Raw genomic sequence first — 288,358 nt, 5'->3', positions numbered from 1 at the left:
GAGCATCTTTCTGGTAATTGGCTATATTTCACAGTGGCACTGAACTCAGAGCATCTTTCTGCTAATAGGCTACATTTCACTGTGGCACTGAACTCAGAGCATCTTTCTGGTAATAGGCTATATTTCACAGTGGCACTGAACTCAGAGCATCTTTCTGGTAATTGGCTATATTTCACAGTGGCACTGAACTGAGAGCATCTTTCTGGTAATCGGCTTCGTTTCACAGTGGCACTGAACTCAGAGCATCTTTCTGGTAATAGGCTTCGTTTCACAGTCGCACTGAACTCAGAGCATCTTTCTGGTAATAGGCTTCGTTTCACAGTGGCAATGAACTCAGAGCATCTTACTGGTAATAGGGTTCGTTTCACAGTGGCATTGAACTCAGAGCATCTTTCTGGTAATAGGCTTCGTTTCACAGTGGTACTGAACTCAGAGCATCTTTCTGGTAATAGGCTACGTTTCACTGTGGCACTGAACTCAGAGCATCTTTCTGGTAATAGGCTACATTTCACTGTGGCAGTGAACTCTGAGCATCTTTCTGGTAATAGGGTACGTTTCACTGTGGCACTGAACTCAGAGCATCTTTCTGGTAATAGGCTTCATTTCACAGTGGCACTGAACTCAGAGCATCTTTCTGGTAATTGGCTATATTTCACAGTGGCACTGAACTGAGAGCATCTTTCTGGTAATCGGCTTCGTTTCGCAGTGGCACTGAACTTAGAGCATCTTTCTTTTAATAGGCTATGTTTCACAGTGACACTGAACTCAGAGCATCTTTATGGTAATAGGCTATGTTTCACAGTGGCACTGAACTCAGAGCATCTTTATGGTAGGCTATGTTTCACAGTGGCACTGAACTCAGAGCATCTTTCTGGTAATAGGCTACGTTTCACAGTGGCACTGAACTCAGAGCATCTTTATGGTAATAGGCTATGTTTCACAGTGGCACTGAAATCAGAGCATCTTTCTGGTAATAGGGTTCGTTTCACAGTGGCACTGAACTCGGAGCATCTTTATGGTAATAGGCTATATTTCACAGTGGTACTGAACTCAGAGCATCTTTCTGGTAATAGGCTATATTTCACAGTGGCACTGAACTCAGAGCATCTTTCTGGTAATTGGCTATGTTTCACAGTGGCACTGAACTCAGAGCATCTTTCTGGTAATAGGCTGCGTTTCACAGTTGCACTAAACTCAGAGCATCTTTGTGGTAATAGGCTACGTTTCACAGTTGCACTAAACTCAGAGCATCTTTCTGGTAATAGGCTATGTTTCACAGTGGAACTGAACTCAGAGCATCTTTCTGGTAATAGGCTACGTTTCACAGTGGCACTGAACTCAGAGCATCTTTCTGGTAATAGGGTACATTTCACAGTGGCACTGAACTCAGAGCATCCTTCTGGTAATAGGCTACATTTCACTGTGGCACTGAACTCAGAGCATCTTTCAGTAATAGGCTACATTTCACAGTGGCAATGAACTCAGTGCATCATTCTGGTAATAGTCTATGTTTCACAGTGGCACAGAACTCAGAGCATCTTTCTGGTAATAGGCTATGTTTCTTAGTGGCACTGAACTCGGAGCATCTTTCTGGTAACAGGCTATGTTTCACAGTGCCACTGAATTCAGAGCATCTTTCTGGTAATAGGCTATGTTTCACACTGGCACTGAACTCAGAGCATCTTTCTAGTAATAGGCTATGTCTTCACAGTGACACTGAACTCAGAACATCTTTCTGGTAATAGGCTATGTCTTCACAGTGGCATTGAACTCAGAGCATCTTTCTGGTAATTGGCTATGTTTCACAGTGGCACTGAACTCAGAGCATCTTTCTGGTAATAGGCTACGTTTCACAGTTGCACTAAACTCAGAGCATTTTTGTGGTAATAGGCTACGTTTCACAGTTGCACTAAACTCAGAGCATCTTTCTGGTAATAGGCTATGTTTCACAGTGGAACTGAACTCAGAGCATCTTTCTGGTAATAGGCTACGTTTCACAGTGGCACTGAACTCAGAGCATCTTTCTGGTAATAGGGTACATTTCACAGTGGCACTGAACTCAGAGCATCCTTCTGGTAATAGGCTACATTTCACTGTGGCACTGAACTCAGAGCATCTTTCAGTAATAGGCTACATTTCACAGTGGCAATGAACTCAGTGCATCATTCTGGTAATAGTCTATGTTTCACAGTGGCACAGAACTCAGAGCATCTTTCTGGTAATAGGCTATGTTTCATAGTGGCACTGAACTCGGAGCATCTTTCTGGTAATAGGCTTCGTTTCACAGTGGCACTGAACTCAGAGCATCTTTCTGGTAATAGGCTTCGTTTCACAGTGGCACTGAACTCAGAGCATCTTTCTGGTAATAGGCTATATTTCACAGTGGCACTGAACTGAGAGCATCTTTCTGGTAATCGGCTTCGTTTCGCAGTGGCACTGAACTCAGAGCATCTTTCTGGTAATAGGCTACGTTTCGCAGTGGCACTGAACTCAGAGCATCTTTCTGGTAATAGGCTTCGTTTCACAGTGGCACTGAACTCAGAGCATCTTTCTGGTAATTGGTTATATTTCACAGTGGCACTGAACTCAGAGCATCTTTCTGGTAATTGGCTATGTTTCACACTGGCACCGAGCTCAGAGCATCTTTCTGGTAATAGGCTTCGTTTCACAGTGGCACTGAACTCAGAGCATTTTTCTGTTAATAGGCTTCATTTCACAGTGGCACTGAACTCAGAGCATCTTTCTGCTAATCGGCTTCGTTTCACAGTGGCACTGAACTCAGAGCATCTTTCTGGTAATAGGCTACATTTCACTGTGGCACTGAACTCAGAGCATCTTTCTGGTAATTGGCTATATTTCACAGTGGCACTGAACTCAGAGCATCTTTCTGCTAATAGGCTACATTTCACTGTGGCACTGAACTCAGAGCATCTTTCTGGTAATAGGCTATATTTCACAGTGGCACTGAACTCAGAGCATCTTTCTGGTAATTGGCTATATTTCACAGTGGCACTGAACTGAGAGCATCTTTCTGGTAATCGGCTTCGTTTCACAGTGGCAGTGAACTCTGAGCATCTTTCTGGTAATAGGCTTCGTTTCACAGTGGCACTGAACTCAGAGCATCTTTCTGGTAATTGGCTATTTTTCACAGTGGCACCGAGCTCAGAGCATCTTTCTGGTAATAGGCTTCGTTTCACAGTGGCACTGAACTCAGAGCATTTTTCTGTTAATAGGCTTCATTTCACAGTGGCACTGAACTCAGAGCATCTTTCTGCTAATCGGCTTCGTTTCACAGTGGCACTGAACTCAGAGCATCTTTCTGGTAATTGGCTATATTTCACAGTGGCACTGAACTCAGAGCATCTTTCTGCTAATAGGCTACATTTCACTGTGGCACTGAACTCAGAGCATCTTTCTGGTAATAGGCTATATTTCACAGTGGCACTGAACTCAGAGCATCTTTCTGGTAATTGGCTATATTTCACAGTGGCACTGAACTGAGAGCATCTTTCTGGTAATCGGCTTCGTTTCACAGTGGCACTGAACTCAGAGCATCTTTCTGGTAATAGGCTTCGTTTCACAGTCGCACTGAACTCAGAGCATCTTTCTGGTAATAGGCTTCGTTTCACAGTGGCACTGAACTCAGAGCATCTTTCTGGTAATAGGCTTCGTTTCACAGTGGTACTGAACTCAGAGCATCTTTCTGGTAATAGGCTACATTTCACTGTGGCACTGAACTCAGAGCATCTTTCTGGTAATAGGCTACGTTTCACTGTGGCACTGAACTCAGAGCATCTTTCTGGTAATAGGCTACATTTCACTGTGGCAGTGATCTCTGAGCATCTTTCTGGTAATAGGGTACGTTTCACTGTGGCACTGAACTCAGAGCATCTTTCTGGTAATAGGCTTCATTTCACAGTGGCACTGAACTCAGAGCATCTTTCTGGTAATTGGCTATATTTCACAGTGGCACTGAACTGAGAGCATCTTTATGGTAATCGGCTTCGTTTCGCAGTGGCACTGAACTTAGAGCATCTTTCTTTTAATAGGCTATGTTTCACAGTGACACTGAACTCAGAGCATCTTTATGGTAATAGGCTATGTTTCACAGTGGCACTGAACTCAGAGCATCTTTATGGTAATAGGCTATGTTTCACAGTGGCACTGAACTCAGAGCATCTTTATGGTAATAGGCTACGTTTCACAGTGGCACTGAACTCAGAGTATCTTTCTGGTAATAGGCTACGTTTCACAGTGGCACTGAACTCAGAGCATCTTTATGGTAATAGGCTATGTTTCACAGTGGCACTGAAATCAGAGCATCTTTCTGGTAATAGGGTTCGTTTCACAGTGGCACTGAACTCGGAGCATCTTTATGGTAATAGGCTATGTTTCACAGTGGTACTGAACTCAGAGCATCTTTCTGGTAATAGGCTATATTTCACAGTGGCACTGAACTCAGAGCATCTTTCTGGTAATTGGCTATGTTTCACAGTGGCACTGAACTCAGAGCATCTTTCTGGTAATAGGCTGCGTTTCACAGTTGCACTAAACTCAGAGCATCTTTGTGGTAATAGGCTACGTTTCACAGTTGCACTAAACTCAGAGCATCTTTCTGGTAATAGGCTATGTTTCACAGTGGAACTGAACTCAGAGCATCTTTCTGGTAATAGGCTACGTTTCACAGTGGCACTGAACTCAGAGCATCTTTCTGGTAATAGGGTACATTTCACAGTGGCACTGAACTCAGAGCATCCTTCTGGTAATAGGCTACATTTCACTGTGGCACTGAACTCAGAGCATCTTTCAGTAATAGGCTACATTTCACAGTGGCAATGAACTCAGTGCATCATTCTGGTAATAGTCTATGTTTCACAGTGGCACAGAACTCAGAGCATCTTTCTGGTAATAGGCTATGTTTCATAGTGGCACTGAACTCGGAGCATCTTTCTGGTAACAGGCTATGTTTCACAGTGCCACTGAACTCAGAGCATCTTTCTGGTAATAGGCTATGTTTCACACTGGCACTGAACTCAGAGCATCTTTCTGTTAATAGGCTTCATTTCACAGTGGCACTGAACTCAGAGCATCTTTCTGGTAATAGGCTTCGTTTCACAGTGGCAATGAACTCAGAGCATCTTTCTGGTAATAGGGTTCGTTTCACAGTGGCACTGAACTCAGAGCATCTTTCTGGTAATAGGCTTCGTTTCACAGTGGCAATGAACTCAGAGCATCTTTCTGGTAATAGGGTTCGTTTCACAGTGGCACTGAACTCAGAGCATCTTTCTGGTCATAGGCTTCGTTTCACAGTGGTACTGAACTCAGAGCATCTTTCTGGTAATAGGCTACATTTCACTGTGGCACTGAACTCAGAGCATCTTTCTGGTAATAGGCTACGTTTCACTGTGGCACTGAACTCAGAGCATCTTTCTGGTAATAGGCTACATTTCACTGTGGCAGTGAACTCTGAGCATCTTTCTGGTAATAGGGTACGTTTCACTGTGGCACTGAACTCAGAGCATCTTTCTGGTAATAGGCTTCATTTCACAGTGGCACTGAACTCAGAGCATCTTTCTGGTAATTGGCTATATTTCACAGTGGCACTGAACTGAGAGCATCTTTCTGGTAATCGGCTTCGTTTCGCAGTGGCACTGAACTTAGAGCATCTTTCTTTTAATAGGCTATGTTTCACAGTGACACTGAACTCAGAGCATCTTTATGGTAATAGGCTATGTTTCACAGTGGCACTGAACTCAGAGCATCTTTATGGTAATAGGCTATGTTTCACAGTGGCACTGAACTCAGAGCATCTTTATGGTAATAGGCTACGTTTCACAGTGGCACTGAACTCAGAGTATCTTTCTGGTAATAGGCTACGTTTCACAGTGGCACTGATCTCAGAGCATCTTTATGGTAATAGGCTATGTTTCACAGTGGCACTGAAATCAGAGCATCTTTCTGGTAATAGGGTTCGTTTCACAGTGGCACTGAACTCGGAGCATCTTTATGGTAATAGGCTATGTTTCACAGTGGTACTGAACTCAGAGCATCTTTCTGGTAATAGGCTATATTTCACAGTGGCACTGAACTCAGAGCATCTTTCTGGTAATTGGCTATGTTTCACAGTGGCACTGAACTCAGAGCATCTTTCTGGTAATAGGCTGCGTTTCACAGTTGCACTAAACTCAGAGCATCTTTGTGGTAATAGGCTACGTTTCACAGTTGCACTAAACTCAGAGCATCTTTCTGGTAATAGGCTATGTTTCACAGTGGAACTGAACTCAGAGCATCTTTCTGGTAATAGGCTACGTTACACAGTGGCACTGAACTCAGAGCATCTTTCTGGTAATAGGGTACATTTCACAGTGGCACTGAACTCAGAGCATCCTTCTGGTAATAGGCTACATTTCACTGTGGCACTGAACTCAGAGCATCTTTCAGTAATAGGCTACATTTCACAGTGGCAATGAACTCAGTGCATCATTCTGGTAATAGTCTATGTTTCACAGTGGCACAGAACTCAGAGCATCTTTCTGGTAATAGGCTACATTTCACTGTGGCACTGAACTCAGAGCATCTTTCTGGTAATAGGCTACATTTCACAGTGGCAATGAACTCAGTGCATCATTCTGGTAATAGTCTATGTTTCACAGTGGCACTGAACTCAGAGCATCTTTCTGGTAATAGGCTATGTTTCATAGTGGCACTGAACTCGGAGCATCTTTCTGGTAACAGGCTATGTTTCACAGTGCCACTGAACTCAGAGCATCTTTCTGGTAATAGGCTATGTTTCACACTGGCACTGAACTCAGAGCATCTTTCTAGTAATAGGCTTTGTCTTCACAGTGACACTGAACTCAGAACATCTTTCTGGTAATAGGCTATGTCTTCACAGTGGCATTGAACTCAGAGCATCTTTCTGGTAATTGGCTATGTTTCACAGTGGCACTGAACTCAGAGCATCTTTCTGGTAATAGGCTACGTTTCACAGTTGCACTAAACTCAGAGCATCTTTGTGGTAATAGGCTACGTTTCACAGTTGCACTAAACTCAGAGCATCTTTCTGGTAATAGGCTATGTTTCACAGTGGAACTGAACTCAGAGCATCTTTCTGGTAATAGGCTACGTTTCACAGTGGCACTGAACTCAGAGCATCTTTCTGGTAATAGGGTACATTTCACAGTGGCACTGAACTCAGAGCATCCTTCTGGTAATAGGCTACATTTCACTGTGGCACTGAACTCAGAGCATTTTTCTGTTAATAGGCTTCATTTCACAGTGGCACTGAACTCAGAGCATCTTTCTGCTAATCGGCTTCGTTTCACAGTGGCACTGAACTCAGAGCATCTTTCTGGTAATTGGCTATATTTCACAGTGGCACTGAACTCAGAGCATCTTTCTGCTAATAGGCTACATTTCACTGTGGCACTGAACTCAGAGCATCTTTCTGGTAATAGGCTATATTTCACAGTGGCACTGAACTCAGAGCATCTTTCTGGTAATTGGCTATATTTCACAGTGGCACTGAACTGAGAGCATCTTTCTGGTAATCGGCTTCGTTTCACAGTGGCAGTGAACTCTGAGCAGCTTTCTGGTAATAGGCTTCGTTTCACAGTGGCACTGAACTCAGAGCATCTTTCTGGTAATTGGCTATATTTCACAGTGGCACTGAACTCAGAGCATCTTTCTGCTAATAGGCTATGTTTCACAGTGGCACTGAACTCAGAGCATCTTTCTGGTAATGGGCTATGTCTTCACAGTGACACTGAACTCAGAGCATCTTTCTGGTAATAGGCTTCATTTCACATTGGCACTGAACTCAGAGCATCTTTCTGGTAATTTGCTTCGTTTCACAGTGGAAATGAACTCAGAGCATCTTTCTGGTTATAGGCTTCGTTTCACAGTGGCACTGAACTCAGAGCATCTTTCTGATATAAGGCTATATTTCACAGTGGCACTGAACTCTGAGCATCTTTCTGGTAATAGGCTATGTTTCACAGTGGCACTGAACTCAGAGCATCTTTCTGGCTATAGGCTACGTTTCACAGTGGCACTGAACTCAGAGCATCTTTCTGGTAATTGGCTATGTTTCACATTAGCACTGAACTCAGAGCATCTTTCTGGTAATAGGCTATATTTCACAGTGGCACTGAACTCAGAGCATCTTTCTGGTAATAGGCTATGTTTCAGAGTGGCACTGAACTCAGACCATCTTTCTGGTAATAGGCTTCATTTCACAGTCGCACTGAACTCAGAGCATCTTTCTGGTAATAGGCTTCGTTTCACAGTGGCAATGAACTCAGAGCATCTTACTGGTAATAGGGTTCGTTTCACAGTGGCACTGAACTCAGAGCATCTTTCTGATAATAGGCTATGTTTCACATTGGCACTGAACTCAGAGCATCTTTCTGGTAATAGGCTATGTTTTTCAGTGGCACTGAACTCAGAGCATCTTTCTGGTAATAGGCTTCGTTTCACAGTGGCACTGAACTCAGAGCATCTTTCTGGTAATAGGCTATGTTTCACAGTGGCACTGAACTCAGAGCATCTTTCTGGTAATAGGCTACGTTTCACAGTGGCACTGAACTCAGGGCATCTTTCTGGTAATAGGCTACGTTTCACAGTGGCACTGAACTCAGAGCATCTTTCTGTTAATAGGCTTCATTTCACAGTGGCACTGAACACAGAGCATCTTTCTGGTAATAGGCTTCGTTTCACAGTGGCAATGAACTCAGAGCATCTTTCTGGTAATAGGCTTCGTTTCACAGTGGCAATGAACTCAGAGCATCTTTCCGGTAATAGGGTTCGTTTCACAGTGGCACTGAACTCAGAGCATCTTTCTGGTAATAGGCTTCGTTTCACAGTGGTACTGAACTCAGAGCATCTTTCTGGTAATAGGCTACATTTCACTGTGGCACTGAACTCAGAGCATCTTTCTGGTAATAGGCTACGTTTCACTGTGGCACTGAACTCAGAGCATCTTTCTGGTAATAGGCTACATTTCACTGTGGCAGTGAACTCTGAGCATCTTTCTGGTAATAGGGTACGTTTCACTGTGGCACTGAACTCAGAGCATCTTTCTGGTAATAGGCTTCATTTCACAGTGGCACTGAACTCAGAGCATCTTTCTGGTAATTGGCTATATTTCACAGTGGCACTGAACTGAGAGCATCTTTCTGGTAATCGGCTTCGTTTCGCAGTGGCACTGAACTTAGAGCATCTTTCTTTTAATAGGCTATGTTTCACAGTGACACTGAACTCAGAGCATCTTTATGGTAATAGGCTATGTTTCACAGTGGCACTGAACTCAGAGCATCTTTATGGTAATAGGCTATGTTTCACAGTGGCACTGAACTCAGAGCATCTTTATGGTAATAGGCTACGTTTCACAGTGGCACTGAACTCAGAGTATCTTTCTGGTAATAGGCTACGTTTCACAGTGGCACTGAACTCAGAGCATCTTTATGGTAATAGGCTATGTTTCACAGTGGCACTGAAATCAGAGCATCTTTCTGGTAATAGGGTTCGTTTCACAGTGGCACTGAACTCGGAGCATCTTTATGGTAATAGGCTATGTTTCACAGTGGTACTGAACTCAGAGCATCTTTCTGGTAATAGGCTACATTTCACTGTGGCACTGATCTCAGAGCATCTTTCTGGTAATAGGCTATATTTCACAGTGGCACTGAACTCAGAGCATCTTTCTGGTAATTGGCTATGTTTCACAGTGGCACTGAACTCAGAGCATCTTTCTGGTAATAGGCTACGTTTCACAGTTGCACTAAACTCAGAGCATCTTTGTGGTAATAGGCTACGTTTCACAGTTGCACTAAACTCAGAGCATCTTTCTGGTAATAGGCTATGTTTCACAGTGGAACTGAACTCAGAGCATCTTTCTGGTAATAGGCTACGTTTCACAGTGGCACTGAACTCAGAGCATCTTTCTGGTAATAGGGTACATTTCACAGTGGCACTGAACTCAGAGCATCCTTCTGGTAATAGGCTACATTTCACTGTGGCACTGAACTCAGAGCATCTTTCAGTAATAGGCTACATTTCACAGTGGCACAGAACTCAGAGCATCTTTCTGGTAATAGGCTATGTTTCATAGTGGCACTGAACTCGGAGCATCTTTCTGGTAATAGGCTTCGTTTCACAGTGACACTGAACTCAGAGCATCTTTCTGGTAATAGGCTTCGTTTCACAGTGGCACTGAACTCAGAGCATCTTTCTGGTAATAGGCTATATTTCACAGTGGCACTGAACTGAGAGCATCTTTCTGGTAATCGGCTTCGTTTCGCAGTGGCACTGAACTCAGAGCATATTTCTGGTAATAGGCTACGTTTCGCAGTGGCACTGAACTCAGAGCATCTTTCTGGTAATAGGCTTCGTTTCACAGTGGCACTGAACAGAGCATCTTTCTGGTAATTGGTTATATTTCACAGTGGCACTGAACTCAGAGCATCTTTCTGGTAATTGGCTATGTTTCACAGTGGCACCGAGCTCAGAGCATCTTTCTGGTAATAGGCTTCGTTTCACAGTGGCACTGAACTCAGAGCATTTTTCTGTTAATAGGCTTCATTTCACAGTGGCACTGAACTCAGAGCATCTTTCTGCTAATCGGCTTCGTTTCACAGTGGCACTGAACTCAGAGCATCTTTCTGGTAATTGGCTATTTTTCACAGTGGCACCGAGCTCAGAGCATCTTTCTGGTAATAGGCTTCGTTTCACAGTGGCACTGAACTCAGAGCATTTTTCTGCTAATAGGCTTCATTTCACAGTGGCACTGAACTCAGAGCATCTTTCTGCTAATCGGCTTCGTTTCACAGTGGCACTGAACTCAGAGCATCTTTCTGGTAATTGGCTATATTTCACAGTGGCACTGAACTCAGAGCATCTTTCTGCTAATAGGCTACATTTCACTGTGGCACTGAACTCAGAGCATCTTTCTGGTAATAGGCTATATTTCACAGTGGCACTGAACTCAGAGCATCTTTCTGGTAATTGGCTATATTTCACAGTGGCACTGAACTGAGAGCATCTTTCTGGTAATCGGCTTCGTTTCACAGTGGCAGTGAACTCTGAGCAGCTTTCTGGTAATAGGCTTCGTTTCACAGTGGCACTGAACTCAGAGCATCTTTCTGGTAATTGGCTATATTTCACAGTGGCACTGAACTCAGAGCATCTTTCTGCTAATAGGCTATGTTTCACAGTGGCACTGAACTCAGAGCATCTTTCTGGTAATGGGCTATGTCTTCACAGTGACACTGAACTCAGAGCATCTTTCTGGTAATATGCTTCATTTCACATTGGCACTGAACTCAGAGCATCTTTCTGGTAATTTGCTTCGTTTCACAGTGGAAATGAACTCAGAGCATCTTTCTGGTTATAGGCTTCGTTTCACAGTGGCACTGAACTCAGAGCATCTTTCTGATATAAGGCTATATTTCACAGTGGCACTGAACTCTGAGCATCTTTCCGGTAATTGGCTATGTTTCACATTAGCACTGAACTCAGAGCATCTTTCTGGTAATAGGCTATATTTCACAGTGGCACTGAACTCAGCGCATCTTTCTGGTAATAAGCTATGTTTCAGAGTGGCACTGAACTCAGACCATCTTTCTGGTAATAGGCTTCATTTCACAGTGGCACTGAACTCAGAGCATCTTTCTGGTAATAGGCTTCGTTTCACAGTCGCACTGAACTCAGAGCATCTTTCTGGTAATAGGCTTCGTTTCACAGTGGCAATGAACTCAGAGCATCTTACTGGTAATAGGGTTCGTTTCACAGTGGCACTGAACTCAGAGCATCTTTCTGATAATAGGCTATGTTTCACATTGGCACTGAACTCAGAGCATCTTTCTGGTAATAGGCTATGTTTTTCAGTGGCACTGAACTCAGAGCATCTTTCTGGTAATAGGCTTCGTTTCACAGTGGCACTGAACTCAGAGCAACTTTCTGGTAATAGGCTATGTTTCACAGTGGCACTGAACTCAGAGCATCTTTCTGGTAATAGGCTACGTTTCACAGTGGCACTGAACTCAGGGCATCTTTCTGGTAATAGGCTACGTTTCACAGTGGCACTGAACTCAGAGCATCTTTCTGTTAATAGGCTTCATTTCACAGTGGCACTGAACTCAGAGCATCTTTCTGGTAATAGGCTTCGTTTCACAGTGGCAATGAACTCAGAGCATCTTTCTGGTGATTGGGTTCGTTTCACAGTGGCACTGAACTCAGAGCATCTTTCTGGTAATAGGCTTCGTTTCACAGTGTCAATGAACTCAGAGCATCTTTCCGGTAATAGGGTTCGTTTCACAGTGGCACTGTACTCAGAGCATCTTTCTGGTAATAGGCTTCGTTTCACAGTGGTACTGAACTCAGAGCATCTTTCTGGTAATAGGCTACATTTCACTGTGGCACTGAACTCAGAGCATCTTTCTGGTAATAGGCTACGTTTCACAGTTGCACTAAACTCAGAGCATCTTTGTGGTAATAGGCTACGTTTCACAGTTGCACTAAACTCAGAGCATCTTTCTGGTAATAGGCTATGTTTCACAGTGGAACTGAACTCAGAGCATCTTTCTGGTAATAGGCTACGTTTCACAGTGGCACTGAACTCAGAGCATCTTTCTGGTAATAGGGTACATTTCACAGTGGCACTGAACTCAGAGCATCCTTCTGGTAATAGGCTACATTTCACTGTGGCACTGAACTCAGAGCATCTTTCAGTAATAGGCTACATTTCACAGTGGCACAGAACTCAGAGCATCTTTCTGGTAATAGGCTATGTTTCATAGTGGCACTGAACTCGGTGCATCTTTCTGGTAATAGGCTTCGTTTCACAGTGGCACTGAACTCAGAGCATCTTTCTGGTAATAGGCTTCGTTTCACAGTGGCACTGAACTCAGAGCATCTTTCTGGTAATAGGCTATATTTCACAGTGGCACTGAACTGAGAGCATCTTTCTGGTAATCGGCTTCGTTTCGCAGTGGCACTGAACTCAGAGCATCTTTCTGGTAATAGGCTACGTTTCGCAGTGGCACTGAACTCAGAGCATCTTTCTGGTAATAGGCTTCGTTTCACAGTGGCACTGAACAGAGCATCTTTCTGGTAATTGGTTATATTTCACAGTGGCACTGAACTCAGAGCATCTTTCTGGTAATTGGCTATGTTTCACAGTGGCACCGAGCTCAGAGCATCTTTCTGGTAATAGGCTTCGTTTCACAGTGGCACTGAACTCAGAGCATTTTTCTGTTAATAGGCTTCATTTCACAGTGGCACTGAACTCAGAGCATCTTTCTGCTAATCGGCTTCGTTTCACAGTGGCACTGAACTCAGAGCATCTTTCTGGAAATTGGCTATATTTCACAGTGGCACTGAACTCAGAGCATCTTTCTGCTAATAGGCTACATTTCACTGTGGCACTGAACTCAGAGCATCTTTCTGGTAATAGGCTATATTTCACAGTGGCACTGAACTCAGAGCATCTTTCTGGTAATTGGCTATATTTCACAGTGGCACTGAACTGAGAGCATCTTTCTGGTAATCGGCTTCGTTTCACAGTGGCACTGAACTCAGAGCATCTTTCTGGTAATAGGCTTCGTTTCACAGTGGCACTGAACTCAGAGCATCTTTCTGGTAATTGGCTATATTTCACAGTGGCACTGAACTCAGAGCATCTTTCTGCTAATAGGCTATGTTTCACAGTGGCACTGAACTCAGAGCATCTTTCTGGTAATGGGCTATGTCTTCACAGTGACACTGAACTCAGAGCATCTTTCTGCTAATAGGCTTCATTTCACAGTGGCACTGAACTCAGAGCATCTTTCTGGTAATAGGCTTCATTTCACAGTGGCACTGAACTCAGAGCATCTTTCTGGTAATTGGCTTCGTTTCACAGTGGAAATGAACTCAGAGCATCTTTCTGGTAAAAGGCTTCGTTTCACAGTGGCACTGAACTCAGAGCATCTTTCTGGTAATAGGCTATATTTCACAGTGGCACTGAACTCTGAGCATCTTTCTGGTAATAGGCTATGTTTCACAGTGGCACTGAACTCAGAGCATCTTTCTGGCTATAGGCTACGTTTCACAGTGGCACTGAACTCAGAGCATCTTTCTGGTAATAGGCTTCGTTTCACAGTGGCACTGAACTCAGAGCATCTTTCTGGTAATTGGCTATGTTTCACATTAGCACTGAACTCAGAGCATCTTTCTGGTAATAGGCTATATTTCACAGTGGCACTGAACTCAGAGCATCTTTCTGCTAATAGGCTATGTTTCACAGTGGCACTGAACTCAGAGCATCTTTCTGGTAATAGGCTTCATTTCACAGTGGCACTGAACTCAGAGCATCTTTCTGGTAATAGGCTTCGTTTCACAGTCGCACTGAACTCAGAGCATCTTTCTGGTAATAGGCTTCGTTTCACAGTGGCAATGAACTCAGAGCAGCTTACTGGTAATAGGGTTCGTTTCACAGTGGCACTGAACTCAGAGCATCTTTCTGGTAATTGGCTATATTTCACAGTGGCACTGAACTCAGAGCATCTTTCTGCTAATAGGCTATGTTTCACAGTGGCACTGAACTCAGAGCATCTTTCTGGTAATGGGCTATGTCTTCACAGTGACACTGAACTCAGAGCATCTTTCTGCTAATAGGCTTCATTTCACAGTGGCACTGAACTCAGAGCATCTTTCTGGTAATAGGCTTCATTTCACAGTGGCACTGAACTCAGAGCATCTTTCTGGTAATTGGCTTCGTTTCACAGTGGAAATGAACTCAGAGCATCTTTCTGGTAAAAGGCTTCGTTTCACAGTGGCACTGAACTCAGAGCATCTTTCTGGTAATAGGCTATATTTCACAGTGGCACTGAACTCTGAGCATCTTTCTGGTAATAGGCTATGTTTCACAGTGGCACTGAACTCAGAGCATCTTTCTGGCTATAGGCTACGTTTCACAGTGGCACTGAACTCAGAGCATCTTTCTGGTAATAGGCTTCGTTTCACAGTGGCACTGAACTCAGAGCATCTTTCTGGTAATTGGCTATGTTTCACATTAGCACTGAACTCAGAGCATCTTTCTGGTAATAGGCTATATTTCACAGTGGCACTGAACTCAGAGCATCTTTCTGGTAATAGGCTATGTTTCAGAGTGGCACTGAACTCAGACCATCTTTCTGGTAATAGGCTTCATTTCACAGTGGCACTGAACTCAGAGCATCTTTCTGGTAATAGGCTTCGTTTCACAGTCGCACTGAACTCAGAGCATCTTTCTGGTAATAGGCTTCGTTTCACAGTGGCAATGAACTCAGAGCATCTTACTGGTAATAGGGTTCGTTTCACAGTGGCACTGAACTCAGAGCATCTTTCTGGTAATTGGCTATATTTCACAGTGGCACTGAACTCAGAGCATCTTTCTGCTAATAGGCTACATTTCACTGTGGCACTGAACTCAGAGCATCTTTCTGGTAATAGGCTATATTTCACAGTGGCACTGAACTCAGAGCATCTTTCTGGTAATTGGCTATATTTCACAGTGGCACTGAACTGAGAGCATCTTTCTGGTAATCGGCTTCGTTTCACAGTGGCAGTGAACTCTGAGCAGCTTTCTGGTAATAGGCTTCGTTTCACAGTGGCACTGAACTCAGTGCATCTTTCTGGTAATTGGCTATATTTCACAGTGGCACTGAACTCAGAGCATCTTTCTGCTAATAGGCTATGTTTCACAGTGGCACTGAACTCAGAGCATCTTTCTGGTAATGGGCTATGTCTTCACAGTGACACTGAACTCAGAGCATCTTTCTGGTAATTTGCTTCGTTTCACAGTGGAAATGAACTCAGAGCATCTTTCTGGTTATAGGCTTCGTTTCACAGTGGCACTGAACTCAGAGCATCTTTCTGATATAAGGCTATATTTCACAGTGGCACTGAACTCTGAGCATCTTTCTGGTAATAGGCTATGTTTCACAGTGGCACTGAACTCAGAGCATCTTTCTGGCTATAGGCTACGTTTCACAGTGGCACTGAACTCAGAGCATCTTTCTGGTAATTGGCTATGTTTCACATTAGCACTGAACTCAGAGCATCTTTCTGGTAATAGGCTATATTTCACAGTGGCACTGAACTCAGAGCATCTTTCTGGTAATAGGCTATGTTTCAGAGTGGCACTGAACTCAGACCATCTTTCTGGTAATAGGCTTCATTTCACAGTGGCACTGAACTCAGAGCATCTTTCTGGTAATAGGCTTCGTTTCACAGTCGCACTGAACTCAGAGCATCTTTCTGGTAATAGGCTTCGTTTCACAGTGGCAATGAACTCAGAGCATCTTACTGGTAATAGGGTTCGTTTCACAGTGGCACTGAACTCAGAGCATCTTTCTGATAATAGGCTATGTTTCACATTGGCACTGAACTCAGAGCATCTTTCTGGTAATAGGCTATGTTTTTCAGTGGCACTGAACTCAGAGCATCTTTCTGGTAATAGGCTTCGTTTCACAGTGGCACTGAACTCAGAGCATCTTTCTGGTAATAGGCTATGTTTCACAGTGGCACTGAACTCAGAGCATCTTTCTGGTAATAGGCTACGTTTCACAGTGGCACTGAACTCAGGGCATCTTTCTGGTAATAGGCTACGTTTCACAGTGGCACTGAACTCAGAGCATCTTTCTGTTAATAGGCTTCATTTCACAGTGGCACTGAACACAGAGCATCTTTCTGGTAATAGGCTTCGTTTCACAGTGGCAATGAACTCAGAGCATCTTTCTGGTAATAGGCTTCGTTTCACAGTGGCATTGAACTCAGAGCATCTTTCCGGTAATAGGGTTCGTTTCACAGTGGCACTGAACTCAGAGCATCTTTCTGGTAATAGGCTATATTTCACAGTGGCACTGAACTCAGAGCATCTTTCTGGTAATAGGCTATGTTTCAGAGTGGCACTGAACTCAGACCATCTTTCTGGTAATAGGCTTCATTTCACAGTGGCACTGAACTCAGAGCATCTTTCTGGTAATAGGCTTCGTTTCACAGTCGCACTGAACTCAGAGCATCTTTCTGGTAATAGGCTTCGTTTCACAGTGGCAATGAACTCAGAGCATCTTACTGGTAATAGGGTTCGTTTCACAGTGGCACTGAACTCAGAGCATCTTTCTGATAATAGGCTATGTTTCACATTGGCATTGAACTCAGAGCATCTTTCTGGTAATAGGCTATGTTTTTCAGTGGCACTGAACTCAGAGCATCTTTCTGGTAATAGGCTTCGTTTCACAGTGGCACTGAACTCAGAGCATCTTTCTGGTAATAGGCTATGTTTCACAGTGGCACTGAACTCAGAGCATCTTTCTGGTAATAGGCTACGTTTCACAGTGGCACTGAACTCTGAGCATCTTTCTGGTAATAGGCTATGTTTCACAGTGGCACTGAACTCAGAGCATCTTTCTGGCTATAGGCTACGTTTCACAGTGGCACTGAACTCAGAGCATCTTTCTGGTAATAGGCTTCGTTTCACAGTGGCACTGAACTCAGAGCATCTTTCTGGTAATTGGCTATGTTTCACATTAGCACTGAACTCAGAGCATCTTTCTGGTAATAGGCTATATTTCACAGTGGCACTGAACTCAGAGCATCTTTCTGGTAATAGGCTATGTTTCAGAGTGGCACTGAACTCAGACCATCTTTCTGGTAATAGGCTTCATTTCACAGTGGCACTGAACTCAGAGCATCTTTCTGGTAATAGGCTTCGTTTCACAGTCGCACTGAACTCAGAGCATCTTTCTGGTAATAGGCTTCGTTTCACAGTGGCAATGAACTCAGAGCATCTTACTGGTAATAGGGTTCGTTTCACAGTGGCACTGAACTCAGAGCATCTTTCTGGTAATTGGCTATATTTCACAGTGGCACTGAACTCAGAGCATCTTTCTGCTAATAGGCTACATTTCACTGTGGCACTGAACTCAGAGCATCTTTCTGGTAATAGGCTATATTTCACAGTGGCACTGAACTCAGAGCATCTTTCTGGTAATTGGCTATATTTCACAGTGGCACTGAACTGAGAGCATCTTTCTGGTAATCGGCTTCGTTTCACAGTGGCAGTGAACTCTGAGCAGCTTTCTGGTAATAGGCTTCGTTTCACAGTGGCACTGAACTCAGTGCATCTTTCTGGTAATTGGCTATATTTCACAGTGGCACTGAACTCAGAGCATCTTTCTGCTAATAGGCTATGTTTCACAGTGGCACTGAACTCAGAGCATCTTTCTGGTAATGGGCTATGTCTTCACAGTGACACTGAACTCAGAGCATCTTTCTGGTAATAGGCTTCATTTCACATTGGCACTGAACTCAGAGCATCTTTCTGGTAATTTGCTTCGTTTCACAGTGGAAATGAACTCAGAGCATCTTTCTGGTTATAGGCTTCGTTTCACAGTGGCACTGAACTCAGAGCATCTTTCTGATATAAGGCTATATTTCACAGTGGCACTGAACTCTGAGCATCTTTCTGGTAATAGGCTATGTTTCACAGTGGCACTGAACTCAGAGCATCTTTCTGGCTATAGGCTACGTTTCACAGTGGCACTGAACTCAGAGCATCTTTCTGGTAATTGGCTATGTTTCACATTAGCACTGAACTCAGAGCATCTTTCTGGTAATAGGCTATATTTCACAGTGGCACTGAACTCAGAGCATCTTTCTGGTAATAGGCTATGTTTCAGAGTGGCACTGAACTCAGACCATCTTTCTGGTAATAGGCTTCATTTCACAGTGGCACTGAACTCAGAGCATCTTTCTGGTAATAGGCTTCGTTTCACAGTCGCACTGAACTCAGAGCATCTTTCTGGTAATAGGCTTCGTTTCACAGTGGCAATGAACTCAGAGCATCTTACTGGTAATAGGGTTCGTTTCACAGTGGCACTGAACTCAGAGCATCTTTCTGATAATAGGCTATGTTTCACATTGGCACTGAACTCAGAGCATCTTTCTGGTAATAGGCTATGTTTTTCAGTGGCACTGAACTCAGAGCATCTTTCTGGTAATAGGCTTCGTTTCACAGTGGCACTGAACTCAGAGCATCTTTCTGGTAATAGGCTATGTTTCACAGTGGCACTGAACTCAGAGCATCTTTCTGGTAATAGGCTACGTTTCACAGTGGCACTGAACTCAGGGCATCTTTCTGGTAATAGGCTACGTTTCACAGTGGCACTGAACTCAGAGCATCTTTCTGTTAATAGGCTTCATTTCACAGTGGCACTGAACACAGAGCATCTTTCTGGTAATAGGCTTCGTTTCACAGTGGCAATGAACTCAGAGCATCTTTCTGGTAATAGGCTTCGTTTCACAGTGGCAATGAACTCAGAGCATCTTTCCGGTAATAGGGTTCGTTTCACAGTGGCACTGAACTCAGAGCATCTTTCTGGTAATAGGCTATATTTCACAGTGGCACTGAACTCAGAGCATCTTTCTGGTAATAGGCTATGTTTCAGAGTGGCACTGAACTCAGACCATCTTTCTGGTAATAGGCTTCATTTCACAGTGGCACTGAACTCAGAGCATCTTTCTGGTAATAGGCTTCGTTTCACAGTCGCACTGAACTCAGAGCATCTTTCTGGTAATAGGCTTCGTTTCACAGTGGCAATGAACTCAGAGCATCTTACTGGTAATAGGGTTCGTTTCACAGTGGCACTGAACTCAGAGCATCTTTCTGATAATAGGCTATGTTTCACATTGGCATTGAACTCAGAGCATCTTTCTGGTAATAGGCTATGTTTTTCAGTGGCACTGAACTCAGAGCATCTTTCTGGTAATAGGCTTCGTTTCACAGTGGCACTGAACTCAGAGCATCTTTCTGGTAATAGGCTATGTTTCACAGTGGCACTGAACTCAGAGCATCTTTCTGGTAATAGGCTACGTTTCACAGTGGCACTGAACTCAGGGCATCTTTCTGGTAATAGGCTACGTTTCACAGTGGCACTGAACTCAGAGCATCTTTCTGTTAATAGGCTTCATTTCACAGTGGCACTGAACACAGAGCATCTTTCTGGTAATAGGCTTCGTTTCACAGTGGCAATGAACTCAGAGCATCTTTCTGGTAATAGGCTTCGTTTCACAGTGGCAATGAACTCAGAGCATCTTTCCGGTAATAGGGTTCGTTTCACAGTGGCACTGAACTCAGAGCATCTTTCTGGTAATAGGCTTCGTTTCACAGTGGTACTGAACTCAGAGCATCTTTCTGGTAATAGGCTACATTTCACTGTGGCACTGAACTCAGAGCATCTTTCTGGTAATAGGCTACGTTTCACTGTGGCACTGAACTCAGAGCATCTTTCTGGTAATAGGCTACATTTCACTGTGGCAGTGAACTCTGAGCATCTTTCTGGTAATAGGGTACGTTTCACTGTGGCACTGAACTCAGAGCATCTTTCTGGTAATAGGCTTCATTTCACAGTGGCACTGAACTCAGAGCATCTTTCTGGTAATTGGCTATATTTCACAGTGGCACTGAACTGAGAGCATCTTTCTGGTAATCGGCTTCGTTTCGCAGTGGCACTGAACTTAGAGCATCTTTCTTTTAATAGGCTATGTTTCACAGTGACACTGAACTCAGAGCATCTTTATGGTAATAGGCTATGTTTCACAGTGGCACTGAACTCAGAGCATCTTTATGGTAATAGGCTATGTTTCACAGTGGCACTGAACTCAGAGCATCTTTATGGTAATAGGCTACGTTTCACAGTGGCACTGAACTCAGAGTATCTTTCTGGTAATAGGCTATGTTTCACAGTGGCACTGAACTCAGAGCATCTTTATGGTAATAGGCTATGTTTCACAGTGGCACTGAAATCAGAGCATCTTTCTGGTAATAGGGTTCGTTTCACAGTGGCACTGAACTCGGAGCATCTTTATGGTAATAGGCTATGTTTCACAGTGGTACTGAACTCAGAGCATCTTTCTGGTAATAGGCTACATTTCACTGTGGCACTGATCTCAGAGCATCTTTCTGGTAATAGGCTATATTTCACAGTGGCACTGAACTCAGAGCATCTTTCTGGTAATTGGCTATGTTTCACAGTGGCACTGAACTCAGAGCATCTTTCTGGTAATAGGCTACGTTTCACAGTTGCACTAAACTCAGAGCATCTTTGTGGTAATAGGCTACGTTTCACAGTTGCACTAAACTCAGAGCATCTTTCTGGTAATAGGCTATGTTTCACAGTGGAACTGAACTCAGAGCATCTTTCTGGTAATAGGCTACGTTTCACAGTGGCACTGAACTCAGAGCATCTTTCTGGTAATAGGGTACATTTCACAGTGGCACTGAACTCAGAGCATCCTTCTGGTAATAGGCTACATTTCACTGTGGCACTGAACTCAGAGCATCTTTCAGTAATAGGCTACATTTCACAGTGGCACAGAACTCAGAGCATCTTTCTGGTAATAGGCTATGTTTCATAGTGGCACTGAACTCGGAGCATCTTTCTGGTAATAGGCTTCGTTTCACAGTGGCACTGAACTCAGAGCATCTTTCTGGTAATAGGCTTCGTTTCACAGTGGCACTGAACTCAGAGCATCTTTCTGGTAATAGGCTATATTTCACAGTGGCACTGAACTGAGAGCATCTTTCTGGTAATCGGCTTCGTTTCGCAGTGGCACTGAACTCAGAGCATCTTTCTGGTAATAGGCTACGTTTCGCAGTGGCACTGAACTCAGAGCATCTTTCTGGTAATAGGCTTCGTTTCACAGTGGCACTGAACAGAGCATCTTTCTGGTAATTGGTTATATTTCACAGTGGCACTGAACTCAGAGCATCTTTCTGGTAATTGGCTATGTTTCACAGTGGCACCGAGCTCAGAGCATCTTTCTGGTAATAGGCTTCGTTTCACAGTGGCACTGAACTCAGAGCATTTTTCTGTTAATAGGCTTCATTTCACAGTGGCACTGAACTCAGAGCATCTTTCTGCTAATCGGCTTCGTTTCACAGTGGCACTGAACTCAGAGCATCTTTCTGGTAATTGGCTATTTTTCACAGTGGCACCGAGCTCAGAGCATCTTTCTGGTAATAGGCTTCGTTTCACAGTGGCACTGAACTCAGAGCATTTTTCTGCTAATAGGCTTCATTTCACAGTGGCACTGAACTCAGAGCATCTTTCTGCTAATCGGCTTCGTTTCACAGTGGCACTGAACTCAGAGCATCTTTCTGGTAATTGGCTATATTTCACAGTGGCACTGAACTCAGAGCATCTTTCTGCTAATAGGCTACATTTCACTGTGGCACTGAACTCAGAGCATCTTTCTGGTAATAGGCTATATTTCACAGTGGCACTGAACTCAGAGCATCTTTCTGGTAATTGGCTATATTTCACAGTGGCACTGAACTGAGAGCATCTTTCTGGTAATCGGCTTCGTTTCACAGTGGCAGTGAACTCTGAGCAGCTTTCTGGTAATAGGCTTCGTTTCACAGTGGCACTGAACTCAGAGCATCTTTCTGGTAATTGGCTATATTTCACAGTGGCACTGAACTCAGAGCATCTTTCTGCTAATAGGCTATGTTTCACAGTGGCACTGAACTCAGAGCATCTTTCTGGTAATGGGCTATGTCTTCACAGTGACACTGAACTCAGAGCATCTTTCTGGTAATAGGCTTCATTTCACATTGGCACTGAACTCAGAGCATCTTTCTGGTAATTTGCTTCGTTTCACAGTGGAAATGAACTCAGAGCATCTTTCTGGTTATAGGCTTCGTTTCACAGTGGCACTGAACTCAGAGCATCTTTCTGATATAAGGCTATATTTCACAGTGGCACTGAACTCTGAGCATCTTTCTGGTAATTGGCTATGTTTCACATTAGCACTGAACTCAGAGCATCTTTCTGGTAATAGGCTATATTTCACAGTGGCACTGAACTCAGAGCATCTTTCTGGTAATTGGCTATATTTCACAGTGGCACTGAACTGAGAGCATCTTTCTGGTAATCGGCTTCGTTTCACAGTGGCACTGAACTCAGAGCATCTTTCTGGTAATAGGCTTCGTTTCACAGTGGCACTGAACTCAGAGCATCTTTCTGGTAATTGGCTATATTTCACAGTGGCACTGAACTCAGAGCATCTTTCTGCTAATAGGCTATGTTTCACAGTGGCACTGAACTCAGAGCATCTTTCTGGTAATGGGCTATGTCTTCACAGTGACACTGAACTCAGAGCATCTTTCTGCTAATAGGCTTCATTTCACAGTGGCACTGAACTCAGAGCATCTTTCTGGTAATAGGCTTCATTTCACAGTGGCACTGAACTCAGAGCATCTTTCTGGTAATTGGCTTCGTTTCACAGTGGAAATGAACTCAGAGCATCTTTCTGGTAAAAGGCTTCGTTTCACAGTGGCACTGAACTCAGAGCATCTTTCTGGTAATAGGCTATATTTCACAGTGGCACTGAACTCTGAGCATCTTTCTGGTAATAGGCTATGTTTCACAGTGGCACTGAACTCAGAGCATCTTTCTGGCTATAGGCTACGTTTCACAGTGGCACTGAACTCAGAGCATCTTTCTGGTAATAGGCTTCGTTTCACAGTGGCACTGAACTCAGAGCATCTTTCTGGTAATTGGCTATGTTTCACATTAGCACTGAACTCAGAGCATCTTTCTGGTAATAGGCTATATTTCACAGTGGCACTGAACTCAGAGCATCTTTCTGGTAATAGGCTATGTTTCAGAGTGGCACTGAACTCAGACCATCTTTCTGGTAATAGGCTTCATTTCACAGTGGCACTGAACTCAGAGCATCTTTCTGGTAATAGGCTTCGTTTCACAGTCGCACTGAACTCAGAGCATCTTTCTGGTAATAGGCTTCGTTTCACAGTGGCAATGAACTCAGAGCAGCTTACTGGTAATAGGGTTCGTTTCACAGTGGCACTGAACTCAGAGCATCTTTCTGGTAATTGGCTATATTTCACAGTGGCACTGAACTCAGAGCATCTTTCTGCTAATAGGCTATGTTTCACAGTGGCACTGAACTCAGAGCATCTTTCTGGTAATGGGCTATGTCTTCACAGTGACACTGAACTCAGAGCATCTTTCTGCTAATAGGCTTCATTTCACAGTGGCACTGAACTCAGAGCATCTTTCTGGTAATAGGCTTCATTTCACAGTGGCACTGAACTCAGAGCATCTTTCTGGTAATTGGCTTCGTTTCACAGTGGAAATGAACTCAGAGCATCTTTCTGGTAAAAGGCTTCGTTTCACAGTGGCACTGAACTCAGAGCATCTTTCTGGTAATAGGCTATATTTCACAGTGGCACTGAACTCTGAGCATCTTTCTGGTAATAGGCTATGTTTCACAGTGGCACTGAACTCAGAGCATCTTTCTGGCTATAGGCTACGTTTCACAGTGGCACTGAACTCAGAGCATCTTTCTGGTAATAGGCTTCGTTTCACAGTGGCACTGAACTCAGAGCATCTTTCTGGTAATTGGCTATGTTTCACATTAGCACTGAACTCAGAGCATCTTTCTGGTAATAGGCTATATTTCACAGTGGCACTGAACTCAGAGCATCTTTCTGGTAATAGGCTATGTTTCAGAGTGGCACTGAACTCAGACCATCTTTCTGGTAATAGGCTTCATTTCACAGTGGCACTGAACTCAGAGCATCTTTCTGGTAATAGGCTTCGTTTCACAGTCGCACTGAACTCAGAGCATCTTTCTGGTAATAGGCTTCGTTTCACAGTGGCAATGAACTCAGAGCATCTTACTGGTAATAGGGTTCGTTTCACAGTGGCACTGAACTCAGAGCATCTTTCTGATAATAGGCTATGTTTCACATTGGCACTGAACTCAGAGCATCTTTCTGGTAATAGGCTATGTTTTTCAGTGGCACTGAACTCAGAGCATCTTTCTGGTAATAGGCTTCGTTTCACAGTGGCACTGAACTCAGAGCATCTTTCTGGTAATAGGCTATGTTTCACAGTGGCACTGAACTCAGAGCATCTTTCTGGTAATAGGCTACGTTTCACAGTGGCACTGAACTCAGGGCATCTTTCTGGTAATAGGCTACGTTTCACAGTGGCACTGAACTCAGAGCATCTTTCTGTTAATAGGCTTCATTTCACAGTGGCACTGAACTCAGAGCATCTTTCTGGTAATAGGCTTCGTTTCACAGTGGCAATGAACTCAGAGCATCTTTCTGGTAATAGGGTTCGTTTCACAGTGGCACTGAACTCAGAGCATCTTTCTGGTAATAGGCTTCGTTTCACAGTGGCAATGAACTCAGAGCATCTTTCTGGTAATAGGGTTCGTTTCACAGTGGCACTGAACTCAGAGCATCTTTCTGGTAATAGGCTTCCTTTAACAGTGGTACTGAACTCAGAGCATCTTTCTGGTAATAGGCTACATTTCACTGTGGCACTGAACTCAGAGCATCTTTCTGGTAATAGGCTACGTTTCACTGTGGCACTGAACTCAGAGCATCTTTCTGCGAATAGGCTACATTTCACTGTGGCAGTGAACTCTGAGCATCTTTCTGGGAATAGGCTACATTTCACTGTGGCAGTGAACTCTGAGCATCTTTCTGGTAATAGGCTTCATTTCACAGTGGCACTGAACTCAGAGCATCTTTCTGGTAATTGGCTATATTTCACAGTGGCACTGAACTGAGAGCATCTTTCTGGTAATCGGCTTCGTTTCGCAGTGGCACTGAACTTAGAGCATCTTTCTTTTAATAGGCTATGTTTCACAGTGACACTGAACTCAGAGCATCTTTATGGTAATAGGCTATGTTTCACAGTGGCACTGAACCCAGAGCATCTTTATGGTAATAGGCTACGTTTCACAGTGGCACTGAACTCAGAGTATCTTTCTGGTAATAGGCTACGTTTCACAGTGGCACTGAACTCAGAGCATCTTTATGGTAATAGGCTATGTTTCACAGTGGCACTGAAATCAGAGCATCTTTCTGGTAATAGGGTTCGTTTCACAGTGGCACTGAACTCGGAGCATCTTTATGGTAATAGGCTATGTTTCACAGTGGTACTGAACTCAGAGCATCTTTCTGGTAATAGGCTACATTTCACTGTGGCACTGAACTCAGAGCATCTTTCTGGTAATAGGCTATATTTCACAGTGGCACTGAACTCAGAGCATCTTTCTGGTAATTGGCTATGTTTCACAGTGGCACTGAACTCAGAGCATCTTTCTGGTAATAGGCTACGTTTCACAGTTGCACTAAACTCAGAGCATCTTTGTGGTAATAGGCTACGTTTCACAGTTGCACTGAACTCAGAGCATCCTTCTGGTAATAGGCTACATTTCACTGTGGCACTGAACTCAGAGCATCTTTCAGTAATAGGCTACATTTCACAGTGGCAATGAACTCAGTGCATCATTCTGGTAATAGTCTATGTTTCACAGTGGCACAGAACTCAGAGCATCTTTCTGGTAATAGGCTATGTTTCATAGTGGCACTGAACTCGGAGCATCTTTCTGGTAACAGGCTATGTTTTACAGTGCCACTGAACTCAGAGCATCTTTCTGGTAATAGGCTATGTTTCACACTGGCACTGAACTCAGAGCATCTTTCTAGTAATAGGCTATGTCTTCACAGTGACACTGAACTCAGAACATCTTTCTGGTAATAGGCTATGTCTTCACAGTGGCATTGAACTCAGAGCATCTTTCTGGTAATAGCCTACGTTTCACAGTGGCACTGAGAGCATCTTTCTGGTAATCGGCTATGTCTTCTCAGTCACAATGAACTCAGATCATCTTTCTGGTAATTGGCTATGTTTCACAGTGGCACTGAAATCAGAGCATCTTTCTGGTAATAGGCTACGTTTCACAGTGGCACTAAACTCAGAGCATCTTTCTGGTAATAGGCTTCGTTTCACAGTGGCACTGAACTCAGAGCATCTTTCTGGTAAATGGCTATATTTCGCAGTGGCACTGAACTCAGAGCATCTTTCTGGTAATAGGCTATGTTTCACAGTGGCACTGAACTCAGAGCATCTTTCTGGTAATTGGCTATGTTTCACAGTAGCACTGAACTCAGAGCATCTTTCTGGTAATTGGCTATGTTTCACAGTGGCACTGAACTCAGAGCATTTTTCCGGTAATAGGCTTCGTTTCACAGTGGCACTGAACTCAGAGCATCTTTCTGGTAATAGGCTTCGTTTCACAGTGGCACTGAACTCAGAGCATTTTTCTGGTAATAGGCTTCGTTTCACAGTGGCACTGAACTCAGAGCATCTTTCTGGTAATAGGCTTCGTTTCACACTGGCACTGAACTCAGAGCATCTTTCTGGTAATAGGCTTCGTTTCACAGTGGCACTGAACTCAGAGCATCTTTCTGGTAATAGGCTATATTTCACAGTGGCACTGAACTGAGAGCATCTTTCTGGTAATCGGCTTCGTTTCGCAGTGGCACTGAACTCAGAGCATCTTTCTGGTAATAGGCTACGTTTCGCAGTGGCACTGAACTCAGAGCATCTTTCTGGTAATAGGCTTCGTTTCACAGTGGCACTGAACTCAGAGCATCTTTCTGGTAATTGGCTATATTTCACAGTGGCACTGAACTCAGAGCATCTTTCTGGTAATAAGCTATGTTTCAGAGTGGCACTGAACTCAGACCATCTTTCTGGTAATAGGCTTCATTTCACAGTGGCACTGAACTCAGAGCATCTTTCTGGTAATAGGCTTCGTTTCACAGTCGCACTGAACTCAGAGCATCTTTCTGGTAATAGGCTTCGTTTCACAGTGGCAATGAACTCAGAGCATCTTACTGGTAATAGGGTTCGTTTCACAGTGGCACTGAACTCAGAGCATCTTTCTGATAATAGGCTATGTTTCACATTGGCACTGAACTCAGAGCATCTTTCTGGTAATAGGCTATGTTTTTCAGTGGCACTGAACTCAGAGCATCTTTCTGGTAATAGGCTTCGTTTCACAGTGGCACTGAACTCAGAGCATCTTTCTGGTAATAGGCTATGTTTCACAGTGGCACTGAACTCAGAGCATCTTTCTGGTAATAGGCTACGTTTCACAGTGGCACTGAACTCAGGGCATCTTTCTGGTAATAGGCTACGTTTCACAGTGGCACTGAACTCAGAGCATCTTTCTGTTAATAGGCTTCATTTCACAGTGGCACTGAACTCAGAGCATCTTTCTGGTAATAGGCTATATTTCACAGTGGCACTGAACTCTGAGCATCTTTCTGGTAATAGGCTATGTTTCACAGTGGCACTGAACTCAGAGCATCTTTCTGGCTATAGGCTACGTTTCACAGTGGCACTGAACTCAGAGCATCTTTCTGGTAATAGGCTTCGTTTCACAGTGGCACTGAACTCAGAGCATCTTTCTGGTAATTGTCTATGTTTCACATTAGCACTGAACTCAGAGCATCTTTCTGGTAATAGGCTATATTTCACAGTGGCACTGAACTCAGAGCATCTTTCTGGTAATAGGCTATGTTTCAGAGTGGCACTGAACTCAGACCATCTTTCTGGTAATAGGCTTCATTTCACAGTGGCACTGAACTCAGAGCATCTTTCTGGTAATAGGCTTCGTTTCACAGTCGCACTGAACTCAGAGCATCTTTCTGGTAATAGGCTTCGTTTCACAGTGGCAATGAACTCAGAGCATCTTACTGGTAATAGGGTTCGTTTCACAGTGGCACTGAACTCAGAGCATCTTTCTGATAATAGGCTATGTTTCACATTGGCACTGAACTCAGAGCATCTTTCTGGTAATAGGCTATGTTTTTCAGTGGCACTGAACTCAGAGCATCTTTCTGGTAATAGGCTTCGTTTCACAGTGGCACTGAACTCAGAGCATCTTTCTGGTAATAGGCTATGTTTCACAGTGGCACTGAACTCAGAGCATCTTTCTGGTAATAGGCTACGTTTCACAGTGGCACTGAACTCAGGGCATCTTTCTGGTAATAGGCTACGTTTCACAGTGGCACTGAACTCAGAGCATCTTTCTGTTAATAGGCTTCATTTCACAGTGGCACTGAACTCAGAGCATCTTTCTGGTAATAGGCTTCGTTTCACAGTGGCAATGAACTCAGAGCATCTTTCTGGTAATAGGGTTCGTTTCACAGTGGCACTGAACTCAGAGCATCTTTCTGGTAATAGGCTTCGTTTCACAGTGGCAATGAACTCAGAGCATCTTTCTGGTAATAGGGTTCGTTTCACAGTGGCACTGAACTCAGAGCATCTTTCTGGTAATAGGCTTCCTTTAACAGTGGTACTGAACTCAGAGCATCTTTCTGGTAATAGGCTACATTTCACTGTGGCACTGAACTCAGAGCATCTTTCTGGTAATAGGCTACGTTTCACTGTGGCACTGAACTCAGAGCATCTTTCTGCGAATAGGCTACATTTCACTGTGGCAGTGAACTCTGAGCATCTTTCTGGGAATAGGCTACATTTCACTGTGGCAGTGAACTCTGAGCATCTTTCTGGTAATAGGCTTCATTTCACAGTGGCACTGAACTCAGAGCATCTTTCTGGTAATTGGCTATATTTCACAGTGGCACTGAACTGAGAGCATCTTTCTGGTAATCGGCTTCGTTTCGCAGTGGCACTGAACTTAGAGCATCTTTCTTTTAATAGGCTATGTTTCACAGTGACACTGAACTCAGAGCATCTTTATGGTAATAGGCTATGTTTCACAGTGGCACTGAACCCAGAGCATCTTTATGGTAATAGGCTACGTTTCACAGTGGCACTGAACTCAGAGTATCTTTCTGGTAATAGGCTACGTTTCACAGTGGCACTGAACTCAGAGCATCTTTATGGTAATAGGCTATGTTTCACAGTGGCACTGAAATCAGAGCATCTTTCTGGTAATAGGGTTCGTTTCACAGTGGCACTGAACTCGGAGCATCTTTATGGTAATAGGCTATGTTTCACAGTGGTACTGAACTCAGAGCATCTTTCTGGTAATAGGCTACATTTCACTGTGGCACTGAACTCAGAGCATCTTTCTGGTAATAGGCTATATTTCACAGTGGCACTGAACTCAGAGCATCTTTCTGGTAATTGGCTATGTTTCACAGTGGCACTGAACTCAGAGCATCTTTCTGGTAATAGGCTACGTTTCACAGTTGCACTAAACTCAGAGCATCTTTGTGGTAATAGGCTACGTTTCACAGTTGCACTGAACTCAGAGCATCCTTCTGGTAATAGGCTACATTTCACTGTGGCACTGAACTCAGAGCATCTTTCAGTAATAGGCTACATTTCACAGTGGCAATGAACTCAGTGCATCATTCTGGTAATAGTCTATGTTTCACAGTGGCACAGAACTCAGAGCATCTTTCTGGTAATAGGCTATGTTTCATAGTGGCACTGAACTCGGAGCATCTTTCTGGTAACAGGCTATGTTTTACAGTGCCACTGAACTCAGAGCATCTTTCTGGTAATAGGCTATGTTTCACACTGGCACTGAACTCAGAGCATCTTTCTAGTAATAGGCTATGTCTTCACAGTGACACTGAACTCAGAACATCTTTCTGGTAATAGGCTATGTCTTCACAGTGGCATTGAACTCAGAGCATCTTTCTGGTAATAGCCTACGTTTCACAGTGGCACTGAGAGCATCTTTCTGGTAATCGGCTATGTCTTCTCAGTCACAATGAACTCAGATCATCTTTCTGGTAATTGGCTATGTTTCACAGTGGCACTGAAATCAGAGCATCTTTCTGGTAATAGGCTACGTTTCACAGTGGCACTAAACTCAGAGCATCTTTCTGGTAATAGGCTTCGTTTCACAGTGGCACTGAACTCAGAGCATCTTTCTGGTAAATGGCTATATTTCGCAGTGGCACTGAACTCAGAGCATCTTTCTGGTAATAGGCTATGTTTCACAGTGGCACTGAACTCAGAGCATCTTTCTGGTAATTGGCTATGTTTCACAGTAGCACTGAACTCAGAGCATCTTTCTGGTAATTGGCTATGTTTCACAGTGGCACTGAACTCAGAGCATTTTTCCGGTAATAGGCTTCGTTTCACAGTGGCACTGAACTCAGAGCATCTTTCTGGTAATAGGCTTCGTTTCACAGTGGCACTGAACTCAGAGCATTTTTCTGGTAATAGGCTTCGTTTCACAGTGGCACTGAACTCAGAGCATCTTTCTGGTAATAGGCTTCGTTTCACACTGGCACTGAACTCAGAGCATCTTTCTGGTAATAGGCTTCGTTTCACAGTGGCACTGAACTCAGAGCATCTTTCTGGTAATAGGCTATATTTCACAGTGGCACTGAACTGAGAGCATCTTTCTGGTAATCGGCTTCGTTTCGCAGTGGCACTGAACTCAGAGCATCTTTCTGGTAATAGGCTACGTTTCGCAGTGGCACTGAACTCAGAGCATCTTTCTGGTAATAGGCTTCGTTTCACAGTGGCACTGAACTCAGAGCATCTTTCTGGTAATTGGCTATATTTCACAGTGGCACTGAACTCAGAGCATCTTTCTGGTAATAAGCTATGTTTCAGAGTGGCACTGAACTCAGACCATCTTTCTGGTAATAGGCTTCATTTCACAGTGGCACTGAACTCAGAGCATCTTTCTGGTAATAGGCTTCGTTTCACAGTCGCACTGAACTCAGAGCATCTTTCTGGTAATAGGCTTCGTTTCACAGTGGCAATGAACTCAGAGCATCTTACTGGTAATAGGGTTCGTTTCACAGTGGCACTGAACTCAGAGCATCTTTCTGATAATAGGCTATGTTTCACATTGGCACTGAACTCAGAGCATCTTTCTGGTAATAGGCTATGTTTTTCAGTGGCACTGAACTCAGAGCATCTTTCTGGTAATAGGCTTCGTTTCACAGTGGCACTGAACTCAGAGCATCTTTCTGGTAATAGGCTATGTTTCACAGTGGCACTGAACTCAGAGCATCTTTCTGGTAATAGGCTACGTTTCACAGTGGCACTGAACTCAGGGCATCTTTCTGGTAATAGGCTACGTTTCACAGTGGCACTGAACTCAGAGCATCTTTCTGTTAATAGGCTTCATTTCACAGTGGCACTGAACTCAGAGCATCTTTCTGGTAATAGGCTTCGTTTCACAGTGGCAATGAACTCAGAGCATCTTTCTGGTAATAGGGTTCGTTTCACAGTGGCACTGAACTCAGAGCATCTTTCTGGTAATAGGCTTCGTTTCACAGTGGCAATGAACTCAGAGCATCTTTCCGGTAATAGGGTTCGTTTCACAGTGGCACTGTACTCAGAGCATCTTTCTGGTAATAGGCTTCGTTTCACAGTGGCACTGAACTCAGAGCATCTTTCTGGTAATAGGCTACATTTCACTGTGGCACTGAACTCAGAGCATCTTTCTGGTAATAGGCTACGTTTCACTGTGGCACTGAACTCAGAGCATCTTTCTGGTAATAGGCTACATTTCACTGTGGCAGTGAACTCTGAGCATCTTTCTGGTAATAGGGTACGTTTCACTGTGGCACTGAACTCAGAGCATCTTTCTGGTAATAGGCTTCATTTCACAGTGGCACTGAACTCAGAGCATCTTTCTGGTAATTGGCTATATTTCACAGTGGCACTGAACTGAGAGCATCTTTCTGGTAATCGGCTTCGTTTCGCAGTGGCACTGAACTTAGAGCATCTTTCTTTTAATAGGCTATGTTTCACAGTGACACTGAACTCAGAGCATCTTTATGGTAATAGGCTATGTTTCACAGTGGCACTGAACTCAGAGCATCTTTATGGTAATAGGCTATGTTTCACAGTGGCACTGAACTCAGAGCATCTTTATGGTAATAGGCTACGTTTCACAGTGGCACTGAACTCAGAGTATCTTTCTGGTAATAGGCTACGTTTCACAGTGGCACTGAACTCAGAGCATCTTTATGGTAATAGGCTATGTTTCACAGTGGCACTGAAATCAGAGCATCATTCTGGTAATAGGGTTCATTTCACAGTGGCACTGAACTCGGAGCATCTTTATGGTAATAGGCTATGTTTCACAGTGGTACTGAACTCAGAGCATCTTTCTGGTAATAGGCTACATTTCACTGTGGCACTGATCTCAGAGCATCTTTCTGGTAATAGGCTATATTTCACAGTGGCACTGAACTCAGAGCATCTTTCTGGTAATTGGCTATGTTTCACAGTGGCACTGAACTCAGAGCATCTTTCTGGTAATAGGCTACGTTTCACAGTTGCACTAAACTCAGAGCATCTTTGTGGTAATAGGCTACGTTTCACAGTTGCACTAAACTCAGAGCATCTTTCTGGTAATAGGCTATGTTTCACAGTGGAACTGAACTCAGAGCATCTTTCTGGTAATAGGCTACGTTTCACAGTGGCACTGAACTCAGAGCATCTTTCTGGTAATAGGGTACATTTCACAGTGGCACTGAACTCAGAGCATCCTTCTGGTAATAGGCTACATTTCACTGTGGCACTGAACTCAGAGCATCTTTCAGTAATAGGCTACATTTCACAGTGGCACAGAACTCAGAGCATCTTTCTGGTAATAGGCTATGTTTCATAGTGGCACTGAACTCGGAGCATCTTTCTGGTAATAGGCTTCGTTTCACAGTGGCACTGAACTCAGAGCATCTTTCTGGTAATAGGCTTCGTTTCACAGTGGCACTGAACTCAGAGCATCTTTCTGGTAATAGGCTATATTTCACAGTGGCACTGAACTGAGAGCATCTTTCTGGTAATCGGCTTCGTTTCGCAGTGGCACTGAACTCAGAGCATCTTTCTGGTAATAGGCTACATTTCGCAGTGGCACTGAACTCAGAGCATCTTTCTGGTAATAGGCTTCGTTTCACAGTGGCACTGAACAGAGCATCTTTCTGGTAATTGGTTATATTTCACAGTGGCACTGAACTCAGAGCATCTTTCTGGTAATTGGCTATGTTTCACAGTGGCACCGAGCTCAGAGCATCTTTCTGGTAATAGGCTTCGTTTCACAGTGGCACTGAACTCAGAGCATTTTTCTGTTAATAGGCTTCATTTCACAGTGGCACTGAACTCAGAGCATCTTTGTGCTAATCGGCTTCGTTTCACAGTGGCACTGAACTCAGAGCATCTTTCTGGAAATTGGCTATATTTCACAGTGGCACTGAACTCAGAGCATCTTTCTGCTAATAGGCTACATTTCACTGTGGCACTGAACTCAGAGCATCTTTCTGGTAATAGGCTATATTTCACAGTGGCACTGAACTCAGAGCATCTTTCTGGTAATTGGCTATATTTCACAGTGGCACTGAACTGAGAGCATCTTTCTGGTAATCGGCTTCGTTTCACAGTGGCACTGAACTCAGAGCATCTTTCTGGTAATAGGCTTCGTTTCACAGTGGCACTGAACTCAGAGCATCTTTCTGGTAATTGGCTATATTTCACAGTGGCACTGAACTCAGAGCATCTTTCTGCTAATAGGCTATGTTTCACAGTGGCACTGAACTCAGAGCATCTTTCTGGTAATGGGCTATGTCTTCACAGTGACACTGAACTCAGAGCATCTTTCTGCTAATAGGCTTCATTTCACAGTGGCACTGAACTCAGAGCATCTTTCTGGTAATAGGCTTCATTTCACAGTGGCACTGAACTCAGAGCATCTTTCTGGTAATTGGCTTCGTTTCACAGTGGAAATGAACTCAGAGCATCTTTCTGGTAAAAGGCTTCGTTTCACAGTGGCACTGAACTCAGAGCATCTTTCTGGTAATAGGCTATATTTCACAGTGGCACTGAACTCTGAGCATCTTTCTGGTAATAGGCTATGTTTCACAGTGGCACTGAACTCAGAGCATCTTTCTGGCTATAGGCTACGTTTCACAGTGGCACTGAACTCAGAGCATCTTTCTGGTAATAGGCTTCGTTTCACAGTGGCACTGAACTCAGAGCATCTTTCTGGTAATTGGCTATGTTTCACATTAGCACTGAACTCAGAGCATCTTTCTGGTAATAGGCTATGTTTCAGAGTGGCACTGAACTCAGACCATCTTTCTGGTAATAGGCTTCATTTCACAGTGGCACTGAACTCAGAGCATCTTTCTGGTAATAGGCTTCGTTTCACAGTCGCACTGAACTCAGAGCATCTTTCTGGTAATAGGCTTCGTTTCACAGTGGCAATGAACTCAGAGCAGCTTACTGGTAATAGGGTTCGTTTCACAGTGGCACTGAACTCAGAGCATCTTTCTGGTAATTGGCTATATTTCACAGTGGCACTGAACTCAGAGCATCTTTCTGCTAATAGGCTATGTTTCACAGTGGCACTGAACTCAGAGCATCTTTCTGGTAATGGGCTATGTCTTCACAGTGACACTGAACTCAGAGCATCTTTCTGCTAATAGGCTTCATTTCACAGTGGCACTGAACTCAGAGCATCTTTCTGGTAATAGGCTTCATTTCACAGTGGCACTGAACTCAGAGCATCTTTCTGGTAATTGGCTTCGTTTCACAGTGGAAATGAACTCAGAGCATCTTTCTGGTAAAAGGCTTCGTTTCACAGTGGCACTGAACTCAGAGCATCTTTCTGGTAATAGGCTATATTTCACAGTGGCACTGAACTCTGAGCATCTTTCTGGTAATAGGCTATGTTTCACAGTGGCACTGAACTCAGAGCATCTTTCTGGCTATAGGCTACGTTTCACAGTGGCACTGAACTCAGAGCATCTTTCTGGTAATAGGCTTCGTTTCACAGTGGCACTGAACTCAGAGCATCTTTCTGGTAATTGGCTATGTTTCACATTAGCACTGAACTCAGAGCATCTTTCTGGTAATAGGCTATATTTCACAGTGGCACTGAACTCAGAGCATCTTTCTGGTAATAGGCTATGTTTCAGAGTGGCACTGAACTCAGACCATCTTTCTGGTAATAGGCTTCATTTCACAGTGGCACTGAACTCAGAGCATCTTTCTGGTAATAGGCTTCGTTTCACAGTCGCACTGAACTCAGAGCATCTTTCTGGTAATAGGCTTCGTTTCACAGTGGCAATGAACTCAGAGCATCTTACTGGTAATAGGGTTCGTTTCACAGTGGCACTGAACTCAGAGCATCTTTCTGATAATAGGCTATGTTTCACATTGGCACTGAACTCAGAGCATCTTTCTGGTAATAGGCTATGTTTTTCAGTGGCACTGAACTCAGAGCATCTTTCTGGTAATAGGCTTCGTTTCACAGTGGCACTGAACTCAGAGCATCTTTCTGGTAATAGGCTATGTTTCACAGTGGCACTGAACTCAGAGCATCTTTCTGGTAATAGGCTACGTTTCACAGTGGCACTGAACTCAGGGCATCTTTCTGGTAATAGGCTACGTTTCACAGTGGCACTGAACTCAGAGCATCTTTCTGTTAATAGGCTTCATTTCACAGTGGCACTGAACTCAGAGCATCTTTCTGGTAATAGGCTTCGTTTCACAGTGGCAATGAACTCAGAGCATCTTTCTGGTAATAGGGTTCGTTTCACAGTGGCACTGAACTCAGAGCATCTTTCTGGTAATAGGCTTCGTTTCACAGTGGCAATGAACTCAGAGCATCTTTCTGGTAATAGGGTTCGTTTCACAGTGGCACTGAACTCAGAGCATCTTTCTGGTAATAGGCTTCCTTTAACAGTGGTACTGAACTCAGAGCATCTTTCTGGTAATAGGCTACATTTCACTGTGGCACTGAACTCAGAGCATCTTTCTGGTAATAGGCTACGTTTCACTGTGGCACTGAACTCAGAGCATCTTTCTGCGAATAGGCTACATTTCACTGTGGCAGTGAACTCTGAGCATCTTTCTGGTAATAGGCTTCATTTCACAGTGGCACTGAACTCAGAGCATCTTTCTGGTAATAGGCTTCATTTCACAGTGGCACTGAACTCAGAGCATCTTTCTGGTAATTGGCTATATTTCACAGTGGCACTGAACTGAGAGCATCTTTCTGGTAATCGGCTTCGTTTCGCAGTGGCACTGAACTTAGAGCATCTTTCTTTTAATAGGCTATGTTTCACAGTGACACTGAACTCAGAGCATCTTTATGGTAATAGGCTATGTTTCACAGTGGCACTGAACTCAGAGCATCTTTATGGTAATAGGCTACGTTTCACAGTGGCACTGAACTCAGAGTATCTTTCTGGTAATAGGCTACGTTTCACAGTGGCACTGAACTCAGAGCATCTTTATGGTAATAGGCTATGTTTCACAGTGGCACTGAAATCAGAGCATCTTTCTGGTAATAGGGTTCGTTTCACAGTGGCACTGAACTCGGAGCATCTTTATGGTAATAGGCTATGTTTCACAGTGGTACTGAACTCAGAGCATCTTTCTGGTAATAGGCTACATTTCACTGTGGCACTGAACTCAGAGCATCTTTCTGGTAATAGGCTATATTTCACAGTGGCACTGAACTCAGAGCATCTTTCTGGTAATTGGCTATGTTTCACAGTGGCACTGAACTCAGAGCATCTTTCTGGTAATAGGCTACGTTTCACAGTTGCACTAAACTCAGAGCATCTTTGTGGTAATAGGCTACGTTTCACAGTTGCACTGAACTCAGAGCATCTTTCTGGTAATAGGCTTCATTTCACAGTGGCACTGAACTCAGAGCATCTTTCTGGTAATTGGCTATATTTCACAGTGGCACTGAACTGAGAGCATCTTTCTGGTAATCGGCTTCGTTTCGCAGTGGCACTGAACTTAGAGCATCTTTCTTTTAATAGGCTATGTTTCACAGTGACACTGAACTCAGAGCATCTTTATGGTAATAGGCTATGTTTCACAGTGGCACTGAACTCAGAGCATCTTTATGGTAATAGGCTACGTTTCACAGTGGCACTGAACTCAGAGTATCTTTCTGGTAATAGGCTACGTTTCACAGTGGCACTGAACTCAGAGCATCTTTATGGTAATAGGCTATGTTTCACAGTGGCACTGAAATCAGAGCATCTTTCTGGTAATAGGGTTCGTTTCACAGTGGCACTGAACTCGGAGCATCTTTATGGTAATAGGCTATGTTTCACAGTGGTACTGAACTCAGAGCATCTTTCTGGTAATAGGCTACATTTCACTGTGGCACTGAACTCAGAGCATCTTTCTGGTAATAGGCTATATTTCACAGTGGCACTGAACTCAGAGCATCTTTCTGGTAATTGGCTATGTTTCACAGTGGCACTGAACTCAGAGCATCTTTCTGGTAATAGGCTACGTTTCACAGTTGCACTAAACTCAGAGCATCTTTGTGGTAATAGGCTACGTTTCACAGTTGCACTAAACTCAGAGCATCTTTCTGGTAATAGGCTATGTTTCACAGTGGAACTGAACTCAGAGCATCTTTCTGGTAATAGGCTACGTTTCACAGTGGCACTGAACTCAGAGCATCTTTCTGGTAATAGGGTACATTTCACAGTGGCACTGAACTCAGAGCATCCTTCTGGTAATAGGCTACATTTCACTGTGGCACTGAACTCAGAGCATCTTTCAGTAATAGGCTACATTTCACAGTGGCAATGAACTCAGTGCATCATTCTGGTAATAGTCTATGTTTCACAGTGGCACAGAACTCAGAGCATCTTTCTGGTAATAGGCTATGTTTCATAGTGGCACTGAACTCGGAGCATCTTTCTGGTAACAGGCTATGTTTTACAGTGCCACTGAACTCAGAGCATCTTTCTGGTAATAGGCTATGTTTCACACTGGCACTGAACTCAGAGCATCTTTCTAGTAATAGGCTATGTCTTCACAGTGACACTGAACTCAGAACATCTTTCTGGTAATAGGCTATGTCTTCACAGTGGCATTGAACTCAGAGCATCTTTCTGGTAATAGCCTACGTTTCACAGTGGCACTGAGAGCATCTTTCTGGTAATCGGCTATGTCTTCTCAGTCACAATGAACTCAGATCATCTTTCTGGTAATTGGCTATGTTTCACAGTGGCACTGAAATCAGAGCATCTTTCTGGTAATAGGCTACGTTTCACAGTGGCACTAAACTCAGAGCATCTTTCTGGTAATAGGCTTCGTTTCACAGTGGCACTGAACTCAGAGCATCTTTCTGGTAAATGGCTATATTTCGCAGTGGCAATGAACTCAGAGCATCTTTCTGGTAATAGGCTATGTTTCACAGTGGCACTGAACTCAGAGCATCTTTCTGGTAATTGGCTATGTTTCACAGTAGCACTGAACTCAGAGCATCTTTCTGGTAATTGGCTATGTTTCACAGTGGCACTGAACTCAGAGCATTTTTCTGGTAATAGGCTTCGTTTCACAGTGGCACTGAACTCAGAGCATCTTTCTGGTAATAGGCTTCGTTTCACAGTGGCACTGAACTCAGAGCATTTTTCTGGTAATAGGCTTCGTTTCACAGTGGCACTGAACTCAGAGCATCTTTCTGGTAATAGGCTTCGTTTCACACTGGCACTGAACTCAGAGCATCTTTCTGGTAATAGGCTTCGTTTCACAGTGGCACTGAACTCAGAGCATCTTTCTGGTAATAGGCTATATTTCACAGTGGCACTGAACTGAGAGCATCTTTCTGGTAATCGGCTTCGTTTCGCAGTGGCACTGAACTCAGAGCATCTTTCTGGTAATAGGCTACGTTTCGCAGTGGCACTGAACTCAGAGCATCTTTCTGGTAATAGGCTTCGTTTCACAGTGGCACTGAACTCAGAGCATCTTTCTGGTAATTGGCTATTTTTCACAGTGGCACTGAACTCAGAGCATCTTTCTGGTAATTGGCTATGTTTCACAGTGGCACCGAGCTCAGAGCATCTTTCTGGTAATAGGCTTCGTTTCACAGTGGCACTGAACTCAGAGCATTTTTCTGTTAATAGGCTTCATTTCACAGTGGCACTGAACTCAGAGCATCTTTCTGCTAATCGGCTTCGTTTCACAGTGGCACTGAACTCAGAGCATCTTTCTGGTAATTGGCTATATTTCACAGTGGCACTGAACTCAGAGCATCTTTCTGCTAATAGGCTACATTTCACTGTGGCACTGAACTCAGAGCATCTTTCTGGTAATAGGCTATATTTCACAGTGGCACTGAACTCAGAGCATCTTTCTGGTAATAGGCTATGTCTTGACAGTGGCACTGAACTCAGAGCATCTTTCTGGTAACAGGCTATGTCTTCACAGTGGCACTGAACTCAGAGCATCTTTCTGGTAATAGGCTATGTTTCACAGTGGCACTGAACTCAGAGCATCTTTCTGGTAATTGGCTATGTTTCACAGTAGCACTGAACAGAGCATCTTTCTTGTAATTGGCTATGTTTCACAGTGGCACTGAACTCAGAGCATTTTTCTGGTAATAGGCTTCGTTTCACAGTGGCACTGAACTCAGAGCATCTTTCTGGTAATAGGCTTCGTTTCACAGTGGCACTGAACTCAGAGCATTTTTCTGGTAATAGGCTTCGTTTCACAGTGGCACTGAACTCAGAGCATCTTTCTGGTAATAGGCTTCGTTTCACACTGGCACTGAACTCAGAGCATCTTTCTGGTAATAGGCTTCGTTTCACAGTGGCACTGAACTCAGAGCATCTTTCTGGTAATTGGCTATATTTCACAGTGGCACCGAGCTCAGAGCATCTTTCTGGTAATAGGCTTCGTTTCACAGTGGCACTGAACTCAGAGCATTTTTCTGTTAATAGGCTTCATTTCACAGTGGCACTGAACTCAGAGCATCTTTCTGCTAATCGGCTTCGTTTCACAGTGGCACTGAACTCAAAGCATCTTTCTGGTAATTGGCTATATTTCACAGTGGCACTGAACTCAGAGCATCTTTCTGCTAATAGGCTACATTTCACTGTGGCACTGAACTCAGAGCATCTTTCTGGTAATAGGCTTCGTTTCACAGTGGCACTGAACTCAGAGCATCTTTCTGGTAATAGGCTATATTTCACAGTGGCACTGAACTGAGAGCATCTTTCTGGTAATCGGCTTCGTTTCGCAGTGGCACTGAACTCAGAGCATCTTTCTGGTAATAGGCTACGTTTCGCAGTGGCACTGAACTCAGAGCATCTTTCTGGTAATAGGCTTCGTTTCACAGTGGCACTGAACTCAGAGCATCTTTCTGGTAATTGGCTATATTTCACAGTGGCACTGAACTCAGAGCATCTTTCTGGTAATTGGCTATGTTTCACAGTGGCACCGAGCTCAGAGCATCTTTCTGGTAATAGGTTATGTTTCACAGTGGCACTGAACTCAGAGCATCTTTCTGGTAATTGGCTATGTTTCACAGTGGCACTGAACTCAGAGCATCTTTCTGGTAATTGGCTATATTTCACAGTGGCACTGAACTCAGAGCATCTTTCTGGTAATTGGCTATGTTTCACAGTGGCACTGAACTCAGAGCATCTTTCTGGTAATAGGCTTCGTTTCACAGTGGCACTGAACTCAGAGCATTTTTCTGTTAATAGGCTTCATTTCACAGTGGCACTGAACTCAGAGCATCTTTCTGCTAATCGGCTTCATTTCACAGTGGCACTGAACTCAGAGCATCTTTCTGGTAATTGGCTATATTTCACAGTGGCACTGAACTCAGAGCATCTTTCTGCTAATAGGCTACATTTCACTCTGGCACTGAACTCAGAGCATCTTTCTGGTAATAGGCTATATTTCACAGTGGCACTGAACTCAGAGCATCTTTCTGGTAATAGGCTATGTCTTCACAGTGGCACTGAACTCAGAGCATCTTTCTGGTAACAGGCTATGTCTTCACAGTGGCATTGAACTCAGAGCATCTTTCTGGTAATAGCCTACGTTTCACAGTGGCACTGAGAGCATCTTTCTGGTAATCGGCTATGTCTTCTCAGTCACAATGAACTCAGATCATCTTTCTGGTAATTGGCTATGTTTCACAGTGGCACTGAAATCAGAGCATCTTTCTGGTAATAGGCTACGTTTCACAGTGGCACTGAACTCAGAGCATCTTTCTGGTAATAGGCTTCGTTTCACAGTGGCACTGAACTCAGAGCATCTTTCTGGTAATTGGCTATGTTTCACAGTAGCACTGAACTCAGAGCATCTTTCTGGTAATTGGCTATGTTTCACAGTGGCACTGAACTCAGAGCATTTTTCTGGCAATAGGCTTCGTTTCACAGTGGCACTGAACTCAGAGCATTTTTCTGGTAATAGGCTTCGTTTCACAGTGGCACTGAACTCAGAGCATATTTCTGGTAATAGGCTTCGTTTCACAGTGGCACTGAACTCAGAGCATTTTTCTGGTAATAGGCTTCGTTTCACAGTGGCACTGAACTCAGAGCATCTTTCTGGTAATAGGCTTCGTTTCACAGTGGCACTGAACTCAGAGCATCTTTCTGGTAATAGGCTTCGTTTCACAGTGGCACTGAACTCAGAGCATCTTTCTGGTAATAGGCTATATTTCACAGTGGCACTGAACTGAGAGCATCTTTCTGGTAATCGGCTTCGTTTCGCAGTGGCACTGAACTCAGAGCATCTTTCTGGTAATAGGCTTCGTTTCACAGTGGCACTGAACTCAGAGCATCTTTCTGGTAATTGGCTATATTTCACAGTGGCACTGAACTCAGAGCATCTTTCTGGTAATTGGCTATGTTTCACAGTGGCACCGAGCTCAGAGCATCTTTCTGGTAATCGGCTTCGTTTCGCAGTGGCACTGAACTTAGAGCATCTTTCTTTTAATAGGCTATGTTTCACAGTGACACTGAACTCAGAGCATCTTTATGGTAATAGGCTATGTTTCACAGTGGCACTGAACTCAGAGCATCTTTATGGTAATAGGCTACGTTTCACAGTGGCACTGAACTCAGAGTATCTTTCTGGTAATAGGCTACGTTTCACAGTGGCACTGAACTCAGAGCATCTTTATGGTAATAGGCTATGTTTCACAGTGGCACTGAAATCAGAGCATCTTTCTGGTAATAGGGTTCGTTTCACAGTGGCACTGAACTCGGAGCATCTTTATGGTAATAGGCTATGTTTCACAGTGGTACTGAACTCAGAGCATCTTTCTGGTAATAGGCTACATTTCACTGTGGCACTGAACTCAGAGCATCTTTCTGGTAATAGGCTATATTTCACAGTGGCACTGAACTCAGAGCATCTTTCTGGTAATTGGCTATGTTTCACAGTGGCACTGAACTCAGAGCATCTTTCTGGTAATAGGCTACGTTTCACAGTTGCACTAAACTCAGAGCATCTTTGTGGTAATAGGCTACGTTTCACAGTTGCACTAAACTCAGAGCATCTTTCTGGTAATAGGCTATGTTTCACAGTGGAACTGAACTCAGAGCATCTTTCTGGTAATAGGCTACGTTTCACAGTGGCACTGAACTCAGAGCATCTTTCTGGTAATAGGGTACATTTCACAGTGGCACTGAACTCAGAGCATCCTTCTGGTAATAGGCTACATTTCACTGTGGCACTGAACTCAGAGCATCTTTCAGTAATAGGCTACATTTCACAGTGGCAATGAACTCAGTGCATCATTCTGGTAATAGTCTATGTTTCACAGTGGCACAGAACTCAGAGCATCTTTCTGGTAATAGGCTATGTTTCATAGTGGCACTGAACTCGGAGCATCTTTCTGGTAACAGGCTATGTTTTACAGTGCCACTGAACTCAGAGCATCTTTCTGGTAATAGGCTATGTTTCACACTGGCACTGAACTCAGAGCATCTTTCTAGTAATAGGCTATGTCTTCACAGTGACACTGAACTCAGAACATCTTTCTGGTAATAGGCTATGTCTTCACAGTGGCATTGAACTCAGAGCATCTTTCTGGTAATAGCCTACGTTTCACAGTGGCACTGAGAGCATCTTTCTGGTAATCGGCTATGTCTTCTCAGTCACAATGAACTCAGATCATCTTTCTGGTAATTGGCTATGTTTCACAGTGGCACTGAAATCAGAGCATCTTTCTGGTAATAGGCTACGTTTCACAGTGGCACTAAACTCAGAGCATCTTTCTGGTAATAGGCTTCGTTTCACAGTGGCACTGAACTCAGAGCATCTTTCTGGTAAATGGCTATATTTCGCAGTGGCAATGAACTCAGAGCATCTTTCTGGTAATAGGCTATGTTTCACAGTGGCACTGAACTCAGAGCATCTTTCTGGTAATTGGCTATGTTTCACAGTAGCACTGAACTCAGAGCATCTTTCTGGTAATTGGCTATGTTTCACAGTGGCACTGAACTCAGAGCATTTTTCTGGTAATAGGCTTCGTTTCACAGTGGCACTGAACTCAGAGCATCTTTCTGGTAATAGGCTTCGTTTCACAGTGGCACTGAACTCAGAGCATTTTTCTGGTAATAGGCTTCGTTTCACAGTGGCACTGAACTCAGAGCATCTTTCTGGTAATAGGCTTCGTTTCACACTGGCACTGAACTCAGAGCATCTTTCTGGTAATAGGCTTCGTTTCACAGTGGCACTGAACTCAGAGCATCTTTCTGGTAATAGGCTATATTTCACAGTGGCACTGAACTGAGAGCATCTTTCTGGTAATCGGCTTCGTTTCGCAGTGGCACTGAACTCAGAGCATCTTTCTGGTAATAGGCTACGTTTCGCAGTGGCACTGAACTCAGAGCATCTTTCTGGTAATAGGCTTCGTTTCACAGTGGCACTGAACTCAGAGCATCTTTCTGGTAATTGGCTATTTTTCACAGTGGCACTGAACTCAGAGCATCTTTCTGGTAATTGGCTATGTTTCACAGTGGCACCGAGCTCAGAGCATCTTTCTGGTAATAGGCTTCGTTTCACAGTGGCACTGAACTCAGAGCATTTTTCTGTTAATAGGCTTCATTTCACAGTGGCACTGAACTCAGAGCATCTTTCTGCTAATCGGCTTCGTTTCACAGTGGCACTGAACTCAGAGCATCTTTCTGGTAATTGGCTATATTTCACAGTGGCACTGAACTCAGAGCATCTTTCTGCTAATAGGCTACATTTCACTGTGGCACTGAACTCAGAGCATCTTTCTGGTAATAGGCTATATTTCACAGTGGCACTGAACTCAGAGCATCTTTCTGGTAATAGGCTATGTCTTGACAGTGGCACTGAACTCAGAGCATCTTTCTGGTAACAGGCTATGTCTTCACAGTGGCACTGAACTCAGAGCATCTTTCTGGTAATAGGCTATGTTTCACAGTGGCACTGAACTCAGAGCATCTTTCTGGTAATTGGCTATGTTTCACAGTAGCACTGAACAGAGCATCTTTCTTGTAATTGGCTATGTTTCACAGTGGCACTGAACTCAGAGCATTTTTCTGGTAATAGGCTTCGTTTCACAGTGGCACTGAACTCAGAGCATCTTTCTGGTAATAGGCTTCGTTTCACAGTGGCACTGAACTCAGAGCATTTTTCTGGTAATAGGCTTCGTTTCACAGTGGCACTGAACTCAGAGCATCTTTCTGGTAATAGGCTTCGTTTCACACTGGCACTGAACTCAGAGCATCTTTCTGGTAATAGGCTTCGTTTCACAGTGGCACTGAACTCAGAGCATCTTTCTGGTAATTGGCTATATTTCACAGTGGCACCGAGCTCAGAGCATCTTTCTGGTAATAGGCTTCGTTTCACAGTGGCACTGAACTGAGAGCATCTTTCTGGTAATCGGCTTCGTTTCGCAGTGGCACTGAACTCAGAGCATCTTTCTGGTAATAGGCTTCGTTTCACAGTGGCACTGAACTCAAAGCATCTTTCTGGTAATTGGCTATATTTCACAGTGGCACTGAACTCAGAGCATCTTTCTGGTAATTGGCTATGTTTCACAGTGGCACCGAGCTCAGAGCATCTTTCTGGTAATCGGCTTCGTTTCGCAGTGGCACTGAACTTAGAGCATCTTTCTTTTAATAGGCTATGTTTCACAGTGACACTGAACTCAGAGCATCTTTATGGTAATAGGCTATGTTTCACAGTGGCACTGAACTCAGAGCATCTTTATGGTAATAGGCTACGTTTCACAGTGGCACTGAACTCAGAGTATCTTTCTGGTAATAGGCTACGTTTCACAGTGGCACTGAACTCAGAGCATCTTTATGGTAATAGGCTATGTTTCACAGTGGCACTGAAATCAGAGCATCTTTCTGGTAATAGGGTTCGTTTCACAGTGGCACTGAACTCGGAGCATCTTTATGGTAATAGGCTATGTTTCACAGTGGTACTGAACTCAGAGCATCTTTCTGGTAATAGGCTACATTTCACTGTGGCACTGAACTCAGAGCATCTTTCTGGTAATAGGCTATATTTCACAGTGGCACTGAACTCAGAGCATCTTTCTGGTAATTGGCTATGTTTCACAGTGGCACTGAACTCAGAGCATCTTTCTGGTAATAGGCTACGTTTCACAGTTGCACTAAACTCAGAGCATCTTTGTGGTAATAGGCTACGTTTCACAGTTGCACTAAACTCAGAGCATCTTTCTGGTAATAGGCTATGTTTCACAGTGGAACTGAACTCAGAGCATCTTTCTGGTAATAGGCTACGTTTCACAGTGGCACTGAACTCAGAGCATCTTTCTGGTAATAGGGTACATTTCACAGTGGCACTGAACTCAGAGCATCCTTCTGGTAATAGGCTACATTTCACTGTGGCACTGAACTCAGAGCATCTTTCAGTAATAGGCTACATTTCACAGTGGCAATGAACTCAGTGCATCATTCTGGTAATAGTCTATGTTTCACAGTGGCACAGAACTCAGAGCATCTTTCTGGTAATAGGCTATGTTTCATAGTGGCACTGAACTCGGAGCATCTTTCTGGTAACAGGCTATGTTTTACAGTGCCACTGAACTCAGAGCATCTTTCTGGTAATAGGCTATGTTTCACACTGGCACTGAACTCAGAGCATCTTTCTAGTAATAGGCTATGTCTTCACAGTGACACTGAACTCAGAACATCTTTCTGGTAATAGGCTATGTCTTCACAGTGGCATTGAACTCAGAGCATCTTTCTGGTAATAGCCTACGTTTCACAGTGGCACTGAGAGCATCTTTCTGGTAATCGGCTATGTCTTCTCAGTCACAATGAACTCAGATCATCTTTCTGGTAATTGGCTATGTTTCACAGTGGCACTGAAATCAGAGCATCTTTCTGGTAATAGGCTACGTTTCACAGTGGCACTAAACTCAGAGCATCTTTCTGGTAATAGGCTTCGTTTCACAGTGGCACTGAACTCAGAGCATCTTTCTGGTAAATGGCTATATTTCGCAGTGGCAATGAACTCAGAGCATCTTTCTGGTAATAGGCTATGTTTCACAGTGGCACTGAACTCAGAGCATCTTTCTGGTAATTGGCTATGTTTCACAGTAGCACTGAACTCAGAGCATCTTTCTGGTAATTGGCTATGTTTCACAGTGGCACTGAACTCAGAGCATTTTTCTGGTAATAGGCTTCGTTTCACAGTGGCACTGAACTCAGAGCATCTTTCTGGTAATAGGCTTCGTTTCACAGTGGCACTGAACTCAGAGCATTTTTCTGGTAATAGGCTTCGTTTCACAGTGGCACTGAACTCAGAGCATCTTTCTGGTAATAGGCTTCGTTTCACACTGGCACTGAACTCAGAGCATCTTTCTGGTAATAGGCTTCGTTTCACAGTGGCACTGAACTCAGAGCATCTTTCTGGTAATAGGCTATATTTCACAGTGGCACTGAACTGAGAGCATCTTTCTGGTAATCGGCTTCGTTTCGCAGTGGCACTGAACTCAGAGCATCTTTCTGGTAATAGGCTACGTTTCGCAGTGGCACTGAACTCAGAGCATCTTTCTGGTAATAGGCTTCGTTTCACAGTGGCACTGAACTCAGAGCATCTTTCTGGTAATTGGCTATTTTTCACAGTGGCACTGAACTCAGAGCATCTTTCTGGTAATTGGCTATGTTTCACAGTGGCACCGAGCTCAGAGCATCTTTCTGGTAATAGGCTTCGTTTCACAGTGGCACTGAACTCAGAGCATTTTTCTGTTAATAGGCTTCATTTCACAGTGGCACTGAACTCAGAGCATCTTTCTGCTAATCGGCTTCGTTTCACAGTGGCACTGAACTCAGAGCATCTTTCTGGTAATTGGCTATATTTCACAGTGGCACTGAACTCAGAGCATCTTTCTGCTAATAGGCTACATTTCACTGTGGCACTGAACTCAGAGCATCTTTCTGGTAATAGGCTATATTTCACAGTGGCACTGAACTCAGAGCATCTTTCTGGTAATAGGCTATGTCTTGACAGTGGCACTGAACTCAGAGCATCTTTCTGGTAACAGGCTATGTCTTCACAGTGGCACTGAACTCAGAGCATCTTTCTGGTAATAGGCTATGTTTCACAGTGGCACTGAACTCAGAGCATCTTTCTGGTAATTGGCTATGTTTCACAGTAGCACTGAACAGAGCATCTTTCTTGTAATTGGCTATGTTTCACAGTGGCACTGAACTCAGAGCATTTTTCTGGTAATAGGCTTCGTTTCACAGTGGCACTGAACTCAGAGCATCTTTCTGGTAATAGGCTTCGTTTCACAGTGGCACTGAACTCAGAGCATTTTTCTGGTAATAGGCTTCGTTTCACAGTGGCACTGAACTCAGAGCATCTTTCTGGTAATAGGCTTCGTTTCACACTGGCACTGAACTCAGAGCATCTTTCTGGTAATAGGCTTCGTTTCACAGTGGCACTGAACTCAGAGCATCTTTCTGGTAATTGGCTATATTTCACAGTGGCACCGAGCTCAGAGCATCTTTCTGGTAATAGGCTTCGTTTCACAGTGGCACTGAACTCAGAGCATTTTTCTGTTAATAGGCTTCATTTCACAGTGGCACTGAACTCAGAGCATCTTTCTGCTAATCGGCTTCGTTTCACAGTGGCACTGAACTCAAAGCATCTTTCTGGTAATTGGCTATATTTCACAGTGGCACTGAACTCAGAGCATCTTTCTGCTAATAGGCTACATTTCACTGTGGCACTGAACTCAGAGCATCTTTCTGGTAATAGGCTTCGTTTCACAGTGGCACTGAACTCAGAGCATCTTTCTGGTAATAGGCTATATTTCACAGTGGCACTGAACTGAGAGCATCTTTCTGGTAATCGGCTTCGTTTCGCAGTGGCACTGAACTCAGAGCATCTTTCTGGTAATAGGCTACGTTTCGCAGTGGCACTGAACTCAGAGCATCTTTCTGGTAATAGGCTTCGTTTCACAGTGGCACTGAACTCAGAGCATCTTTCTGGTAATTGGCTATATTTCACAGTGGCACTGAACTCAGAGCATCTTTCTGGTAATTGGCTATGTTTCACAGTGGCACCGAGCTCAGAGCATCTTTCTGGTAATAGGCTTCGTTTCACAGTGGCACTGAACTCAGAGCATTTTTCTGTTAATAGGCTTCATTTCACAGTGGCACTGAACTCAGAGCATCTTTCTGCTAATCGGCTTCATTTCACAGTGGCACTGAACTCAGAGCATCTTTCTGGTAATTGGCTATATTTCACAGTGGCACTGAACTCAGAGCATCTTTCTGCTAATAGGCTACATTTCACTCTGGCACTGAACTCAGAGCATCTTTCTGGTAATAGGCTATATTTCACAGTGGCACTGAACTCAGAGCATCTTTCTGGTAATAGGCTATGTCTTCACAGTGGCACTGAACTCAGAGCATCTTTCTGGTAACAGGCTATGTCTTCACAGTGGCATTGAACTCAGAGCATCTTTCTGGTAATAGCCTACGTTTCACAGTGGCACTGAGAGCATCTTTCTGGTAATCGGCTATGTCTTCTCAGTCACAATGAACTCAGATCATCTTTCTGGTAATTGGCTATGTTTCACAGTGGCACTGAAATCAGAGCATCTTTCTGGTAATAGGCAACGTTTCACAGTGGCACTGAACTCAGAGCATCTTTCTGGTAATAGGCTTCGTTTCACAGTGGCACTGAACTCAGAGCATCTTTCTGGTAATTGGCTATGTTTCACAGTAGCACTGAACTCAGAGCATCTTTCTGGTAATTGGCTATGTTTCACAGTGGCACTGAACTCAGAGCATTTTTCTGGCAATAGGCTTCGTTTCACAGTGGCACTGAACTCAGAGCATTTTTCTGGTAATAGGCTTCGTTTCACAGTGGCACTGAACTCAGAGCATATTTCTGGTAATAGGCTTCGTTTCACAGTGGCACTGAACTCAGAGCATTTTTCTGGTAATAGGCTTCGTTTCACAGTGGCACTGAACTCAGAGCATCTTTCTGGTAATAGGCTTCGTTTCACAGTGGCACTGAACTCAGAGCATCTTTCTGGTAATAGGCTTCGTTTCACAGTGGCACTGAACTCAGAGCATCTTTCTGGTAATAGGCTATATTTCACAGTGGCACTGAACTGAGAGCATCTTTCTGGTAATCGGCTTCGTTTCGCAGTGGCACTGAACTCAGAGCATCTTTCTGGTAATAGGCTTCGTTTCACAGTGGCACTGAACTCAGAGCATCTTTCTGGTAATTGGCTATATTTCACAGTGGCACTGAACTCAGAGCATCTTTCTGGTAATTGGCTATGTTTCACAGTGGCACCGAGCTCAGAGCATCTTTCTGGTAATAGGCTTCGTTTCACAGTGGCACTGAACTCAGAGCATTTTTCTGTTAATAGGCTTCATTTCACAGTGGCACTGAACTCAGAGCATCTTTCTGCTAATCGGCTTCGTTTCACAGTGGCACTGAACTCAGAGCATCTTTCTGGTAATTGGCTATATTTCACAGTGGCACTGAACTCAGAGCATCTTTCTGCTAATAGGCTACATTTCACTGTGGCACTGAACTCAGAGCATCTTTCTGGTAATAGGCTATATTTCACAGTGGCACTGAACTCAGAGCATCTTTCTGGTAATTGGCTATATTTCACAGTGGCACTGAACTGAGAGCATCTTTCTGGTAATCGGCTTCGTTTCACAGTGGCACTGAACTCAGAGCATCTTTCTGGTAATAGGCTTCGTTTCACAGTGGCACTGAACTCAGAGCATCTTTCTGGTAATTGGCTATATTTCACAGTGGCACTGAACTCAGAGCATCTTTCTGCTAATAGGCTATGTTTCACAGTGGCACTGAACTCAGAGCATCTTTCTGGTAATGGGCTATGTCTTCACAGTGACACTGAACTCAGAGCATCTTTCTGCTAATAGGCTTCATTTCACAGTGGCACTGAACTCAGAGCATCTTTCTGGTAATAGGCTTCATTTCACAGTGGCACTGAACTCAGAGCATCTTTCTGGTAATTGGCTTCGTTTCACAGTGGAAATGAACTCAGAGCATCTTTCTGGTAATAGGCTTCGTTTCACAGTGGCACTGAACTCAGAGCATCTTTCTGGTAATAGGCTATATTTCACAGTGGCACTGAACTCTGAGCATCTTTCTGGTAATAGGCTATGTTTCACAGTGGCACTGAACTCAGAGCATCTTTCTGGCTATAGGCTACGTTTCACAGTGGCACTGAACTCAGAGCATCTTTCTGGTAATAGGCTATGTTTCACAGTGGCACTAAACTCTGAGCATCTTTCTGGTAATAGGCTTCGTTTCACAGTGGCACTGAACTCTGAGCATCTTTCTGGTAATAGGCTTCGTTTCACAGTGGCACTGAACTCAGAGCATCTTTCTGGTAATTGGCTATGTTTCACATTAGCACTGAACTCAGAGCATCTTTCTGGTAATAGGCTATATTTCACAGTGGCACTGAACTCAGAGCATCTTTCTGGTAATAGGCTATGTTTCAGAGTGGCACTGAACTCAGACCATCTTTCTGGTAATAGGCTTCATTTCACAGTGGCACTGAACTCAGAGCATCTTTCTGGTAATAGGCTTCGTTTCACAGTCGCACTGAACTCAGAGCATCTTTCTGGTAATAGGCTTCGTTTCACAGTGGCAATGAACTCAGAGCATCTTTCTGGTAATGGGGTTCGTTTCACAGTGGCACTGAACTCAGAGCATCTTTCTGATAATAGGCTATGTTTCACATTGGCACTGAACTCAGAGCATCTTTCTGGTAATAGGCTATGTTTTTCAGTGGCACTGAACTGAGAGCATCTTTCTGGTAATCGGCTTCGTTTCACAGTGGCACTGAACTCAGAGCATCTTTCTGGTAATAGGCTTCGTTTCACAGTGGCACTGAACTCAGAGCATCTTTCTGGTAATTGGCTATATTTCACAGTGGCACTGAACTCAGAGCATCTTTCTGCTAATAGGCTATGTTTCACAGTGGCACTGAACTCAGAGCATCTTTCTGGTAATGGGCTATGTCTTCACAGTGACACTGAACTCAGAGCATCTTTCTGCTAATAGGCTTCATTTCACAGTGGCACTGAACTCAGAGCATCTTTCTGGTAATAGGCTTCATTTCACAGTGGCACTGAACTCAGAGCATCTTTCTGGTAATTGGCTTCGTTTCACAGTGGAAATGAACTCAGAGCATCTTTCTGGTAATAGGCTTCGTTTCACAGTGGCACTGAACTCAGAGCATCTTTCTGGTAATAGGCTATATTTCACAGTGGCACTGAACTCTGAGCATCTTTCTGGTAATAGGCTATGTTTCACAGTGGCACTGAACTCAGAGCATCTTTCTGGCTATAGGCTACGTTTCACAGTGGCACTGAACTCAGAGCATCTTTCTGGTAATAGGCTATGTTTCACAGTGGCACTAAACTCTGAGCATCTTTCTGGTAATAGGCTTCGTTTCACAGTGGCACTGAACTCAGAGCATCTTTCTGGTAATTGGCTATGTTTCACATTAGCACTGAACTCAGAGCATCTTTCTGGTAATAGGCTATATTTCACAGTGGCACTGAACTCAGAGCATCTTTCTGGTAATAGGCTATGTTTCAGAGTGGCACTGAACTCAGACCATCTTTCTGGTAATAGGCATCATTTCACAGTGGCACTGAACTCAGAGCATCTTTCTGGTAATAGGCTTCATTTCACAGTCGCACTGAACTCAGAGCATCTTTCTGGTAATAGGCTTCGTTTCACAGTGGCAATGAACTCAGAGCATCTTTCTGGTAATAGGGTTCGTTTCACAGTGGCACTGAACTCAGAGCATCTTTCTGATAATAGGCTATGTTTCACATTGGCACTGAACTCAGAGCATCTTTCTGGTAATAGGCTATGTTTTTCAGTGGCACTGAACTCAGAGCATCTTTCTGGTAATAGGCTTCGTTTCACAGTGGCACTGAACTCAGAGCATCTTTCTGGTAATAGGCTATGTTTCACAGTGGCACTGAACTCAGAGCATCTTTCTGGTAATAGGCTACGTTTCACAGTGGCACTGAACTCAGAGCATCTTTCTGTTAATAGGCTTCATTTCACAGTGGCACTGAACTCAGAGCATCTTTCTGGTAATTGGCTACTTTTCACAGTGGCACTGAACTAAGAGCATCTTTCTGGTAATAGGCTACGTTTCACACTCGCACTGAACTCAGAGTATCTTTCTGGTAATAGGCTACGTTTCATAGTGGCACTGAACTCAGAGCATCTTTCTTCCTCTGAAAACTTTCTCATTTTCTGACCATCTGCTTCTTTGTTTTGTAGGTCTGTTTCTCAGCTTTGAAGCATTGTTTCTTTCCGTAGAATCAGTATGTCAATGTCTTCAGCACTCTGTTTATAATCCAAAAATTTCCATAACTTAAGTAATTCGCTAAATTTTAAATCATTTTTCTGTTTTAAAGGTAAAACTTATTCTCCAGTTTGCAGTTGAGCCGATCATTAAGAGCAATTAGTCGTGTTTTTACCTCCGGTGTTATTAGTTACTTCGGATCTATTAGTGAGTTATTTCTTTTGGCAGTTGTCTGACTGTCACCTAGTTTAGCTTCACAGCTTAGGGATAGAATTTCGTTCACACAGCTCTGGAGAACAGTGCCGAGCTATTGAATATGTGATTAGTTTAGATAAGAGCTATTTTTGTGCACGTTTTAGGTACCTTGACACCTGTTGAAAAATCAGCCTCTTCGTTTCTCTGCAGGACATTTGCTCGTCCAGGGGCTAATTTTCCAATGTAAAATGATGTCAACAATGGTCCAATATGTAAAACCCATCTTCAGTCGGATCTTAACCTCACTGATCTAAAATCCAGCTGTTCTTATTTACTTCACCTGTGAGTCAGCTGGTGTGGTATACTGCGTCCGGTGCTCCCAGTGTGGCCTTTTATATATTGGTGAGACCCGACGCAGACTGGGAGACCGTTTCATTGAATACCTACGCTCGGTCCACCAGAAAAAGCAGGATCTCCCAGTGGCCACACATTTTAATTCCACGTCCCATTCCCATTCTGATATGTCTATCCATGGCCTCCTCTATTGTCAAAATGAATGCAAACTCAGGTTGGAGGAACAACACCTTATATACCGGCTGGGTAGTCTCCAACCTGATGGCATGAACATTGACTTCTCTAACTTCCGTTAATGCCCCTCCTCCCCTTCTTACCCCATCCCTGACATATTTAGTTGTTTGCCTGTTCTCCATCTTACTCTGGTGCTCCCCCCTCCTTTCTTTCTCCTGAGGCCTCCCGTCCCATGATCCTTTCCCTTTTCCAGCTCTGTATCACTTTCTCCAATCAGCTTTCCAGCTCTTAGCTTCATCCCACCCCCTCTGGTCTTCTCCCATCATTTCAGATTTCCCCCTCCCCCCACTACTTTCAAATCTCTTACTATCTTTCCTTTCGGTTTGTCCTGACGAAGGGTCTCGGCCTGAAACGTCGACAGTGCTTCTCCCTATAGATGCTGCCTGGCCTGCTGTGTTCCACCAGCATTTTGTGTGTGTTGTTGTTTGAATTTCCAGCATCTGCAGATTTCCTCGTGTTTGTTCTTATTTACTTCCAGCACAGTCAGATTTTTACTACCCTTGCTTCCCCTAATTAAAGGGAAGTATTGAAACTATGTCATCGCTAACTTCAACAGCAAATACAGCCTCGTACGTTCACCAAGCCTGCGTTTGCTCATGGGCAGCAAAGTCACAGTCACTCATGACTTGCCAGCATCAGCATCACAGCAAGCTGCAGCTGCCACAGTTTTCCATTTAATGCTGCTTCAGGGAGATTGCTCAGAGTCTATACTCAGGGTAAGAAACCTTGTTCCTAAGTGCAGGCAGAGCTGGCATCGGTAATTATCAAAATTACAAGCATCCCTAAAGTACAAGGATTCATAGATTTCATTCATCCTTACAGAAACCTCCCCTGACAAACTTCAGCCAACAAAAGCCTGGCAATATTCCAGAAGAGCGTTTATTGCCCTTGTGGGCAATGCCCTTCACAAGCTTCTTACCCCACGCTTCTCCCATCATTGCACCATCCATTCACTCAGGAGGAACACTCCAGAGTAACCAGAAGAATGCTATTTATGTCGAGAAATGTGCTTGAAAGAGCCGACTGCATAAGCTGTAGCAGGTCTGTCTTGTGATGCGAACAGCAAGAAATTGCAGCCCATCAGTAAGAAATGTCACAATGTCAGCTTCAGTGTGCCATTCACACACAAATGCAACAGTGCTGATCTCTGCAGATGTAGAACGGGAGGCAGTCAGTCCACATCAGCTCCCGTGGTCACATTATTCCACGCTAGCGCGACACTATCACAGCTCAGAGTGTTGGAGTTCAGAGGTCTATTCCAATGTCCTCCGTAAGGAAGTTTGTACGTTCTTCCTGTGAGCACGTGGGTTTCCTCTGGGTGCTCCAGTTTCCTCCCACAGTCCAAAGACCTACCAGCTAGTAGGTTAATTGGTCATTGTACAAGAAGTCCAGGTATGACCTATGGAATGAAAAACAAGTTAGAGATGGAATCGGATGCATGTCAGCTCCAGTGGGGTTTGCTGGCCGTCATTTCCTACAAGATGAAACCTAACATCATGAATGGCTGTAATGATTCACTCCCAGATGAGCTCAACACCTTTAATGCACGCTTTGAAAGGGAGAATAGAACTACACCTGTGTAAATCCCTGCAGCATCTGGTGACCCTGTGACCTCTATCTCAGAGTCTGACGTCAGAACATCGTTTAAGAGGGAGTACACTTGATGGTGTACATGGTTGGGCACTGAAAACCTGTGCCAGCCAACTGGCGGGAGTGTTCAAGGACATCGTCAGTCTCCTATTACTGCAGTCAGAGGTTCCCACCTGCTTCAAAAGGGCGACATTCATACCAGTGCCCAAGAGGAGCAGGGTGAGCTGCCTCACGACTATCGCTCAGTTATGATGAAGTGCTTTGAATCAACTCGGGCATAAGGAAAGGCCTGGACCTGCTGCAATTTACCTATCAGCACAATAGTTCTACAGTGGATGTGATCTCACTGGCTCTCCACACGGCCTTGAACAATAGCGAGACCTATGTCGACCTGCTGTTTATTGATTACAGCTCAGTGTTGAACACAATCATACCCCCTGTTCTAATCAAAAAGCTCATAAACCTGGGCCTCTGTACCCTCCTCTGAAACTGGATCCTTTTCTTCCTCACCGGGAGACAACAGTCTGTGCGGATCAGAAATAACATCTTCTGCTCACTGACAATAAACACTGGCTCACCTCAAGGATCATGCTTAGCCCACTGCTCTACTCTCTCTACACCCAGGACTGGGTAGCACAAACGCCATATATAAATTTGCTATTGTTAGCGGAATCTCAGATGGTGATGAGGAGGCGCACAGGAATGAGATAGATCAGCTGGTTGAGTGGTGTCACAATGACAATTTTGCACTCAATGTCAATAAGACCAAGGAATTGATGGTAGACTTCAGGAAGGGGAAGTCGAGGGAACACACATTAGTTCTTATTGAAGGATCAGCAGTGGAAAGGGTGAGCAGTTTCAAGTTCCTGGATGTCAACATCTCTGAGGATCTATCCTGGACCCAACACATTGATGCAATTACAAAGAAATCACGACAGCGGCTATATTTTATTAGGAGATTCAGGAGACGGCGTGTTACTAAAGATGTACCGTGGAGAGCATTCGAACTGGTTGCATCACTGTCTGGCATGAAGAAGCCAATGCACAGGATTGGGAAAAAGCTGCAGAAAGCTGTAAACTCAGTCAGCTCCACCATGGGCTGTAGCCCCTTCAAAACAAGATGCCTCAAAAAGGCAGCATCCATCATAAAGGACCCCTATCACCATGCAATACCCTTCTCTCCTTGCTACCATCAGGGAGGAGGTACAGGATCCTGAAGACACACACTCAATGTTTCAGGAACAGCTTCTTCCCCTCCACCATCAGATTCCTGAATGGACAATGAACCCATGAGCACTGCCTCAGTACTTTTTGTTCATTTTTGTGCTCCTTATTTGATTTAATTTAATATAATATATATTTCTTACTGTAATTTATAGTTTTCATTATAATGTATTGCAATGTACTGCTGCGACAAAACAACAGATTTCATGACACATGCCGGTGATAGTAAACCTGATTCTCATTCTGATTCATTATACAAACGTTTGTACTTCGTCCTGTGATGAGGCTTGGGTTAAGAAGGTGGGTTGCTGGTTGTGCGACTTGTGAGGCTGGGAAGACCTGTTCTATGCATTTCTATAAAAAATAAATTAAATAAAATTTCACTGAATATGTTCTCTCTCATAGGCCCAGCAACATCTCCTTGATTCTTTGTCACTTAGCTACTTTTGGAGTAATTTACTGTTATTTTTGCTGTTTGCTTTCTGGCATTTTTACTGTCTCCTGGGGAATTCAGTGAGCTTGAGAGTGTAGCGTGCAGCCATTGTTTTCTAACGGCAGAATGTGAACCCCCAGTCACTCCTCACTGAGTAAAATGGCGAGCGACATTGAAATCGACAAGGATGAGAGCGGAAGTGTTCAGCGCTGCCTGTCTCTGTTTGTCCAGTCACCCTGTCGCTGCTACTAGAGGAAAATGCACGAGTCTTGGCTTCATGCCTCTTGGCAGTACGACTCAGGGGCTCTTCTTCAGAGGAATATGCAGCTTGATGCCTCGCGGACTCCTTTTTGGGGGACTCTTTGGTTCATGTTCCTCCTGTTTCTGGTTATCCTTCTTCGTGATCCGAGCAAGGCGCCTCAGCACAAAACCGGTTCTGCAGCTGAGGCCGGCAGTCATCGACACAGCACTAAACCGAACTGACTCCTGGATAATTTTCGAGGACTCTGCGGTTTGACGTTTAATATTCTGTGTGTTATTTACTCGCTTCTTGCTGTTTGCACGATTTGTTTATTTGAAAGCATGTTTTGTCTTTAATGTTTTAACGGGTCCCATGGTGTTTGCTTGTTTTGTGGCTGCCTGCAGAAAGACACTAGCCATATGCCAAAGTCCGCGGGTGTCGGGGAGCAGGAATGAGTACCATTGCTATTACAAAGTGAAAAGTGCTGGGCAAACTGAAAAGTCTTAAGGTGAATAAGTCACCTGGACCAGATGGACCAGATCCCAGAGTCCTGAGGGAGGTTTCTGAAGAGATAATGCATGCTTTGGTCATGATCTTTCAAGAATCATTTGATTGTCCCAGAGGACTGGAAAATTGCAAATGTCACTCCATTCTTTAAGAAAGGAGGAAGACAAAGAAGAGGAAATTATGGGCCAGATAGCCTTACCTCAGTGGCTGGGATAGTGTTGGAGTCCATTACTAAGGACAAACAAGAGAAAATCTGCAGATGCTGGAAATCCGAGCAACACGCACAAAACGCTGGAGGAACTCAGCAGGCCAGGCAGCGTCTAGGAAAGGAGTACAGTTGACGTTTCAGTCCAAAACCCTTCGACAGGGCTGGAGAAAAAATGCTGAGGAGTAGATTTAAGAGGTGGAGGGAGGGGAGAGAGAAGCTCAAGGTGAGAGGTGAAACCTGGAGGGGGAGGGATGAAGTAAAGAGCTGGAAAGTAAACTGGTAAAAGAGACAGAAGGCTGTGGAAGAAAGAAGAGGGGGAGGAGCACCAGAGAGAGGCAATGGGCGAGCAAGGAGATAAGGTGAGAGAAGGAAAGGAGGATGGGAAATGGTGAAGGATAGGTGGGGTGGGGGGGCATTACCAGAAGTTTGAGAAATCGATGTTCTTGCCATCAGGTTAGAGGCTACTTGGACTATTCCTCTTCCCACCAACCTACTTGTAAAAATGCCATCCCCTTCTCTCAATTCCTCCACCTCAGCTGCTTCTGCTCTCAGGATGAGGCTTTTCATTCTAGAATGAAGGAGGTGCCCTCCTTTTTCAAAGAAAGGGCCTGCCCTTCCTCCATCATCAAAGCTGCCCTCAACTGCATCTCTTCCATTTCACGCACATCTGCTCTTACCCCGTTCTTACCCCATACCAGGGATAGTGTTCCTCTTACCCTGATGTGCCATCCCACCAGCCTTCATTTCCAACACATAACTCTCCGAAACTTCCGCCATCTCCAGTGGGATCCCACCACCAAGCACATCTTTCCCTCTCCCCCACTTCCTGCTTTCTGCAGGGATCGCTCCCTACACTACTCCCTTGTCCATTCGTCCCCCCCTACTGTTCTCCGTCCTGGCACTTAATCTTGCAAGTGGAACAAGTGCTACACCTGCCCCTACACCTCCTCCCTCACTACAACTCAGGGCCCTAAATAGTCCTTCCAGGTGAGGCAACACTTCACCTGTGAGTCTGTTGACAAGGAAGTGGCAGATGGAATACAGTGTTGGGAAATGTATGATAATGCATTTTGGTAAAAGGAACAATACTGCAGACTATTATCTAAATGGGGAGAAAATTCAAACATCAGAGGTTCAGAGGGACTTAGGAGTCATCGTGCAAACCTCCCAGAAGGTTAATTCACAGGAGTCTGTGGTAAAGAAGGCAAATGTGATGTTGGCATTTATTTCAAGGGGAATAGAATATAAAAGCAAGGAGATAATGCTGATGATTAAGACACTAGTCAGGCTGCACTTGGAGTATTGTCTGCAGTTTTGGGCCTGTACTCACTGGAATTTACAAGATTCTGTAGGTATCACATTGAAACCTACCAAATGTTGAAAGGACTAGATAAGGTAGATGTGAAGAGGATGTTCCCTCTGGTGGGGGTATCCAGAACTAGAGGGAACAATCTTGAAACAGAGGGGCGACCTTTTAAAACAAAAGTAAGGAGGAATTTTTTTAGCCAAAGAGTCTCTAAAGCCCCAGAAACGTTCTCTGACCTCCAGGCCATTTCTTCTGGGCCCATCAAACTTGGAGCTTATTGAGTGGATATCTCCTTCCCATTCCAGGGATCCCAGTACTCCTCAACGACTTTATTAATAATATATAGGACAGTGTCCCTGACCTCGGAGAGAGAGTCCTGAGGCTCAGAGAGTTTTCCAGGGACCATTTTGGAGCACAGCGGTAGTGTATCAGGGGAAAGGGGAAGTATTCTGGAACTTGGAATGAATATTCTAAAGTTCAGAAGTAGCATGCTGGGACACTTCAGAAAGACGAATCAAAAAACAGACTAATATCTAAATGGAGAAGACAGCAAATGAGTGGACTATAGAGATATCTGGGTGTTCTTGTGTATTGCACATGATGCAGTAAGACAAGTGGCTTACAGGCCTTTATTGCTGGAAGTCTGGAGTTAAAAATAGAAAGTATTTTATTTATTGCACAGCCCACAGATCACATGTTCTCTACCTTGATTTTGAACTGGTTAATTTTCAGAATTGGAATCACAAAACGGTTTAATATTATCAGCACAGGTCGTGAAATTTGCTGTTTTGTGGCTGCAATACATTGCAATACATAATGATACAAACTACTGATTAGAATAAGAACTTGTTTACACTTTTTAATATATGTAGTGAAAAAAGAGGGGGAAACAAATATTGACTTAGTGTTCATTGTCCAATCAGAAATCTGATGGCAGAGGGGAAGAAGCAATTTCTGAGAAGCTGCGTGTGTGCCTTCAGGCTCCTGTACCTCTTCCTTGATGGTAGTGATGGGAAGAGGACATGTCCTGGGTGAATGGGGAGCTTTATGATGGATGCTGCCTTTTTGAGGCATCCTTGATGCCAGGGAGGCTAGTGCCCATGGTGAAGCTGGCTGAGTACACAACTTTCTGCAGATATTTCCAATCCTGTGCAGGGGCTCTTCCATACCAGATGGTCATGCAACCAGTTAGAATGCTCTCCACGATACACCTGTAGAAATTTGCAATACACCAATTCTCCTGAAATATAGCCGCTAAAGTGATTTCTTTGTAATTGCATCAATATGTTGGGTCCAGGATGCACCATCAGAAATGTTGACACTTAGGAACTTACAGCTGTTCATCCTTTCCATTTGATCCCTTGATGAGGAGTGGTGTGTAGTGTCTCACCTTATCATTCCTGGAGATCTCGGTCTTACTGAGTGCAAGATCGTTGCTGCAACACCTCTCAACCAGCTGATCTACCTCACTGCTCTACACCACCTTGTCACCATCTGATACTCTGCCAATAATAGTTGTCAGCAAATTTACAGATGACGTTGGACTTCTGCCTATCCACGCAGCCGTAGATGTAGGAGCATGGAGCAATGGGCTAAGCACACATCTTTGAGGTGAGGGAGTGTTGATTGTCAGCAAGGAGACAATGTTATTTCCGATCCACACAGACTGTGGTCTCCTGATGAGAAAGTCAAGGATCCAGTTGCAGAGAGAAGTACAGAGGCCCAGGGTCTGGAGCTTGTTGATTAGAACTGAGGATATGATTGTGTTGAGCACTGAGCTGTGTGGTGATATCATGCGTAGGAACGTGATTGGAGAGAATTCTACGCATGCGCAGAAATGATAGAAAGATTGAGAAAGATCTGGAAGCATGGCGCTGTAAGACTCGTGTGGTTGTTGCTGTTAAATAGAAGTTCTATTTCTTCCAGAATAGGATTCTTTTTTAGAAACCCACGGTACGTATTCATATAAAGAACACAACATGGTGTCAGAAGTCGGTCTGGAAGAATAATGCGTTACCTAACACGGGAGAATCAAAGATAATCAGAAAAAGTTCGAACTGTTTTGGTGTTTGCTAACAGTTTTACAAATGGAAGGGCTGCAACCTCCACTGACACTTCAATTGTCTGGGAACGTAGCTGAGAACTGGAGAAAATTTAAGCAACATTTTGAAATTTATTTATCAGCAATCGGAGTGGATAGAAAACCAGAGAAAACGAAAGCTGCACTTCTGCTCCACGTAATAAGTGATGACACAATTGATGTATATAACCATTTTGCTTTTGATCTAAAATCGATAATGGACAAATTTGAAGCATTTTGTATACTGAAGCATAATGTAACGTACGAGTGATACAAATTTTTTACATGCAAGCTGAAAGCTGGTGAAACTATTTATCAATATGTTACTGAGATGAGACACCGGAGCAAAACATGCGAGTTTGGAGAACTGACAGATTCTCTCGCTAAAGAGAATTGTTTGTGGCATTCTGGATAATGGTCTAAGAGAAAGACTGTTAAGAGAACAAGCCTTAAATTTGGAAAAAGCTTTGGTACTCGGCAAAGCTTCAGAAACCATGACGCCACAGGCTAAAGAGCTTTTCATTGAGAAATGCAAAGTAGATGCTGTGAGAAAGTGCGAACATATTAGAAATAACAATAAAACGACAATAAAACCGACAGAGAGCAAGATGTCATCTGAGATCATCAAAAGCGTCATCAAAAGGGATGGGTTGCACTTTAATAGGTGGGGGACCAGCATTCTGGCAGGCAGGTTTGCCACTGCAACACGGATGAGTTTAAACTAAGTAGTGGGGGAGAGGGGATGAACTGGAAATATAAGGATGGAGTTAAAGGGAAAGTGAAAATAAGAAAAGTTAGAAAGGACAACAGAATCAATGGAGTAGAAAGCTCAAGAAGAGATCATACAATATGGCCAAGTGAAATAGGAATTGATATGAAAGGAGAGGGGAGTAATGGATTAAAAGTATTATATATGAATGCACGAAGTATAAGGAATAAAGTAGATGAGCTTGAGGCTCAGTTGGAAATTGGCAAGTACGATGTTGTGGGAAGACATGGCTTCAAGCGGACAGGGCCTGGGAAATGAATATTCAAGGATATACATCTTATCGAAAGGACAGACTGACTGGCAGAGGGGGTGGGGTGGCTCTGTTGGTGAGGAATGATATTCAGTCCCTTGCGAGGGGGGACATAGAATCAGGGGATGTAGAGTCAGTATGGATAGAACTGAGAAATTCTAAGGGTAGAAAGACCCTAATGGGTGTTACCTACAGGCCCCCAAACAGTAGTCTGGATGTAGGGTGTAAGTTGAATGAAGAGTTAAAATTGGCATGTTGCAAAGGTAATGATACAGTTGTCATCGGGGATTTCAACATGCAGGTAGACTGGGAGAATCAGTATGGTACTGGACCCCAAGAAAGGGAGTTTGTGGAGTGCCTCCGAGATGGATTCTTAGAACAGCTGGTACTGGAGCCTACCAGGGAGAAGGCAATTCTAGATTTAGTGTTGTGCAATGAACCGGATTTGATCAGGGACCTCGAGGTAAAGGAGCCATTAGGAGGCAGTGACCATAATATGATATGTTTTAACCTACAATTTGAGAAGGAGAAGGGAAAATCGGATGTGTCAGTATTACAGTTGAACAAAGGGAACTATGGAGCTATGAGGGAGGAGCTGGCCAAAGTTCAATGGAACAAAACCCTAGCAGGGAAGACAGTGGAACAACAATGGCAAGTACTTCTGGGAATAATGCAGAAGGTGCAGGATCGGTTCATTCCAAAGAGGAAGAAAGATCCTAAGGGGAGTAAGGGAAGGCCCTGGCTGATGAGGGAAGTAAAGGACAGTGTAAAAATAAAAGAGAAAAAGTATAACATAGCAAAGATGAGCGGGAAACCGGAGAACTGGGAAGCTTTTAAAGAGCAACAGAAGATAACAAAAAAGGCAATACGCCAAGAAAAATTTACCGTAAATTCCGGACTACAGAGCGCACCTGATTAAAAGCCGCAGGCTCTAATTTTAGAAAGAAAATCAATTTTGTACTTGTACAAGCCGCACCGGATTTTAAGCCGCAGGTGTCCCACGTTGTAATATGAGATATTTACACAGAAAGATATTACACGTGAGGATTTTTTAACTTTTAATTAAATCCGTATGGTAACATAAACAAATACATATTGCAAATGCTTTTTTTCGAACCGTGCCTGTAACACGGCTACTTTTAAATATACATACGTATCGGTAACACACAAATTACGTTGCGTATACTTTTTTACTGAACAGTGCACGAACAACATTCCAATATCTCCTAACGACTGGTAAAAAAATATATACTGCAGCCTACCAGGAAAAGTTATTGATCGCCTTTAACTTAAAAGCTGCATCATATGCTTGCAGCGGGTCTAATGCGCTCGCCCCCTCCTTTCCGTTTATCGCAAACCGGTATATTCCCACAAGACACGGCGAAACCGGATGTGACGTCATAGCATTCCGGGATGTAGCACAGAAAACAAATATACTTAAAACACTTCTAACTTTAACTAGAAAATACTAACAAATGAATTACTAAGCGAAAATATTATAAACTAAATAACTGCCATAAAGGCAGCACAATGCTTTTCTTCGAGTGTTTTCCATGTTGATGAGGGTGAGTACAAATGACTGATTTACAATAATTTAATTGTGAAAGTGCGCTTGATTTATCGTACAATTTCATTGGACATCTGTGAACTACTCATCAATTTTATTGGTCTACTGTTACGAGGCAAAATGTTTTTGGCGGCATGAAAAAAAATCATGCATTAGCCGCACCGTAGTAAAGGCCGCAGTGTTCAAAGCGTGGGAAAAAAGTAGTGGCTTATAATCTGGAATCTACGGTAAGTACAAAGGTAAACTAACCAAGAATATAAAGGAGGATAGTAAAAGCTTCTTTAGGTATGTGAATAGCAAAAAAATAGTTAAAACCAAAATTGGGCCCTTGAGGGCAGAAACGGGTGAATTTATTATGGGGAACAAGGAAATGGCAGATGAGTTGAACAGGTACTTTGGATCTGTCTTCACTAGGGAAGACACAAACGATCTCCCAGATGTAATAGTGGCCAAAGGAACTAGGGTAATGGATGAACTGAAGGAAATTTATATTAGGCAAGAAATGGTGTTGGATAGACTGTTGGGTCTGAAGGCTGATAAGTCCCCGGGACCTAATGGTCTGCATCCCAGGGTACTTAATGAGGTGGCTGTAGAAATCGTGGACGCATTGGTAATCATTTTCCAATGTTCTATAGATTCAGGAACAGTTCCTGCAGATTGGAGGGTGGCTAATGTTGTCCCACTTTTCAAGAAAGGAGGGAGAGAGAAAACAGGGAATTATAGACCGGTTAGCCTGACGTCAGTGGTGGGAAAAATGCTGGAGTCAATTATAAAAGAGGAAATTACGACACATTTGGATAGCAGTAAAAGGATCAGTCTGAGTCAGCAAGGATTTATGAAGGGAAAATCATGCTTGACTAATCTTCTGGAATTTTTTGAGGATGTAACTATGAAAATGGACAAGGGAGAGCCAGTGGATGTAGTGTACCTGGACTTTCAGAAAGCCTTTGATAAAGTCCCACATAGGAGATTAGTGGGCAAAATTAGGGCACATGGTTTATTGGGGGCAGAGTACTGACATGGATTGAAAATTGGCTGGCTGACAGGAAACAAAGAGTAGCGATTAACGGGTCCCTTTCGGAATGGCAGGCTGTGACCAGTGGGGTACCACAAGGTTCGGTGCTGGGACCGCAGCTGTTTACAATATATATTAATGATTTAGATGAAGGGATTAAAAGTAACATTAGCAAATTTGCCAGTGACACAAAGCTGGGTGGCAGTGTGAAATGTCAGGAGGATGTTATGAGAATGCAAGGTGACATGGACAGGCTAGGTGAGTGGGCGAATGTATGGCAGATGCAGTTTAATGTGGATAAATGTGAGGTTATTCACTTCGGTAGCAGGAACAAGAAGGCAGATTACTATCTAAATGGAGTCAAGTTAGGAAAAGGGGAAGTACAACGAGATCTAGGTGTTCTTGTACATCAGTCAATGAAAGCAAGCATGCAGGTACAGCAGGCAGTGAAGAAAGCTAATGGCATGCTGGCCTTTATAACAAGAGGAATTGAGTATAGAGTATATGCAGTTTTGGTCTCCAAATTTGAGGAAGGGCATTCTTGCTATTGAGGGAGTGCAGCGTAGGTTCACAAGGTTAATTCCCGGAATGGCGGGACTGTCATATGTTGAAAGATTGGAGCGACTGGGCTTGTACACACTGGAATTTAGAAGAATGAGAGGGGATCTGATTGAAACATATAAGATTATTAAGGGATTGGACACGCTGGAGGCAGGAAGCATGTTCCCGCTGATGGGTGAGTCCAGAACTAGAGGCCACAGTTTAAGAATAAGGGGTAGGCCATTTAGAACAGAGATGCGGAAAAACGTTTTCACCCAGAGAGTGGTGAATATGTGGAATGCTCTGCCCCAGAAGGCAGTGGAGGCCAAGTCTCTGGATGCTTTCAAGAGAGAGTTAGATAGAGCTCTTATAGATAGCGGAGTCAAGGGATATGGGGAGAGGCAGGAACGGGGTATTGATTGTGTATGATCAGCCATGATCACAGTGAATGGCGGTGCTGGCTAGAAGGGTCGAATGGCCTACTCCAGCACCTACTGTCTATTGTCTGTCTATTGAGAGGAAAAAGCTATGTGATTGCTGTGGGTGGCAGCATCAACCAAAGTAGTGTCCAGCGTATGGGAAAATGTGCAATGACTGCGGCAAGAGTAATCATTTTTCACACTGTTCCAGAAGTAGAAAGAAAATATAACAAGTAAATGCAGTGCTTGAAAATGAACTTGAGGAGTTTTATGTCGATGTGCTTTGTGAAAACAAACATAGTAAGAATGACTGGACTATTCCATTACAAGTGAACCAAAACAATATTCTGTTTAAACTTGATACTGGAGCACAAGTAAATGTTCTTGCAGAATCTGAGTTTAATGCATTAAAGCCAAGACCAAAGTTACATCAGACAAATATAAAAACGACTGGGTATTCAGGTGCAGACATTCCAGTTAAAGGCACATGTGTGGCAAAAGTATCACACAAAAATATTGTGCACATGCTTTCATTTGTGGTGGTGCCAAGGAATGTACAGTCAATACTGGGTTTATCTCCCTGTGGGAGACTGAATTTGGTGAAAAGAGTATTAGTCCTGGACAGTGACACAGAGTCAGAATACAGTGACTTGATGAAAGAGTATGAGGACTTGTTCAAAGGGTTTGGTTGTCTTCCAGGAGAGCACACGATTAAAATTGACAACAGAGTGCCACCCGTAGTACATCCATGTAGAAAAGTGCCTTTTGCGTTATGTCATCAACTGAAAACAGAGCTTGACAGAATGGAATGGCTAGCAGTCATAAAGAAGACTGATGAATTGACTGTTTGCTGGTCAATTTGCTTGTCACTGTTGATAAGGAAAATGGAAAACTGAGGATTGGTTTAGATCTAAGAAACTTGAATCGAGCCATTCAAAGAGAGCATTTCAAATTGCCTACTTGTGAAGAAATTATGTCACAGTTTGCTAATGCAACGTACTTTAGTAAATTAGATGCATCCTCTGGATTCTAGCAACTTGAACTAGATGAGCCGAGTTCAAAGTTGTGTACCTTTAACACTCCTTTTGCCAGATACAGTTTTCTTAGGCTTCCATTTGGAATTGCATCAGCTCCTGAAGTGTACCATAAAACCACTCACATGCTATATGAGCACATTGAGGGCATGGATACTTCCATGGACGATATTATTGTTTGGGGATCATCTAAACAAGAGCCTGATGCCAGACTCAGACAAGTCTTTGAGGCAACACACAATGCAAACCTGAAGTTGAATAAAGACAAATGTCAGCTAGGAGTGACTGAACTTACCTTTGTGGGTGATATCATCAGCAATGAGGGTGTGCGTCCTGATCCATTGAAGGTTTCTGCTATTGAGAACATGCCAAGATCGCAATGTAAAAAGGATGTTCAAAGGTTCATGGGAATGGTCAACTACACGGGAAAATTCATACCCAATCTTTCAGAACAGCTTGCTCCATTGAGGCAGCTAACAGAAAAGGAAAACAAATGGAGCTGGAATCATGAACAGGGGAAGGCACAGCAAAATCTCAAGAAAGTGCTCACTAAAGAATCTGTGTTGAAATTCTGTGATGCTGAGAGACCCATCAAAATCTCATCTGATGCATCTCAAGCAGGCTTAGGGGCAGTATTACTCCAGAAACATGATCAGTAATGGCTATCAGTGGCATATGCATCTCATTCAATATCTGATCCAGAAGCAAGGTATGCCCAAATTGAAAAAGAATTGCTCAGTATCATGTTCACTTGCAAGAGATTTCATCAGTTTGTGTCAGGGCGATCTATTGATGTTGAAACTAATCATAAGCCTCTGATTGCATTGTTTCACAAACCTTTAAGTGACTGTCCTTTGTTAATTCAGCGAATAATGATCAAATTGCAAAGGTATGCATTGAATGTGTCATACACACCTGGAAAATTCACGTACGTGGCTGACACACTTTCCAGAGCTGTGGATTCAACAACAAAAGACAGTCACAGGGACGCTGTTGATGTCCAGGCATTTGTTGATATGATCATAGAGACTGTACCTGCTGCTCTGGAAAAGTTGGAACTGCTGCATCTTGAGACAGAGAAGGACAAAATTCTCAGTCAGGTAATACAAGTGGTGATGGATGGATGGCCAGATAATAGACATGACTGTACCTCAGAATTACAAGAATATTGGAACCACAGATCAGAACTTTCTGTTGAGGATGGAGTATTGTACAAAGGTAGCAGAATTGTGATTCTTAAAAGTCTCCGAAAATAAATGCTTGGGAAAATTCATGAAGGCCACCTAGGTATTGAAAAGTGTAAGAGAAGGGTGCGGGAAGTGATGTTTTGACTCAGGATGAATCAAGAAATTGCAGAATTGGTGTCTTCTTGTCAAATATGCCTTAAATACCAACCTAGCAACCCTAAGGAGCCACTGCATCCACATCCTAGTCCTCAGAGACCTTATGAGAAGGTAGGCATTGATTTTTCTGTAGCTGACAATGAAGATTATTTATTAATAACAGATTACTACTCATTGTATCCTGAAGTGTGTGGTTTGGGCAGAACAACAGCAGAGAATGTAATTACATGCATGAAATCAGTCTTTTCCAGACATGGTGCACCTGATCAAGTTTTCACAGACAATGGTCCACAATTCAATGGTGAATGCATGAGACATTTTGCTCATGAATGGGGCTTTGTTCATACAACATCTAGTCCATTTTTCCCTCAGTTCAATGGATTAGTTGAGAAGTTGGTAGGAATTATCAAGAAACTGATACACAAAGCAAAAGATAGTGGAGGTGATTTTTATAAAGCTTTGTTAACGTATTGCAGTACTCCACTTGAATGTGGATTTTCACCTGCTCAGCTCTTGATGGGACGCCATTTAAGATCCAATCTGCCAATAGATGAGAGCCTTCTGAGAACAGAGGGAGGTGAACAAGTGAAAAGATGGAAAGATGAACACAAAGCAAAGCAGAAAACATACTTTGACAGATGTTCTCGTCCATCACCTGACCTGCACCAAGGAGATGAAGTAAGGATACAAGACAAAGTGAACACATGGACACAGAAAGCTACAGTACTTGAAGAAGTCCAACCCAGATCATACATGGTCCAAACAGAAGAAGGAGCAGAGTTAAGAAGAAATCGCAAAGACGCAAGAAAAAGCCAACTTCAGGGTTTCAGTTAACTCATGCAGACCAGACAAAACATGAAAATAACAATGAAACACAAGAACTGTGTGAACCACTTAGAAGGTCTACTCGTGTTCATAAACCCCCAGAGAGACTGATAGAGACATGTTAAATTATGCATTTGTTCTGGTCAATGTTGCTAATTGTTTTTCTTTTTAAGGAAAGAAAGATACGGTGATATCACGTGTAAGAACGTGATTGGAGAGAATTCTGAGCATGCGCAGAAATGATAGAAAGATCGAGAAAGATCTGAAAGCATGGCGGTGTAAGACTCATCTGGTTGTTGCTGTTAAGTAAAAGTTCTATTTCTTCCAGCATATGATTCTTTATTAGAAACCCATGGTACGTATTAATATAAAGAACACAACAAGCTGAACTCAATAAACAGCAACCTGACATAAATATTACTATTGCCAGTTGATCCAAGGCTGAGTGGAGAGCCAGTGAGATTGTATCAGCTGTAGACATATTGTGGCGATAGGCAAATTGCAATGGGTCCAGGTCCTTGCTTAGGCAGAAGTTGATTCTAGCCATGGTCAACCTCTCAAAGCACTTATCACAGTTGATGTGAGTGCCACTGGGTGATAGCTGTTAGGGCAGTTCACCCAGACCTTCTTGGGCACTGGTATAATTTTTGCCCTTTTGAAGCAGCTGGGAACCTGTAACTGCAGTAGTGAGCGATTGAAGACGTCCTTGAACACTCCTCCCCATTGGCTGGCACAGGTTTTCAGAGCCCTACCAGTTGCACCATTAGGTCCTGACACCTTGTTGGGGTTCACTCCCTTGAAAGGTGTGCGGACATCGGCCTCGGAGACAGAGATCACAGGATCACTGGATGCTGCAGGGATTCGCACAGGTGTAGTGTTATTCTCCCTTTCAAAGCGTGCATAAATGTCATTGAGCTCATCTGGTAGTGAAACATCACAGCCGTTTATGATATTAGGTTTCGTTTTGTAGGAAGTAATGGCCTGCAAACCCTGCCAAAGTTGTTGTGTATGACCATACACTTCCCAGCAAAGAAATAGCAGATGGAATACAGTGTCAGAAAGTGTACGGTCATGCACTTTGGTAGAAGAAGTTAAAGTGTTGACTATTTTCTAAATGGAGAGAAAATACAAACACTGAGGTGCAACAGGACTTGGGAGTTTTTGTGCAGGATTCCCTAAAGGTTAATTTGCAGGTTGTGTCAGTGATGAGGAAGGCAAATGCAATATATAGCATTCATTTCAAGAGGACTAGAATATAAAAGCAAGGATATAAAGGTGAGACTTTATAAAGCACTGGTGAGGCCTCACTTGGAGTACTGTGAGCAGTTTCAGGCCCCTTATCTTAGAAAGGATGTGCTGAAACTGGAGAGGGTTCAAAGGAGGTTCACAAAAATGATTCCAGGATTGAATGGCTTGTCATATGAAGAGCATTTGTTGGCTCTGGGCCTGTATTCACTAGAATTCAGTAGAATGTAGGGTGACCTCATTAAGACTTATCGAATGGTGAAATGGTTTAATAGAGTGGGTGTGGAGAGGGTATTTCCTGTGGTGGGAGAGTCTAAGACGAGAGGTCACAGCCTCAGAATAGAGGAGTGTCCTTTTAGATTGGAGATGAGGAAGAATTTCTTTAGCAAGGGAGTGGTGAATCTGTGGAATTCATTGCCACAGGCAGCTGTTGAGCCAAGTCTTTATCTATATTTAAGGCAGAGGTTGATAGATTCTTGATTGGTCAGGGCATGAAGGGATATGGGGAGAAGGCAGGAGATTGGGGCTGAAAGGAAAATTGGATCAGCCACGATGAAATGGCAGAGTAGACGTGATGGGCCAAATAGCCTAATTCTGCTCCTCTATCTTATGGTCTTATCTGATTCTCTGCAAACTGCAATAATGGAATTTCTGCAGGGACTGAAATGACCACAATCTGAGTTCCATTGCTTTCTCAGCTGTGCAGAGACTAGTTAGTGGTTGGATCCTTAAGAACAGGAATTCTCTTCATAAATTGCCCACACTAATCTCTCTTTCTTGTTATTTAAGATGATTGGTAAATGCTTTCTTTATGACACTCACCAGTATTAATACCTGGCAAAGATTCAAATGTTAGATGATTAAACTGTTTTGAAGTGTATTAGCATTATTTACTTTTGTGTAGTAGACAGTAACACAACATACAGTTTTTGTATGTTAAGGTAGCCACAGAGATGAATATTATAGTACATTATAGAAAACAAATGCTTTGTGCTTCTTCTAGGCTACTGTGGGGTTTCGCCAGCATGGAGCCTAAACCTCACTTAGCTTCCCAACATATCGTTTATTTTCAATCTAAAGAACACCAATTGCTCCAAAATTACTGCCCTTTAAAGACTCCAATGGGAGTCCTGAGAGATAATTTGAGATCAAAGAGAAAGTGACCTGACATAAGGTTATCAGGAAAACAAATGAGACATTTCTTCAAAGTATGCATGGAAACAGTTTAACATCTCTCTGTGGAACCTGCTTACCCACCCAAAATGTTCATTCTATCGGGACATTTGCCTATTTTTAAACAGACAGACTGTTTCTATTGTGTTATGTCTGTATATGAAATCATTAGTTTGAAACAAAGCCAAGATTCCACTCCTAACTCTCTGACTAACTAAGAGTTTACAGCACCATGGAATGCTGCCTGGACTGAGGTGGGGCGAGGTAGCTAGTGGTCTATAAATTGGGTTAATTGGACCTCTTTGTTTTCATCTCCACAGATTGTGCATAAAACAACAAAGCAGGTTAAATCATGCAAGCATTAATTTCACAGCCCTTCCATACACATTCACATCAGAATGTCTAACCATCTAATGATATCACCAGCCATGCAGTATACAGTTGCAAAAAAAAAGTTTGTGAGCCTTTAACAGTTACCTGAATTTCTGCATTAATTACTCATAAAATGTGGTCTGATCTTCATCTAGGGCACAGTAATAGACAAACACAATCTGCCTAAACTAATAACACACAAACAACTGTATTTCTCTTCAATACTGAGTTTAAACAATCACAGTCTAGGTTCAAAAAAGTATGTGAACCTCGGTATGTGAATAGCCTTCTAAAAGCTATTTGGAGTCAGATGTTCCAATCAATGAATGCTGAAGGAGGTGAAAAAAACCCCAAGGGTAACAGCAAAAGACCTGCAAAAATCTCTAGAACTTGCTAAAGTTTCTGTTCAACTGTCCACTATGAGAAAATCACTGAACAAGAATGGTGTTCATGGAAGGACACCACAGAGGAAACTTTTGCTCTCCAAAAAAAGTTACTGCACATCTCAAGTTTGCAAATGACCACCTGGATGTTCCACCACACACTTGGAACAATGTTCTGTGGACAGATGAGACAGAAATTGAGCTTTTTGGCAGAAATGTACACCACTATGCTTAGAGGAAAAAGGCCACTGCACGCCAACACCAACACCTCATCCCAACTGTGAAGCATGGTGGAAGGAGCATCATAGTTTGGGACTGCTTTGCTGCCCCAGGGCCTGGGCAGCTTGCAATCGTTGAGGGAACAATGAATTCAAAACTTTATCACAACATTTTATAGGAGAATGTCAGGATAGTGGGCCATCACCTGATGCTTAATTAAAGTTGGATGACGCAACAAGACAATGATTCAAAACACAAGAGTAAATCAACAACAGAATGGTTTAAAAAGAAGAAAATGTGTGTCTTGGAATGGCCAAGTCAGAGTCAGGACCTTAACCCAATTGAGATGCTGAGGCATGACCTGAAGAGGGCTGTTCATGCAGGGTATCCCAGAAATATTGATGAACTTTAACAGTTTTGTATGGAGGAATGGTCTAAAATTTCTCCTTGCTGTGGTGCAAGTCTGATCAGCAGCTACAGGAAATGTTTGGTGGAGGTTATTGCTGCTAAAGGAGGTTCAACCAGTTATTAAATACAAGGGTTCACATACTTTTTCCAACATGGACTGTGAATAATTAGCAATCTGTTCAATAAAGACATGAAAAGTACAATTGTTTGTGTGCTACTAGTTTAGGCAGATTGTGTTTGTTTATTAATTGTGACTTAGATGAAGATCAGACCACATTTTATGAGCAATTAATGCAGAAAACCAGGTAATCATATAGGGTTCATAAACTCTTTCTTGCAACTGTACTTCCTCTCCTACCAACTTAAACTAAAGCTTTATAGTACAACTAACGACCACTGTTCATCATCCACAATACAGCTGGGAGAACATGGTGCTCCCTTTTTAATTTCTGCCTAAATTAATGGGATGCCCAGATGACATTGGAAAGCATGACCAGGCAGCTTCAGACCTAACTGCAGGTTGCATCAAGTAATTGCTCGACTGTGCTTAAAATAACAGGGAGTGCCCTTCTTTCAAGCTGCTGAGATTCTCAATCTATAATGACGCTGCTGGCAGCAATCCATTTCTGGAGGCATTGGTGAGGTGGTAGTTGGCAATGCTGAGTGGTTTGGGTCCCCACGACTGGAGCTGAGGTCATGCTCCCACAGAGCTTTCAGACAGTGTATCCTATCTGGACCTCACTGATGAACAAAAGTACTGGGGAACATGTGAAATTCTGTGGGTAACCTTAAATGGTTCTCTCATGTTGAGTGTTGAGTGATTGTCACAAGATCTTTAATTGGCTGCTGGAGATTTCCCCTTGGTTTCACAACTTACCGCAGTATCAGAGAGTCACCTAGACACAGTATTCTCACAAGACTAAGCTCACCCACTTTGATTTTCATGACAACCAGGTGGCCTCTTACTCATCGCTGACCTCCTCTCAATGTGGGTAGCCATTGGCTATACTCCATTCAAATCCATCTAAGACTTCCCAGGCAGTTGGAGTTCATCAGAGAGTTTTCCTGCTGGTGACTTTCTGAGAAGTACTCAGAGTGACAGAGTCCAGCAGCACACAAACAACCTCATCGACCAAACTCGTCCACGCTGAGCTCGCCCCACTTCCTTGCATTTTGCCCAAATCCCTCTAAATCTTTTCTATCCATGAACTTGCCTTCTAAATGTTGTAATTATACTTCTGACTAACACCTCCTGGGCAACTCATTCCACACACCCTCTGTGTAAAAAAAAAAGTTGCCCCTCAGATCCTCTTTAAATTTTTCAACTGTCAGGTTAAAACGATGCCTTCTGGTTTCACACTGGGCTATCCTGTGGACAAGACTGTGACCATCCACCTTCCTGATTTTATATAGAATCCCTCAGCCTCCCACGCTCTATGGAAAAAGCCTCAATCTATCCTGGCTCTCCTTATAACTCAATCCTGAAACATTTTTTGCACCCTTTTCAGCTCAGTGGCATCTGTCCAGTGACCAGAACAATGCACAACAGACAGATGGACAATGCTCCAGCTATGTATGTCCATAAAGGATATGTTCAGCCTAAAGCAGATCAAACTGCCTAAAGAGTTCAATCTAAGAAAGTCAGCTACCCTTTACCTCCCTGGCACCTCAGCATCCAGCTGCAGCTCAGGGTGCCACTGCTGTAAGGACCTCGTAACTATCTGAATCATAAGGGAAACTGTATTAAGCTTTGGAAGATGAGATCCCAGTGCTTGCTTCAGTCTGTGGGTGCCCCGTAGTGTCCTCCCAGCAAGCGAAGGGGCCTCATCATTGTGCGTTGCACAGGGTGGCAGTCCAACGCCAGTGGCCAGGCAGGCCTGCAAGCAACGGCCACTTGACGCCGGCTGAAGAGCTACAGGAGTGAAAGGGCCACAAGAGCAGGGAAAGCTTTCGAGAATATTGTCCCAGCTGTGCACTGGCAGAGTCAACGCCCAGCAAAGTGAAGGTGGGAGGCATTTGTTGTACAGCCAGAAGGACGTATATCATAATGAATTTTCTAAATCACAATCTGCATTGCACACTGAGTGACCCTCCGCAGGTGTCAATCCTCAAGGAATCAGTCAAGAGAGCCCGGATGGCATGTAATATTCTGCACATCCTCTTTTACAGGACCATCTGTACTAATTACATGAATGAATGAACCCCGGTCTATTTTCTGAAATGATATCACCTTTTTCAGTGCTGTGAAAGTACCATGCGAAGACATGAATATTGCTCAGCTGGGTGGGGATTTCCAGTGCTGCAGGAAGCAGCTGAAGCCACCAGCTGCCATCCTCTTCCTGTGGTAACTCTACACGGGACCTTCCTTCCAACATTTCTCTCTCTCACTGGTCAGAACACCATTGCTCCTTCACTAAGCCTCGGGACTCTCTCTCCGTTGCAGTCTTAGCGGGCACTGGTGAAGTTTAGCCACCATGGGGATTCACTTTAAAGGGCTGTCGTCTTCTCAGACAAACACGCAGCAGGTTGTGGGAAGCTGTGTTGTCCTGTCCAAAACCACATGGTTTACACGCCATGCTGTGTAAATCACCATGATGTTGTTTCGGATGTACTTACAGCAAATTTCCCAATTCTCTGTTGAGGACTAGACTGGGTTTTGTACTGTAGGCGCACACCATGTAGTTAAGGTGTTAAGGACTGATTGTGAATTGGAAAACAAAATACTAAAACATGTATCAACATAATTCACAAGGCAGCTTTGAACTTCTGCTCAAACGAACAAGGCCAGAATGTTTACGCCATGAAATCACTGCACTTGGCCTATTTTAACATGTCAGAGGCAGGCGAGCACTCTCGGCTGCCTGAAGATCATCAGGTTTTAAGTCCAGAACAGGTTGAGGCAAATACACCTTGAATTCTGATGCCTATGTCTGAAACTTTATAAGAATTGCAATGTAACAGAAAAACAAGTGAGAAAAACTAGACAAGTACTTTCAAAACTGGATCTTCTGTGTCCAACTTCACAAAAACAAGAATCCCAGGCGACCCAAGATAAATATGAACCGCCCATTCTAAAATTGTTGAAAAATGCTTACAGTATGGGTTCAAGTGTTTTACATCCTCCATCAACAGCCAAATCTCTGACCAGCTGCTATGGAAAGTTTCCCCTGCTAAGCTTACACCACTAATACTTTCTCTGTGCTGAGGTAACAAACAAATGTTTCTTAACGAGGCTTTATGTCAGGGAAATTCCACAATCATGACGTTTTTTCTCTCTCCCTGCCTTCCTTCCTTATTTCCCCCTCCCCCTCTCTCTCCCCCTCCATCTCAATCTCCCTCTCTCTCTCTACCTCTCTCTCCCCTTCACTCTCTCTCTCCCTCCCTCCCTCTTTCTCTCTCCCCCTCTCTCTCTGTCACTCTCTCTCTTGCTCTCTCTTTCTCTCTCCCTCCCTCTCTCTTTTTCTCTCTCTCACTCTGTCTTCTCACTCGATCAATCAATTATCTTTCTCCTTCCTGTATGTGTATGTGACTCTGTGGATTTTCTTTGCTGTTCTAAGTACACATTTTTCCTCTGATTAATGGGAAGGTTACCATCTCTGATTTTCCTCTACTTACATGTTCCATTTTGGTTGGGGAAAATCATAGTTTCCTGACTTAGGGAAGATCCTTGTTATCTCACCAAGTAGCTGCCAACTGACTAAATGCTGGCCAGATTTAAACAAATTAATAGTAATTTGGGTTGAGTTGTTCTCCAGTCTTGGCAAACGTTTCATCACCATATGAGGAGACAATGTCAGTGGGCAGTTCCTTTCTGGTGTGTCCAAAGGATCTTGGCCTTTATATATTTATCAATCAGCTGACTGATCATCATTACCAAGACTCTATTGTGATGTAGGGAAGGAGGTCTCTTTGTTGATTGGTTGTGTGGTGAACTCTGTGCGTTGTGATCTGGAATTGGCTTAGGAATAGGGTCGAGGTCTACACGTCTGTTTACAGAATGATTTGTGGAAATGTTTGCAAATGGATCGCCAAGATCGCAGAACAACTGAACCCAACAATCAACCACCCAAGCCACACATTTTCCAAGTGATTTCTAATAGTAATTTCTTCCCATGATATCCATGTGTCATTTAACATCATCTATCTCTGCTGTTGCAGTGCAGTGCAGATAGCTGACTACACAGTTAATCTCTGAGGGATTGGCTGGGACTTAGAAGTTGTGGATGCCCGGGTGCAGCCTGAGGCAAATGATGGTAAACAGAATGAAATCACTGGGTGAGGGGAGAGGGATTGAATAGTGTGGGTGGGAGGGTGCAGATGGTCAAAGTCAACTGCTTTCTCATCCTATTGCTTAAATGAATGAAGATTTATTTTCCCAATGCATTACACTGGGTAACACTATGCAACCAAAGACCAAAATGATAGACAGATATTTTTAGAATACAAAGCTTAAGTGCAAAGAGCTTGACCCGTGTTTCATCTTCCTGCAGGCAAACTCAGCAAATCTATAGACTAGTAACTATAACAGGATCAATGAAAGATCTACCAGAGTGCAGAAGACAACAAACTGTGCAAATGCAAATATAAATAAAAAGCAATAAATAATGAGAACATGAGATAAAGTTGTGGGAAAATCTCAATGGATGGGTAAGTGAGTGTAGTTATTCCCCTTTGTTCATGAGCCTGATGGTTGAGGGGTAGTAACTGTTCTTAAATACTGGTGGTGCCAATAGTGTGGCTCTTGTACCATCTACCTGATGGCAGCAGTGGGAAAAGAGCACGGCCTGGGTGGTGGGGATCTCTGATGATGGATGCTGCTTTCCTATGGCAGAGTTTCGTGTAGGTGTGCTCAATGGTGGGGAGGGTTTTACCCATGATGTACTGTGCTGAATCCACTACCTTTTGTAGGATTTTCCATTCAACGGCATACTAGGCCATGATGCAGCCGGTCTATACACCCTCCACTGCACATCTATAGAAATCTGTCAAAGTTTGAATGAGTGAATGAGAGACATGAATGACTGGGCAATCAAATCCAGATCATCATGGAATTCATGCATCCGATCTATGTTACTCTTAGACTGCATCTGTCTACAGAGCACACCTAATATATCACACAAATGAAACTAATCTTTAAGGCATAATGGGATTAGTTGTTAGAAAAAAGGAATTGATAGCATATAGAAGTTGTCAAGAAAATTTTTAAATAATTTGTGTATTACCATAAGTAAATGGTGCATCCTCAGTGATATATAGCCCCAGGAATATTTAACATCCAGATTATGGAGCTTGGGTTAAATAAGGGGCATCTCTAACAGTGCAGCACACCTGCAGTAACGTACTGAAATGTCAGCTTCAGTCATAAGCTCAAGTGTATATTGCGGCTTAAACCCAAAACTTAAAAAGACAAACAACAAGCTGACATTTTGGGATTGACTTTGATTTGTTTGTCAAGTCAGAGTATCATCAAGCAGGTCTTTGATGCAGAAGCAGTGATTCCAATGTGAATTCAATTACTGTAAGGACCAATCTTTGCTGAAGGGCACAAGCTACAGATAAAGGGTGAGGAGACAATAATCCCTGTGATGTGACGTCTCGAATCTCAAATGTTCCAGATGCAGCAGGCACTTAACTGGTGAAGCTCCCACAATTTGCAGAGAGGGGTGAATGGAATTCAGAATGTTTGAAATCTTTTTAAATCAAAGTTGCCAGGATTTTCGTTATCATGCTTTATGATCAAAAGGCATTGTTGTTTTTCGTGTTGTTGTGTTTCGACGGTTCTAACACTGGGTGTTTGTGAATGCCATGTTACACAGCCTGTTTCTGTTCTGTATTTCAGCCTGGTATTGCTCGACACTAGTCTCTCCTGTTGTAGATCTTTTGCCTGGTATCATGACAAAGAGCAAACACAAAGTAGGAATGATTTTCAATAGGCACTGGAATTTGAGAAGTGTGCAGAATAGCAGGAGATTTTGTGCGTACTTTAACAGGCCAAAATAAAGGGGAACAAAACACAATAAAAACAGAAAATGCTGGAAAGACTTGTCAGGTCAGGGAGCAGCTGCGAAAGAGAAATAGACGAAATGTTTCAGATTACATGGAACATAGAATATAGAACAATACAGCACATTATAGGCCCTTTGGCCCACAATGCTGTACCAACCCTTAAACCCTGGCTCCCATATAACCTCCCACCTTAAATTCCTCCATACACCTGTCTAGTAGTTTCTTAAATTTCACTAGTGTATCTGCCTCCACCACTGACTCAGGCAGTGCATTCCACGCACCAACCACTCTCTGAGTAAAAAACCTTCCTCTAATATCCCCCTTGAACTTCCCTCCCCTTACCTTAAAGCCATGTCCTCTTGTACTGAGCAGTGGTGCCCTGGGGAAGAGGCGCTGGCTGTCCACTCTATCTATTCCTCTTAATATCTTGTATACGTCTATTATGTCTCCTCTCATCCTCCTTCTCTCCAAAGAGTAAAGCCCTAGCTCCCTTAATCTCTGATCATAATGCATACTCTCTAAACCAGGCAGCATCCTGGTAAATCTCCTCTGCACCCTTTCCAATGCTTCCACATCCTTCCTATAGTGAGGCAACCGGAACTGCACACAGTACTCCAAGTGTGGCCTAACCAGAGATTTATAGAGCTACATCATTACTCCGCGACTCTTAAACTCTATCCCTTGAACTATGAAAGCTAACACCCCATAAGCTTTCTTAACTACCCTATCTACCTGTGAGGCAACTTTCAGGGATCTGTGAACATGTACCCCCAAATCCCTCTGCTCCTCCACACTACCAAGTATCCTGCCATTTACTTTGTACTCTGCCTTGGAGTTTGTCCTTCCAAAGTGTACCACCTCACACTTTTCCAGGTTGAACTCCATTTGTCACTTCTCAGCCCACTTCTGCATCCTATCAATATCTCTCTGCAATCTTTGACAATCCTGTACACTATCCACAACACCACCAACCTTTGTGTCGTCTACAAACTTGCCAGCCACCCTTCTACCCCCACATCCAGGTCGTTAATAAAAATCACGAAAAGTAGGGGTCCCAGAACCAATCCTTGTGGGACACTACCAGTCACAATCCTCCAATCTGAATGTACTCCCTCCACCATGACCCTCTGCTTTCTGCAGGCAAGCCAATTCTGAATCCACCTGGCCAAACTTCCCTGGATCCCATGCCTTCTGACTTTCTGAATAAGCCTACCATGTGGAACCTTGTCAAATGCCTTACTAAAATCCATGTAGATTACATCCACTGCACTACCCTCATCTATATGACTGGTCACCTCCTCAAAGAACTCTATCAGGCTTGTTAGGCACAATCTGCCCTTCACAAAGCTGTGCTGACTGTCCCTGATCAGACCATGATTTTCTAACTGCCCATAGATCCTATTTCTAAGAATCTTTTCCAACAGCTTTCCCACCACAGACATAAGGCTCACTGGTCTATAATTACCTGGACTATCCCTATTACCTTTTTTGAACAAGGGGACAACATTCCCCTCCCTCCAGTCCTCCGGTACCATTCCTGTGGACAACGAGGACATAAAGATCCTAGCCAGAGGCTCAGCAATCTCTTCCCTCATCTCGTGGAGCAGCCTGGGGAATATTCCGTCAGGCCCCGGGGACTTATCCGTCCCCGTATTTTAACAACTCCAACACCTCCTCTCCCTTAATATCAACATGCTCCGGAACTTCAACCTCACTCATATTGTCCTCACCGTCATCAAATTCCCTCTCATTGGTGAATACCGAAGACAAGTATTCATTGAGGACCTCGCTCACTTCCACAGCCTCCAGGCACATCTTCCCACCTTTATCTCTAATCGGTCCTACCTTCACTCCTGTCATCCTTTTGTTCTTTACATAATTGAAGAATGCCTTGGGGTTTTCCTTTACTCTACTTGCCAAGGCATTCTCATGCCCACTTCTTGCTCTCCTCAGCCCCTTCTTAAGCTCCTTTCTTGCTACCCTATATTCCTCAATAGACCCATCTGATCCTTGCTTCCTAAACCTCATGTATGATACCTTCTTCCATCTGACTAGATTTTCCACCTCACTTGTCACCCATGGTTCCTTCACCCTACCATTCTTTATCTTCCTCACCGGGACAAATTTATCCCTAACATCATGCAAGAGATCCCTAAACATCGACCACATGTCCATAGTACATTTCCCTGCAAAAACATCATCCCAATTCACACCTGCAAGTTCTAGCCATATAGCCACATAATTTGCCCTTCCCCAATTAAAAATTTTCCTGTCCTCTCTGATTCTATCCTTTCCCATGATAATATTAAAGGCCAGGGAGCGGTGGTCACTGTCCCCCAGATACTCACCCACTGAGAGATCTGTGACCTGACCCGGTTCATTACCTAATACTAGATCTAGTACGGCATTCCCCCTAGTCAGCCTGTCAACATACTTAACAGGAATCCATCCTGGACACACTTAACAAACAATACCCCGTCTAAACCCTTGGAACTAATCAGGTGCCAATCAATATTAGGGAAGTTAAAGTCACCCATGATAACAACCCTGTTATTTTTGCACCTTTCCAAAATCTACCTCCCAATCTGCTCCTCGGTATCTCTGCTGCTACCAGGGGACCTATAGAATACTCCCAGTAGAGTAACTGCTCCCTTCCTGTTCCTGACTTCCACCCATACTGACTCAAAAGAAGATCCTGCTACATTATCCACCCTTTCTGTAGATGTAATAGTATCCCTGACCAGTAATGCCACACCTCCTCCCCTTTCCCCCCCTCTCTATCCCTTTTAAAGCACTGAAATCCAGGAATATTGAGAATCCATTCCTGCCCTGGTGCCAGCCAAGTCTCCGTAATGGCCACTACATCATAATTCCATGTATGTATCCAAGCTCTCAGTTCATCACCTTTGTTCCTGATGCTTCTTGCATTGAAGTACACACACTTTAGCCCTTCTACCTTTATACCCTTTATTCTGCTGCTCTTTCCTCAAAGCCTCTCTATTTATTAGATCTGGCTTTACTCCATGCACTTCTTTCACTACTCTATCGCTCCGGGTCCCATCCCCCTTGCAAATTAGTTTAAACCCTCCCGAACCATGCTAGCAAACCTACCTGCAAGGATATTTCACCCCCTCGAGTTCAAGTGCAACCCATCTAATCTGTACAGGTTCCACCTTCCCCAGAAGAGATCCCAATGATCCAAAAATCGAAAACTCTGCCCCCTGCACCAACTCCTCAGCCACGCATTCAACTGCCATCTCCTCCAATTCTTACCATCACTATCACGTAGTACTGGCAGCAATCCTGAGAACGCCACCCTTGAGGTCCTGTTCTTCAACCTTCTGCCTAGTTCCCGAAACTCACACTTCAGGACCTCAATCCTCTTCCTGCCTGTGTCGTTGATACCAACATGTATTACGACTTCTGGTTGCTTTCCCTCTTGTACCAGGATGTCAAGCACCCGGTCAGAGACATCCCGGACCCTGGCACCCGGGAGGCAACAAACCATGCGGGTTTCCTTCTCACGTCCACAAAATCTCCTGTCTGCTCCCCTGACTATAGAGTCTCCAATGACGACAGCTCTCCTCTTCTCCATCCCATCCTTCTGCACCACAGGGTCAGACTCAGTGCCAGAGGCCCTTCAGACACCCTTACATAGAATATAGAACAATACAGCACAGTACAGGACCTTTGGCCCACAATGTTGTGCTGACCCCTAAACCCTGCCTCCCATTTAACCCCCCACCTTAAATTCTTCCATATACCTGTCTAGTAGTCTCTTAAACTTCACTGGTGTATCTGCCTCCACCACTGACTCAGGCACTGCATTCCACACACCAACCACACTCTGAGTAAAAAACCTTCCTCTAATATCCCTCTTGAAGTTCCCACCCCTTACCTTAAAGCCATGTCCTCTTGTACTGAGCAGTGGTGCCCTGTGGAAGAGGCGCTGGCTGTCCACTCTATCTATTCCTCTTAATATCTTGCATACCTCTATCATGTCTCCTCTCATCATCCTTCTCTCCAAAGAGTAAAGCCCTAGCTCCCTTAATCTCTGATCATAATGCATACTCTCTAAACCAGGCAGCATCCTGGTAAATCTCCTCTGCACCCTTTCCAATGCTTCCACATCCTTCCTATAGTGAGGCAACCTTCAGAAGATAAAAGGCCTTTGACCCAAAATGTTATCTTTGTTCTTCTTTCTACAGAGGCTGTTGGACCTGATGAGTCATTCCAGCATTTTACATTTTTATTTCAGATTTCCACTACCAGATTATTGATTACTTTCACTGAAAATTAAATTAGTTCAGCAGACTGCCAATTGTTTGTTAAAGATCGATATAAAGCTTTGCACTGGGATTAGTCCATGCAACCCTTTCCCTCTCCCACTGTCTACCAACTGACTGTTTGCATCATGGCCTGGTATAAGATGTACAGGAACACAAGGGGATGCAGTGAGTGGTAGTCTTAACCAGCTCCCTCACAGACACACCTGTTCACATCTACACAAGGTGATATCTCAGTTCAACGTTTAAAGTAAGTATATTATCACTGCACATGCATATCATCGCATACAACCCAGAGATTCTTTTTCCTGCAGGCATATAAAAACAAGAATCTCAGGGTTGTATTTGGTGATAGGAAGGGGACATCCATCATTAAAGCCAGTCCCTGCCTCTTCTCCTCGCTGACGTCACACAGGGGGTACAGGAGCCTGGAGATCAACACCTCAAGTTTCAGCACCAGCTTCTTCTCGACTGCCATCAAGTTTTTGAACTGACCTGAAAACCCCGAATTCTGCCTTGTACAACCCTTCCCTCAACTTGCACTGATGTTATTATGTTTGCATCATTGTGTAACTTGTGTATTATTTCTGTTCGTTTAAGTTGATGTATTTATGTTCGTCAGATTTGTACTGTGCTGCTACAGCAAAAAATTAATTTTCATAGCATTTATACCCTGAAGATGTATACCCATGACAATGCATTTGAATGTGAACTTTAACTGATGTTTCTAAGGCTCCCCCCAGCTGCTAGCAGTGATCGGATAAATCAGTCCCACACCTCTGATAATGCAGTTACTGAGAGTGTGGTGGAAGTAATTCAACGATAACTTTGAAAAGGCAACTGAAAATTGAACGAATGAATCAAAGTAGTAACAGTTACAAAGCAGGAAGGTAAGGAGCATTAGTTTTATCAGGGAGTCAGCAAAGTGCAATGGAATACATTCCCTCTTCTCCTTCATGATTGTAATATAACAGATATAAATATTGGCTTATGTACATATCTTCCCTCTCAAAGTCCAACCGTACATCACCGTTGTGGGAGGTGGAAATAGGTAAGACCGGGCTCTGGTGCAGCTGTGTAGGCCAATCCCCTGCACAGTGGACACAAAGGATTGCAGAAGCATTGATCAACCCCAACTGCACCATCGACTTCAGAGCACAATGGAGACAGGAGGTCATTGATGATCCATACTCCACTGGGAGCTAAAGGCCATTAGTACGTAAGTCACAATGCATCCGTGAATACTCATTTTTAAGATTTACTCAATCTGTAATGCAGTGTAGGGTGGCACGGGAGAATAACGCTTAACGTGATGCTTTTGCAGTGCCAGAGACCCAAGTTCAATCTCACCAGAGTTTGGACATTCTCCCTGTGACTGCTTACGATTCCTCCGGGTGCTCTGCTTTTCTCCCACAGTCCAAAGGTTAGTGGGTTAATTGGTCACATGGGCTTAATTGGGAAGTGGTGATTCAATAACTAAATAAACAGATTTTAAATGCGTCACAGAGCAATCAAAATCATTTGTATTTACAAAGATGTTAGCTACTTAAACTTTCAGATGTCACGTCACTTACAAGGTGTCACAGCTTGTGTGAATATAGAGACCGATGATTTCAATTCCTTGGGTAAGGTGACATTTTACAAAATCTGGTGGTCTCTTGGCAACTTTCCAAAATCTCCACTGATCATATAATCTAATTTCAACTTGTTTTCCATTGTGTCATTTCAGAGAATGGAGCATGGCAGCTGCTAAACGGACTTTTCCCAGTTTATATTACAATTTGTTTAGCCAACAGAATCACTTGGAACAGTCATTCAGTCCTCTTATATAAATCTGCTTCCTCTGATGGAATATATCTATTATGAAACATCCATTGTCAATGCCCCAACTTTTCTCAGCACCTGTATGTGCCAAAGGCAGCACGCACTTAACTCAAAAAGAAGGAAGCATGAATGCATAAGATTCCTATACAACACACACAAAATGCTGCAGGAACTCAGCAGGGAATGCATAAACATCATGAGGGGTCTCAGCCTGAAGTGTTGACTGTCTATTCACTTCCACAGATGCTGCCTGACCTGCTGAGTTCCTCCAGCATTTTGTGTGTGTTGCTTTGGATTTCCAGCATTTGCAGATTTTCTCATGTTTGTAGGAATCCTATGATGCCTAGGAAAGCACAATAAATTAGAGCTGCACAGTAGACTTAGAACAGGCCATTTGGCCCACAACATTGTGCTGAACCAGCTAAGAAGCAAATCGAAAACACAAACACTAATCCCTGCTACCTACACCATGTCCATATCCCTCTGTCTTCCTTGCATCCATGTGCATATTTAAACATCTCTTAAAAGCCTCTCATGTATTTGCCTCTACCACCAAACCAGGCAGTGAATTCCAGGCATCCACCATTCTCAGAGTATAAAAAGCTTACCCCTCGCAATCCCTTTGAACCTACTCCCTCTTATCTTCAATACATCTACATTTCCATCCAGGTCATTTATAGACATCACAAACAGCAGAGGTCCCAGCACAGATCCCCACGGAACACCACTAATTACAGACCTCCAGCTCAAATAAATCCCTCAACAACTACCCTCTGTCTTCCACATGCAAGCCAGTTCTGAATCCTACTTGTGCCGGTATTATGCTTGGACCCCATCGTGATATTCTGTTGTGCTCAAACTCCGGGGCTATGCTTGTGAAAATGTGCACAAAGGCTCTTGTTCCACTGTTGTAGAGGTAACCAAGTATCATGGATCTCAATAAAATGATAAATAGGAGAAAGTGTAGATCATTTAGCCATTCTCAGCTATTCCATCATGAGGTGGGAGTGTAGCTAATCTGATCAGTCAGTTCTCCATAATCCTTGACTATTTGTTATTGGCCCCCCAGGTTAGAAAATTACAAACTTTTGAGGACTCTCCATGAGAAGAAAATCCTCCCTCCTTTCTGTCTCAAATAAGAAACTATTATTGTTATACAACATAGAAACATATTGTTATGAAGCAAAAAAGGAACAAAGCTTCTATCATCCAGAAAGCTGAAAACAATTTAAAGTAATAATCATTGGTGTGTGGTAGGGATAAGCCTCAATATTCTGAGTGCCAGAATAGGCAAAAATGAGGGATGCACCAAAAAAACTAAACTGGTAGCTGATTTTAGAGAAATTAGCATTGACTGCTTTGAACAAACTAATTAAAGGTTTTACTGTGACAACTAAAATGAGAATGTCAAAAGCGAGCAGGGTCAGTCAGGACATACACAGATCACAGAGTAATTAGACATTTGGCAAGGATCAATAAAAAGAAGTTAGGTTTAAGTGGAGTGGCCATTGTTGGAGCGGGACAGCGTTTGACAGTGTTAGAATACGAGTTTGGCACTTTAGTTCATAGAGGTTTCGACAAGGAGAGATGGATACGGCAGGTAGATTTTAGGTAACTTCCTTTCTTTCTTATTGCACAGTCAGAGCAGTTGGAATACCTGGTGGGATAGTGGAATGCTCCTCTAGCGGGACAAGAGTGGGCAGGAGACCTCGAGTGTCCTACACCCGCAAAACGTGCATCCAGCTGCAGCTTCTTACAAACCATGTTAGGGAACTGGAGACGGAGCTGCATGAAACTGAATAACCTGTGAGGTTCAGTGGTTGATGGACAGGTGATATAGGGAGGTAGTTACACCTAAGGTGCAAGACATGGTTAATTGGGTGACCATCAGGAGGACGAAGGGGGATAGGCAGGGTACCCCTGAGCTACCCTCAGTAACATGTATACTGCTTTGGATACCTTTGGTGAGAGGGGAGAGGGGTTTAGTGACCTAGCAGAGGAAAGACAGATCTCTGACACTGAGTCTGGCTTTCTGGCTCAGAAGGGAAAGGGGAGGAGGTGAGCTGTAGTGATAGGGGATTCCGTGGTTGTGGGAACAAACAGGAAGTCCTGTGGATGAGAACAAGTTTCCCAGATGGTACATTGCCTTCCAGATGCCAGGGTCAGGGACATCTTGGATGGAGTTCATAGCATTCTTAATTGGAGGGTGAGTGAGCAGTCAGAGGTTGTGCTGGTACAAATGAAACAAGTAGGTAGGCTGAGAAGGTTCTGCAATGTGAGTTCTGGAAGTTCGTTGCTAAGTGAAAGGACGGGACCTCCAGACTTGTGATCTCAGGATCATACTACCTGCTAGTGAGGCCAGAAGTAGGAAGATACCAGGAAGGAAAGGCAGTGAATGTTGTCTACATGGACTTTAGCAAGGCTTTTGACAAGGTCCCACATGGGAGGTTGGTTAAGAAGGACCAATCACTTGCTATTCAGGAAGAGGCAGTAAATCGGATTAGACATTGGCTTCATTGGGGAAGCCAGAGAGGGGTAGTAGATGGTTGCCTCTGTGAGTGGAGGCCTGTGACTAGTGGGGTGCCACAGGGATCAGTGCTGGGTGCATTGTTGTTTGTCATCTACGAGGGGTGATTGATAAGTCAGTGGCCTAAGGTAGAAGGAGTCAATTTTAGAACACCTAGCACATTTATTTTTCAACATAGTCCCCTCCTACATTTACACTCTTAGTTCAGCGGTCGTGGAGCATACGGAGTTATACAGCTCTTGTTACATGCACGTGCAGTTCAACTCTTTGAGTGATTATGCAGAAAGTTTGAAGTTAATAACGTCTCCTTCTACCTTAGGCCACGAACTTATCAATCACCCCTGCTGTGGACCACTTCTGGAGGTCCAAGATGCTGACTTGTACAAAGAAGGGATCCGTATGCTCCATGACCGCTGGACTAAGTGTGTAAATGTAGGAAAAACAATTTTCTACAATCGACTCCTTCTACCTTAGGCCACAAACTTATCAATCACCCCTTGCATATCAGCGACCTGGATGATAATGTGCTGAACTGGATCAGCAAATTTGCAGATGACACCAAAATTGGGGACAAAGTGAACAGCGAGAAAGCATGGTTCATGGCCATGGCAGGAAGCAAGGCTGGGTGGGGGGGGATGGTGGAATTCCAAGCCAGTCTGAACAGTCTGAAAGGCAGAGGAATGAGGATCCTTCTACCCAGCATCTTGTTAGCAAATGTGCAATCACTGGAGAACAAAATTGAAAACCTGAGGGCAAGATTTCTGTGTCGCAGGGAAATGAGAGATTGTTGTATTCTGTATTCCATGCACTGAAATTATCTTAATGAGTTGCTCTAGATTATTTCCTTCCTAATGTCATTTGTGTGTGGAGTGCATAATTTATTAAACCTTAACATCAATGTCTAGAAACTCTAATTAATGATGACAACAGATACAATGATACAAGGTATTTGTCACACTGCTAAATATCATCAATAGTAATAGTCTCTACTTTGGCTGCTCTTTAGCAATGCCATCTTTTTACTTCTGTTCTGACATTATTGGATTGGGTGTTGTACAATGAACTGGAGTTGATTAGAGAGCTTAAGGTAAAGGAACCCTTAGGGATAAATGATCATAATATGATAGAATTCACCCTGCAATTTGAGAAGGAGAAGCTAAAGTTAGATGTATCAGTATTACAGTGGAGTAAAGGGTATTACAGAGGCACGAGAGAGGAGTTGGCCAGAATTGATTGGAAAAGAACACTGGCAGGGATGACGACAGAGCAGCAATGGCTGGAATTTCTGGAGGTAGTTTGGAATAACGGGAGGTTAGAGGATTGGTAAGCTTTTAAAGAACAACAGAAGGCAACTAAAAAAGTCACTAAGAAGGAAAAGATGGAATACGAAGGTAAGCTAGCCAATAATATTAAAGAGGATACCAAAAGTTTCTTCAGATACATAAAGTGTAAAAGAGGTGAGAGTGGATATTGGACTGCTGGAAAATGATACTGGAGAAGTAGTAATGGAGGAACAAGGAAATAACGAACATACCAAATTAGTATTTTGCATCAGTCTTCACCGTGGAAGACACTTTCAGTGTGCTGGAAGATCAAGAGTGTCAGGGAGCAGAGGTGTATCAAGTTGCCATTACTAGGGAGAAGGTTCTTGGGAAACTGAAACTGAAAGGTAGATAAGTCACCTGGAGCAGATGTTGTATACCCCAGTGTGCTGAAAGAGGTAGCTGAAGAGATTGTGAAGGCATTAACAATGATCTTTCAAGAATCAATTGATTCTGGCATGACTTCAGAAGAATGGAAAATTGTAAGTGTCACTCAAGAAGGGAAAGAGGCAGAAAAAGGAAATTATAGGCCAGTTGGTCTGACTGGGAAGATATTCGAGTCAATTGTTAAGGATGTGATTTTGAGGTACTTGGAGGAACATGATAAAATAGGCTGTAGTCATCATGGTTTTCTCAAGGGCTGACAAATCTATTGGGATTCTTTGAAGAAATAGCAAGCAGGATAGACAAAGGAGAATTGGTGTACTTGGATTTGCAGAAGGCCTTTGACAAGATACCACACAAGAGCCTGATTAACAAGTATTACAGAGAAGATACTAGCTGTGGCTGTTTGGCAGGAGGCAAAGAGGGATAACACTTCTGGTTAGCTGCTGGTGACCAGTGGTGTTCCACAAGAGTCTGTGTTGGGACCGCTTCTTTTTACGATATATGTCAATGATTTGGATGATGCAATGATAGCTTTGTGGCCAAGTTTGTGGACGATATTAAGATAGGTGAAGATGCAGGTAGTTTTGAGGAAATAGAAAGGCTACAGAAGGGACTTAGACAGATTAGGAGAATGAGCAAAGAAGTGGCAGATGGAATACAATGTCGAGAAGTGTATGGTGTTGAACTTTGGTAGAACAAATAAAAGGGTAGTCTATTTTCTAAGTAGAGAGAAAATTCAAAACTCTGAGGTGCAAAAGGACTTGGGAGTTCTTGTGCAGGATTCCCTAAAGGATAATTTGCAGGTTGAGTTCGTGGTGAGGAAGGCAAATGTAATGTTAGCATTTATTTCAAGGGGGCTAAAATATAAAAGCAATGACATAATGTTGAAGCTTTATAAAGCACTGATGAGGCCTCACTTGGAGTACTGTGAGCAGTCCTTGGCCCCTTATCTAAGAAAGGATATGTTGATATTGGAGAGGGTTCAGAGGAAGTTCACAAAAATGATTCCAGTACTGAAAAACTTGTCATATGAAGAGCATTTGATGGCTCTGGCCCTGTGCTCACAGGAATTCAGAAGAATGAGGGTGACCTTATTGAAACCTGTTGAATGTTGGAAGGTCTTGATAGAGTGGATGTGGAGAGGATGTTTCCTATGGTGTGGAAGTCTGAGACCAGTTGACACAGCCTCAGAATAGAAGGGTGTTCTTTTAAAATGGAGATGAGGAGGAATTTCTTTAGCCAGAGAGTGGTGAATCTGTGGAACTCATTGCCACAGGTGGCTGTGGAGGCCATGTCACTGGGTATATTTAAGACAGAGGTTGACTGGTCAGGGCATGAAGAGACAGGAGATTGGAGCTGAGAGAAAAAATGGAATAGCTATAATGAAATGGCAAAGTAGATTTGATGGGCCAAATGGCCTAATTCTGCTCCTACATATTATTGTCTTAGTATCTTGCATCCTGGATTCCATTCTACTTTGATAATTCCTTGCTCCTTGCTCCAATAACCATGCTCCTCCATTTCCCTCTTTTCAGCCTGCGCTGTGGATCCACCCACTCCTTTCCCCTTTGTACCTTGTGTTCATCCTCCACAATAACAGAAAATTCTGTAAATGCTTAACACATCTGTGGAAAGAGAAACAGTGTTATTGTTTCAGGTTGAACCTGAACCCTGTCGATTGTCTCCAGCATTTTCTGATTTGTTTTGGGTTTACTGAATCTGCTTTCACTGTACTTGCAGTGTTAACCAAAGAATCTGAGGCAGAATGTATATTTTTTTCTCAAACTTTCTTCATTCAACTCTTTATTCACAAATATTCTCACTAATAACGTTCTAAACAGTTATTAAACCAAGGACATTATCCATACAATGTGACTGTCTTGATACATGACGTTGAACTATTCTGGTCTGACCTCCTCATCCCAGACATAGGGCCTCCGCTTAACTGTTGACAGTTGGTCTCTCATGTCCCGGACGTAGAGTGCTGACTCTTTAATGACACATTGGTCTTCCTGCAGATTATGAGCAAGTGTAGATTTTTCATCCCTCCTTATGTACTCCAAGTTGCTTTTCACTTGATGAGCTTTGCCCTTGTTTGATCAGTTTCAGACTGGATACCATTGTTCAGTTCAGTTTCAGTCTGGCTTGTTTGTGACATATCAGCACCAGATCTCTTTGTCTGTCTCTCTTTTGATTTGATTATTAACTGTTTTCTCAATTGTTTTATCTGTCAGCTAACTTAATCATGTATTGCTTTTTAACTTGGTGGCTTTTCTTCACATATGTCCAGACCTGGACACCACCCCTCAATTTGCAAATCAATGCTCTGGAAACCCTGGCAATACTGGTTGTTTCAGGCTTAATCTTTGAACTTGCTGTGCCTTCATTTTGTTTGTTGCTTCTTTTGTGAATTATGTGTTGTTAATCCAAATTTTCTGAGCAACACTGATTAGCTGTGTCCAGTAGGCAACTGGAATGACGGCAGTCATAGTTCAGGTTCTCAACAGTCATCTGTTGTTTGCACCAGCCTTTGTCAACAACCTCTTTTGCATTTGGCTTCCTTCTGATCTCAGGTCCACTGTACTGCATCCATTCCTGACGTCCTGTTGGCCTTGCCTACGACTTGCATGACTTCAGCTTGTCTCCTTCAATTCTACATTGTGCCGTGGATGTTAATGTCCATCCTTTCTCAGTGTCAAAACTTGCAGCCTTAAATGTCTAGCGATTTTCAGATCATGCTCTGTTTTTGTGCTGTTCAGCTTGAATATACCAATCACAACAAAGACAACCAAAGATTAGCTTTAAATTCTAACCCTTTATTCCATTGCTATGGTCTCTCTCTACAACTGCTCCTTGACCTGCTTCGTATCTCCAATATTCTGTTTTGTTTCAGTTTTCTAGCAACAGCTGTATTCTACCTCACACTGTTCCAGCAGTTTTTCACAACTGTTCATTCTCTTTTCAATTGTCTTTATTCATCCATTCACTAGGTTGCTCTGTAGGGATTGTATAATCCAAACAACTTTGTTCCATTATGTCACAGATATTTCTTTTGAACTCTCCACTGTCCCTCCTCTGCAGCTTAAAACTTGTCCAAGTCTGATGAAGTAGTTCATTAACTCCCTTTTCTCTCCACACAATGCTGCCTGGCCATGGCATGTTTCTGACACTTACTGTTTTTTTCCGGATTTTACAGCTGCAGTTTTTGATTTTTCAAGGCCTTTCCCCGCCCCCCCCCCCCACATGATGTATGCACATAAGACATAGGAGCAGAGTTAGGCCATTCAGCCCATCAAATCTGCTCCACCATTCCATCTTAGCTGATTCATTATCCCTCTCAACCCCACTCTCCTGCCTTTTCCTATAATCTGTTGTCATTACAAATCAAGAACCGATCAACATCTGCTGTAATTATACCCAATGACTTGGATTCCACAGCCAACTGTGGCAAGGAATTCCACAGATTCACCACCGTCTGGCTAAAGAAATTCCTCCTCATCTGTATTCTAAAGGGATGTCCTATTTTGAGGCTGTATCCTCTGGTCTCAGGCTCCCCAATTATAGGAATTATCCTCACTATATCCACTCTATCAAAGATGTTCTATATTTGATATGTTTCAAAAAGCTTCCCCCCCACCAAACTTCTTAACTCCAACGAGTACAGGCCCAGAGCCATCAAACGCTCCTCATACGTAACTCATTCATTCATTCATGCAATCATTCTTGTGAACCTCCTCTGGACCCTCTCCAATGCCACCACATCCTTTCTTAGATAAGGGACTCAAAGCTGCTCACAATACTCCAAGTATGGTCTAACCAATGCTGATAAAGCCTTAGCATTACACCCACGCAATGATAACCTGTTACAATTAATGCTAATGTTGCATTTGTTCTGCTTACAGTCAACTCAACCCTCAAGTTAACCTTTAAGAGATCCTACACGAGAACTCCGAACTCTCTTTGCACTTCTGATTTCTGAATTTTCACTCCATTTAGAAGATAGTCTATGCCTTTATTCCTGCTACCAAAGTGCATGACCATTCATTTCCCTGCATTGTATTCCATCAGTCACTTCTTTGCCAATTTTCCCAATCTGTCTAAATCCTTCTGGACTCACTGCTTCCTTAACACTTCCTGTCCCTCCACCTATCTTTATATCATGCTAACTTGGCCACAAAGCCAATCCCATCATCCAGGTCATTGACATATAATTATGGAAAGAATCAGTCCCAACACCAACCTCTGTGGAACACCATTAGTCACCATCAGCCAACCAGAAAAGGCCCCTTTTATTCCCACTCTTTGCATCCAGACAGTCAGCCAATATACATGCTAGTACCTTTCCTGTAATAACATGCGCTCTTATCTTGTTTAGCAGCTTCATGTGCGGCACCTTGTCAAAGGCCTTCTGAAAATCCAAATACACAACATCCATTGATTTGCCTTTGTCTAACCTGTCCGTTACTTCCTCAAGGAATTCCAACAGATTTTTCAGGCAAGATTGACTTTGTTGATTTTGTCTTATTTTATCATGTGCCTCCAAGTACCCTGAAACCTTATCCTTTATAATGGACTCATATCTTCCCAACCATTGAAGTCAGGCTAATTGGCCTATAATTTCCTGTCATTTGCCTCCCTCTTTTCTTAAATAGTGTCTTTTCTTAAATTTTTCTTAAAAATTTGCAATTTTCCAGTCCTCTAGAAACATTCCAGAATCTAGTGATTCTCGAAAGATCATTACTAATGCCTCTACAATCTCTTCAGCTACTTCTTTCAGAGACCTGGTGTAGTCTATCTAGACTAGATGACATACCTACCTCAAACCTTTCAACTTCCTGAACTCCTTGTCCTTAGTAATAATGACTACACTCATATCTGATCTCTAACAATCTCAACTTTCTGGCATACTGTTGATGTCTTCTACAGTGAAGTCAGACGCAAAATACTTATTGAGTTTGTCCACTATTTCTTTGTCCCCCATTACTACCTCTTCAATGTCATTTTCCAGCAGTCTGATGTCCACTCTTGCTTCTCTTTTACTCTTTATATATTTGAAAAAAACTATCCTTGTTTATATTATTGGTTAGCTTACCTTTATTTTCATCTTTGCTCTCCTTATGGCTTTTTAGTTGTATTCTGTTGGTTTTTAAAAGCTTCTGAATCCTCTAACTTCCCACCAATTTTTGCTATATTATATGCACTCTCGTTTGCGTTAATGGTGTCTTTGACTTCTGCTGTCAGCCATGGTTGCCTCATCCTCTCTTTATGATGCTTATTCTGCACTTTCTGAATTTCTCCCTGAAACTCCAGTCATTGCTACTCCCTGCTAGTTCCCCTTCCAATCTGCTTTGGCCATATCCTCTCTCATGTCTCTTTAATTCCCTTTACACCACTCTAATGCCAATACATCTGAATTTAGCTTCTCCCTCTCAAGTTGTGGGGTGAAGTATATCATATAAGGATTATTTTCTCTTAAGCGTTCCTTTACCTTAAGCTTCCTAATCAAATCTTGTTTATTACACAACATCCACTCCAGAATTGCCTTTTCCCTCATGGGCTCAACCACAAGCTGCTCTAAAAAGCCATCTTGTAGGCATTCTACAAATTCTGTCTCTTGGAATTGAGCACGAAACTGACTTTCCTTACCTACAGCATATAGAACTCCCCCATCACCATTATAACATTGCCACTTTTACATGGCAATGTTAAAATTTCTATCTCCTATTATAATTTGTGCCCATATCCTGGCTACTATGTAACTCCCACCAGGGTTTTCTACCTTTGCAATTTCTTCACTCTACCCACAAGGATTCTACATCTTCCAATCCCACGCTAGTTCTTGCTAAGCATTTGATTTTTTTTTTTACCAAGAACCACCCTGCCCCCTCTGGCATCTGTCCATCCTTTTGATACAATATGTATCCTTGGACATTAAGTTCCCAACTGTGATCTTCTTTCAGCTACTACTCAGTGATGGCCTTAATATCCCACCTGACAACACACAGAGAATGCTGGAGGAACTCAGCAGGACAATCAGCATCTATTAAAATGTGTAAACAGTCAATACTTCAGGCTGAGACCTGATGAAAGGTCTTGGCCCAAAATGTTGACTGTACTCTTTTCCATTGATGCTACCTGGGCTGCTCAGTTCCTCCAGCATTTTGTGTGTTGCTTGGATTTCCAGCATCTTCAGATTTTCTCTTGTCTGACATACCTGGCAATTTCTAACTGCTCTGAAAGAACATCCACCTTATCTTATTCAGTATACCATATAATTCCGAGTGCAATACTAGATCTCATATTTGGAAATGAGTCAGAGTGGGTGACAGAAGTGCATGTAGGGGTACACTTCAGATCTAGAGATCATACTTCCATTAGTTTCAAGATAATAATGGAGAAGGAAAGGTCTGGTCCTTGAGTTGAGATTCTAAATTGGAGAAAGGCCAACTTTAATGGCATCAGAAAGGATCTGGCAAGTATGGATTGTGAGATGTTGTTTTTTGTCAAAGGAATGCCTGGAAAGTGAAAGATCTACAAAGTGAGATAGTTAGAGTACAGATGTTGCTGTTAGAATAAAAGGATTTCGGGCACCTTTGTTTTCAAGGGGTATTGAGACCCTAGTTAAGAAAAAGAAGTGTATAGCAGCAAGGAACAAAAGAGATTCCTGGGGAGTGTAAGAAATTTAAGAGGCAAATCAGGAGAGCTAAAAGAAGGCATGAGGCTGCTCAGGCAGATGAGGTGAGGGAGAGTCCCAAAGGCTTCTACAAATACTGTTCAGTAAGAGTAAAAGGATAGCAAGATACAAAGCTGATCCACTTGAAGATCAACATGGGCATCTATGTACAGAGTCGGGAGAAAAATGGGGGAGATCTGGAATTAATCTTTTGCATTTGTATTTACTCAGCAGATAGACACATAGTCTATAGAACTGAGGCACTGTAGTGGTGAGGTCATGGACCATATCAGGTTTATAGAAGAAGAGGCACTTACTGCCTTGAAGCAATTTAAGGTGGGTAAGTGCCCAGGGTCTGACAAAGTGTCTCCTCAGACCTTGTGGGAGGCTGGTGCAGAGATTGCAGGGGCACTGGCAGAGGTATTTAAAGTACCCTTAACCACAGAGGTCTAGAAGAAGCCCTAGTTGCCTCAGGTCTGCAGTTTATGCAGCCTCTAGCTCCAACCTCAGGTTCCGCCACCTCCAGTTCAAGACTTCTCACTGCCACTAGGCTCCTTGACTACCCTTCCCCCCACCACTATTCCCAAGCCACCTGAGTCTCTCAGACTCCTTTCTACCATTTGTCACGTCTTCATTCCTTGGAGCCTCCATCTTTCTCCCACCCTATCGTCTCTGAGCACCACAACGCTCCCTTCTCCTCCAAATGTTCCAACTCTCTTCCCACTTCTAACCCCAGATCTCTGCTGTGTCTTCACCATCATCTCCAACTTCCCCGTCCCTGAGGTGGAACGTTCTGTTCCCAATAAGGGCCTTACCTTTGTCCCTTTGTGCCTGTACCTCAGTGAGTTCCATGTCCACCACTTCACCGAGCTCTTTTTCTGTTGCATCTGTCTCCAAGCCTACACCTTTGGTGAGGATTCCCACCCCACATCAATGAATCTCCAATGCTCCTTCCCTTCTGAGACACCCTCCACTGATCTTCTGCCTACTCTGGATCTTTTCATCTCTAATTACTGATGAGACTTTAACCATCAGCACTCCTCTGCCCTATTTGAACTTTACCCCTTCTGAACGCACTGCCCTCCACTACCTCTGCACCAATCATAACATCACCATCAAACCTGCAGATGAAGAGGGTACTGTTGTAGTCGGGGAGACTGACCACTACCTTTTTGAGGCCAGGTGGCAACTCTCAGCCTCCTTCCCTTACTTGCCCCTTGAAGAAACCCCTACTCTGAACCATCAGGCCATTGTCTCTTGCACCATGACCAACCTCATCAACTCCCATCCACTGCCACATCCTCTCAGTTCCCTTACCCCACACTTCTCATTTCTACCACCTACCCAAGATCCACAAATTTGACTGACTTAGTGAGCCCATTGTTTCTGCCCGCTGCTGCCCCACTGAAGTCATGATTCCATTTTGTCCACCACTACTCTCCTCTGTCTGGCAGACCTGGTGCTCACACGCAACAATTTCTCTTTTGGCTCCTCCTACTTTCTCTGAAGCGAAGGTGTAGCCCTTCGCACCCACTTGGGCCCCAGCTATGCCTGCCTTCTCATTGGTTACGTGGAACAGTCCATGTTCCAAGCCTTCACAGGTAGCACTCCCCAACTCTTTCCACGCCACAAGCTGCATTGGTGCTGCTTCATACACCTATGCTGAACTCGTCAATTCATCAATTTTGTCTCCAACTTATGAAAATCTTCAAACATCAGCAGGTTTCTTCGATGTTTCTACGATCATTATCATTCAGATTCAGGCACACCAGTAACAACTAAGGTAACAACAGAACATTCTTATTAAAGGGCAGCCATTCTCATTTGAAATAAGTTGTACAGTGACATCTGATTCATTGATGTATCTGCAAAATACCACATGGTACACATTTTTGTTCAAGGGAATACTTAAAAGTACAAACATAAGAGAAAAGGAGAGGACAGTGAAAAGCTAGTTGGACAGGTTCAAAGACATCACAAATATTTTAGGAATATCAGTTTGGGAGTACTAATCTCTCAGGTCATCAGGAGTTGACACCATCCAGTGTCTGACGGAATGATCCCACTAATTCAAATGCAAGGATTTGATTAGTATTTGTTACAGTACATTACATTTCAAGTTCAAGTTCATTGTTATCTGACTCTACATATATTCAACCAAATGAAATGACATTCCTCCAGATCACAGTGCACCCACAAAACATATATCACACACAACGTAATAAAAACAAACACATACCACAACTGGTCATGAAAATGTAATTCAAAGTGCATGCAGTGCACAGCATGGGCAAACAGTAAACAGCTCGCTGTCCTAGTGCCGAGACCTCGATGGTGGAGGGTATACATTAGTCTCACAGCTTGAGGGAAGAATCTGTGAGGGGGATTTGGGGGTTGATAATCGAGTTGCTGTTCTTTTTTTCTTGGTTTTGTGGCCATCTGGAGAAGAAGAATCTCAGAGTTGTATACTTCGATAATAAATGAACCTTTAAATCCTTTGAATCTTATTGAGTGGTAGACTGGGCTCAGAGAACTGAGTGACCTACACCTGCTCCTAAGTTATGTGTCCATACAATCGTGTATATTTTATCTTATGCATTACAGCACAAAACATTACTTGCCCATCGATAAAGAACAAAACTTACATAATATGTTTCATAATCTCAGGATGTCTCGAAGTACTTAAAGCCAAGATGCACTTCTGTTTTAGGTATATTCATTGTCAATAAGCCAATTTCTATATTTCTAAAGCATTGAAAACATCAGAAACCAATCAAATAGCTCAAGCTGTTTCTTGAACGTGAACAATGACCTTCATATCTGTCAAGAGTCATTAACTGAAATGTGTTTTGCCCCAGATTTAAATCAACTTTGAGTTAGGTTGTGGGTTTAACTTTGTGTCTGGAAATCCAGATGGGGTCTTTTGCTTTCATTTTATACCACTGTCAAATGCCCTCATACTGTCTTTCCTATTGATACATACACTCCGTGCCCACTGTAAGTGCACCTGTAAACCTGCTTATTAATGCAAATATCTAATCAGCCAATCATGTGGCAGCAACTCAATGCATAAAAGCATGCAGACATGGTCAAGAGGTTCAATTGTTATTAAGACCAAGCATCAGAATGGGGAAGAAATGTGATCCAAGTGACTTTGACCGTGGAATGATTGATTGCTGGTGCCAGACAGGGTGATTTGAGTGTCTCGGAAACTCGGATTTTCACGCACAATAGTCTCCAGAGTTTACAGAGAATGGTGCAAAAAAAACCCAAAAACATCCAGTGAGCGGCAGTTCTGTGGGTGAAAACACCTTGTTAATGAGAGAGGTCAGAGGAGAATGGCCAGCTGACAAGCTGGAAACAGTAACTCAAATAACCATGTGTTACAACAGTGGTGTGCAGTAGAATATCTCTGATTGTACAACTCGTCAAAGCTTGGAGTGGATGGGCTCCAGCAGCAGAAGACCATGAACAGACACTCAGTGGCCACTTTATTATGTAATGGTGGTACTAATGAAGTGGCCATTGTGTGTAAGTGATATTTAAAAATGTGATGAAAGCTGTAGAGTGTAGCTGAAAGTACAGGAATGAGGAACATTTTGTTGGAGGCAATTAAGAGGATGTGATGCAATGATGTGAAGTGAAATCATGGTGGAGGGGTATCAGAGAGATAGTCTGTGATGGAAAACTACAATGGGAAGAAGTAGCTGGGAGGACCATTGCCAATCATTTCAGCTGCACAGGTTCTTGTTAGTGACTGGCTAATATTGCTTTGGTGCTGTGGGTGTGGTGGAAATTCTGGACACATGGTGACCAAAGGAAATTAACTGTGGCTGGAAAATGCATGGAAAATGTTTCTGCTATTTATTTTAGCTATCAAATAAATCAAATTGTAGTATGTTATTATCCTGTTGCCTTCAGGAGTAAAAGAGATTCTTGCGGCATGAAATAAGACCATAAAACCATAAGATATAGGAGCAGAATTAGTCCATTTAGCCCATCGAGGCTACTCCACTATTTCATTATGGCTGATCCATTTTCCCTCTCATCCCCAGTCTCCTGCCTTCTCCCTGTATCTCTTCATGTCCGGACTAATCAAAAATCTATCAATCTCTGCCTAAATATACTCAATGACTTGGCCTCCACTAACTGCCTGTGGTAATAAAATCCACAGATTCATTACCCTCTGACTAAAGAAATTCCTTTCATATCCATGAGAGGACATCTCTTGATTCTGAGCCTGTGCCCACTGGCCTTAGACTCCCTCGCCATGGGAAACATCCACTCCATATCCACCTCTACTGAGGCCTTTCAATATTGAATAGGTTTCAGTGAGGCTCACTGGACCCTCTGCTAACAACTCAACTACACCATCTCCTCCTAGCCCAGTTCCAAGAACACTAAGGCGGACACCCTGTCATGATTGATCAACCGAGCAGAAACAGAGATTGGCCTCTGTCCATCATTCCATCCCCTCAGATTCTCACTCCGATTGTCTTGGACTTTGAGAACCAGATCCGCCAGGCCCTACAGCATGAGCCTGCTTTGGCTGACACACCTGACGACTACATGTACGTAGTGGCAGTTGTGTACACACTGAGACATTCCAGTGGGCCCACTCCTCACCCCTCTCCAGCTATCCAACTGCCTGGCGGATTCTGGATTTTCTGTGACATCAGTTCTAGTGGCCCACCACAATCGCAGATGTACTTCAGTTCACCCCTGTCTGCCCTCAATGTGCCCAGTCCAATTCTTCCAATCAGCAGCCCTCTGGGTCCCCACTGGTCCCTCGATGCCCATGATCTCAGATTGTCATGGTTTTTCCACATTCCAATGAGGCCATGGTGATCATGACAGTGGTGGACCGGTTCTCCAAAGAGGACCACTTCATCACTCTCCCCAGACTCCCATCAGCTGGTGAGATGGTGGACCTGGTTCTCAAACATGATGTTTACCTCCACAGCTTCCCTCAGGACATTGTGTCAGGCTGAGGCCCACAATTTGTCTCCCACTTCTGGCAAGCATTTTGCTCCCGTCTCCGCACCTGTGAGTTTGTCCTCTGGCTATCACCCACAGACCAGCGGTGAGTCAGAAAGAGCCAATCAGCAAGAGGGCAAGTTTCTGCCACGCTTCACCCCCTCTGACCCTTCTACATGGAAGAAGTATCTGCTCTGGGTTGAACTGTCCCACAATCTACACACCTCAAAGGTATGTCACCCTTTGAAGTGCTCATGGCTACCAACCTCCATTGTTCCCCTCGGAGGAGCCAATGGTGGAGGTTCACCACTGCTGGCATGCTTAGAAAAGGGCTCAGATGATCATCCTAGCTGCCACTGCCAACCATGTCTACTGCTGTCAGGCCACCTGCCGGTGATGCCCAGCCAGACTACTACGGACAGGGGCTGTCCACACAAGATCTGCCCCTATACAACTTCCACAGGCTCTCATCCCGGTTCACAGATGCCTTCAAGATTACCTATCACATCAATCTAGTCGCTTACCATCGCCAGCCGCTTCTGGCCCATAGGATCGCACCTACCTTCCACATGTCCTGCCTAATCCCATTGTCCACGGACCACTTAACCCACCAGAGCCTGCAACTCTGGAACCTGGGATGGTGGAAGCTGTTCCAGTGTACACGGTACACTGGATGATGGATTCACGTCGCCGTGGCCAGGATGTGCAATACCTGGCCGACTGGGACGAGTCTGGCCCAGAGGAGAGGCCTTGGATGCTGTCCAGTTACATCTTAGATCTATCGCTCATCGAGAAATTCAACCGGACTCATCCAGATCATCCTGGACTGTCAAGGGCCAGCTGTGGTGGGGGGGTGGTGGGTTCCAGTCAGGCCAGCACCTCCCAGTCTCCACCCAGCTATTATGAGTTGTCTGCTACACGTTTCTAACTCAGCATCTGCAGCCTATTTAAACCCAGCTCTCACCCAAAGTCCCTTTTCACTCATCAAACCACTGGACTCCACCAGTTGCTCCTAGCCTTCCATTACCCTTTTGCCTGTTGTGTTTAGTATCTGTTCTCTCTTGTTCTGTGGCCACTCGTGGCTAGTTATTTTACCATCTATTACTAAAGTTATCACTCACCGCTGAATCATCTCCACTGCTTGGTTTTTATATCAGGCCTCCTCTACGTGGTCAGTGAACTGAGAATGGGTCCAGATTTAGTGCTATGTTCCTTGTGTGAGATGTGGGAACTTTGGGAGACCTCCAGTCCCCCTGATAACTACATCTGCACAAAGTGCACCGAGCTGCAGCTCCTTAGAGACCATGTTGAGGAACTGGAACTGCAGCTCGATGACCTTCGGCCGATATGGGAGAATGAGGAGGTGATAGATAGGAGCTACAGGGAGGTAGTCACCCCTAAGTTGCAGGAGGCAGGTGACTGTCAGGAGCGGGGAAAGGAATAGGCAGCCAGTGCAGAGTATCCTTGTGGCCATTCCCCTCAATATTAAGTCCACCACTTTGGATATTATTGCAGGTGCAGGGGGGGGGGGGGGGGAACCCACCAGAGAGAAGCCATAGTGAGGTTTCTGGCACTGACTCTGGTTCTATGGCTCAGAAGGGAAGGGTGAAGAAGAGGAGTTCAGTAGTGATAGGGGAATCCATAGGGTAGCAGACAGGAGATTCTCTGGACGTGAAAAAGACCCCTAGATGGTGTTTTGCCTCTCAGGTGCAAGGGTCAGGGATGTCTCAGATTGGGTCCTTGGCATTCTGAAGGGGAAGGGTGAGCAACCAGAAATCATGGTACCAACATTGGTACCAACAACATAGGTAGGAATAGGGAGGAGATCCTTAAGAGAGAAATCTCTGGATTGCTGCCTGTGCCACGTGCCAGTGAGAGTAAGAATAAGAAGATCTGGCAGATGAATGCATGGCTAAGGAACTGATGCAGGGGGCAGGGTTTCGCATTTCTGGATCATTGGGATCTCTTCTGGGTAAGATATGACCAGTATAAAAAGGGGAGTTTACACTTGAACCAAAGGGGGGACCAATATTCTTGCAGGTAGGTTTGTTAAAGTTGTTGGGGGAGGGATGGTTGGGGCAGGAGGATGGAAACCAGAATGATAAGGCTGAGGATGGGGCATTTGGTATACAAATAGATGCAGTGTGTAGCGAGACTGGGAGGAAGGACAGGCAGAAGATGGGGCAAAATTGCGGTCAGTGGGACAAATTGAAGCATGATATGGGAGACACATCTAAAAAAGTCAATACAAGAGTGGCATTGTTATACTTGAATGCATGCAGTACATGGAATAAGTTAGATGATGTTGTAGTCCAGTAGAGATTGGCAGGGATGATGTTGTGGGCATCACTGAGACTGAAAGAAGATCATAACTGAGAACTTAACATCCAAGAGTATGCACTGTATTGAAAAGACAGACAGGTAGGCAAAGAGGGTGGGATGGCTCTGTTGGTAAAAATGAAATGAAATCAAATCCTTAGGGAGAGATGACATACAAATGAAAGACGTAGAATCCCTGTGGGTAGAGTTAAGAAACTGCAAGGGTAAAAAGACCCTAATGGGCATTGCATACAGACCTCCAAGCAGTAGCCAAGATGTAGGTTGCAAATTACTATGGGAGATACAAAAGGCATGTAAAAGAGACAGCCCAGGATTCTGAAAGAGGTAGCTGAAGTGATTGAGAAGGCATTAGTAATGATCTTTCAAGAATCACTAGTTACTAGAATGGTTCCATATTACTGGAAAACTGCAAAAGTCACTCTACTCTTTAAAAATGGGCGGGGGGGGGGGGGAGGCAGAAGAAAGAAAGTTATTGCCCAGTTAGCCTGACTTCAGTGTTTGGGAAGATGTTAAGGATGAGGTTTCGAGCTACTTGGAGGCACATAATAAAATAGGCCAAAGTCAACACATTTTTCTTAAGGACAAATCATGCCTGACAAACCTGCTGGAATTCTTTACAGGCATGATAGATAAGGGAGAGTCAGTGGATGTTGTTTACATGGATTTTGAGAAGGCCTTTTACAAGGCACTGAATATAAGGCTGCTTACAAGATAAGAGCCCGTAGTGTTACAGCAAAGATACTAGCATGGATAGAGATTGGATGATTTGTATGAAGCAAAGAGTTGAAACAGGAGTTGGCTGTCAGTGACAACTCATATTCTGCAGGGGTCGGAGTTGAGACCACTTCTTTTCACATTACATGGGAATGATTGGATGACAGAATTGATGGCTGTGTGGCCAAGTTTGAGGGCGGTACAAAGATAACTGGAGGTACAAGTAGTGTTGAGGAAACAGGAAGTCTGCAGAATGGGCAGAAAAGTGGCAGATGGAATATAGTGTTTGGCCGTGCATTTTGGTAGAAGGAAAAAAGGCGTGGACTATTTTCTAAACAAGAAGAAATTTCAAAACTCAGAGGTGCAAAGGGCTTGAGAGTCCTTGTGTTGGATTCCCTAAATGTTAACTTGCAGGTGAGTTGATGATAAGGAAGCCAGATGCAAAGTTGGCATTAATTTTGAGAGGACTAGAATTGGTCAGACTGCACTTGGAGTATTGTGAGCAGTTTTGGGTCCCTTATTTAAGAAAAGATGTGCTAACATTGGAGAGGATCCAAAGGAGGTTCACAAGAATATTTCTAGGTATAAAATAGTGAATGTATGAGGAGCATTTGATGGCTTTGGGCCTGTACTCATGGAGTTCAGAAAAATTAGGGGGGAAGTTATGGAATATTGAAAGGCATAAACAGAGGGGTAGTGGAGAGTGTGTTTCCTATAGTGGGTGCATCTAGAACCAGACGGCACAGACTCGGGTGTCCATTTAGAACAAGAGGTGAGGAGGAATTTCTTTGCTATAGGGTATTGAATCTATTGAATACATTGCCATAGGTGGCATTAGAGGCCAAGTCATTGAGTATATTTAAAGCAGAGGATGATAGGTTCTTGATTAGTCAAGGTGTCAAGGTTTATGGGGAGAAGGCAGGAGAATGGGGTTGAGAATAGAATGGTGGAGAAGACACAATGTGTCGAATGGCCTAATTCTGCTCCTAGGTCTTATGGTCTTACATATGAGTGCACGGTAGTGTAGTAGTTAGGATGACTCTATTACAGCTCAAAGCATAGGAGTTCAGAGTTCAACTCCAGTGTCCTCTGTAAAGAAGGTTGTATGTGTATGCATTGTTTCCTCCGGGTACCCCAGTTTCCTCTCACAGTCCAAAGACGTACCGGTTAGTGGGTTAATTGGTCATTATAAATTGTCCTGTGATTAAGTGGAAGAGATGCTGTTGCCAATCCGAACTGACTGAGGTCTGCAAGTGAAGAAATCGAAGATCCAGTTGCACAAGGAGATATTAAGGTCTAGGACTTGAAACTTAATGATTGGTTTTAAGGGGATGATAGTATTGAATGCCTAGCTGCAATCAATAAAGAGCATCCTGATGTATGCATCTATGCTGTCCAGATGTTCCAGACTGAGTCGAGAGCCAATGAAGTGGCATCTGCTGTGGATTTGTTGAGCTCCTAGGCAAATTAGAGTGGATCCAAGTTACTTCTCAGACAGGAGTTAACACGTTTCATCACAAATTACTTCATCACAGTGGACGTAAGAAGTGCTATTGGACAGTAGTCATTAAGCAGGTCACCACGTTCTTCTTAGGCACTGGTATAATTGAGGCCTGCTCGAAGCAGGTGGGTACCTCAGACTGCCAAAGCGAGAGGTTAAAGATGTCAGTGAACACTCCAGCCAGTTGATCAGCACAGATTGTTAGTACTCAGCCAGGGACCCCATGTGAGTCGGATACTTTCTGAGCATTCACTCTACTGAAGGATGCTCTCATGTCAGCCTCAGAGTCTGAAATCACAGGATTATCAGAGGCTGTGGGAGTTTGTGAAAGTTCCCCCCTATTTTGACAGTCAAAGCAAGCATAGAAGGCATTAAGCTCATCTGGAAGCAAAGCCTTGTTGTGACCTATGTGCCTGATTTCACTTTGAAAGAGGTGACAGTATTCAAGCTCTGCCACAGCTATCACTGATTCAAGTTTAGTCTGGAATTGTCACCTTGCCTGTGAGGCGGCTTTCCTGAGATCATACCTGGACCTCTTGTACCTTACACGTATCCCAGACCTGATTACCTCTAATCTGGCCCTCAGCAGATTGTGGATCTCTTGGTTCATCCAGAACTTACGGTGGGGGAAGGCTTTGAATGATTTTGTGAGGACACACTCATCTACGACTATGTTATAAAGTCCGTGACAACAATGCTGTATTTATTCAGATCCACCAATGAGTCCTTGAACACAGCCCAGTCCACTGACTCGAAACAATTCCATAGTCACTCCTCTCCCTCCCACGATCTCCTCTTTGTTGTCCCTATCTCTACAGCTTTGCTCTCTAGCCTCTGCTTTTACTTTGGTAGGAGCAGGACACCCAGGTGATCAGATTTCCTGAAATGTGGTCTAGGCGTGGAACAGTAGGTATTCTTTATCCTAGTATAGCAGTGGTATATTGCTGTGGGGCCTCTGGTACTATAGTTTATATGCTGATGGTAATTGGGTAGAGATTTCTTCAAGCAAGCTTCACTGAAGTCCCCGACTATGATTTGAAATACTTCGGGGTGGACTGTTTCTTGTTTGGTGATGGCAGCATGCAATGTCTCAAGTGCCTGATTACAGCTGTCCAATGCTGGTCTGCGAACCGTGATCAGGATCATGGAGGAGAACACTTATAGTAAATAGAATGGTCAGCACTTGATTGTTAGATGGTCCAGGTCAGGGAACATGAGCACAACATAACCGCCACATCGGAGCACCACCTAGAGTTTACCATGAAACACACATCCTCTCCTTTTGACTTTTCTGAATCAGCAGTTCACTCCATTCTGTGTATCATGAGACCTTCAGGTCTGATGGCCAAATCTGGTGTTTTTGGAGTAAATCATGTCTCAGCAAAACACAGAACACAGCAATTCCTCATTTCCCTCCAATACAGCAATCTTGTCCTGGGGCCCTCAATCTTGCTCTCCAAATCTTGTTAAAAAATATACTGACCGGCAATATAGGTATAACCTGGACTGAATGAGTTGCTTTGGGGACACATTGAGGAAATGAATGAAGTTAAATATGACACTGGCAGTGAATGGCTTGCTGGGTTACTGAAGGAAACTATGAGACATTCAAATACAAATGTAAGTTCAGATGGATCATAATAGAATGAGGCATCTAGGGCAAGGAAATTGAAATCAATCAAAGTATCTGAGAGGCAATGCTTCCTCTGTGAGAAGAGGCCAATAAGCTAAGTTTGTTTCCCTTGGAGCAGAGGAAGCAGACAGGGAACCTGACATAATTATATAACATTATGAGAGCCACAGATAGTTGGATAGTAAAAAACGTTTCCCCCTGGCAGGAGGGTCTTATTAATGGATAATACAGATTTAAGATGAAAATTGGGGAGTTGGGTAGGGTGGTTAGTGTTTAGAGTGGATTTGAGGAAGAATTTTTCCACCTAGAGGGTAGCTGCCAACTGGGATGCACTGCCTGAGATGGTGATAGTGGCATGGTAGCATAGTGGTTAGTGTAACGCTATTACAGCACCAGTAATCACTGATTGTTGTTCAATTTCCACTGCTATCTGTAAGGAGTCGGTAAATTCTCCAAGTGACCATGTGGCCTTCCTCTGGGTGCTCTGGTTTCCTCCACGTCCCGAAAACATATGCTTAGGGTCAGTGAGTTATGGCAGGGGTCACCAATCTTTTCTGCACCGCAGACCGGTTTAATATTGACAATATTCTGGCGGACTAGCCGACTGGGTGGGGGGGGGGGGGGTGGGTGTTAATCACAATCTGAATGTAGGCGATAGGTCAACTATAAGTCCCTTATAAGTGGCTAATACACTCAATTTCATTTCTAAAAGGGTTTATCTAACGAATTTAATATTACACAACGCATATTTTTCCTCGCATGAACATAGTGATAAGAAAATTATAACTCACTTGTAAGTCAATAGCATCATAACATTTTAAGTAACATTTGGATATTAAACACACAGCGCATATTTTCCTCGTATGAACATATACAATCATTGCAACACACCAGTGAGAGGACAAGGTAAGGGCCGGAGGTCCCCGTACCAGGGCCACGGCGGTCGCGGTCCAGAGAGAGCAACTGACCGAGCGAGGAGTGCGACAGGGCGTGTGCCTGCCCTCCTTGTAGGTAGGTAGGATCTATCGGCCGACAAAAGTTTGGCTCGAGGGATGACTTTCAGTAGATATCAGCGAGGTAGCTGCTCTGCTACTTATGAAACCCTGAGCCCGAATTAGATCATCTGCGAATATTTTAGCACCGGGTTCCCCACAAACATTCGGTGTGCTAAACAGGTTTAGAGGCGGTGCCCATCTGTCCGCGCTCCAGGCCAGTTGCAACGGCACTTCTCACCGGCCACGCGAGGTGGCCGGTTACCCGAGCCCAACCAGTGATCCCTGGCACTAGAGTATCACTACGTTTAGGTGATTGATGACCTCACGTGCATTCAAGTTCAACAGTGGGCGTGACAGGAAATGAGGAAAGGTGCAGCTGACTCATATGGTTTCATATCGCCAAATCATATTGTTTCTTCACAGCCCGGTAGCACATGCTTTGCGGACCAGTACCAGTTCCTGGCCCAGTGGTTGGGGACCACTGAGTTATGGGTATGCTACGTTGGCACCGGAGGTGTGGCGACATTTGCCCAGCACAATCCTTGCTGATTTGATTTGACGCAAACGAAGCATTTCACAGTACGTGTTGATGTTTCAAAACATATGTGACATATAAAACTAATCTTTCAATCTTTCTCTCATCTTTATACTTACAATAACTAAGAAATATTTGGACAAGCACTATAATCACTAAGGCAGAGTAAGGCTATAGACCAAGTACTGATAAATGGAATTAGTAATAAAATAGAATCAATATTATTAATAGAATTAATTCTATTTTAATAGAACTAGTAAATGGTTCAGCTTGAGGCGTCAGAGTTTAATCCTGGCGTCTTCTGTAAGGAGTCTGTACGTTCCCCCCATGGAATACATGGGCTTTCTCCGAGTGTTCCAGTTTCCTCCCACAGTCCAGCCGTGTACTGGGTAGGTTAATTGGTCATTGTAAATTGTTCTGTGATTAGGTTAGGGTTAAATTGGGGTTGTCAGGGGTCGGTGGGGTGGCGCTGGAGGGCCTACTCCCTATTGTACCAGTATGGATGGGTACACGATGGTCACCGTGAAGCTGGTAGGCCAAAGCACTTGCCCTGGTGTTTCCATCTGAAGAATCACAGAGAGTGAGGGTGTGGTGTGGGGGTGGGCAAAATTAAGAAGAAACTGATGAAGGGTTTCGGCCCAAAACGTCATCACTACCTCCTCCCATAGATGCTGTCTGGCCTGCTGAGTTCTGCCAGCATTTTGTGTTTTTATTAAGAAGAAACTGTTTGTGGGACATAAAGCAGACTGAAAAGAAAGCTTTTTAAAATGGAAGCATGAACTAATAAGGGAGAATGTTGGAAAGCTGTTACTCAAACTTCAATTGAGCCTCACTGTAACAATGTAAGAGACAAGAGATGGAAGGCCAGAGTAGAACAGTGAATTAAAGTGGCAGGCAATAGGAAGCTCAGGGTTACTCCAGCAGACCGAACACAGGTGCTTCACAAAGTAGTCAGCCAATTCACATTTGGTTTCTGCAAAGTAGAGGAGACTACATTGTGAACAGTGAATGCAGATTCATAGACTAGAAGAGGTGCGAGTGAAATGCTGCTTCACTTAGAAAGACAAGTTGGATACCTGAATGATGGGAAGGGAACAGTTACAAGAACGTGTATCGCATCTCCTGTACATGCAGTAAGAAGGGGAGTGGTTTGTAAGGACAGAAGAGCAGACCAGGGAGTTAACAAAGGATGGGTTCCTATGAAATGCTGAAAAGGGAAGGGAAGATGAGTCTGTTTCTGGAATTTTTTCGAAGCTGGTGGAAATTGTGAAGGATGATCCAGTGAATGTGGAAGGTGAGGATCATGGCTATTACAGCTTGAGGCATTCTGAAGCACAGCTCCAATGCCATATTCAAGTTTGCTGACGTCACCACTGTTATAGGCCGAATCAAATGTGATGATGATTCAGCATAAAAGGAAGCAGATTGAAATCCTGGCTGAATGATGCTACTACAAACTTTCACTCAATGTCAGCATGACCAAGGATCTGATTATTGACTTCTGGAGGAGGGAACCAGATGTCCAAGAGCCAAACCCCTTCAGAGGATCAAAGGTGGAGAGTGTCAGCAACTTTAAATTCCTCAGTGTTATCATTTCAGAGGACCTGTCCTGGGCCTAGTACGTAAGTGTAATTACAAGAAAACACAGCAGCACCTTTACTTCCTTAGAAGTTTGCAAAGATTTGGCATGACATCTAAAACTTTGACAAGCTGTGTGTTTGAAAGTGTATTGACTGGCTGCATGTGACTTGGTATGGAAACACCAAAGACCTTGAATGGAAAATCCTACAGAATTTAATGGATATGACCCAGGCCAATGCAGGTAAAGCCCTCCCCACCATTGAGCACATCGACACAGAAAGCTGTTGTAGGAAAGCAGCCACCACCCTTTCCGTTGGTGCCATCAGGAGGAAAGTACAGGAGCCTCAAGATATGGGAAAATATTCTCCCATATCTTGGCAGCCTTCTTTCTTCAAGAGCCAACATTGACCTTGAAATAAATCACAGAGTAGGCTGTGCGAGTGGAACTTTTACCAGGATGAAAAAGAGGGCTTTTGAAGATCAGGATATCAAGACCAACACTAAGCCTCTAGTCCTCCCCTCCTTGCTATATGGAGCAGAGTCATGGACAACCTACAGCAGGCACATAAACTTATTAGAAACTTAGCACCAAAGAAAGATTCTAAGAGTTAGTTGAAGAACAGGCATACGAATTCCAGTATCCTGGAGAAAGCTAACATTAACTCCATAATCACAACTGTGACTCAAGACCAATTGCAATGAGTTGGCCACACTGTCCTGACTCCTGCTACCTGAACAATTCCTGTTCAGCCACTCAAGGATGCAAAGCGCACTCCTGGAGGGCAGAAAAAGCAGTTCAAGGACACTATCAAGACCCACCTGAGGAAGTGCCACATCAACTTGAATAGAGGGAGAAATTAGCCCAGGATAGGAAAAGCTGGAGAAGGACTGTCTGTGAGGGGACTGCACAGCTTGAAGAATATCTTCACCTTACCACTGAGACTAAGTGGCTTCAATGTGAGGAGAGATTGGGAAAGGCCCAATCAGCTACATCCACCATCACTTCAATGACCTACACCTGCCAACACCACAATGGAACTTGTGGACCACGGATCAGCCTCTTTGGTCATCTCAACACCCACAAGTGACCAGCAGAAGAATCATACTCGACTACGTGTGATCACTGATGATGATGATGACAGGAGCCTCAGGACTCACACCACCAGATTTAGGAACAGTTATTACCCCTCAACCATCAGTCTCTTGAACTGGTGGAGATAACTTCGCTCAATTTCCCTTGCCCCATCACTGAACTGTTTACACAAACTATGGACTCACTTTCAATGACTCTTCATCTCATGTTCTCAATATTTATTGCTTATTTATTAATTATTATTTCTTTTATTATTTTGTATTCACACAGTTTCTTGTCTCTTGCTGTTAGTGCAGTCTTTCATTAATTCTTTCATGGTTCTTCAATTCACTGAGTGTGCCACAAGAAATCAAATCTCGGGGTTGCATATGGTGACATATATGTACTTAGATAATAAATTAACTTTGAACTTTGATCTTCCTCTTGTTCACTTCCTTACCTTTTTACATTATTTTGGATTGTCAATCCTTCATAGAGTCATAGAAAAGTACAGTACATCTAATCCACACAAAATCCATTTAAACTGCCTACTCCCATCAACCTGCACTGGGACCATAGCCCTCCATACCCCAGCATCTTTGTACTTCACTTAAACATTGAAATTGAGCTTACATGCACCATCTGTACCAGCAGTTCGTTCCACACTCTCACAACCCTTTGAGTGAAGATGTTTCTCCTCATGTTCCCCTTAAACATTTCACCTTTTACCTTTAATCCATGACCTTTGGTTGTAGTCTCACCCAACCTCAGTGGAAAAAAACCTTCTTGCATTTACTCTATCTATACCTCTCATAATTTTGTATACCTCTGTCAAATCTCCTCTCAATCTTCTACTTTATAAGGAATAAAGTCCAAACCTATTCAATCCTTCTTTATAACTCAGGTCCTCTGGACCTGGTAACATCCTTGTAGACTTTCTCTGTACTCTTTCAACCTTATCTACACCTTTCCTGTAGGTAGGTGATCAAAACTGCACACAATACTCCAAATTAGGCCTCACCAATGTCTTACGCAACTTTAACATAACATCCCATCTCCTGTACTCAATAATACCATAAGACCATAAGATATAGGAACAGAATTAGGCCATTTGGCCCATCAAGCCAGCTCCATCATTTCATCATGGCTGATCCAATTTTCCTCACAGCCCCAATCTCCTGCCTGCTTCCCATATCCCTTCATGCCATGACCAATCAAGAATCTATCTATCTTAAATATACATAAAAACTTGGACTCCACAGCTGCCTGTGGCAATGAATTTCACAGATTCGCCACACTCTGGCTAAAGGAATTCCTCTTCATTTCCATTCTAAAAGGACTCCTCTATTTGGAGGCTGAGTCCTCTGGTCCTAGACTCTCCCACCATGGGACACATCCTCTCCACATCCACTCTACCAAGGCCATTCACCATTCAATAGGTTTCTATAAGGTCACCCCTCATTCTCCTTTATTCTAGTGAATACAGACCCAGCACCATCAAACACTCTTCATATTACTAGCCATTCAGTCCCGGAACCATTTTCGTGAATCTCCTTTGAATCCTATCCAGTTACAACACATCCTTTCTAAGGGGCGCAAACCTGCTCACAATACTCCAAGTGGGGCCTCACCAGTGCTTTATAAAGTTTCAACATTACATCCTTGCTTTTATATTCTAGTCCTCTTGAAATAAATGCTAACATCATGTTTGCCTTCCTCACCACCGACTCAACCTGCAAATTAATTTTTAGCGAATCCTGCACAAAAACTCCCAAGTCCCTTTGCACCTCAGGTTTTTGTATTTTCTCTGCATTTAATTTCACAATCTTTCAGAACAATTCCAGAATCTAGAGATTCTTGAAAGATCATTATTAATGCCTCTGCGATCTCTTCAGCTATCTCTGTCAGAACTCTGGGGTGTATAACATCTGGTCCAGCTGATTTATCTACCTTCAGATCTTTCAGTTTCCCAAGAACCTTCTCTCTAGTTATGGTAATTTCACACTTCATGCCCCCTGACACCTGGAACTTGCATCACGCTGCTAGTGTCTTCCACACTGATGCAAAATACCTATTCAGTTTGTTCATCAATTCATTGTCCCTCATTACAATCCACACACCTCTCTTTTACACCTAGATATATGAAGGCCAATGTGCCAAAAGCTTTCTTTACAACCCTATTTACCTGTGATGCCACTTTCAATGAATTATGGACCTGTATTCCCAGATCCAGTTCTACCACACTCCTCAGTGCCCTACTGTTCATTGTGTTAGACCTACCCTGGTTGGTTCTACCAAAGTGCAACACTTTGTACTTGTCTGTATTACATTCCATCTGCCATTTTCAGCCCATTTTTCCAGCTGACCCAGATCACTCCACAAGTCATGATATGATAGTCTTCCTTGCTGTCCACTACACTCCCAGTCTTGGTGTTATCCGCAAATTTGCTGATCCAGTTAAACACATTATCATCCAGATTGTTGATACAGATAATAAACAAAAAGGGACCCAGTTCCGATCTCTGTGGCACTCCACTAGTCATAGGCCTCCAGTCAGCGAGGCAACCATCTACTACCACTCTCTTGCTTCTTCCACAAAGCCAATGTCTAATCCAATGGTCATTGAATGACCAATTGTCCAATAGAACTGTTAACTCGGTCATAGAAACATAGAAACCCACAGCACAATACAGGCCCTTCGGCCCACAAAGCTGTGCTGAACATGTCCTTACCTAAGAAATTACCTAGGGTCACCCATAGCTCTCTATTTTTCTGAGCTCCATATACCTGTCCAGGAATCTCTTAAAAGACCTTATGATATCCACCTCCACCACTGTCACCAGCAGCCCATTCCATGCATTCACTACTCTCTGTGTAAAAAACTTACCCCTGATATCTCCTCTGTTCCTATTTCCAAGTTTCTTAAAACTATGCCCTCTCGTGCTAGCCATTTCAGCTCGTGGAAAAAGCCTCTGACTATCCATCCATTCAATGCCTCTCATCTTCTTATATGTCTCTATCAGTTCACCTTTCATCTTCCATCACTCCAAGGAAAAAAGGCCGAGTTCACTCAACCTATTCTCATAAGGCATGCTCCTCAATCCAGGCAACATCCTTGTAAATCTCCTCTGCACCCTTTCTATGGTTTCCATGTCCTTCCTATAGTGAGGCGACCAGAACTGAGTAGAGTACTCCAAGTGGGGTCTGACCAGGGTCCTATATAACTACATTACCTTTCAGCTCCTAAACTCAATCCCATGATTGATGAAGGCCAATACACTTAACCAGGAAGGGGTTAATAACACTACTGGGTGTTTTTGTAGACCACCCAATAGTAACAGGGACATCGAGGAGCCAGATTCTGAAAAGATGTAATAATAACAGGGTTGTCATGGTGGGAGATTTTAATTTCCCAAATATCAATTGCATGCCCCTAGAGCAAGGGGTTTAGATGGAGTAGAGTTTGTTAGGTGTGTTCAAGAAGGTTTCTTGAACACAATATGTAGATAAGCCTACAAGAGGAGAGGCTGTTAACTAGATGGTATTCAGAGAACATGATGGTGGAAAGGTATAATGTAACAAAGGGCACCAAAAGAGTCTCAGTATATCCTTCGCAAGCTCCAACATGTTACAAACCTGTTTGATATGATTTACAATCATATAGCCAATCCCAATTTAAAAGCTGCAGAAATCTTAGCTTTCTTACATCTATTATGTGGGTGCATCTTCAGTCTTTACTATCAAGGCAAATAGATACATCAATTGACAATGTATGGATACTTCAACTGAAATGATTTAGTTTAAAGTAATATCTATTTCCATCAACTAATATGCTTTTATATTAGTTACCCACAGGACCAAACAAAAATTTTGATACCTTGTAGTTCTTGACAGTTTGGAGTTGATAAGCTGTCTCTGAGACACTGTCCAAGAAAAGCTATCTTCAAGAAATTGCAGCATAAATTTACAAAGACACAGATTAACACAAGAAAACAAACTTCCCTTCCACTGCCAAACAATACCTCAGCTGGAATAGTCTTCAGTTCTGATCATCATTGACCATGGCTTCATTTGTTTGTTCCTTAAGTGCTGTGCCATATTAAGTACACAATCGAGGTCTTTTCACTACCATCAACAGGAGAGAATCTGCAGATGCTGGAAATCCAAGCAACACACACAAAATGCTGGAGGGAGAAAGTATGGTCGACATTTTTTCCATAGATGTTGCCTGGCCTACTGAATTCCTCCAGCACTTTTTGTGTGTTGCTTTCCATGTCCATGATTATTCTTGGCAATTTTTTCTACAGAAGTGGTTTGCCACTGCTGCCTTCTGGGCAGTGGTTTTACAGGACAGGTGACCCCACCCCATCATCAATACTTCGGAGATTGTCGGCCTGGTGTCAGTGGTTACATAAACAGGACTTGTGTTATACACCAGTGGCTCATATGACCACCCACCCATGGCTTCACGTGACCCTGATCAGGGAGGGGGGGGGGGGGGCTAAGCAGGTGAGACACCTGGCCCAAGGGTGACCTGCGGGCTGGCGGAGGGAAGGAACGCCTTACACCTTCTTTGGTAGAGACATATCTCCACCCGGCCACCTGGAACATAGCTTATATTTGTCAAAAAGACAATGACTCCAAGGGCTAAATTGCAAGCACAGATTACAAAAAAAAATGGTGCAGTACTCACTGCAGTTCAGAAGGTTAAGGGTGATGGACTGAGGTTTTCAATATGTTAAGAATTAGGTTAGATGCAGAGAAGCTACATCAGTTGGTTATGGTATTAATAATTATGCTCCAGAGCCTAAATCTGAAACTAGGTCTTCCAAGAAACACGTACATAGCTAAGAGTTGTTATCAGTTTGGAATCCTTCTATTTATGAAGTTTAACTTAGAAGATGATATGGATTTGTTTAAATTGGTAAATTGTTTTGTTATTGTCATATCTACTGAGGTAGGGAACAACTTTGTTTTGCATGTCATTAATAAAGATCAATTTATTACAACAGTGCATTGATTTAGTACAAGAGGAAATAACAGAACTAAGCATAAAGTGTTACATTTACAAAGGAAGTGGAATGGAAGCAGACAGTAAGATGTAGGTCATGAAGCAGTAGATTGTCAGGTCAAGAGTTCACCTTTTGTACCGGGGGACCACTATTATAACAGTGGGATAGAAGCTATCCTCAAACCTGGTAGTCCTTCCAGGTGAGGTGACACCTCTGAGTCTGTTGGGGTCATGTACTATGTTTGGTGCTCCTGGTGTGGCCTGTTGTATATCAGTGAAACCTGATGTAGATTGGGAGACTGCTTCACTGAGCATAAGCGGGATCTCCCAGTGGCCACCCATTTTAATTCCACTTCCCATTCCCATCCCGACACGTCCATCCACAGCCTCCTCCGCAGTTGGGATAAGGCCACACTTAGGTTGAAGGAACACCACCTTATTTTCCGATTGGGTAGCCTCCAATCTGATGGAATGAACAACAATTTCTCAAACTTTCAGTAATGCCTCCACCCCCCTTCACCATTTCCCATTCCCTTGTCCCTCTCTCATGTTATCTCCTTGCCCCCCTATTGCTTCCCTCTGGTGCTCCTCCCTGCCCCCTTTCTTCTTTCTTCATGGCTTTTTGTCTCTTTCACCAATCAACTTCCTAGCTCTTTGCTTCATCCCTCCCCCTCCAAGCTTCACCTATTGCCTGGCATTTCTCTCTCCCCTCCCTCCACCTTTCAAATCTACTCCTCAGCTTTTTTCCTCCAGTCCTGCCAAAGGGCTTCAGCCCAAAATGTTGACTGCAGTTTTTTCCATAATACTGCCTGATCTGCTGAGTTCTTCCAGCATTTTGTGTGTCTTGCTTAAACCTGGTAGTATGTGCTTTCAAGCTTCTGTAACTTCTGCCTGATTGGAGAGGTAGAAGAAGGGTTGTTTGGTGTGGGTGGGGTCTTTGATTATGTTGACTATTTTACTGAGGCAGTGAAAAGTGCAGGCAAATTTCATGGAGGGGAAATTGCTTTCTGTAATGTGTTGAGCTGTGTCCACAACATTCTGCAGCTCCTTGTAGTCTAAGGCAGAGCAGATGCCACACCAATCCGAGATGCATGCAGATAGATTGCTTTCCACAGTGCATCTATGAAAAATTGTGAAGGTCAAAGTGGACATGCCAAATGTCTTTAACCTTCTGAAGAAGTAAAGGCACTGGTGCACTTTCCTAGCCATTGCATTGTCATGATTGGTCCACTCATAAAAATGTGAAGCTCTCATCCCTTTTGACCTCTGCATCATTAATGTAAACAGGAATGTGTAGTCAATAGCTAGCTCTTTTGCTTTGCTGACATTGAAGGAATGTGGTATATGAGGCAAAGGAGCACATATGATCCACCACACAAGATGCATCTGAACTGCAGAATGGACTTCAGAGGTTCAATAGCCCATTCCGGTTTCTACGTTCTCAAATGGAGGTCCATCTTCCTTCTCTCACAGTCAAAAATTGAACTGATGAACTGAAATAAAAAAAGTCTCTAAATTAGGGATTTACTTAATTTAAACCACATTGGTGCCTAATCAAATTAGGATTGAATCAACAAGACAGCTCTTATGCTAAATGTAAATACGTATATTGAAAAAAAACAATTGCGTTCATAGACTGCATTTACATGCCACGTTGGCTAAAACAGAATATTCTCTCAATAAAATGTATGATCTCATAAAATATAAATAGAAATGTACCTGAAATCTACAATGGGTTCATAAAATGGATATATATGACTAGACACCTACATGGAGAATAACTTTAAAAAGTGTGTTCATACTTTATCCTGATGAAGGGTTTCGGCCCGAAACGTCGTCACTACCTCCTCCCATAGATGCTGTCTGGCCTGCTGAGTTCTGCCAGCATTTTGTGTTTTTATGTGTTCATACTTTCCTGACTGTTGAATTAAAGAAAAGCAGAATAACAAGTTCTGTTACAATCAGAACTAGGTTTATTACCACTGGCATGTGTTGTGAAATTTGTTTACAAGCTATTCTTCTCATCGTTTTTGCCTTACCACAGAAATTATAATATGAACAATATACATCCCGAATCTCAACCCCACTCCATGTAAAATATAACCAATGTAGAATCTTTTAAATTCAAATTCAGGGACTTAGATTTCCTAACCATAGAAATTTGTTCATATGTAGTTGAATTCAAAATGATTGAAATGCAGCTTCTTAAAAAATGCGTAATTCTTTCTAGTGTAACAATAGTCTACAGATGACTGCAATTATAACTTGGGGAAATATTTTATATTCCTGTATTTTCCCTTTAAAATGAGAAACATATGAAGGCCACATGATTCATCCCACCTATCAGGTCCATGTCAAGTTTTTTTTCACAGTTGTAATAACCTGCCCTTATGAAATATAATGCATAGCAATGACATTTACCAGGTGTTTAATAAACACAACCCAAATAATTGTTGACCCATACTATTTATTAAGTAAAGAGAAGTTTACAGATGTACAGTACTGTACAACAGTCTTTGGCACTCTAGATTTTTATATGGCTTCAGATGGTATGGCCTCCACAGAGCCCTGATCTCAACACCGCTGTCTGGGATTACCTGGAGAGAGAGCCAAAGTCTGCAGAAGAACTGTGGCAAGTTCTCCAAGATGCTTGGAACATCCCACTAGCTGATTTGCTTATAAAACTGCATGGGAGTATTTGTGCAGTTTTAAAGACAAAGGAATATTGATTTGATTTAGATTTGTTGCTGTCTACTGCTTTTTATAGTAGTTTTTGATATTTATAAAATGTTCATATTTGAAAGAATCTTTACAGAATTTTTTACATGTACTTGACTTTTACACAGTACTGTACTTATATAAACAAGTAATACCGTTAAATTTTTTCACAAACGACTTGCTAAACACTTACTTAAAATGTCTGTGCAAACCTAAAAAGACTGAAAGGCTGTTAATGACAAGTAAAATGTGAAAATCAGTACAATTGAATTATGCATTTCGTTGGTTTCTTTTCTTATCAAAATGATTCAAAGTTCTTTAAGGTTCGAATTACTCTGGAGAGAGGACTGTAAAGAGAATAAAGGATATGTTAAACAAGAATCGGTTACTTTTATTGGCGCTATTATAAGTGGTGATGGTGCAGATTATTGTTTATCTGATGTATTTTTGAAATATACCCGAGCATATTCTCTTGTGAAAATGAACAAGCAGATCTCATCCTCATGATCCAAAGACAATGCAGCACCCCTCGACAGTGCAGTGAATTGCCACCCTAGATGATATGCTCCACCCCGAATCTGAAAGGAGCGCACCGTAATCCTCCTCTTTCGGCCCAGAATGAAACAGTAATATTCATATATTCAGAAACAGTGATTTCCATACACCCAATGTGCTGATACATGTAGCCAGAGACCTATATCCGCCCCTTTCCGTGCTTATTTTTGAAAATGGAGTTTATTAAAAATCGGAAAAGGTTATGGAAGTTATAAACACAGGGAAAAATCGGAAAGCAATTTAGTGTATGAAATCTAGCACTATTATAATTCACAGCATAGCGCGGGGGAAATGAATCAGCCATTTCTGGCGGTCTCGAAAAAATAGTATGCGCAATCAGTTCCAAGTCAGATTAATAATTATTTCTTCGTGCATCGATTTTCTAGTTAAAATGTTGTATATTCCCCCAGAAATCTGAAACACCGATTACAGCGAACTGGATTGAATCACTCTTTGATGTAACATATCTGTTAGTATGTCACGGCGGCCTCTTCTCTTTGGTACTGCTAAACAAAGGGCTTCAAACATTAGATAACAAACCAGCACACGGGTCATCCGTTCTGGACTAACACAACCCCCCGCTTTTGCCAATGTTGGTAAATACCGGGCAGCTGCCTTGTTCACTCCTCCTCCTTCAGTGGAACCAAGCCCAGCACAATCGACAGCAAATAGTCGATCGTGCTCTTTCGACAGTGACAAAAAAACAGCAATGAGAATTACACATGATTACAATTTTTTTTAAGGACGAACAATAAGATTATCTGGAAAAGCAACTCAGCCGCAAATAATGTGGTTCTGCAGCCAGAACTGACGATGCCTCATTTCCTGCAGCTGGTCAAGTACTAGTGATTTAGTCTGTAGCTGAAAACCTTTTGATCTTGCATTTATTCCGAAAATTGCATCTATTCTGCTGGAGCTGCAGCAAGGTTCGAGCAGGTTGATCGGCGCTAAACTGGTTTGCTGCACGCACATATGAACCTGCTTACCTTCATTCCAACGTACTTCATGATACCAACTGAGCCACTGCACTAAAAAAAAAGCCATAAACGAAGACTTTTGTTAGAGTCCAATTGTAATTAGGATAAAATTTAATTTCTAACCGAGCTTAGGACGGGTTAAACTCTGGATGGAAAAGATCCAGGAACTGGATTGGATTTGGGTTAGGGAAGTAGTTGAGTTAGGTTTGCTGGAATGTAATTTGGACTAGGGTCAGGGGTTGACGTGGATTGTGTTGAAGTGGAGTCGGGACTGTTCGGACTTGAAATAGTTTCAGGCGTGAATTTAAGGTGGAAATGTAATTTAAATGAGGCGAAGGGTTGACTTGTGCTCGGAGTGGATTTGATCCTGATTTGGGGTGGCATGTAGTGGGGGGCTTGCTGTGTTGCTGGCGGAGAGCTGACTGCTGAAAGTCGGTGACTCGCAATCATTAATTCATTCCTCTCCTCCCTTTCCTCTGGCGAGGAACGCAACCCATGAGAGCGGGTTGAGTCAGCAGCACATGAGGCCGCTGTAAATAACCCGGCCCCCGGCACAAGGCACCCAGACTGGGAGAGAAGTCCGGGGGCCACGGACGGGAAGGAGGAGAAGACGCGGAAAAAAAACAACACCCAACACCCTCCAGAATCAAAAAATTAACTAACAGGAAGGAGAAAAATATCAGATTAGAGAAACTTGTGGCGTCTGGTTGCAGCCGCCGAGCCGACTGAAAGCGGAAAACGAAGTCAAACGACGGAGCAAAGCGGATGGTAACAGACTGGACCGTGGCCAAGCCCAAGCCTGAAGCCGGAGCCGGTCCGGGGCCGAACGCAAAGCCTAGATCGAAGTAGGGATCCGCTGCGGAAGCGCAGCGGGGCCTCGCTCGGCGCAGGGCAGCTAGTGAGAGCGAGCGAGGGGGGTGGGGAGCGGGCTCTCGGCCTCCCTCCGGTTATTGTTCCCGTCGCCGCCGTTTCTCACAAAGTCCCACAAGTTTGGCAACAGCGTGCCCACCGACTCCGAGCTGCCCATCGTCCGCGGCCTTTCCCCGCCTCCCGGCCGCCGCCTTCGGGCCCTTCGCCGCCCCTCCTCCTCGCCCCCGGTCCGCTTCCCTCCCCCCACTTCGGTCCTTCCTCGGCCCTGCGCCTCCTCCCTCTGCTCTCCCCGAGGGCACCAGATGCCGATCGCCTCGCCTTCTCACTCGGCTCAGGAGCCCTGTCTCTACCCCCGGCTTCGGGCCGGGCCGTCACCGCCCAAAGACAGCGGTGATCGCAGCCACGACCAGGGGGCATCGGTCGAGCAGCCACGGCCCCCGAGTAATCCGGACCCGAGCGGGGGGCCCGGCATCCGAGGTGTTGGTGCGGCAGGAGCCGTGGGAGCGGGGCGCGGGCAGGTTCTCCACCACCGCCCCGCACCATTTGCTGGAAGCTCCTCGGACGCGGTCCAGATCCAGGTCGGGACTCGGTGGCAGCAGCACAAATCCGCCTTACTGCAGCCAACCGAGGGCAGGCGGCCTCCAGCCGCAGGCTGGCTGCCAGAGCCACGGTGACAACCCAGCCATGGGGCATGGAGCCGCGGGCATGGCAGCAGGAGCGACTAGACCGGCAGGTAAAGGACAAGGGGATCAGGCGGGGTGGTGGTAACTTTGTGGGAATATACAGCCTACAACTGCTCCAGTTTATATAAGCAAACAAGTAGAAGTAGGACGTCTGCGTGTAGTAATGCTATCAGTTTGTGTGCCACTTTTTTGTACATGGCCCAGTATTAAAAATGGTACTGTCAATTGCCAGTTGCTCCTTGGAGTCGTTCCTCTCGCAGAATTTGCTGCACCCTTGATTGCGGCCCTTGAGGTAATGAGTGCAAGATTAAAAAATCACTGGTTCCTCCCCCCACCCACCCTATTTTGGCTGTGGGGTGGAATGAGCAGTTCCCTTTTGAAGGACTGCATCAGTATTGGGTGACTTTCTGAAGGCTAAGCTGGTGCATCCTCAGACGTGTAGTAGGATTGATGATAAGGAACGGAGCAGAACCCTGCACAGTTTAAAAAAAACAAGCCGACCTTTCCGTTTAATCAATCGGTACGCAGCTGGAAATTCTAGAAAAGTGTCAGCGACGATGATGTCGCACAACTGTGTAGTTTGAAAAGCTGTGGTTAAAGCGTTTGGCTTCCACCTAGCTCTGGGTTTTGCTTTTGAACTAAGTAAACTTGTGACGTTTACCTTGCGCTTTGGGTGGGCTGCTGGGTGGAATTGCACACATAGTGGGTGCATCGTGTTACTTCTCCAAAAGCCATTTAAACAGCCTGTGCCTCCCTCATGCCCTATGCTGATACTGAACAGTGGCAGTGGCGTGGCAACTCAGCCTCTTAGGAAGATTAAACTAGATGATCGATGGCTTCTTGTCATGAAAAGAATGACCTGAAAACCTTTCTCCATAAATCATTGCATCATTGAAAGCAATTCATTTTTTATTTAAGTTTAAAATACTTATAAATTTATGACAGCAGAAACCAGGGAATTAGAGTTGACTGCATAAAATGAAAAATGCTTGGAATTTTCACTTAATGAATTTTTTTTAAAAAGTGAACAAGCTTTACTTTTAATTCTGCAGTTTTTGTGTTATCAGGCAAGGTTCATCACTTTTTATTTTTAAATATGTTTACATGTTGCAAATATTTACAAGTGACAGTTTAATTTCCTTGTGGAGCTATTTCTTTTGTGCTCTGTTACATTTCTGACTGAACAGGAACTGCTCTAAATTGAAATGCTGGGTTATTTACCCTTGAGACTCCAAACTGAAACGTCTTTGCTTCAGCTCAAAGGCAACAAATTACAGATCTATAGTACTTTTGTTGCCATTAAAGTGACTGTTTTGCTTATGTTGTCCATATCAAAATTGAATGTGGGTTGTTCCTTCCCTATTTGAAGCAGGATTAGTTTAATTTGCACTAATGTGGCCCAGTGTTGGCATGTAGGTAATTCAATGTCAGATGCAGAATATAGTTTAGAAATAATTGCTTCATTGTGTAAAAAAAGGTTGGGATTGCTTTTCTCAAGATGAACAGATAAAAATGAAAACTGAGCCCGTGCAGACTAGTTTGAGCTCCACATATCCCATGTTAGCTGATCTCAACCAATATTACAATTGTCATGACTTATGGATTAAGAGTAGCTATAGTTTTGAATCTTGGAATAACATCCAGCAAGAAGGAAAGACATGTATAAATGCATTTTTAAAGTTAGGTCTGACAGTGAGCAAATGAGGCTTTTGCTGGAGTGAATGCACTGGATGTGGTGGGCACTTACCATGTATTATTTTTGTTAGTTCAGAGTTCTCTCATTCAATTTATATTTTAAATTCACATTTTAATATATTACTGATTTTTAGATAAGAGCACAAATTAGTAGCATATTAAGAATTCATTTAAAGTTTGTCATTCGGTGTTCTCTTGCCATCTTGAAAGTGACATCTTTTGGATCTTGGTTTTGAGTTTTGGTTATGTTTACCAGAAATAGTTTCTTTTTGAAAAGATCAGCATGAACTATTCATAGTTCATTTTCATACCATATTCAACACAGGAGGCCCTCTCCCCACATACATTTCCGTTTTCAGGGAACTATGTACTTGTACCATGGGTTTCTGTTCTATATTGCTTTTCAGGGCCCTGCCATTTACTGTGCAAGTCCTGTCTTGGTGTTACTTGCCCAAATCCATTATTTCACACTTGTTCAATTTAAATTCCATTTACCATTCCTTTATTTGCTTTCCCAGTTGATTTTGATCATGTGGTAATCTTTGATGGCCCTCTTCATTGTCCACTCTACCACTAATATTGGTCTCACCTGCAAACTTACTAAAATTTTCATCAGATTGTTTATATCACAACAGTGAACTCTGCACAGATTCCTGTGTCGCACCACTAGTCGCAGGCTTCCAATTTGTGGGGGGAAAAGACACCGCTATCACTCTTGAGCTCCCACTACCAAGCCAATTTTGTATCCATTTGGATAGAAAATTTGTATTTTAACTTTTCTGACCAGCCTACCAAGCAGGATCTTGTCAAAAGCCTTGATGAGGTCCATACGGATTTATCTACCACCCTGTTCTCTTCAGTTCTCTGGGTCATGTCTTCAAACAAAAAAACTCTAAAGAAATTTGTGACATGATTTACCAAACACTAAGCCTACTGACTATCCCTGATCAATGGCTTGCATTTCCAAATGCAAATAGGTTCCGTTTCTCAGAATCCTTTCCAGTAACTTCTGGTAATTAGTTTATTATTCAAAATTCCAAGTAAATATTATTATCAAAGTACATATATCACCATATAGAACCCTGAAATTCATTTCTCTGCAGGCATAACTCAGCAAATCTATAGAATAGTAACTATAACAGAATCATGAAAGATCAACCAGAGTGCAGAAGACAACAAACTGTGCAAATTCTAATATAAATAATGAGAACATGAGATAATGAGATCGCATGAGATAATGATGGGACGTGAGTGTAGTTATTCCCTTCTATTCAAGAACCTGATGGTTGAGGGGTAGTAACTGTTCTTGAACCTGGTGGTGTGAGTCCTAAGGCTCTTATATCTTTTACCTGATGGCAGCGGTGAGAAGAGGGCATGGCCAGGGTGGTGACAATCTCCGATAGATGCTGCTTTCCTACTACAGTGTTTTATGTAGATGTGCTCAATGGTTGTAAGGGCTTTACCCGTGATGTGCTGAGTCACATCTATAATCTTTTGTAGGATTTTCCATTGAAACACTGGTGTTTCCATACCAGACGGTGATGCAGCCAGTCAATGTACTCTCCACCACATATCTATAGAAGTTTGTCTAAGTTTTAGATGTCATGCTGAATCTCAACAGACTCCGAAAGAAGGAGAGGGGCTGCTGTGCTTTCTTTGCAATTGTACTTGCATGCTAGGACATCACGTTACTATTGTCACATGAACAATGAAAAATTAATTTATTATTGTCACACATATGATGAAAATCTTGGTTTTGTGTGCTATCCAAACAGCATATCCATTCAGCATTTCAATACACTGAGGCAGAACAGGGGAAAAAACAATAATAGAGTGCAGAAATAAAAGCACAAAATGCTGGCTGAACTCAGCAGGCCAGACAGCATCTGTGGGAGGAAGTAGTGACGATGTTTTGGGCCAAAACCCTTCATCAGGAGTGCAGAATATGGTGTCACGAAGAGTGCAGTACTGGTAGACAATAAGGTGCAAAGCTATAACAAGGTACATTAAGGTCAAGGATCCATCTTGTTTCAGAGGTTTATACAAGTAGGGTAGAAGCTGACCTTGAGCCTGGTGGTGCATGCTTTCATGTTTTTATCTTCTGCCTGATGGGAGAAGGGAGTGTGGGGTGGGAGAGGTCTTTGATTATGTTGGCTGCTTTTCAAAGGCAGTAAGAAATGCAGAAAGAGTTCACAGAAGGGAATCTAGTTTATGTGATGCATGGAGCCATGTGCACAGCTCTCTGCAGTTCCTTGTTGTCTTGGACAGAGTTGTGTTATCAAGCTGTGATGTATCTGGATATGGTGGTTTCTATGGTACATTAGTATCTTTATAAGGTGTGGGTCAATGGGGGACTGCCCAGTTTCCACCACTGATGTTAGGCTCATTGGCCTGTAGTCTTGTTTTCCTTAAACGAAACCAGAACATTGGTCAGCTTCCAATCTTCTGCTCCCCAACCCATAGCTACTGATGAGGCAAGTATCTTTGCAAGGACCCTAACAATTTTTTTCTCTGGCTTCCCACAATGTGCAAGGATACACTTGATGAAGCTAGTTATTTATCCACCTTTGTGTGCTTTAAGACCGTTAGCACCTCCTCCTCAATATCCTAACATCATTATAATTTTCCCTGAATTCCCCAGCTTCCACAACCTTCTCTACAATAATACAGATGAGAAATATTCATGTAAGACCTTGCCATTGTGTGCTTCCACGCACTGATCCTTAGTGGCCCTATTCTTTCCTTTATTCTCTTAATGTACTGCAGAATATCCTAAACTACTTATACCTTGTCTTCCAAAGCTACCTCATGTCTTTATTTTACCCACCCCTGCCCCAATTTCTATCTTAAATGTAGCTCCTCGGGAGATTTGCTTGTTCTCAGTTGTCTGTACCTGTCCTTAGCTTGGAAAATCATGCTGATGCTAGCTTGAAATGGATATCAGGACGGGTGAAGCCAACTTGATCAGAGGAAAACTAAGAACATTTATACAGATTTGAAGAGAATCAGTTCATGGGGGGTTGCCCTTGAGAGAAGACTGGTGGGAAATCTATATGTGGGTCGGTGGAAAATGAGAGTGAAAATGACGTGGTTGTGGTGTGAATATTCGTGCTGTGCCATGAAGGCACTTGAATGTAAGGATAGAAATTTTAAATTGGAACCCAGAACTACGTAGTTAATGAGGGTGTTGGGTGAGTGGAATCTGATACAGGTTGAACAGCTTAGTTCAGGATAAGCTTTAGAGTTCACCAGCCAAGAGAGCCTTGGAATAGTAAAGTCTCGATTTTTGACGAAGATACAAGCAAAGATTTTGGTAGTAGAGGAGTGGCAATGAACAATGTTATAAAGTGTAAATTGGTAGTCTTCGGATGAGAATTGAATTCTCGGTTAGGCATGACAAAGAGGTTGTGAACAATGTGATTTCCAAGTAGCACAAAGAGGTAGGATATGAAATTGGTGTCAAAACTACCATGTTTGTGCAGCTATGAAGGTGCAGGGTGGGGCGAAGGTGAGCCCTCCCATCTACCCAATAGCCAACAGATGTTTGCAGCACACATCACTTCGTGGTCGAGCAACCTATTTGCCTGGCTGTGCAAGGTCTATGACTGATGTCAATGTAAATAAAAACTGATAACATAATAGCCAATGATCCTGCAGGATCTGATGGTCCAGAAGGTTAACTTACTAGATGTGTTGACAAATTGGATCCAAAATTGTCTGGTGATGAGGGGTAGATGATAGTGGTGGGGAGGTGTTTTTACTGACTGGAAGTCTAAAACAAATGGGTACTGCAGAGATGGGTGTAGGATGTTTGTTGTCTGTCATTTATATAAATGACGTGGATGAGAATGTCGATGCTCTGATTAGTAAAGCTTGCAGACAACCCAATCATTGGAGTTGAATGTAGCAAATTAAAGGTTTTAAAGATACATTGGGACTAATGAACTGTCAAGGGTACTGGAGAAATGGCAGATGGAGTGTTGAATTCAACTGCAAGTAATCCACTTCAGAGAGATTCTTGAAGGACAGAGAGAGTAAATGTCAGGGAGCTTGGAGGCATTGATGTACAGAGGGACCTCGGTGTGCAGGTTCATGACTCGCCATGGACAAGGTGGATTGAAAGGGTCTGTTTCTGTGATGTGCAAGTGGCAACATGCAGATGATTAATATGGAGGCCAAGGCATTCTGAGGCAAGTCCTTGCCAGAAGAATTCTGGCTGGGATAAGGGGTGAGAACACGGTTAGGTGAGGTGGACAAAGGAAAGGTGTCATCGTGCACCATTTGTCACAATGGCCATGAAGGAAAGGGAGGAAATTCCCTTTGGTCAAAATGCTGAGACGCAACGTGAAACTGGGCTGTTTCAATGTTATCAGGGAAAGTAGGTTGGAAATAATTAAACATGACATTAAAGAATTGATGCAAGAGTATCGCCTCTATCACATTTCACCCTGAACCACACTTCACTCCAACCTGCTTGATTTAATTTTTAGTGGATATAATTTTTCTGTGGGGGGGGGGGGGGAATAGGTCAGATTGAGACTTCTGTAATTTATACCCTTCTCTGGATATATTTTAAGACCTTTTATAAGTTACTGGTTGAAGTGCACATTGAAGGCAGAATTATAATGTACCTTCTGTGCCACCGTCAGATCCTGCAATGTTCCAAATTAAACAAAAAGCTGTGAAATCCAGTAGCTAATATTGCCTCCTTGAGCCACTATCACATTTCTACTGTTAGTGATGTGACCAGTCAAGCAGATTGATAAGGGACATGAAGACTGTGTGAAGAACCTGACACTATACCTAATCCTGAGATGTTTGGTGAAAGGAACATCAGATTTGACCAGTTGAAATAAAGCACACAGAAACATCTATCCAAGTTTTTGCCTTGGGGCATTAAATAATCAGCAATTCAACAAGATGCTGCCTATGCGATGTGACTTCAACAATGTATAATTTCTTTTAGCTTTACTTTCAAGATGCAAAAAAGTGTGAAACATTTTCAGTTACCCGTCTGCAGTACTTCAAGTTACCATCTAATTTGTAATGTTACAGGTCCTCCTGCTCATCTACTACAGTATTGTTTTATCTTGGTGCCTTTAATTTCACTGGTAGACATAGATTTAAACAAGTTGACTTTTGCCCTTGGATGAATGCATATCCAATCAGGCAAGGAATTAAAATACATAAGTCAGACTGCTGCCAAACACCCATCACGTGTTGATCCTAGCCAGAACGCAAGAACACCTCTCTGTAGACCCAGAGTAGCAAGTGATTTTTGTGCTAGGTTCTTTGGTCCTTGGGATCAGTGGTAAGGAAAGCTGAACTGGAAATGGGAGATCTAGATTTGGTTGAGAGAGTACTTGAGAAGAGAAAGGAAAAGGTGCAGCGTAAAGGCAGTGGTGGCCATAACCAGACTCTTGGGAAGGTGCAGAGCAGAAAGTCGTAAAAGCACACTAGCAAATAGTGAGGAAATCTGATAAAGTTAAAGATCCTTTATCTGAAAGTACGAAGCATTAATACCAAGGTAGGTGGGTTAATGGTATAAACAGTGATTGATAGGGGGTTCAAGTCAGGGAATGGAATATTTGATATTGTGGAAAATTAGTCAGAAAGGAAAATGAAGTGGCCAGGTGTTTTAATAAAAGTTGATGTAATTGCAGTGGTGAAAAATGATATCTGCTCAGTATCTCAAGATGTGAATTGTTTTGGGTGGAGACAACAATTAGTAGGGTTTAAAAGGTTATTGGTAAACTCCTGGTATGGACCTGGTGGGTCAAGGGCCTATTTTGTTTTTGCATGTCCCTGCAGCTTTAACCGTAGCTACATCATACAACAGAGTATAAATTAAGAAATTATGGCAGAATGGTAGTGTAAAAATCATGAACAATTTTAATTCTATTATGGATTGTACAAGTTAAGTTGCAAGCGTTACCCCTGAAAACAGCCAAAGAATGTAGTTGGGATGGTTTGTTGAAACAGTACGTGAAGAAACCCAATCAGGGAGCAGTCAGTTTTACACCTGGTACTTTGTGATGAGACAGGATTAATTGAAGTAACAGATCCCCTCGGAAAGTGTGATCATGATGTGGCAGAATTTCAATTTTGGTTTGAGGATGAGAAATCTGGGCTTGAAAATTAATGTTCTATGTACATATATCTACTAATGCCTCTGGACACATCTTCAGTGATGTTCCTGGAATCATCGGGTGTTTTGGGTCTTTGAACATCATACACCCTCCTCCAGATGACCCAGCTGGGGCTGATCAGACCCCAGCTTGTGTCCAGATGGTTAGCTACTTATGAGCCACAGCCATCTTGAGGCCCTTTCTGCTGCACCGATGGTGCTGTGGATGGCTGTCCTCTTCCCCTCTCCCTCGATGCCCAAATTGCTGAAGGCTCTGGCTAAAGAACGGGCTGCGAATCCCCTACATCCAACCTCCACTGGGAGACACCTCGCTCTCCATCCAGCCTGCTGACAGTTGCTGACCAGTCCTGCGTACTTCGATAGCTTCCTTTCAAAGGCCTCTTCCATGCAATCTTCCCATGGGACTGTCAGCTTCAGCAGCACCACTTGCTTGGTAGACTCAGACAATGTCTGGTCGCAGGGTGGTGGCTGCGATATGGTTGGGGAGCTTCAGCTGCCATTCGAGGTCCGCCAACAGCTGCCAGTCCCTTACAGAGGTCAGGATGCCTGCCGATGTTCCTGCTCCCCAGCTCTGACAAAGGCAATGGTCTGCTTGGAGGGTCAGGACCACTTCGCCCACTCAACTCCTGCGCTGATGGTTTCAGCGATGGTCTTCAGGACCTGATCATGCCTCCATCGGTACCGGCCCTCATCCAGTGTCCTTGTCCAGCCACTGAGGATGTGCTCCAAGGTTCCTCGCTAGGAGTTTAGTGGGCACACAGGTGACTCTGCCTTGCCCCATGTGTGCAGGTTTGATGGGCTTGGAAGCACATCATACACTGCTTGGATGAGAAATTGGATGTGGTGTGGCTCGGCTTTCCAAAGCTCAGCCCAGGTCACTTTCCTCTCAACCCCATTCTCCTATCTTGTGCAAGCTCCCTGTTGCTTCATTCCCACCACCTTGCAAGTTCTCGTCTCCTCCACTACTGCTCTCACCTCCTCCTGAACTAGGAGGCGGCTTTCCTTCCCTCTGATGGTGTCCATTTGGGGAGTCGGAAAGGATCCTAGCCCAGCTCGGCCTCGTGTGACCACTGCCATCAGTCTCCTGTGACACAGTCTTGCCTCTGCTTCCTGAACAGCTTCCTCCGCCTTCCACTTCCTGCCAGTCCTCACTTGGATCCCCGCTCTAGCCACCTTCGGATCACTTGGGTCCCTGTACTGTACCACTTCTCTGGCTCTTGTTACCTTGAATTCCTCCTCCAGGGATTTGAAGGGCAGTTGCAGTTTGTTGTGGTGTCTGTAGAGTGCGATGCTGTTTGGCAGCCCCAGCCATCTTCTGAGGTTCTTACTAACCCTCCTCTCTTAAGGTTTCGACTGTCGAGATCGGAACTGCATAGACATGGAGGGGCCACAGGATTCTGGGAAGAATACCATGCTGATAGACCCAGGCTTTGAACTTCCCGGGTAGGCCAGACTTGTCCACAGATTTCAGCCAGCCATCCAACTTGGTGCCAGTCGCCTGAATGGATGTCGTGTCCCTTAGAGAGCTGTCAAAAACCTTACCTAAGCTCTTGACTGGCTTTTCTGTGATAGCTGTGCCTGCAATGCTGAACCGGAACTTGTTCTTCACCTTCCTTTTCCTCAGCACCATAGATCTTGATTTGGCTGGTTTGAAACACATCTGGGCCCACTCCACCAGCTTTACGAGCCCCTGCAGAATCCACCGGCAGCCTGGAACTGTGGTGACTGTGAGGTCATCCATGAATGCCTGATGAGTGGTTGCTGTTGAGCAGAATTCATTCTGGGCCCTCTGCACTCTGGTTCAGCAGACGTAGTGAGCATGTTCGTAGCTAGGGAGAACAGTGTCACTGAGACAGTGCACCCTGTGATGATGCCAATCTCCACCTTGTGCCAGCTTGTTGTAATTTTGAAACAAAAGAAAGCTATGTGTACTTCAATTGAATTTGCTGCTTGTACATAAGTAGGTCCAGCAAGTTGAGGTATTACAGCCTGTAAAGTGATTAGAGATGGCTTAAATGAACGAGCAAAAATTATATAATGTGGGAAAATGTGAGGTTATCCACTTTAGAAGGAAGAATGAAAAAGCAAATTACTACCTGGAAAAGAATGAGTCTACAAAATGTTGTGGTACAAAGGGATATGGGGATTATGAGAAGTTAGTATGTAGGTACAACAAGTAATTAGGAAGATGAAAGAAATCATGGCCTTTATTGCAACTGGCATGGAGTATGAAAGTGGTGCAAATTTCAGTTAACTGTACAATACATCCATCAAATTGTATACAAATTTATTCTTCATGTTTAAGGAAAATATACTTGCATTTGAAACAATGCCCTGAAAATTTATGAAGTTGATTACTGGGAGGAGGGGTTTGATGTAGAAAGAAAGGTTGAGCTGGACTATGAAAGAATAAAAGATGATCTTATTGAAGTGTATGAAATTCTAAAGGGGGGATATGATGGTGAGAGCATGTTCCCACTAGGGTTCACTAGAACTGGGGATTATATTTTCACAGGAAAGGATTGCCATTTCGGTTGAGAAGAGGAGCAGTTTCTTAAGAGGATCATGAATCTTTGGAATTCTCTCCCCCACACTGTTGGAAAGGCAGTCTTTAAGGTGTTGATTGACAGGGAATTTGAAGAGAATGGGTTGTAGAGAAAAAGGTTGAATCAGTAATGGTAGTGCACGTTAGCGGGGCTGACTAATCTTGTTTGTGTGTCAGACTACACGTAGTGACGTGCCTTTGCAGCCGTAAAGTAATTTGGCTTGTGCTTTTGATTGGTATAATTTATTTCTCCATATTTCCCCTTTCAACAGTGGTAAGTAGAATGCTATCAAAGTAGTACTGGCCAAACTGTGGAAAAGGTTGCCTACAAGAGACTGGGACAGTAGTTGCTTTGAAGGCTGTGGGAGTGTTGGGTTGGAAACACACAAGTTTTTTTTTTCATTGTCTGATTTCACCTAGCTGACTGTCCTGGCTTCTGGTTGAGTGGATTGTCTGACTATTATATATTTTCTTTAAGACAGAAAGGAGACCAATTGGTCCAATAATTCCATGCTGGTGTTCAGAAATGCCCATCGGTAACATTTTTCCCATTTATTTCCCTATAACTTATGCTCATATGCCCATCAACTCCCCTGGTTCTCTTGCAACCCACCTACAGTAAGGGGCAATTTGCAGTTAACCTACCAGTACGACTTAGGAATGTGGTAAGTAACTGGAGTACCCATAAAGAAACCAAAGTTATCATAAGGGAAAACATGGAGACTCCACACAGTTGTACCCAAGATCCAGATCAAAACTTTACTAGCAAAGGCACTGTGCTGTCTATGAGTTTTAAAAACTACATGGAAAATGATTTTGAAAATAGCCACAATTATGTGCAGTTGATATAATTTCTATCCATTGAAATTAAGAAGAGTCGCTTTGTACTTGCCTAATATGGTATTGGGAATGTTCTATTTTATTTTTGATTAGAATGGGAAATATTTTGCAATTTGAGGTAGATAACTTGTTACGTGGGAGAACTGTATTTTCTTCAGTGCCTTAAAATATCTGGAATTGCAGATGGCCCCTTTTTCTGTATTGCAATAGTAACTTATTCAAATGTAATTCATAAACTGTAATGCCTCATAAGACATTTTATATTGTAAATAGTGTTATGTAAATCCAAGTCATTTTTCCTCCAGTTCTTTGTTTGGGCCTCCAACATGCAGTGTTCTGTCAAACCAGCTTTGTGCATTCACTTCTTGATTTCTGAAACCTGGAGCATATCCAACAAAAACTCCCGAGACCACTAAACCACCCATGAAGACCAGCATGATTTTATTTAACAAAGTCATACGCCTTCCAAAAGAAAATACAATTTGGTGATTATAGAATTATAATTTTGTTTAGCACAATGCAATAAATCTCAAATAAAATGAAATGTAGATAAAGTCATAGTGCATTGTAGCATGAAGCTAGATTATGTCATACTCTGTACCAAGAATGTTTCTTACTTAGATGATTTCAGTCCATGTTTTGGTTAGAATGCTACCTTTATCATTGCTTCTGGGTGATGAACTAGCTTGACTCGTGTCCAATAACCACACCTTTTGTGCTACAAACTATTCTTAGAATGGGATTAAAAATATAGTAGAAGTGGTGACTAAAATCTTGATCAGTGAGTTAGGCTTTCAGGATCACAATGAAAGAAGAAGTGGAGTGATGAGAAGTTTGGGATGGAATTCCGAGCCTAAGGCAGAATTATTTACTTTTTGGGCCCTTGGCTCCCAGTGGAGCATAGACCATCAATGACCTGTCTATCGTGCTCTGAAGTCGATGGTATGGTTGGAGTTAATCAATGCTTCTGTAAGCCATTGCATCTACTGTACCGGGAATTGGCCAATACAGCTCCACCAGAGCCCTATTGGCCGGCCTTGCCGTTTCCACCTCTCATGGCGGGGGACATAGTATTGGGCTTTAAGAGCCCAAGGCAGAATTGGTTAACAGCTAAGTGTAAGGTGAAGGAAGAAGAGAATGTGTGTGGCTGGTTCAGACTGCAAGATATTGATCTAGTTGTTCACTGTAGGTTTGAAGGCACAAAGGGATTTCAGTATGCAAACAGGAATTTTAAAAGTGGAAGAATTGGTGCACTGCAAGCTAATGGAAGCTCTCAAAGTACATGTGCCTGAACATGAGGAATGGATGTGTCTTAAAACATACCTACAAAGCCTTTTCAATGTGACCTTACAACATTCACCACCAAGAGCTGCATGGATATATACACGTGAGATCTGCAGGTGACAATGAGACTTGTCATACTGAGAGCAGTATGAATTAAATAGGAAAGAAAATGGTGTAGGAAAGATTTTTCAGAATGGATATTATATGATGCCATATGCCTGTGATGCAGTAAATTTTTCATTGTACTTATAAATATGACAATAAATTTGATTTTGATGGGCATTAGAATGCCATGCTCCTTCAGAAGCCACTTTCTTAAAAGGTTTCTGCAATGTACTTTCATTGACAGTTTACATATTGCTGTATTTTGTTGGATTTTCTATGTTCTCAGAATCAAACCCTCCATCAGTGGCATTTTGTTCCAGCTAACCTCATCTTCCAAGGAAAAACTTATCTATTTAGATTTTTTAATATTTCCTAGAGCAATTTTCCAATCTAGCAGTTTAAATGTGCATGTATATACTATGGGTTCAGGTTAATTGGGGCACATTGGGACCTGTACATTTTGGCCCTAAGTGACAGCCCCAATTAGCCGAAGTTTCTTGGAGATAGTTAAAAAGGTATAAAAATGACAAACTGAGTAACAAATTATATATTTAAATTAAATACAGAACAACTTGGAATATTATCAATAGTACTGCATTACTTTTAAAACTGTGCATTAATTCCTTATAGTGTGTGCAGTAAAAAAAATCAGCCTAGCCACCTAGTGCAGATAGAGGATAGCCTCCATACACTGCTATCGACGATTGCAACCTCCAAATCTTCAGTTTCATTGTAATATCAGAATGGTTGTCGATACCTTCAAATTCTTTGTACTCCCTAACTTGTTGAAGTAGTGGAATTGTTTCATTTTCACTTCTGGCCATTTTTGGCATCTCCGAGCCTGAATGCCTGACGCTGCAGTGAGCAAAGAAATGTCTTTCTGCTTGTTTATCACCAATTACCAGTGCCAGAAATCACTGCTTTTTGAACACAAACACGCACAACTGACGCTATATATATATTGTATCCAATAAGGGTTGATGCTGGAACCCTGATTGTGTGTTATACACATTAACAATTTGGATGTGACTGCAGAAGGTATTATCACTGAAGTCAAGAAAATTGATAAATCTTGTGCTATAGTGCAGATGAGGTAGTAAAATGAGTAGAACATTGGCAGATGGTACTTAATCTTGGTGAGAAGCATTTTGGCAGAACTGAAGGCTGCAGTGTACACAATGAGTGGGAATGTTAAGAAATAGATGAACCTTGGCGTACAGGTCCACTTACCCATGAAGATGACAACCCAGGTAAATAACTAAGAAAGTATGTAAGATACTTGTCACCACGAGCTGGCTAAGATTTTTAGTTCCATCATTATAAAACATTAGTTAGACTATACAGTTGTCAGTACATAAACATGTAAGGATCTGAACCATTGGAAAGTGTGCAAAGGATATTCATCTGGGTGTTGTCTAGGAGAGAGTATTTCAGTTATGAGGGTAGACTGGTTTTCCTTGAGGTGGAGGAAATGGGGGGGGGTGGGGTATCCAATTGAAGAGTATAAAATTAAAAGGAAGTTGCTTTTTAACCTGGAGAATGGTTGGCATCTGGGACTCGCTGTTCGCAGGGTTGGTAGCAGAAGGGATTCTCAATATTTAAGCACACAAAATGCTGGAGGAACTCAGTAGGTCAGGCAGCACCTACAGAGAGGAATAAACAGTCGATGTTTTAGGCTGAGACCCATTGTCGGGGCTGGAAAATAAGGGGGAAGAAGCCAGATAGAGAAGGTGGAGAGGGGTGGTGATGAGAAACTGAGAGGTGATAGGTTGAAGAAGCTGATAGGAGAGGAGAATGGACCATGGGGGGAGGGGGAGGAGGAGGCAGGGGACCAGAGGGAGGTGATAGGCAGGTGCAAAGAAAAGGGGTAACAGGGAAGCCAGTATAGGGAATGCAAAAGGAGAAAAGTCAGAGAGGAAGAGAAATTACCAGAAGTTGGAGAAATTGATGTTCATACAGTAAGGTTGGAGGTTACCAAAATGGAATATGAGCCCCTCCGACCTGAGATTGGCCTCATTATGGCAGCAGAGGAGGCATGAACAGTATCTCAATACTTACATATATAGATGAATTGACTATAACTTAGGTACAGAACTGTACAGGGCAAGTGTGAAAAATGTGTTTACAGGCTACCCCCAAGTTATGGCATTCGAGTAATGGAAATTTGCCTTTGCAGAATTCATATCACTCCTCAAGAATTTGAAATGGGAAGTAAAATTTGCTCTTCACAAAATTCTGTGGTTGAGGGGTGAATTAAAATTACTTTGAGCACAATGTACAGTTGCAAGGAAAAGTTTGTAAATGGCTAACTCAAGGGGGCACAGTTTTAAGGTGCTTGGAAATAGATATGGGGTGGGGCGGGGTGTCAGAGGTAGGTTTTTCCCACAGTGGTGGGTGCATGGAATGCTCTGCCAACGGACGTAGTAGAGGCGGATATACTAGGGTCTCTTAAGAGACTCTTACATAGGTACATGGAGCTAATAAAATTAGAGTGCTATGTGGTAGAGGAATTCTAGGCAGATCACAAAACAAAGGAGCAGAAGTGGGCCATCTGGCCCATTGAGTCTGCTCCGCCACTCCACCACAAGCTAAATTATTCTCCCATCTAGTTCCAATTTCCGGCTTTTTCCCCATATTCTTTGATACCCTGACTATTTCTAGAGTAGGTTACATGGTTGGTACAACATTGTGGCCAAAGGGCCTGTAACATGCTGTAGATTTCTATGTTTTATCCCTTTGCAATTACCTGGTTTTTTTTTTTGCATTAATTACTCATAAAATATGTTCTGATCTTCATCTAAGTCAATAATAGACAAACACAATCTGCCTAAACTAATAACACAGATAATTGTACTTTTCATGTCTTTATTGAACACATTGTTTAATCATTCACAGTCCAGGCTGGAAAAAGTATGTGAGTGACATATTCAAGGAATATGTGGATTCTGTGAGCAGCTACATAGAGAGGTGTACTGAGGATGTCACCATCACGAAACACATCCAGCCGAAGGCATATCAGAACCCATGGCTCACTGCAGAGGTCTGTGCCAGGCTGGAGATTGTGATGCTGCTCTTAGACTGAGAAATGCGACAGCTCTGGGAAGCAAGATCTGCGCTTTCCCGGCCCATCAGGAAGGTGAAATGGGAGCGTTCTCAGAATTTACAGTCACTTCTGCGATTCCAGACACACGAGGCACTTGTGGCAAGCAATTCAGGTGATTACAGACTACGTGTTGCATGTCAGTGACCAGGATGCTTCACTCCCTGAGAGGCTGAATATCTTCGACTTTTTGATGTGCAAAACAAGGTGTTGGCGAGGAAGGCTCCCCTACCCCCTCCCAGGGGAACAGACACACCGTCTGGCTGAAGCTGAGATGAAAACGGCCCTGAGCAGAGTCAGCTGCGGGGTCTGATAATATACCAGGTCGAGTTCTGAAAGATTGCGCAGCTCTGCTGATGGAGGTGTTGATGGATATATTCAACATCTCTCTGGAACAATCCATTGTCCCCTTAGTTTTCAAGGAGGCAAAGATCATTCCAGTGCCAAAGAAGGCGAGAGTAACCTGCCTCAATGACTATTGTCCAGTGGTGTTAACATCAGCCATATGAAATGTTTTGAGCATGTGGAGCACATTAAAGCCTTTCTCCCAGCTACTACACTGGACCCTTTCCAGCTGACCCATGGTGCTGTGATAGCCTCTGCTCTCCACTCTGTCCTGTCCCACCAAGAAAATGGGGTCTCGTGCTGTTTATAGACTTTAGTTTGGCATTTAACACCATCACACCCCATAAACTGGTGGGGAAACTGTCCTCACTGGTCTCAACACCTCTCTCTGCAGTTGGAGTCTGGACTTCTTAACAGCAAGGCCAATCAGTCTGCACGGACAGCCAAGTCTCTCGCCCCGTTAAGCTGAGCACCGGCACTTCCCAGGGTTGTGTGCTCAGCCCACTCCTGACGCATGACTGTGTCACAGGGTCCAGCTCAAACTGTGTCATCGAGTTTGCGGATGACACACCAATGGTTGGCCTTATCAAGAACAACAATGATATGATGGAGCTGCTGGTGGATTGGTGTGAGAAGAACAACATAAGCCTGAATGTGGAGAAGACAAAGGAAATCACTGTGGACTTCGGGAGGTGCAGACAAACCATATCCCTCCACAAATACATCTCTTCTCCATAGAAAGAGTTAAGTGCACCAAGTTGCTGGGATTTCACGTCACAGATGACCTCACCTGATCCCTCGGTATCACCTCCCTGAACAAGAAGGCACTGCAGCGCCTCCACTTCCTAAAAAGATTGAGGCAAGCTAGGCTCCCTCTTAACTGTTTTATAGGGGCACCATTGAGGGCATCCTGACAAGTTGCATCGCCATCTGGTCGAGGATCGGATCAGAAGTCCTTACAAAGGACTGTGAGAACAGCTGAGAGGATCACAGGGATCTCCCTAACATCCATCAGGGGCGCTGCATACACAGGGCCTTTAGTATTGTTAAGGATCCCACCTATTTGTCCAGTGTCCTTGTTGGCTCTCGGCCATCAGGCAGGACACTATGATACATAAAAACAAGAATGGTCAGGATAGGAAACAGTTTCTCCCCCCCCCCCCCCCCCCCCCCCAGGCCATTAGGCTTCTGAACTTCTGGTCGCATCATATTCAAAGTGTCACTGGTTAATCTGTTTCGGACCTTACAATAATTAATACTAATACATTTTAGTTTCTTATTTATGTATGATTCATCTGTAGATTTCATCCTCACCTTCATAAGTTACCGTGTGTTATGTATACTATTGTGCTTTACAACCTGGTTCGAAGAAATGTCTTGTTTATATCAATAAACTTGACTTGAACCCCTGTATTTAATAACCTCCTTTAGCAGCAATAGCCTCCACCAAACATTTCCTGTAGCTGCTGATCAGACTTGCACAATGGCGAGGAAAAATTTTAGACCATTCCTCCATGCAGAACTGTTTCAGCTCATCAATATTTCTGGGATACCCTATATGAACAGCCTTCTTCAGGTCATGCCACAGCATCTCAATTGGGTTAAGATTCGGAGTCCAACTTGGCCATTCCAAAACAGAAAATTTTCTTCTTTTTAAACCATTCTGTTGTTGATTTACTGTGTTTCAGATCATTGTCTTGTTGAATCATCCAACTTCTATTAAGCTTCAGGTGACAGACTGCTACCATGACATTCTCCTGTAAAATGTTGTGATAAAGTTTTGAATTCATTGTTCCCTCAATGATTACTAGCTATCCAGGCCCTGAGGCAGCAAAGCAGCCCCAAACCATGATGCCCCTTCCACCATGCTTCACAGTTGGGATGAGGTCGTCTTGTTGGTGTGTAGTGCCCTTTCTCTTCCAAACTTAATGGTATTCATTTCTGCCATAAAGTTCAAGTTTTATCTTCTTTGTCCACAGAACATTATCCCAGAAGCATTGTGGAACATCCCAGGTGGTCATTTGCAAACTTGAGATGTGCAGCAATGTTTTTATTTTCGGAGAGCAGTGGTTTCCTCTGTGGTGTCCTGCCATGAACCCCATTCTTGTTCAATGTTTTCTTATAGGGTACACGTGAACAGAGACTTTAGTAAGTTCTAGAGGTTTCTGCAGGTCTTTTGCTGTTACCCTTGGGTTCTTTATCACCCGCCTTCAGCATTGCACATTGTACTGCTGGTGTGATCTTTGCAGGACGCCCACTCTTGGTGAGAGAAGCAACGGTTGAATTTCTTCCATTCGTAGACAATTTCTCTTACCATAGACTGCTGAACACAGGTTTTTAGAAATGCTTTTGAAGTGTTTTCCAGTTTCAAACATCTCTACAATTCTTCTTAGGTCCTCTGAAAGTTGTTTTGATCATGACATGGTACACAAACAGATTTTTCTTGAGAAGAGCAGGCTCTGTCAGTAACCTGACTTTGTGTCTTTTTTATAGAGCAAGACACCTGTACAACTCACACCTCCAATCTCATCTTATTGATTGGACCCCAAATAGCTTTTGTAGAAAGCATTACCCAAGAGTTTCACATACTTTTTGAACACAGACTTTGATTCTTTAAATGGTGTACTCAGTATTGATGGAAAATAGTACAATTACTATATGATCTAGGAGCAGAAGTAGGCTATTTGGCCCATCAAGTTTGCTCCGCCATTCAATCATGGGCTGATCCAATTCTGCCAGTCATCCCCACTCCTCTGCTTTCACCCCATATACCCTTTGATGTCTTGGCTAATCAAGAACCTATCTATCTCTGCCTTAAATACACCCAATGTCTCGGCCTCCACAGCCATTCGTGGCAACAAATTCCACAGATTTACCACCCTCTGACTAATATAATTTATCCACATCTCAGTTCTAAAAGGACATCCTTCAATCCTGAAGTCGTGCTCTCTTGTCCTAGAATACTGTACCATGGGAAATAACTTTGCCATATCTAATCTGTTCAGGCTTTTTAACATTCGGAATGTTTCTATGAGATCTCCCCTTTCTCCTGAACTCCAGGAATACAGCCCAAGAGCAGCCAGATGTTCCTCATACGGTAACCCTTTCGTTCCTGGAACATTCTTGTGAATCTTCTCTGAACCCTCTCCAATGTCAGTATATCTTTCCTAAAATAAGGAGCCCGAAACTGCACACAATACTCACGAATGCCTTATAGAGCCTCAACATCACATCCCTGCTGTTAGATTCTCTACCTCTAGAATGAATGCCCACCTTGCGTTCGCCTTCTTCACAACTGACTCAACCTTGAGGTTAACCTTCAGGGTATCCTGCACAAGGACTCCCAAGTCCCTTTGCATCTCTGCATTTTGAATTTTCTCCCCATCTAAATAATAGTCTGCCTGTTTATTTCTTCCACCAAAGTGCATGACCATACACTTTCCCACATTGTATTTCATTTGCCACTTCTTTGCCCCTTCCTGTAAACTATCTAAGTCTCTGCAGGCTCTCTGTTTCCTCAGCACTACCTACTCCTCTACCTGTCTTTGTATCATCGGCAAATTTAGCCACAAATCCATTAATCCCATAGTCCAAATCATTGCCATACATCGTAAACAGCGGTCCCAACACCGACCCCTGTGGAACTCCACTGGTAACCGGCAGCCAGCTAGAATAGGATTCCTTTATTCCCACTCTGTTTTCTGCCAACCAGCTAATGCTCCACCCATGCTAGAAACTTCCCTGTACTTCCATGAGTCTTATCTTGCTAAGCAGCCTCATGTGCAGCACCTTGTCAGAGGCCTTCTGAAAATCCAAGTACACCACATCTACTGCATCTTCATTGTCTACCCTGCTTGTAATTTCCTCAAAAAATTGCAGTAGATTTGTCAGGCAGGATTTTCCTTTCAGGAAACCATGCTGGCTTTAGCCTATCTTGTCATGTGCCTCCAGGTGCTCCATAATCTTATCCTTAACAATCAATTCCATAATTGTTATTAGTTTAGGCAGATTGTGCTTGTCTATTATTGTGACTTAGATAATGATCAGACCACATTTTATGAGTAATTAATGCAGAAAACCAGGTAATTGCGAAGGGTTCACAAACTATTTTTCTTGCAACTGTAGCTTTGCAATTTAGAAAATCACAATCATTTTCTAGGATGCAACTCCCTACCCCAACCCTCATCTCATAATGTGGAAATGGGTACTCTGGCCAATATGTACATGGTGGGCCAAAATGGTCTGTTTCTTGCTCTGTGACTCTGAGGTGAACTACTCAATGGGATTTTTGACCTGCAGTTGATGCTTGTCTACTTATGTCGATAGAACATCTTTGTACTATCCTGTACAGCAATTAACCACAACTCAGTGGGTCTGGCATCTTCTGTGGAGAGACAGAAATGGTGAATATCTGGTCTGAGGCCTCTTCCTTTTCTTGCATAGATGCTGCCTGACCCACTGAGATCCTCTAGCAGTCTGTTTCTGCTCCAGGTTGCAGCATTTGCACTCTCTTGTCTCCATATCTCTGTAACCTGAAAGTTCAAGAAATAGCGGAAATAGAAAATAAAAATCATGAACTGCGAATTTAAGATTCCTTAAAAAGGTATGACAAAAATACTCTAGCCAGGTGGAATCTGAATTCGCATTATTATGGTGTAGACTTTCAGGCAAACCTGAAGGGAATATACCCATGATTGGAAGTAATTTGATCATTAGAGAGACAAAGTTAGTGGGTTGATTGTCCAAAATCAGTTTATTTTCATTGTATTATGATTTAACTGAGTAGTGAAAAAGCACAATAACAAAATGCCAAACATATTAGTCTACTGTGAATGGAACAGAAATGGCAGGCCTTTAACCAGTCCTAAGGCTTGTTTTGTTTTTGGTATTTTTATTCCTGCACCATTTGTGATGTGGCCTTGATGGAATGGTCCTTTTCAGATTCTGGAATGCCTTCGTTCCAATAACCCCTGAACAATTTAACTTTTACTAGCAAGCCATTCACTACTGTTTGAAACCTGAGTGATTCACTGGGCATTACTTGCACATACATCTGAGCTTTCAATTTGCTGTACAATTTCTTAATGTCCAAGTAAACTAAAATTAGAATTTCAAATTTTCTTGTCTATAATATTAATTTTCATGTGCTGAAAAAATCCAGCATACTTGATGTGAGGAATTACAATGGTTAAATGTTGTTTCTCCCCTTTGGTTGAACAAAAGAAAGTATTTACTACAGGCAATTCCCTTGTTTCAGCTGTTCACGTAATGGAAATTTGTCCTTAGACAATTCACACATCTCTACCCAGAAATCTGAGACACAGAATAAAGCTTGCTGTTACAGAATTTACGTGAAACAAAATAAAGTCTTTTCAGTCTAGCATTTCTTAACAGATGAGCAGATGATGTGCCTTTGCTAATGAAAAATAGTGATGCAAACTTTTCTCGAGATGCAGCCTTCCCTCCCCGCTGTAATATGGGGTCTACAGGAATCTTGCTTCAAGGTTGCCACAGTGGTCTTGTTCTAGATAACTGACTCTCTGATCCTAAAAGAGTGAAATAAATAGACTTGACTTTAAGAAAAAATGGTAGAATGAGATCTGAACTCATGAGAGTGGATTTTCATTCCCCTTTTCTTATCTTCAAAATTGCAGTGTATGCTTCCAACTGAGAATAGGGATACATGCAAGTTACCAAAACTTTAGTGTGCTTTACATAAATTAAGTGAGACATTCAGATGCGCAAGGATGTTTTACAAGGTGGGCACTAATTATTAGAAATGCATATTTGGGAAAGGTTCCTGAAGCAAAGTGCTTTAATCACGGTAACAGGTTAGCAAGGTTCAAATAAGTTTGGCTGATCTTTTGTAAAGCAATTTATATGGTCGTCTTGTTTCTGTTTATCAAAAAGTAGAGGGATTTTGAAACTTTTAAGTACTATCCTTGAAGGCAATTTTGTGCCTGTGTATCATTCGAATAAGCTTTTTCTTGAACATTGAATGGGACGGATTTCAGATGCAATATAAGAATTCCATTATTTAAACTCTGAGTTCCTTAAGGTTGTTACTACCGAGGGTGGTGTGAGGATAGGCTCCCGCTATCTATTAAATGCTCCTAATGATGTGCATCTAAAATAGCCTCTGAGAGCCAAATCCAGCTCCTGGCCTTCACCTGTGGTTTAGCTACTAAGCTCAGTGGAACCATTTCTACTGTCAGGAGAAGAGGTAAAGGCGGGTTACTGGCCCTTTAAAGCCAGTCACTTCGGGCACATGGGGCTTGCCAGCTGTGGTTAGCTGGTCATGTAAAAGGAAGACTTTGATCTCAAAACTCCGCTACCTTCCAGATATACCCACTCCTGGGGAAATCTTTGTGAGTAAACCCAGAGGAAAGATCTGGAACTGGGGTCCCTAAAGCAGTTCTACATTGAGTTTAACCCTGACTGGCACTCCTGCGATGCCGCTGGTGCCAAACCGTATCGGTCTCTGCCGTTCCTTTGGATTCATCAGCTGTGTGGAGAAGGTGAGGATCACAGCTTGCTCCCCTATCATACTGTCTTGGTTTGCACGCTGATGTGTGTATCATGCTGGACTGCTGGACACAACATCCATTGTTGACCCTGACCAACAGAGGGCCTCAAAACTCTGTTGTAAGCTATTGCCTTCCAACATAAGAAAGGGACTCCTGAATATGATGCTTGTATTGCAAAACAAGTTCGCAATTACCATTTCAAATTTACTCTACACGCATTTGTCATTTGGTCTGTATAAATTGACCTCTACAGGGGCACTTGGCTTTAAATAGCCTGTTCTCCTTGACACAAAATTTGGGAGATTTGGTAGATGTGTACTGAATGGTAACTATAATATAGAGGGAAGTTCCCATTAGTGGATAGTTTGAAGGATCAGAGGGGACAGATTTAGACTTCAGGCAGAAGATGCAAGGCGGATATGAGGAGCATTGCTTTTCCAGTTGGAATAGTTTCTAATATGGAATTCACTGTTTATTAGGATGGTGGAAAACAGAGTTGAATAGGAATTACAGAATTTGCAGCTCTGTGGGGAAAGTGCATTGGGAATAGGTCAGATGGTATTGCTCAAGTGGGATAGACATGTGCCCATCAGTGGGGTGGCAAGATGTGGAAATAATGCATCTATCTTGTCCATTCAATTTCATTTGCAAACTGAAACTTGGTATTTATATTATGTTTAAGTTTTTGATAGGAGTTCTGATGGGCAATGGTTTAAAGCCTCGTGCTAAGTTCAAACAGAGCAGTCAGCACAGTATGGGCCATTCGGCCATAGCGTTGTGCTGACTTATACAAACTTATTCCAATATCAATCTAACCCTTCTGTCCTACATAGCACATAACCCTGCATTTTCTTATACCCTTGTGCCTATCTAAGTCTTTTAAATGTCCCTATTACAACAGCCTCTACCGCCATCCTAACAGTACATTCTAGGCACCCAACTGTGTCTATGTGTGAGGAGAGGGGTAACTTACCTCTAACATGTCCCCCAAGATGTCCTCCATTCCCCTTAAATGAATGTCCTCTGGTATTGGCCATAGACACCCTGAGGGAAAGACACTGGCTGTCTATTCGATCTATGCCTTGTATCTTCAGAAAAATCCTCTGGCTTGCTCAGCTTGTCCTCACAAGACATATTGTCCAGTCCACGCAGCATCCTGGTGAATCTCTGCACCCTCTATGAAGCTTGCAGATCTAATGATTCTAACAGAACTGAACCCAATACTCTAACCAGAGTTTTATAAAGCTGCAGCATTGCCACATGGCTCAGCTGCAGCATATTCTATTGAGCTACTGCTAAGTTCTATTTCTGCAGAAACTTAGTCAATTAAAAGCTTTTGGGTGCAACTGATGGTGTCCTGTTTGTGTTTAAGTGATTTGTATTTAAGTAATAAGAATGTAAATATAAAATATTTATTCCTGGACCTTATGTTAGCTAAGACAAGGGTTCTTCAGGAACAGCTAAGGAATCTGAAATTCACAGCATGAATGGAGCCAATGTAGCTCTCTTGCTTTGGGAAAATCCATTACATCCCATCGATGTGCTGTCTTTTCATGGTCCGATGTGTTTCACTGCATCTAGTATTTGGCCAGTTTTCCAGTTAACAAACTTCAATGTAGTTTGGCCTTTTGTCCAAGATGTCCATGGAGACTATACTGCACACAAGCCACCTTGCACATTTCATTTGCCCACCACCCTCATTAATTTATCATTTTCAATTTTCCACTCTTGCTTCTGTGTAAATCACTTCAAGTGTGATGTGTTGCCCAAATTTTGACTAATCTATGTCAAAGATGTTTCTCCTAAATCCCCATTTAACCTTGTGCCCCACAATTCTGTTCTTTCCACCAATGTTTCAACTATTTGTCAAAGGCATTAGAAGTATTTCAGATTGATTGAGGGCTTGCCTCTGTTTTCTCTTTACCAGAAGAAAATAAACATCTTGTCCAGCATTTCTGTTGTGGTATAGCTTTACTGGGTTTTGCAACACCCTTAATATCTCTGTTAAAATATGGACACCAAGACTGTTTGCAGCTTTCCAGCTGAAATCTAATGATACAATTCTAAAGTTGCTGCTTTTCAGTTTCTTGGTGAAGAATATTACTCCTGTTTCTCTACCACCCACTAATGACAATTATAGGTTTATCCTTTGCTATCTCTGAATCAAAAATAGTTGCCTCCATCCACAGTTTGAAAAATCTCCTCTGCATTCTCTTCTGCTCTGTTAATAAACACAATATCTAGTCAAGAGTCTCTCCTCCTAATTGTATCTCTTGATAATTCTGTGAGGTACTGTCTGATGTTGTAGTCCATTCAGTAACTTTGCTTGGAGCTCAACTGTGTACAGTATAGCCAATATGTGGGCAAATGCATTTTACAGCTCTGTTTATAAAATTCAAAGTACTGCTGATCTTTAGTAGATTTATTCACTTGCACTTTAAGGTAATTATTTATTTAAGCTTCAGTTTATATGCACATTTCACTGTTTCAATTGAGTGTATCCTTGCATTCTAACTTGCGATATAATACATTATTTACATTTTCCATCTTTAGTGTCAGCAACAAATTTTAGAGATTTCCTTTGTACAGCAGCCAGATATCTATTTCAACAACTTCCTGGTCACTCTCTCCAATCTCAAACCTAGACTTTTTACTATCACAGATCTACATGCCCTCTCTCTGCAAGAAAATTTGGTGCAGTATAGAATTCAAGTGAAGGTTGTCGCCTCAGTGTAGCCTTCTCCTTCAGATATTTTTTAAATAGGCACCCCAAAAATAACCAAATCTTTTCCTTCCATATAACTGCAGCAATATTTGCCTTAAGCTGGAGAGACACCTGTAAATATTTTCCTCTTGATATTATTCACTTTGCCAATCAAGGAATTTTCCTGTTCCCTGTTCGAATAGACCCCAAGCCTTGACTACAAAATGTTTGACTAGCATCGTTCTGTGCATTTATTTATCTTCTTTCCATTTGACTTGAATTAATGAGCTCTGACTCTCCGGCAATGTTCCCTCTAAGGTGTGCATGCGTGCACGCATCTTTATGTACTGGCGCACAAAGGAATTAAACTGCGCACAAAAGGTTTTCCACCCTCTACCTCGTTGGCATGCTAAGAATATTTCACAATCATACACAATCACATTTCCTTTTCTGGTTTCTGATGACAACGTGGAGTTTATGATTGTCTACAGATCTTAGAACTGGTCTTAGAACTTAGAATCTTAGATCTTAGAATCTTAGAACTTAGATCTTATAGTGTTGTTGCTGAAGAAATTATTGATTCACTGTAAAAATTCTAAAGAAGCAAAAGGCATGAACTGCTAGTTCATTTAAAGTGGAATGGCTTAATGAAACAGTAGAAACTCCTACACCGAGGACAGGAACGTGCACCTGTGAGAAACATTTATTTACAATACAGAAACTGGTGTTACCTGTGTGCAAAAGTTGCTGAGGAATTTACATGTGGGAAGAAGCGGAGTGATATTTGGAAACTTGAGTTTTTAAAAGAGTAATTTAGTAAGTAAATCACATGTGGATGGTGTGCAAAAGCTGCTGTGAGAAAATCCTTTGTAACCCACTAGAGGCCTGTCTGTATGTTTTGTGAGAGTACAGTTGGTCGAGAGCGAAAATGATCATACCCAGAGGAGATCAAAGTTCTTATTGACAGTTATTTTATTTCTTTTAAACAATGAACAAACTGGACTTGGTAATTTATTATCCTTGGAATAGCTTCAGGTTTATTTCCGCTTAAAAACTCAGTCGCAGATGTTGCAACTGGGTTAAAATATTGCGCAGCACATGATTTGAGTTCATTACAAGTTGGAGGGAATGTTACTCTGTGGTACAGTATCACTGTTAGTGGCCCTCCTTAGTTACTAGAATAGAATGTTCAGCCTCTTGTCTGCCTGCCGTTCGATACGATCATGGTTCAGCTGTAACCTCAGTGCTACTTTCCCTGCACTGACCTTGTATATCCTTTGATTCTTTTAATATATAAAAACATTAATGGGGGATGTAATGCTGGTCAAAAATGCAAGCATTTTCCATCCTAAAATCTGAGCAGTGATGTACTGGTCTGTCATGATTAGCCTAACCCTGTTTCTGATCACGTTCTGTAGAACCAGATCATCTCAGCAAACTGCAACACCTTTACCTGATTGAAGCATACAACACAGAGGGCACATTTTCAAAAGACCATGGTTACATGTTATAAGAACATAGAACAGCACAGGGAGAAAACACATCTGAACCAGTCCTGACTGTGTGGGTTCAAACCAAATATCCTGTCATTAAAGAAATTTGATCCAGTTTAGAAATGATTAATTTAGATCTGTTTTTTTACAAAAAAATAAAACTCTTTAGACTTCAGAGATGAGCAGCTCAGAAATGGACCCCTTGGCCCACCGCATCCATGCTGATATTTTTGGTTCTCTGAACATCCCACAGAACTTTATTCTTCACTTTCTTGCCTGTTTAAATACCTGTGTATATGTATCTTAAGTCTCGTAATCCACCACCTCCTCTAACAGTGCATTCCAGATATCACATAGATCCTCTTTAAAGCTCCTTTCCCTCTCTTCAACCTGTCCTCCATAAGCCTGATTCTGTTATTATTGTATATGTTTTGGCTTTTGGTCACCACTTTATATGGAAATGCATGGAAGGTTCAATTTAAATTTAAATATTATAATGCTTCAGATTTTCCTTTAATATAAAAAACATTAGTTCTTGTGAGAAATTAGAATGAACAAGTTTAAATTTGACAATAATTTTACTCACTTTTATTTTAAATAGGTGGCATGGATCCTTCCTTTCAGTATCACCCAAGTCCTCATGACCTACCTTTCATTGAAGATAGTGATAAGGTGAGATTTACTTAATTTTGTACCTTTTTGAAAAAAATGGAACAAAGTTGATTTGTAATGCATCCTGTTCATTGCATGATTTTATATATATATAATCATGGCTCCATTCCCATGGACGTTCAGATTTAAGTTGTTGGTTCAGTGTTTGCTGCCCATCTCCCCATGGCGGTAAGCAGGATGTTATCAGAACATGCAACAAAACAGCACAGAAACAGGGCCTTCAGCTCATAATGTTCCAACCATTTAAACCCCGAACTGAACTCATCCCTTTTGCCCACAAGTAGTCCATATCCTTCCATTTCCTGCACATTTATGTGCCTATTTAATAGCTTCTTGTGTGTCTTTCATATCTGCCTCTACCACCACCCCGGCAGCCAATGTTCCTTCTATTTTTTTTACAGCTACCCAGACCAATCATTGCTCTGAATAGGAAATTTTTGCAAGGCCTGAAAATTGCTTGGGACTTTAAATGCTTTGTTTTGTAATATTCACTCAATGGATACTTAGAATGAAAATTGAAAAATCACATTCTTTACACTAATTGAAGGGTATAATGAAATACAGTACAACAAAGAAAACTTTCACGTTTTGTAAACTTTCACAGCGGGGTCCAGTTCCATCTGTGTGGCAACAAAGGCTATGTGTGCAGGGGCATTTCAGTGACTGCGTGGCTGCGATCTGCTCAGTTTAGCAGGAGCGGTGCTGGTGCACATCGCAGGCACCGACCACCTTCTCTATTTTAAAAAAAACTTGCCCTGCACATCTTTTGCCCTCTTACCCTAAATGCATGCCCTCTGGTATTAGGCATTTTGACCCTGGGAAAAGGACACTTACTGTCCAGAAGCTGCCTAACCAAGGCTTTATAACTCTTGATCTCAGTGACTAATAAAGTCAAACAGGCGACAAGCCTCCTTTACCACCCTATCAACCTGCGCAGTTACTTTCAGGGAGCTGTAGACTTGAACCCCGAGATCCCTCTGTACATCACAACTGTTAATAGGCCTTGCCATTAACGTTATACCGTCCCTTTACATTTGATCCTGCAGTGGACTCTAAATCTAGTAATAAACTGCTGTCTCTTAAACTATTGTATGTACACTTGTGAACTGGCTCAAAATGCAGGAGAACATTTGTTAAATGAGATTAATGGGGAAAAATTAATTACACCAAGATGAAAACTAAGGGGAATGCACAGTACAGATGGATCTGAAGTAACTTTTAGAAAAGACCATCAGCTTTTCATATTCATTTCTGGGGAAAGTGGAACATTGATATTGAATAGGTTATTAATATGTAATTTCTGAATTACCATCTACTTTACCATGTTAGCTTAAGTGGTTCAATCAAAACATTATTCCTTTTTAATATTAATATACAATACTGTGCAGATACTTCATTAGCATTTTACAATTGCATTAAAGATTTCAAAACCAGAGTGCAAAACTAGGAAAAATCATGTTTCCACAGTTCTTGTTTTAGTTTTAATTACCTTGATTTGAAGAACTTTTTCAGGATATCATCAATTTTCAAAATTATGACTTTAATATGAAGTTCATTCACAGGTAGTGTGCAATGTTGTTTAGGTCTCATTTATCACATGTGATAAATGTGTCTGATATTGCTCTGTGACCTTGAGTTCAGTTTTCTTTCATCTACCTGCTGCCTCTGTGCCTCTGGAAGATGGAGGTACCAGTTTTGGGATACTGGTTAAGAAGCCTTGTTGAGTTGCTCCATTGCACAAGGCCACATTCCATCACATTCCTGATTGTGTTGGGGTGAAAAGCTTTAAGGACTTGAGAAAGATCATGAATGATCTTTTATCTCAGCATCACCTTCCTGAACAAATCCTATATCCCTTGGTTGCTTAATAGTCTGTTAATCTCTGTCTAGAGTACAGGCCTGGCTACCTTAATTTCTCCTTGTTTGACAAATCTACTGTTCCAGAAATCAAATAAGTGAATTCATCAGGAATGAGGATACCAATAGGGGGAGAAAGGTTCAAAGGTTCATTTATTATCAAAGTATATAACTCTAAAATGCTTCATCTCCAGATAGCCACAAAACCATGAAAGAAAAGAAAAGCAGTATGATCATCAACCTCCCCAAATCGTTCCTCCCTGCACAAAAAAAAGAAAAACGGAACAAGCACATTGACCCCCAGATCCCCTCCCCGCACACAAAAAATCAAGAAAGATCGGGTGAAAATCACAGAATATTAAAGAAACCCATAAAACTGAAAAGGTCTATAGTCCAGGGACAATGGTAGCCTTTCCCCTCTCCGATGGCAGAGCAATCCCCCAGCAATGAAAAGACAGTCTCTCCTCTCCAATAGCAGAGCGATCTCTCTTCCCCCCCCCCAGCCTGCGCTCACTTTCCACATTCACCTCGATACCTCGATGTTTCAATCTCCCCTGTTGCTTTAATCAGCAAACAAGGGAAACTTCAATCGGTGAAATAGTCAGCCTTCAGCCTTTGACACACCCTGGTGTTTCAGTAGCTGGACCAGTTAAGTTCCTGATCAATTGTCATCTACAAGTCAATGTTGGATGATCTGACAGTAGTACTGCCATTGAATATTGATGAAAGGTGATTCAACTCTTTCTGGAGAGAGTAATGCAATGGCACCATGATTATCACTGATCTAGCTAACCCTGATACGTGCAACTAACTTCTGCTTCATTATCCAAGTAAAGTTAAACATCTTAGAACCATCAGTAAATATTCTATCAATTCTTATCTTGTATAGGAAAGATTACTGATAGAAGAGCAGTTGATATTTGGGCTAAGAATGCAGCCCTAAGGAAGAGACTGGCCTGCCACAATTATAACCGTCTTGCTTTGTGCTAGGTTTCTCTCCAATCAGGTGATTTTCCTTGAATTTGAGTTCTTCAGATCATTGGCATTCATTCTTGTCTTGCTTCTGGTAGTTGGCTTTTATTTCTGCTTACACAAAGCTGCAATTAAATCTAGTGTGGAGTGCTCCCAACACAACTCCAAGCATTGGAGAATGGACAATAAACCGGACTGGTCAAAGAACACTGAGGCTGTCTACAAGAAGGGTCAGAGCCGTCTCTATTTCCTGAGGAGGCTGAGGTCCTTTAACATCTGCCGGATGATGCTGAGGATGTTCTATGAGGCTGTGGTGGCCAGTGCTATCATGTTTGCTGTTGTGTGCTGGGGCAGCAGGCTGAGGGTAGCAGACACCAACAGAATCAACAAACTCATTCGTAAGGCCAGTGATGTTGTGGGGGTGGAACTGGACTCTCTGACAGTGGTGTCTGAGAAGAGGATGCTGTCCAAGTTGCATGCCATCTTGGACAATGACTCCCATCCATTCCATAATGTACTGGTTAGGCACAGGAGTACATTCAGCCAGAGACTCATTCCACCGAGATGTAACACCTGTGGCCATCAAACTTTACAACTTCTCCCTCGGAGTTTCAGACACCCTGAGCCATTAGGCTGGTCCTGGATTTTATTTCCACTCGGCATGATTAACATTATTATTTAATTATTTATGGTTTTATATTGCTATATTTCTTCATTATTCTTGGTTGGTGCGACTGTAACGAAACCCAATTTCCCTCAGGATCAATAAAGTATGTCTGTCTGTCATTACTGAGCAACGTGCCTCTGCTGCACCACTCTCACCTTTGATAAGAGAGTTTCATGATGTGACACTGGAAAATATAGCCTACTTCATCTCTTGGCATATCAGCTCCATCACCAGCACTGCCTTCGTTTGATTGAGGAAAATGGTGTCTGAGGATAAAGACATCAGACCGGGTCCAAAATTCATTGTTTACCGGCAGCAGTAACCCCTACCCTCCACCATGCTTTTGAGACCTTGAGTACCTGCAACACTGGAAAAAATACAGCCAATGCTGTCATTGCAACTTCACTGGAAGGATAAGGGAACCAGTGTTAGAAAGTTGTAACACAGTCAAGGAAGCCAAATAGTTTCATGAAGTAAAAATTATGATTTACAAATTTGCTTGTGTTTTATTAAGGATGTAATCAGCAGGGTGAATATAGTGTACCTGGATTTTCAGAATCAGAATCCGGTAGCAGTACATTGCAATACAAAATAAAAAACTATAAATTACACTAAGAATTATATGCAAAAATAAATTAAATAAGTGGTGCAAAAAGAGGGGAAAATAGTGAGATAGTCTTCATGAATTCACTGTGAATTCAGAAATCTGATGGCAGAGGGGAAGAAACTTGTTGAAATGTTGAGAGTGCGTCTTCAGACTCGTGTACCACCTCCTTAATGGTAGCAATGAGAAGAGGGCATGTCCCGGGGTCCTTGATGATGCATACAACCTTTTGAGGAATCACATTTTGAAGGTGTCTTCTTTGCTGAAGAGACTAGTGACCATGATGGAGCTGGCTGACTTTACAACTTTCTGCAGCTTTTTCCGATACTGTGCACTAGGACAGATTCGTAGATTAGCTGTGTTCTGCAAATGATCACTAATGCAGGTGATTGGAAGAATCTGGAGGAAGTTGAAATGAATGCTGGGAGAATCAAAAGAAACCGGAAAATTATAAAATTAGATCATTTAGAGAGACAGCTTCCCTGTCTTACTGAAGAATATGATTTTGATTGACATGTGGATGTCGAGAGAATATTTTCACTTGACGTGTTACTTAGAACAGTGGGGTGGGGGGAGGTGTGTGTAGTCGCAGTTTCTGATTGAGGTGGAGGAGATGTGGGATCTTTGTATATATTCAAACAGTTAATTGCCACTAGAACTGCAAGGGAGTTGAGTATGGAAAGAGTTGGAAGTGGTATTAAGGTCAAGAATGGATCAGCCATGATCTATCTTAACGTCAGAGCATGTTCAAAGGACTGATCACCTTCTTCCTGTTTCTTTGAATATGTTCTTGTATATTACTATATTTCATGCAAAGTGAATCTGTTTTTAATGTTAATCCTGACTTGCCAGAGGACCAAATAGACAAGAAAAAGCATAATAAAATCTCTGTTGTCGGTGCAGACAAGAGGTTGATTTCAATCTCTTAAGTCATGCAATTATCAGTTATTGAGAATTAAGTGATTTTCAGATTGTTACATTTAAAGGTTTACTTGCCACCGTTCCACAGAGGTTGTCTGACTACTTTGGCAAAGGTCACAGTTCATATTTAAATTTCATGATTTGAATACCTTCACAATATGTTGATGAATGCGTTATGCTGCTAGGGAACTCTGCAGTTCTGCATTCTTAAAATAGAAATTCTCATGATCCCAAAGCCTGCCTAAGTATTTCTGGGTCTTCTCACAGTGCTTTTAAACTCTGGGTTTTTATTTAAAAACTGACCTAAACACTTCATCCCAATGTCATTCTACTCTGAGGTTTGTCAGTGCACTCCCAGATCCCCAGGTAGTTCGGTTATTAATGTTTCTAGAAATGATATGCAATATAAAACAAATATTTTTTATATAAATTAAACTGAGTCTGCACCAAAAAGCAGTTACTCAATTTCTATATCCTGCTGAATACGTTGCAATATCTGTAAACATCCTTTTTTTAAAAAAAACACTATAGCAGTTCACGCTAATGAATTGGGAGATGGGTGGGGGGGGGTGTAGAAGAGATTCTTGTGCAATTTTACAACAGTTTCGAAGACAAAAAAGGTAAAATGAAGATTTGATCTAATAGGTTGGCATTCAGCAAATCCAATAGAATACCTGTATGGGTGGAGAGTATATTTAAGGAGTGAACAAATGGTTGATAAAGTTGGTGGTGGTCTGGTTGCTTTATAAGGAGTTAAGAGGTGACATTTCCAGTTTGTCTCTTGCCTTGTTAGCTTACTCTTTCACAAGTAAATGTGGACTGTGTTTGACAAGAGTTTTTTTTTGTTAAGTTATTTCTCTGCAGCTGCATAATGTTAGGGATGTGCAAAGACTGTGGCAAAGAGCTGCAGTCTAGAGTACTGCTGCTACCGGACACGGGCTGATCCCCATGGAACAGCCTCAAATCCTTCCTGGGTGTATTGTTTAAGGAGGAAGTGTTAGTAGTCTTGACGTATTGTAATGGAATGGAGCAACAAACAAAATGCTTTAGGACAGTGAACACCTTGGGTTGCAACCCATTATCTGTACAGCAATTTAATGCTTTGCTTGGTATGGTGAATGTGAATAATGACTTGTATTTACTTGATGTTATGGGTCACTCTTACAGCTCAGGATTTCAATTCCAGTGTCCTCTGTAAGCAGACTTGTATATTCCTTCCTCTGGCTGCTCCAAATTCCTTGCACAGTACAAAAATGTACCAGTTAGTAGGTTAATTGGTCATTATAAATTGCCTGTGGTTAGGCTAGGTTCTCAGCCGGGATCCACAGATCCCTCGGTTAATGGTAGTGGTCTGTGGCATAATAAGTTTGGGAACCTCTGGGCTAGGGTTAAGTCAGTGTGTTGCTAGGTGGCTTGCTCGTTGGGCTAGAGCAGCCTTTTCCACACTGTCTCTAAATAAGTAAAACTAAAATACTTCTAAGGAATAAAAACATGTAAATGAGAGATGCCATCTGCTAATGCAGATACTTGAGTGATGTAGATGAGGGCTTGATTAGTGGTTGGCATACGTCTATCTCGAAGGACAATGGGGGGGGGGGGGTGGTGATGATCACCACAAGCCTGGGCGGAAGGTATGGAGATCCTGAGGTGCCCAGTTGTCAAGATCCCCCTCTTGGCCTCACCAGTGTAATCCAAAGAAAGACTTATGAAGCAGTACATTTGGCACCAGCTTGGCTGCAGGAGCTGCCGGAGGGATGTTCAATGACATCCAGCCACCTTAGAGGCTCCACTCCAGATTTGCTGTCTAGGTTTACTCCCGTTGCCTTCGTCTCTCCCAAGGCTGCCCACAAGACTGGGGCTATTTACCCATAGGTGTGCCCAGGAGTTTAGTTTCCGTGTGCCGCCAGCGAGGGGGCAGTATGTGGGGCTTGCCATTGGAGGGGCTGTGTACTGGCTGGGAGAGACTTACACATTCAGCTCTCCTTTTCATAACACTGCTAGCCGGTGGTGAAAGCAGACAGTGAGAGCGACAAGCACTACCCACTACACTACCACAATAGATGGATCACAATAGCCATTATTGCACCAGGCTTTGTAAGTTTAAAAGGGAGAAAATAACAAAAAGATTTACTAGTAAGCTTTGAAAGGTATCCTGCCTTCACCAGCTAACATCACCATTGTTTGTGTAATTATCTAACATTCCTGTGGTTTCTTGCCTTGTAAATATATTTCTGTTTTTTAACTTTGCCTAGTTATGATGAAATATCAGCCTGATATTGTTGCCTGGTTACTGTTTGACTTGTGCAGTATTTCTACCTTCTTCCCTTTTTATTTCAGGTTTCCAGCATCTACAGAATTTTTGCTTGCTTTACCTGGAATTCAAAACTAAATTGAGGCTGTGCAAATATCGCTGTTATTTGTCTTAAATTTGAAAGCCATGGTTATTCTGGCCAGACATCCTTGCTAACCGTTTCTTTTTTTTAAAAAAAAGAATTGGTGATAAAAATCTGTGTGATAAGAAGTAGAAGGTGCTTTTGAACTACGTGACCAATTATGATATCTTTTGGACAGTTCATGAATCTACTACTTTCAAATATGATTCTGCCACTGTTGGAACCTGTGATTTACATTTTGGTGTGTTTTCGGGCCAATTGAGTGATCTGGCGCTTTGCTGTCTCCGAGGGAGTTTGGTGAGGTTTTGAGTGGAGGGTGCGGCCTAGAGACTGGTGCAAGCCCGTGATCGACTTCATTTCTCGCCGGTTAAAGCATCGAACAAGATTGAAATCATCAAGGACGAGAGCAGCAGGCGAATGGGCGTTCAGTGTCGTCTCCCTGCATTTGATTGGTTTCTCTCTCCCTCTGACTCGCTGCTGCCAGGGGCAGGTGCCTGTGTTTGACTGGTTCTCCCCCCCCCCCCCCTGCTCAATTCTGCTGGAGTCTTGTTTCTTGGGCAAGGTTTAAGCACAAGGTTTGTGGATTGGACTCTAGTTCATATTATGATGTGTTTTCTGGTTATTCCTTTTTTTAATTGCTGTTTTCTGAGATTTTGATCGGAGTGGACTGGCTCTGCGGCCTGCAGTCAATGAAGGACACAACACTAAATGGAACTGAACATTCCTAGACTCTTTCAATGACTGATGTTTTATGTTCTGTGTTTTTTGTCTTTTGCTCGATTTTTTTTTCCGTGTCTTGGGTGTTTGATGTTTTCTTTGAACAAGTTCCATAATGTTTCTTGGCTGTCTGTGGGGCAGATGAATCTCAGAGTTGTATACTGCATACACACTCTGATAATAAATGAACTTGGAGTCTTGGACTCCAAGACGCAGGATGGCTTTCGGATGACGTCAGCGCGGCCGAGGGCCCGCCCCTGGGCCGGCCCATTGTCCCGGGTTGTGTAGGGGGAGGTCGGGGCGAACCAGAGGCGGCGGCGGCGGCGGCGGCGGCGGGGAGCGCGGATCGGCCGGGCACGAGCACGATGCGGGAGCGGGAGCGGGAGCAGGCAAGGAGACGGGCGCCAGTAACTTGTACACAATAGGTACGGATAACCGTGACAGAATGGAGAAATATAACCAACTCCACGCATTTGACCTATCTCCTCGCTTCACTCGGTGCTAAAGAACTTGCATGATCCTGCCAAGCTGTTTCATGAATAATAATAATAATAATAAAAACTAGTTTACTCTGAAGCAGGCCCGGGCCTGTGCTATCGGAGGGAGAGAAAAAAGTACCTCCTCCTTCACACTATGGCCATACGGAGGGTTGCCGACGTTCCCTCCTTGTGTTGGAATTATACCGGTCCTTTTGTTTGCGAGCTTTTTAATTTGAAAAGTTACTGACGGCTCCTGTTCCCGGTCAGTGGGGGTGGGGCGAGAGCTCCGCGCCGACCCCCCCAAAGCCAGCACTGTGGAGGCGCAGACAAAAGAACCCGCAGCGGGGAGGGACCGGGACCAGTCCCCTGGTCTGCCTCCTGTACACCGAGAGCTGTCCCGGATGAGTCAACGGGGAGTGACCACCATTCCGTTCCTTTATTTTTTTTAATGGGAACTGAACGACGATGGAATCACTGCAATCGGCAGTTGCGAGGTTCCCATTTACTTGTGTCTGCGGTGTATTGTATCAGTTGCACACCCACCATATCCCGATGGAAACATTTAATTCAGATCATTTTCTGCTTGGATGCATAATTTCACGCAATCTGCCTATTTGCTCTGCCGCTGCTTTTGGCAATGTTTTGTAGGTGTTATTAGGGTGAGTGTTTTTTAAAAAAAATTGGAGGGAGGAAATAATTATTTTCTGTTCTTCGTATTTTAGTTTTATTTTTCGTAAAAGATGCCACTTACGCGTTAATCTTGATTAAAAATATTCAGCGTTGTAGTGATGTAAACCTAAATGGTATCAAATAAAATATTCTACAAGCAACAAACGATTTGCTGAAGGAACTTAGCGGGACTAGCAGTATCCGTGGGAGGAAAGAAAACTGTCGACGTTTTGGGTTGAAACCCTAAATCAGAACTACAACTTTATTCGGTGCCAGCATTTTAAAGCTGCATTTTGAAGAAGCACTACTGAGATTTTATGTGTGAAAGTATTTATCTCTGATCAAGGTTTATGAACTACTTCCTTCCACCCAAAATTTGTCAGCCTAGTACTTGACACTAAATGCCAATGATAAAGGAGACTCTGCAGATTCTGGAATTCTTGAGGAAGAGACAAAATGCTGGAGGAACCCAGCAAGTTAGGCAGGATCTATCAGGGAGAATGAGCAGTTGACATTTTGGCCAGGACCCTACATCCAGACTGGAAAGGAAGGGAATGCAAGCCAGAATAAGAAGGTGGAAGGAGGAGAAGATTATGTGAAACCAGATGAGGGGCAATGTATGTTTGGTGGAGGTCAATGACGCATGAAGCTGGGAGAGGATAGATGCAAGGGCTGAAGAAGGAGGAATCTAATAGGAGAGGACAGTGGGCCATGCAAAAAAAAAGGAGGGAGCCAGAATGGGGAATGGAAAAAGATAGGAGAAGGAGGGTGGTGTAAAAATTAGTGGAAGTTGGGAGAAATCAATGATGCCATGAGGTTGAAAGTTACCCAGATGGAAAATGAGGTGTTGCTTCTCCAACTTGAGTTTAACCTCATCATACTTTTGCAGAATAACATGGTTATTGGAGCAGCAGTGCCCTGTGAAAAAGGATTTCTGCTCTATAGGAACAGGTTAATCAAAATAATGCCTCTTTGGATTGAAGAATCCTTGCAGAAGTGTGTAGTGTGTAACATGAGCTGTTTATGCTAATGTACATGTTAGACTAAATATGAAAATGCAGGAAAATGTTGGGTGATCTGAGATGGGGAAAACAAACAGGTGATTTTAATAATTATGAAGGAATGGCTTTATAAGTTAATTTTCAGAGCTAGAGATCTGGTTTGGTATTCATAAATCACATACTTGTAAAGATTATTGTTTATCCTATTTTATGGCTAAAAATTTGAAGTACCTACTCTTTGCTAAATTTCTTGATGACACACCTGTAGTGTTGACGAGGAACAGGAAAAGTAGATGACTTCATCGCTCCTGAGCAAAATAGTTCCATTCAAGCATATTTTCAGCTGTTTTTTTTTGTCAATCACATGCTCTGAAGAGCCTTGGGACATCTTACCAAGGTGAGCAGTGGGAGACAGATAAGGTATGTTGATGTCAAATATCAACCATTTTGGTTGGCCTCAAAATAGTATCAGGGAGAAGGCATAAAATCACTGATTGGGTTTGGTTCTGTGGCGAGGACTGAAGTTTTACTTATAAAATACTGGTTCTCAATTAGTTGTCTGTAGTGAGCTATCTGTAAATACTGCATATTTGTGTGATAAGATTGCACCTGCCTTTCACTTGTTTCTTTTAGCCAACCTATTGGAAAATGCTAACTTTGGTTGCTTTTAATTGGAATTTTTAAGTGGAAATAAACTCTGAAATGGACTTGAATGTTTTAAAGTGGGAATATGTTAATATTAGTTCTTCATGTTTAATCTGGAAAAGAAGCATCTGTCAGGTCCAAGTAGCTATGTGTAGTGTGAAATCAATGATAAAGCATTGCCAGTGCATGAACGTCCATATTTGTATGTGCCTTTCTTAATGTGCTGTCCATTATGCTGAGAAATACTGACGAGGAACTCTTGACAGTTCATTGTAGTATCTAATCTATAGGTTTGATTAAGTTGGAGAGGAATTCAAATTCTGTTTTAGAATATAGAGTTTATGTGCTGTTTTCTTAATATCCTGATTTGGAGCCTTTATACATTCGTTTGACACCTAATGACCAAGAAAAGTGTAAATTTCTTTTGAGTTGTGAAGGCAAAGGAACAATTCAGAGGGAGTACTTTCATATTAAAAGCTCCTCCATGCATCTCAATAAGTAATCAATTCACCATGTATCTACATATGGACTTGTAAAATATTTTTGACCATATTAGTTTCTGGAATTTGAAATTTTTCAAACAGCTGAGTTTGGTATTTTAGGTTGAGGATTCCATAGTTGCAATATTGTTTCCTAAAATGGGTTACTGATGGGTTGAGGTTTGTGTAAATATAATGCTAATTGTGTGTACAGTGCCTTGGAAAAAGTATTCAGCCCCCAACCCGTTGTTCATATAAATGAATATTACAACCAGAGATTTTGATAAATGTAACTGTGAATTTTTATTTCTGAATCACATACTCCCTTTCTCCCCCAAAATGGAGCCCCAAGACAGGGAAAACTGAAGATTCAAAAACTGAAATGTTAACAGCTCAAAAGTATTCATTCTCCTTTGCTCAGAAGTTAGTTGAACCATCTCTCGCAGCTATTACAGCTAGTTTTGTTGGATAAAGTCTGTATTAGCTTTGCACAACATGATGGAGCAAGATTTTTACACTCCTTTCAAATTACTGAAGCTGTGCCAGGTTAGTTTGGAAGTGGTGTTGGACAGCAATCTTGAGGTCTTGTTGGAGTTGTTCATTTAGGTTAAGTTCAGGAGTCTTGACCGGGCCACTCAAAGACATCAATTTTCTTAATTTGAAGCCATAGTTGCTCTGGCAGTTTGCATTGAGTTGTTGTTCTGCTGAAAGACTAACCTCCTCCTGGCTTAAGCTGTCTAGCAGAGGTAGCAGGTTTTTTATCTAGGATCTCTCTGTATAAGCGGCATTCATCTTCCCATCAATCCTGACCAGGTTTCCAGTCCCTGCAGCTGAAAAACATACTCATAGCTTGCTGCTACCTCCATCATACTTTACAGTAGGGATGGTATTATCGGGCTGATGCACAGTATTGGATTTATGCCACGTGTACTGCTTAGTGTTGAGGCCAAAAGCTCCAGTTTAGTCTCATCCAATCGCAAGACCTTCCACATCTTTACGGTATCTTCTAAATGACACTTTGCAAAGTTTTTACAAGCAAACATGCTTTTTTCTTTTGGCCAGGGCTTCTTCCTTGCCACTTTTCCATAAATACCCCTTCTGCGCAAAGCCTTGGAGATTATGGAGCTATGAACATTATCTCCAGTTGCAGCCATTGACTTCTGCAGCTCACTCAAAGTGACTGTTGGTGTCACAGTAACAAGTGCCTTTCTTCTCCAGTGACTAAGTTTGGAGGGGCATTGATACGTGGTATGATTTCGTGTAAATAATTTTGTCCTGGAATACTTAACTATCATAAACATTGTTTCCAGTTTAAAATACTTGGAGAAATGGTAATGAAACAATCTTAATTTAATTACTATAAATATTTCAACTTCCTTTTGAGTAACCACGGTTACTTATATCATTTTTTTTTTGCCTGGACTGCAATTAATGTTTCCTGATAGTTTCATTTGCAGCCAAACAAATTGGATAAGCATTTAAAATATGTTCTGGCTTAAATTAATTGTTCTGCTCATGTTGTTCTGCAAACTTGGAAAAGTGTAAACTATAGATAACTAGATCAGAAGGTGGTTAAATGTGAGCAAGCTAAGAGTAGTTCTTGGAGGTGGATACCACTGCCCCTTCGTGGCTTCATTAATTTAGATCTAGTCTTGGTAGTATGAATTTGCCAAACATATAGTTAGCACATCTGTGGAATATATGATATAAGAGATGGTTAGTAAGATGATGAGACAAGAAAGTGTTCAGTATTTTAAGTTGGCATTTATTGTTTTAAAAAAACGTAAATTATGTTTGCTGGTAATATAGAATTGATGACTTACAGGTTTTCCAGCATAAATGCACTTCAAACATACCCTTCAACTCAAAAGTCTACACTGTCATCAGTTTGTCATCTGTGTTGATCTTATTTATCAACATGTAATCCATGGCACTTCAAGAGCTTGTCTTGAAATTTTAACAGAACATTTAGAGTAGAATGTTTGAGATTTGTTTTCTGATTTACGGATATATTCGAGGCTGAAGTGGATTTCCTCACTATCGGGAAATGGATTGTTATGAGAATTGTGTAGGTAAGCGGACAGAGGCAAAGATCAGATTGGCCCTGATCTTATTAAATAGTGAACATTTTGTGTAGAACTTAAAAACCAGTGTGGCAGTAGTCTATGTAAATTTTTTTTATAATTTCTAATGTATCCAAAAATTATGAAAAACATCTGTGCCATCTAGACATCATTCCATACATAAGTACATTGAAGTTGTGCAAAAAGGGAAAGAAGACAATACAGATATAGTGTTATAGTTATAGAGAAAGTGCAGGTAGACAAATTGCAAGGCCTATGATGAGTTTTAGTTGAGAGATTATAATTCAAGTGTCTCATCACATCAGGATAAAATATATCCTGGTGGTACATGTTTTCAAGCTTCTGTATCTTCGGAAGAGAGATCGCTGATTATGTAGAGTGCTTTCCTAAGGCACTAGGGTTTGTAGATAAAGTCAATAGAGAGCAGGCTGGTTTTCACGATAAACTAGGTTATGTTTACAACACACTGCAATTTCTTGCAATTTTGAACAGTTGTCATACCAATCTGTGAAAGCTAGAATGCTCTCTGTGGTGCCTCCCTAAAAGTTAGTCAAATTCATAAGGGGCATACCAAATTTGCTTAGCCCTCTGAGGAACAAGAAACACTGGCATGCTTTCTTGACCATAGTATCTTCATGGCTGGAGCAGAAGAAATTGTTGGTGATATTTACACACAGTAACTTGATCCTGTCAACTATTTCTACCTCAGCACCATTGTTACAGATAAAATTTCCTAACATGAAGGGAAAGGTGGTTGTTTTGACACCATGTTTAGGTTCTGTTTTTTCAGCACTTTGTTCCATTGTTTCAGATCTGGCCCATTATAGTGATGTCATCTGTAAACTTGTATATAGAGCTAGAGCAGAATCTGGCTTTGAAGTTGTGAGTGTATATTGAGTAAACTAATGCGGGCATGTCCTTGCAGGGCAGGGCGTCAGTGTTGCAGGATAATCGTGGCAGAAGTGGTGCTGTCCAACATTATTGATTGTGGTCAGTTGGTCAGTAAGTCAAAGATCCAATTGCAAAAAGGGGTGTGCTGAGTTTTGGGTCTAGGAGATGAGTTTGTTATGGTATTGAGGATGGAGCTATAGTCAATAACTAGGCATCTGATGTAAATGCCTTTGTTATCCAGATGTTCCAGAGATGAGGGACTGACCAGGAAGATGGCATCTGCCATAGACCTGTTTCAGCAGTAGGTGATTGCAAGATCAAGGTTGGCTAGGATGCTGGAGGTTGTTGGCTAGGCAGTTGGAGTAGGGATAAGTTAAAGATGTCGGTGAATGCACCCAGGATCTGTGGATATGGCTGAGGACTTTGTCCAGGCCAATTGCTTTCTACAGGTTCACCCTCAACAAGGCAGATCTGATGTTGGCAGCAATAACCGTGGATCCTGATATGTTGATGGCTATAAGGCAGATGGTGTCATTTCATTGAGCTTCTGTTCAAAAGTGTACATAGAATACATTGAACTCTTTGGAGAGTGATGTGCTGTTGCAAGATATACTGCCTTACTTTGTTTTGTAGCCTGTTATAGTATGCAAGACATGTTGCAACTGATGGCTGGTCTAGACTCTGTAGGAAACAATTGAAGAGCCATCTGCATTTTATTTGCCAAGCTAAACATATTTTAAGAAAATTGAGAGAGTGCAGATTCTGCATAGTATAAAGAAATACAAATGCAGGAAAAGTAGCAAAAAGTTGAATTTAATTTCACTGGAACAGAGAAGATCCTTTGAAAGTGGTATTCCACATCATAAAGAGGTGGTTAACTTGGGTATCCATATCTAGAGAGGCACTGACATGAATAAATACAAGAAAATTAGAGGAGATGGGAATCAAAATTTTCTTAATGAATGTAGTTAACATGTTTGATCAATACAGATGCAAATTAATATATTAAATATCCGTTATCTGGATTTTCTGGGCGCCCGTGTGCCATTTATACTTTCTGCTGATCTACCTATTATTTGTACTTGAATGGATCCTCCAGCAATAATACTGTTAGAAGTTACTGCTGTCATATTTTGAGGATGGGGTTTGTGAAAACAGGTTAAACCCTGCTCTAAAAACTTACCATGTTGGCTCCCAAGCTTAGTTATCAATAAAACCTGTTGACAATATTAAAGAAAGAACTAATACATTTCTAAAATATACAATGCCTAAAATAGTTAAACGTTTAATGTTAGTAATTCGGAATCCTTAAATTATTGGTACTTTAAAAGTACAGGTAGTCTCCGAGTTATGAACGTCCAACTTACAGACAACTCGTACTTAGGAACCGAGGAAGAAGAACGCCGTCTGCCATTTTAAATCGGATCGCGACGCTATCCGCCATTTTAAGTCATTGCCGTTGACACTGTGTTGAGTGTTTAACTTTTGTATTTGGTTTAAATTTTTCTCAGTAAGATTCACCCTGACCCCGCACCCCCCCCTCACACCCCCCCCCCCCCCCCCCCCCCCATTCTGGTCGGCTAGTAGCACAGTGAGATCAGCGCCGGGCTCGAGTTCGATCCAGTGACAGACTGCTCCCATGCCGGGTTGATGTCGATCCAGTGACTCCCGTACCATCTGTGCCAGGTTGATGTCGAGCTCGAAACGCAACTTCGTAAAAAAAACACTGCCACCTCCAGTTTAAATTCCCACGCAGAATATTGTGGAGGATCAAATACCCAAACCCAGCACAGCCCCCACTTGTCCCATTTAGCCTGTCTCAGTGCGGTGGTCCTTAGGACCCAGCGGACCTCTGGACCCGCCAGTGTTTCTGTTCCATTGGTGGGAAGTGATTGAAAATAAAGTGGAAATAATAAAGCGTTTGGAAAGAAGTGAAACGACATCGGTCATTGGAAAAGCGTTGGGCTACAGTCGGTCAATGATCGGAACAATTTTAAAGGATAACGGATAAAGTGAGAATAATGGAGCATGTGAAAGGCCCGATGAAAGCTAAAGTTATTACTAAGCAGCGCAGTGGTTTAATTATTGGAATGCATACATTTCTTAAGTGTTTTATATGCATAGAAAGGTAAAATATATACTGTATACTAAGACAAACGTTTGACTGACGCTAAATAATATCGGATGTACTTGTTCCGACTTATGTACAAATCCAACTTAAAGACAGACTCAGGAACAGAACTCGTATGTAACCTGGGGACTGCCTGTATAATCAAATCATTTTGAAGTTGCGCTTATCTTGACAGCCCTTTGTAGCATGCATTACATTTATGTTTGAACCACATCAGCATTTAAGAACTATTAACCTGGTTGATTAAAGATAAAAAGCATAAAACTACATGGAAAGAAGGTAGGTGTGATAAATGAGTCTTGTAGACAGAATATTTATTCTTTGTTTTTGTAATTTATGGAAGTTAATACCCGTGCCTCAGCATCTCTCTGAAACATGCCTATGCAGACCAGGTATTTCATGACTCCTTTTCTGTGATAAGAAACTATTATAATTTTGCGAAAGAAATGGTTTTAAAAGATTTACTTTATTAATCTATTAGAAATGAAAGTGCTCTTGTAAAACTGATAAATTAAATGGGCATAAAATTATGTAAAATTATGTTCTGTCATGTTAACTTACAAATACTGTAATATATTTACTCACATCACTGTCATCCACACAGATGCAAATGTTCAAAAAGAGATAGTCAGGTAAATTATTACTTTCTTGAGATGTAAAGCTAAGGCGTCCTTTAAGTTGGAGACAGGCAATATTTCATGTTTGATTGAACATGCTCCACTGCCTATTATGCTGGGGGGGGTGCAAGTTTAGATTGTGTAGCTTTTGATTTTTTTCCTGAATATTGTCTTTTACCTGCAAGATGACAAATTATTTTAGATTTTTAATTGTATATTTCTGTCATGTATCTGTGCATTGTAGGTATTTAAAATCAAATGGGCAATTTCCAAGAAATTTGAGTTCATGTACAGTGCATTTCAGGCCTTCTGCCTGTGATGTTGTGCTGACCTTTTAACCTACCCCAATATCAATCTAACCCTTCTAACCCCCCAAATCTAACACATTTGTGTTGTTCCTTTTCATGCCTTGTGGCACATCAGGTGGCATTTTTTGCCATTTCCTTAGCATTTGTCTGTTATTTTTATGAGGTAGAGTTGCTAGCTTGATGCTCAACCCAGCACAGATGGAAACTCTGTAAGGAGCAGGCTGGATTTGAACCCAGGGAGCATCTGCTTCGAAGTCTGGTGGTGTACTGGCATCAGCGTTAGCCAGCTGACTTCCCTCCCTCATGGCCCTCCATTTTTCTTTCATTCATGTGCCTGTCTAAAAGTCTTTGAAATGTATTGGCCTCTACCAGCACCCTTGACATTCTTCCCTCCCAGCATCTTGTAGTTATGCCCCTTTGTACTAGTCATTTCCGCCCTGGGGAAAAGGTCTCTGGCTGTCTACTTGACCTATGTTTCTTATCATCTTGTTACATCTCTATCAGGTCACCTCTCATCCTTCTCTTCAAAGAGGTAAAGTCCTAGCTTGCTCGATCTCCTAAGACATGCTGTCTATTCCAGGCATCATCCTGGTAAATTTCCTCTGCGCCCTCTCTAAAGCTTCCACATGCTTTCTATAATGAGGCGACCAGAACTGAACATAATACTCCCTAAGTGTGGTCTAACCAGAATTTTAGAGAGTTGCAACATTACCTCGTGGCTGTTGAACTCAGACACCTGACTGAAGGCCAACACATCACATACTGTCCTATCTACCCTATCAACATGCGTTGAAACTTAGAAGGATGTATAGGTGTGCACTCCAAGATCCATTTTCATCCAGACTGCTGAGAATCATTTCATTAATCCTGTATTATCCTTCCAGCTTGACCTTCCAAGGTGAATCACTTCCCACTTTCCAAACTTAAGCCCACCTTGTATCATGTCTGAATCCTGGTGTAACCTACAGCAACCTTCTACAGTATTCACAACTCCACCAACCTTTGTGTCATCTGCACATTTAATAATCACCCCAGAGCAGGAGTACTAGAACAGATCCCTATGGAACACCACTGATCATTGAACTCCAAACAGATTGTACTCCATCTACTACCACCCCACTACCTGCTGAGGGCAAGTCAGTTCTGAATCCATGCAGTCAAGTTTCCCTAGATTCTGCCTCCTGACTTTCTGAATGAGCCTACCATGGGCAATTTTGTCAAATGCCTTAATAAAATGCATTAATCTTAGATTATGTGTGTCAGTTTTCCAAACACGAAGAGAACAACTTCTGTTCTGCTTTAGTTTGGCTTAACATGTTATCTGGACAAACTATAGTTAAGTATTATTTCATAATTTTCCTCATTCAGATGAATTTCAGTTGTACGATCTGTGTCTGCTGAGGTCTCTGAATTTTTTTAAATCATTATTCTGTATGTTGTATTTGCAGTCAAATATAGAATTTGAAGTACACTTTTAAATTTCATTGTTATGTCATTATATTTCATGTTTCATGATCTGACAGTCATTGACTGGCAAGGTCAATGTTTATTGCCCAAATTAAACACACTATAATGTGGGGGTGAACTACCTCCTTAAATTGCTTCAGTGCTTTTGGTGACGGTGCTCCCACCAGTAATGATTTCTGAATTTGAAATTTATGTGCTGTTTGGTGGGAAGCCTGCAGTTGGTAGCATGCATACTCTTGACTGGGTTTGGATAGGCTATCTTGTTAGCTCTGTGATGTTGGTGGATCATATGGCAAAGTCATGTAACTGGAGCTTGCTGATGACTTATTACACAATATGCATGAAATCCTTGGTGGCTTCATAACCCAACCCTTCGCACCCAAAAAAGAATGAAGCTGATATGTCACCATTAGTCGTCAAGGGAAAAATGAGATTTTATAGAACTATTTAAAAGATTGAAGTAAAATGTTATCTGTAATTAATTACTTGCCCAAAATAGCTTATCTCCATAGTGGATGTTATTTCATACAAATAATTATGCAAGTATAGCAATTCATAACAGTAACTCACCATACTGTCCCAGCCCATCCCTCTGTCCTAGAATGAGACCGGGAAGAAAAACTGGTAATGGCAGGGGTTTCATACAGCTGAAGGCCTCACCAGTTAAAATATTAGCAAAGTTGGTTTGCGGAATCACCATTGTAAAGGCTGAGTATTTCTAGCTTTTAGTGGTGCAGCAATGAACTCCAGCACTGCTAATTGTTGTGCCTGAATTCCTGACCCCTTGGCTTTGTTTAATTTATGATTTCTTATTGTTAGGTAATCTATTTAGATCTTCTACTTGAACTGATTGTATTTTTAATGGAAATAGTGGCGTTCTAATTTAGACAAAACAGTTAAGATGTAACGCTACTTTTTTATTGTTTCACATTGGCATTGTAGGGCAATAAAGTAACTTTAATGGATTAGCTTTCTCCTGTTCAGTTAATATTCATTATCAGAAGTAGATAGAGTATTTCTGGCTTCACCTGAGAAATGTGTTTGTAGTAGTTTGTATTTCTTGTTTATAAGCTATTTAGCATTCAAATTTTTTGAAAGACTATTGCTATCGAATGCTCCTCAGACAGGATGAAGAGATCATTACTCCCCAATGCCATTCGGCTTTACAATTCAACCGCCAGGGGAAAGATATGTTAAAGTGCCGAGGTTATGACTGAGCTTAAGTTACCATTCAATGTATTTTAGTAAACTATTTAAGAACTTTTCAAAAGCTATTTATTAATGCTTTTTTTTGAGAGGGTGATTTTAGATGCATATCATATTTATACTGAGTTAAGTATTGTATGTAATTAGTTTTTGATACAATAAGTGTATGGGACATTGGAAAAATGTTGAATTTCCCCATGGGGATGAATAAAGTATCTATCTATCTATCTATCTAGTTTATTATTCTGTAGCTATACTTTTTAGATACACATTGAGGAAAAAAATTTAATGTGCAAATATATTCAATTTGAAATAATGTTCTTATTTACTGGTTGTAGCTAGTCTCTGGGACGTCAGTCAAAGTCATAACAACCAAATAATAATGATGAAAAAATAAAATGAAATAGTGTTTGTGAGATCAGGATGAATGGAGACGTATTTGTCAGATGAAGACATCATTAGCTTAGTGGAAGCAGGAGTCCACACCCTCTCGCGTGCCCCTCCCGCCCTCTCCGTAACTGTGAAATGTTAGTCACAATCAAGTAGATTTCTACTGCCAGCTACCTTGCTTCCTGGCATGCCATTTCCCAGTTTTTCTGTCTCCATTGTATTTGTACAGCGATGAGGAATCTTCATTCAACTAAGGCTTCCCTTGTATCCTGGTTGACAGAACCCTTAAAACACATCTCATTTACTGCACCTCTGCTGTTATCATCTCTCCAGGAAAGAGTTCTCCTGACCTTTACCTTCTTCCTCACAATCCTCTGCATCTGATGGTTCATTCTTCTCAGTTTCCAGTAGCTTTGGTAAGATTCCTGAAACAGCTTTCACTCTCCTTTCAGCATTTTGATGCAGCCCCTCCCTTTAAGACCTTACAGTTCACTTTTCCGTACCCACTAGCTGCACCCCTGATGGTACTCTTCCATTACAAATTCTGGAGATGAAGCACCTGTCCTTTTCCCTCTTCCTTTCCTATCATGCAGGGGCTCAAATAATTCCTTCAAAGTGAAGCAAGAGGTCACATGGACATCAAATCAGATACTCTGCATATGCCATTCACAATGTGGTGTATTCTGTGTTGATGAAGCATTGCAAATTGGGTGATAGCTTTGTGAAGCAACTTTATTCATTATGTACAGATGACTCAGAGCATCCTGCTGATTGCCTTTGAATTTTCCATCCTTCTACACTGTCCTGTCTTTCAGTGGTTTTCTGCACTGTTGTTGAGTGCCATTGACTCGTCACTGTGTTTCCCAAAATAAGCTTGAGAGGCAGCACCTGATCTTCTACCTGGGCAAATTGTAGCCTTCCAGATGGTGTTGAATTTAGAGAAAATGTTTGAAGTTATTTTAAAGCTGTCATAACAAGATACTTGGAAAAATTTGCAGAGTCAACATGGTTTTGTGAAAAGAAAATCATGTTTGACCAATATGTTATAATTTTTTTTGTAATTTATTTTTTATTGAAGTTCGTCATGAAACAAACATTTCCGTAAGATGTATTTCAGATATTGTACATATATATCATATAATCATATATGCCACAAATCTCCACATAATATTTATCTGAGGTATACACTTATAGAAAAAAGAGGAAAGAAAGAACAAGCAAAAGGAGAAAACTATGTACAATTAGGGAGTGATTTTTTTTTTAAACAACATATTCTTGATTTGTGAAAATAAAATCAGGTCTATGAGGCATTATGTAGTTAAACCGTTTTTCCCAGTATGAATTAAATTGTTCCAGCTTTTGATTAACAGATGCTGTTATCTTCTCCATTTTGTAAATGTCCATCCATGTATTTAAGGTTGGGCTCTCCTGTGATAACCATTTCCTGATAAGAGACTTTTTACCAGCCACCAGCAGTATATTCATTAAATATTTATCTCTTTTCAACCATTCTTGAGGTATATACCCAAAATATAATTCTTTGAAGAAATTACATACTGTGTGCAAAGGCAATCAATGGATATAGCATACTTGTTCCAGAAGGCATTTGATTTAGTTATTGTAGAAAATAAATGTTCATGGTGTTGGAGGTCTTGGATGGATGGTTCACTAGCTAACAGAAAACATAAGCACGTCTTTTACTGGTTGCCCAATAACAGGTACTGCAGTGCCAGTTTTTAAAATTTTTATAAATAACTTGGATAAATGTGTAATTAGTAAATATGTTGATGACAGTAATAGACAAGCAAGATGTAAAAATGAGGCTGAAAGCAGACACAGTGGCATACAAAAGTTTGGGCACCCCGGTCAAAATTTCTGTTACTGTGAATAGTTAAGTGAGTAGAAACAGTAAAAGATGGAAATAAAAAAAGTAATCTTGCTTAAAATATTAAAGAAATGTGTCATCTTTAACTTTATGCCTTTAGAAAATCATGTCATCTTTTACTCGCTTAGCTATTCACACTAACTGAAATTTTGACCAGGGTGCCCAAACTTTTGCATGCCACTGTAGATTAGTTAGCTAATAGGGCAACTGTATGGAAATGGAATATGTAACTTGTAACATAATGGAAGTTTATCAGTAATATAATTACTGGGTACTGTCAAAGTAAATGATGTAAGATTTAACCTGGGAGAGGGAATAGAAGGTGTGAAACATTCAATTACCGGTAGTATGCTGTAACTCTGGGTCACGTGAAGTATTTATATTTGGACAAGCCGATATCTGGTATTTGAAATTGTGCTGAAATTTCCTTGTTACTGAAATTGATTAATGTTCTTTTTTTCTCATTCAGTTTTCAGTTTGAATCGATTCTCGAATGCTGTAATCAAAGTATAATGAATTGGGTCCGCTTTGATGTGGGTGATAGATTCTAAAAGCAGAACTATTTAATTTTAGAGAATTTTTGATGAAATCTGAAAGTGTGTTACTGAGATTTATTTTGATTTGCAAGATGGAAAGGCTGTGCTATTTTGTAGTTGCGTTTGCTTTAGGTGTCAAATGGAAAAGCAATCTTACAGATAGTTGTGTGACATTTTAAACCAATTCTGTACTCATTAGTTTAAATATAAAACTAAAAGGAACAATAATTACACCAATTTAAAGAAAACAGGCAAATACATTTCGTAATTGTTGTAAAAAGCAATCTCAAATTTGGTGTATTAATTTATGAATAGGTGTTACTTTGCGGTTGATATCATTTTGCAGTTTTTCTGCTATTGCGTATTTCTTTGACTTGACAGATAAATGCAGAATAATTTACCTTGGCCACAAACAAATTGTTTTGATGGAATTAGCACAATATGTAATCAGGATTAAAATTTGTTTCTTCTTATGAGCTTCTGAAGGATAAGAAAAATACTGTGCTGCATGTACAAAATGGGTGTACATTAGCTTGCATTTAGTGTTGTATCTAATGAGAATTCAGAGCAAATCAAAAATTGTGTCATCACAGCCACATTTAGTTTTTTATATGTATCTACTTTTAAACAATTCCTTTTGAGATGTAAATTACTGTTTTCATTTTTTGCTTTCATATTTTAATATTACAAGAGCAGGCAGCTTTCAAATTATCAAATTCATCCAGATCTAAAGGCTTTTATCACATGTAAATACAGATGATATTTCTATTTTACTAATTTCCCATTCTCCATTACATCTGGCATATCTCTTGGCTTCCTTTTCCCTCCTTGATCATGTCTATAGATCGATGCTGTTATCCTTTCCCTTTGCTATGAAGATTAGGATAATTACCAATTTACTAGATGTATTCACTGGCATGGGTTCCTCTTTAGGGGGTTGCTCTTGTAGAATACCATTCAATCAAGTCATCATTATGACCACAATCTTTATTGCTCATTTTATTTCTTCGCACCACTCATAGAATCTCGTCTGTTGTCCATCTCTTTCCATATGGCATTTTGATGTAATGGAATTTTTATTTTCAGCTGAAGTGTTCCTAGTTGTGATGAAAGGATCTAAAGCATAATCTCTTTGAGACTGCTCCTTTTGGGCATGTATTGTTTTCCACAGTAAAGTTGCAAATTTTGTCTTTGTATGCATATGAATCTTCTCAGAGTAGTAATCTATTGATAATTCTACTATTTATTAAATAAATAGGTTTAAAGTAAGGTGCCTATTACAGTAAATTTGGATGTTCTTTTAGAAAAGGATCAACGTTAAAGAATTATTCACAATATCGCAAGAATCTTTGAACCAGCTTGTGTGATGGGTGGTGGTGATGAAAAGAAAATCTCTATATTAGTGATGATTAAGAGCTGGACTTGGGTTGTACTTTAACAAGTCTGTATTATTGAATACAAATCACAATGAGCAAGTTCTGTGTAGTTTTTTATATAAGACAACTGCTGATGTCTAGATATGCGTGAGACTATCAAAGTAATGAGGGCAAATCTGAGAATGAGTAAAACAGTACATGGTAGCTGTTCGAAAGATTTAATGTCATTTGTCTAAATTATAAGAGGCAAGACCCTAACTTTCTGAAGGGGAAAGCTTGGCAGCCCAAGTGGTATGGATCAACTTAGAACTTATCTTAAATAAACATAGAAGGGGGATTGAAAATAATATAATGTGCTAAAAAAGAAACTATAATGCTTTATATAGAACAGTCTGACATTTCTTGGCACCAGTGTGTGATTGTTTTTGTTCTATTTAGGGAAAACACTGAACCAAAAGTGATTTGGGGTATTTTAGAAGAATAGTGTTAAAGTAATAAATTAAAATTAGGTCAACTGTGGCAGCTATGTTTAGTTGTGAATATATACTTGCCTTCTGGCTTTTTCCAAAAGGATAAAACGATTCATCTTTGCTTCTACAATGGTAATTTCATACACTTTTTTGCTGTTATTTGTGTCCATTTATTCAAATTTAAGTTGTACCGGCAAAGAAAGTCTGCCACTTACTGTTATAAAGAAGAAACATGACTTTGAATAATGTTTAATAATGACAGATTATTTAAGAATGATAACTTGGTATTGCAACTGTTTATTTTAATGTATATCTAGTACTGTGGCACCTTTGAAGTAGGTGTTTAAGGAGTAAATTCATTGCAAAAGTTGCAATTTAATGGAGCATTTGTAGAAAATAGCAAATCTGCAAAATGTTCTGTATGCTGCCAAAAGGTATGTAAAAAAAAAAAACACAAAATATGAGTGACAAAGGCAGATTCCTGACCAAAAAAAGGATAGTTATTGAGAAGTTCAACAGATTTGCATGATGGAATATACAAGACAATTTGAAATTATGTATATCTGCAAAATATAAAAATTGGATGACTCTTGAATGAGTCTATTGCAGAACTATTGTATGTAGAACTTGTGCAGAAATTATTAATGTTTTCCTTGCAACTTTTTCTACACCTGGGTTCTCATGGGGTTAGTGAATGCCTCTGAGGAGAAACAATGGGAAAGGAGAGGCTTTTGTGAATCGAGCTTACTTGGTGTCAAATCTGGGAACTGATGTTTGCATGACTATAACCAACAGAGAGCAGTAATGTTTGCTGGATAAGAACTTATGAATGCATTTTTATGATATACAATTACCATTGTATTCTTGAGGTCACTGGCAGGAAAAATATAGATGATAACTGTCTCTCAGGCATATGTAGTTTCGATTTTCTTATTTTCTGTGTATTCATCCCTGGAATTCTTGAATTGAAATGTGTTTAGTCAGTTAAAATTGTAAAATTTTAAATTTAAACTGCACCAGGCTTCTGCCACATTATGGCTATAAGTGCTATCTCTGCCAGCAGATTCAGATTGGTGAGATGAACACCAGGGTATAATGAAATTCCTTGCTCATGTGAAGTTTACAGAATAACCAGTATATTTGCTAATAAATATAATGATAAATATAGCTAATGCAAGACAATAGATTGGTGCAAAGTTTAGGGAGCAAACTGAAGTAGTGAAAAAAAGTTGCTAAAATAACAATGACAAGAAATAGAATTAAGCGTCTGAAAACATGGCTGCACCACTGAGAAGGGTATGTGAAAGAGGTGATTGTTTTGTAAGTCTGATAGCAGTTGGGAAGAACTGTACTTGAATCTGGTTGTCTGGGCTTTCGAACTCCTGCATCTTCTACTCAAAGGTAGAAGAGAGAAAGTGGAATGGGTGGGGTGCCAAACATCTTTGACAATATTATTAGCCTTCCTGACAAAATGCAGTATGAAGATGGGCTAGATGGAAGGAAGGGATGAGCCTGTGATGAACTGGGCAGTGTTTAGCACTTTTCAAGTTTTGTTTGTCCTGAGCAGAGCAGTTGCCATACCAGGCTGAGATGCAGCTCATTAGGTTAATTTCAATAAAGAATCCTGGAAGTTTGAGAAAATTGTCATCACCTTTTTCTCTTACCCCTGCTGCTACGCTTCCTCAGACTGTCAACCAGCTTCAAAGTTAATTTATTATCAAGGTACGTGTCTCATCCCTGAGATTCATTTCCTTGTGGGCATACTCAATAAATCCACAGAATAATAACCATAACTGAATTAATGAAAAACTGCAACAACTTAGGCGTTCAGCCAGTGTGCAAATACAGAAAAAAAAATCATAATAATACCTAAGCAATAAATATCAAGAACATGAGATGAGTCCTTGAAAGTGAGTCTATAGGTTGTGGGAACATTGCAATGATAGGGCGTGAAGTTATTCCCTTTGGTTCAAGAGCCTGATGGCTGACGGATAATAACTGTTCCTGAACCTTGTGGCGCAAGTCCTGAGGCTCCTGCACCACCTTCCTGATGGCAACAGCAAGAAGAGAGCTGGGTGGTGAGGGGCCTGAAGATGCTGCTTTCCTGCAACAGCGTTTTGTGTAGATGACCTCAATGGTGTGGATGACTGGGCTGTATCCACTTCTTTTTGTAGGATTTTCTGTTCAGGGGCATTGGTGTTTCCATACCAGGCTGTGATGCAGCCAATCAGTGTACTCTCCACTCCTCATCAATAGAAGTTTGTCAAAGTTTTGAATGTTATGCCGAATCTCCGCAAACTCCTAAGGAAGTAGGAGTTTAATGTATTGCTGATATTATAGTTATAGAGCACTACAGCACAGATACAGGCTCTTTAGCCCTTCTAGTCTGTGCTGAACTACGTATTCTGCTTGGTTCCATTGACCTACACCTGAATGATAGCTCACCATACTCCTCCCATCCATGTACAGGTTTTGCCTGCTATCCGAAGGTGGAGCGTTCCTATGAAACCGTTTGTAATCCAAAATGTCGTAAAGCAAAGAAGCAGTTACCATTAATTTATATGGGAAAAATATTTGAGCGTTCCCAGACCCAAAAAATAACCTACCAAATCAATCCAAATAACACATAAAACCTAAAATATCACGAACATATAGTAAAAGGAGGAATTATATGATAAATATACAGCCTATATAAAATAGAAATATTGTATGTACGGTGTAGTTTCACTTAACAAAATGGGGAAGAGCAAGCCAAAATCGATGTGGAGAAAAAAAATTGGCAGATACACGCAAGCGCACATATACGCATGTGCGCACAACTGCCCACTCAAGGCTTCACGGCCATGGTAGTCTTTCTCAGGGTAAATACAGTTGGCCCTCCTTATCCATGGATTCCGCATGCGCGGATTCAACCAACCACAGATCGGGAAAACCCGGAAGTTCTCTCTCCAGCACTTGTTATTTGAGCATGTACAGACAATTTTTTTCTTGTCATTATTCCATAAACAATACAGTATAACAACTATTTACATAGGTTTTACATTGTATAAGCTATTATAAGTAATCTAGAAATAACTTAAAAGTACAGGCAGTCCCCGGGTTATGAATGAGTTCCATTCCTGAGTCAGTCTTTAAGTTGGATTTGAAGTCGGACTGTAGCCTAAAGCTTTTCCAATGACCAATGGCGTTCCACCTCTTTCTGATCGCTTTATTAATTCCACCTTATTTTCAATCGTGATCATGATTATTTTCGTGAACAGAAACACTGCGGATTCAGAGCTGCACTGCCAGGTCCTAATGTCCACCACACTGAGCATGTTAAAGTCAGGGGTTCCGCTGGGTCCTAAAGACCACTGTATTGAGACAGGTTAAATAAGGGACTTGAGCATCCGCGTATTTTGGTATCCGCGGGGGGTCCCGGAACCAATCCCCCGTGGATAAGGAGGGCCGACTGTACATGTATAAAGCGAGTGTCTTTTTCTCGTAAAAGCGAAAATCCTCTTTGTTTAGCGATAACAGGTACTAATGTAGGTCTTTTGTAAAAGTGAGTTGTCATAAAGCAAATGTTTGAAAGCAACTCTTCTATAAAGGCCACTTCTAACGAGACTTCTTCAGATTGTATAAGGGTGTTCTTGGGTTCCAGTGGTTTCTGTGAGTTCAGAGCTGATAGCAGTGCTGGACCTCTTCTGATTTAGAAGGGATGTCAGTTTAACTCATCTCTTGTTTGCTACGCTCAGTTTCCATAGCTGACCACTGCTTTTCTGGTCTTCAACCTTGCCCATTTCTTTCTGCTTCTTCAGAAAAGCTTGGACAGTGCATCTTTTAACTCCTGTCTACTGCGAAATTTCTGCTTGGGAGGGACCTTGCTGATGCAGGATGAATACCTTGTGTCTTGTTGCTATGCTTATTCTTGCCATGGTGCAAGAATTGATGATTTGAAGGTTAAATGGATGCATCTGCCACACACTCACCTTTTAACTTTGTTGCCCTTAGCCCAGTTTGATTACTTCTACACTCATTTCTGTTTCAGTTAATCAGTTTAGTTCATTCAACTCATTATGCTATTGATTATTAGCACCTGTTTGTTTAATCATGCACTGGGCTGTGTACCTACAAAGTATTTGTTTTTATTTGAAAAGTAGTTAATGTTACTTCCTTCTCTGACATTTAATTTTTTGGAAAATGGATGTTTGGAAAACTAAATTTTGCACTTTTCTACTGACACATTAATGCAGAAGGCAAAAAATTTGAAAACAGAATTTATATAAAAATTCTAGGGTACCTAGACTTTTGCACAGTATTGTAACTGCTCAGTTTCTGGCAGCATCCTTGTAAATTTTCTCTGTACTCTTTTCAATCTTATGGACATATTTCCTGGAGTTACGTGACCAGAACTACATACAATATTCCTAATTGGGCTTAACCAACATCTTCTAACATAGCATTGAGTGCAGCCGTTAGATGTTCTGAAGGCTGATGTGCCAAAAACTGGACCCTATTTACCTGTGAAGCCACTTTCAAGGAATTGTTGATCTGTATTCCCAGATCCCTCTGTTCTACCACACTCCTTAATGCCCTGCTGTTCTCTGTGCAAATATTACCATGGTTTGTCCTCCCAAAGTACAACACCTCGCACTTGTCTGCATTAAATTCCATCTGCCATTTTATAGCCCATTTTTCCAGCTGGTCCAGATCTTGTTGCGTTTTGATTGTCTTCCTCACTCTCAACTACACCTCCAATCTTGATGTCATCTGCAGATTTACTGATTCAGTTTGCCACACTACCATCCAAATCATTGATGTAGATGATATATAACAACAGACCCAGCACTGATCTCCGTGGCGTGGCATGTCACTAGTCACAGGCCTCCAGTCAGAGAGGCAGTCGTCTACCACCACTCTGGCTTCTACATTAAGCCAATGTCAAATCTAATTTGCCTCATCCTTGAATACCAAACAAGCTTGACCAACCTCTCATGCAGGAATTTGTCAAAGGCCTTGCTAAAGTCCATGACACAAGGTTCACAATTTCTTTCCTGCACTCTTATCATGGTTGTTGAACTGGCCTCTTACAGTGATGTTACGAGTACACTTGAAGATCAGTTTGCACTGTCGTTACAGGTATAGAGAGGAGCACACTGAGCATCCAACCCATGTACTGTAAAATCTTTTATACAGGAGATCTTTGGTTTTATATTGATCAGTATTGCAGAGTGGTAGCTGAAATTTGCAATTTGCTTGTTAATCCTTGTGTGCCAAGTTTATTGATGGTTGTATATAGTGACACTTATGTACTTTGATAATAAATTTACTTAGAACTTTTGAACTTCAGATTCAGTAGATCAGAGAGTCTGTTTTTCTGTGTATTTCCCTAGAATTCTATAAAAGCATTGAAGTAGCACCTAGAAGACCACTTGAATAACAAGATTACAAACAAAATTCTGGAAATTGATATTAATGTAGATAGGAACTTGTTGGTTGGCTTAGAAATGATGAGAGGAAGGACCTGTTTCAGCGGTCTGTGACTCCATGACTATCTGGAATAGTGAATAGGGGTGTAGCTTCCCTACTCAGTAGTGGTAATGAGAGGATAGAATGAAGAGAGAGCAGGTTGATTTCTGGGCTGGCAGGTTATAATATAAAGTGAAGTGATGCAGACAACACCACTATTCTTGAGTTTGGAAGAATGAGAGTTGATCTTTTAATTACAAAATTCATTGGCAATTAGATATGGCACTAACGCTTCCTACGACTAAGAAGTCTGGATCCAGGGGTCATGTTCAAAATAATGGATTGGTTATTCAGAACACCATTGAAAAGGAAAGTTTTCAACAAGAGTTGTGAATCTTTGGAATTCACTTTCCAAGAAGGCATTGAAGGCTCAATTGCTGCGTATGTTTACAATATACTTAAGTAGTATTGGTTTAGATATAAGTAGATGCTGGTTTGATTTACAATTCATCTAGCCAATCTCCAAGCTAGATGTGGTTTTGGTGAGAGGCACAGCATCTGGCCTTAGTCTAAATTAACCAAGCAGTTAAAACTGAGAACTGTCACAGGAGTATTGATCGTAAGAACTTAAACATTGTTGGGCAATTTCAGGTAATTTTGGATTTTACCAAGTAACTGGTGTAATGAAATGCTGTTTGTTATATCACAAAATCCATATAACAACAAATTTTCAACATATGCCAGTGATATTACAACTGATTCTGATTCATTGTGCATATGGTTTGTGAACAAAAAGATCTGCCTATTAATTTATAACTCACTTCTTTGGAAATGTTCATTGATCCACCAATAGTTTACAGTACTAGGAGTAATGTGTGAGGGTACGTCATTTCTTTGAATTCTAGCTAGGTGAATTTGAATTCATCTATTATTGTCAGGTGTACCAAAGTACAGTGAAAAGCTCATCTTGAGTATGAACAGTTTCTATCTCAGTGCACCGTACAATGATTGGATCTGTATGAACAGTATGTAAGACGAGCTTTTCATTGTATCTCTTTACATGTGACAATAATAAACCAATACCAGTATCTTCTGCCGGACGGGAGGGAGGAAAAAGAAAATGCATAGGTTGGTTGGGGTCTTTGATTATTTTGGCTGCCTTACTGAGGCAGTGAGAAGTATAGACAGTCCAAGGAGAGGAGACTAGTTTCTATGACACGCTGAGCTGAGGTCACAACTTCTGCAGTTTTTGTTTGTGCGGTCATGAGTCGTTTCCATATCAAGCCATGATGCATCCAGATAGAATCCTTTCTATAGTACATCGATTAAAAATTGGTAAGGGTTGATGGGGATGTGCCAAACTTCCTTGGCCTCCTGAGTGAGTTTTTTTGGCAGTGGCTGAACTAGGAAAGGCTATTGTTGATCTTTACACCAAGGAACTTGAAGCTCTCAGCCCTCTTGTTCTTAGTGCCATTGATATAGACAGAGTGTGTGCATCACCGCACTCCCCCCTTTCATGAAGTCAATAGCCAGCTCTTCTGTTTTGCGATGTTGAGGGAAAGCTTGTTGCATCACACCATGTTACTAAGCGCTGTCCTTCCTGTACTCTTGAAATCTTTGTGCCTTTATTTATATTGGTCAAAAATTAAGTGTGTTACAATACTACATGCTACAGTGAAGTGCTAGCATATAGTACTGGTATGTGCTGCATTGTGCATTCATTAGTCCCACTGCCAAGAACAAATTAGCTTTATTGCATTCTTGATTAGCTGAAGATCATCATGCAATTTGAAGAGCCTCTTGATTAGCTAATGGATATTTTTAATGTGCGTAATTGAATGTGTTCTAGTTTATTTTTTGCTATTTGTACTTGTGGCCTGTTTATGTACAACTAGCCAAATTTTAGGAATATGAATAGCTCACAGACAAAATGTGGATACCGGGAATCTCAAAGAAAAATAGACAATGCTTGAATACTGAATGTGCGGCAGCAGTGTCAAGGAGGATGCAAAGCCAGAAATTCAAGTAATATATGTGTTATGAATGCAAGTGCAATTGTCAGGTGTGAAGGCCTTTTGCACATTTCATATGTACTTCGAAAAGTAAAATTGGCTATGCACAGAAGCTACTGGATGTTCATCAATGACATCAGCAGCATGCAGCACACAAGTAAAGACTGACATCTCTAAAATGATGCATTCTTTCACTCAAATAGCAATCTTAATGAAAGGGTGAATAGCTGCTGCACTAAAGGGACATCATGCATGGGCCATTTCTGGTAGGGGGGTGGGCATGCCATCAAACAATCAGATTTCTGATGAAAGCAGCTATTGGGGGAAAATGTTGCCATTTAAAACTGCAGGACCTTAAATAGGCATCAAGGAGAAAACGCTTCAAAGGAAAATGACAAAAAAATATACCTTGTTTGATACCAAGTTAGGAGAAAAAGTGCTTGAGGACAGGTAGCAGTCACTTGGCAGTTGTCTTCCTTCAGACCAGTACAGTACATGGGGATCACACTGGCAGTGTTTGTAGTAAATCAGACTGATAGTTAATTTTGTTAACTGAAGCATTGTACTGCTAAGAGGGTGCATTCAGTACACCATAACAGGAATGCTGAGCCATCTTTTAGTGTAGGATTTTCATGAATCGCTGACATTCCTTCATGAGAATTTATAACCTTGTATCATCTTAATTCAACTCTGGTTTTGAGCAGGGTCCTCGATCTGAGATTCTTCTCTAATAGCTGACCTTCTTCCTGTTTCTTAAATATTGCCAATATATTTTTTTAAATATATACTTCTGTAGTTGAATCTTACATTGCATTTCTGATGAATAAAAAATAATTGTTCTTTTTTCCCTTGTGGATGATAGAGTGAAGAAAGCCCAAGTCCCAAACGTCAGCGCCTCTCTCATTCGTTCTTTGAATACGCACCAGTATCTCCTGCCCCATCGCCACCAATGCGACCATGGGAGATGACTTCAAATAGGCGACCTCCCTCAGCTCGACCAAATCAACATCACTTCTCAGGGGAAAGATGCAATACACCTTCACGTAGTAGGCGGAGGTAAATTGCTGCAATTCATAATAGTTGTTATGGTGGTATCTGCATTTTCAATTTTGTGATTTTTGTTTAGATCTTACTGTCTCAAATAAAAAGTGTCATGGTGCACTTAATAATGAACTTTTTCATTTTCATGTAATCCATCACCCAGCTCTTTTGCCATATCCCCATTGCGACCCATCATCTAGCCTTGCAAACACACAACCCCTTTATGTTCCCAGGTTTTGACCCCAGTGAGGACCTTTACAAGTTTGTGGTGTTACTGGATTAGTGGAGAGATTGAAAAGCAAAATATATTTATTTAAATGTGACAAGAAGCTTCATAAATTAATTTATAAAGGCTAACCCATAAAGGGAAAAACCTAATATGTAGTGAAAGGAAAAATAGAAGTACCTGGGTAAACAAATTCACATCAGTGAATATGGGACCTAGTTAGACATAGCAGCTATGACTGGCTTGAAGCTGAACAGCTAGATATGAATTCTTCCTGGCCCCTCAGTTCTGTAAGTCGTGGAATGCTCCAGGTCTCAGTAGTAAGTCCATGTGTGGAGTGAGAGCACTTGTGTGTCTGAATCTGATCTCCCATGCCATCTATACTTCTGCTTAGTTCTGAGCCATCTGTGTGACAAATGGATGGTCTTCTCAATCCATGCCAGCTGTCCATGTAATTCAGCCATCACCATTGAAAAATTATGCTCCTTTACATTTCAGTAGTTCTGCTTGTTTTTGTTTTCAACGTCAAGCAGGGTGCCAGTTTTAGACACTGAAAGAAATTTACTTGACAGGGTTTTAATGTAACAGGTCCAAGCAGCCAACAGTGAAATATAGCTATATTTGGTGTGCACTGCCAATTAAATCTTTAAATCCTGTTTTTACTTTTTTGTCATTTAACAATGCAACTAGGTACATAGACCTCCAGTTCTCATACTGGCAAGTACATGAATGGAAGCAAAAAGAAAATATGACTGCTGAGTGTTTTAGCCATGGCAAAGAAGCATATATCCTGGTTAATATGGTGGTAAATGGCAGGGTAGAAAGTCAGACTCTGGATGGTGTTAACAGTGGTTATTGTATTTTTGGTATCGTAAAGCTGAGAGCTTCATTGTTGTTTCAATTTCTATGAAAATATTAAGCAGAGATATTCAACACTTCTTGCTCTGTTTTAGTATTGGTGCAGATAAAGTCAATGTTGTCTTCCAGAAGTGCTGCAAAAAATGAATGTTTTGAATATTTTAGGTGAAGTTGTGAGTTACATTGTGGTTTTAAATCAATGTTAGAAGTGTTGCATTGGTTAAAAATAGATACAGTACCCTGATTTAGAGAAACAAAATTAACATCTTCAAGTAAATGGAGTATAAAAATTGTGATTTTTGTTCACCACAGCGGAGAAAAGTTGTTCCTTTATATTTTTTTTTAAAATGAACACTTTCTTTGGTCTTATCAACATTTCAAAAATAGCAAAAACTGGTATCAACCACAATTTATGTATTAACATTTATTGATTTTTTTTCTAAAACTTTTTATTCTGACAAAATCTGAGAGCAATATACAAATATGCTGTATAAGATTCTTCTCATTTTGGTTTGTAAAATATCCATTAAATTACATTATTGTTATTTAACCTGTAACAAATTTCAGATAATGGAACATATGAAATCATAATTTTTAAATTGGGCCAAGAAATGAAGCTGATATGCAAAGGTAAATATTGATCAATCTCACTACATTGCAACTTTTTGGATTTTTGCTTTGCATAGTCCTCCAGTTAGACGCCAACGAGGGAGACGTGAAAGACTAACTAGAAATAGTTCTCTGAGCCAAGATGAAAACTACCACCATCATCCTTATGGACAACAGCCAACTGTGGAGGAACCCAGGGCATTTCATCCTCCAAACGTCTCTCCACGCATGCTTCACCCTGCCGCACACCCTCCACAGCAGAATGCGGTGGTGGTTGATATCCACGAACAGGTAATTGAATTGAATGCACCAATTGCCGGTGTTTATGGATAAGATCTAAAAACCTCCTATTGAATTAGCTGTGTTTTGTCTTAATTTTTCTAAAGTAGTCATGTAAAATGTAGCTAGAACTTGTATTTTTTTTAAAAATGCTTGTTCCTATTCAAAATTCAGGTGCATAGGTTGGAAATCATAAATTGGTCCTCAACTTTAAAATGTCATAACTACCTTATCATTTTTCAAGTAGTTTACTTGCATTCAAACTCTCAAGGCATTTTTATTTTGCCAGCATTTCATTCCTCCTGTTTCTCAAAACCACAGGTATTTGTTAAGTTATAAATACACCTGAACATTATTTGCAATATTCCTGCAGTGATTTTTATTCATATGGAACCAAAGACAGGTCAACATTTTAATTAAAAGTTCATAACTGAACTTAATCCTGTTCCCTTATACACTCAAGAAGTAATTGCTGTATAGTATCAACCAAGATTCGCCAACCCAAACTTTTCCTTTGTGAGCCACATAAACTCATTTATGTAGTTCGTGCCTGCTTTGACAAAGTGTAGGCTGACACACACTTGGGGTGTGTAGTGTTTTTTTGGCATGCTGTCTTTCAGATATGGCATATAGTATTGGCCTTGTGGCTCTCTGTGGTGGATTTAAAGGACCAAGTGGCACAATTTCATAGAAGAAAACTTCTCCCCCATTTCCTGGCTAATAATTCTCAATCAACATCAGATAATATAAATAATCATTAAACAGGTGGAGTAGATCATCATTACTCAATTATTATTTGTAGGTAAACACAAAGTGCACTGCGGATGCTGTGGTCAAATCAAGACGTACAAAAAAGCTGGATGAACTCAGGAGGTTGGGCAGCATCCGTTGAAAGGAGCAGTCAACGTTTCAGGTCGAGATCCTTCGTCAGGACTAAAGAAGGAGGGGGCAGGGGCCCTATAAAGAAGGTGGGGGGAGGGTGGAAAACCAATCAGAGGAAAAATCAAGGGGTGGGGAAGGGGAATGATGCCCTCACCTGCATCTCCTCCATTTCCCGCACTTCAGCCCTCACCCTATCCTCCCGTCACCACTACAGGGACCGAGTTCCACTTGTCCTCACCTATCACCCCACCAGCCTTCGGATCCAGCATATTATCCTCCGCAACTTCCGCCATCTTCAACAGGACCCCCACCACTAAGGACATCTTTCCCTCTCTACCCCTCTCTGTTTCTCGCAGGGATCGTTCCCTCCGTGACTGCCTGGTCCGCACATCCCTTCCCACAGATCTCCCACCTGGCACTTATCCCTGCAAGCATAAGTGCTACACCTGTCCCTACACCTCCTCTCTTACCACCATTCAGGGCCCCAAACAGTTCTTCCAGGTGAGGCAACACTTCACTTGTGAGTCTGTTGGGGTAATCTATTGCATCCGGTGTTCCCAGTGCGGCCTCCTCTACATCGGCGAGACCCGACGCAGATTGGGGGATTGCTTCGTCGAGCACCTACGCTCCGTCCGCCACAACAGAAAGAATCTCCCGATTGTCACCCACTTCAACTCTGCTTCACATTCCCATTCGGATATATCCATACATGGCCTCATCTACTGTCTGGGTAGTCTCCAGCCACTTGGTATGAACATCGAATTCTCCAACTTCCGGTAATTCCCTCCCTCCCCCTTCCCCCATCCCACCTTTATTCTGTCTCCTCTTCTAGCTGCCTATCACCTCTCATGACTCTGCCTCCTTCTACTGCCCATAGTGCTTTCCCCTTAGATTCCTTCTTCACCTCTTCTGCCTATCCCCTCCCTGCTTCCCCTCCCCCACCCTTTGATCTTTCCTCTAATCGGTTTTCCACCCTCTCCCCACCTTCTTTATAGGGCCCCTGCCCCCTTCTTCTTTAGTCCTGACGAAGGGTTTCGACCTGAAATGTTGACTGCTCCTTTCAACAGATGCTGCCCGACCTGCTGAGTTCATCCAGCTTGTTTGTATGTCTTTATTATTTGTAGGTGTTTGTTCCCTCAAATCTGTTACAGAACCAAGTAAATACCTAATTTTTGACAGCATAAAGAAGTGGATAACAAGTGGAAAGGAAATGGTCTGTCAAAAATGGGTCAAAATTTTGCTGAATGACTTTGCATGGGGAAATGATGGGGTTATCCACATTGTTTAGGAAAATAAAAAAGCCAAATGTTGTTAACTGGGGAGAAACTACAGAACACTACTGTTCAGATTAATCTGGTACAATGGTGATACTGTGGCTATGTTACAAGATTAATTATATTATTAATTCCCCGATCCCTGCTTGTTGAGTTGGAATTCAATTAACAAAACAGTCTGGGCTCTTCAAAACAAAGCTATTTGATTGTGATGTCTTTCAGGGTAGAAAATCTGCTCTCTTGGTCAGGCCAGTATGTGATTCCAGACCTACCACAGTGTAATTGACCCCTAAATGCTGTCTGAAATATTGTGTTGTTATCAAGTCATGTGACTTGAAATAGATACTGTTTGCCCAGATCCTGGATGGATAATGAAAAGTCCCATCCAGCTTGGTCAACTTATAAAATCCTTCACAAGTTGATCTGACCACATCTAAGGACTAGTGTCTAAGTTGGGAGAGCAGTCCCACAGTTGTAAAACACAACAGCCATACATGGTTGGGCTCACAAAATTTTCCACTTGCATATATTAGACTAGACACGTCCATCATTGTTCTGCTGTTAGGGCAGATCCACCAAAGGTCATGGTACACACCTGAGTGAGTAGACCTGGGTTTGCTTAACATGGATTCTATGAAGTCTCGTGCCATCAAATCAATCTGATGACTTGACTTGGAGGATAAATAATGCTCTACCATTGTGGAAAATTCTAGGGAGAAGCATTTAAAATGGCAGGGACATATCATGTACTCTGAGTGGGGGATATTAGTACTCATTACTGAGACTATTGCTTGCATCAACACTAAATCAGCATGTTGTGTTTTTGAGGCCATAGCTATCAGACTAGACTTGCAACAGGTAAGCCTACTGACCTCATCATTTAATGTGTTCCAGATGCATCTGTCCATAACATGTATGTTGGGAATGGCCATAGCACAGATCTAGTTGAGGTGTACTGGGTAATTTTGCACTACCATTGCAGTAAGTGAGGTACAGAAACTGTACTGCAGTGGATAGGAAGGCTCTACAGTGAATAGTCAAACCTGCTCAACACATCACTGGTACCAGCCTATCCACCATCAAGGATGTATATACAGAAAAGGGCCAGTGACATGAAAGATTCCACCCACCCTGCTAATGGGCTGTTTGTCTCAATCCCGTCAGTGAGGAGGTGAAGTAGCATCCACGCCAGTACCACAGGCTCAAAAGCATCTACTTCTTCCAAGCAGTAAGGCAGATCAACATCTCCATCTACTGACCCACCTTTGCACAACCCCCACCATCATTTCTTGTCAGTCACCTTATTTACAGAGACTCTTGTACCTAGCATCACTTTATGGACATACAATCAATCTTATGTATACAAGCTATGTAATATATTTATCATGTTTTTTTTAAAATAATGTATTCTTTATTTTGTGTTTTGCACAGCATCTGATCTGGAGTAACAATGATTAATTCTTGCACTTTTCTACTGGAAATTACATTAAGTAATCTTGATAAAAGATGTATATATGTGTGTGTGTGTTTGTGTATGTGTGTGTATATTATATATATAAAAAATATGTACACACACATTCTTGCTGTCTGTCCCCCTCTCCATTCCACCCCCCACCCCGGCATCTCAAATGGGTGATCATGGTGCACTATGATCCAGAAGCAATAAAGATGTATTCCACAACAATCTGTTACCTGGCAGACTCTCCACTCCACGTTTATAATTAAACTAGAAGATAACTCTGGCTCAGTGAAAAAAGCAAAGGTCAAAGTAAATTTGTTATCAAAGTACGTGTATTTTACTATATACAACCCTGACATTTATTTTCTTGCAGGCATTCACATTAAATACAAAGGTACACAGTGGAATCAATAAAAGACTGCACCAAACAAGATGGACAAATACCAATATTCAAGAGATAACAAACTGCAAATACTAAAAGGGAGGGGGGAATAAATTAACAATAAATATCGAGAACGTGAATACTTGAAAATGAGTCCATACGTTGGGGGAACAGTTCAGTGATGGGGCGATTGAAATTACTCCCCTCTGCTTCAAGAGCCTGATGGCTGAGGGGTAATAACTGCTTTTGAACCTGGTGGTGTGGGTCTTAAGGCTCCTGTACCCCCTTCCTTATGGCAACAACAAGAGCATATGACCTGGATGGTGGGCGTCCTTAATGGATGCTGCTTTCCAGCGATAATGCTCTATGTAGATGTGCTCAGTAGTGGGGAGGGCTTTCCCCATGATGGACTGGACTGTATCCACTACTTTAGGCAAAAATAAAATGAATTCAAGGGCGTTGGTATTTCCATACCAGGACGTGAGTGTCTCTCCACTGTACATCTATAGAAGTCTGAGTTTTAGATGATGTACCAAATCTTGTTAAACTTTTAAGAATGTAGAGGTGCTGCTGTGTTTTTTTTGCAATGGCATTTGCATGTGGGACCCACGATAGATCCTCTGAAATGATAACACTGAGGAAATTAGTTTCTGACCCTCTCCACCTATGGCTCATAGACCTCTGGTTTTTTGCTCTTCTACTTAATAATAAGCTACTTGGTCTTGTTGACTCTGAGTGAACATTTGTTGTGACACCACTCAGCCAAATCTTTCAGTCTGCTCTCCTATATGCTGTTCCTTTACCATCTTTCATTTGGCTAATGGCAGCGGTGTCATCAACAAACTTAAATATAGCATTGGAACTGCGTTAGCCTCAGTCATAACTATCAAGCAAGTAGAGCAGAGGGCTAAGCACACAGCCTTGTGCACCTGTGCTGATGGTATTGCCAATCTGAACTGTCTGCAAGCGAAGAAATTGAGAATCCAGTTGCACAACAAAGTACTGGGACCTCAGTCTTGAAGATTATTGATTAGTTTTGAGGGGATGATGGTATTGAATGTGATCTGTAGAACTGATGTATGCATCTTCAGTGTCCACATGTTCCAGGGTTAGTGAAGAGCTAATGAAATGGTATCTGTTGTTGACCTGTTGTAATAGCAAGCAAATTGGAGTGGATCTAAGTCACTTCTCAGTCAGAAGTTGATATGTTTCACAGCACCACTAATTTCCAAAAATGGAAGACATTCTGAAAGAAAATCCCAAGAGGTTCTATAGGTATATAGCTACTCCGCTCCGCTGGACATTGTGTTAACAAAGCAAGTGGTCCTGCTGGAACTTACTGTCATCTGGGAAGACTGGATTGAAAAGGCCAATGAGCACAAGAGGGCTAAATATGTAGATCTTGTTGCAGAATGCTGGAGCAATGGCTGGAGAGCTCGCTGTGAGCCAGTCGAAGCTGGGCGCTGGGACTTTGCTGGCCATTCATTACAGTGAATTCTTAAACTCCTTGGAGTTAAAGGACTGCAATGCAGAAGAGCCACCAAGATCATTCTGTTGGCTGCTGAAAAGGCCTCGCGGTGGCTGTGGATCCAGAGGAGGATCTGTGGATTAGTGCACCACTTGGACACAAGTCAGGGGCTGATGATTAAAGACCCAAAACATCCTATGACCCGGGGTTCATCACTGAAGACGTGTCCAAGTAGCACCGTAAGGTGTATTCTACAACAACTAGAGTAAAAAGATAGTAAGGGCCATATTGACCCTCTTGAAGATCAGCATGCTGATCTATGCATGGAGCTGAAAAAGATCAGGAAGATCTTAATTGAAGTTTTTGCATCTGTATTTACTTGGGAGACAGTCTGTAGAACTGAGGTAAAAAAAAATTAGTGATGAGGTCATGAACGGTATCTGGATTATAGAAGAGGAGGTGTTTGCTGTCTTGATGCAAATTAGGGTGGATAAATCCCAGGATTTGACAAGGTGTCCCTTGGATCTTGCTGGAGCTCTGGGAGAGATACTTAAAATATCCATAGCCATGGGTGAGGTGCTGGAGATTAGCAAATTCTGTTGTTCAAGAATTACTCTAAGAGTTAGCTGGGAAATTACAGGTCAGTGAGCCTGACACCTGTTGTGGGTAAGTAATTGGAAGGTATTCTAAGGGGCAGGATATACAAGTATTTGGATGGAGGGGTCCTGATTGGGGATAGTTAATGTGGCTTTCTTTGTGGTAGATCATGTCTAACCAATCTTTTGTTTTTAAGCAACACACACACACACAATGTTGGAGGACTCAGAAGGCCAGGCAGCATCTATGGAAAAGAATACAATCGACGTTTTGGGCCGACTGGACCTTCTAAAGGGTCTCAGGTCGAAACGCCTACTATACACTTTTTTTCCATAGATGCTGCCTGGCCTACTGAATTTCTTCCAGAAATTTATGTGTTGTTGGGATTTCCAGCATCTGCAGACTTTCTCTTGTTTGTCCAGTTTTTTGTTTTTGTTTTTTTTTGAGGCAGTTATAAGGAAGTTGGTGAAGGAAAGGCATTAGATTGATGTTATCTACATTGCCTTTGACAAAGTTCCACATTGGAGGTTGAACCAGAAAGTTAAGTCGCTTGGCATTCAGGATTAGCTCAGTGGGAGAAGACAGAGTGGTAATTTCTCTGACTGGAGGCTTGTTAGTGGTGTGTCATAGGGATCAGCTCTGAGTCAATCATTGTTTATCTTCCATATTAGTGATTTAAGTGTTAATGTGGTAAACTGGATCAGCAGGTTTGTAGGTGACACCAAGATTGGGAGCATAGTGGAGAGTGAGGAAGGATGTCAAATCTTGCAGTGAGATTTGGACTAACTGGAAAAATAGATTGAAAAATGACAGATAGAATTTAAACAAGTATGAAGTGTTGCATTTTGGGAGGACAAACCTGTGTGGGACTTGCAAAAATGAATTGTAGGGCAGAATACAGATGCATAATTCCTTGAAAGTGGCATCATGGGAATATGGGGTTGTAAAGGGAGCTTTTGGCACATTGAGTACAGCATTTGGGATGTTATGCTGAAATGAAAATTATGGTAGTGAGGCTGAATTTGATGTATTGTGTGCAATTCTGGTCACCTACCTATGTAAAGATAACAAGTTTGAAAGAGTGCAAAGAAAAATCTTTCCCCAGATATTGCTGACAATAGAACTAAAGGTCATAGTTTAGGGTGAAAGATGAAATATTTAAGGGGAACTGAGAGGGAATCTCTTAACTCAGAGGATGGCATGAGTGTGGTATGAGTTGCTAGCAGAAGTGGTGGATACGGGTTCAGTTGCAACATTTAAGATACGTTTGGATAAGTACATGGAAGAGGGGTCTGGAGGGCTCTGAACTGGGTGCTAGTAGATGGGATCAGGCAGAAAAGTAGGTAAGCATGGACTAGATGGGTCAAAAGGCCTTCTGCTGTGCTGCAGTTTTCTATAACTTTGAGTTGCTAACCTGACAAACCTGCAACACGGCAGAGTTGAGTATTCCTGTGGTTAGTGGCTCAGATGAAAGTTTACTGTTGTATTTGTTTACGAATGGTAGCACACAAAGAACTATTGGGAGGAGGAGGTTCTAAGAAAATCGCTATCCTCAATGATAGCAGGGTCTGACTTGTGCCAAAGACCAAGCCAAAGCAGCTACTATCATATCTAGTGAACTTCTGCACCAACTGTTCCACCTAAAATCTTTACTACCAAAAGCACCCATGCCAGCCAATTCGATTCACTCTGTGATTTTAAAGAGACACCGAAGAAACAGCTATGGAATTCAGCAACAACGTTACTGGTACTGAGGACCTGAGCTGGTCATTTCTTAAGCCAGTACCAGTCATTGCTCAAGCCAGGCTGATCCAGTTCACTTAGAACACTGGAGAGACTACAGATATTGGAATGTGGAAGAGAAAACAAACTTCTGGAGGAATTGTCTTTGTTTCAGGTTGAGACCATCAGATCAAGAATTACTTCGCTTGTTGAGATGCTGCTCAACCCCTCAAGTTTATCCAGCAATTTTCTTTTGCTCACTTTGCATCTACCCAATAATGCAGAATTGCCCAAGTATGCCCATAAAGGCAAGAGAAGTAGAGTATTTATCACCTATTCAATCAATGCAGAATGAAGGATGCTGCGATCAACAGTCAGATCATGCAGTGCTAACTCAGGCTACATTCACACTAGACCGGATAATTTTGAAAACGTCAGTTTCGCGTAAAAACGGTAGGTGTCCACACTATGCGTTTTTGAAAATATCTCTATTCACACAAACGGAGATTTCTGCGAATTCCCTCCTGCGCATGCACAGGACACGTACCGAAAACAAGGGACATGTTTGGTCTCGCTGTAAAAGTGTGCGTTTGTGTAGTTACAGACTAGAAAATCTTAAAACAACGGACAGCTGTTGTCTCACGCAGGAGAACTTAAAACTAAAAAAAAACATACTGGAGCGTGCGGCGGCAACCAACAGGGAGTTCACGGACAGGTTGACCCTGCTGACGATGAACATTAAAAAACTGACTAACACTGTTGCATTAATAAAGCCCCTTGTTAAATGTATAAAACATGTCTGCATCAGTGTTATCTTGTATTTCCATGCAATGTTACATTAGGCTGTTACACATCTATTGTCAGAGAAGTACTTGCATAAATAGGTAAACCACCTTCATACAAGCAAGGGCAGAAAACAGGGCAAAGTGAGTATACTTATTTATTCAGTAAGTTATGGGTCAAAGTATTTGGTGAGTACACTTCTAACTCAACTGGCGTCAGTTTCATTGCCGTCTGTTCTGAAATTGTTAGGTTGCGTTCAAGAAAACAATGAAATAGCGCGCTGCCGTCTGCCAGCATTTTCAGAAGTCTTCGGTTACCCCGTCCACACTGATCTGGCCAATTTGGCGTTTTCAAAAATACACACTTTGGAGAGTGTTTCTGAAAAGTTCCGGTTTCAGGGGACGAGAACACCGTTTTAGTGTGGACGAAGGGTAAAAACAAAGAGGAAAAGCTTCGGTTACGGATTTGTCCGGTGTAGTGTGGACGTAGCCTTAGTATGGTGTTGGAGAGCCCTGGTTAAAATCTGTTCAATGGGTACCAAGGGCCAAATGTTCCTGTGAATGAAGTTTTAACATGTGCAGAAGTTGGTTCTATTCGTTGAAGGTCAGTCAGCCCACCCCAGGACATTAAGATTTCCTTTACCCTGTCTTTGACCACATTTACATCATGAGGTCAGACGGCATTAGTAATTGCAGTGTATAATTCTATTTACAACATCTGAGGAAATGAGCAGTTCCTGCTTATATGCAGAAATGCAAAGGCAATATTGAGAAGTAGGAAGATAACTGCTGAAGTAATGCCATATAAGTAAAAGTTAGTATCCATCTCCCAGCTAACTTACCTTTGTTGTTTAGTGATATTGTTGTCACCAGGTCCCACGTCAATCAGTGAGGCACATCAGGAGCATGATGAACTAATCTCCACTTGTCTAGTTAAGTACAATTTCAGTAACAGTGAAAGAATTCAATACCACCCTGCTGGATTAGATTCTTATCTAGCCTAAACATTTAGTATCTCTACTACCGGCATACAATGGGTTTAGCATGTGCCATCTTCGAAGTGCAGTGCAGTTGCAATCTCAGTTACTCTGCAAAAACCTTCCAAACCTGTTACCTTTATTTGCAAGGTCAAGGGCAACTAACACAAGGCAATACAACAACTTGAAGGTTCCTCTCCATGTTTCTCTTCACAATCACTCCTTGCCTGTTCTCCATCTCCCTGTGGTGCTCTTCTCCCTCTTTCTTTCTCCCATGATCCTTTCCCTTCTCCAGCTGTGTATCCCTTTTGCCAATCACCTTTCCAGCTCTTGGCTTTACCCTCTCCTGTCTTCTTCTATCATTTCAGATTTCCTTCTCCCCCTCCCGCTTTCATATCTCTTACTATCTTTCCTTTCAGTTAGTCCTAACGAAGGGTCTTGGACCGAAACATCGACTGTACTTCTTCCTATAGATGCTGCCTGGCCTGCTGCATTCCACCAGCATTTTGTGTGTGTTGCTTGAATTTTCAGCATCTGTGGATTTCCTTGTCTTATGATACATGATTGAATTGGTTGGGACTGTATTCATTGAAGCTTTGACTAATGGATGTTGTTTTAATTTAAGGAGTTGACCTTTAATAAGATTAATGAGGAAAAATTTCAAAGGTTTCAAAGATAGATTTCTCTGACATTAAATGTACACAATATACATCCTGAAATGCTTTATCTTCACAACCATCCATGAAAACAGAGGAATGCCCCAAAGAATGAATGACAGTTAAATGTTAGAACCCCAAGTCCCCCCCCCCCCCCCCAGCTCTGATTTTTTTTTTCCCTCCCCTATCCCCACAGGCCAAAAAAAGTATTGGCACCCGCCACCGAACACTCAAGCATGCAGCAAAAGCAACAGCAAAGACACAGACTTGCAGTACTCCAAAGACTACGCGTTCACCTGGTATTCCACATACCACAGGCTCTCTCTCTAATAAGGGAAAAAGAGATGTCTGTTTTCACAGCGAGAGGGTAGACAACAAACCACTTGCTGGTTTATGATATTGAAAGTCGGTTGTTTTTTCCGAGCTCTATGCTCAAAGATCTCGGGTCTCTGGGCACACAGCCAAAGATCTTCCAGTTCCCATGATGCACTGGTCTGTCAGGACACCAACTGTCGATCCGCCTGTCTCCAGAGCCCCCAGATCCTAGGAGTCCAAAAGCGAGCCAAACTCTTAGGCTGCGCCCTTGGCATATTGGATAATGATCAGTCATGACACCCATTTCTGCAGAGAGCTGAAGCCAGAGTGTAATTCCAGGTCAGGGTCTTCAAAAGAACCCTGAAAGGGAAAAATAGAGATATTAAAGATGGAAATAGCTGTTTCCAAAGATGCAAGCAAAGGAGTCGCTGTTTAGCGCCATCTTGACTAAGCTCCGCCCTCCTTTCTTCACTCATTTTTTAAAAAATTCTCTACCTCAGAGTTGTGAAGGCTGGAATAGTTTTGAATTAACTGAGTGAGGATAATTAAGTTGGAAAAAGCAGCTGAAGCAAAGTTTAGATCTGCTTTGTCCGTCAGATGGTGGAACAGGCCTACTCCTCTACTTCATGTATTCTGAGGTAACCAGAGAGCGTAAATTTGACACACTTACAAAAAAAAATCAAAGGAAGTGGCTAGAATAGTTTTTTTAATGGAGCAACTTGGTAGGATAGTCACAAACAATTTTGAAAACCAATTCTATAATATTTAATTATTTAAATGATGAGAAATTTATGGAAGGAACTTGGATCCTAAAATCCTTTTGTTCATCAATACTGTTAAGGATCTTGCCCTTGACAGCATACTTTTTCTTTACATTTGACCTAACAAGGTGCAACACTTCACACTTGGCTGGGTTAAAATATGCCTTTTCTCCACCAATATTTGCAACTGATCTGTATACTGCTATATTCTTTGCCAGATTCTTTTGAAAAAGCTTTCAGTTAATACATCTTAAATTCATGAAGTTATGGAACCTCATATAATAATAACTACTTTATTCATCCCGAGTGGGAAATTATTTCATTGCAGTAGCAACATTTAAAAACACACTTAATAATATTAATAAAGTGCATATTAATAATATACACAATAATTTAGCAATGTACAATAATTATGAAATGATAAAACAGAGCCTATTGTACTATGATGTGTGTTCTCCTTTTGCAGGGATGAACTGTTGTATCTGCTTATTGCATTTGGTAAGAAGGCTTTTCTGTAATGGTCTTTGTGACAGTGGAGCTGAATGAGTCTATTCGAAAGGGTGCTTTGCTGTTTATTCAGTAGGTCACTGAGAGCATATGCCTTATCGTCCATAATGGATAACAGTTTGTGTCGTGACCTCCTCTCCAGCACAAACTCAAAGGAGTCTGGTTGTAGCCAAGGGCAGATTCAGCCTTTTTTGGTGAGTTTATCGTCTTTTTGCATCACCAGCACCGATGCTGCTCCCCCAACATAAAGCTGCAAAGAAGACTGCATTCGCTGCGACAGGCTGATATCAGATCTCCAACATCCTGCTTCACACATTGAAGGATCTCAGCTTCCTTAGAAAATAAAGAAATTATATACCAGAATAAAAATTTAATTCATATTTACTCCGTATTCTCATACTTAAAGCATTTTTGCATTGATTTTTTAAATTGGAACATATGGTGCTCAAATAATATGCCTAACTATGATCAACCTAATCAATTTCTGTTAAGTTGTGAAAATGGCAGAAGTTCTTTAGTCATTGTATGTTTTTTTTTTAATAGAGGGAGTTCCAAATTTATTTATGAAAACCTTAACACTTTGTAGAAAATAGCCACTTTTATCTTCTCAAAGATGTGCTTCAAAAATGACCAACAGAATAGAAATTTTAGCCTTTATTTCAGCATTGATAGGTTCACTCAATTAATATTTGAATAAGCCTTCTAACAAAATGACTAAAAGTTTCTTTTTGGCCTACTTGGTGCAATGCATAGATATTCCTTCATTTCTCTTCTCAATAGGTAGTGATTTTTAAAAAATTCTCTGCCTCCAAGGATTGTGGTTGTCACATTATTAGATATATTTAAAGTAGTGATAGATAAATATTTGAAACATTGAAGAACTGAAGGTTATTGGGAGCAGATACAAAAGAGGAGTTGAGGCCAACTTTGATCTTGCGTTGCACCTTTATAAAGCTCGTTATACTGCATCTGGAGTATGGTTGTGTTGTGTTCACAATCCATACTTGGGTGTATTTCTTTGGAGCAGCGGAGGCTGAGGTGAAATCTGATACAGGTTTATAAGACTGAGAGATGTAGATAGACAGCCAGCATCTTTTTCCTAGGGTTAAAATGTCTCAATACGAGAAGACATGCATTAAAGGTAAAAGAGTGCAAGTTCAAAAGAGATGTGCTGGGCAAGTTTATTTTTTTCAGAGTAGTAGGTGTCTAAAATGTGCTGTATAGGAGATAGACCCAAATACGAAAGAGGTATTCAAGAGGCTCTTAAATAGGCATATAAATGTGCAGGAAATGGAAGAATATGGATGTTGTCTTAGAAGAAGGGATTAGTTTAGTTGAGCATTTGATTACTAATGTACTTAGTTTGACACAGCATTGTGAGCCAAGGCCTCTTATGCTGTACTGTTCTGTGTAGATCAGCCATGATCATATTGCATGGCCATGCAGGATTGAAGGACTTGGTGGTTTTTGTGTTGTTAGACAGTCTTAATCCTGTCATGGACTACATTTCTGAATCGTCCATTCAAGAACTGAAAATTAACAGTTCAAAATAAATTAATTTTAGAGAATAAAAATAAAGCACTTACACACTTTTTAAACAAATAGAAATATTAAAGCAAAAATAAATTTCAAGAAATGTAAATACTCCTTGCCTTTCTTCCTCCCAGGAGCTTTTCATTGCAATTAATTACACAGTTTCATTAAATTTCCGCATCATAACTTCTGGGAAATTGGCTCAAGTCACATTCCATTGCTGGATTTCATGAGAAATCCAAATTTGGAATGTAGTTGGGGAGTTGCCACTGGAGTTCAATGCATCTAGTAATGTAGGTAGTTTTGCACTTGTTAATGTTTGCTGGTAAATTCTTGCTGATTAAATTGAATACATGAAATAGGTTTTTGGTTCATGATTTGCTCCTGCGCTTGAAAGAAACCTGTTTGAGGTTTACAAGCTAAATGTTGCTTGTTTTGCAGAGTGGAGTTGTTACTGAATTGAATCATTTGTATTACGGAAAATAGCAGCACATTGAGGACCAATCTTATAAGCTTGAATTTCCACGAGTTTTTAAAATTGGCCGTGTATACTGTAAAAGCTCTTTTTAAAAAAAAAACACATAGTAATGTTATAGGAAATGATTGTTTATCATATGTAGGATATGGACAAAAAAAGCATTTGATTTGAGCTTGGGAGCAATAGTATATTTCAAAACTGACACTGAACTATAGGAAATGTAATTTGTTGATGCTTTCTTGGAAATGTATATATATCTTTCTGAATGTGATAGCTTTACTGATCAAAACTTGGATGCATTTGTTTTGAAAGTTTTAAAATACAAGATCTTTGGAAATTAGAGCTGAGCAAATAAGATTTGTCTGTGGAAATACAGTTACTCAATAGATTGTGTAGAATAGATTCCAGGTGTTTGTAAGTAATATTTTGCAGAAATGCTATGCACATGATGCTACATATATCATTATGGAACAAATTCAGTACCAAGTATACTGAGTAACATATGGGCAGGGAAAGACTGATTCATTTCTGAGGGCTGGTCATGCAAATCCCTAGTATAAAACTTGATGTTCTTCCAACTATTTTGTCAACTGCTTTGATGGGCTCTTTGTAGAGTCCATTGATATAACGCCAACTTAATGTGCTTCCTCAGCAATCATACCAAGGCTAATCTAGTTTAAGGCAAATTTCACATTTATATTGAAATGAATGGAATTTTTATCTGAAGACCAGTTTCAGTTAATATACATTTTTAATTAATTAAATAGATTGAAATTATCTCAGTTATTTTTAACTATATTCTCATTTAACAAGTTTGTTTAATTCAAAAAAAACTTTTCTAATCTAACATTTTAATATCTTAGTATTGAATGATTTTAATGAGTAAAATTGCTACAGACTTTCAAAATGGAAAACTGGGATCTTGATAAAACAGACTGACAAAGCATTCATTTAATGCTGGCATATTGAACAAGAGTCACTAAGTAATGGAGTCAGGGAAGAGGAGAGTGCAGATCCCACATGGCTCACTGCAACAGGCTGGTAGAAATAATCTTCAGCCAAAGGTGCATTACTGATGTGTGCCTATGAAGGCATTTTCTGGATATTTCTGTCATTTATAGTCAATGAAATGATGTAAGATACATTTGGTGCATAGCATATTTCCATTACTAACAATGTAATACTGATCAATTATTTGGCTTTTGCAATCTGGATTTGTGGGAGAATGGGCTTAAATTTCGAGAAGGAACCAGTGATAATTTCCATGCTGCTCTTCACAGTTACCTTATTGCACCTATTATGTTCATCAGAGGGGGTCCAGTTTTAAAATTTTAATTTGAAGATTACTGTGGACTTTGTGTTTAAAAAGTACACACACATGTATATGCAAACACATATATGCACGTGCACAGAGAGAGTACTGTGCAAAAGTCTTAGGCGCGTGTAAAAAAATTCTGTAAAGTGAAGATGCTTTATTCCAGGCATCTTGATGAATTAGCCACAGTTCTTCTGCAGACTTTGGCTGTCTCTCTTGCTTCTGTTTCTCTAGGTTATCCCAAACAGCCTTGGTGAAGTTGAGATCAGGGCTGTGTGGAGGCCATACCATCTGTTGCAGAACTCCTTGTTCTTCTTTTCACTGATTATAGTTCTTTATGACTTTGGCCACGTGTTTGGGGCCTTTGTCCTGCTGCAGAATGAAATTGAGACCAATCAGATACCTTCCTCATGTATTGCATGATGGATGAGAATCTGCTTGTACTACATCGAACTGAGGATTCCAACTCCATTTGTAGAAATACAGCTCCAAACCTGCAGGGAACCTCTACTGTGCTTCACTGTTGGTTGCAGACACTCATTCATGTAGCGCTCTCTAGCTCTTCTATGGACAAACTGCCTCCTATCTGAGCCAAAAATTTCAAATTTTGACATGTCAATCCAGAGCACTTGCTACCATTGTTCAGCACCCCAGTATAATTGTTTTTTTGTGTATAAATGAGTTTCTTAGCTTTGTTTCCACTTTGGAGGGGGTGCGTGTGTGAGGGTGTTTTTTCCCACAAAGACCTCTTCTGACAAGACTTCTCTGGACTTTAGAGGGATGTACTTGGGTTCTAGGGACGTCAGTTTGATGCATCTCTCATCTGCTGCACTCACTTTCTGTGGCTGACCACTGTGTTTCTGAACCTCAGCCTTGCCCATTTCTTAGTGCTTCTTCAGAAGAGCTTGGACAGCTCCCCTTGAAACTCCTGTCTGCCCTGAAATCTCTGTTTGGGAGAGACCTTGCTGGTGCAAGATGAGTACCTTGTCTTCTTATCATCTATCCACTCTAGCACCCCCCCCCCCCCCCCACACACACATTGACTGTACTCTTTACTCTTTTCCTAGATGCTCACTGGCTGCTGAGTTCCTCCAGCAGCTTGTGTATGTTTTTGAGGTGGAGGAATAGGTCACTTTGCCCGTGCAGCTGTTCCATTGTTTAATAAAATTGTAACTATCTGATTGTAACCTCAACACCAGATTCTCCTCTAACTGGCAGTAACCTTTCAACCTCTTGCTTATCAAGAATTTATTGACATCTGCCTTAAAATGCTCTTTTTCATAAAGAATTCCAAAACTCTGCCCTCTACAATTGCCCAAAATGGATCTTCCATTCTTTTTAGAGACCTATAATTCTAGATTCTCCCATAAGAATATAGAATTTATATTTGATCTCCTAAAGTGCAACAGTTCACATTTGGCCTGATTAAACTCCATCTGTTTTTCTCTCCACTTGTATCTGCAACTGATCTATATCCACTGTTTGATGATTTAACTCATTTATATAGTTATCAGAAGCAGCAGAAGTACCGATCCCTGTGGAGCATAGAAAAACAGATTCTGTCCATATCCACACATGCAAAACTCCCGTACATATAACACTGGTTACCCACTTCCCTCATTTCACTTCCTCCAAAGTAGGCAATGACAAATCCTAATTGTGGGGAATGATGAATAAGGAAAACTTCCATTATTTTCTGTATTAAGCTATTTAGATTAATTTTCTGAATCTACTTCCTTAATTGTTGCTATAAACCATTCATATTATTTTACTATATGAGCAATTAAATAGTGAAATTAATGAAAACAAATGTGGAATTGAACTTTCTAGGATGAATACAATTTAATGTAAAAATGGATAATGAGCTAACTGTGGTGGTCAGGAAAACATGATCACTTCAGTGGCCTGTTTTCACTTCATGAGTGCAGAACAATGATTACTTCTGAATGACAGGAAAACTCTACCCTAGTGGGAGTGATCCTGTGGAGCAAATTGGCTTGATGTTCATTACAATTTGGTGTAAGTTAGACCTTATAAAATAAACCAACTCTGTGCTGGATAGATCATATGCTTACTTTATTGTCAGCTTCAGCTGTGGACCTGGTAAAGGTATGAGTATCATCATTTTAATCAAAGCCATGTACATTTGTTTCATTGGATCAATAGAATGTAATGCAAGCATTTTTAGTAGACCTTGTTATCAGGTCTGCACCAATTGATTTCACTTAAATACAATCATTGCAAAGTAACATAAATCAAGAGTATACAGAGCCTACACAGGTGCAAATTTATTAATGCATATTACAGCGATCCATACCACAAGACCAATATCCAAGTTACAGAGCACATCGAAAATGATTTTCAAGTTTAGGTCAAGAGTACTGTATGAGGAATGATCTTTCCAGTCTTTGTTAACAATTTCTATATTGTATTTTTTTTTACTGTGCAGATTCATCAAGGCACTGTTCCTGTCTCGTATACTGTCACTACTGTAGCGCCACATGGTATTCCACTTTGCACAGGGCAGCACATCCCAGCGTGTAACACACAAGTTCCGGGGTGTTCAGTTGTATTTAGTGGACAGCATTATCCTGTGTGCAGTGTACCTCCTCCGGTTAGTATTCATGTTGTCATTCTGATTTTTTTTTTAAAAAAATAAGAAATTAGAGCAAGATAAGTAGAATGTGTGGATTTTCATGGAAACGTTTATTTTAAAATTTGTTTTATGAATCAGTAACAAATGCAATACATTTTACCTACAAAATATTCTGGTAATCTGGTGAGTGTAGTATAGTAATTTACTTTGTAGGCAAAATCTGCTCTAGTCTAGAAATTAAATTGTTTTAAGTTGCAAAGCTTTTGGGCCAAAATTCTCACCCTACAGGTAATTTATTTCTAGCAGCAATGGAGCAGTTGGGGTGAGAGATGATTTGGGTCATCATTCTAGCAGTTGGCTTTTGTCTCCTGCCATGTAAAGATCCTTACATTAGAAATTGTGACAAATGTTGACTAAATTGCCCATCTTTTGGCAGGCTCAAAAACATCATGTTAATACTGAACATAGCATTAGAGAGGTCTTAATTTAAAGTGGCATGGAAAGGGGCAGTGAATGACACGAGGATTCTAAAATCTTGAGAAAGGTTACTTATCTGTTCAGCATCTCTTCATTGCTGTGCCTGCGGTCATCTCTCCTTGCTCCCTATCCTTGAGGCACAGCAACAATATAGATGGACCTGGGCACCCGCTACCACATGCTAGTGAGCCTAATTCCAAGAAAATTGGCTGGAGACAGCATTTATTACAACAGCTGCACACAGCTATCTTTGCATATTTTGAAAGTAAAAGTAAGAAATTCAGAAACTTGTATTGGTATCTTACTTATCATAACATCATTTTTAAAATATGTCAAAACCAGAAAACATCATTGTAATTTTAGTGAGGCTTAGGTCTTGAGTTCCTGCACTGTTCAAAGCTGAGGCTCCTACTTCCAGTGGCTCTCCAAGGGGCTGCTGTGCTTAAGTACATTAATGTCAGTAGTAGGCAGCCTTAAAGGTTTTTTTAATATACTTCTAGCATCTTCCACATCAGCACTCTTCTTATTCCATGCTGTGATTCTTTTGTGCTCCATTATTGTCTTTTTCTCATCTTGTCCCAGTTTTTACTGGGAAGGTGTCTGAGAAGAGGTGAATCGTTTTTGAGGTGAGCAAAATGAGAAAGTTGTGTTTGATGGTTGATGTGTTTGATGTGTTTGATGGTAGGAACATTATTGGGTAAGTTAGTTTATCTAAAAGTAGTGTCATTGGTCTTATGATCTGTATGATTAGAATGAAGAAGAAATAGTGTCACATTTGTATGCGGATGTTAGAAGTCACTATATGTTAAATAATCTTTTGAAAAATGAGACATAGTCAAAGCGATTACAGGCCAGTTGAGCTAACGATTTATAGTAGGAAAAATTGTGAAATCTAATTAAAGATATAGCTGCTACTTTTTTGAATAAAGAGAAAGCTTTTTTTCATAAAACATGGCTTGTAAGAATAGCAAATAATAAGTCTTGTATGCAAAACCGCATAACTTTATTTCCTAGTTTAGTGGTGGAAGCAGAAATTTGAGATTAGATTGGGTGCTTGACTGATGATGAAGGCAATAAAGGTTATGAGTACAGAAACAGTATGAATGATTAGAGTCTGTTGCTTGGGCAGAAACAAGAGGATGACTAAAGTGAGGGTAGGACCAATCAGGGATAAAAGAGGAAACTTGCCTGGAGTGGGAGAGATTCTTAGTGAACACTTTGCTTCAGTGTCACCCAATGAGAAGGGTGTTGATGTATGGTGGAACATATCAGCATTAAAAAAAGATGTGGTGCTGTTAGAGATTGCTGCATCCTTGGCGATTATCTTTGTATTCTCAGTGGTCACAGGAACAGTACCAGAAGATTAGAGGGTGGCAAATTTTATTCCTTTGTTCAGGAAAGGTAATAGAGATAATCCTGGGAACTATAGACCAGTGAGTCTTATGCCACTGGTGGCAAACTATAGGAGAGGATTCTTAGAGACAGAATTTACAAGCATTTGGGAAAGTATAGTCTTGAATAGGGATAGTCAATGTGGCTTTGTGAGGGACAGGTTGTGCCTTATGAGCCTAATTGAATTCTTTGCGATAATGACAAAACAAATTGAAGGTAGAGCAGTGGATATGGTGTACTGGGACCCCTGTTCTTTGTGACTTTATAAATGATTTAGATGAAGAAGTGGAAGAGTGTATTAGTATGTTTGTATATGACACAAAGGTTGGTCATGTGGATAGTGTAGAAGATTGTTGTAGGTTACAACGGGACATTGATAGGATATAGAGCTGAGCTGAAGAGTGGTAGATGGACTTCAATCCAGAAAAATATGAAGTATTACACTTTGGAAGGTTGAACTTGAAGGCGGGGTACAGGGTTAATGGCAGGTTTCTTTTTAGTCTCGAGGAACAGAAGAATCTTGGGGTCTACATGCATAAACCCCACACATTTGCTGTGCGAGATGATGTTGGGGGGGGGTGGGGGAGAAGATAAATGGTGTATTGACCTTCAGTAGTTGGGAAATTGAGTTCAAAAAGGCTGCATCCATCAATGAAGACCTCCATACCCAGTTGGTGCCCTCTTCTCATTACTATGTTAGGAGCCTGAAGACACACTCAACTTTTTAGGAACAGCTTCTTCCCCTCCACAATCAGATTTCTAAATGGTCCATGAACACTACCTCACTATTTTTGCTCACCAGCAACCTTTGTGTCATCTGCAAACTTACTAATGCACCCATCCACTTCCTCATCCAAATCATTTACAAAGTCAAAGAGCACGGGTCCCAAAACAGAACCCTGCAGCACACCACTGAACACCAACCTCCAGGCAGTATATGCTTCATCTACTACCACCCTCTGCCTTGTTTTAATATGTATTTCTTATTATAATTTACAGTTTTTATGTATTGCACTGTAGCTCTGTGAAATGAGCTGCCAGGGAGAGGCAGATACTTTAGGGATATTTCAGAAACTCTTAGATAAGCACATGGATGAAAGAAAATGGAGGCTATGTGAGAGAGAAGGGTTAGATTGATCTTAGAGTAGGTTAAAAAGTTGCCACAACATTGTGGGTTGCACTGTGCTGGACTATTATTCTATGTTCTGTAAATATGCCAACAAAGTCTGATTGTGATTTTACTTTGTAACTGCCTTATACATGTATACCATTTGAAATTGAGCAGCGTCTTGGCAAGCAATTGAAAAATATACAGTTATGGGTAATGTTATTAAATGACTGTCTCCAAGTAAATAAGCCCTTACTCTTCTTCACTCTGGCTGATTTTGGGCAGGAAATTGAAGTGATGGTTTTCTTGTTCCGTAAGTTTCTGGCTCAGCTGTTTAAGGAGGTGGGGACTGCCCCCTGCAGCATAGTTACATTCAAGAAAACCAGCCTGCCTGAATTATTGGTTGCGCGTCCATTTTTATATTGAACTCGGACAAAATGCCTCTTGCCTTTTCCAATAAGGACATGTGACTAGACATTTTTTCACCCTCTCTGCAATACTGAGTCCCAGGTCAACTTTGACCCATATAAGTTGTAATTTGAGCTTCCTTATGGGTTTGTGGATGCTGAAGAATCCTGAACCCAGAAGAAATACTGGATTAATACCATCTACAAAGCTCAAATCACAGCTTGTGCAGGTCAGAGATGACCTGGGACTCTGGACAGCTGGCATTTAATGTAGAACCCACTACTCCTTAAGTACAAACTGGAATTTGATTGTAAACAAAGTGGAATTTAATTGTCATCAACCTGATTGGATGAGGACTAACCAGTCAGGATGGACATTACATATAACAGCAGACTAGACGTGCCTAAGCATCATCCCTGATGAAGGTGGCAGAGTTTGTCATTGAAATGTCAGTTAAAATCAATATCTTTACCCTGCTGGAAGCCTGAGAAGAGGTTATTTGTCATATACACTGAGGAAGCACTGGAGTATTTCAGTTATGAAGGAGGACTGGAGAGATTGGATCAGTTTTTCTGGGAACAAAGGATTAGAGGTAAATAAATCTAGAGGATGTAGATTGCAGGTAAGAGGTAAGTGATTTAGACGGAATCTGTGGGGTATTTCCTCCCAGAGAGTAATAAGTACGTGAAATACACTGCCTGAGAGACTGATGGAAGCAAAGTCAGTGACTGCATTGAGTGTCTGGACAAGCATTTGAATAGCCTTGGCATAGAAAGTGATAAAATTACTGCAGATGGTTGCCCACTTGTTGACATGGATATAGTGGGCCAAGTGGACTATTCCAATGCTGTATGTCTCTATGACCAAAACAGTAATGATTTGAAATGTACATTTTTCTTTTTCCCCTTCAGATGCTTCAGGCATGTTCTGTACAACATCTGCCAGTTTCGTATGCTGCATTTCCTCCTCTTATCTCAAGTGATCCCTTTATATTGCACCCTCCACATCTGTCACCTCATCATCACCCTCATGTACCACCTCCGGGTCAGTTTGTTCCTTTTCAAGCACAACAATCACGGTCGGTAAGTAAAACTTCAGCATTTATGACTTTAATCTGATTGTGAGAAAAATGTTAGTGAAGAATAAAACCAACTGAAAATGGTTTGTCCAAACTCAGAATTTTCATTAACTTTTCTGATAATGCATGAAGTGATTTAAAGCGACTCTGTATTTTGTGTGTGTATATACAAGGTACTCCATCATCTATCCATTTAATTATGAAATGAAGTGCAATGCTGCAACGAGATACCATAACTTATTAAATTTTCTCTTTCTTAATGCTTTTAACTACTACCCCATTAATGAGGTGCAGTCCTACATGTTCCAGTAACCTTGTGGTTGATAAGTAAAGTGTATCTCAAAGCCAGGCCTATGCTGCAATTAAATTAAAGATGACACACAGTTTGTACAGTGAATGTCATATGACTATAATCACTGATTGAGAAGGAATCTGATTGGCCTTGATTTTTGTTTTCCCTCTTCATGCTAAAAGTGGTGGTGCCAACTGCAGCACCTCCAAGCTAAGTTAATACTAAATCTTGTTTGTGGGTAAAGGACCAACCTATTCACTGAACTGGTAAAGGAAACTATCATTGTAAATTTAATAATCATTTATCGATTAATGTCATTCAAATTGTCATTTGGTCAATTATGGATAACTCTGAACATCCTCTACATAGCACCATCCAGAGACAGAGAAGCAGTTTCAGCGACAGGTTACTATCGATGCAATGCTCCTCAGACAGGATGAAGAGGTCAATACTCCCCAATGCCATTAGGCTTTACAATTCTACCACCAGGACTTAAGAACTTTTTAAAAGCTATTATTAATGCTTTTTGAGATAGTGATTTAGATGCATATCATATTTTTTTTTACTGAGTTAAGTATTGTATGTAATTAGTTTTGCTACAACAAGTGTATGGGACATTGGAAAAAAAGTTGAATTTCCCCATGGGGATGAATAAAGTATCTATCTATCTATCTATCTAGAATTATTAGATAAAGCATCTTTTTTTGGACTTTGTCGTATTTCCTTGAAATCTTCCATTTCCTAAATCCTTATCCATATTCCTAAGCCTTTTCATTACTTCTGCATAATTTTCTCAAGGTTAATGCTATCACTTGTTGGGTATGATTGCTAGTATTACATATGTACCTGTTCAGTAGCAGTCTTGTCTCTTGATTTATATTCAGTATTGATATTAACATTATTAAGCAATTTTTGGTCATCAAAGTATATTTTTTTCATGACATGTAATCAATTATTAAAGATCAAAATCAGAATGATATATCCCCTGAATTTAGTGGCTCATTCTAGGCTTTCAAGAGGTGATATTCTTCATATTTCAAAGTTTACTGGATGTTAGAATGGTCCTTAAAGAAGATTGCCAAACTTAATCATGGAAGAAAAGAGAAAATACTACTGTTGACAAGTTAGCCTGACAGAAAAAAGATGTTAAAGTCAGCAGTTATGCAAACTTTGACAGATCTGAGGTTTGAAATGTTATAAGTAAAAGATAGATATTTTATTAATCCCAAAGGAAATTAGTGTCACAATAGCATTACAAATGCGCAGATATAGATATTATCAGAAAAGTAAAAGAATTAAATGTTAACACAACCAGTCTTAACAGGAGGGTGTCATTACTTCACTGGCTATAGGTTGACTCATTATAGAGCCAAATGGCCTGGGGTAAAAATGACTTCAATATAGTGCTCTTTGGAACAGCACAGTTGGCTTAGTCTGTTAGTAAAAGTATTCCACTGTTCAGCCAAGGTGGCATGCAGAGGGTGAGAAACATTGTCCAGAATTGCCAGGACTTTCCATAGGGTCCTTTGTTCTACCGCAGCCTCCAGTGTGTCCAGTTTGACTCCTATAACAGTAAACCTTTCTAATCAGTTTATTGAGCCTGTTGGCATCACCCATGTTGATGCCATTGCTCCAGCACACCACCACATAGAAAATTGTACTGGTGACAATAGACTGGTAGAACATGTGAAGGGGAGGCCTGCTTACTCCAAAGGACTTAAGTCTCCTCAGCAAGTAGAGACGACCCTGGCCCTTCTTGTACACAGTTTCTGTGTTGGTGCTCCACTCAAGTCTGTCATCCAGGTGCACCCCCAGGTCCTCACCATCCATAGTAACAGGGAGCAATGCATACTTAGTCTTCCTAAAATCCATCACCATCTCCTTGTCTTGATGTAGTAATAAAAGCCGATAGGATAACATTCAGGAGGCTGTTTTTTATAGATCCCCCAATAGTAACAGAGACATTGATGAGCTAGATAAGCCAACTAGAGGAGAGCCTGTACTTGATCTGGTATTGGGAAAACCTGGTCAGGTGTCAGGTCTCTTGGTGGGAGAGCTATCTCCTTTACCATAGTGCTAGAGAGGGATAGGAGCAGACAATTTTGGAAAATATTTATTTGAGTTAGGGGGAAATATGATGCTATTAGGCAGGAACTTGGAAACATAAATTGGGAGCAGATGTTCTCAGGAAAATGCACGGCAGAAATGTGGCAATTGTTCAGGGAACATATGCATGCCGTTCTGCAAAGATGTGTTCCACTGAGGCAGGGAAAGGATGGTAGGGTAAAGGAGCAATGGTGTATAAAGGATGTAGAAAATCTAGTTAAGAAGAAAAGCTTACAAAAGGTTCAAGAAACTAGGTACTGTTAGAGCTCTAGAAAATTACAAGGATGCCAACAAGGAGTTCAAGAATGAAATTAGGACAGCTAGAAGGGGCCATGAGAAGGCCTTGGTGAGCACGATTAAGGAAATCCCCAAGGCATTCTACAAGCATATGAAGAGCAAGGGAATGAGCCGTGTGAGAATAGGACCAGTCAGGAGTGAGGGTGGAAATGTGCATGGAGCTGGAGGAGGTAGCAGAGGTACTTAATGAATATTTTGCTTCTGTATTCACCAGTAAGAAGGACCTTGGCAATTGTGGGGCTGATTTACAACGGACTGAAACACTTGAGTGTATAGACATTAAGAAAGAGGATGTGCTGGAGCTTTTAAAAGTTACTAAGTTAGATAAGTTGCTGGGACTGGATGAGATGTACTCCAGGCTACTGTGGGATGCAAGGAAGGAGATTGCTGAGCTCTGACGATCTTTCCATCGTCAATAGGGGCAGGAGAAGTACCAGAGGATTGGAAGATTGCAAAATATTGTTCCCTTGTTCAAGAAAGAGGGTAGAAATAACCCAGGAAATTATAGACCAGTGAGTCTTACTTCAGTGGTAGACAAGTTGTTGGAGAAGATCCTGAGAGGCAGGATTTATGAGTATTTGGAGAGACGTAATCTGATTTAGGGATAGTCAGCATGGTTATGCCTTACAAACCCGATTGAATTCTTTGGGGATATAACAAAGCACACTGATGAAGGTAGAACAGTGGATGTAGTGTATATAGATTTCAGTAAGGCATTTTATAAGGTTCCCCATGCAAGGCTCATTCAGAAAGTAATGAGGCATGGAATCCAAGGAGACCTTACTTTCTGGATCCATAATTGGCTTGACCAACCACAGAAGGCAAAGGGTGATTGTGGATGTTTTCTATTCTGCATAGACAGTGACCAATGGTGTACTGCAGGAATCTGTTCTGGGACCCCCCTCCTCTTTGTGATTTTTGTAAATGACTAGGATGAGGAAGTACAAGGGTGGGTTAGTAAATTTGCTGATGACACAAAAGTTGGGGGTGCTATAGATAGTTTGGAGGTTTGTAGAGATTACAGCATGAAATCGATAGGATGCAGAACTGGGCTGAGAAGTAGCAGATGAGTTCAACCTAGATAAGTGTGAAGTGGTTCATTTCAGTAGGTCAAGTTTGAAGACAGAATATAATATTAATGGTAAGACTCCTGGTAGTGTGGAGAATCAGTGAGATCTTGGTTTCCCTGTCCATAGGACACTCAAAACTGCTGTGCAGATTGATAGTGATGTGTTGGCCTTCATCACCTGTGGGACTGAGTTCAAGAGCCATGAGGTAATGTTAGTTAGACCCCACTTGGAGTACAGTGTTCAGTTCTGGTCACCTCATTACAGGAAGAATATGGGTACTATAGAGAGAGTGCAGAGGAGATTTACAAGAATGTTGCCTGGATTGGAGAGTGTGCCTTACGAGAATAGGTTGAGTGATCTTGGCCTTTTCTCCTTGGAGCAATGGAAGATCAGAGGTGATATGATAGAAGTGTATAAGATGATGAGGGGCATTGATCGTGTGGGTAGCCAGAGGATTTTTCCTGGGCTGAAATGGCTAACATGAGGGGACATAGTTTTAAGGTGCTTGGAAGCAGGTACAAGAGAGATGTCACACAGAGTGGTGAGTGTGTGGAATGCACTGCAAAGGTGGTAAAGGCAGATACAATAGGGTCTTTTAAGAGACTCTTAAATAGGTCCATGGAGCTTAGAAAGAGGGTATACGGTAGGAAAATTCTACAGTTTCTAGAGTAGCTTACATGATGGGCACAACATTGTGGGCTGAAGGGCCTGTAATATGCTGTAGAATTCTGTTCCTATGTGTCAGAAATAGACCAAGTGCATTTCAAAGTCCAGTAAATTTTATTATCAAAGTACATGTATGTCACCATTTACAGCCTTGAGATTCATTTAACTGTGGGCATTCTCAGCAAATCTATAAAATAGTAACTATAACAGGATCAATGAAAAATCAACCAGAGTGCAGAAGACGACAAACTGTGCAAGTACATATATAAATAAATAGCAATAAATAATGAAAATATGAGATTGTATCCTCAAAGTGAGATCAGTGGTTGTGGGGAAACGTTTCAATGATGAGCAACTGAATGTAATTTTCTGCTTTTATTTAAGGGCATGGTGATTGAGGTTAGTAACTATTCTCGAACCCAGTGGAGCGCAGACGCCGCACCAGAGAATAGTTACAAAATGTTGTTTGCAAGTGTTGCTTGTCAATAATTGTCCATGCAAAACATGTGTTAACCTTAAAGGATGCTGTAACCATTACAATTCTGGGCTCTCAGGTTGGCTTAAGATTCTAGGTGTTGCATGTATTGAATTTGCCTGCAGAATTAGATTTAGAATGAAACAAGATTTTGAAGTTGAAAGTCAATTCTTGTGAATAGTATATGCAAAATGAAGACTACATTGTTGAAGATACTTATTGCATATGAGCTGGTAAGTTTTGACTGAGTGGGGAATGTATATGAACATGCAAGCATCAGTTGGGAGAAGAAGCTGAGAAGGTGAAGGGTGAAAGTGGTCAAGACTCCATTCATGATGAACAATATGGTAGAAATAGAAAGGTATAAATTCTAAAGCCTTTGTGCTAAATAGACAAATGATGGACTGATGGGAACAAAAGTATGTGGCGAGAAACAAAAATTTTAGAGAGTATGCATGAGGAAATCTGCAGATGCTGGAAATTCAAACAACACACACAAAATGCTGGTGGAACACAGCAGGCTAGGCAGCATCTATAAGGAGAAGCACTGTCGACGTTTCGGGCCGAGACTCTTCGTCAGGACTAACTGAAAGGAAAGATAGTAAGAGATTTGAAAGTAGTGTGGGGAGGGGGAAATGCAAAATGATAGGAGAAGACCGGAGGGGGTGGGATGAAGCTAAGAGCTGGAAAGGTGATTGGCGAAAGTGATACAGAGCTGGAGAAGGGCAAGGATCATGGGACGGGAGGCCTCGGGGGAAAGAAAGTGGTGGGGGAGCTCCAGAGAGAGATGGAGAACAGGCAGAGTGATGGGCAGAGAGAGAGGGGAAAAAAACAACTAAATATGTCAGGGATGGGGCAAGAAGGGGAGGAAGGGCATTAACGGAAGTTAGAGAAGTCAATGTTCATGCCATCAGGTTGGAGGCTACCCAGCCAGTATATAAGGTGTTGTTCCTCCAACCTGAGTGTGGCTTCATCTTGACAGTAGAGGAGGCCATGGATAGACATATCAGAATGGGAATGGGACATGGAATTAAATTGTGTGGCCACTGGGAGATCCTGCTTTCTCTGGCGGACCGAGCATAGGTGTTCAGCGAAACGGTCTCCCAATCTGCGTCGGGTCTCACCAATATATAAAAGACCACACCGGGAGCACCGGACGCAGTATACCACACCAGCCGACTCACAGGTGAAGTGTTGCCTCACCTGGAAGGACTGTCTGGGGCCTTGAATGGTGGTGAGGGAGGAAGTGTAAGGGCAGGTGTAGCACTTGTTCCGCTTACAAGGATAAGTGCCAGGAGGGAGATCAGTGGGAAGGGATGGGGGGGGAAACGCTCTGTCCTCGGTAAGGGCCTCAGCTTTGTCCCCCTTCGCCCACACCTCAGCGAATTCCGCATACACCATGACGCTGAACTCTTCTTCCGCCAGCTCCGTCTCCGAGCTTATTTCTTTGTCAAGGACTCTCTTACCCCCACCGATGACCCTTTCTCCCGTCTTCAACCCTCCTCCTCTTCATGGACACTCTGGTCTGCCTGCTCTGGATCTCTTTATTGCTAATTGCTGATGGGACATCAACCATCTCGACTTCACCACACCCTGTTCCAATTTCAACCTCCCTCCTTCTGAACGCTCTGCTCTCCGCTCCCTCCACACCAATCCCAACCTCACTATAAAACCTGCTGATAAGGGGGGGAGCTGTTGTCTGACATACTGACCTCTACCTGGCCGAGGCACAGCGACAACTCTCTGATACCTCCTCTTATTTACCCCTTGATTATGACCCCACTAAGGAGCACCAGGCCATTGTCTCCTATACCATCACCAACCTTATCAGCTCTGGGGATCTCCCATCCACTGCCACCAACCTCATAGTTCCCACACCCCGCACTTCCCGTTTCTACCTCCTACCCAAGATCCACAAACCTGCCTGTCCAGGTAGACCTATTGTCTCAGCTTGCTCCTGCCCCACCGAACTCTTTTCCGCATACTTGGACACTGTTTTATCCCCCCTTGTTCAATCTCTTCCCACCTATCTTCGTGACACTTCTCATGCTTTGAATTTTTTAAATGATTTTAAGTTCCCTGGCCCCCACCGCCTTATTTTCACCATGGACGTCCAGTCCCTATATACCTCCATCCCCCACCAGGACGGTCTCAAAGCTCTTCACTTCTTTTTGGATTCCAGACCTAACAAATTACCCTCTGCCACCACTCTCCTCCGTCTAGCGGAATTAGTTCTTACTCTCAATAATTTCTCCTTTGGCTCCTCTCACTTCCTCCAAACCAAGGGTGTAGCCATGGGCACCCGCATGGGTCCCAGTTATGCCTGCCTTTTTGTTGGCTTTGTGGAACAGTCCATGTTCCAAGCCTATATGGGTATCCATCCCCCTCTTTTCCTTCGCTACATTGACGACTGCATTGGTGCTGCCTCCTGCATGCATGCTGAGCTCGTTGACTTCATTAACTTTGCCTCCAACTTTTGCCCTGCCCTCAAATTTACCTGGTCCATTTCCAACACCTCCCTCCCCTTTCTTGATCTTAATGTCTCCATCTCTGGAGACTGCTTATCTACTGATATCTACTGTAAGCCTACAGACTCTCACAGCTACCTGGACTATTCCGTTTCCCACCCTGTCTCTTGCAAAAATGCTATCCCCTTCTCACAATTCCCCCGTCTCCGCCGCATCTGCTCTCAGGATGAGGCTTTTCATTCCAGGACGAAGGAGATGTCTTCCTTTTTTAAACAAAGGGGCTTCCCTTCATCCACCATCAACTCTGCTCTCAAACGCATCTCTCCCATTTCCCACACATCTGCCCTCACCCCATCCGCCCGCCACCCCATTCGGGATAGGGTTCCCCTTGTCCTCACCTACCACCCCACCAGCCTCCAGGTCCAATGTATAATTCTCCGTAACTTCTGCCACCTCCAACGGGATCCCACTACCAAGCACATCTTACCCTCCCCCCCCCCCCCTTCTGCTTTGCACAGGGATCGCTCCCTACGCGACTCCCTTGTCCACTCGTTCTCCCCCCCCAACCATCCCTTCCCACTGATCTCCCTCCTGACACTTATCCTTGTAAGCGGAACAAGTGCTACACCTGCCCTTACACTTCCTCCCTCACCACCATTCAGGGCCCCAGACAGTCATTCCAGGTGAGGCAACACTTCACCTGTGAGTCGGCTGGTGTGGTGTACTGTGTCCGGTGCTCCCGGTGTGGCCTTTTATATATTGGTGAGACCCGACGCAGATTGGGAGACCGTTTCGCTGAACACCTATGCTCGGTCCGCCAGAGAAAGCAGGATCTCCCAGTGGCCACACATTTTAATTCCACGTCCCATTCCCATTCTAATATGTCTATCCATGGCCTCCTCTACTGTCAAAATGAAGCCACACTCAGGTTGGAGGAACAACACCTTATATACTGGCTGTGTAGCCTCCAACCTGATGGCATGAACATTGACTTCTCTAACTTCTGTTAATGCCCCTCCTCCCCTTCTTACCCCATCCCTGACATATTTAGTTGTTTTTTTTCTCTCTCTCTCTGCCTATCACTCTGCCTGTTCTCCATCTCCCTCTGGTGCTCCCCCCCTTTCTTTCTCCCAAGGCCTCCCGTCCCATGATCCTTTCCCTTCTCCAGCTCTGTATCACTTTCGCCAATCACCTTTCCAGCTCTTAGCTTCATCCCACCCCCTCCGGTCTTCTCCTATCATTTTGCATTTCCCCCTCCCCACACTACTTTCAAATCTCTTAGTACCTTTCTCTTCAGTTAGTCCTGACGAAGCGTCTCGGCCCGAAACGTCGACAGTGCTTCTCCTTATAGATGCTGCCTAGCCTGCTGTGTTCCACCAGCATTTTGTATGTGTTGTTTACAGAGCATGTGCACTTTGACTTTGATTCAGATTAGCGATTACATAGTGTAAGTCAGTGTACTGGGGGAATTTAAATTAGCAAGCACTTAAGTCCATAAAGAAATTATGAACTAATAGTCTCATTCATAAACTGGAAGATCAAAACTCAGATAACCCATAGGTTACGTGTTCAGTTATACAGTCCTAGCACAACAAAATTGTAGGTGGAGTATTTTTTGTTTGAGGTATGTGCCAAGAAATGTCTCAAAAGGAATTGTTGAGATTTAACAGGGAAAACAAAAAAAGAGAATCACAATTTACAAACAGGAATAGGGGGAGGAAAGTGAGAACGTAAGAGAATATAAAGTTTAAAACGCGTTCATGGTAAATGTGTTGTGTATGTGGCCTGTTTACACAACTATATTATTAATAATGCTGGAGACGGGAACTAAGTTTTGTGGTTCTTTACTGGTAGAGTCCGAACATTAACACACATATATACAGATCCATACGCACCTAATAGCACATGCAACGCTGTGTTACTAAAACATAAAGTAATCCCTTATTATAATATAGGCTATATGGTACACTCCTCCCCTTTTATTTTAATAGTGCATCAACTATTTTTACTGGGGCACTATGCTCAACAAATATGTTTACCCTTAACATACAAACGCCTACCATTTGTTTACCAATTATAACAAAGTAACTTAATAATATCAAATTATAACAAGCCTTTTTTTACTTTTGGTCTAAAATCCATTTATAACTCGAGTCTCTGGGGAGGTCTTCTCTGCCTCTCCGGGTAACGTCTGATCTGAAATGTTTGCTTTGGGGAATGAGTCTCCATAGGTACATCAGGTGGGTTCTCAGCACTTCTGACAGGCTTATCTGTAGATGAAGCTGATGTTGTCACATCAGGAGTGTTTGCTTCTATGTCAGCGGAGTCTGGGCAAGGCTTATCTGCAGTTGAGGCTGATGTGGTCACATCAGGAGTGTTTGCTTCTATGTCATGGGAGACAGGTCTAGGTGTTACTGTGTTTTTCACCTGAGCATCCAGGATTTGGTCCACATGATGTCTCCACACGTTCTCTCCCACCTTCATTGTATACGTCAATGGCCCATCTATGACGGAAATTGTATCCGGCTGCCACTTTTCGGTCTGGTAATCACGTGCAAGAACTGGCTGTCCCACACTGAAGCTCTGTGTTGACTTAGCATTCAAGTGTTTGAACTGTCAGTTCTCCACATCCCGCCGTTCATCTGGTTTGAGAAGATGCATGCGGGACCTCAGGTTCCTGTTCAGAAACATCGTTGCTGGAGTCTGATTAGTGGTTACATGTACTGCATTACAATAGGCAAGGAGGATGTTGTCTATCTTATGTTGCAGTGGTCAATTTTCGCTGTCCATTGCCTTGATGGCTTTCTTGAATGTCTGTACAAATCTTTGCCAAGCCATTTGTGGATGGATGGTAAGGGGCAGATGTAAAATGCTTGATTCCAGTGTTCTTCACAAAACTTGGGAATTCTTCAGAGACAAATTGTTGTCCATTGTCTGTGCAGATTTGTTCTGGTATGCCATTCCTGGCGAACGTGGTCCTCAGCACTGTAAAGGTCTTTTCCAGTGTGTCTGTCTTCATTTTGATGACCTCTGGCCATTTGGAATGTGCATCGACGGTGATTTAAGAAGATAGAGTCCATGAATGGTCCAGTAAAGTCGATGTGCACTCGTTGCCATGGTGATGAGGGCCACTCCCATGGATGGAGAAGGGCCTGTGGTGGTGTGTTCTGGATCTTTTGAAATCCAGAGCAGTTCTTGGTCAATTCCTCAGTCTGCTTATCGATTCCTGGCCACCACACAGGCAAAGGCAAGGCATTTCATCGTCACAGTACCCAGGTACCCCTTATGCAGTTCCTCCAGCACTCTGGTGTGTAGCTTGGGATGAATCATGACTTGTGAACCACACATTAGTGTTCCCTGACACACTGACAATTACTCCTTCCTCACTGAGAAGACTGGAAATTGTGTGTTATCTCACGCTGGCCATTCCTTTACCGTGATGTCATACACTTTTGCAACATAGGGTCATTGCGTGTTTCCCTTTCAATGAGGCTGTTTGTCACTGGTAGTTGTTCAACTATTGTTGTGTGAAAGACTTCTGCTGAATCCATTTGTGTAGTTATCTCTGAAGTCGGCAGTGGTAAATGTGACAAACCATCTGCGTTGCGGTGTTGCTTGGTCCCCTTGTGTTCAATGTCATACATGTGACCTCCTAAGAACAGAGACCATCGCTGTAGCCTTTGTGCTGTCATCACTGGAATGCCTTTTCTTGGGTTGAAGATTGACACGAGAGGCTGATAGTCAGTCAACAAGGGTAAACTTTTGACCATACAAGTAGTGACTGAATTTCTTGACTCCCCACATGAGGCTTAGGGCCTCTGTCAATCTGTGCGTAGTTGCATTCAGCTGAAGTTAGCGTTCTTGAGGCAAAGGCTATTGATCTTTCTGAGCCATCTGGAAACTTGTGCAATAACACAGCTCCTATCCCATGGGGTGAGGCATCACAAGCCAGTTGGATTGGTAAGGAGGGGTCAAAGTGCACTTACACCCTTTCCAAAGTTATGAGTCTTTTAGTTTCTTGAAACGCCTTTTCACAGCTCTCAGCCCACTTCCGTTGTGTCCCTGTCTGTAATAGTGCATAGTGGGTGTAGGACTGTGGATAGGTTAGGCAAGAGCTTATGGTAGTAGTTCACTAGTCCCAGATATGCTCTCAGCTGAGATACATTTTCAGGTGATGGTGCTTTAAGCACTGCTTCTATCTTGTCTTGAGACTTGTGTAAGCCATCCTTGTTGATCACATGCCCACAGTATGAGATTTCCCTTTTGAAAAACTCACATTTCTGTTGATTAGTTCTGAGCCCATATTCTCGTAACCCAGTGAGCACTTGTTCAAGGTTAAAAAGATGTTCGTCGTCATCTTTGCCGGTGACAATGATGTTATCCAGGTAACACTGAGTCCCTGGAATCCCCTGCAGGACCTGGTCCATTGCCCTTTACCAAATTGCAGGAGCTGATGCTATCCCAAACACCAACCTGTTGTACTGGTAAAGTCCTTTGTGTGTATTTATTGTCAGGTATTTCTTGGATGCATCATCGATTTCCATTTGGAGATGAGCCTGGGCCAAATTGATTTTTGGGAAATGTTCCCCTCCTGACAGGGAAGCAAAGATGTCCTCAATACGAGGTAGAGGATACTGTACTGTGTGGAAAACTAGGTTAACAGTCACTTGAAAGTATCCACATATGCACACCTTGTTTGGTTTTCCTGGTTTTGTGCTGGAGGTTTTCTTCATCACTGGAACAATGGGCGTGGCCCATTCACTCCAATCCACCTTTGACAGGACCCCAGGCTGCTCCAGATCTTTCAGCTCTGCCTCTACTGTAGGACGGATTGCATATGGCACTGGTCTGACTTTGTGAAATATTGGCCATGCATTTTTCTCGATCTCACTCTTTGCCTTCATGCCCTGAAGTGTTCTTATTCCTTTCGTGAACGCTTCCGCAGTCAGCAAGTATTAGTGACAGTCTCTCAGATGTAGCTTTGCTGCTGTCCTTTGCTGACACAACTAGTGCCTTGATGGTTTGCCAGTCCAACTGGATTTACTGGATTTTCCTGAGCCATTCATGTACCAGAAACAGTGGTCCTCCATTTTGCAGTACATGAACATTCAGCTGCTGTGTTTTGTCTCCGAAGGTCACTGTCACTTTAATTTTACCTTTGGGACACACTCTCTGTCCTAGACACTAGAATACTACAGCACAGTACAGGCCCATCGGCTCTCAATGTTGTGCTGACCCATATATTCCTTTTTTTAAAAAAAAACAGTACTAAACTCACACTACCCCATAACCCACCATTTTTCTTTCATCCATGTGCCTGTCCAAGAGGCTCTTAAGTACCCCTAATGTTTTAGCCTCCATCACCATCCCTGGCAAGTCATTCCAGACACCCACAACCCTCTGTGTTAATAAAAAAAAAACACACACACACAACAAAAAACGCTTACCCCTGATGTCTCCGCTAAACTTCCCTCCCTTAACTTTGTACATATGCCCTCTGGTGTTTGCTGTATGTGCCCTGGGAAACAGGTGCTGGCTATCCACCCTATCTATGCCTCTCATAATCTTGTAGACCTCAATCAAGTCCCCTCTCATCCTTCTACGCTCCAAAGAGAAAAGTCCTAGCTCTGCTAACCTTGCCTCATAAGACTTGTTTTCCAATCCAGGCAACATCCTGGTAAATCTCTGCACCCTCTCCATAGATTCCATATTCTTCCTATAATGAGGTGACCAGAACTGAACACAATATAGTGTGGTCTCACCAGAGATTTGTAGAGTTGCAACATGACCTCTCTACTCTTGAACTCAGTCCCCCTATTAATGAAGCCTGGCATCCCATAGGCCTTCTTAACTATCCTATCAACCTTTACAGCGACCTTGAGGGATGTATGGATTTGAACCCCAAGGTCCCTCTGTTCATCCGCACTCTTAAGTAACCGACCATTAACCCTGTACTCAGCCTTCTGGTTTGTCCTTCCAAAATGTATCACCTCACACTTACCCGATTGAACTCCATCTGCCACTTTTCTGCCCAACTCAACATCCTGTTTATATCCTCTTGTAACCTTTGACAACCTACAGCTCCATTCACAACTCGTCCAATCTTTGTATCATCTACAAACTTACTCACCTATCCTTCCGCCTCTTCGTCCAGGTCATTTATAAAAATCACAAAGAGCAGGGGTCCCAGGACAGATCCTTGTGGCACTCCACTAGTGACCGACCTCCAGGCAAAATACTTTCCTTCCACTACTACCCTCTGCTTTCTTCCTGTAAGCCAACATTTTTTATCCAAACAGCCAAGGTTCCACTGATGCCATGCCTCATGACTTTCTGGATGAGCCTCTTGTGGGGGACCTTGTCATATGCCTTGTCCTGTGTAAGTCTTGAGCAGTAGTTTAGTTTGTTTCAGAGATATGCGAGAAAACAGTCATTTGTAGTCGTGTTCAGAGATCACTGTTAAAGCTGAGCCTGTGTTCAACTCCCATTTTCAGTTTCATGCCTGCCACTTGTGGAGTGATCCATATTACTCTTCAATCATCTGTCTTCGATCATTTAGCACAATATTCAGAAATGCTTTCATTTTTGCTCTGAAATTTAAATCTTTCAGCAATGGCCATTGGTTTGGGTTTTAAATGCTGTTGGAGAGTGTCGACTATTTGCTTGAACATTTTGTCTGCTGGCTTTTCAGGGGTTAACAAGCTCCATAGCAGCCCATATGTTTTTGCTCCCATAACACTGAGGCTACATCCACACTAGACCGGATAATTTTGAAAACGCTGGTTCTGCGTAAAAACGATAGGCGTCTACACTATGAGTTTTTAAAAATGTCTCTGTCCACATTGAAACGAATATTTCGGCGAATCTCCTCCTACTGCGCATGCGCAGGACACATCTACCGAAAACAAGCGACAAGTTTGGTGTCGAATCTTGCTGTGGAAGTGTGCGTTTGTGCAGTTACAGACTAGAAAAACTTAAACGACGGGCAGATGTTGGCTCTTGCGCAGGAGGACTTAAAAGTTTTTAAAAAACACAAATACTGGAGCGTACGGAGGCAACTGACAAGGAGTTCATGGACAGTATGAACCGGCTGACGATGAACATTGAAAAACTGACTAACTCTGTTACATTAATAAAGCCCCTTGTTAAATGTGTAAAACATGTCTGCATCAGTATTATCTAGTTTTTCCATACACTGTTACATTAGGCTGTTACACATCTATTGTCAGAGAAGTACTTGCATAAATAGGTAAAACCACCTTCATACAAGCAAGGACAGAAAACAGGGCAAAGTGAGTATACCTATTTATTCAGTAAGTTATGGGTCAAAGTATTTGGTGAGTACATTTCTAACTCTTCTGGCTTCAGTCTCGTTGTCGTCTTCTGAAATTGTTAGGTTGCGTTCAAGAAAACAATGAAATGGCGCGCTGCCGTTTGACAGCGTTTTCAGATTTCTCCAGTCACCCCGTCCCACACTGATCTGCCCAAGCAGGTGTTTTCAGAATTACACACCTTGGAGAGCGTTTCTGAGAAGCTCCGGTTTCGGGGGATGAAAATGCCATTTTAGTGTGGACTGAGGGTAAAAACGAAGAGAAAAAGCTTCAGTTACGGATTTATCTGGTGCAGTGTGGACGTAGCCTGAGTAAGACACTGGCTTTCTTTTCATCATTAACATCGTTAACATCACAATATAACTCCACTCTTTCAATGCAAGTTACTCAATACCTCTATCAAATGCTGTAATTGTTCCAATCATCGGCATCTTTGTTATGTTAATTAGCCCCATTTTCCCCTGTTTTCGTTTTAGCTAGCTCCTTGCAGTCACAGCATGTTTCATTTGACTCAGGCTACGCCCACACTAGACCGGATAATTTTGAAAACGCCGGTTTTGCGTAAAAACAATAGGCGTCCACACTATGCGTTTTAAAAAATATATCTACATTGAAACAGAGATTTTGGAGAATCCTCCTGCGCATGCGCAGGACACATCTACTGAAAACAAGTGACATGTTTGGTGTCGAATCTCACTGTAAAAGTGCGCACTTGTTCAGTTACAGACTAGAAAAACTTAAAACGACAGACAGCTGTTGGCTTTCATGCAGGAGAACTTAAAAGTAAAAAAAAAACAAATACTGGAGCATACGGAGGCAACCGACAGGGAGTTCATGGACAGATTGATCCGGCTGACGAACATTGAAAAACTGAGTAACTCTGTTGCATTAATAAAGCACCTTGGTAAATGTATAAAACATGTCTGCATCAGTGTTATTTTGTATTTTCATACAGTGTTACATTACTTGCATAAATAGGTAAACCACCTTCATATAAGCAAGGACAGAAAACAGGGCAAAGTGAGTATACTTATTTATTCAGTAAGTTATAGATCAAAGTATTTGGTGAGTACATGTGTAACTCTTCTGGCGTCAGTTTCGTTGCCGTCTGTTCTGAAATTGTTAGGTTGCGTTCAAGAAATTAATGAAATAGCGCACTGCCGCCTGACAGCGTTTTCAGACGTCTCCAGTTACCCTGTCTACGCTGATCCGGCCAATCTGGCATTTTCAAAAATACACACTTTGGAGAGCATTTCTGAAAGGCTCTGGTTTCAGGGGACGAGAACACCGTTTTAGTGTGGACGAAGGGTAAAAACGAAGAGAAAAGGCTTCGGTTACAGATTTATCCGGTGTAGTGTGGATGTAGCCTCATGTCTTTTTGCTAGAGCAACGAACGCATTCCATCTAGATGTGTGTGTTTCTCCTTTTCATCTCCCTTCTCTCTCTTCTCCGAGTGTCGTTATCAACTAAGACATGGCATTCCGATAAGATGTAGGGTTATAATTTTCATCGCCAATTTGTTGTGTATGTGGCCTGTTTACACAGCTATATTATTAATAGCAACGCGGGAGACGGGAACTAAGTTTCATGGTTCTTTACTGGTAGAGTCCAAACTTTAACACACACATATACAGATCCATACGCGCCTAATAGCGCATCCAACAACGTGTTACTACAACATAGAGTAGTCCCGTATTGTAATGTACACTATACGTTACAATATGGTATAATTTTTTCTGTTGTATTATTGTCATTACTTTTGTATTACAGTTTGTATATATTAATACATTCAAATGATGTCAAGTTGATGGTGATCCAGATCACATTATAATACGAAGATAATGTAATGATTACAATGAAAATTTCTGACCAGAAGTGCACTTGATATACAGTACATGGAGAATATTCACTAGAATCACTCACACCGTAAGCAAATATCTGAAAGGTGTTAGGGCAAACTTGTAAGAGAAGAAGTTTGTGAAGAGTGTGAATTCATAATAGTTGAATTTCTCATAGTACCTAATGGCAATCGTTACCCACCTGTTTAATTTAAATGTCTGTATTTAATTGAAGAATCAATGTAGGGTTTATGTATGTAAATCAGGAAAACTGCAGATGTTAGAAATCTGACAAAAATGAAAATTATGAAAAAAAATTTGTTTGGGCTAGTTATCTGTGATTTGCATTAATTGGTGGGGAAAACATGGTCACTCAGTCAACCTTTTTTTCAGGTCAGATATTTAATGCCTACATGTATACAATCCTGTATTAACAAAAGTCACTAAAGGAGGACCATCCAAATCAAAGAAAAAAAAACAATTTAACCCATTGCTATCCATCCAAAAATCATATACGGTGGTATTAATTCTGTTAGATTTGTGATAGTTATAGAAAAAGACAACGATAAAAAGTAAGGGCTATAAATTCAGGAAAGACCAATTGTATTGCTCCAAGAAGTGATTTAGCAAACATGGGTAGGAACTGGTTATGGAAGGTACTGGTCATCTCCAGATAATAAATGATTCTGTTTTTACAGGTTTTCTTAAGTTAATTTTGTACACAAGTCAGAAAATACACAAAAATCAATGAGTATCATTGAGTACCTCCATTTTACTGGTATCAAAAACACATAATGCTTATAATAAAGAACAATTACTTAAAATGGGAAGAGAAAAAGAAGAAAGGTAAACGAGTTTTGCCATCTGTAAGAATGAATACGAAGTCTCACACTTTTGAATTTAATAGTACTATGAGAGTTCCTTCATATGTATGGATGTCCGTAACAAGAGGACCACCTAGAGCAAAAGGAGAAATAGGAGTTCTAAGGCTTGAGAATTGCACACTATAAAAGGATTGCACTTCCATATCTGGAGCCTCCGTATGACTAGGGTGATAAAGGATATGATTAGAAGGAAAGAAAAATAAACTTGTATCAGACACTTAAAGCTAACGATGACAAAAAATTGAGACGGTCAGAAATATAAAATTAAAAAGGAAACTAGAAAGCCAAAAGACATGGGACAAATACTGATAGGTAAAAGCAAAGAAATTTCAAAGGCAGCTAAGAAAATGAGTTAGAACAAAGAATTATCTTTGTATAAGAGCAGAGGATGTGAACATAGCTAATAAATTCTTGGCAGCTGTCCTCACAAAGGGTGTGGCAACGCTATTTTTGTACTTAAGTAGGCTGGATATGATGTAATACATGAGATAAATGTAGTCGAAGACGAAGTATCCAGATTTTATTATCTGAAAATGGGTACATCACCAGCCATAAGTCAGATATATTCTAGGGAGAAAATTATGGAGGCTGCGACCTTCATTTTGTAATTCTTCCTGTTTACAGGAGCAGTGGTAGGATTTGCCTTGCTTATTTAACAAAATCTCTGTAGAGCAGTTAATTTATAATTAGTTTTGGACAAGTTCTGAGGACAGTTTAAATCTTCAGGAAGGTGCAGAGAAATCAATGACAAGTCACTTATGGATTTAAGGGAATCTTAAGGGGCTACAGATGCTGGAATAGGGAGCAAGAAACAATCTGCTAGAGGAACTCAGCAGTCAAGCAAGCATGCTGTTCCTGTGCCTAGTTCCTCCGATAGACGTGTTGCTTAGTCGCATTAACTTGATTGGATCTTTTGAATGGGGCAAAGGAGGGTTCCTGAGAACTGTGCAATTTACAAGAATTATAGTAGGAACTTTTAAAAGCTGGTCAAAAAAGCCTGTTATCCTTTTAAATTGCCTAAATAGTCTTAAATACATTTAATTCCTTGAATTCCTTGAGGCATTGAGTTTATAAAATGACCTTACATAAAATGAATGGATTATATGTATATAATCTTTGTGTTTTAATTGGTCAACATCATTTAATCTCTGATATTCATATGACTGAACTTGATAATGTGGTTTGAAAATTCTATTCCGTAAATCGGACCAAATGAAGTTCATTTTACCCTGTTCAATGTGTCAAAGTCTATCTGACTTGTATTGATGTACTACTTGATGCCCTTAATTTGTTCCAAAATTGCCATTTTCTGGTTAAATGCTACTACCATAAAATCCTTTCCTAAAGAAAGTGGTGATAATTTACATGTCACTAGGCATATCAGTATACAAGCAGAAAATAAGTAGTATAATTGGAAATAAATTGCAAATATTGTTTGTCAAAAATGTGAAAGCTTCAATACTAAATTCGTACTTGGAAATGAACAAATTGTCAAAGCCTGAATTTTTAAAATAAATTATATCTGAAAGCTATAAGATGGACAAGGCATCATACAGATGCATCATAGTCCTAGAAAGCCATGGCTAATAGCTTTTACCTATCTCTTGTTAGCCTTTGCAAAGGATAGAGAATGAAGTGGAATTACTGGGTGAACATCTTCCTGTTAGTGGTTTCACTTATCCTCCATCACCACACCCACCTACCTTGCCTCCATCTGCACCGCTCCAGTTCCTGCCACATGATCCACTTCACCAAGAACTGCCCTTTGGAGTTGTGAGTACTGATGGTTTCTTTGCTTCATCTACCACTGCATAATAAGAGTGTTACTGCAGGATGCAATGTGATTGCCCAAAACAGAAAAGATTAAAACCATTGTAACATGCTCTAAGATCTTCCTTGTTTCAATGCCTTTACAAGTACCAAATTATATTTAATTATGGGCCTTAGTTTATTTCCTACAGAATCATTCACAGGAATTGACTATGAATCTTTTTTCATGATACGTTTTGCTTTCAGCTTGCAGCCAAAGATCTTAAGAGCAGATTCATTTTGGCAGTGTAAATATATTTTAAGGATTTTGAATAGTGTATAAAATGCTATTTAATTATCATTTGGCTTTACTGCTAAAAGACATTTGCTTTTAAAATTTTGTTTAGAAACAATTTTACCCAAATTAGTTAGGCTTGTTATGTAAATTTTACCAGACATGGGTCCAATGATTTGCAGAGTCTCAAATGCTTCTATTTTATTAAAAGGGTGAATAAATTTCAAGCTACATATAGTATCCTAAAATATGAAATGCCAAAATTGCTAGAAGTATTGATTTTTGATTTTCAAAGAATGGTCACTGACGTGAAACTCTATACCTGCTGTCTCTCCTAATTCTAGGTGACTTAAGAGTCAAAGACATTTGGCATGCAAACAGGTCTCTTAGCCCACTGAGTCTGTGCTGACAGTCAAGCACCCATTTTACACAAATTCGACATTAATCTAACTGTATTCTTGTAACCGATCAACTCCCAAATTCTACTGCTCATTGATACACTTGGGGCAGTTAATAGTTTACATTGGCCATTTAACCTACGTATCAGCATATTTTCTGGGATTGAGAGGAAATTTGGGCATCCGGCGGAATCCTGTGTGATCACAAGTGTGCAGGCTTCACACAGTAATACAGATCAGCTTTCAGTACTATCAGTGGTGCTGTGAGGTGGCAGCTCTATTAACTATGCCACTGCAAAGTGTTCCCTAGAACTTTCATAGTAGAGGCCATTCCCATGATATAAAAGGGTTCCATTTTTATGGATGTCATGAGTTAGTGTTGTCCATAATGTGGAAAACAGAACCACTCGATACAGCATCCATACCTCCTCATTGTAATGAATAATGTTGCTGAGGGCCATTTAACATGAACATTTAGTGTCTTCCCCTGCCTAATTACAAGGGTACAGATTCAGCTTGTCCCACACTTAATATTTGGTTTAACTGGACTTGGAAAATCAGTAGCTGTAGCATTACTTAATAGCCAATTGTTGCACGATAGTCTACCATTAGAGTCATTGCTTGTCATCTCCTAAAACAATTCTGTTAAGTTGCCTTCTGTGGTGAAGTGGGCAGCTTGTGTTCTTAATGTTAATAAAGTCTGATTACAGCAGAGTGGTTACATTGAATTGTTTTTTTAATGACTGCTTTTCATTTGAATTTAAGTTATGGGAGGTTGCTCGTGTGTACAGATGCCCACATGTCAGGTATTCATAACACGGGAGGGCCCGTATTCCATCCATTGTGGTCTTACTACAAGTTATGCACAGGACAGACATCTTAAAACATAGTTCAACCTACATAGATTATGTAAGAAATTATCTGTCATTTTTATCTATGGCATAATAGTGAAGCTTGTTGTGGATATTAAATGTTTGCTAGATATGGAGATGTTTTATATTATGTGCAAACCTAGAAATTGAGATCACTTTCTTAAAAGAAAGGGTTGTCTATTTACAACAAAGAAGAGGCAAAAAAATTTTCCTGGGAGCCATGAGTCTTTGGAATTCTGCAAAAAGTGACAGCAAATTATTTGATTATTTTTATGGTAGGGTAGATAGTTATGGATAAATGAGAAGGAATGGAGAGTTCAGGTTACTATTAGATCAACCATGATCTTAGTAAATGACAGGTAGGATTGGGGGGCCAAGTGCCCTGTACCTGCTAATTCTTCATATGATGTTCTTTTGTCCCATTGGTTTTGTGCTTTCTTTATATTATGTGGAATGAATCAAATTGGCTGAAATATTTTCTGTTCTGGTGATGACAGGGTTGAGGCTGAGGTTGCTCATCCACTTGGTACTTTGCATTGCGGAATGTTGCAAATGACTCAGGCTGTTTTTTTTAAACACTCAGTAGAAATCCAGGACTATTTCTGATTTGTTAGAATCTCTAAAGGAGGAAAAGCACAGTCCTTGGATTTCACCTTCTTCATAGTTTTGTGTAACAGAATGATTTCATGCAACACACGGTATTTTATGGCAATGGCTCGTATTAAGTTATTATTAAGCTACTGATTCTACTGTGGAGTTAGAGAAAGAAGAGAGCACATTATACTTACTGGATTTAAAATAATTTTTAAAAAGTATTTCAGCTTTAGTCCTGTAGAAATTTTAGTTAGAACTTTGAAATATGACATAAATCAGCCAAGCTGGTCTATTTTAATTTGTCCTGTAAGAGTTGTATCAAATAAATTACCAAAGGAATTCTTATATTAATTATAAATGTGTTTAGCAACTACTGTTGAATTTACTGTACTATAGCGGTAAATTTCTCGAGCAATTTTTACCATAGTTATACAGTGGTATTAGCTATTTTGAGTCAGTTTATAAATTTCAATGATGGTGTCTACAAGCAATATAGGTAATGCTTATAAAGCAGAGAATAAGCAGATGACAATGAAAAAATAAATACCATCTCATTTGGCAAGTGGACTTGTTCTGACATTTTACTTCATAAGCAAATTGTATCTACAGGAACATTTTCTTTCAACGTGACTGGAAGTGGCCTGAGGCCCTGCAGAAGGGTCTTATAAATCTAGCTATTTTGAAAACTTGATCTAGTAATGGCTTTAATTGATGATACATAACTATTGAGTTATTTTCTTCATTAAGAAGTTGAGCAATTTCTGGTTAATATTGAGAGTATTTTAACTCCAGTTTATTTATTGTTGTCTGTTATTGCTCCCAAACAGCCGTATCCTCATTTCATGCCTCGAAGACTGCCAGGACGCAGATATCGCTCACAGCAACCCTTACCACCTCCACCTTATCATCCCAGCTTCTTGCCATATTTCCTGTACGTGAGTTTAGCAACCTTTAACTATCACAATACAGTTGAGTATTTATTTCCTGTGAGATGTTTGGGAAGTTCTGCACTCTAGTCATTCAGTGGTTCAGTCAAATAACTCAATGAAACCAAGTGAAGGGCGTAGTGTTATTCAAAACAAAATGACAATGCTAAACATGATTTCAATCAATTGTGATGAAAGCTGTAGTACCTGGCTTATCAGTTACTAATATTACGATTGATTTCTTGTATTTATTTGTATCTTGTACACACTAACTAACCATGAGAGTAGAAAATCAAAATGAATTTTATTTCTACCAGCAATGGTAATTTTGCAAAATTCTGCTCAGTGTCAGCACTGTTCAGATCACATCTGTGAAGATATTTGAGGTCAAATATATGATTGACTTGAATATCTGCAAAAACAAAAGCTTACATTGGGACATGTTTTACAAATTGAGCTAAGGCCATGCAGCCAACTGCCTGAGTGAATGCAAATATTGGAACATTCTGGTGCACTCATATAATTTGCAAAGTAAGCTCTCCCCATTACTGCATGGGTTTCCTTTGGGCATTCCAGATTCCTCCCACAGTTCAAGGACATACTGCTTGGTAGGTTATTTGGTCATTGCAAATTGTGCCATGATTAGGCTAAGGTTAAATCAGGGATTGCTGGATGGAGCGACTTGAAGGGCCTATTCCGCACTGTTTCTCAACAAATAAATAAGTTCAAAAGGACTGGAATATAAAAGCAAGGATATGATGGTCATATCACGTTTGTAATACATAACTATATATGCAGGTGTGTGTATGTATGTATGTACAAATTATGTAGGTATACTTGCTGTTTCTTTACTCCACACTCCAACTCAGTAGGTGGCAGTAAAGTGCCTGATGTTGACTTGCCAACCATCGTTAAAAGCTACAAGAAGAAAAAAAAATTTGTAGTATTATGAGCAGTTTTAGACCCTTTTCTAATAAAGGATTGGAGAGAGTCCATAGGAGATTTATGAGAATGATCCCAGGAATAAAAAGGTTAACATATGAGGAGCATTTCATGGCTCTGTGCCTGTATTTCCTAACAGTTTAGAAGAATTGGGGAGGGGGAATCTCATTGAAACATTTCAAATATTGAAAGGCCTATACAGAGTGTACAAGGAAATGATGTTTCCATTAGTGGGAGAGTCTAGGACCCGAGGGCACAACCTCCAAATAGGCTGCCCCTTTAGAATAGTGATAAGGAGGAATCTCTTTAGCCAGAGATGAATCTGAGGAATTTAGTGCCACAGACGGTGAGTCTGGTCTGACCAATGCCTTATAAAGCCTCAACATCATATCCTTGCTCATACATTCTAATTCTCTTGAAATGAATAGTAACATTGCATTTCCTTTCCTTACCACTCACTCAATCTGCAAGTTAACCTTTAGAAAATCCTGCACAAGTACACCTGAGTCCCTTTGCACCTCCAATGTCTGTATTTTCTCCCTATTTAGAAAAAAGTCTATGCTTTTTATTCCTTCTATTAACTTGCATGGCCACACACTTACCTACATTATATTCCATTTGCCACTTATTTGCCCATTCTCTCAAAGAATTTCAGAATGTACGTTGTATACATTTCTCTGACTTTAAATATACCTTTTGAAACCTATCTGTCCAAGTCCTTCTGCAAACTCCCTGCTTCCTCAACACTACCTGCCACTCTACCCATCTTTATATTGTATGCAAACTTGGCCACAAAGCCATCAATTTCCTCATCCAAATCATTGACCATATAACATGAAAAGAAGCAGTCCCAGTACCATCCTCTGTGGAAACTCTTGTCACTGAAAGCCAACCAGAAAAGTCCCTCTTTATTCCTACACTTTGCTTCTGGCCAGTCAGCCTATCATCTACTCATGCTGGTAACTTTCCTGTAAAACTATGGGCTCTTGTTAAGCAACCTCATATGTGGCACCTTGACAAAAGCCTTTTGCAAATCCAAGTAAACAACATCCACCGACTTTCCTTTGTCTATACTGCCTGTTAATTCCACAAAGAATTCCAGCAGATTTGTCAAGATTTCCCCTTAAGGCTGACTTTGGCCTACTTTATTGTGCACCTCCAAGTATCCCAAGTTCTCATCCTTAATAGTGGTCTCCAACATCTTTCCAACCACTGAAGTCAACCTAACTGGTCTTATGGTTTCCTTTCTTGGAGTGACATTTGTAATTTTCCAGTCCTCCGGAACCACTCCAGAATCTTGTAATTCTTGAAAGATCATTGCGAAAGTCTCCATAATCAGCTATCTCTTTCAGGGCCCTGGAATGGAGTCCATTTGGTCCAGGTGACTTATCTACCATCAGACCTTTCAGCTTCCCAAGCACCTTCATCTTAGTAATAGCAACTACACTCACTTCTGCCTCCTGACACTCTCAAATTTCTGACATACTGCTAATCTATTCCATAGTGAAGACTAATGCAAAATCAGTTTGTCCGCCATTTCCTCGTCCCCCATTACTACCTCTCCAACATCATTTTCCAGCGGTCCAATATCCACTGTTGCCTCTCTTTTATTCTTTCTATATCTATTATAGCTTTTGATATCCTCTTTGATATTATTGGCTAGCTTCCTTTCGTATTTCATCTTTTCTGTCCTTGTGTTTTTTTTTAAGTTGCCTTCTGTTGATTTTCTTAAAAACATTGTAATCCTCTATCTTCCCACTAATTTTTTGCTGTATTATATGCCCTCTCTTTTGCTTTTATGCTGTTTTTTTTTTAAAATTCCCTTGTCAGCCACAGTTGCGTTATCCTTCCTTTAGAATACTTCATCTTTGGGATATCTATACTGCACCTTTCAAATTGCCTCCAGAAACTCCAGGTTTTGTTGTTCTGCCATCATCCCTGCTAGTGTTTTCTTCCAATAAACTTTAGCTAGCTCCTCTCTCATGTCTCTGTAATCCTTTTTTTTCCCCCACTGTAATACTTATAATCTGAATTTAACTCCTTCTCAAACTGCAGAATGAATTCTATCATACTATGATCACTGCCTCCCAAGGATTTCTTTACCCTTAAACTCCCTAATCAAATCTGGTTTGTTACACAACATCCAATCCAGAATTGCCTTTCCCCTAGTGGGCTCAACCACAATTTTCTTGAAAAAGCCATCTTGTAGGCATTCTACCAATTCCCTGTCTTGAGATCCAGCACCAATATGTCGATTTTCCTAATCTACATGCACATTGGAATCTCCCTTGACTATTGTAACATTCCCCATATTACATGCCTTTTCTATCTCCCAATGTAATTTGTAGCCCATATCCTAGCTATTGTTTGGGGTCCTGTATATAACCCCCATCTGGGTCTTTTAACCCTTGCAGTTTCTTAATTATACACACAAGAATTCTACATAATCTAATCTTATGTCACATCTTTCTAAGGATTTCTTTTTTTTTAAACCAACAAAGCTACCCCATCCCTTCTGCCTACTTGCCTGTCCTTTTCTTACCCCTCCAATCCATCTACAATTGTAAGAAAAGTTTGAGAACCCTTTTCAATTACCTGGTTTTCTACATTAATTACTCATAAAATGTGGTCTGATCTTCATTTAAGTCACAATAATAAACACAATCTCGGTAAACTAATAACACACAAACAATTGTATTTCTTGTCAATACTAAGTACGCCATTTAAACAATCTCAGTCTAGGTTCAAAAAAGTACGTGAACCTCTGGGGTAGTGCCTTCTACAAAAGCTAGTTGGAGACAGGTGTAATGAGATGAGATTGGAGGTGTGGTTTGTAGAGGTGCCCTGCTCCATATAAAAAAAAAGGCACACTAAGTCATTTGGAAGGAGACAGCGAGGCTTTGAGAGGAAGTGCGGCGGCAGCCATTTTCAAATTGCTTCTCAGATCGGAGTTCTGAGAGGCGGGACTGCGCAGGCGCGTGAAGGAGGCCTGGGAAGGAGGGAAGATATAAAAAAGAACGCAGCCTTAAGCAGCGGGCAGCGGAGTGAGCCGGGAGCAGAGTGTAGGGCTTGGGCTCAGAGGGCTTAGGCGGAAGAGGGCACAGTAGGCTTATCTTTTAGTTCTTGTTATTTTCAGTTATTCGGGAAGTATGAGTGTGAGGGCAGCTTGTTGTTCTCGGTGTCGGATGTGGGAGATCCTGGAGTCTCCGAGCCTCCCGGACGTCCACATCTGCGCCGGGTGTGTCGAACTGCGGCTCCTGAGGGACCGAGTTAGGGAACTGGAGCTGCAGCTTGATGACCTTCGCCTGGTCAGGGAGAGTGAGGAGGTGATAGAGAGGAGTTACAGACAGGTGGTCATTCCGGGGCCACGGGAGGCAAGATAGGTGGGTCACGGTCAGGAAGGGGAAGAGGCAGGTACTAGAGAGTACCCCAGTGGCTGTACCCCTTGACAATAAGTACTCATGTTTAAGTACTGTTGAGGGGGACAGCCTACCTGGAGGAAGTGACAGTGGCCGGGCCTCCGGCACAGAGGATGGCCCTGTAGCTCAGAAGGGTAGGGATAGAAGAAAGAGGACCATAGTAATAGGGGACTCGATAGTCAGGGGTTCAGACAGGCAGTTCTATGGAGGTGATCGGGAGTCCCGGATGGTAGTTTGCTTCCCTGGTACCAGGGTCCGGGACGTTTCTGATCGCATCCAAGATACCCTGAAGTGGGAGGGTGAGGAGCCAGAGGTCGTGGTACATGTAGGTACCAATGACATAGGTAGGAAAGGGGAAGAGGTCCTGAAACGAGAGTATAGGGAGTTAGGAAGGCAGTTAAGAAGAAGGACCGCAAAGGTAGTAATCTCAGGATTACTGCCTGTGCCACGTGACAGTGAGAGTAAGAATGGAATTGGGTGGAGGATGAATGCATGGCTGAGGGATTGGAGCAGGGGGCAGGGATTCAAGTTTCTGGATCATTGGGGCCTCTTCTGGGGCAGGCGTGACCTGTTCAAGAAGGACGGGTTACACTTGAATCCTGGGGGGACCAATATCCTAGCGGGGAGGTTTGCTAGGGCTACAGGGCAGACTTTAAACTAGTAAGATGGGGGGGGGCGGAAATCAATTTGAGGAAACTATGGGAGAGGAGGTTAGTTCACCAGTAGAGCAAGTAAGTCGACAGTGTGTGAGGGAGGAAAGGCAGGTGATGGAGAAGGGAAGCACTCAGCCTGAAGATGTAGGAGAGAAGAAAGAAAAGGATAATAAATTTGAATGCATTGTTAGGGATGAAAAGAGAGGAGGAGGTGGAGAGTATCTTAAATGTATCTATTTTAATGCTAGAAGCATTGTAAGAAAGGTGGATGAGCTTAAAGCGTGGATTGATACCTGGAACTATGATGTTGTAGCTATTAGTGAAACATGGTTGCAGGAAGGGTGTGATTGGCAACTAAATATTCCTGGATTTAGTTGCTTCAGGTGTGATAGAGTAGGAGGGGCCAGAGGAGGAGGTCTTGCATTGCTTGTCCGAGAAAATCTTATGGCGGTGCTTTGGAAGGATAGATTAGAGAGCTCCTCTAGGGAGGCTATTTGGGTGGAATTGAGGAATGGGAAAGATGTAGTAACACTGTTAGGAGTGTATTATAGGCCACCTAATGGGGAGCGTGAGTTGGAAGAGCAAATGTGTAAGGAGATAGCAGATATTTGTAGTAAACACAAGGTGGTGATTGTGGGAGATTTTAATTTTCCACACATAGATTGGGAAGCTCATTCTGTAAAAGGGCTGGATGGTTTAGAGTTTGAAATGTGTGCAGGATAGTTTTTTGCAACAATATATAGAAGTACCGACTAGAGATGGGGCAGTGTTGGATCTCCTGTTAGGGAATGCGATAGGTCAGCTGACAGATGTATGTGTTGGGGAGCACTTCGGGTCCAGTGATCACAATAGCATTAGCTTCAATATAATTATGGAGAAGGACAGGACTGGACCTAGAGTTGAGATTTTTGATTGGAGAAAGGCTAACTTTGAGGAGATGCGCAGGGATTTAGAGAGAGTGGATTGGGTCAAGTTGTTTTATGGGAAGGATGTAATAGAGAAATGGAGGTCATTTAAGGGTGAAATTATGAGGGTACAGAATCTTTATGTTCCTGTTAGGTTGAAAGGAAAGGTTAAAGGTTTGAAAGCGCCATGGTTTTCAAGGGATATTAGAAACTTGGTTCAGGAAAAGAGGGATGTCTACAATAGATATAGGCAGCATGGAGTAAAGGAATTGCTCGAGGAATATAAAGAATGTAAAAGGAATCTTAAGAAAGAGATTAGAAAAGCTAAAAGAAGATACGAGTTTGGTTTGGCAAATAAGGTGGAAGTAAATCCGAAAGGTTTCTACAGTTATATTAAAAGCAAGAGGATAGTGAGGGATAAAATTGGTCCCTTAGAGAATCAGGGTGGTCAGCTATGTGTGGAGCCGAGGGAGATGGGAGAGATTTTGAACGATTTCTTCTCTTTGGTATTCACTAAGGAGAAGGATACTGAATTGTGTAAGGTGTGGGAAACAAGTAAGGAAGTTATGGAACCTATGACAATTAAAGAGGTGGAAGTACTGGCGCTTTTAAGAAATTTAAAAGTGGATAAATCTCCGGGTCCTGACAGGATATTCCCCAGGACCTTGAGGGAAGTTTGTGTAGAGATAGCAGGAGCTCTGACGGAGATCTTTCAGATGTCATTAGAAACGGGGATTGTGCCGGAGGATTGGCGTATTGCTCATGTGGTTCCATTGTTTAAAAAGGGTTCTAGAAGTAAGCCTGGCAATTATAGACCTGTCAGTTTGACATCAGTGGTGGGTAAAGTAATGGAAAGTATTCTTAGAGATAGTATTTATAATTATCTGGATAGACAGGATCTGATTAGGAGTAGCCAGCATGGATTTGTGCGTGGAAGGTCATGTTTGACAAACCTTATTGAATTTTTTGAAGAAGTTACGAGGAATGTTGACGAGGGTAAGGCAGTGGATGTAGTCTATATGGACTTCAGCAAGGCCTTTGACAAAGTTCCACATGGAAGGTTAGTTAAGAAGGTTCAGTCGTTAGGTATTAATGCTGGAGTAATAAAATGGATTCAACAGTGGCTAGATGGGAGATGCCAGAGAGTAGTGGTGGATAATTGTTTATCGGGATGGAGGCCGGTGACTAGCGGGGTTCCTCAGGGATCTGTTTTGGGCCCAATGTTGTTTGTAATATACATAAATGATCCGGATGATGGGGTGGTAAATTGGATTAGTAAGTATGCCAATGATACTAAGGTAGGAGGTGTTGTGGATAATGAGGTGGGTTTTCAAAGCTTGCAGGGAGATTTATGCCGGTTAGAAGAATGGGCTGAACGTTGGCAGATGGAGTTTAATGCTGAGAAGTGTGAGGTTCTACATTTTGGCAGGAATAATCCAAATAGAACATACAGGGTAAATGGTAGGGCATTGAGGAATGCAGTGGAACAGAGAGATCTAGGAATAACAGTGCATAGTTCCCTGAAGGTGGAGTCTCATGTAGATAGGGTGGTGAAGAAGGCTTTTGGAACGCTGGCCTTTATAAATCAGAGCATTGAGTACAGAAGTTGGGATGTAATGTTAAAATTGTATAAGGCATTGGTAAGGCCAAATTTGGAATATTGTGTACAATTCTGGTCACCGAATTATAGGAAAGATATCAATAAATTAGAGAGAGTGCAGAGACGATTTACTAGGATGTTACCTGGGTTTCAGCACTTAAGTTACAGAGAAAGGTTGAACAAGTTAGGTCTCTATTCATTGGAGCGTAGAAGGTTGAGGGGGGATTTGATCGAGGTATTTAAAATGTAGAGAGGGATAGATAGAGTTGATGTGAATAGGCTGTTTCCATTGAGAGTAGGGGAGATTCAAATGAGAGGACATGATTTGAGAGTTAGGGGGCAAAAGTTTAAGGGAAACACGAGGGGGTATTTCTTTACTCAGAGAGTGATAGTTGTGTGGAATGAGCTTCCTGTAGAATTAGTAGAGGCCAGTTCAGTTGTGTCATTTAAGGTAAAATTGGATAGGTATGTGGACAGGGAAGGAGTGGAGGGTTATGGGCTGAGTGCGGGTAGGTGGGACTAGGTGAGATTAAGAGTTCGGCACGGACTAGGAGGGCCGGAATGGCCTGTTTCCGTGCTGTGATTGTTATATGTTATAAGTCGGGTTACTGACAGAGCCTGCTGTTCTCAAGAAAGATCTGTTTGCGTGCAGCATGCCTTGATCAAACCAGCTTCCAGAGAACCTTAGAAGAATTGTAGAGATGCATAAAGCTGGAAAAGACTACAGAAGCATTTCTAAAGACCTGAGTGTTCATCGGTCCACAGTAAGAGAAGTTGTCTACAAATGGAGGAAATCTAGTACTGTTGCTTTGCTCTCTAGGAGTGGGCATCCTGCAAAGATCACAAGAGCATAACATACAATGTTGGAGGTGATGGAAACAGAGCCTAAGGCCAAAGCTAACCTGCAGAAACTTCTAGAACTTGCTAGTTTCTATTCATGTGTCCACTATAAGAAAAACACTGAAAATGAATGGTGTTTGTAGAAGGACACCACAGAAGAAACCACTGTTCTCCAAAAAAAAATTGCTGCATATCTCAAGTTTGCAAAAGAAAAACTGGATGTTGTACAACACTTCGGCGACAATGTTTTCTGGCCAGATGAGACAAAAGTTGAACTTCTTGGTAGAAATGCCTGTTGCTGTGTTTGGAGGAAAAAAGGCACTCTGAAGCATGATGGAAGGAGCATCTTGGTTTGAGGCTGCTTTCTGCCTCACATCCTGGATCGCTTGCAGTCGTTGAAGGAACAATAAATACAAAATTGTGTCAAGACACTTTACAGGAGAATGTTAGAGTAGTGGTCCATCACCTGAAGCTTAATAGAAGTTGGATAATGCAACAAGACAATGATCCAAATCAATATCAGAATGGTTTAAAAAGAAGAAAATTAATGTTTTGGTATGGCCAAGTTAGAGTCCAGACCTTAACCTAATTGAGATGCTGTGGCATGACCTGAAAAGGGCAGTTCATGCAAGGTATCCCAGAAATGTTGATGAATTGGAAAGGTTTTTTGGAGGCATTATCTAGAATTGTTGTTGTGTAAGTCTGATCAGCTGCTACAGGAAATGTTTGGTGGAGGTTATTGTTGCTAAAGATATGGCAGTTCTTAATGTAAGGGTTCACATACTTTTTCCAACCTAGACAGTGAATGATTAAACAATGTTTTCAATAAACACATGAAAAGTACAATTGTTCGTGTGTTATTAGTTTAGGCAGATTGTGTCTGTTTATTTTTGTGACTTGGATGAAGACCGTCAACATTTTTTGAGCAATTAATATAGAAAACAAGTTTATAGTAAAGTGTTCACAGACTTTATCTTGCAAATGTACCTAACTAAATTTCACCACATCTGAGTGATGCCCAAAATGCCACACGTGCCAATCTCTAACTGCGCTAAAACAACTATCTATCTATTCTGTATACTGCGTGCATTCATATATACCACCTTCAGTCATGTATTCATCACCTTTTCATTTTTGTCCCAATTTTACACTTCATCTCATCCCACTGACTGTAACTTTGCCCTAACATCTGCCTGGACCTCCTCGCATACTCACTATATACTGCATTGATTTGTATACCAACTGCCCTGCCTCATCCCTATCATTCTGTTCCCCAGTCCCCGTCAATTAGTTTAAACCTCCCCAACAGCTCTAGCAAACCTGTTTGCGAGGATATTGGCCCCCCTCCTGTTCAAGTGTAAGCAATCCAGCTCATACCTTCCCCAGAAAATAACCGAATGATCCAGAAATCTGAAACCCTGCTCCCTGCACCACTTCCTCAGCCACTCATTTATCTATACCATCATCCTATTCCTGCCCTAACTAGCATGTAGTAATGAGAGTAATCCAGAGCATAGACAATAATAGAAAACTTCAGGAAGACAGAAACAAGCTGCTAGCAGGTTCGGTTGCAACACTTAAGAGAAATTTGGATAGGTACATGAATAGTAGAGTGTGGAGGGCCATGGTCCAGTGCAGCTCCATGGAATAATAATACAGCACAGACAAGATGGGCCAAAGGGCCTGTTTCTGTGCCATGGTACTCCATTATCAAGACAGATGAAATGGGCATGGCTGTTGGCATTCAGCATCGAGAAATACATTTTGTATCAAAAAATGTAAACTGGTTCATGTGTTGCTATGTTAAGTTGATAATGTTTCTTGGGTTTATAGAGGGATGAAGTACAAATGCACCAAGTTATTTTAAATCTTTTTGGAAAATCACTAAGCTACCATTTAAGACTCCTTTTTGTGTTTTTTTTTTCTCATCCACAGCTGCAGATAGGTCCAAGTGGAGAGACAGAAAATTGCCAGGAAAGTAAAGACATTGGAAGCAGATTAGAATTCAGCACAGGAGGGTAAAAAGATTGTTAAAGAAGGGAGATTATGAGTGTAAAAGCAGGGATTATAAGGTCTGACTGTAAAGCTTCAATAAAAATTAAATAAAGGGTTAGTGAACCCTAATACAGGCAGTCAGAAATGGGGAGTATTAATTGGGATCAAAAAATGGAAGAACAATTGAACATAGGTTCTGTCTTAACAAGAGGATAATAACTTTGGACATTTGTTGGAGAGCTAGGATCTAGAGAAAAGGAGGAAATGCAGGAAAGAAACAGTAAAGAATAATGTTATAATTATACTGAAGTGATAAGGTCTTACAGTAGCTATGTACACTTAGTGACTACTTTATTAGGTGCCTCCTATACCTAATAAAGTGGTCATAGAGTATATGGTCATCTGCTATAGCCTGTCCACTTCAAGGTTTGACACGTGTGTTCAGAGATGCTGTTCTGCACACCACTGTTGTAACGCATGGTTATTTGAGTTGAAAGTGTTTTGTGTTTTTTTTTTGGCACCATCCTCTGTAAACTCTGGAGTCTGTTGTGCATGAAAATCCCAGGCCATCAGTTTCTGAGATACTCAAACCACACTGATGGGCACCAACAATCAATCCATGGTCAAAGTCATTTAAATCACAGAAAGCAGTGGATGCCAAGTCAGTTAGTGTACTCAACAAGGAGGTATCAAAATCAGCTGGAATCTAGAAGGCATTGCTGGCAGATTCCTACTTGGCCTTCTAAAGCAAGTTAGATAAGTAATGCTGGGGAGTAATTTGCAAGTCTGTGGAGAAGAGGCTGCTGGTGCACCATATGAGTTGCTACAATAGAGAGCTGACACAACCATGACGGGTTGCACGGCTGCTGCCTGTTCCATCTGCCTAGGAAATAGGAATTCTGAGATATGAAGTGAAGGCTGGAACAGAGATTGAAGTGGATGATGGTCAGCCATGGTCATACTGGACGATGGAGTGGTCCCAAATGGCTGAATGCTCTGCTCCTGCTGTTTTCTGTGTACTCTAAATTGGTATGTAATTTCAAGATTTTGGATCCAGCAACAATGAAATATCTGCAGCAGTTCTCAAAGTACAGTTAGTGAATTTTAGAACTTTTTTAGTGTTCCTAAGAGTCCCATAACCATCTGTTTTGAAGTGATTGAACTCATGAGTTTGGGAGGTGCTATGGAAAAAAAAAATTGACAGCATTTGTAAAACTGCATCTTGAAGTCATATACAACTGTAATCACAATATGGAAAGAGTTAAAGGAGTAAATCATTTAATATGGTGCATGGGGTGCTTTTTAAATAGGGCTCGTGTCTGTGCTTTTATATTAGGGTGACATCCATTCAGACAAGTGGAGTATTCCCCTCACTCCTGAAGTGCCTTATAAAAGTGGAAAAGCTCCGGGGAACCAGGAGCTGCATTACCTGCTTTAGGGTGGGGGGGAGGGGGGAAGGTACCCAGTCTGAGACCTGTTCTGTAATCGTAGCATTTATGTAGCTGCTTCAGTTGAGTTTACATTGATTGTGGGATTGCTAGTTCTCTCTATAACATGCTGCTTTTTAGAGAGCATTTTAGTCCATGTTGTCAGCTGATTTTTGTAGCATGCCTGATGACATGCTTTTTTTTAATATAGCTCCCATGAAACCCAGATTAGTTGCTTGATGTTGGTAAAATGAGGAATAAACTGATCCATGAAATTAAAGGTTATGGCAGAATACAATTCTGTTGCCCCTCTAGGCCCAAAGTGTCTCATAGCTGCCCTGTTTTGGGTTAGCAGATTGGTTCTGAATGTATCCTATTAACACAAAGTTCATTCTGTACAGACGTGAATATGGTGCTTGGTTTTCACATGATTGCACTACTGCAACTCTGCCATATAACTCTGAAAGGTAGGTTGCTGAGGAAGTGGTCACGCAGATTTACTCTCATGTTAGTTCTCATCTTCTGCTACTGCCTTTACCTACAGCCAATCTGTACTTCATCCTCTGCAATAAAGGTCAGATTTCCATTTGCCTTCCTTTTGCTTGCTGCACAAACTTGTGTTGTGGTTCATGCAATTTTTCTCCATTTAGACAATATTCTTTTTCCTACCAAAGTGAAGTACCTCACATTCCCCACTCACTTTGGAGACACTTTGTATTTTCCCAACTGTCATCAAGACACATAGCACCAACAACCTGGTTCAAATCCTTGATGTTGTGCACTGTCTGTGTAGAGTTTAATCTCCATGCTCCCAAGTCCCAAAGGTATTTTCATGAATTATTTAGTTAATATAAGTTGTCACAAGTGTAGTTAATGACAATAGAATTGGAGAGGGTTGTGGAGTTGAAGAGAATATGGAATTGAAGGGAATGTGGGATAAAAAGTTGCTGAGAGGTAGGTGGGAATTGAACTGAGTGATGATACAGACTCAGTCAGGCAATGGTCACTTCTATAGTTCTAAGGATGTATCATTAATTAGCAAATTTGGTTAAAAATACATTTCACTACGTAATCTGTCATATAGATTATAACATCGAGACCCCAATAGCACCCCATCAGGTACAGTTTGCCAACCAGTAAATGAATTAACTCTCTTTCCTGTTCACCAATGCTCTTCATGTAGTATATTGGCCTCAGTGCAGCGCTCTAACAATGATCTTCTAGAAATGAAAGTAAAATTGCATCTATTTGTTCCCCTTTCCCCTTTAATCCATGTTAATCTCAAGGAAGTCTTGTTGCAGGTAGTCATAAAGCCATGTTGACTTTGCTTGATGATTATTTTCTGCATGTCCTACTGCTGCCTTAAATACTGAATGCTAGCATTTTCCATTTGTTGAGCTGATACCTTCGTCCTTCCTGCATCCCTTCTTGATTAAAGGAATTATGCTGGAACCTTTCCAGAATTAAGTAATTTTTGGAACATAATGACTGATGCAGCAATTCCATGACCCTTTGCAGGCCATCATTTCCAGGGATCTTTTTAGCCTTTAGTCCCTTCATTGTATTTACCTTTTAGCTGTAGTATTTGTTTAGGGTTCTATATCTCTTTTTTGCATGTGAACTGTCCTCTATTATTGACTTGCTTTTATTGTGTTCCTTGAAATGTTTGTTCAGTGTCTGAAGGACTGATGTTTAACCATCTAATACACTCATAGAAGCTTTCACTGTCTGTTTTTATATTTCTTCCCAGCTTATTATGTTAGTCTTTTTCATGAGTCAACCTTTTGTTTTAAATATTTTCCTAATCTATTTTCAACATTTGCCTTTTTCAATTTAATGCCACTCTTATTTACTTAGCTTCATTCTGTCTTGCACACTGGTGAACTAGATGGAATTTTATTATATTCTGGTTATTTCATATTTACCAATACAGGTGTTAGCTTTTCATTCTGTTTTGAATTTCCTGTCTGCTTTAGTAAGATTTGAACATGTTTACTTAGGAATAATAGAAAGCATTAGGAGACAAGAACATTATATGAAACAGTTTCTGTTTTTCACTCCTGACAGTAGAATAAAATATTTGTAACTATTTATATCTAATAGAGGTTCAGTGCAATCATATGGACCAGCTTAATTCCAATGAGTCCAAATATCAATAATGATAGAAAACCAAATCCATGGGCAAAAGGAAAGAAAAACTTTGAAACAGTTTCTATCCCTAGAGGAAAAAGTAGCAAGCAGTCTAATGGAACTGAAGACTAGCTAGTCCCTTGGAAATATGTCCTGCTTCATGGGGTTTTGAAAGATATTAAAAGCTCTTAATAAGTTGTGTTCCAATTTTTTTCTACTATTCTATAAAGATTCTACTGTAATGTTTATTAAATTTTTATATCATGGAACTATAATGAGCCCATTTATACCTCTAAGTTTTCTTCACTTTTATCAGAAATTTTTATTGTATGTTTTGTAAACCCTTCATACCAAGATTTTAACAGTAGCTTTAAGTTATTTGCTGTAATATTTTCCTGCAATTATCAAAATTACCTAGTGTGTTTTCTGCTTCATCTCCTCCCTCTCTAGGGTGGAAACTTGAAGAGTAGATACTTTCTGCTATGAAAGGATAGAATTTCTTCTTGATTTTTAAATATAGAAGTTGAGATCTGGCAATTGAATAAAGTAATTTACTCCAGATAATTAACCTGGTGGTTTGGGCTGATTACCAAATGGTAATCTTGTCTTGATTTCTATGCATGTAGCCAATATGAAGAAATTTCTCACCTCTTCTTTGAAATAGGGTCATGGAATTGTTACCTGATGGGATCTGTGGCTTAATTTATAATTTCATTTGATGAAGGTAGCACTCTAAAATATCACTCTACATATCACGTTCAGATTTCTGGATTGTGACTTGATCATGATCTCTGTTTCGGACAAGAAGTGATAACACCAAGCTTATTCATAACTGTTGTACAAAGTTATTATCATGCTATACCAATTGCACAGTGTTGTTCAAGGGCACAAAAGCTACAATGAACAAACATCGTATTTATAGTCTGTGCTCCAATATCAACTTTTTTTCAAATTTCTGAGAAAGTAATTGATTTTGAAGCTATGCAGTTCAGTTTTTCTAATTATATACAATGTCTTTTATCTCTCTAAATATATACTTAATTTACTTCCTTTCTCTCTGCAATTGACTGGCTTTTATAGGAATATAGTGTGAAAACACAGCACTCTGTACATAATTTTTATACAAACTTTCCCTTTTTCCATTGATCGATTGATCTTTTCACTTGGTAAAATGTTAGGAACATGTTGACAGAAAAATGAAATATTCCTAGCCTAATGTTATTTTGGTCAATAGTTTACACAATTCTGTTTGGAAGCTCCTGATTAGGACTGGGAATCCTAATCTATTTCTCCTCCCTCTTCCCTTGTATTCCTTGGTCTGTGCTTGTCTTAATCCTAAGCCTGTAAACTATTTATCAATTTGAGAGGTTTTTGTGTAATCATTCTCTCACATCTGAATATTGCAGAAGATCAAGCTGTTATGATATTCACTGAAGAATGCTAATAGCTTAGTGTTCAAATCCCATCTTGGCATATGTGCATTTTAAATTTGATTGATTAAACCTTGATTCTTTCTTTTATAAACGTTAATCTAAGTAATAGTGATCGTATTGTTATTAGAAACCCATCTAGTTCACTAATATTTGTCAAAGGAGGAAACCTGCCATCCTTGCTGTTCTGGCTTATTGCAACTGCAAATCCACAAGAATGTGGTTGTTTCCTAGCAAGCCAATCTGCTCAGAGGCAATTCAGCTTAGACAGTAGATAATTTCAGAAAGAGTACATGAAAATCTAATACTAATAATAAAATAACATTCACAGGGAATCCATCTAATCCCCACTCACCCATCTTCAATAGAATGAAATAAATCAAGTCATATCATTTAATAATTGATGTGATCTCAATAGTTAACTGGCCCATAAAGGATGCGTATCATTCGCAAATTATGCATCAGCCAGCAGTGCTTTCTAAAGGCACACCACTCTCCAAGAAATAAAGAGCTGCATAATGTCCGCTTAGTTCCCACTTTTAATAGGTGAAATTCATGTCCCTAGATTTCCCAGTTTTATCAGATTTTAATAATGTAAAGATCCAAAATACTGATATCCCCATTATCCTAATGATTTAAGGCTAGATTGAAACCCAATAAAGAAACTTAAAGATCATCTGAGTGGGAAATATTTTAATATAATCCAGGTATGTAAATATTTATGTGCATGAATTGTGAGCCATTGTTCTTTTTGATGGAAAATATATTTCAGTAGGCTTTTCTTGGTTCCCATAATTAATATTGAATATTATTGATGTATTTAAATTAAACCCTCCAATATATGTCTCACTTTTATAAATCCTGTTACATATAGAAAGTGGTACTTTAATCTTTCAAACTCAAGACCTGATTGTTCTTTGCAGGTCAATGCTTCCAGTGCCACCCACGGTGGGACCAGCTTTTAGTTTGGAATTGGATGTGGAGGATGGTGAGGTGGAAAATTATGAGGTTAGTATAATGTACATTTGCTGAAACCAAGGAAGTTGTGGGGAATTATTATGATTTAAAGGATGTGGAGAAAAGAAAATGTCTATAAGATCAAATTAGGCTGGGATCTGGTAGCAAACAGGATTAGTATTAGAACAGGGGGCATCTACATTTACACTGGATCTGAAATGGCATCAATTTCTGGCAATGTGAACATTTGAATATGGGGAAATTTCAAAATATTTTTAATGTACCAGTGTAAAATCTGGTTAGAGATTAAATGGTTAATCATAGACTACTACCGCACTGAAACAGACCCCCTTTGACTCGTCTAGTCCATACCAACATGAAATCAGCTTAGTTCCAATTACCTGCAGTTGAACTGTATCCCTCCATACCCTCCCATCCATGTATCCAAATTTTCCCTAATGTTACAATTGAACCCGCATCTACCACTTCCACTGGCAGCCTATTCCACATCTGCACCACCCTCTGACTAAAAAAATTTCCCCATAATTATTTCACCTTTCACCCTAAACCTATGACCTCTAATTCTAGTCTCACCTAATCTAAAGGGTCCTGCATGCGTTCACTATCTGTACCTCTCATAATTTTGTATATCTCTATAAGATCTCCCTTCATTCCACTGTACTCGAGGGAATAAAGTCCTAACCTCCAATTCTCCTGAGAACAAATTTAGGAAAGTTTTAGAAATGTAGATGGTTTTGTGAAAATAATTAGTATATTAACAGAAAGAAAAGCTGAAATGGAGGCTTTAAACTGTTAAAGATAAAAGTACAAAGCATATAACATGGGAAAAAACCATGAATGGGTCAAGTGTTACATAAACAACAGGTCACGATGAACATGTAACTGAAAAGTAGTCAACACAAAGTTGTGGCGGGAGGAGCATTGATGAGCAGAAGTATGGTGTACTTTAGGTTCTGAAAGGTAGTGGTACTATTTTACCACTTCAACAGAAATATGAAATGGTAGAATGCTGCTAGGCAGAAGTTTTGGGGGAAGATTTTATGATGTGGGTGTAAGGGTTACATTTCACCTATCCTTACAAGGTGGTGTTTAAAGAAGAATTGGAATGATGTAGTTCTTTGCATATATTGCAGACTATTGAACAATAGGGATGGGAGGGTGTATCTTCAGCAAGTTTAGAGATTAAAATCTGTAAGAACAACTTGAGTACTAAAGTAGGATAATTTTAATTATCCCAGGTGTACTGGGATAAAGGTAAAGAATGTAGAAATGAGGCTCTATGATATACTGTGCTGCTTTGTAAAATAAGAATAAATAATAATAAAAATTTGAATTACAAAAAAAGAATGTAGAAGTTATTTTTAAATCCTCAACCATTATTTCCTATGTTCCTAATAGTCCAGAAAAATGGAATACTTTGCTTAATTTAATTATGAAAAATATAGCAAAATGACATACAGGAGCAAAGAACAGCTGAGGAATAATTATCTTAATCATAGTTTAGGTTTGTTTTTAAAAGTGAAGTGTTGGACATTTTCACTTAAAGAGGGTCAGCAAGATGCTGGAGTATGTTTTAAAGCAACTATGCATAGGAACAAAAGCAGGCTCCAGAGAAATATGATGTGGATATAAAAACAAAGTGTATTACTTTCTTAAAAAAGGGAAACCAAAAAGCAGAGATCTGGTGTTAAATTAAACTTAAGTTAAAACTTAAATGGAAGAAGTGTAGTAAGATTTATAACATTATCAAAGAAACCACTGAATAACGTTGAAAATGTTCCAAGGAATTTAAAAAGATGAGTTTGAAATATCTAGAAAGGTTATCTGGCCTTTCAAAATAATAATTTGAAACAAAATCAAAATCTATTTTCAACAGTGTGTGTGTATTTACTATCAGGTTATCTTTTCAATTGAGCCTGCGTGTTCTAGATTAGTGAAGTTAGCATGCAAAGCAATGCATGATGTAAATAGGTTTCTCCACAGTTAAAAGAAATGGTTAAAAACAATATCTAATAGGTTCCGAGACGATTATAATCACTTCAGTGTTCTTGAGGATCCATCCTTACAAATGGCTGGTAAAATAACACGTGTGCAGATTTTCTTGTATCACCTGCTTGTAATGTTACCATACTTGGGAAGCTGTTAGAGAAGTTTTTTGCCTTTAAGGATGTGGGATAATTGCTGCATTTTACAATTGTTTTTAAGGCTTTGAAAAATGTTTTGAGATTATAATACAGGATTCTGTCTAAACAACCTCTAAATAAATATTTGGCAAGTTATAAAACAGAAAATGATAAACGTGTTTGAAATTTTAGTTTAAACGCAAGAAAAAATCTTAAGTGCATTACAGCTACAAGTGTTTCCATAGTTGCATAACAACAAGTTCTTAAGAATTAGGCATGCATAATATTGGTTAAGAGCTAAAAGTTAACATTTAGCTCAAGGTAGTGAATAATTGTTTGTTTCAATAAAGGCACTCCTTAACCTGGCAGAAAGACTGGGAGAAGCAAAACCACGGGGACTTTCAAAAGCAGACATTGAACAACTTCCATCATATAGATTTAATCCTAACAACCACCAGTCAGAGCAAACATTGTAAGTATATATGATGTAACTTGCTGTGAGACTGGGCATTGCTTTTAACTCTTCAACTAAGAACTAAGAAAATTTGGAAAGTCCTGAGAGAATTGGTTTCATTTTCTCAATTCAATATCATGATTAATGCAAGATTTCTATATAGCAGAAATCTCTTTGAATAATAATAAGATTTTTTGTCCTCTTGGAAATGTGGGTTAAAATATGACCTTGATACTTATATGGAGAATCTAAAGGCATCTATAAGGAACTGGAGAAAGCATCAAAACTGAGAACATAGGGATGGGACTGAATTTAGTGGCAGGACCTCATATTATTTCCTTCTATTATCCACTTATAGAGTTGACAGTTGTCAAATAGGGGAAGCAAGAACTGGAAACTTCAGGAATCAGATGGGGTGGGTGGAGTTATGTCGGAGACTTGTTGAGAAAGTGAACTAACAAATGGGGAAATGCCAGAGTTGTTGGCAAATGACAGACAAGAGGTGGGGGGGGGGGGACACAGTCTTCATAGAAAGTAAATTAAGACCAGAATTTTGTATGATAGGTGACATCAGAAATTAGAAGGTACCTCGTGACTCCTTTTTAAAGCAAGTAAATGCAGTTCCCAAGGTTGAAACTTCTGTTGCTTAATTTGTTGGTGCATACTCAATCTGCAATAACTTTTTTCCCCATTCTTTTACACAGATGTGTTGTGTGCATGTGTGATTTTGAGTCAAGGCAACTACTTAGAGTCTTACCCTGCAACCATGAGTTTCATGCCAAGTGTGTCGACAAATGGTTGAAGGTAAACTGACTTTGTAATCATGGGCTTGGACTTGTCTCACTCTCTAAATCGTTTTCATAATTTGAAATTATGATTTTATAATGCAAGGTGGTGAAATAATGTGACATAACATGGATTATTTATAATAGTTTTTGCTAGCTATACTCTCTAAATACCTTTGTTGTTAACACTATATTTAACAAAGTCTGTAATAATTTATTTTAATGTATATCTTTATAACTGCTATGAGCATTTGTCAGAAGAATATTATACAAACTTAACAGACTATTTAAAGTAAGAATAAACAGGCATGATTACATTAACATACCAGTGAAGTATGTAATATAAATCTTTTATAAAAATATTACAAAATTGAGTTTTTGATGTATTTATGAAATGAAAATCTAAGCCTGCTTCATATTCATGATCTGTATTAAATCATTTTGTATGGAAGTGCAGGTATTTGAACCAGCATTCACGGAGTCTGATTAGCGGCATTCTTTATATATTATACATTGCTTTCTCAAATGTAATTCTGATTTATAAGTCATGATTTTTTTCTCATCAACAGGCAAATCGTACATGTCCAATTTGTCGAGCTGATGCATCAGAAGTTCACCGTGATTCGGAATGAGACCAGCTTAGTAGCACAAATTTGGGTTTTCCCTCTTGCATATGAATGAACTATCCATTGAACATGCCTATTGTGGCTTCCAGCCTTCCCTTTACATTAAGGGTCATGATGTGATGCAGTTATTTGACCTCCCTTTGCACTGTGTGATTTAATGATTTATAAAGCTTATATAGTCTTCACATTGAACAATTATGGGATTGTTATACTAACAGTGTGATTGGAACTCCAAAGAATTTTTTTCAGCTTAATTTGTGTGTGCACTAACATTCCCTGTTTTTTTTGTGTGATCATTCCGGGTATTGCTGCAGGATTACAGTGGATGTGATCTTTTAGCATGTGTGCTTTTATATATTTATACACACACATGTATATGTGTGTGTATTATATATATTATATATATAAAAATATATATAAAGGTAGTTCAACAATTTTAGCAGTCTACCTTATAGAGCCTTCAGGTACTGTGAGTGAGAGTGATTGTAGGTGTGCAAGTATTCTAGCCACATGTACTTTGTCAAGATGAACTTAAGTACTGGCATGATGTGAGTTGTATGTGTGTAGTCTTAATTATGCTGAAATATATAGTTGTTATTTATACAGTACTAGTACTGTACACTGGTTTGTTTCTTTCTGTTTGCAGTTGCACACTGTAAGTTAAGGGTGCAGCAATTATGAAAATTTTATCAGCCAGTTGCCCCTCAGTATTGCATAATGGCATATTAGAAGAGCATATGATAAAACACCCACACCTAAATGAATAGCAAAGGAAGATTTTGATCTGTAATATGGTATACAGTATTGTAACCCAGACTACCAAAGTAGTAGATGAGTGAAATACTTTGCTGTCCTGTGATGTACAGTACAATGAATGTAAATTGTGTAAGCAGAACGATAGAGGGGTGTGGAAGCTGGGTGTTGTACAGTATAATATGTTTCTGAAATTATTGGCCAGTCTAATAATATGGGCCATGCATTGTGCAAAATACTCCTATAAAGCACCTTAAGACCTAACCTAGTTTTTTTTTTCCCAGTTATTTTGCTACCTTAAATAAAAAGAAAATAAATTTCTCCACTTTCTGATCGTAATGAATATTTCCATGTTGCAACCTGCTGCCTTTGGCTCCAACTTTCCACAGTAATATTCATCAAATAAAATGTACTCCATCTGAAGTATTTTGGTTATTTCTCTAGTCACTCCTCTAAAATAATTTTCTGTCAGGTTAAGCAGTTACTTTCCAGTATCTACAAATTAATGTCGGTAAAATTATTTATATGTAAGAGCCCAAGTCACAGAGCTTGGGACTTTCATTTAAAATTAGTAGGAAAGTGCTGAGCAGTTGTTAGGTCTATATGGTAACAAATATAATCAACAGTTGAAGTATTCAAAACAATTTTTAGCAAATTTTTTAAAACAATATTGCAGAATTACTATTTTTATAGTATTAAATAGCTGCTGAATAATAACGTTTGGAGAAATACTAAAGCAGACTTGGGTCGAAGAAATTTTATTTTTCTTTGATCCTTCAATATTGTAATGGACTCGGTCATTTAAATCTTTATTGACTATTCTTGTAGATTTTTAACATTTTTGCTAATAAAAATTGACTTAATATTTGATTGAAACAAAGATTGTAATCAGTTGCTTTGGAAACTTTCATTATAGGATGCAACTTGTGATTTATTGTAATTATTTAATGGTCAAATGTACACCAGACAATTTATGTTTTAGATGAATTGTTGGGATGAATTGAGAGTCTGGTGTTGCCGCAGACCAGACCTGGCCTATAAATGTTTGTTACTTATAATGGGCACAGAATAGGAGCACATTTTCATTTCCTACCTGGTTATTTTTTTTCCGGTCTTAAAAAAAAAACAATATTTATTTCTGGATTTTGACATTACATGTAGTCATAACTAAATGCAGATTTATGGATTTTGTGCAAGTACCTGAGTTCTTTTCTCCAAGCCTTTATGGTGGAGTATTAGTGTAAGATATACAAACAAAATATAATCAAGTTACAAATGCATACCAGATCCTAGCAACTGTTACTACTTTTTCACAGATTTGTTAATGATCTTGATTTGAAGGTTGTTTCCTAAAGTTTATCCAGTACTTCTAAACGGCCCAGACTTGGAAGCTTACAGATGCTATCATTATTACTATTCAGTTACATGTGTACAACAAATACTTTTTTCATCATGACTTCCTCATCATGCCAAATGCAATGTGTAATTCTTCAGTGGAAACAAGATGAGAAAAAGCATAGCCAAAGATTGTAAATATTGCATGAAGAATTTGTAAATTATAATCAAGGTGAATTAAATTTCTGGATATTTAAAGTGTTCTGGACAAGTTTTTCTCCTTTAAATTATTTAAGGATCATGGAAGAGAAATTGTGGATATGGGCCTTTTAGGAATACTGGATTTAATATTATTCAGCCTACAAGGTATTTGTGTAGTGATATTAACATGCACAATTTTAAAGCCATAGGATTTAGATTGGAAACATTTAAAACTTCATGGCATAAATTGTTTTCATTAGAACAATTAAAGAACAGAGTAACTTCTGTTCTTTCAAAATGTAACTTCTACATTTCTGATTGAAAGATCTTGAATAGACCTTTAAAACAAAATTGAAGTTTAGTTGAGATTTTGGTTAGTGATAGTGTACATTCATTACAGTAGTACCAAATGTTCCGTGGCACTATACTAAAGGGCATTTCTAGTGCCATGCACCAGAATGTACACAGACACTATGTGACACTTTTTCCTTAGTAAGATTACTAGTTCCTAAAATTATTTGTACCAGCTTCAAATCAGGTTTAGTGCATATAATGAGCAGTAACTATAATGCTGAAACAGTTGCAGATGCTGAACACAGCATTATTTGAATGACAATATTTAGGTTAATTTATTCTCAAAGGTTAATTACTGATGTGCCATCATAATTAATTAAAACAATCATATGTCAGAGTTAATGAGATAGGATCAGAATTCTTTTATTTGGAGGGAATAGCTTTCATTTAATTTGCATATGGAAATTGGAGTTGGAAAGGAAGCAAAGTAACAGTTAGGTCTGGTTATTGGCAAAGTTAATTGTTGCACTCTTAATACTTAACCACTTTTTAAATGTTTCTTATGTTTGCATGGAGACTGTAGGGCAGATGTGTGCAGACTTTGCTTTCTGTGGTCAGTGTGTTTAAGTACATGTGCATGTGATTCAAACAAACTCATACTGGCCGTAGCTGCTTCTGCCCAGCTGGGGTTGGTGTGGGTGGGAATGGGGATTCATGCTGAGCTATTACTGCCATGAACCGTAATGCGCATTTATGTATTCAATGCCACAGTCTGTATGATGTAAGAGAAGCAACAACTTGCAGTAGGATTTGTTGTGTTGGTTAACCCCACAAGTATTTAGTTTATCAATGTGTCCAGCTCATCATTTTATGTTTTGCATGAGTTTTTGGTGAACAGTTTAAAACTTAAGTTAATTGTAAACAAATATCCCAAAGACCTAGTGATATCCCAGGTTTTGGTCATTATATCAAAAAACCAACAGTGTAAAACTAGACTGTTAAAATTCAGAAGGTTTGCCATACTGATCCTTTTTTTAAAAAAAACAAGTATATTCTAAATTCAGCAATATTCAGTGCAATGTCTTAAAGTGTCATGTTGGAATTGTGGTTTCAACAGCAGCCTGAATTTCAAGGGGAAGCTAAACCTGAAGCACACACAATCTGGGTCATCCTTAGGTCTTAATAGACATTTTCTGAGTGGGATCTTTCTTTGGTACATATACAGTTACCTCATTTGCCACTATATATTTAAAAATTGCTGATGAATCAGTAAAAAAAGCAAATTAATTTTGTTGGAAACATTTGAGCATTTCATTAAATAATTCATATATTCTATCATTTAACATGACAAGTAGTTTTCAGCATTGTATTATAAATCTATCTGTAACCAAATCATTTGAAAGCTTGATAAATTTTTAACAAAATTTGTACATTTTTTATGGAAGTTACTAGTAATGCTTTACTAAGTAGTGCAATGAATTTTTATTTTTAATCCCTGTGCCCAATTTTGAAGTTGAGAGGGTTGTTGATTTAATAAATGTATGATGTATACTTGCTCTGTTGCTTTGTAGTCTTAACTTTGTTCCATGCGTTAATTTTATCATTCTCCCAAAATTTTCTATCATTTATTTCTTCACATACACATCTACAGATTTTTATTTGAATTTCTGTTTTTAGTTGAAATAGAAACCTTAAACTACTGAAGTCCAAAAGTTAACCAAGCAGTCAATTTGGTATTGTTGCAGAGAGAAATCTAATTACAGTGCAACCTCAATATGACCTCCAGTGTCCCTGACAACGACAAATGCAAGAAGTGCATCCCGCTGAGGGTTTTAACAATCCACGTTAAGGAGTTGGAGCTGGAACTGAATGAGCTCCGGATAATTTGGGAGACTAAGGGGTATAGATAGGACATATAGGGAGGTAGTTACACCCAAGGTGCAGGACACAGGAAAGTGGGTGACAGTCATGAAGGAGAAAGGGATTAAGGAGCCAATGCAGAGTACCACTGTGGCCATCCCCCTCAAAAACAGGTATATCACTTTGGATACTTTTGGCAGGTTGGGGGGTAGTGTTGCGAATGTAGTTGGGTCTCTGGCATAGAGTCTGCCTCTGTGACTCAAGGTAAAGGGGAAGATGAGGCACACTGTGGTGATAGGGGATTCATTAGTTAGGAGAATGGCAGGAGGTTCTGTGGATGAGAATTGAGATTCCCAGATGGTATGTTGCCTTCTGGGTGCCAGGGTCTGGGATATCTCAGTTGAGTCCTGAGCATTCTTCAGTGGGAGGGTAAACAGCCAGAAGTTGTGGTCCATCTAGGTCCATCCTTGGTAGGATGAGTGACAAGGTTCTGCACAGAGTTCGGGGAGTTAGGTGCTAAGTTAAAGGGCAGGACCACCAGGGTTGTATTCTCAGAATTGCTACCAGTGCCACGTGCTAGTGAGGGCAGAACTAGGAAGATTATAGAGTTTAATACGTGGCTAAGGAGTTGGTGTAGGAGGGAGGTGATAAGATTTTTGGATCATTGGGCTCTCTTCCAGGGAAGGTGGGACTTATACAGAAGGGATAGTTTACACCTGAATTGGTGGGGGACTAATATCCTAACGGGAAGATTTGTTAATACTGCATGGTGGGATTTAAACTAGAGTTGCAGGGGGATGGGAACCAGAGTGCCAGAACAGTTAGTGGAAGCAGATGTTGATAAGACTTATGACCAAGTTTACAGTAATCAAAAGGTTGAGTGTGGTGCAACTCATGTCTTGAGCTGCATATATTTCAGTGCAATAAGTATTGTAGGAAAAGCGGATGATGGTGCTGTAGATGAGGTAGCTGGTTTACAAAAAGAGGCAATGTGTAGTGAAGAGAGGCTGTTGATAGGGCGAAATTGCGGTCAACAGGATGAGCTGCAATGTGAAAAGCGAACAAAATTGAAAAAGGTGAAACTAGGACTGAAGGTCTTTTATTTGAAAGCACACAATATATGGAATAAGCTGGATGAACTTGTAGCACAGTTGCAGTTTGGCAGGTATGGTGATGTAGGCATCACTGAATCATAGCTTAAAGAAGATTGTAGCTGGGAGCTTAATGTCCAAGATTACACATTACATTGAAAGAACAGGAAGACAGGGGGCAGCGTTGCTTTGTTGGTTTAAAAAAAATGAAATTAAATCATTGGAAAGAGGTGACATAGGGTCAGAAGGTGTTGAATCTTTGTGGACGGAGCTAACGAACTGCAAGAGTAAAAAGATCTTCATGGGAGTTGTAGACAGACCTCCAAACTGTCATAAGGATATGGTCTACAAATCGCAACAGGAGATAGAAAATGCCAAATGGGTAATATTACATTAGCCATGGGGGAGTTTCAATGCGCAGGTAGATTAGGAAAATGAAGTTGATGCTGGATTACTGGAGGGGGATTTTCTAGATTGCCTACAGGATGGCTTTTTAGAGCAGCTCATGGTTGAGCCTACTAGGGGATCAACTATTATGGATTGGATGTTGAGCAATGAACCAGAATTGATTCGACACCTTAAGGTAAAAGAACCCTTAGTGGCAAGTGATCATAATGTGATTGAATTAACCCTTAAATTTGAGGAGAAGCTAAAGTCAGATTTATCAGTATTACAGTGGAGTAAAGAGAATTTACAGAATCATGAGAGAGGAGTTGGCTGACCTGATTGGAAAAGAACACTAGCAGGGATGACAGTAGAGCAACAATAGCTGGAATTTCTGGAAGCAATTCAGAAGGCAAAGGGTATAAACATCCCACAGAGGAAGAAGTATGCTAAAGGAAAGATGTCATAACTCTGGTTAACAAGAAAAGTCAAAGCCAGTATAAAACCCAGAGAGGGTGTATAATAGAGAAAAAAAGTGGTAAGTTAGGGAGGATTGGGAAGCTTTTAAAAACCAACAGAAGGTAAAGATCAAATACAAATGTAAGCTAGCCAAAAATATTAGAGGATACTAGAAGTTTCTTCAGATACATGAAGTGTAAAAGAAAGGTGAGAGTGGATATTGGACTGCTGGAAAACTATGCTGGAGAGATAGTAATGAGGGACAAGGAAATGGCAAGCAAGCTGAATAAGTATTTTGCATCAGTCTTCACTGGAAGAGATGAGCAGTATGGTGGAAGTTCCAGGTGTCAGGGGTCATGAAGCGTGTGAAGTTACCATTACTAGTGAGAAGGTTCTTAGCAAACTGAAAGGTTTGGAGGTAGTTAACTCACCTGGACCAGATGGTGTACACCCAGAGTTCTGAAAGACGAGGCTGAAGAGATTGTGGAAGCATTAGTAATGATCTTTCAGGAATTACTAGAATATAAAAGCAAGGATGTAATGTTGATACTTTATAAGGCACTGCTGAGGCCTCACTTGGAGTATTGTGAGTAGTTATGGGCCCCTTAGAAATGATGTGCTGAAACTGGAGAGGGTTCAAAGGAGTTTCACAAAAATGATTCCAGGATTGAATGGCTTGTCATATGAAAAGCTTTTGATGGCTCTGGACCTGTGTTCACTAGAATTCAGAAGAATGCGGGGTGATCTCAGTGTGTGGAATGGGCTGCCAGCAGTGGTGGTGGAGAGGGAAACAATAGGGTCTTTTAAGAGACTCCTGGATGGCTACATAGAGCTTAGAAAAATAGAGGGCTATAGAAAAGGCAACACGTACAACACGCTGGAGGAACTCAGCAGGTCGGGCAGCATCCGTGGAAATGAACAGCCAACGTTTTGGGCCGAGACCCTTCGTCAGGACTGAAGAGGGAGGGTGGGAAGGAGAAGGCTGGTAGGTGCCAGGTGAAAAATCAATAAGCGGAAAGATAAAGGGGTGGGGGAGGGGATAGGCAGGAAAGTTGAAGAAGGAATGTAAGGGGTAAGCACTGTATAGTAGAAGGCGGCAGAATCATGAGAGAGGTGATAGGCAGCTGGAGGAGGAGGCAGAGTGAAACTGGGATGGGGGAGGGAATTACCAGAAGTTGGAGAATTCGATGTTCATGCCAAGGGGCTGGAGACTACCCAGACGGTATATGAGGTGTTGCTCCTCCAACCTGAGTTTGGCCTCATCATGGCAGTAGAGGAGGCCATGTATGGACATATCCGAATGGGAATGAAGGAGAGTTGAAGTGGGTGGCAACCGGGAGATCCTGTCTGTTGTGACGGATGGAGTGGAGGTGCTTGACGAAGCGGTCCCTCAATCTGCATCGGGTCTCGCCGATGTAGAGGAGGCCGCACCGGGAGCACCGGATGCAATAGATGACCCCGACAGACTCACAGGTGAAGTGTTGCCTCACCTGGAAGGACTGTTTGGGGCCCTGAATGGGGGTAAGAGAGAAGGTGTAGGGACAGGTGTAGCACTTAGCTTACAGGGATAAGTGCCAGGTGGGAGATCTATCGGGAGGGACGTGTGGACCAGGCAGTCTCAGAGGGAACGACCCCTACGGAAAGTGGAGAGAGGTAGAGAGGGAAAGATGTGCTTGCTGGTGGGTGGTAGGTGAGGACAAGGGGAACTCGGTCCCTGTTGTGGTGACAGGAGGATGGGGTGAGGGCTGAAGTGCGGGAAATGGAGGAGATGCGGGTGAGGGCATCATTGATGATGGCAGAAGGGAAACCACGATTCTTAAAGAAAGAGGACATTTGAGATGTCCTGGAACGGGAAGCTTCATCCTGCGAGCAGTTGCGGCAGAGACGGAGGAACTGGGAATAGGGAATAGCATTTTTGCATTTGGCAGGGTGGGAAGAGGTATAGTCGAGGTAGTTATGAGAGTCTGTGGGTTTATAGAAGATGTCAGTGGACAGTCTGCCTCCAGAGATGGAGACCGAGAGATCAAGAAAGGGGGAGAGAAGTGAATTTGAGGGCTGGGTGGAAGTTAGAGGCAAAGTCGATGAAATTGACGACTCAGTATGGGTGCAGGAAGCAGCACCGATGTAGTTGTCAATGTAGTGAAGGAAAAGTTGACTATGGGTAAAGCCTAGGTAGTTTTAAGGTAGGGACATGTTCGGCATGGCTTTGTGGGCCAAAGGGCCTGTATTGTGCTGTATGTTTTCTATATTTCTAAATCTATTGAATGGTGACTAATAGAGTGGATGTGGAGAGGATGTTTCTTAAGGTGGGAAAGTCTAATACCAGAGGACACAGCCACATTTAGAATGGAGATGAGGAATTTCTTCAGCCAGACAGTGGTGAATATGGAATTCTTTGCCACAGGCAGCTTTGGAGGCCACGTCTTTCTCAATATTTAAGGCAGAGGTTAATAGATTCTTGATTAATCTTGGGCATGTGGGGATAGAGGGAGCAGGCAGGGGATTGGGGCTGAGAGGAAAATTCGGTCAACCATGAATCAGACTCAGGTTTATTATCACCGGCATGTGACGTGAAACTTGTTAACTTAACAGCAGCAGTTCAATGCAATATATAATCTAGCAGAGAGAGAAAAAAGTAATAATAAATAAAATAAAACAATAATAAATAAACAAGTAAATTACACATATTGAATAGATTATTAAAAATGTGCAAAAACAGAAATACTGTTTATTTAAAAAGTGAGGTAGTATCTAAAGCTTCGATGTTCATTTAGGAATCTGATGGCAGAGGGGAAGAGGCTGTTCCTGAATCGCTGAGTGTGTGCTTTCAGGCTTCTGTATCTCCTACCTGATGGTAACAGTGAGAAAAGGGCATGCCCTGGGTGCTGGAGGTCTTTAATAATGGACGCCGTCTTTCTGAGACACCGCTCCCTAAAGATGTCCTGGGTACTTTGTAGGCTAGTGCCCAAGATGGAGCTGACTAGTTTTACAACCTTCTGCAGCTTCTTTTGGTCCTGTGCAGTAGCCCCTCCATACCAGACAGTGATGCAGCCTGTCAGAATGCTCTCCACGGTACAACTATTGAAGTTTTTGAGTGTATTTGTTGACATGCCAAATCTCTTCAAACTCCTAATAAAGTATAGCTGCTGTCTTGCCTTCTTTAAAACTGCATTGATATGTTGGGACCAGGTTAGATCCTCAGAGATCTTGACACTCAGGAACTTGAAGCTGCTCACTCTCTCCACTTCCAATCCCTCTATGAGGATTGGTATGTGTTCCTTCATCTTACCCTTCCTGAAGTCCACAATCAGCTGTTTCGTCTTACTGACGTTGAGTGCCAGGCTGTTGCTGTGGCACCATTCCACTAGTTGGCATATCTTGCTCCTGTACACCCTCTCGTCACCACCTGAGATTCTACCAACAATGGTTGTATCATCAGCAAGTTTGTAGATGGTATTTGAGCTATGCCTAGCCACACAGTCATGTGTATACAGAGAGTAGAGCAGTGGGCTAATCACACACCCCTGAGGTGCGCCAGTGTTGATCATCAGCGAAGAGGATATGTTATCACCAATCTGCACAGACTGTGGTCCTCCAGTTAGGAAGTCAAGGATCCAATTACAGAGGGAGATACAGAGGCCCAGGTTCTGTAACTTCTCAATCAGGATTGTTGGAATGATGGTATTAAATGCTGAGCTGTAGTCGATGAATAGCATCCTGACGTAGGTGTTTGTGTTATCTAAGTGGTCTAAAACCGTGTGAAGAGCCATGGAGATTGCGTCTGCTGTTGACCTATTGTGATGATAGGCAAATTGCAATGGGTCCAGGTCCTTGCTGAGGCAGGAGTTCAATCTAGTCATAACCAACCTCTCAAAGCATTTAATCACTGTTGATGTGCGTGCTACCGGGTGATAGTCATTAAGGCAGCCCACATTATTCTTCTTTGGCACTGGTATAATTGTTGCCTTTTTGAAGCAAGTGGGAAATTCTGTGAGAATTTCACTCTTGCTAGTGTCAGCTCATGAAGATGAAGGACACCATTTCAACTGGATGACAGCCAGGGTCTTGACCCAGGTAAGAACAAGAAAAGAACGAGAATTTCCTGAAGCATGGATCTCTACAGAAGGATCCATCAACAAACACATCGACATAGATCCAGTATGTGAACTCTTACGGAGAAAAGAGAAACACTGATGTCAGTAATCAACTAATTGCCAGTAATCTCGGGATCTGGACAGCGAGACAAACACTTCCAACTGACCTCTGCCGAAGCTCGCCAATCAGAATCTTAGAAACATAGAAAACCTACAGCACAATACAGGCCCTTCGGCCCACAGAGCTGTGCCGAGCATGTCCTTCTTACCTTTGAAATTACCTAGGGTTACCCATAGCTCTCTATTTTTCTAAGCTCCATGTACCTATCCAGGAGTCTCTTAAAAGACCCTATTGTATCTTCTTCTGCTAACTTGTTCAGTGATTTGAACCAGCCAATCAGATCACGATGTCTAGTCAATATATCCACACGGTCCCCGGGGGAGTATATAAGCAGAAATTCTGAGGAGCTCACACCTGATTAATTGTACATCCTGCGGAGGGCTGTAATACGCCTAGGTACGTCTAAACTGCCAGAAATAGAAGAAGAAGATCACACCTGGGCTGGCTGTTTTGGCTCAGGGCTGGTCTTTTGGATGATTGATCAGTGGTGGGTTCCCTTACTTTTGGTTGGTCAGTTTGTTTAATTTTATGTATTCTATTACTTTGTTTTCTTCCCCTTTATTCAGCCTAGTAGTTTGAAAGGGTTAGTTTGTAGCCTATGGCTGCAAAGGGGGGAGGGAGGGTTGAGATTGAAGGAGGAGGGTGGGAGATTGTGGAATACTCCAGAAGTAAGGGGAGCCAAACAAGATGTGCATCGTGAAAGACCTGATGTAATAGGGGACAACACATTGAGGAAAATGGGTGACTTGGAGGAATTTGTAGTTCTGTATAAAATGAAAGGTCAGAAGGAAGTGGAAGGAGGATTTAGAGCCCTTAATCCTTTGAAAGTGGCAGCAGCATTAGAGAACCAAATAAGTAAAGGATTCCAGGCCAGGATTTTGTATAATGGATTGCTGAAAATTTGTTGCAAAGATGTTGACCAACATAGCAGTGCTAAAATGGTGGGAAAATTTGTTGTGAAAGTGGAGTGTACTACTCTGAAAGGAAGGGAGTGAGGGGGGTAGTGTATGCTGTTTGGTCTGGCATGACTGAAGAGGAAATCTTGGACGATATTAAAGGTGGTCAAGTGATTGAAGCGAAGCGATTAAAATCAAGAAAAGGAGGTGATTGGGATTCTCCTGTCCTACTGGTTTTTGCAGGTGATGTTCTTCCAACTAGAGTCTATCTTGGGAGCATGTCTTATCAAGTTAGAGAATATATTAGACCTCCCTCGCGCTGTTATAATTGCCAGAGATTTGGACACGTTGCTGGTTCGTGTTGAGGTAAAAGAAGATGTGTGAAATGTGAAGAGGATCATGACATTAAAGCGTGTAAGGCAGCGGCACCTAAATGCAGTAACTGTGGAGGGGACCATGTAGCGGCGTTCAGAGGATGTGAGTACTTTATTAAGGCAAAGCAGATTCAGGTTGTTAGTAACCAACAAAAATATCATATGCTGAGGCAGTAAAGAAAGTTGATAGAGAGCAAAGGATAAGTATAGAAAAATTGGAACGATGGGGAGTCAGCATATTCCTCATTCTCCAACTATGGTTCCTTCAGATATGTTGTTGATGACTAAAGAGTCATTTTTGGCATTTGTTGTTGATGTACTGGTCAGGGCTAAAACTGCAACCAAGAGGTCAGATATGATAAAAGTAGTTGTTGGAGCTGCAGAGAGATTCCTTGATATGAAACAGGTTTTACCAGAAAAATTATATGAGTATATGACAGACAAACAATCACTGAATACTTCCCAGTCGTTGGGGGTCAGAGAATATGGGGGAGCTTTATGTGAATGAAGAGGCTGATAATTAGTATTTGGATGTTTTTAATATTACAATGGAATGCAAGAAGTTTAACTGCAAATGGTCAAGAATTTAAAAGGTTTACTGGAACTTTTAAAGATAAGCCTGATTTGATCTGTATACAGGAGACGTGGTTAAAGCCTCATTTAGATTTTGTGATCCCTGGATATGATAGATTGAGAGCTGACAGAACAGGTAAATCTGGTGGAGGGTTACAAATTTCATAAAAACAGGACTTCAGTTTAGAAGAATTGATTTTAAATCTAACAGTGAAATTGTGGCTGTGGAGGTTTGGAGCTCTGATGGTCAAACAACTTTGATTAACATCTATAATCAGATTTTGATGGAATTATGAATAAGGTAAGATCCCCAGTAATCTGGGTTGGAGATCTCAATGCCCATAATCCTATGTGGGGTAGTGAAAGTAAAGATAGTAATGGAGTGGTGGTAGAGGAGCTTCTAAATAAATACAGCATTGTACTTCGAAACGACAGAAGGCCTACAAGATTTAATATTGTAAAGAATACTTGTAGTCACTTAGACTTATCAATCACTTCCTCAAACTTAGCCAGGATTGGGGAATGGGATGTTGTGGACAGGTGCACACTAGGAAGTGATCACTATCCTATATTACATAGATTTGGTAGAAATTTGATAGTAGAAGTTGAGGAGAGGGCTGCTAGGTATAGTTTTTCATTGGCCCATTGGGAAGAGTACCAGGATAAAGCTGTGGATATAATAGAAGAGATTGATAGCAAGGGCTCCATAGACGAGTGGAATGAATCCCTCTGTTCTATAATTCATAAAGTTGCTCAGTTGACTATTCCGCTGCGGAATGTACCTAAGGCTCGAGCGTTAGTTCTGTGGTGGAATAAAGATTGTGATACAGTAGTAAGAAACTGAAATAGTGCTTACAAGAAATTAAGAAAGTACCCAGTGTTAGATAATGTTATGGAGTATAAAAAGGAAAGAGCAGTAGCAAGGAGAGTAATTAAAAATGCAAAGAGGGATAGTTAGAGAAGATTTTGTGGAACCCTGGGCCCTGAGACACCTATAAAGCAGCTGTGGATGATCATTCAGAGAATGTCAGGGATGTTTAGAAAACCATCTATCCCAGCTTTGCTGGAAGGAGATATTGAAGCTATAAACAACAAGGAAAAGGCTGATATGTTTGTAGAGGTGTTCCAAGCATTACACAGTTCTGGAGAGTAAGGTGATTTGAGAAAGGAAATTATGTTAAAGGAAAGTTGGAAATTGGACAGGAGCTTGGATGATAACAGCTCCATGAATTTGTTTTTCTCCCTTCAGGAATTGCAGGAAGCTGTCCAATCAGGTTCAAACACTTCTCCTGGTAGGGATGGACTGTGTTATGAATTGCTTAAGTATTTAGATTACTCTGGATTAATAGAAATGCTAGCTTTGTTTAATTCAGTGTGGAAAGAAGGAAAATTCCCAGTAGAATGGAAGCATACGGTGGTAGTTCCAGTTTTAAAGCCAGGTAAAGACATGTCTAGTCCTAGTTCGTATCGGCCTATAGCTTTAACATCAGTGCTTTGTAAAACTATGGAACGAATGGTCACCAACAGACTTGTTTATTTTTTTAGAAAATAAGGGACATTTTGCTGCCTATCAAAATGGTTTTAGAACTGGAAAGTCAACAATGGAATCTGTTGCCCTTTTAGATCATGATATTAAAAAGTGTTTCAAAATAGAGAAGTAATGGTAGCTGTATTCCTAGATATTGAAAGAGCATATGACTCACTATGGAAGGATGTTTTATTAATTAAGCTCTATAATGCAGGAATTAGAGGTAGAATGTTTAATTGGATCAAAGATTTTCTTAAGGAAAGGACAATTCAAGTAAGAATAGGTGGAACAAGCTCCAAGTCAGTTAAAATAGATAATGGTACCCCTCAAGGAAGCGTCATTAGTCCAGTTCTTTTTAATGTAATGATAAACAATATCTTTGAGCAGGTAGGGATAGGATTTGGCAAATCATTGTTTGCAGACAATGGTGCAATCTGGAAAAGAGGAAGAAACGTCAAGTATGTATTAAAGCAAGTACAAAAGACTTTAAAATCGGTTGAAAACTGGGCAAATAAATGGGGTTTCAGGATCTCTGCTTCTAAGTCCAAATATTTGATTTTTGGCTTTAAAAGAAGGATTCCTGATTGTGAATTGTGTCTATATGATTCTCCATTAGAAAGAGTCAAGGTATTCAAGTTTTTAGATGTCTGGTTTAATGAAAGACTTACTTGGAGGGTTCATATAGATAAAACAATTGGAAAGTGAGAAAGTTTTAAATGTTATGAGAAGTATTCCTGGATGTGACTGGGGAGCAGGGTGGGAAACTATGTACTTAATATATCTAGCTATGATTAGATCAGTAATTGATTATGGTTGAATTGCATGTGGTTCTGCTGCTATGGCAGTGCTTGGAAAATTAGACACTGTGCAGTCCAAAGCACTTAGACTCTGCTGTGGAGTTTTCAGAACAACATCATTCCCTGCATTATGTGTGGAGATGGGAGAAGCACCTCTACATTTAAGACAAATTAAGTTGGGCCTGCAGTATTGGGGAAAACTAAATGGCTTCAATCACAGCTGTCTATCAAAATATCTTTTGCAGGAGATGTTGGAGTGCCAAAGTAAAATTAAAAGATATCTATTTTTAGATTTGGTTAATATCTGGGCTGTGAAATTGTAACTGATTGAGGAAGACATAGCTGACCAAATTTGCTTGCCACCCATTCCTTTTTGACTTTTGCCAGAACCAGAAGTAGACCTATTCCTCCTTTCTCAGCTTCAAGGAAGCAGAGCAATTTCAACAGCATCAATTATAAATGAATATTTCAATAATAAATGGGGATCTTATCTGAAGATTTTTACAGATGGCTCAGTGGACCCAGACAGCAGTAAGGCAGGATTTGGGATGTATGTGTCTCAGCTTGGAGTTGAGATTGGTCACCGGGTTTCAGATGGTGTTTCTGTCTTTGCAACAGAATTATTAGCAATCCTCTGGGCCTTATGGTGGATAGAAGACTCTCGACCATGCAGGGTTATCATCTGTTCGGATTCTGCTGCTGTCTTAGAGGCTATAAAAGGGAATAAAGCAAAAGCTCATCCTGACATAGTTATTGAGATTCTCTGAGTTGTGTTTAGAGTGCGGAAGATGGGTTGTGAAGTCAGATTTACATGGACAGCTGGGCATGCTGGGGTGGAGGGAAATGAAATTGTGGATGGCATTGCAAAGTCTTCCTTACAGAGCGGGCAAGTAGGAATTAGAATACCCCCAGGCAGAGCAGAATTGAGAAGTAGGATAAAAAAAGGCATAGAGAAGAAATGGCAAGAGGATTTGAAAAATGAATTAAAGGGAAGGCATTTCTTTTCTAGTCACCCACTAGTTAAAAAGGTCTCAGACTGTTACTCTTTAAATCATAGAGATACAGTGAAATTAACAAGACTTAGGTTGGGGCATTGTGGGCTACACTATTACTTAAAGATAATAGGAAAACATCCAACTGGATTATGTGACTGTGGTAGTCCAGAGACAGTTCAGCATGTTTTGCTGAGTTGTAATCGATATAAAATTGAAAGAAGAATATTATTCAAGTGGCTGTCGGACTTAAATGTATTTTGTTTTTCTATTAAATCTTTGTTTGGCCACCAAGAGAACCACCATCTGATTGAAAAGTTTATTATTCTGTTTCTACGTGCGACTAGTTTCTATTTGAGAATTTGAGTTTTCTTGAAATTCTGTAGTTAATTGTACATCCTGCAGAGGGCAGTAATGCGCCGAAATGCATCTAAACTGCCGGAAGTAGGAGAAGATCACACCGGCAACTGTGCCCTGATGATGGCTTCTTGATTGGAGCCAAAACGGCTGCAAACATTTTGCCAAGCTCCACGAACAACCAAACTTCCAAGTGTAGGTGCTGCTATGCTTTATTAACTAGTGAGGAGGTGTTGAGGGTTCAGGTTAAATCATCTGTTATGTGCCTACCAAGGAACTTACTACTCTTCACTCTCCACTGCAGAGCCACTGATGTGCAATGGACAGTAGTCGACCTGCACCTTCCTGAAGTCCACAGTCAGCTCTTTTGTCCACGGTGAGGCTCAGGTTGTTGTTCTTGCACCATTTGACAAATCCCTCTACCTCCTCTCAGTGCCGTCTCATCATCATTGCTGATGAAGCCAACCTCTGTGGTACGTCCATCACCACTTCTTACGGAGGCCCATTCCACACTTTCACCACGCTTGTGGAAAACTTGCCCCTCATGTTCCCCTTAAACATTTCATCTTTCACCCTTAACCCATGACTTCTAGTTCTAGACTTGCCTGACATCAGTGGAAAAAACCTGCTTGCATTAACCCTGTCTATACCCCTCATAATTTTGTATGCCTCTATCAAATCTCCCCTCACTTTCCTACTCTACAGGGACTAAAGTCCTAATCTATTCAGCCTTTTCCTATAACTCAGGTTCTCAGTCCTGGCAACATCCTTGTATTTTTTTTCTGTACTTCTGTGGCTAGGTGATCAGAATTTCACACAATACTCCAGATCTGGTCTCACCAACCTCTTACACAACTTCAACATATCACCCAAACTCCTGTACTCAGTGCTCTGATTTACGTAGCCACAAGTAGCAAAAGCTCACTTTATGGCCCTCTCTACCTGTGACACCACTTTTAAAGATTTAGGGTTCTATACGACCAGGTCCCTCTGTTCTACTGTACTCTCTGTGCCCTACCATTCACTATGTAAGTCCTTTCCTAGTCTGTCCTCCCAAAGTAGAACACTGCACACTTAACTGCATTAAGTTCCATTGGTCATTTTCAGCCCATTTTTCATGCTGGCTCAGATCATGCTGCATGCTTTGATAGCCATCTTTGCTGTCCGCTACATCCCCAATCTTGATGTATCCTCAAATTTGCTGATCCAGTCTTTCACATTGTCATCTAGATCATTCTATGGATGACAAACACTGACCCCTACTAGTCATAAGCCTTCAGAGAGGCAGCTGTCGACTACCTCTCTCTGGCTCTCCTGCAGAGCCAATATAGAATCCAACTTACTACCTCATTCTGAATGCCAAGTGACCAGTCCACCATGTGGTACTTTGTCAAGGACATTGCTAAATCCATGTAGACAACATCCACTGCCTTTTGTTCATCAACTTTCCTGGTAACTCCCTCAAAAAACTCCATAAGATTAGTTAGACATGACCTATCACACACAAAGCCAAGTTGACTATCCCTAATCAGCCCATCTATTCAAATACTTATATATCTGGTCTCTTAGAATTTACCCATTGCTGATATCAGACTTACTGGCCTATAATTTCCCAGTTTATTCTTAGAGCCTTCCTTAAACAACGGAACAACATTAACTATTCTCCAGTCGTTCAGCACTTCATTGTGGCCAAGGACGTTTCAAAGAGCCCTGCCAGGGTCCCTGGAATTTCTCAACATTCATACTTCAATATCTTTGAAAACCAAGGTTTCCTAAGACTTGCCTTTTATTTTAGCAAAAATATACAAACTCTGTACTCTCAAAATTTCACTTTTGAAGTCCTCTTACCAAGCATCCCTTTTGCCAGAAAACAGCCCATCCCAATCCACACCTGCCAGATTCTTTCTGATGTCATGAAAACTAGCCCTTCTTCAATTTAGAAACTCAGCTCAAGGATCAGTACTATCCTTCTTCTTGGGATAATGGAATGCAGTTTATATTGGCGTTGTGTTTGGCGTAGACATCATGGCCCCAGGAGTTTATGCTGTGCTATCTTATTGTGTCCGTATAAAGAGAAAGTCTATGGGTTACAATTCAAGTATTTCCAATCTATTAAATCTATTTTCTCATAGAGTTGCATAATGAATTTGCATTATTTTGAACCCCAGAAAGACCCAAAATGCCATGTGATAGGAAAACATGATGGCCAATTAGCACACACTAAAATCTTACAAACTGTTTGGTAATAAACAAATAATCTATTGCACTGATGTTGGTTGAGGATAAAGTATCAGGCTGGAATTCTCCTGCTCTTCAAATATATAGGCCCAGCTGAGAAGGCACTTGGAGTTTCTGTCTAACCCCTTATCATAAATTGGAGTCACAAGTATGGATACTGGAATCTAGAGCAACAAGGAGTCTGCTGGAGGAACTCAGCAGCTAGAGTAGCAACTGTGTGGGCTGGGGGTCGGGAGAAGCTGTCAGCATTCTGGGTCAAAACCCTTCAGGACTGAGAGTGGGGGAGACCACTTGAGTAAAGAGGGGAAGGCAAGTGGTGAGACAGAAATCTAAGGTGAGATAAAAGACATATGACAGGAGCAGGCTGGGAGGGGAGCGGAGGCAGTGGCTGGTAAATAATGGATGGGAGCAAACAGAAAAATGAGAGGCAGATGGAGCAAGGTGAAGGAGGGGCTGTGACGTTTAGAGTTTGATGAGCAAGAACACAAAGGGGCAACCGGTGCTGAAGTCTGACAAGTAACGGAGGTGATGATGGGGGAGAGGACAATGGGAGAGGGAATGGGTGGAGACATTAAATGAACTATGTAGGATCCTTTGAATAATCCTGTGACCTTCCCCTTCCCCTCCTGGTTCATTGCACATTTAGCCTATAGGTTCTACCCCCCAAAATCTTGTCCGGTTCTGTTAATCCAATAGTTTGTATTAAGACCTCCAGATTTCAGCACTTTATATTCCTGCTGATCACCCACCAGTTTCCAAAAGCAACTATCCTCAACCTTCACCGTCTTCTGCCGCTCATTCCCTCTCTTTCTCTGTCTCTATCATTCACTTGCCACCATCTCCCACATCCACCACCCCCTCCCCTACATAATACAACCTGCCTGTCACCTTCCACCCCTCCTTTCCTCTCCTCATCTCACCTCGGAACCTGTCTCACTGTTCCCCTTCTCTGTTCCTCTTCTTCAGTTGTCCATCGATTTTGGATGATGACTGAGGCCTGGGCAGGTTTGTATGGAAGACCTTCAGTCTCCCCTCTCCACACCACCGATGTTGTCCAAGGGAAGGGCAAGGGCAACAGCTTGGCGTCGCAGTTTTGCTCAAGGACATAACACGCTGCCTCAGCTAAGGCTCGAACTAGCGACCTTCAAATCACTAAACAATGCCTTAACCACCTGGCCATGTGCCACACTTCTCTGTTTATACTGGTTATCTCCTGATCCAGGGTCACAACCCAAAAACATTTCCTTATCTCCACACAGATGCAGCTTGGCCTGCTGAGTTCCTGCAGCAGATTGTTACTCTATTGTAAATCAATGCACTATTGTTTGGTGGTGTTATCACAATTACTATGCACATGTGTATCAATAGGGCACCTTCACCACACAGACGGCAATAGGCCAAAAAGACCATCCCCATCTTCCAAAAGATAACTTTGACTTGTTCTGGACTCAACACCAGTAACCATGTTCACAGAATATATAAAAATGGTTCCTGGTGGAATGTCTCAGTGGCAACTTTTAGATCTGGATATCCTGCACAAACTTGCATTTTCATTATTTGCTTTCAGGTACGGAGAACTACAATGTTGTGATCCTCCTTGAGAATGACAACTGGGATCACCTGTTGGCCCATCCATTCCTCCTCCTCCAACATTATTTCATTTATTAGATTGAACTCAACCAAATCCACTGCTTTACTGGAAATTTGGATTCCTGCTGTATGTAAGGTTTTGTGTATTTTTATTTTGCATGAAAAAGCCAACACTTTCACATAGCTCTTTACAGAGTTGAGCTATGATTTTACCAGCTTCTCTTTACAATCAGCTCTTAAAATTTACAGCTTCCCCACATTCTCCCCCACCCCCAGATCAGGCAACTAGGAACCAACTTGGGTCCAGGAAATTGACCTCATTGTGAAAGTGTAACTAGACCTGCCTAACTATGCATACTTGTATTAATGGTTGATAACAAATTGATTATGAACTTAACCAAGACTGACTGGCTAATTCCTGGTTAGTAATATTAACTTCAGTATGAGACTGGTATAGTTCATAATTTTCATCTGTAACAATCTGCATTAGAACCAGCATTAAGCAATATGCAACTTTAGATCCATTTCTCCTTTCAGCAACAACTTGCATTTAGTTAGCCATTTCTACTTAAATACTTTGCAAGTCACTTCACAGGAATATAATCTGACATAGTTAAGAGCAGCTGTCGAAGAAGAAGAGCTAGCTGGAGATGCTCAAAAAGAAAATTCCACCTATATGTATTGTTGGTGTGATGAAGGAAGAGAACAAAGTAGTATATGTGGCCAGAAATGGGAAAACGTAGAGTTGTCTGATGGCTAAAGTACTAGAGAGCATCAGAAATGATGAGGGCCAAAACTATGGCAAGTTTAGAATGAGAATAAGAATGTTAAAGTTGGGTGAACCAGGAGCTACTGATGGTCAGGAGAAGGGATGAAGGAAATAGTGCAAACTGGCCTCATGCTTGAAACATTTGTGATGAATTCAAATTAGTAGAGGGTGGGAAGCCAGCGAGAAGTACAATGGAATAATTGAAGTGATGAGTTTCAGCCACACCACATATACTGCAGCTCTGGAGAACGTCAACAGCAAACGATTGCATTGAGAATTCCCTTAATTTCTGTCCTGCTCCAGCATCTGAACTTCACAGAAGATCAGAATTGCATTTCCTATGTAAAAGCTAAGAAGGAAAGAAAGCCTTGAAGGAGAACTTACCCACTCTTCATTTCAGTTCAACATAGTAGCCATTATAGTTTTGTATATTTCTTAACTTTTTTTTCCAGTTTATTTAGTGGTCTGATTAGGATTCAAGTAACTCGAGCTGAAAGTGTATCTTTAAATTTAAACAGCATAATATAAAAACCAAATATCCATTATTGCTATCTCAACGTGCATTTTTTTTTTTGGTGAGCGGAATCTGTTTATGTACAGTACTTTTTTCAGCATCATCAGGACAAAATGATTGACCAAAGAATTGATTGTGTACTTTAGAGAGGATAAGAGGAGGGAATACACACCAGTCCTCAAGGAGAGATCAGAAGTGGAAAGGGTGAGAAAATTTTAGTTCTCTGAGGATCTATTCTGGACCCAACATATCGATGCAGCTACAAAGAAGACACAACAGCAGCTACATTTCATTAGGAGATTGAGGAGCTTTGGTATGCCACCAAAGACACTCAAAAAACATCTACAGATGTACCATGAAGAACATTCAAACTGGCTACATCACCACCTGGTATGGGGGGGAGGGGGGAACCACAGCACAGGATCAAAATAAGCTGCAGAAAGTTGTAAACACTATCAGCTCCATCATGGGTTCTAGCCTCCATAGTATCCAGGGCATCTTCAAGGAGAAATGCCTCAAAAGGGTGGCATCCATCATTAAGGACCCCTATCACCCAGGCCGTGCCTTGTTCTCATTGCTACCATCAGCAAGAAGGTACAGGAACCTGAAACCATATACTCCATGATTCAGGGAGAGCTTCTTCCCCTCTGCCGTTTGATTTCTGAAATGGATATTGAACCCGTGAACATTACCTCAGTACTTTTCTACTTTATTTTTGTGCTATTTATTTAATTTAACTATATATACACATACACACATACACATACATCCTGTAATTTATGTTCTTTTCCTATTATCATGTATTGCTTTGTGCTGCTGCAAAAACAACAAATTTCACAACATATGCCGGTGATATTAAACCCGATTCTGATCACTACTATTATTTAAAGCAGGTGCTTCAGATGCAAGTTAGGCAATGTCTGCAGTAGGTACCGTATGATTCATCTTTCTTCCAGATCCATCTGTAATTGTGGAAATTGCAAAGAAATGGAATAGGGGAGAATATTATCCAAGGAGCGCTTTAGTGACCGTAATGGTGTGAGCACCAAGCTGTTGGGACAGGTCAATGAGTAGGAAAGATGGAGGGGACAGAGGAATCAATGAAGAAGGTGCCCAACCTGGAAGCATGTAGGTGCTTCAGATTTCCCGACAGGAGCTCAGCTGTTAGCTAATAACCATCCAAGCCTCTTGTTAAAATTCGTGTTGATTGCAAGCTAGGTAGAGTGTGTGTGGTAATGTTTGAACAATGTGTCAAATAAGCATTGTCAGTACACAATCGACACCAACACACCTCAACAACAGTGCATGATTAGCCCACTGTTCTACTCCCTCTATACTCAGGACCTCAAAGATGCATGTTTACCCTCCTGCTCTACTCTCTATATACACATGACTGTGGCTAAACACAGCTCAAATGCCATCTACAGATTTGCTAATGACTTCACTGTTGTTGGTAGAATTTCAGATGGTGATGTGGAGTTGCAACAGGACTAGGGAATCGATTAAGAACTTCAGGAAGGGGAGTCAGGGGAACATACACAGCTACTGAGGAGTTAGCAGGGGAAAGCATTCTAGTTCCTGGGCATTAAAATCTGGAAAATCTAACCTGGGTCCATTTTGTAATTTATAGTAATTCTATATTTTTGCATTGTTCAAATTTCACAACATTTAAGTCAGTGATAATGACTCTGATTCTGATGCCATTTGATGTCACTGTGTGCCTGCCAATCTCTTGTCGTACGTGGTTCAAGTGTGCAGAACTGTTTGCAGTAATAGTAAGCCTTCATTCGAATCACTGACCCGAAGAAGCTCCCCCCAGCCCAAATGTTTTGAACACCTCTGCACTGAATAAATTAATGGAACTTTTGCTTTGGAGAAATTAATTCTGGAGACTGTTTCCAAAACTTTCCCTTACACCTGTTATGTAATTGTTAAAGTTTAAAGTAAATTTATTATCAAAGGACGTATATCACCAGAGATACATTTTCTTGTGGGCATACTCAATAAATCCATAGAATAATAATCATAACGGAATCTCAACCAATGTTCAAAAGACAACAAACTGTGAAAATACAAAAAGAAAGAAAATAATAATAATAATAACTAAATAAGCAATAAATATCAAGAACATGAGATGAAGAGTCCTCGAAAGTGAGTCTGTTGGTTATGGGAACATTTCAATGATGGAGCAAATGAAGTTGGTTGAGGGGTAGTTAACTGTTCCTGATTCTAGTGGTGTGAGTCCTGAGGCTCCTGTACCTTATTTCTGATGGCATTAGCGAGAAGAGAGTACGGCCTGAGTGGTGGGGGTCCCTGATGATGGATGCTACTTTCCTGCGACAGTTTCATGTCGATGTGCTCAATGATGGGGAGGGCTTTACTCAAGATGGACGGGGTCATATCCATTACATTTTGTAGGATTTTCCTTTCAAGGACATTGGTGTTTCCAAACCAGGCTCAGACGCAGCCAGAAAATATACTCTCCACTACATATCTATAGATGTTTATCAAAGTTTTAGATGTCACGCCAAATCTTTGCAAACTCCTAAGGAAGTAGAGGTGTTGCTGTGCTTTCTTTGTAATTGTCCAGGACAGGTCTTCCGAGATAATAACACTGAGGAATTTAAAGCTGCTGATCCTCCAATACGGACTGGCCCATGGGCCTTTGGTTTCCTTCTCCTGAAGTCAATAATCAGCTCTCCATCTTCAAACAAGAGAAAATCTGCAGATGCTGGAAATCTGAGCAACACACGCAAAATGCTGGAGGAACTCAGCAGGCCAGGCAGCATCTAGGAAAAGAGTACAGTTGACTTTTCAGGATGAAACACTTCAGCGGGACTGGAGAAAATGTCTGAGAGGTAGATTTAAAAGATGGGGAGTGGAGAGAGAGAAACCAGGTTTCACCTATCACTTTGTATTTCTCTCTTCCCTGCCCCCACCTTTTAAATCCACTCCTCAGCCTTTTTCTCCAGTCCTGCTGAAGGGATTCAGCCCGAAACATTGACTGTGCTCTTTTCCTAGACGCTGCCTGGCCTGCTGAGTTCCTCCAGCATTTTGTGTGTGTAGCTCCTTCATCTTGCTGACATTGAATAAGAGGAAAAGACAATTTTCCATTCCGATCTTTAGCAAAGCAATCCAATCAGTCCTGTTCCTACTCCGTATTTTCCTGCATGCCTGGAACTCATTCCCTCAAATGCTTTTTTAATTTTTTGATTATTTACCTGCCCTAAGGGTGACTGACAGCAGGCGCTTAATTTCCGAGCTCACCTTCACAGGAGGAAGTCGGAGCAATCCATACAGCCACAGACAGTACCCGAAATCAGGATTAAACACAAGCATCGTTTCTGTCTATTGTACTGGGCCTGGTATCAGACCTCATACTTCTAACTTAATCACTTGATGTTTAACAGCTCCCATTAACCACTTTGTGTTTTATGATCTGGAACAAAGGCTCCTAAACTTCCTTCTTCCAGCTTTACAAAATACTTGCCAAGATTTTTATCTTTTAATTTAATTTTTTTTGCTCAGCATAACAAAACTTTTAATTTCTAGATACATTTACATTTACATTTCTTCCCCTCACAGATATCGGCTATCAGAACACTTCCATCAAAATATAGACATCACCACAACATCCTATACAAAAGCCCTCATTAGTATAGCAGACAGGTTTACATCTACATACTGCAGAAAAGGTTGCCATGTTTTATGAAAACTATTTTTGAGTGTACCGTACAAGTCAAAAAGTCCAAAGGAATGTATTCCATGATTAATTTATGCCAAACAAGAAGTCCAGGGGCCTTATCGGATATCCAACAAAGTAAAAGGTTCTTCCTTGCAAGAAGTTTTTTCTGATATGCATTAATAATACGACTGCTGGGTAAGCCTAAGAGAAAAGATACTGGGTCCAGTTCAAGCTCCATCTTCAGAATCTTTTCCATTTCACTCAAAATATCGCTCCAGTATGCCTGAAGTTTGGGACAAGTCCAAAAGCAGTGGGTGGAAGTTCCAGTATTTACATTACATTTAGACACATTGGAGAAACCCCTGTCTTAAATTTCGAGACAATCTGGAGTCAGATGGGCTCTATGCAGAATTTTGAGTTGCGATGCTTTAGTTCTATTACAAACTGAAATCTTTGCATTATCACAGCTGTCTTCCCATGATTCAGCTGTAATTTCTACTGCCAGTTGCTCAGCCTCTCCACAAGAACATTCCCTCAGGATGCTGTAAAAAGCACTAATGGAGACTTCACCCTTAGAACGAAACACCCTCTTTTCTATGTCAGAACTATAGAAATCAGTTAACAATGATTGTTTTTCTGTATATAATCTCTTATCTGAAAGAAACGAGAAAGATCCTTGATGGGAATGTTAAATTTCTGTACTATTTGTCTAAATGACATCATCGTTCCTTCATCAAACAAATCTCCTAGATGGAAAAGACCCTTCGAAATCCAAAGTTTAAATCCAGAATCCATTATACCACGCTGAAAACCTGGACTGCCAGTTATTGGAGTGAAGGGTGATATTTTTGCTGCATTGCCCTCAATTTGTCGCACCGCCCTCCAGGCCCTGACTGTATTAATCGTTATTGGATTGCCACGATATTCCTTAACTAGATTCATCCTATTGAGGAAAAGCAAATCAATAAGAGGGCATTTTGCTTGTGAAGCTTCAATGTCTCGCCAAATTGAGGAGGGGTCCCTGCAAACCCAGTCAACCACATAAGACAAAAAGGAACAACTGATATTTTTTGATGTCTGGAAAATCCAGACCCCCTAGACTACTGGGAGGCTGTAACTTAGACATTTTACAGGGTCTTCTTTTGTTCCAGATGAAAGAAACAAACCAGCCATTTATTTTTAAAAAGTATTTGTAGGGTAAAAATGACTGGAATCATTTGTATTGGGTTGAGCAGACAAGGAAGAATGTACATTTTGAGCGAGGATATTCAGCCAAGCCAAGAAATGGGAAGAGTGCTCCATCGCTCAAGATCCTGTTTGATTTTGTTAAATAACTGTGTAAAGTTAGCTTTGAACAATTGATCAAACGTAGGTGTGATGAATATGCCAAGGTAAACTAAACCTGTCTGCGACCATTTAAAGGGGAAAGCACCCTTAGTGTCAGGTACCTGCTGCCGATTCCCCAGAAGCATAGCCTCTGATTTAGTAAAGGTGATTTTATAACCTGAAAAGACACTAAATGAATTGATGCATTGTATAAGGTGGTGCACTGATATAGCAGGGTTTGATAAGAAAATTAGAACATCATCCACATACAATGTAATTTTATGTGACTTTAGTCCTATGTCTGGAGATATTTTGGGGTCTTGCCGAATAGCCTCAGCCAATAGCTCGATCACTAGTGTGAAAAGTAATGGTGATAAAGGGCAGCCCTGCCAGCTGCCCCTCAGAATACTAAAATTATCCGACCTAATACCATTAGTGAGAATCGCAGCCAAAGGGTCATTATAAAGAACCTTCACACACATAATAAAATTATTGCCCAAAATAAATCGTTCTAAAAGTGAAAAAAAGATACGGACATTCGATACGATCAAAGGCCTTTTCTGCATCTAAGGAAACCACCGAGCCGTCCACTGCCTGTTGCTGATGTGCCTGAATCACATTAAGTAATTTTCTGATATTGTTAGATGATCTACAGCCTTTTACAAAACCCATTTGATCCTCTTATATGATAAAAGGTAACACAATTTCTAATTGCAATGCTAAGGTTTTAGGTAAGATTTTAAAGTCAACATTTAACAATGAAATAGGCCTGTAGGAGGCATAATCTTCAGGGCTCTTTCCTTTATTAAGAATTAGGGAGATATTAGTTTCTCTCAATACTGGTGGGAGAAGAGCACAATTAAATGCCTGATTGAACATGTTTAGCATAGGCTCTGATAATAACTCTTTATAGAATTCACTAGTGAGTCCATCAGGACCAGGGGCCTTCCCACTTTGGAGCTGTCTCACAGCTTCCTGTATCGCATGTATAGATAACGGAGCATTGAGGAGGGACTCTTGTTCAGAAGAAATGCCCAGGAGATCTAAATTCCTGAAAAAGGACTCCATCCTAGATTGTCCATCATTACATTGCTCAGATTGATACAATTTAGAATAAAAATTCTTAAACACAACATTAATCATTTTAGAATTACCAGTGAGGGCTCCTGTCCCATCCCTAATTGAAGCAATAGTCTGAGAGGCATTTTTTTTTCTAGCTAAATAAGCCAAATAACTACCTGGTGTTTCACCATGTTCAAACAATTGTTGTTTAGCAAATGTCAATTTTCTTTTGGCTGCTTGTGTAAGTAAAGACTTTAGTGTACAACGTAGGGCTGTGATATTCTGTAACTTGGCTGCAGAAGTTTTATTAATATAATCCTTTTCAGCTGCTGCAAGCCTTGCTTCCACTAGGCGCTGCCATTCCGCAGCTTGTCGCTTCTTACTAGCAGAGTAGGAGATAATTAATCCCCTTGCATAGGCCTTAGCGGGTTCCCAGAGCATCGATGGACTACTAGACGATTTGGAAGTAATAGATTGGAAAGTTTTGAATTCGGAAGTAAAGTAGTCTATAAATTTATTATCTGTTAGAATAAAAGGATTCAGCCTCCAATGTCTAGATTGTGCTGAATTATCTTTGGGCTTAATATTTAAATATACTGCTGCATGGTCAGAAATAGTGATATTTCCAATTGTGCAGGATACAACTAAACCTAGGAGTGTTTTGGGGGTTAGAAAAAAGTCTATTCTGGTGTAACACTTGTGTGGATTAGAAAAAAGTGTGACGTCTTTGAGGGATATAACAACCTCCAGACATCCGCAAGTCCTAGTTCTCCACATAAGCCCATGATTTGTTAGACTGTGAGGAGAGAAATGGGGAACCACTAGGCACTCTGTCCATCAATGGGTCCATGAGACAATTAAAATCCCCACCTACAATAATGTTTTGTATTGAAAAGCTTGTAAGTTTAGAAAAAGCATCTGTTAGAAATTTGAGAGGATGAGCTGGAGGGCAGTAAACATTGAGAATACCATATTCCTCTCCGTATATTGAAGTCTTAACAATCACAAATCTCCCATACTTATCCTTAATGCAGTCTAATAACTTAAAAGGTAAGTTCTTTCTAATTAAAATGCCCCCCCCCCCACTCCTGGTTTTAAAAGATGAAAAATAGACTTGATCAAATCCACTCTGTTGCAGTTTTAGATGTTGTTTATCATTTAAATGTGTCTCCTACAATAAGGCTATATCCACCCTTTCCTTTTCAGGTTTAGTAGGATTTTCTTTCTCTTGATTGGTGAATGACTCCCCTTAATGTTCCAAGTGCACAATTTTAATATATTACTGGTCATAATCCTTTATAACAATCATGTGACTCTGGAGGAGAAGAATCCAGACTCAAGATCAGCGGAGCTGCAATAAGTAAATTTAAAAAACACACACACAAAAAAACAAAGCACCAACAAGAGGACTTACCCCACACTTAAAGGGGATATCTGAACCTTCTAGCACCCCATATTCTGCCCCACTGCCAATATGGCATTTACCATAGTCAAAAATGAAAACAGGGCATAATTTATCAATTCACCGATTTATTACTGTCATGTTTAAACTCCTTCAGGCTGGAGAAGCACCACTAATTTAAACAAATAATGAAACTGTATTAATCAAAACAAACACATTACCCATCCTGTAAGATATCTTGCCGTCGGGTAATGAAAAGGTAAAATAAAGAGACCATTGAGCATGTTATCGTCCATAACCAGGGCTACACAATATACTGTATACATTCTTTAGCCCAACGTGTCCACAAAAGTTTTAGCTTTGCCAGGACAATCAAATATCTTGGTGGTCCTGTTGTAGGTGATTTTCAGCACAGCTGGGTATAGCATAAAGCACTGGATTCCGGATTCTCTCAGCCTCTTCTTTACCTGGTCGAATTCCTTGCGCTTCCGAATAACGGCTGCCGAAAAATCTTGAAAAAGCATAAGCCTGGATCCCTCATATATTAAAGCCTGGGCATCAGTCCCGCAGTGCCTCGAAGCCTCCATCACTCTTTGCTTATCACTGAAATTATGGAACCGCACGGGGACAGGTCGAGGACGTTGGCCTGGGCCCCGTTTTGGCGCCAGTGTACGATGAGCTCTTTCCACCTTAATGCGTCCAGCCTTGGTTTCCAAATTAAGGAAATTAGGCAGCCAGCCCTCAAAATACTTCGCTGGCTGGCTGTCTGCCTTCTGTACCTTCAGGTAGACCGATGATCTGTATATTCTTCCTCCTACTTCTGTTCTCAAGATCATTGATATAGTCAGACAGGCTTTGAACTTGCTTTTCCAGTGCCTGGATGTGGTTTTGGGCCTGAACAGTTAGTTTCTACCACAGAGACTTGGCCCTCAGCCTTGGTCGTTCTTGTATCAAGATTTTTAAGCTCCAGTGTATGGTTTTGGAGTGTTAGAGAGAGTGGAGCCAGTTTCTCGTCGATCATTTTGGATATGTTCTCCGTAATTTCCTGAATTACTTGACGAAAAGCAGGGACCAACGTGTTAGCATTGCTAGCAGCAGCTAGCTCCCCAGCCCTGGGCGAGCGCTCTGTGCAGTCCATCTTGGCTGCCTTTTTAGTACCTTTCGATGGTGTGGTGTTGAAGCAGCTCAAAAAAAATACTCATCAATGTTCATGTCATTAAATCTGACACTTGAGCATTTAAAAAAAAGTTGAAACGGATAGGTTTATATGCGAAATTATCAGTGTGGCGGTGCTGAGCCCAGCAAAGCAGACCTTTTCCTGCGCCGCCATCTTGAAAACCCACGATTTTTATGTCTTAACCCCCTTCCCATTCCTTACATTGTCCCAATTCTTTCTGCTTATCACCTGTGAAATTTAGATTTTTCCATCAATATATTAGCAGTGAGTTTACAATAAATAATAGATGACAAATGTTTTAACCTGCTTCCTTTCTCCCAGTTCTTAAGGTTCATGCACACAGGTCAGTGATTCCTAGTTGACCTTTGGGTGATGTGCAGAGTACAGTGGTTCTCTGCTGCCTCCAGTCTCTAGTTGTCCTGTCCTGCAAGCAGCTGCCTCACACTCTGACTTTGTGTGCTTCATCGCACATTCCCGGCTACTGTAAGATGCCCCTTGATATCCAGTGATGGTAAAAGCATACTAGGGGTAGCATGGTAGTGCAGCAGTTAGCATAGCACCTTGCAGTAGAAAGGTGGGGTTCAATTCCTCTCACCAGGAGCGTGTCGGTTTTCTCCCGCATTCTAAAGACATTTGGGTCAGGGCTAGTAAATTGCGGGTATGCTACGTAGGCACTGGAAGCATGGCAACTCCTGTGAACTGCCTCCAGCAAATTTTCCGCCTCCTTCCTGACAGCCGTTAACACTAACAATGCATTTTACTTTTCTGTATGTCACAAATAAAGATAATCTTTATCTAATTCTATTGAATGGCCATCTGTGAGAAGGACCAAGTTGCAAGTTTTGGTAACTTCTCAGATTATAAATGTTAAGTTACCAAAAATCGCAATAGAGTACTGATCAATTTCCAAAAACTAATCTGATAAATGAAAAATGAGATGGGTGTTTGCCCACACTGTTTTCTTCATTTCTACAATGATTCCGCTCAGGAGTTTGTTTTATTAGTGTTAACTTCAAAGAGCAAGGTAAACTTATTATTAAATTACTATATACCACCCCGAGATTCATTTTCTTGCAGGCATTCACAGAAAATACAAAGAAACATAATAGAGTCGATGAAAAACTGCACACAAAGACGGACAAATAGCCAGTGTGCAAGATTGCAACAATTGTGCAAATACAAAACTGAAAAACAAAATAATGAAAAATAATAATAATAACTATTGAGAAACACGCACAAGATGCTGGAGGAACTCAGCAGGCCAGGCAGCATCTATGGAAAAGAGTACAGTCGACATTTTGGGTCAAAACCCTTCAGCAGGACTGGTAAGGAAGGATGGTGAGAAGGGGATTCATATAATGGGGGGATGAAGGGCAAGGGGCTTTCAGCCTGATAGGTGGACTGTATTCTTTTTTATAGGTGCTGCCTTGAAAGTGAATCCATAGATTGAAATCAGTTCAGAGTTGAAATGAGTGAAGTTATCCACTCGAGTTCAGGAGGGGGAATAACCAGTTCCTGAACTTGCTGGTGTGCAACCCAAGGCTGCTGTACCTCCTTCCTGATGGCAGCAGTGGGAAGAAAACATGGCCTGGATGGTGGGGGTCCTTGGTGAATGGTGATGCTTTTCTGCGACAGCCCTCCTTGTAGCTGTGCCCAGTAGTGGGGAGGGCTTTACCCATAATGGACTGGGCTGCATCCACTAATTTTGGTGGTCTTTTCCATTCGAGAGCATTGGTGCTTCTGTACCAGGCCGTGATACAACTTGTCAGTACGTTCTCCACCGCGCATCTATAGAAGGTTGTCAAAGTTCTAAATGATGTGCTGAATCTGCATGAGCTTCTGAGAATAAAGAGGTGTTTTCTTTCTAATGGCATTTACGTAGTGGACCCAGCATAGATCCTCTGCTATGATAATGCCAAGGAGTTTAAAGTTACTTACCTCCTCCTGTAGTCAATAATCAGCTCTTTGGTTTTGCTGATCTTGAGTAAGAGGGCGCCACTCAGTCAGATTTTCAGTCTCCCACCTATATACTGATTCATTGGCATCTTTAATTTGGCCAACAACAGTGATGTCATCAGCAAACTTAAATATGACCTTGGAGCTGTACTTAACTTCACAGTCATAAGTGTAAAGCGAGTAGAGCAGGGGGCTAAGCACACGGCCTTGTGGTGCACCTGGAGATTGTGGAGAAAATGTTGTTGCCAATCTGAACTGATTGGGTCTGCAGGTGAGGAAATCGAAGATCCAGTTTCACAAGGAGGTACTGAGGCCTAGGTCTTGGAGCTTATTGATTAGCTTTGAGGGGACCATCAGGTTGAAAACAGACGAAGGCTAAGGGTGCTGATTCATTTGGAAATCACATCCTTAATAATAGACTTCAGCATCTTCCCAACCACTGCAGTCGGCTAGCTGGCCTATAATTTCCTTTCTTCTGCCTCCCTCCTTTCTTAAAGGGTGGAGAGACATTAGCAATTTTCCAGTCCTCCGGAAACATACCAGACTCCAGTGATTCTTGAAAAAACTTAAGAAGTTAGAACCAAAGTATAATACGTGTAGGCAGGATGGCAGTTAAGACAGTGAAATGCTCCTCATGTAACATGTGATACTGCACAGTACCCAATGGTCTCCCTGACGACTACATTTGCAGGCATGGAGATGGCTGCTAATAATGCCAAGGATATCCAGAAAGGACATGGGGGGGGGGTGGGGGGGGGTGTGTTCTCAGTCAGTGGCAGTGCACCAAGTCAGGAGGGAGACTGGTAAACAGGCAAAGTGGGTGGAACGTTTTCGATGTGGAGGGACGCACTTAAATTCAAAGATACTGTCTGCCATGCTTGTAGCAAAAAGGGATACTTAGCTAAAAAGTGCAGGAGCTTGAAGGGTAAGGTTAAGCCTGGGCAGGGGAAAGCTCACCAGGCTCAGGCAGCCACACAACACCTAGGAGAAGCAGACGGAGAGGCAGCGTGTGTCTACAATATGTTTGGGGTGGAAACGGAAGTTTGAGATTGATTCAGGGGCTACTGCATCGGTCATTAGTGAAGAGACCTACAGGAGGACATGGGGATCCAACCTGCCTCCCATCAGACCATCTAAGCTCCAACTTGGGACCTATACGGGGCAGCCCGTACCTCATTTAGGGGTGTTATATGTGGATATTTCGGCTGGGGTCAGAAGGCTGAAGCCAGGCTGGTGATAGCTAAGGGCAGTGGGCCCAGTCTTTTGGGCCGTGATTGGCTTTGCAAAATCCAGCTCAATTGGCATGAAATTAAGTATGCACACACGATGGATGACATTCTGCAGTGGTACAGTGACGTTTTCAGGGACGAGCTGGGCACACTGAAGGGCGTGACCGTGAAACTCTATGTTGACCCTGAGGCCTCACCACATTTTATTTAAGCCCAGGTCAGTGCCCTTTGCCATGAAAGGCAAAGTCGAGGCGGAGCTGGAACGTTTACAGGGGCTGGGCATCATTGAGCCCGTCCAGTTTTCAAGGTGGGCGGCTCCTATTGTTCCAGTTTTGAAAGCAGATAAAACGGTGAGGATATGTGGGGACTACAAGCTTATGGTGAATCAGGTCTCTAAGCTGGAGGAGTACCCAATGCCATGGGTGGATGACCTGTTTGCGACCCTGTCAGGGGGTAAGCTGTTCACAAAGCTGGACATGAGCCACGCCTACCAACAGCTGCTGCTCGGCGAGGATTCAAAGGAGAATGTCACAATCAATACGCACAAGGGATTATTCAAATACAATCACCTGGTGTTTGGAGTGGCGTCTAGCCCCGCCATTTTCCAAAGGACAATGGACTCTTTGCTGCAGGGGATTCTGCATGTAGCAGTGTATCTTGATGATATTTTGATCATGGGAGCCATGGAGGGGGAACATCTGGCCAACTTAGAACAAGTACTGAAGAGACTCTCAGACGCAGGTCTGCGATTAAAACGCGGAAAATGTGTGTTCCTGGCTCCGAGTGTGACCTACTTGGGACACAAGATTACAGCTGAGGGGCTTTGCCCAGTGCAGGACAAAGTGAGAGCTATCAAGGAGGCCCCAAGCCCCAAGAGCGTCACTGAACTCAGATCATTTTTGGGCATGGTGAATTATTATGGCAAGTTTCTTCCAGACCTCTCAAAGGTTTTGGCCCCACTGTATAAGCTGCTTCACAATGACACGAAGTGGCAGTGGGGTGACGAGCAGGAGGAAGCTTTTAGGAAAGTGAAAGAACTCCTCCACTCAGCGAAGCTGCTCGTTCACTATGACCCAGACAAGGAGATCACCCTTTCATGCGACGCTTCGCCCTATGAAGTTGGGGCAGTTCTCTCACACGTAATGGAGGACTGTTCAGAGAAGCCTATTGGTTTTGCTTCACGTACCCTGATGGCTGCTGAGAAGGGATATTTACAGCTAGACAAAGAAGGTCTGGCCATTGTTTTTGCGGTCAAACGTTTTCATCAGTACCTCTATGGACGTGCATTCACAATTTATACGGACCATAAACCACTGATGAGTCTTTTCAGGGAGACCAGATGCATCCCACTGCTAGCCTTAGCCAGGATACAGCGTTGGGCTCTCACATTGTCAGCCTACCAGTATACTATCGTGTACAGAGCGGGTGGGGATAATGCAAACGCCGATGTGCTGAGTTGACTCCCTTTACCTGAGACGCCTGTTACTACATATGTGCCTCCAGAGACTGTGTTTTCATTGGAGAGGCTGTCCGAGACACCTGTAAAGGTGACCCAGATCAAGCAATGGACAGAGAGGGAGCCAGTCCTGTCTCAAGTCAAGACTTTCCTTTTACAAGGTTGGCCCAGAGTTGTGGAAGAAGAGGAACTGAGGTCTTATGCCAAACGCAAGACCGAACTGAGTCTGCAGGATGGCTGCATTGTCTGGGGGGCGACGGTCATCGTGCCTCCCCCTGGCCGTTCACAGATTGTGGAGGAAATTCATGAGACTCACCTAAGGGTGTCTCGAATGAAAAGCCTTGCAATGTCTGGTGGTGAAGAATGGATCAGGATCTGGAGAACAAGGTAAAATCATGCTGGCAATGTCAGACCAATCGGAACATGTCACCACCAGCTCCTTTGCACCCATGGGAGTGGCCAGTCTACCCCTGGTCTAGGCTACGTTTGGACTTTATGGGACAGATGTATCTTGTAATGGTAGATGTGCATTCCAAATGGATCAAAGCTCACATCATGAGCAACATCACAGCCCCCTCAACCATAGACAAACTCAGGCAGGTGTTTGCAGTCCACGGGTTGCCTGACACTCTGGTCACTGATAATGGCCCGACGTTCACCAGTGAGCTGTTCAGTGAGTTCATGCGGCAGAATGGCATTTGTCACATTCGGACGGCCCCTTTCCACCCAGCCTCAAATGGTTTGACTGAGCGGGCTGTTCAGACAGTGAAGGAAGGCCTGAAGCGGATGAAAGGAGACTCTCTTAGTACCCGGCTTTCACATTTCCTGTTTAAATACCGCCTCACTCCACAGACTACGACTGCACGCACTCCAGCAGAGATGCTGATGGGGCATAGGCCTAAGTTGAGATTGGACCTGCTGCGCCCGGACATGAAGGCAAAAGTGGAGAGAAAGCAGGAAAAGCAGACGGAAGGACATGATCAATATGCGCGAGGCAGACAGTTAGAACCGGATGACAATGTCTATGTGAGAAATAATCAGCAATGGCTACCTGGGGTTATTCTTAAGCAGAGTGGTCCAATCTCCTATGATGTTAAGCTGATTGATGGGCGTGTTTTCCGCAGACACCAGGACCACGCGCGCCTGCGTCATGATACCGGCTCAGAGGTAGACAGTTCCATGGAGTTTCCAATGGTGAGACAGACTACTGGGGAAGCATGTCCACCAGTGACTTTGCCAGAGGGAGAGACACTGGCAGAGGGGTCGGGGTCCCCTGAGGAGGATGGACATTCTCACGTGAACACACAGACCCCTCTTGTGTCCCCAACACTAGATCCACCCAAAACATCCTCACCAGCGGTGCCTGCTGGGTCACTGGGGGTAGTGCGTAGATCGCAGCGCCCTCGCAAACCTCCTGACAGACTCAGTGTTTGACTGGACAGTTTTCTTTGTGTTAGACTGAATGTTGAATCTGTTTTGTATTGGTAAACTGCTGCTGAGACTCGAGAATAAGTTTCAGGGGTACGCAAGCTAATGACACCACAGTTTTTTGTTTCCTAGTTCTTTTACATTTGGGGAATATTTGAATTTAAAGGGGGAGAAATGTTGTAATGTGAGCACTATAAAAATAAGTTAATACTAATTAGGGTAATGGTAATATAGCGATACTCCCGCTAGGGGAAGCTGTTTGTTAAGAGAGGCTGGTTTCCGGTTGGAGGGGGGGGGGTTTACTTCCGTTTTCTTGTCCGGTGTGCATGTTTAGCTTCTCCGCCACGCAGTACGGTTCAGTGAAAGCCTCTGCATGTAAATATCGGTTTTGCCGTCCCGGATAAAGTTGTTCCTTTGGGCATGAAGTTGCCGAGTGGTCCTTTTTCAAAGTAGAAGTTACCACAGCACCCAAATCGAGCTCCTGACTGACAAGGGCAAGGAACTGGGGCTGGAGCTGGATGAACTCAGGACCACAGGCAGGCTGAAAACCTGAGGTGGTCACACTCAGAGTGCAGGCTTCAGACAGTAGGTGGGTGAGCACCCTGTTAGTGCAGGGTCCCTCTATGAGCATTTCCCCCAGCAACAGGACACTCCTATAGATACTGCTGGGAGGTGGGGGTGACGTGCCCGAGTGGCACCGTGACCAGCTCTGAGGCTCAGCAGGGAAGAGTGAAGTCGGGCAGATTGGTAGTGATGGGAGACTCGATATTTAGGGGGATAGGCAGGTGATGGGACAACATTGCAGCCAGTGGGATGAGCCGTGGCTGTGAAACAGATGGCGTGCTGCATCCCAAGGGGGAGGCCGAGCAGCCAATGGTCATGGCGCACATTGGCACCAATGACAACGGTAGAAAGGCCGAAGAGATCCTGCACAGTGAATATAAGGAGTTAGGGAAGAGGCTGAAGAACAGGACCTCAAGATAGTAATCTCTGGATTACTCCCAGGACCATGTGCTAATCAGAGCAGGAATAGGATGATAGTACAGGTGAATGAGTGGCTGAGGAAGTGGTGCAGGGGGCAGGGTTCCAGATTTCTGGATCACTGGGATCTCTTCTATAGAAGGTATGTCCTGCACAAAAAGGACGTGTTAGACATGAACCTGAGGGGCCAATATCCTTATGGGCAGGTTTGATAGAGATGTTGGGGAGGGTTTAAACTAATTTGGCAGGGGGCTGAGAACTGAAGTGACAGGGTTGAGGATGGGACAGTTGGTGTTCAGTAGGTCAATGCCGTGTGTGGTGAGAGCGTGAGGGAGGACAGGCAGGTGATGGGACAACATTGCAGCCAGTGGGATGAGTCAAAGAGTAACATTGGGACAAAATCTAAAACCGTGATGAACACAGGACTGAAGGTGTTATACTTGAATGCATGCAATGTACAGAATAAAGTATATTGAAATAATTGACACATTTGAAATAATGTTTGTCAAATGGCTGCCAGAAAGATACAATTATCTGATTAAGGCAGTTTGCTCCAAATACTCCTGAGTGCAATAATTAGCCCCACGTTAACTCACTCCACAAAATACCATCCTCCCAACATTTACCAGGCAGTGTCATCATAGTACCTAACTGTTGCCATTTACATGTAAGCCCCAATGTGCCATATCCCAACACTCTTGACACTCAGAAGGGAATAAATATAATATTCCCTTCCTCAAAACTCAGGAAGGAACAAAACATGGATCCCCAAGACGAGTAAGCAAGTCTTTTCTGTAGATCCTGAAAACTCAAGATATTCTGTTATCCAGTTGTTCAGAAAAGCTGATAGTTGGGGGATCTAGCTAACCGGTAATGTTCCCCATAGCACCTGTAAACTCACTGATCTTTTCCAGGACTGATCTTTCCAGAAACTGCATTCACCCGCATCTCCATTTTACTACATAATAAACCCATTGTGAAGAAGTTTTTCTCCTCTCTCTGGGAATTCTGTGATTCTCCACTCCCCTTCTGTGCTTTCTAATACTCTACTACTCTTCAAGAGTGGCAGGGTGGAGACAGGTCTCTACCAAAGGAGGTGTAAGGTGCTCCGTCCCTCTGCTAGCTTGCACCTGTTTACATACCCCCACCCTCTCCTTGCCTCCAATCAGGGTCACGTGAAGCCATGGGGTCAGGTGGCAGATGGTTGTATGAGCAGCCGGTGCACATCACAGGTCCTGGTTATGTGCTCACTGACGCCAGGCAGACAATCTCTGAAGAGTATTGATAATGGCTGGGGTCACCCGTCTTGTAAAGTCACTGCCCAGAAGAAGGCAATTGCAAACCATTTCTGTAAACAAAAGTTCCAACAACAATCATGGGCAAGACCATGACCGCCCACCTCATACAACATGGCCCACAATGATCAAGCTGCTCTTCAA

General features: G+C 41.7%; 1 protein-coding gene across 1 annotated transcript; it reads left to right on the top strand.

Annotated features, from left to right (window-relative positions):
- Positions 1-121,050: 121,050 nt before the first annotated feature.
- LOC140713605 (E3 ubiquitin-protein ligase RNF38-like) lies at positions 121,051-254,136 on the top strand. Its single transcript, XM_073023922.1, is given in 13 exon segments — positions 121,051-122,359; positions 122,361-122,613; positions 149,951-150,021; positions 183,112-183,305; positions 185,061-185,274; positions 202,820-202,984; positions 207,263-207,433; positions 226,468-226,629; positions 229,592-229,695; positions 245,955-246,039; positions 248,483-248,604; positions 249,291-249,390; positions 249,941-254,136. Coding segments are annotated over 13 exon segments (1,881 nt in total). The 5' UTR covers positions 121,051-122,182; the 3' UTR covers positions 250,004-254,136.
- Positions 254,137-288,358: the final 34,222 nt, after the last annotated feature.

Source organism: Hemitrygon akajei, chromosome 2 (assembly GCF_048418815.1).
Source record: "Hemitrygon akajei chromosome 2, sHemAka1.3, whole genome shotgun sequence".
Lineage (NCBI taxonomy): Eukaryota > Metazoa > Chordata > Chondrichthyes > Myliobatiformes > Dasyatidae > Hemitrygon > Hemitrygon akajei.
The sequence above is the reverse complement of the archived record's forward strand: the minus strand, read 5'-3'. Positions and strand labels throughout refer to the sequence as shown.